General features: G+C 43.9%; 1 protein-coding gene across 2 annotated transcripts; it reads right to left on the reverse strand.

Moving 5' to 3' along the window:
* Positions 1–26,180: 26,180 nt before the first annotated feature.
* Positions 26,181–204,902, reverse strand: SIK2 (salt inducible kinase 2). Of its 2 annotated transcripts, XM_040426467.1 has the most exons (15): positions 204,768–204,902; positions 144,386–144,502; positions 142,027–142,090; positions 94,121–94,282; positions 67,903–68,027; positions 66,135–66,258; positions 59,291–59,511; positions 58,727–58,879; positions 44,984–45,148; positions 38,954–39,197; positions 34,390–34,674; positions 32,812–32,963; positions 32,401–32,514; positions 30,946–31,037; positions 26,181–29,862 (listed from the first exon to the last, which is right to left on the reverse strand). In XM_040426467.1, the coding sequence occupies exons 1-15, from the start codon at positions 204,900–204,902 to the stop codon at positions 29,304–29,306; spliced, it is 2,712 nt and encodes a 903-aa protein (XP_040282401.1). In that variant the 3' UTR covers positions 26,181–29,303. The 2 variants fall into 2 exon arrangements, with proteins under 2 accessions (XP_040282401.1, XP_040282408.1); XM_040426474.1 differs by lacking the exons at positions 142,027–142,090; positions 144,386–144,502; positions 204,768–204,902 and adding an exon at positions 100,297–100,339.
* Between the last annotated feature and the right edge of the window lie 83,456 nt (positions 204,903–288,358).

Genomic DNA, 288,358 nt, shown 5'->3' on the forward strand with positions numbered 1-288,358 from the left:
TCACTTCTTTCTCCTGCTGCGATGCACTAGCCCAGCCATGGCCAACCTGCGGCTCTCCAGCTGTTGTAAAACTACAACTCCCACCATGCCCTGCTGTAGGCTGATAGCTGTAGACTGTCCGGGCATGATGGGAGTTGTAGTTTTGCAACAGCTGGAGAGCCTCAGGTTGGCTATCCCTGCACTAGCCAATCAGCAGCAGGAGCCTAGCACTGCTTAAAGCTGATTGGCCAGTGCAGCACTCAGAAGGCAGAGGAGAGCGAGTGGCATGCTCACCTGCCTGCAGACTGTCCGATCTGTTTGCAGTGCACACAATATAAGAGAAGAGGGGAGGGGGGCTTGACCAGAGGAAAAGCAGGGCCCGCCCAAGCCCCGGATAGAAGACAAGCCATACTGCAGACATTGTAGGGAGTGGGGCTTTGCATCCACTCAGGGGGACCCTCCTGCCACGGGCCGCATAGCAGTTGCGTGGTCTGACGCTATTGGCGGTACGCCACTGGAGGCAAGTTCATACTCAGGAGGTTGTAAAAAAGGTTACATCAATGGTAAATCGAAGGTTACTGCACGAACGCACAGGGAACTCCTAATGGTTTTTACCTCCAGTTCCAGATTAACCAGTAGAAAAATTTGATAGTGGGACCCTTTTAAGGTGCAAATGCAGCAAGCCCCTGAGGAGCCGCTGCCGAAAATGGGAGTGGCAGTGGCCCTGATGAGGTGTTTTGTCATGGTGTACTCCCTCAGGCCGTTGCTTCCTGGGGTTCAGTGCAGTGAAAAGGTAGTTTGAAGAATTAGGCCACCAGTAAATGTATAACAGTCTCTCTTTACTTAGTGCAAACTAACTTTAGGCATATCCTGCAATATTAAATACAAAGTGCAGATTCTGGCACCAGATGAGGAGGTATGGTGGCTGGTTGGATGGCAATGGATTGTAACTAGCAGGCACTTGTGGATATACAGTATATGGATATAGGCTTGATTTTAGTCTGACCTAGTGATTATTTAGGTAGGTGATGGTGTCTGAGCCATAGTCCCTCGCCTTGCAGCAGAGTTCATAAAGCATAGTTTGCTGATCACTCTGCTGTTTTGTCACACTTTTTTCTGGAAACAGTGTTCTTGAGTTTTTTTTATCTCTAATGGAATGTTGGTCTCGCAGTAGAACTGGATCTGGTTTCTAAATATCCCTCTGGAGTGTTGGTCTCACAGGGGAATACGGTTCCTAGGAGTAGGAGCTATGCATGTGCTTCCTTACTTCCCCACTCTCTGAACTGGAACTCCCCCTCCTGGCAGGAAGTAGGACCAGCGCACTCCTACCAAGAGGGGAAGAAAAGGGTGGTTAGCCCTGTTCCTGCCAACCATACCTTCCCTAGCTGGAGTGAACAACCAATTCATTAAAATACATAATATTACATAAGAAAACATTAACAATTGCAGATACCCCCAGGTCTGGGTTACTGCACAAACTTGGTACATACTGGATCTGGGGCTACATTAAGGGTGCTTAGAGTATGGAAAGCTGTCAATTATGGGGGGTAGTCCTCATCTACACAGTCACATTTAACACAGTGCGGGTCCACCATCAAGAGGTACATAGTATGCCCCAAAGCTCCGAATAATCAATAGCTAATGTACTCTAGTGAAGTTTACTACCACTTCTCTAGACAGTGAGCAGCATGAAAAACATAATTTGTCATGCATTATATAGAGTTGGATAGACTAGTGTAAAAAGTCTTGCCAAAATTTTTTCTAAAACAATTGTCGTAACACTATAATAATAAGGGTGCATTCACACAACTGTATCAATTTTGTAGTCAGCAAATCCTGGATCTACAAAGTATGTATGTGGTCCGTGTGCATCCCCCATTGAAAAAATGGCTATTCTTGTCAGCAAAACGGGCAAGAAGAGAACATGTTCTATAGTTTGACATCCGTGTGCCATCCTCATTTTTTGTGGCCCCCATAGAAATGAAAAGGTCCCTATACTATCCGCAAAAAACAGATCTGAGGCTTTCTGAAAATATTGGATTGTAGTTATCAGCCTATTGCCCCTTATCTATATGTAATGGGTTGTGGTTGTGACAACTTGCAGATCACAAGATGACCCCATTCACTTTAATCAGTTGCAATGCTATCATTGGCGGCATGCCATGTGTCACAGCCAGCGTTGTGGTGTAATGCTAAAATAGATTGGGGTACATTTACTTAGGCTAGGCTATCTGAAGAGGCCCCAAATTTATCACAGTGGTTCATGCTGGATGATGTTTGGTGCATCTTTAGACATTTTTTTGCAAACGTTGGTATCTCTTACCCACCCTTCTTTCCCGAAATGTCATGCCCCCTTGTTGTATGAAGTGCAAACTGTGTCTAAAACACAAGTTGGCAAGTTTTTTTGATGCACCACAGCCTCTTTCCAGGCCAGTGACGTCAGTTCATCATTCACATGACCTAAGTGCCGCTCTGCCCCTTTCAAATGGATGGGCCTGAGCTGTAATACTAGGCACAGTCACTACACAATGGACAACACTGCGTAAGGATGCTGCAACACTCACCGGAGTGCGGTGACCTCTTCAAACAGCTGATCTGCGGGGGCGCCGGGAGTTGGACCCCCACTGATCAAATATTGATGTCCGATCCTGAGGATAGGCCATCAATATACAAATCCCAGACAACTACTTTAGGCCACATTTCCTCCACCTTTAGCTTATATGGCCAAATAAAAAGAACATTAAAAATGCAATCAGTGAATTTTGCATTATGGACTGATTTTTTCACAATTTAGGTAAACAGAAGCCAAAAATTTGGGATGAAAAAAGAGAAAAACTGACAAACTGGAGCAAACCTGCAAACTCATTCTGTTCTCTTTAAAAACTATTGCATAACCATCCTGTAATATTTGCTGAAGAATATAATATTTCCCCAGCAATCACACAAGGTCCAGCTGCTTCTTACACAAGAAGATCGGGTTGACAGAACGGCTGTTGTTCGCTTTGTGGTGCCATTTTAAAGATGTCTATTTTCTAACCATATTCAGGTGATTACAAGAGTTGAGGGTATTATTAACATGACTGACGTCAATGCAGGAATCTTATCCACTGACCAGGCTTGTAACAAAAATAAACCAGACCCTGCATTATTAATAAGAAACTCAGTAGGAGCTGGGTGTCCGGAACAGTCAGGGCATCAAATAATGATTACGTCAAGGGCACGGTTTTCAAACAGTCCTTTTAAAACTGCCCGCTGAGACATCTGGAAGAAATGCCTTTACTTATCACTTCACAGGGAGATTGTGTACTAAGTAAAACTTCAGAGCAAGGTAACAGATATGCACGGGAGGAGAGATTTAAAAGATAAACTTTCAGTTAAAGGGACCTTTTATATACAAAGTCAAGTCACATTATAAGGACCACCAGCCTTTATCCAGAATAACCGCCATGTGCAGAACGGACCAGCAGCTAGACGGGCTGGGAGTGACTCAATAAGGTCCTGGTAGGATGCAGTGTATCCCACAGCTGCTGGAGGGTGCGTCCGGGGAGGATCTATAGAGAGAACACAACGATTGAGGTGGTCCCACAGACTCTAAATGGGGTTCACGTCTGGGAAATTAAGGGGCCAGTTTTGGTCATGCTCCTCCAAGCCATGTCAGACATTTCCAGCCGTGTGAGATGTTGCATGGTCTTACTGGAAGATCCCATCCACCCCAGGGAAGACAATCAGCATATATGGGTGTACGTGATCTGCAAGGATGAAGTCATACCCAAATTGGAGGACAGTGCCTTCAATGTGGATGAGTTGGGTCCAGAGAATGCCACAAAAACATCCCCTAGATGTGTCTCACCTAACACATCAACATCCATCCATTCAATGAAGCATAAAATCTGACTTATAGTAGACGGTAATCATTTGCAAATCAGCGCCTTTTCTGCTGATGCAACTTCGTCAGCAGAGGTGCGGTGACCATCCGCCTGCTTCAGAGCCCCATATGCTGAACTGTTGTTTTAGACACACACCTTGGTCCGCCCTTGTGCACTCTTGTAGCCAACGTTCACCTCTCACATCAATGGCACGTGGTGCTCCACACTTTCCACATCGCTTATTCGCAATGGAGCCATTTGTCCTCTCACAGTATACTTTCACCACAGCAGCATGTGGACAGTTCACAAACTGCACAGTTTCAGAAATAATGCCACCCTTGGCCATAACCCAATAAAGACCCCTTTTAGCCATGACAGCAACGAGAGATGTGTGTGCAAACAGCCTATCACACGCCTTATATACCCACCATGCCTACTCACGACACGTCTTCCTTCATGAACTACACGTGGCCAACGTCGAAAGTAGAATGTGGTCAATATAATGTGTTGTTGTATAATGTGTATATTAGATTATTATTTTTTTTAATAAAATTGTGCAGTTCAGTAGTCATCGCATTATCATTACAGGCAGAACTACAATGACAGATATCATCTCTGTATACATTACACTTGATTTAACCTTTGCAATAGGTGATATATCCCTGCTTATCTACTCCCTCCTGACCTTTGCGCAGGTCACAGTGCAACCTAGAAAAAAAATCACCCATAGAGCCAATGAGGTCCTGTCCTGTCCATTGTGTCTATGGCCCATTTGGCTGATCTCAAAATACTGGAAGTTTTTTAGGCCTAGAGGCCAATGAGAAAACTGTAGGGTTTTAGGATTTTTTTTTTTTAACTATAGATAGGCTCAAGGTAATAAATAAAAAAATTACCAACATTAGAAAAAACACGTTTAATATAAAAATATGATTTAATCAATAGGTAATTTTCTGACCTATTGAAGGTACCAGTATGTGAAGCACATTTGTCCTTGAATACTAACGCCATAGTATCCTTATGCGACGCCATAGTATCCTTATGCGACGAAGTGGGCATCAGGCCGGCGCATGCGCACTTCGCTCAATGAAGCCGCTGCCAGTAGTCCGCACGGGCGCATCAGGCCGAGCCTAGTGCGCAGGCGCGGGATCTGGCAAAGGGACGGGAGGATTGCAGAGGCGGCGCTGAGCTGTAGAAGGCGGCGCTGAAGACAGGGAAGGCGGCGATGAAGACGGAAGGCGGCGCTGGGCACCGGACGGCGAGGGGTGCGGCCGGGCACCCTGTATTAACGGACCTCCCCTTGGGCACCTTAAGTAAGTGATTGGCAGGTTATAAAAACCTGTTTTTTGGACAAATAGAGCTACAGTGAGGTTTAATAAGGCCAGCTTAGGATTCTTCTTATTAGTCCGGACATGAGGATATCTTTAGGTTATAGGGGTAAAATCTGATGACAGAATCCCTTTAAAGCCTGTTTTGTGCTGCTGACGTGTTTTATGTTTTTCCCTTTTAGAATCAATGATTCTATAAAAAAAAAATTGTAGTCTAAGCTGTCAAAAGCAGATGGAACAGCTGTCGAGATCAATTTCGGTGAGAGTTAAACGAGAAGGGCTGAAGTGGAGATGAGGCTACAAAAAACACGATATATGCACACAGAGCCGTTATCATACTTCAAGCATGTCATGCAGCTGCGGCCAGAAGTATTTGCTATATGAATCCTTTACTAACTGATTTAAAAACGTAACTTTACTGAACTGTTACATGTTACACCCCTGGGACCCACTGCTGTCTCCAGAACAGAACATTCCCCCCATAGTCAATTAGAGTGCACTGCGCATTCAACGCTATGGAAGTTCTCACAATTGTTGGCTATTTTGTGAACTCCCATAGAAATGCAATTGAAACAGCTCAGCACTCAATCCACGGTTGTGCTGCAGCGGGAAAACTTTAATCGCACAATGCAAGGAAAATCCCAGCAGCGCTTTTGCAATCTTAAATGATTTGTATTCTTCTATTCTTTCATCTCATGTAAGAATACATACAGGACACATTTCGGCCCGTCCAAGCCTTTGTCAGCTGATATCAATACAATGTTCCATTCACATTACATATCATATACAAATAATGATATGCCTGTGACACATCCATAAATCATGAGGAAGGCATACAAGCAGTGTCTACATTACTAGGAAAAAGTGACTATTCTCCCATACAAAAGGAATTTTTCCTTGACCTATTACGCTTAGTACTACGTGACAACTACTTTCTAGTGTGGGATACCTACTATCTACAGCGATGGGTTCGAATGTGGCCCTGCCCTATGCAAACACGTTCATGTCATCGCTTGAAGAACATGTAAACATAAATGAGGATTTCTGCAGATATGCTAGAACATGGAAGAGATTTACCGATGACGTGTTTTGCATATGGGTGGGTCCACTCGAGTTCCTTGTAACCTTTTTTTAAGCATTAACTAACATCTACACTAATTTGAAGTTCAGAATAACCTATGATCAAGAACGTGCCGTGACACCAGTGTATACAAAGAAGAAGGAGGCCGCTTGTGTACCAATCTCTTTCGGAAAGAAACAGACAGGAACAGTATCCTCCACTTTTCCAGCTCACATCCCCCATCATAAAAAAAAAAGCTATCCCCCAAATCCCAATTTCAGGCGGATAGTGTCTGACCAGACAATGTGATAGGAGACTAGAAGAAACATTGAGAGATTTTCTAGGAGGGGTTATCCCAGAGAAAAGTTAAAACAAGCAAGAGAAGACTCGCCCTCAGAGTCCAGGAACAAAAACCCATGCATGACATTTGTCCGGAAATATCATCCATTCAATGCACAATTTGACCAGACAGTCAGACAGATTTGGTACAGTCCTGATCAAAAGTTTAAGACCACTTGAAAAATGGCAAAAAATCTTATTTTACATTGTTGGATCTTAACAAGGTTCCAAGTAGAGCTTCAACATGCAACAAGAAGAAATGAGAGTGAGACAAAACATTTTTTGAGCATTCAATTAATTGAAAATAACGATTAAACTGAAACAGGCTGTTTTTCAGCTGATCAAAATTTTAGGACCACATGCCTTTAAAAGGCCAAATCTGTGCAAAGATGTAGATTCATTTGTCATTTTCTGTCAGGTAGTCACATGTTGTGATGGCAAAGGCAAAAAAACTCTCCCTTTTTCATGGTCGGGTTGTTGAACTGCATAAGCAGGGTCTCTCACAGCGCGCCATAATTTCTTAAATGATCCTGAGGGTTATGGAACAAAAAAGTCAAGTGGAAGACCCAAAAAAATTTCATCAGCACTGAGCCGGAGGATCCAATTGGCGGTCCATCAAGACACTGGACGATCCTAGACCCAAATTAAGGCCCTTACTGGTGCTGACTGCAGCCCCATAACCATCAGACGGCATCTGGGGCTGAAGGGCTTAAAAAACAAAAAACGTCTTCAAAGACCTCGTCTCCTTGAACGCCACAGAACTGCTCGTTTAGACTTTGCAAGAGAGCACCAAACGTGGGACATTCAAAGGTGGAAGAAAGTTTTATTCTCTGATGAGAAAAAATTTAACCTTGATGGTCCTGATGGTTTTCAACTTTACTGGCATGACAAGCAGATCCCACCTGAGATGTTTTCTACGTGCCACAGTGGAGGGGGCACTATAATGGTCTGGGGTGCTTTTTCCTTCAGTGGAACAATGGAGCTTCAGGAAGTGCAGGGGCGTCAAACAGCCACTGGCTATGTCCAGATATTGCAGAGAGCATTCCTCTGACTGAGGGCCCTCGTCTGTGTGGTAACGACTGGGTTTTTCAACAGGACAACGCTACAGTACACAATGCCCACAGGACAAGGGACTTCTTCCAGGAGAATAACATCACTCTTTTGGCCCATCCTGCGTGTTCCCCTGATCTAAATCCAATTGAGAACCTTTGGGGATGGATGGCAAGGGAAGTTTACAAAAATGGACAACAGTTCCAGACAGTAGATGGCCTTCGTGCAGCCGTCTTCACCACTTGGAGAAATGTTCCCACTCACCTCATGGAAAAGCTTGCATCAAGCATGCCGAAACGAATTTTTGAAGTGATAAACAATAACAGCGGAGCTACTCATTACTGAGTTCATGTTTGGAAGTTGGATTTCTGTTTTGGGGGAATTTAGTTTTTTTTTTGGAGGTGTGCTCCTAAACTTTTGATCAGCTGAAAAACAGCCTGTTTCAGTTTATTTGTTGTTTTCATTAAATTGAATGCTCAAAAAATGTTTTGTCTCACCCCCATTTCTTCTTGTTGCATGTTGAAGCTCTACTTGGAACCTTGTTAAGATCCTGCCATGCTAAATATGATTTTTTGCAATTTTTCAAGTGGTCTTAAACTTTTGATCAGGACTGTATCCTGCAGAATGCATACCCTGAAGTGGAAGAATTTAAGGTTCCCCCTTTAATGTGTATTAAAAAGAAGCCCAATTTACGTGACAACTAGTGTTGGTCGAGCACCAAAGTGCTCGGGTGCTCGAGTAGAACACCTCGGGGGTGCAATGAAAGTCAATAGAAGAACCCGAGCATTAAACCAGTCACCGCCTGCTCTGGTTCATAGGAAAAGGTCAGAAATTTATGGAAACACCACTGAAATGGTTTGGGAACAGCATTGGGAGGATGTCTGGATGCATCTTGGACTTCCAGGTAGCTGCTGGGAACTATGTTGTCCGAGTAGTACACCACTTTTACAGACTGACAATAATATGCACCAAACCGAAGATAAAATCGATTTTAGAGGAAAAATTGTTAGGAAACATTCTTTCCTGTATATGTACTTGTATAAAAAGTGCAAGTGCTGCCAAAAATTACTAAGAAAAGGCACTCCGATACAACCTGTATCTCACATAAAGAAGGGCCTCATTCACATTGTGGTACAATTGTTCAGGTAGTGGGACTCCTACACTTATAAAGCCTATGCACTAAGGGAAAGGGCTGCCAAAAATTACAAGGAACCGGAACACCCTTTATTACACATAAAGGAGGGCATCATACACACCCTTGAAAAATTATGATTGATGGCCTGCTAGTGACCCTCAAAAACATTAGGAGCAAGGGCCTGCTGATGAGCTGACCATCTAAAAAATCTTGTGAGCGAGGTCCTGCTGCCGAACTGACCACCTAAAAAATCTTGTGGGCGAGCGCCTGCTGCCGAGCTGACCATCTAAAAAATTTTGTGGGCGAGGGCCTGCTGCCAAGCTGATCATCTAAAAAATTTTGGGGGCCAGGGCCTGCTGCCGAGTTGACCATCTAAAACATTTTGTGGGCGAGGGCCTGCTGCCGAGCTGACCATCAAAAAAAAATTGTGGGCGAAGGCCTGCTGCCGAGCTGACCCTCTAAAACATTATGGTTGAGGGCCTGCTGCTGAGCTGACCCTCTAAAACATTATGGGTGAGGGCCTGCGGCTGAGCTGACCCTCTAAAACATTAGAAGCAAGGGCAGCCTAATAAGCATGTTGATATGATGGAGGAGGACGACGAGAAAAGGGAGATTGAACCGTATATTCTTTTTAGTGGTGGAAGGGGTGCATGGGAATACAGTGTATTCAATACACCATAAAAGCCACATTTAGGCCTCTTTCACACGGGCATTGTGGGAAAAGGTGCGGGTGCGTTGCGGGAACATGCGCGATTTTTCCACGCGAGTGCAAAACATTGTAATGCGCTTTGCACTCGCGTGAGAAAAATCGCGCATGTTTGGTACCCAAACTTCTTCACAGAGGTTCGGGCTTGGGATCGGTGTTCTGTAGATTGTATTATTTTCCCTTATAACATGGTTATAAAGGGAAAATAATAGCATTCTGAATACAGAATGCATAGTAAAATAGGGCTGGAGGGGTTAAAAAAAAAAAATAAAATTATTAAACTCACCTTAATCCACTTGCTCGCGCAGCCCGGCCTCTCTTCTGTCTCCTTCTTTGCTGATTGCAGGAAAAGGACCTGTGGTGACATCACTCCGGTCATCACATGGTCCTCCATCACCACGGTAAAAGATCATGTGACGGACCATGTGATGACCGAAGTGACGTCACCACAGGTCCTTTTCCTGCAATCAACAAAGAAGGAGACAGAAAAGAAGCCGGGCTGCGCGAGCAAGTGGATTAAGGTGAGTTAAATTTATTTATTTATTTTTTAACCCCTCCAGCCCTATTTTACTACGGTATGCATTCTGTATTCAGAATGCTATTATTTTCCCTTATAACCATGTTATAAGGGAAAATAATAATGATCGGGTCTCCATCCCGATCGTCTCCTAGCAACCGTGCGTGAAAATCGCACCGCATCCGCACTTGCTTGCGGATGCTTGCGATTTTCACGCAACCCCATTCATTTCTATGGGGCATGCTGCGATTTTCACGCAACGCACAAGTGATGCGTGAAAATCACTGCTCGTGTGCACAGCCCCATAGAAATGAATGGGTCTGGATTCAGTGCGGGTGCAATGCGTTCAACTCACGCATCGCATCCGCGCGGAATACTCGCCCGTGTGAAAGGGGCCTAAGAGTGCCTTTATGTTCAGCCGCTTTCCTCTGGTGGAGTAGAGAAGTCAGGGGCAATCCAGGCCTTGTTCATTTTTATAATAGTCAATCGGTCAGCATTTTCAGTTGACAGGCAGATGCGCTTATCAGTTATTATGCCCCCAGCAGCACTAAATACACACTCTGACAAAACGCTGGCGGCAAGGCTGGCCAGCACCTCCAAGGCGTAGAGCTCCAGTTCATGCCATTTGTCCAGCTTGGACACCCAATAGTTGTAAGGCACACAGGGATCACTGAGGACGCTGACACGGTCTGCTACTTACTCCTTCACCATCTTCAAAAATGTTTCCCTCCTTGGGACACTAGGCCGCGCATCAGGTTGAGGGTGCTAGCGGAGTGTCATAAAACTGTCCCAGGCCTTAAAGAGTGTTGTCCTGCCTCTGTTGGAACTGCTGTGTGTTCCCCTCGTCTCCCCTCCTCGGTTGGCCAAGGAACTATGTACTCTGCAGCCAGCATTGTCAGCTGGAAATTTTTGGAGCAATTTTACACAAGGACCTTCTGGTATTCCACCATTTTGCTTGTCCTCTCTACCACAGGAATGAGATATGAGAAGTTCTCTTTACAGCGGGGGTCGAGAAGGGTGAACAACCAGTAATCGGTGTTGGCCAAAATGCGTACAACGCGAGAGTCACGGGAAAGGCAGCCTAAAATAAAGTCAGCCATGTGTGCCGGAGTCCCAACAGACAAGACTTTGCAGTTCTCATCAGGAGGATAACTCTCTATCTCCTCTTCTACCCATCCACGCTGAACAGATGGAATAAAACTTCCATGGGTACTACCCTCTGTAGCGGAGGCAACCGTCTTCTGCTCCTCCTCATCATCCAATTCGCGCTGAGAAGACAAACTGTGGGTGGTCTGGCTATCACCCTGTGTACTTTCTTCCCCCATGTCCAACTCTTCTACATGCAAAGCGCCCGCCTTAATTGTGAGCAGCGAGCGTTTGAGTAGACACAGAAGTGGGATGGTTACGCTGATAATAGCGTTATCACCTCTCACTATCTGTTTTGATTCCTCAAAGTTGCATAAAACCTCACATAGGTCAGAAATCAATGCCCACTTGTCGCTTGTGAAGAGCGGAAGCTGACTGAAAAGGCGACGACCATGTTGTAGCTGGTATTCCACTACTGCCCTCTGCTGCTCACAAAGCCTGGCCAACATGTGGAACACCGAGTTCCAGAGCGTGCTCACATCGCACAACAGTTGGTGAGCTGGCAATTGCAAGCGCTGCCTTACCGGCGGAAGCTGTCGATGACTTGCGGAAATGGGTACACACGCAGCGCACCTTCACCAGTAGTTCAGGCAAATTGAGGTAGGTTTTGAGAAACCACTGAACCACTAGGTTGAACACGTGGGCTAGGCATGGTATGTGTGGGAACTTGCCGAGATCCAAAGCTGCCACCAAGTTACGGTCATTATCAGACACAACCATGCCTGGTTGAAGGTTGAGTAGGCAAGAGCCACAGCTCAGTCTGGTCCCTTATCCCCTGCCACAGCTCTGTGGCAGTGTGCTGTTTGTCACCTAAGCAGATCAGTTTAAGCATGGCCTGTTGCCGCTTCCCCACTGCAGTGCTACACTGCTTCCAACTACTGACTGGTGCTGCAAAATGATAATTTGGAGATGGAAGAGAAGGAGGGGGGGGGGGGGGGTTTGCAGCCACTAATGTAGGTGGCGGCAGAAACCCTGATGGAAGTAGGGCCCACAATCCTTGGCATTGGTAGCACCTGTGCCATCCCAGGATACGACTCGCTCACAGCCTCCACAACATTCACCCAGTGTGCTATCAGGGAAATGTAGCGTCCCTGGCAAAAAGCACTTGTCCATGTGTCAGTCGTTAAGTGGAACTTCCCAATAACTACGTTGGTCAGTTCATGGGTGATGTTACAGGACAGATGCTGGTGTAAGGCTGGGACTTCACACCGTGAAAAATATTGGCGGCTGGGGACAGAGTACCATGGGACAGCTGCCGCCATCAGGCTGCGGAAAGCCTCAGTGTCCACAAGCCTAAATGGCAACATTCCCAGGGCCAGCAATTTGCAAAGGTGCGCATTTAGTGCTATGGTCTGTGGGTGGGTGGGTGGATATTTGCGCTTTCATTCAAAGGCCTGGGGTATAGACATCTGTGCGCTGGGACATAGAAGTGGATGAGCTGGCTGATGTTGCTTCCGAAGGTCCAGGTGCATGGCAGGAGGCATCCGGGCCTGCGTCTTGGACAGGGGATTGGCCAGCACGTAACACAGGGGAAGAGGAGGCAGTGGTGTGACCCGCAGACTTGTTGTGGACCCAGATGTTCAGCCCACCTATTAGGGTGCTTTGATGCCATGTGGCGGATCATGCTGGTGGTGGTGGGGTTGCTAGTGTTCACGCCTCTGCTCATTTTGGTATGGAACAGGTTGCAAATGACAATTCTTTTATCGTCCGCACTTTCCTCAAAAAAGCGCCAGACTGTGGAACACCTACCCCTTGGCAAGAGAGATTGCCGCAAGGGGGTGCTCTGGGAACAGTTGCGGGCCTGTTTGGTGTGGCCCGCCTTCTCCCTTTTGCCATCCCACTGCCTCTTCCCCCTCTGTACTGCTGTCCTCGCTCGGCTTGCCACCTTTCCAGGTTGGGTCAGTGACTTCATCGTCCAGCACCTCCTCTTCCACTTCCTCACTCTGGTCATCCTCCTGACTTGTTGACCTAACAACAACCTCAGTTATTGACAACTGTGTCTTATCCTCATCATGAACCTCTTGAGACACTAATTGCGGTTGACTTATTGGCAACTGTGTCTCATCATCCACCTCGTGAAACACTAATTGCCATTCCCCACCGTCATCTTCTTCTGACTGTGGATGCTCCAGAGTTTGGGAATCAGGGCACATGATCTCCTCATGTCCCTCTTCAGGCGGGCTTGACGAGGGCCCAAATTAAGGAATGGTGACGAAAACAGCTCCTCGGAATATCCGAGGGCGGGATTACTTGTTTGCCAACACTCGCCTTGGTGGGTGGAAGGAGTATCAGGCTGTTGACCAGACTCTTGGCTACTGAGACTGGACTTTGTGGAAGACAGGGTGGTGCTTAACCAACTGGAAGCATTATCTGCTGCAATCCAACCAACCACCTGGTCGCATTGGTCTGACTTCGAGAGTGGTGTCTTGCGCCACCCTGCATTTAGGATGCCAACACATTAAACAGGAGGTATAGCGCAAGTAATGTCGCTGTCACCACCACCACCTAATAAAAAATTACACTGAATGAATGTCACTGATATTTAGAATGGGCAAACGTTATACAGGAGATGTAGCGCAGGTAATGTAACTGTCCGCAGCGGACACAGTCTATGGAAAAAGTACACTGGATGTCACAGATATTTTTAGGCTGCGCACACGTTAGACAGGAGATGTAGTGCAGATAATGTCGTTGTTTGCAGTGGCCAAACAATTGCAAGCTATTTAGTGCAGGTTGCGCTAAAATATATATTGCTGCCAGATACAACTATAGTCCTTAAAAGGACTTTTGGGTCCATAACAAGTATAAAAACGAAATATTGCTATTTCAATCCCTACACTATCTCTCCCTTCTGCTCTCCAGCTCTCCCTGACTAATACTGAGCCGAACACGTGTCATCAGGTGCTATATAGCACCCGATGACACGTTCCGGACAGCCAATCACTGTAATGCCAGCAGCCAACATGGCTACGGCATTACAGTAAATGTCAGTACTTACCTGCACATTTATTGGCTGCGTAGCCAACAAACATCCGGGGAGGAGACTCGAGCATCGCGCTCAAGCACACGCGGTATTTGGCCGAACACAGTGATGTGCCGAGCATTGTGATGCTCGAGCCGAACTAGTGTTCAGCCGAGCATGCTCGCCCAACACTAGAGACAACCCGATGCGGGCAGACATTGGAGGCAGACAGAGTACTTTGACATCTAAAAACAATCGCACATTTCTATGTCTCCATTGTATCCAATGTTCTCAAATTGTAAAAGGATCACAGTTCTTCCACCCACATGCAAGCAAACCATTTAAAATCAATGGATACTATACATGTAACAGTACAAATGTTATATATTTGATAAAGTGTCCCTATGAATTGCTATATATACGGGAGACAAACCAATTAAAGACACAATCTGCAAACATAAGTCCACCATTAGAACTAACAATCTCCTATTTCCAATTCCGCACCATTTTCATATCCATAAACATTGTATTTCACAGCTAAGTTACCAGGTAATAAAGCAGATCAAGTTACCAAGAAGAGGTGGTGATATCAAAAAACTCTCCAGGGAAGCATTCTGGATCCATATCCTGGGGACACTGCACCAACGAGGTCTGAATAAAGAGTAAGAAACTGGACATCTGAATAACTAAATGACAGAGTGCCATACCACGTTAGGAGACTGTGAATATAATGTATCCTTTGATATGACTGACTTTCTAAAGGGAACCATTAACATGTAAACCTTTCCATGTATTTGATGCATCTCCTGGACGTCACAGGCATATCATTGGTTGTATATGATATATAATGTGAATGGAATATTGTATTGATATAAGCTGACAAAGGCTTGGACGGGCCAAAACGCGTCATGTATTCTTGCATGAGATGATATAATAAAAATGATTGAAGATTGCAAAAGCGCTGCTGGGATTTTCCTTGCACTCACATAGAAGTAAACGGACAGCATGCTGCACATGTGCACTCTGCTCTGATTCACTTAGTGGGTATCATTCAGTAGAAAGGAGAGGGTCCCAGAATTGACACCTGACATTGGGACACCCCACACCAATCAGCTGTTTGAGAAGAACACAGTGCTCGTACAAGCACTGCCTTCTCTTCACTGTTTACCTGCTGGGCTTTGACATTGCAGTGGCTAGTAGGTGTAATTGCAGCTCCGTCTCCATCCACTTCAATGGGAAGGCACAGATAGAGTGTAACTGCTTCTTCCCACTGAAGGGAATGGGATGGAGGAATTGTAATAACACCTGCTCACCGCTGCGATGTCAGGAGTGTTGGTAGTTAGACCCCCACCAATCAGATATTGATTACCTATTCCTAAACCAGCGAACCCAGTTAAAGTGGTTCTCTGGGAATTAAGAAAATGAAAATACTTAAAAAGGGAACCTGTCACCTGGATTTTGTGTATAGAGCTGAGGACATGGGTTGCTAGATGGCCGCTAGCACATCTGCAATACCCAGTCCCCATAGCTCTGCGTGCTTTTATTGTGTAAAAAAAACGATCCTCAGCTCTATACCCAAACCCCGGTGACAGGTTCCCTTTAAATATTACTTTAGTATAAATATATTCGCAAATACATTTCATTAACTATAATGGTTTATTTTGTCTAGGGAGCATTAGGAGAAATAAAATGGCCGCTGTCCTATTAGTTCAAACAAAACCTGTCCTAATCACACAGGAGGACAAGTTACTTTACAACACTGAGTTAAAGGCAGGGTGGAGGCAGGGTCCCTGGTGTTCGTGACGCCAGCACTGTTAGGTGCAAAGGAAGGTGGTAGAAAGGATGAGGAGTCAATGGTTGTAAACAACAAAACTTTTACTTGATCAATTGTCTCAGAGTAGTCAGTGCAGTTCATCTATATATCAAAAGTAATAATCCAAATATTGTCTCAGCTGTATTCCTTGTAACAGGCTTGGCAATAGGTTCAATGAGATTTTCCTTCAGCAGGTAGGAGAGATTCCTTCTTATTTCTGCCTACACTATGTCCATACTCTAGCAGCCAGATACTGGATATAAGAACTTCTTACTTGTAATCAGCAAACCACAGGGCGGTCTCCCTAACAGCAGGCGAAAACCTCTGCTCAATTATTTGCACTGGTTGCTTTCATAAACTCTGGTCCACAATGTCCATAGAGGTATGTGGTATATGACAACCACGTGTATAGTCGTCCGGCTGTGTCCAGGTTCTTTTGGGCTTCTCCCGGTCACTGGTGGTGTGGAGTCGATAAGCTAATGCTGCTTCTATCTCCACTAGACTTTTTCTATATCCATAATATGGTATGTGCCAGGTAGCTGTAAGTCTGGTTTCCATACTCCCTCAGCTTGGCCAGGGCCAAGGAACTAAAATGGCAGCTACATACTGGACTTATCCTGGTCTGCTCCTCACTCCTTGTCACGATAGGTAGGTAAGCGGGGAAATAACCAAACACAGGAAAACAGAACAAACGACTAAGCCAAAAAGCTAGGGAGAAAAGGGTCACCTCCTAGCGATCCCTAAAAGCTTTCCCTAAACTGCTGTGCCCATGTGCATACCCTTATGGTGGATATAGACATGCCCTTGTGCCTAAACCTAAACACCCTGGGCAAACCCTAAGCAGCAGGGAAAAGGGAAGAGGCAACCTGCTTCTTCAAACCAGGAGGAAGCAAGCGTCTCCCTAGAGGCCTAGATAAAACACACAAAGGGAAATAACAGAGAGGACTTATCTTGAGCAGACAATCCACCACACATCAAAAGCTCACAGGAAAGAACTATAATCCGCACAGGCCACTGGGGGAAGGAGGGATAAATAGCCTCACTAACAATGAAACCCAGTACACCTGAGGGAAGGTGGATCCATCTCAAACCCAAACCAAAACAAACAGAGAAGTCAGACATGTTCAGCCAGTCTGACAGACCTCCGCACAATCACAGGGCAAGATGTGACATTCCTCCACTAACTTCCTCCCTTCTCCTTTTTCCTTAGCACACCCTCAGATATAGTGGCAGCACCACCTAAGGGTGAATGGATGTAATGACATACTCAAATAAAACAGCCTGTTATAAGGAATTACAGCTATATCAGAAATACACTCACATGGTACAATGCATATGCCCAAAGTTATACAGGGCCCCACGACTATCACGGAGTGGGACACTGCACACACAGCATTTCCATAAGGCAAATTCCACATAGAGTGTACTTCCTGCAGTGGACACACTCACTTGAAATTATCTCAATACATTTAGGGAATGATGTGATTCACTAGTGAAATGTGTGGGCTCATGTACACAGGTACAAAGCTTGGATGGCTGTACATCTTATTATAGAGCCCGATGAGCTGTGTATACTGCCATACAGGCTGTTAGGTGACATAGCTTCCATTGATTCCAATAGTAGGTATAGTACCACTTGAATTTAGAATGATCCTCATTTCTCAGCTTTACTGCTTATATGTGTGTGCAGCCATTATTTTTTTATTTATATTATGTACAGAGATATTTTCTACTAGAGAAATTCTTCCAAAGGAGACTACTACATAAGGCATCCAAAAGAGAGGTTCACATTTTTTCTGTCTGATTCTTAAAGAATCTGACAGCAAAAGCTTCCTTATGAAACGAGTGGTGAAGAGATTCAGTAGAGGCCACAAAGCTTCTTACAAAACTAAAAGATCTGTTATACGGCTGTGTGCATTATCCCGTATACTGTATATCACACTGCATAAGGCTACATTCACACTTGCGTTGTTATTCCCGGTTTTGAGATCCGGTTGACGGATCAGTTTTTTTAGGCTCCATTAAAAACTGATCCTTCACCATTGACATACACTATTTTCAGTGCCGGATCAGTTTTTATGACCGGACACAAAACCGAAGCTTGCAGCGGCTTTGTGTCCGGTTACAAAACAGAATGCAGCCAGAACGAAAGACATCTTGATGCATCCTGAACGGATCTCTTTCCATTCAGAATGCATGAGGACTAAACGGAAACGTTTTCTTATGGTATTGAGATCCTATGCTGGATTTCAATAGCGGAAAAGAACAACACAAGTGTGAAAGTAGCCTAATTAGTGCAGAAAATAGTCACTTGTAAGATGGGATGCATATTTTATTAGAAATTATCTCAAAGGGGTTTTCTTATTTAATAAAAACTTGGTGGTTAGACGGAGGAAATGGCATACAACAACAAATGAACCTACACATGCCTGTAAAATCTCCCTCTGCTTCAGTGCTGCTGCTCTGGTGGTCTTCGCCCGTCTTTGTTTAGTTTTCTGTAGCAATGATGTACCCGTCTAATCATGTGACCGCTGCAGCCAATCATTGGCCTCCACCATTTCCGACCTTTGCCAATTTTTTTTACGATATTGGAAATACCTTTTAATGGAAAACAAAGTAGTATGGAATGGCTGTATGCGATCAGGGTATCAGGGCTTTTTATAAAAAAAATTAAGCATCATTGGCTGTTATCTGCCAACCTTCAGTGGACATCTGGCTACTGCATTGGTGCTATCCGCTGGTACACATTACAGCACTTGTAATGTATATACCCATTAGTCCAGGCATTTACTGGACTGTCAAATTAATCAGACATCAAAAGTGGTGGGCTGATACCAGTTTGAATTGGCACGAAATGTCCTGGACTTTGTCCATGTTCCTGTGAAGAACGGGGTTGTGGGCTTAAATGTCGAGCAGTTGGGGTTTAAATGTTGGCAAGTTTACCATCATATCCACTCGGATCCATTCCTTGTCTGTTCTAGACATGAATGGAAAGAGGTGTGTGTATGCATGAACCCAGGCTGGGAGATCTACTGTTGCACTCTGACACCATGATTTCAGGAGAAGTAGTAAGGATAGAAAAAAGGTAGAGGCTTGGTTCCAATAAGGAAAAGTATGGATGGTCCACATGTGATGCCAATTGGTGCTGCTGTTGGACTATGAGACAGTTAAGTCTGAGAACTGTCTCTCTGGGAGGTAGTGGTGAGATAAAGACAGAAGGAAGCTTGTTCACCAGAGAAGTAGTGGTGGACTGGAAGCATGAGCAGCTTGTCCACCAGAGCAGGTGGTGGGCTGGATACATGACGTAGGACCTGAGAAGCAGTTGACCGATGCATGTGACTGAGTCTAAAGAAGGAAGCTGTCTGGTTGCTTCACCAAGAGTCGCCTGGAAAATGGGTAACGTGGAGTGGACTGGGAACCACATGAAAGAGCCCCCACATGAGAACTTTCTCTACATACGTATGTGTAGGTTTACATAATATTAGTATGCTCCTTTTATAAACTGAAAACTTGATGCTAGGTTCTCCTCTACATAACTTAAAGCAGATGTCTTACACAAAAAATATTCATTTTTCAAACCAGCACCTGGATCTGAAAACTTTTGTAATTTGGTATAAAAAATTTAGTATGGCCACTGAGTTATTCACTGAAATCTATCTGTATGGCGCCACCTGCGGTTTGCTCTTTTTCAAAATTGTTTGTCCAGCTCACAGAGATAGAAGCAGCTGCTCAGTTCCATCCTTCAACAAGCTGTTGCAGACAGGACACATTCCCTAAAAAAGGACACACCCTCTGAGCTACCAGCTTGAAAATTAATCTAGCAGAGCAATTGGAGCAATGAATGTGGAGATCTCTGGATCCATGCGAGGTACAGGGCTGGTTTTAGCTTTGTTGTAAAGAGATAGTCATGTACTATATGATGTCATTTTTTACATTATTCATGGGATAACCCATTTAATTGCTAATCTCTAACTTATTTGTGATTGACAATATGTGTCTATTCCAGCTGAATCATAGTCAGTTCCCTCTGAAAGTGTACAAAGAGTTGATTATACTGGGACACTGTGTGTAAACTAGTGGACTCACACACTTCAGTCTTTGAATGTAAAGGACGTGGTTTAAAAAAAAAATAAAAAAAGTTTTGCACAGCTCACCCTGAATTTGCATAATCCAGACACTCCAGTAATGTAAAGGAAAAGGCAGCATGGATGAATCCCCCGGATCTGGGGTCATGAGAGACTTCAGTAACAAATTTTCAATGAAAAACAATACTGTTCCCTGAGCTGGTAAGTTCACTTCCCTGTTGCCTTGCCAAAAACAGTTGGTATAATGACCTGCCCTATTCTCAATGACTGTACGCTTGATGGGATGAGGGGATGCAAATGAGCTCTTAACAAGCTTTGCCTCTGATGCCACCAGTTGTAAGGCAGCTATCCATAAGTCAACATTTGACCTGTTAAACAGACCTTGAGACATGACTGGCATAATATCTAAGCCAGAACCTCATCTGCAGACAGCTGTTATTGCCCCTCATCAGTCCAGAGCAGAGAGTACTGCCTTAACTGGGTTAGAGACCTAAGTCAGGATTTGAGGGGTACTAGCTCTCCTTATGAAGATCGCCTAAACAGCATGAGGAGTCTTAAGGTCAGGCAAGGCCATGTCTCAAGGCCTGTTTAAATAGTTCAACATTGACTTATAGAATAGCTGTCTTACATCTGGGGGCATCAGACGCAGAGCTTTTTAAGAACTCATTTGCATCCCTTATTCCCAGAATTCCAGAGAAGCTTGTATGGCCTCTAAGTCTCCTCACCCCAATTATGCACTCTCCATAAGGGAGATATAGTATACTCCAAATGTATGCTTGATGAAATGGAGTTCTAGTGGACTCTCTTCAGCCAAGTCACGTAATCATTTCTTGGTATTCGGTTTTGTATGACTACCATTGCGGTTCATACTTAAATATGAACTTCAAACTAATGTTGCCTCATTGACTATGGTTTCATTGTTTTGGTTGGTTTGGGGGGCGGGGGGACGACGACGACGACATGTTAAATCCTGGCACCAAAATGTATGAATGACCATTTTAATTTTTGCTGTGGAGCTCCCTCATGTACGCTGGATCCAGCAGTGTATACACTCAATACAAAGCACTGTAAAAAATAGAAAGTGCCACAATTGACTTTTACTGAAACATCTTTATTATCACGCAAACCACATTATCCATTTCTGCTGCAATAATGTAGACAAACTGTAATTGACAATGTCCCTTGTGCGTTTAGAGTAAAACAGTCAAACGACTACCGTAATTAGGACATTTATAAAAACGACCCTGGAAATGCCACTAAAAAAGAGTACCCAGAGATTAGAGATTTTATATGTCTGCTCCATTCATGACAAAACCAGATGCTTTCAATCCAGTCACAAGAGTTGTCTATGAATAAAAAATAAATTATTGCATTTTTTTTTTTTCCTTTACATTGATTTTGGTTTATCTGACATGAAAATAAGAGGCTTTTATGTGCCGGAAAATGGAGAACTTTAACATCGAAATAATTAAAGTTTCAAGGCAATAATATGCCAAATGACTAAAATAATTTACTTACTTTACTAATTTACTGCTTATAGAGGTAAACCCTTAAATTTTACTCGAGTTACCCTTTAAAGTGTTTTTCCAGGAACATTTAAAGGGGTTCTCTGGGCTTTTAATATTGATGACCTATCCTCAAGATTTGTTATGTCTATGGCAAAGCAGCAGCGAGCAGGAAGAGAAACAGCGAGACGGCATGTGCACACAACGCGCGCCTTCCGTTCATACAGCCGATTGGCGGGGATGCTGGCTGTTGGACACCTGTTGATCTGATACTGATGACCTATCCTGAGGACAGGTCATCAATATTAAAAGCCCGGAGAACCCCTCTAAGGTTATTTATTATATTTTTAAAGCTCGCCCACAGTGGTGCGTCTTACAAGAGTTGCTTTGATGAATGAATTTCCTTCTACCTTTGATGATTTTTTTTTACCTTACCGGGAAAACGTTTCGCTCTTTGGTCTAATTATTTTGCAGGCACTTTTGAGATCACTAGCCATACATAGGGTGGATGATCCTAGCCCGGTTTTAACCCACAATGTACGAGGGTTGTGTGTGCAGTCAGGCACCTTCAGGTGTTGCAAGATGTCTGCGCATGAGGCTGCCTGAATTTGTAGGCACAATCCGTGAACATTGCGGGTTGAAACCGACCTAGGATCATGTGCCCAATGTACGGCACGTGAGACCGGAACTGCCCGCAATATAATTAGTCCGGGGGGCGAAGCCAATGACGTGTCCCAAAGCAGCGAATGTGGACATGTCCATGCCCCAGCCAGAAGAAAACAAGCTGGGGACCAAAAGACTGAGTAACTGGAGCAGTGTGCAGGACTGGAGCGGCAAGGAGCATGTTAAGTATGATTCTTACAGGAGGCGATGCAATTTAGGGGTTTTCCCTTAAACAGTTAATATTCCTGGAAAACCCTTTTATACGCCAACTCCAGTAAAATTTTGACTTTTCCACTATGATTAGCCATGAAGCCACTCAGGATACCTAATACATATTTGAATGAAGAGCTCCTCACTCCCGTAGACACCATTGACAACTGCTCTTGGAGAGCAGATCTAGTTATGAGTATGGTTGTGTTACGTACAGTTTACTAATCTACAAGATTGGTATGAGTCCATGAAATAACTCAGAGAACAACTTTAATTTATTTAGTCCGACTCCACTGATTGAGTGATACAAATACAAAGTTGTACTTACCTCAGTTTTTCAGTAGAGATAACCGATCATGGCAATGAGTCCACAAGACTGAGCTGATTAATACTGAATCTCCGTACAGTATTAATCCGAAGTTATGAGCAAAGTGACTTCGGATGTAACATCCGAAGCTTGCTTCACTCAACAGAGACTGAGAAGAGATTTTATGTAATCAGAGGAAAACCTCCCATGTACTAGTGGTGTGTATATAGAGGAGTCTATATGTAAGCTTTAAGGGTATATTTTAATAATCAAGTCCAGATCCCAAGAAATTTATTTTTTACTATTTTTCTTTATTTTCTAAAACAAGGGAAAAAGCGTATAATTTTCCTTACTAAACCGAATTTTTCATTCGCCAACCAATTGTATGAAAGAATCAATCATTTGGGTCACAATATGCACCGTAAGAAATAAAATTGTTTCGGACAAAAATAACCTACATTCAAAATGACAAAAAAAATAAAATAGGAATTTATGACTTGATAATAATATCCCCTGAATACACAAAGTGTAAAATAAATAAGTTATTTTACTGTATTGCTTACAATACAAAATACTGTCATTGTAAAATATTGCAACATAGACTGATGTCTCCAACCACTGGTGCTTTGCAAGTTTTTATTGACAACGTAACTTTAATAATCTCCTACTGTACTGCCTGTACAGCACCTAAACAGAACTATGTGTCTCCATAGTAACAGACTATAAACAAACCCTGTGTAGTCTGATCTTTCAGTTAAACGCCCTTCTGTGGTTTCCCCACTTCAAGCGCTGGTTAGTAGTGATGAGCGAATCTACTTTGTTTGAAACATCCGAAGTCGAGTCGCATAAAACTTCATTCCAATACTGTACGGAGCAGGAGCTCCGTACAGTCTTAGAATTATCGGCTCCGATGAGCCGAAGTTATTACTTTTCAAAGTAATAACTTCGGCTCATCGGAGCCAATACATTCTAAGACTGTACGGAGCTCCTGCTCCGTACAGTATTGGAATGAAGATTTATGCGAATCTACTACGGATGTTTCATCCGAAGTCGATTCGCTCATCTCTACTGTAATAAGTAGGGGAGAGAAGGAAAGGATTATGACCACATAAACTACACATAGTGTGTTCGTACTGTGTCACCATTGAGACATATACATAGGAACTGTATATACAAAATGGGTATTTTCAATTAAATCCATTAGCAAACTTTTTTCTATTTTACATACATTGGAGCAAAAATGATTATTAGGTGGACATAAATGAGCCTTTTAAACTGTATTTCTAAGAATTAGTTGCTTCAGTATTAATGACATCATATTTGAAGCATACCCAACAATGACCTTAAAACCAAAGAATTATTATGAATATTGGTCACCTTTTCACTGCTCTTTCAGTGAGCTCAGATATCACCCAACCACTTGGATCAGATATTGTCAAGGCAATGCATGAAAACCTTTCCTAAAGTTTTTTTTCCCCATGATGGGACCTAAATCTAAGGGTCTGGATCGGACTGCATAATGAATGGAGTTCTCCGGGAATTAAGAAAATGAAAATACTTAAATATTACTTTATTATAAATATATTCTCAAATTATTTTATATTATTTATAATGGCTCATTTTGTCTGGGGAGCAATCATCAGGGGAAATAAAATGGCCGCTGTCCCATTAGTTCAAACAAAACCTGTCCTGATCACACATGAGGACAAGTTACTTTACAACACTGAGGTAAAGAGCTGCCTCCTCCTCCTCCTCCTCTCTACTTGTCAGGTATTATGATCCTGAATACAGATGATAAGAACTTTAGCTGAATCTCTGGAGAATTTAGTTCACGAGGAGACATGAAGTACAGAGGACGGACAGGACAAGCCAAGCTGTGGTAATATGTTGCTGTGGGAATGGAGACTGTAAACAAGTGCTGCTGCTTATTAGCCACACCTCACCCTCCTCTCATGTCTCCTCATCATCTTCATTCCCACAGAGATTCACTTGTATTCAGGATCACGATTCCTGACAAGCAGAGAGGAGGATGAGACAGCACTATGGCTCATTGTGGGGAAGTAACTTGTCCTGCTGTGTGATTAGGACAGGTTTTGTGTGTACAGATAGGATGGCGGCCATTTTATTTCTCCTAATAATTGCTCCCTAGACAAAACAAACCATTCTAAGTAATGAAAGGTATTTGTGAATATATTTATTATAAAAAAAATATATAAGTATTTAAATTTTTTTAATTCCTGGAGAACCACTTTAAAGAGTATAAAGACTAACTTATGATCTAATGATCACAGTCCCTATAATAGTAGTGTGTAGATGTGAACAGGATACCTTCCCCCCCGAAAACAGCGCCACATAGCCCATGGACAGTAGCAGTGCTGCTTCTGGGGACAAAAAAAGTGAACCCCTCCTTAGGCCATGTGTATATCTGTGCTAGTTATTTCCGTTGTTCTGGTCCGTTAAGGGACCAGAAAAATAAAAGTGTTGGATTTGCCTCATAGCTGAAACCAATGGAGCTTATTTACTATAATGGGGTCCATTCCGGTGTCTGCTCTTTTTGGTGGAATCTGTGATGGAGTCCCTGAAGAAAGCCTCTAACACAGATATGAACATGCTCTTGCTGTAGCTGCAGATTGTCAGGTAATGTGCTGCCCAGAGCTGTTGACATATCTTTAATTTTCACAACCAGAAACAGAATGTCCTGGGCCCTGTGTGCATGCTCATGACCAGGCAGCCACTCACCTGCAGAAACTTTAAGTAAAAGCAAATCATTAAAGGGGTTGTCTCATCTGCCGTTACAAAGGTGATGTGAGACAGTCTTGACCACCAGCCGTCTGGCTGTTCAGTATCTTCCTTTGCTTGCTGTGCTACGCTATTTCCATGACTCCAATGCAACGCAATGAGAGCCACTGAAAGAGCGAGAGCTGATGTGCTCCGCTGTTTCCCTGCCGGCTGTTGGTCAGGACTGCGCCTCATCTCGCCTTAGTAACGGCAAGATGAAACAACCCCATTAACTAGGAAAGAGACTCATACCCAGAAATGCTCACTCCTAAGCAAAAAGTGCTCCACATATAATGCAAATGAAATCTGAAATTCTGAAAGGACCCCTTTAAACCAATGGGGAAATGTGTTGGGTGAGAAACATAAAAATAAGCATCCCAAAAATGAAATGATGCACCTTTTCCTTAGTAAAATTAGTCCTAATTGGCGAGGTTTGCAAGAATTTGTCATTTATTTACAAAAAAATAAAACATTTCATTTTCAGATGTGAACAAATGCTTAATTTCATAAATAAGAGAAAAATCCTAAACTCGGTTCTTTGTACCTTGCATTCATCTGACCATTGGTTGATCTTTATGGTCTTAAATACGTTCTCCAACTTTGACTGGTACATCTGTAAGAAAAGTTTTGCATGGCTCCTGCCAAGCCTCTTTGCCCTCGGCTCAGCACCAGTTTAAGCTGTTTAAAAAGATGTATACCGGACTGGTTGCTTAGAAATGATAAATGACAGCAGTATCCATGGTAACCAGTCAAGCCATTCTCATTCTCAACGGATTTATTAATCAGATTTTTCTAAAGAAAAACATTTAGCCTCTGTAAATAAAATAATCCGGTTTTTAAGATTATTTATCCATTAGAAATAGGTCATAGTTTTGACAATGTCAGTAACAAAAGTTAAGCTTAAAGGAGCTGTCCACCGTCAAGCTGTTTTTAACAGTGTGGCAGGAGAACCCCTTTAAGGTTGCGGTCAGTATAAAGGGGTTGTCCAAGATTAGAGTAAAGGTAGTCTGGTATTCAAACTTAGAACCATTCCCTTAAAGGGAACCTGTCACGTTGACGCAGTTCTATCTGAAGGCAGCAGGTTAGGCTAGTTTAACATTAGCTTTTACAAATGCGCCTGGCTGTTCTAGTCAGGATCAGCCTGCTGTATCCATGACTGCCGGACGCTGCTACAATGCCATCCGGCCCCATTACCTGTAAAGGGGTCCGGCGGTGATTCGGCCGAAACCCGGAAAAGATGGCAAGATGCGCGCAGTGCATTTTCTTCAGCCTATGCCGGCAGTGTGAAACCAGCCTTATGGAGCTAGAGGAGCTGAGCAGTTTGATGTATAGGTTTGTACGAAAAGTTTCAAAACTTGTATTTTATTCTTCTAAATCCATGAACTTTCTATGCTTAGGGCTCTTTCACAAGAGCGTGTCCCTTGCAGGAATCACGGTTCGTGTGAGAGAGGGATCGTGAGGTCTGGACTACAGAAGCACACAGCCTATTATGATTGATAATGCTGTGTGCCTCTGCCTGACCTTTCTGTAATGGAATTATACTGACATAAAGCTGTCACTAGGATTCCGATCCAGAAAGGTCAGGCAGAGGCACACAGCATTATCAATCATGATAACGGCGTTTGCTTCTGTAGTCCAGACCGCACGATTCCTCTCTTACACGGAGCGCGATTCCTACAAGGGACACGCTCGTGTGAAAGAGTCCTTAAGAGTCATTAGTTATTGATGGCTCTTCCTGTATGCAAGATCCCGCCCACTGGACTCCTAAACATAGAAAGAGCTGGGATTTAAATGGATAAAGTATATGTTATTATGAAACAAGTTTCCCAAAAAACTTTATATCAATCTGCTCAGCTCCTGCTGCTCTATAACATGCCGCCTGCAGGTCAGACACCATGTTCAACATGACAGCCTCCCTTTAAATGAGCTGCAATTCCAGACACAGCCCATGGAGAAGAGTCGTGCTGTTACAGACCTCTACATAGACCTGTTTTTCTGATCTCAAGCAACCCCTGTAAAACCCACCCTTTGTGCACATTTTGTGATATGCCATACATGTCAGAAGAGGACATTGGTGGGTCGCCTGGACCTCCACCTATGACTAGAAAGAAGGGGCTATGACACTCTCCCGAGCACAGTAACCCTTTGTCTCCTAGCTCTTGTATTACTAGAGATTGGTTTAGGTCCTAGGATCCAGACAGCCACTGATGACCTCTTCTGAGGGGCTTCTATCAAAAGACAGAAAATGTGCACAAAGCGCCTACACCTAATAGTAGTGTTATGTGGCTCAGAAAACACAACAGATCTATATGCTCTAATATGGGAGGAGGAAGTCAATTAATACTACTGTCTTTTCTTCTTTCCAAAAAAAAAAATGTGGTAATATAATGAAATAATCTACCACATAATGGCTATATTAAACCTCAACTCTATAGAAAGTGCAACATGTGATCGGGTAGGTATACTGAATCTGAGGTTACGTCTATAGTGTAACCTATATCAAATACTACTTTTATCTGATAAACTCTTACGTAGGGTACTCGTAACTCCCTCGCGCCAGCTTCTTCATGAAACATCGATTGCCACGGTTAATATCAACAGTTCATGACATTAAATAGAATTAAATATTGCTATAATACTTCTTAAAACATTTCCTTTCTACAAATGAGCAATCAAAAACATTGAATTAAACGCTTTTTGCTTTCCACACAGTGGAACAGACGTAAATACACACAAACTCTGAATCGACTTTGGATGTAGCATTGATAGAAATGGGGTACGGTCTAACTGGTTTCCATCTTGAAAAAAAAAAAAGTAATGTGTACTCTATTATGTAAAAGAACTCAAAGGCACAAAACTACCGCACATCACACCATTTTTTTTTGTAGCTCATTTCGAGTTTTTCTGACTAAAATCTAAATAGTTTTAACAAATGTACAAAGCTTTGTCGACAAACAGCAACGTATAGTATTACTGTGACCTAAAAACACAGTCGAGATTATTATTTCTTCATTATGCTAAAAATTTACAGTTTCGTAACAATTGTGTCACCTCCCGAAACCTACTGAATTTCCAAGGAGGTCTACATAATGTCTCCACCACCAATGTACGACACATCCTGGTCTACTGCCAAACAGTTATCTAGAATCTCAAAACCCATGCTGTCCATGAAATATAGGAAGCTTATTTTCTGTTCAGTCAATTTTGCTTCGAGCAAATCAAGTCCACTCGGCGTCACCTCTTATCGAGGTCTTTACACCAAGTCGCTTTTATTTTGCTGAGGTTCATCGTGACATGTGTACCTCCAAACAGTAGTGTAGTATCTGGTCACTAGAGTCAGTTCTTTACTTCTCCATATTGTTTGGGAAGGTGCTTGCTGCCTCTCTCAGTAGCTTAGATTAAAAGTTTTTTTCTAAAGTTCATTTACAAGAAGTTTTTGACCACAACGTTAGGGTCACTATACACTTTTTGTCCAGAAAAAAAAAAGAAAGAAAGAAAACTATATTGCTTTCAAAAGGTGCTTCGGCATACGAAAGCTCCATATTGCAGGTCCTTGGAGGACCAGCGTGCTAATCTAGTAGCCAAGTTTGTTGTTTTTCAGAAGGTCAGGGTCTTCTCCACTAGAAGATCCAGAAAATGTCCTAATGAATTCCTCGCAGGACGCCTTTTTTTTCTCTGCCTGTACAGGACTTGTAACATTTGAGAAATCCAGAGACGCAATTCTGCTCTGTAGGCTAGATTCCTTATCAAGTAGACTTCTTCTTCGTTCCGGAAAAAGAAAAAAGTAGTTACAAGTAAACTTTCTCCTCCTACATCTTAAAACCTACTGACACGATACAGTAATTCTTCTGAAGAGACTAATTGACTAAAACATAGCCACTGTGCTGAGAGTCAACAGTTTCCATCATCTCACAGTCATAAGGCTCGTTGAGGTTCAATGTTTTGTAAGATGCTTGAGGATCGTGTCCGGTTAGATTACCCTGGGCATCGTGTAATGCCACTACGCTTTGTTGACTTGTATCTATAGAATACTGGCATTGGTTTGTATACTCCGATTCAAGTGTTGGCACTCCAGGTAATTCACATGTCTGGTAGGCATACTGTAAGGGCTGCTGCTGCATGTGAACTTGGGTTAGGACCTGTGGTTGACTGGGCTGTACCATGTGTTGCATCTGCTGGGAATGCAGCTTGTGATACTGACTTAAGAATGGATCGTATTGCATTTCATCAGACGCGGGTTCCAGTACCGGGCTCAGTGGTTGTGACAAGCTGAACTGATTCTGTTGCATGGACTCCTGGTGTGATAATGGGAGCTGCTGCCCTTGCATTGGATAAGTGTTTTCCGCTATCTGCATCTGGTTGAAATAAGCCTGTAGCTGTGGTTGCTTCTGCAAGAAGAGCCGCTTCTGATGTAGCCTGCGTGATGGTAAGTGAAATGAATTACTCTACTGTACAACTACTGTAATGACAGCAAAAACATAAAACACAAAGAGGAGCGCAATACAAGTATAAAGCTGAAGAGATACTGAATGTAATATGGCTATGCTTCAATGTAGTCTGGTTGGACTTTACCAACCAGTCATGTTAAAGTGAATCTGTCAGCTCCGAAACACCCCCAAACTAGAGTAAGCGGTCAATGGTGTAAGTGGAGTCCGGTTATATAATTTATATCTTCACTTGCATTCCAACGCTTCAACAAACCAGCAGTAGAAGGCATTGAGAGGACTCCTGGGCTCACACACATAATGGAGAGGACTCAGTGCCGTCCTCTCAATGCATTTTACTGCTGGTTTGGAGGAGCACAGCATCGGAATGCATGAAGATAAAAATTACATAGGTGCACTTAGCACCACTTACACTATACATGACCTACTCTAGTTTGGGGGGTGTTTCGGAGCTGACAGATTCTGTAAAAGGGCAAAATAAAGAGGGGCTATGCTTTTGTACACAGGTATATTCAGCTATATCACCCACCTAAATTTGGTGTAATTAAGAGCACTGCCCATGCTTCAAATCATCTCATAGCATACAGGGTATTCCCATCTTAAGCTGGCCAGGCAGGACCGGCTGACCATCTAATGTCTAAGGGGGCATCCCAACTGTACCCCAGCAGCAGACGTCAGATGAGATAAGGATCGGGTAGCTGGATTTCAAGTGCCTGAACTTTTTTTTGTTCTGGCTATTCAATGTGTATGGACAGCCTCAGACATTTATGGCACAGCAATAAGATAAATGCCTGATAGATGCAGACCTACTTAAAGGACTTGTACACATCTCTGGAATGGGGTCTCCAAGCTGGTCCTGTCTTTGACCGGAGAGGTGGCTGCGCATGCACCACTCTGACATTCACCTCTATGGGAAATCTGTATATACCCAAGCATACTTGCCTATGGGAACATGGCCTGGACCACAAACAAAAAGAACTAGCCAGGGAGAAGAGTGTCTGGAATGCTAACAAGTAAACCTAAATATGTGCTAATGACTGGATCTCATGTTCACCTGTGTTCCTGAAGTTGCTGCTCCAAACTTCTGGGTGTTTCCTTACAGTACAGCGGGCAACTGTTCTGAGCTTTCACCAGCAGACTCCCTTTCTGCAAAGGAAGCAAAACATTGATTGAGAATGTGAAGAAGTGATTAGTATCACAGACATGTCAACAAGAAACTTGAGTCAGTAAGCAGGGGCCTATGACAAGGAAACAAATCAGTATATTTATTCTATTCTGAATACTGGCAGCATAGAAATCCGGGAAGCCTGGATTGTGGCCAATCTCTGGAATTATGGTTTACACGTAGGTCACCAACCTACAGTCTGAGTGCACTTGACAATGTGCCGATTCTATACCCACATTTCAGTAAGTTTATGATCCTTACAGAACCACGCTTGCCTTCCAATGCTCCACCGTCCACTAGCCTATGAGCTCCTCAGTGGCTGGTGCAATGCTGTGATGTCATTGCATCTACTGAGCGGTGCAGGAAAGTACAAAGGCTAGGGTTCATTCCCTGGCCTGTGTGCTCTGCTGCTCAACTCAGCAGGTGCAATGAAGTCAATGCACTGCGCCTGCTTCTGGGGAGAGCATGGTGTTCTCGGTTCATCAGGGATACCGGGCTAGGTGAGATTATAACTTTTTATTTTATGTTATTAATGCTAAGGGCGCACTAAGGGGACAGCATTATTGCAAGAAAAGCACCAAGGGGGCAGCATTATTGCCAGAGGGGCATAACTACTATGTAGGGTCACTATAGGGGCATTTTATTTTGTGGAAGCACTAAGTGGGCATAACTATGAGGGCACTAAGGGGGTAGTGGTAGTCTACTGTGTCGGGACATAACTACTGTGTGGGGCTCTAAAGGGGTTAGTCTACTGTGTGGGGGGCATAACTGTGAGGGCACTAAGGGGGTAGTGGTAGTCTACTGTGTCGGGGCATGACTACTGTGTGGGGCTCTAAAGGGGTTAGTCTACTGTGTGTGGGACATAACTGTGAGGGCACTAAGGGGGTAGTCTACTGTGTGGGTGGCACTAAGAGGGCATAAATACTGTGTGAGGGCACTAAGGGGGTAATCTACTGTGTGGGGCACTAAGGCAGCATTCTACTGTGTAGGGACACTAAGTGGGCATGACTACTGTGCGGGGTCAAATACAGTAGGTGGCATCACTACTGTTTGGTGGCACAAAGAGGGCATAACTACTGTGTGGTTGCACAAAGGGAGCATTCTAATGTCAGGGGGGCAGTAAAGGGGAATAACTACTATCTGGGGGCACAACAGTGACTGGGCAGGATTAGGTGTGTATAGCTAGATACTGGTTTGACTTCGAAGCATAGCTTAGTGTGAAAGAAATTGCCATGGGCATTACGTGTGCCACAGCTGTTTTTACTCCTTAGGATTTTCAAATGTTGCGAGGTATGAAGCTGCCTTGTAAAGTAGATGTCACATATTCCAGATATGGTTTCCTACCTGCAGCCTGTGCTGTAAATACTGGGTCTCCAAACTCTGACGCCTGGACAGTAGCGGAGGTTGCAGGTTATTAGGGAATGCTGAAAAATTCTGAAGCTGTGCAGAGAGACTCGTCTGAAAAAACAAAAGCCGACGAATGCAATAAACATATGATAAAATCCTAAGTAGAACATAATTTGAGCCCTGAAACCATGTAACTAACATAGCACCTACACCATTATTTATATTATTCACCTACTGATATGCTATAAAATCCACTCGTCTGAGACAAAATATGTCCGCAATCAAGTACGTGAAGAGAGTGAAGTACAAATGGAATCGGATATTTCTAGGCTTCCATACAATACTTCTTTACTTGCACTATTTCTCTACACATTCATTAGTCTATCCCCAACATGGCTTACATTATACCTGGGGGTGGTTGGGATCTTCTAGGTTATGGGGTGTGAGATTTGGATCTTCAGTAGGTCCCATTTGCTCATATAGCATCTGGATCTTATTGAGCTCTAGGATGCCCTTGGTTCTTGCCAAGTTCTGAAGGTGCTGCCGGAATGCCACGATTCCTAGGGTGGCATAATAAGAAAAAGTTAAAGCACATTTCATAGTTATTTGTAGGTGTTATTTCATTTTTGCTTTCCTTTTATTAATTTTTTAAGCCTGACCCTGAAGAGTCAAAAAGACATTGTTTCTCCGGGGTCCATCGGTCAGGAACAGATCGCTCGCTCAGGCAGCCGGCTTAAACCACACAATGGCATAGGCTTTAAGGATCTGGACCGCCTGGCACATGGACTTATATACAGTGGGCAGTTCTTAAGCGGCTATCCAAGTTATCTATCCCAAAAGGCTAAAAGACCACAAATAATCAAATGTTCTACAAAATTTACTACATCTTTATTCATTCATAATATAAAAAATTAAAATAATTTCCGCAGTGTGGGATAGTTACAAGCGCCATAGGAAGCATTGCTGCACTTCCATAATATGGTACACGGTATAATCTAAGCTGCAGTGACTACACGAATGGGCCTTTGCACATCTTTATTTCTGATGGTATTTTATCTAGACCAGGCATCCTCAAACTGCGGCCCTCCAGCTGTTGTAAAACTACAACTCCCACAATGCCCTGCTGTAGGCTGATACCTGTAGGCTGTTCAGGCATGCTGGGAGTTGTAGTTTTGCAACAGCTGGAGGGCCGGAGTTTGAGGATGCCTGATCTATACTATAGCATGTTTGGTTTACAGTTGTAATTGCCACTGAAGGGTGGGCCAAGTGCAAGTTTGCTGCTATTCAATTAGTAAATAATTTTTGCATATAAAGACATAGCTCTCTATATTGTCTCTTATGTGTATGCAGGAGCACATCTACATATAGGGGGTCATTTACAATCAGATGTCTGCGACTTTTTTCCGCTCACCCCAGGTCTGTTTTAGGCATAGAAAATGGTCTAAATTTAGACCGGTGATGGATATGCCGAAGATACGTAGAGGCCGGCGCCTCTAGATAACTTTGGCGGATCCACCGCCAGCTATAGGGCTTATAAGAGCGGTGTCTAAAACACTGGTCTTCATAAATGACCCCCGTAATCGTTAATGATCAAGCAGATGTTAACCACCCTGTAGTGTCGTCTTATTGGTTAGATCATATTGCATATAATTTTTTTATGATCATGCAGATGCTAACCCCTCTGTAGTGCCAGTTTGCATTTTAGATTATGCAGGGTACCATATTAGGTCAGCGCAGCCATGCTTCCAATGGCAACTATAACTGTCCCATGCTGCGGGAATTATTTTAATTTTTTTTTTATTTTTTTTATATTACTGTATAATCAATTAATAAAAGATATTTAAAATTTTGTATTACATTCGATTATCTGTGATCTTTTTGCATCTTTGAGTCATTGTTATGTCGCACAGTGCTTGATTGTTTTTTTTGCATAAGCCCAGTTTTTGTAGGATGAAAAAAGGCTATCCAAAGTAATAGGAGCAGTACCTTGTGTTAGTGAGGTGTCAGAAGCCCGTCTTCCTTCGCGAAAACTGACTGGAGACCTGTTGTGTGCTTCACGCTTTTCAGAAGACATCGCTGGCATGGCCAGGGTGGTAGGCCGTAAACCTATATATGGTGGAGTAAGCCTGGTGACGGACTGGTTAGCCATAGCCACTTCCTTCAGAACTCCAGTATCTTCCTGAAAGTTGAGGTCGCTCTGAACAGATCCACCGTTGTATTCAGAGTCGACGCTTCCCAGAGATGGGTTGTTACCGATCGTGAAAAGTTTGCCTGCAATGAATAATGTGATAAATTTAAGACTTTCATCACAGTCATCACTCTACAGTTCATTAGAAGCCAACAATACTACTCTTTGATGGCGTTAGGCCAAAGCCATCTCCAAAAAAACATATCAAATACATATGCATCATGATCCTACTTAAGATGCTATAGTGAGTGAGGCAAAGAAAGTTTACATATTTCAGGTAAAATCAAGGCAAAACTGCTGAGGCATGAAACATTAAAGGGGTTGTTTTATAAAGACAATGGGGGTCTCCTGGTCAAGACCTCCCTCTATGAGTGAGACTGTTAAAATGTATTACGTGGATGGCCCTTAAAGGGCTTGTCCGGGTTCAGAGCTGAATACAGACATAACCCTTTCTTCTCTCATTCAGCATTTCATGCTCTGATGCTCCCCCTTGCCATGTGCTGTATCACGCAGGGCAAGGACTTTTTCTTTAGATCCGGTGGCGTACCGGGTCTCTGAATGGGATTGCTAGGTGAAGACTTCTGCCTGGCAGTAAGCCCGGTGTTGTCACCAGCACTAATGGGCGGTCTTTAGCGCTGCCTTAGCTTGTAAAACAGCCCAGGGCAGCGCTATAGACTGACCATTAGTGATGGTGATGTCACCGAGATCACTGCTAGGCGGAATCCTCTTCCTAACCGTGTAAAAATGTACACAAAACATCCGTTGCCCTGCGTGATGCAGCACATAGCAATGGGTGCATCGGAGGATGAAATGCTCCGATGCTCCACTCATACAGGCTGAATGGATAACGAAGGGGTTATGTCCGGGCTCAGCTCTTTAGGCCAAAAAGTTCAACTTTGGTCTCATCTGACCAGAGCACCTGCTGCCACATGTTTGATGTGTCCCCTACATGGCTTGTGGCAAACTGCAAACGGGTGTTCTTATGGCTTGCTTTAAAAAAATGGCTTTGTTGCGAGCAGGGCCCTCATTCCTCTTGTAATTATTGACATGTCTGTTTCTATATTATTCATGACTGTTTGTACATGAACCCCCTGAACTGTAAAGCACTGCAGAATATGTTGGCGCTATATAAATAAAGATTATTATTATTGCCAGATTTGTGGAGTACACGACTAATAGTTGTCCTGTGGACAGATTCTCCCACCTGAGCTGTGGATCTCTGCAGCTCCTCCAGAGTGACCACAGGCTGCTTCTCTTATTAGTGCTCTCCTTGCCTGGGCTGTCAGTTTAGGTGGATGGCCATGTTTTGTTAGATTTGCAGTTGTGCCATACTCCTTCCATTTTCAGACGATGGATTAAACAGTGCTCAGTGAGATGTTCACAGCTTGGGATTTTTTTTTATTTTTATAACCTAACCTTGCTTTACATTTCTCCACAACTTTATCCCTGACCTGTTTGGGGTGTTCCTTGGTTTTCATAATAATAATAATTATTATTCACATATAAAAAATGTTCACTAACAAACCTCTGAGTATTTCACATAACAGCTGTAGTTCTACTGAGAATAAATTACATACAGGTGGACTCTATGTACTAATTAGGTGACTTCTGAAGGCAATTGGTCACACTGGTGGTTAGAGAGGCCAGGCATCACTGCACCAGTTTCCTTTTGAGACGGGTTGCCTTGGTGAGCCCCTCAACCTCATTGCTACAGTAACAGTATTAATAGTAAAGAGTACAACTGTACAAATACATGACTGTGTAGGCATGAATGTATAAACCTTTCAATGCAATCCACAGTCGTTGTCAGATTCACCTTTCACGCACACAAATATACGGTACTTCGTTTTCGCTGCATGCGTTTGGATGAATGGGTTGTCGGTGACAAATGTGCCGAGGTAACCTTTTCTTTAAATATCGCTGGCGGTATTGTCAAAATTTTCAAGGCAAATCAGTAAAGAAGGGACTTGTATAAAGCAGCCTTTAACTAAAGATTCTCGGTTGAAGGTTAGTACAAAAAAGGAATGTGCTTGAAATATTGTAGTAGCTGCGATGAGAATCTGTACGCCTCTCACCAGCACTATTCTTTCATCTTGTCACTTCTAGAGTGAAATTCCTGATGGCACGATTCTCTGGAATTAGTCAGTAAAGACTGAGTATGCTGAGGCACCAGCCCCTATTATGAGGCAGCGCTCTTCACAATGAGCTGAATACCGGGGGGCTAGGCTGATGGAAGTTGCAGGGAAAATGTGGATTTACCTTTGGCCCACCAATGTTAATTCAATGAGTGAAGGTCCACAACTAGGATACCCATACACTCTTAGGCTACATGCACACGAACGTTGTTTGTTTCCGTGTCCGTTCCGTTATTTTTGCGGATAGGATGCGGACCCATTTATTTCAATGAATCTGCAAAAAATGCGGACAGCACACCGTGTGCTGTCCGCATCAGTATGTCCGTTCCGTAGCCCCGCAAAAAAAATAAAAATATAGAACATGTCCTATTCTTGTCCGTTTTAGGCATTGTTACAATGGATCTGCAAAAAAAAACAAAAAAACGGATGGCATACGGATGGCACCCGTTTTTTTTTTTTTGCAGATCCGCAATTTGCGGACCGCAAAACACACGGTTGTGTGTATGTAGCCTTATAGGTCACTTGCTCAGGCGCTATTGTACATAGACACCTCCTATAAGTCCATCTGGGTACAGATTACACATACATGAGTTCCTGAATATATACCTGGGTCAGACAATAGGTAACCCTACATAATCCCCTCCATCTTGTGGAAACTTGTTGGTGCAGAGAAGAGCTGGTAGTGCATACTGATTGGTTTTCAGGGAGTTTTATACTGATCAGCTGTTTGAGTGCGTGCAGCTTCTCTCTGCTTTCCCTAGGCCAGTGACGTCACGTTTATCGGTCACATAGCCTAGGCGCAGGTAAGCCCCATAGAAGTGAATGGGCTTGGCGCAATACCAAGCACTGCCACTATACAATGTATGGCGCTATGTTTAGTGAGCTGTAAAAGGGGCCACGGCGCTAATGTGAGCGCTGGTGCCTTCTCAAACAGCTGATTGGCGGGGGTCTCGGGGGTCAGACCGCTTCCTATCAGATCCTGAAGATCTATCCGGAGGATAGGTCATCTGTATCAAACTCCAGGAAAATTCCTTTAAATCATTTACACTTCAGGGTGTTAATAAAATGGCACAATATGGGCTGCGATGGATGACATATTGGCTACTCAATGGAACTGAACAGAATTTTTTTAAATTAGGGCATCCTTTAAATGTCCTAATAGCACCCGCTCAATAACCCTGAAATGCAGAATTGAGGATAGTGCAGTATGTAGAACTTTGTATTGCTCTTGGCAAGTTGGTCTACAAGGATCATGTAACAGAGTCCATTACTTTATGTGCAATGTACCATAGAACATTTGATCCCTCTAGGCCAGTGTTGGCGAACCTATGGCACGGGTGCCAGAGGCGGCACTCGGAGCCCTCTCTGTGGGCACCCGCACCCTGGAAAAAGTCTATGGCACACCAATATGACTTCGATTTTTCCTGCCCTTCATTAGCGCAGGGCTCGCTATGAACAGCACAGGCAGCGAGTGTAGCAGGCTATTATAGCTAAATGATAGAGTACATGGAAGATAGACTATGTTTGACTGTAGAATTCAGGTTAAATTACCGTGTTGGCACTTTGCGATAAATAAGTGGGCTTTGGGTTGAAGTTTGGGCACTCAGTCTCTAAAAGGTTCACCATCACTGCTCTAGGCGCTATGATTAGGAGTATTTGGGACCCATTAAGAAGTCTATCTTAGACTGCCCCTACCTCTTCCAACCCTCCCATACACATGAATGCTCGGCATGGAGAAGCATGCATGCATGGGGACAGGGTAAAAGCCACTTGCAGACACCTATGGCGGCTTACCTTCTCTGAGAACAAAAGGATCAGGCATGTTGAAATCTAACTGCACCCCCCTTTTCTCCCACACAATTCACATTCGGGGAAGAGTCAGAAGGTCCCCATACATATTAGATGGTCAGCTGGTCTTGCCAAAATTGACTGGTTTGGCCACTATTAATCTACTGTATATGGCTAGTTTTACTGTCATTAGAACCTCGAATAGCTTAGTTTTGTGCAGAAAAACCAGTGAAGAACACGATGTGCTCATTTCTGTGTGCGCACTGTACATACAGATGTAGCTGGTGTTTTTTGACACCAGCTGTGCCAGGATGGCCACGGTAACGCGATTTGTTGTATTACCGTAATGTGTTTGTCTTGCATTCATTCATTAGGCCTTTCAAAATAATGGTGGCTACAATCGGTAGGTATTAGGGTTAAAAGTTTTTTAAAGACTTACCTTCCATGTCTGGTGCTATAGTGGGCAAGACCACTAACTGGTTGGTCACTTCTGCCAGAGTGTGACGTCTCTGCCCACTACGTCTGCCTTGAAATGCTGCAAACGCCGCAGCCGGATCCTCCTCAGAGTCATCTTCTGTCTCAATTCCTTCGTCGATAGAGGTCTCCATCATATTGCTCGGCAAAGATTGGCAACCCTTCCTCATTGCTACAGGGGGTAGAGGATCCATCAGGCAGCCATTAACCTGTAAGCAGAAAATAAAAAAGTCAGAAATCTCCAGCACGTCTTAGGTTACAAGGAAAACCTGCTTCCATTGTCTTCCTTGAGACTGTATAGGTCATTTAATAATGTGTGCTGACACAATTTAAAGGGGTCGTCTCACATCAGCAAATTGCATTTATCATGTAGATAAAGTTAATACAAGGCGCTTACTAATGTATTGTGATTGTCCACATTGCCTCCTTTGCTGGCGTGATTCATTTTTCCTTCACATTATACACCGCTCGTATCCAGTGGTTACGACCACCCTGCAATCCAGCAAGGGTGGTCGTGCTTGCACACTATAGGAAAAAGCACTGGCCTCTCTGGTGGCCGGGACCATGGGAGCGCACATACTGTGGGTGTTTTATCCTATTGTGTGCAGGCACGACCATAGCGATAATTACAAAGTAAATCCCTCCCCCGCTTAGCACATTTCGACTGACTAAAGCCGTGTATATAAAATATAAATATCTTAATAAAACCACAGTATATTGCTATATATAATAATGCTAGTACAATAATACTATTCAAATCCTAAATAATACTGCCAGACAATGTCTAAAAACCGCTCCCTACATATTACTGCATATATAGGACATATAATACCACCGTTTAGGTTACGGTGATGAAGCAGACAGCAAAATAGATCCTGGCCCTCAATGAAGAATAAGGCTGGAAATCCTCACAATTGATCATTTATGCAAAACTGTTCTCGAATATATAAACCGTGCATGTAGGTTTCCTTGCTTGATTAGCTCTCCCTATACGAAAAGCACTCGTGGCCTAAGCAGCGTGCACCCTGTGTTTCCGACAAAAAGCAAATACCTTGATGATCTCGTGTGAGCCCCAAGGTCAACTGGTTCAGCCATGCAAATGATGCATAACCATATAATTAAAAGGGGGAAAAAAGGGCTATGCCGAAAACGTCTGATTTGCAGCAGTGAAACTGGGCCCAAATCAGCGATATAACAACAACAATGCCTTTGGCAGGGAAGGAGCTTAAAAGAGAACCATCCAGGAAATGGTGGCAGAGACTTGGGAATTTAATCATTTCTCTCCAGGATGTGACTAAAATCGTTCCAGAGGAAAACGGCATCTGCGAGCTGCTGATCCTATGAACTTCAAAACCAGAGGGGCCTCCTAAGCAGTGTAATTTCTTTCCGGCCTTGATGATGCCAGCGCACGTTGCCTGCTCCATTAACTGGATGTCCAGGCTGTGGTGTTCTCACAGGAGGAATGTGCATGGTATTAGTACATAAATTAAACAATTAGCTCTGAAGCGTCCCTCATGAAGAAGGAATTGTACGTGTCTTCTGATGAAACAACTTCCAAATGTCACTTTTCTCCTGCCAGAAAGAGACACTAGACAAAGCATGTAGGACTACACCTTCAATCTAAAGCTACAGCTGCTTGAGACTACCTAGTCAGAAATCTAACTGAAAACAGTGCAAACAACTTGCCCCCGACTAAAACAGCTGCTGCCATTAAAAAGCCCTAAAGTGAAATTCGAAGCGTTAGTGTCACCAACATGAGGATCAAAAGGTTGTCTCACCTCAGACATTGGTGGTATATGACTAATCAATGTCAGATAGGTGATGGTCCCAGGACTGGCCCCCGAAAGTGCACACATTTGCGGCGTGCTCTTCATGAATTTCTATGGGTGTTCCAAAAATAGCTGAGCTAGCGCGCTTGGCTACTTCCGGTAGTCCCACAGAGGTGAATGGAGTGGTGGCCATGCTTGCGACCTGTGATCGCCATTCATTTCTATGGGACTTCTAAAAATTTTCAGAACCCCTATAGAATTGGCAGGTGGCCACTCATCTCCAGAACCGGTCCCCGAAAGTGAAGAAGGGTATAGGCCCAAGAGGTGGGCACCTTGCCAATCTGACATCGGTTGCAAATCCTAGTGATATGCCAATGCTACCAATGTCTGACATGATAAAACCCCTTTAAAGGTCCCTGACCCACCACCATCCCATCATTTGGTACAGTAACAGCTTCACAATGATGTTCTTCTGTATAGTGGCAAACTTTGAACACTGTATTCAAGGTTAAAACCACATGTGGATTTTGCCACAGGTTTTGGTGGGTCAATGTTGCGGATTTGCCACAGATGTCACCCTTTACTTTACACAACATCACATGTTAACACTGCAGTATTTACATCACATGTGGCCGTACCCTAAGGAGTCCAAGGGGTCGCTCTCCTTAATAGTCACACTTTGAGGTCCCCCTCCAGGCTTGGTTGACAACCCATAGGCCGGTACATCATTACAAGCCATCTCCACCAGCATCTGGCACATGCACAGTGAAGTGAGGTGTGCCGGCCTTGGCTTCACCTGCACACTCAGCATGCATTGGATACTGGAAGTGGTTTTGGAAGCCGTACCCAACCTACGGGACCTCGGTCAGGCAAGGAGGGTGACCAGAAACATTTAGGAGATGGGCTCCACCCTTATGATTTCTTACAGGCATTTAAATAACAGTGTTCATAGTTATTGAACCTGCCAGAATATACACTGCTCAAAAAAATAAAGGGAACACAAAAATAACACATCCTAGATCTGAGTTAATTAAATATTCTTCTGAAATACTTTGATCTTTACATAGTTGAATGTGCTGACAACAAAATCACACAAAATTTAAAAAATGGAAATCAAATTTTTCAACCCATGGGAGGTCTGGATTTGGAGTCCCACTCAAAATTAAAGTGGAAAAACACACTACAGGCTGATCCAACTTTGATGTAATGTCCTTAAAACAAGTCAAAATGAGGCTCAGTAGTGTGTGTGGCCTCCACGTGCCTGTATGACCTCCCTACAACGCCTGTGCATGCTCCTGATGAGGTGGCGGATGGTCTCCTGAGGGATCTCCTCCCAGACCTGGACTAAAGCATCTGCCAACTCCTGGACAGTCTGTGGTGCAACGTGACGTTGGTGGATAGAGCGAGACATGATGTCCCAGATGTGCTCAATTGGATTCAGGTCTGCGGAACGGGCGGGCCAGTCTATAGCATCAATGCCTTCGTCTTGCAGGAACTGCTGACACACTCCAGCCACATGAAGTCTAGCATTGTCTTGCATTAGGAGGAACCCAGGGCCAACCGCACCAGCATATGGTCTCACAAGGGGTCTGAGGATCTCATCTCGGTACCTAATGGCAGTCAGGCTACCTCTGGCGAGCACATGGAGGGCTGTGCGGCCCTCCAAAGAAATGCCACCCCACACCATTACTGACCCAATGCCAAACCGGTCATGTTGGAGGATGTTGCAGGCAGCAGAACGTTCTCCACGGCGTCTCCAGACTCTGTCACATGTGCTCAGTGTGAACCTGCTTTCATCTGTGAAGAGCACAGGGCGCCAGTGGCGAATTTGCCAATCTTGGTGTTCTCTGGCAAATGCCAAACGTCCTGCACGGTGTTGGGCTGTAAGCACAACCCCCACCTGTGGACGTCGGGCCCTCATATCACCCTCATGGAGTCTGTTTCTGACCGTTTGAGCAGACACATGCACATTTGTGGCCTGCTGGAGGTCATTTTGCAGGGCTCTGGCAGTGCTCCTCCTGTTCCTCCTTGCACAAAGGCGGAGGTAGCGGTCCTGCTGCTGGGTTGTTGCCCTCCTACGGCCTCCTCCACGTCTCCTGATGTACTGGCCTGTCTCCTGGTAGCGCCTCCATGCTCTGGACACTATGCTGACAGACACAGCAAACCTTCTTGCCACAGCTCGCATTGATGTGCCATCCTGGATAAGCTGCACTACCTGAGCCACTTGTGTGGGTTGTAGACTCCGTCTCAGGCTACCACTAGAGTGAAAGCACCGCCAGCATTTAAAAGTGACCAAAACATCAGCCAGAAAGCATAGGAACTGAGAAGTGGTCTGTGGTCACCACCTGCAGAACCACTCCTTTATTGGGGGTGTCTTGCTAATTGCCTATAATTTCCACCTGTTGTCTATCCCATTTGCACAACAGCATGTGAAATTGATTGTCACTCAGTGTTGCTTCCTAAGTGGACAGTTTGATTTCACAGAAGTGTGATTGACTTGGAGTTACATTGTGTTGTTTAAATGTTCCCTTTATTTTTTTGAGCAGTGTACAAAACTATAACTGTGAGCCTATTATTATCCTGCATAACAGGTGGGTAGAAGTTTGGGCCATAAACTCTTATACACGTTCCCTTTAAATATCTAAAATGATTGCCTAAATAGATATGTCCTAACATAATGTTAATATTGCTGGGGGAGAGTTATAAGCTATATTAAAGGCCTACAGGCCTGGCATGCAACATGAGTAATGTAGGGCTACTCTTGAGCACATGGTCAGGGCACCAGGGCACTAAAGAGTTCATGTCAACGAATATTTGCCCAGTAGACGTTGCTTCCGCCACCGGCTCTCCAGACAGAGCTAATCTTGTTAACATGAAAAGGAATGATTGTTAATATCCCTGCGGTGCATGTGCACTTATAAGAGATGTTGCTGTTCCCTGTGTGTGGAAACAGCAGCACATTTCTGAGCGGATCCCCGCGGTGAAGCTAAAAATACAGGATATTACACATTGTTTTTACAGCTCTCAGTGGCTCGGCTGAGATTTTCTGAGGTTGAACTATCACGACTCCTCGGATGATTGTTCATCCTTGCAACGTTAATGTACCTATCATAACCTCCCCCTCGCCTAGGCTGGAACGTGTGCATGTAATAGCACGCTACTAACGAACACATTTCATGGCATGTGCCACCTTTTATGGATTTCCTGAAAATATTCCTGTTAAATAGCACAAGCTATGTGTTCTGTCAAATACAATGGAGAGTCCTAACCCAGCCTCTGATTCAGATGTGAACAAAGCCTTATCAATACAGGCTGCTGACATGTGGACTATTACACTCTATGGCCCATGGATCTCCTGCATCAAGGGTCATTTTCATCTCTTGACCAATTGGTCTTTGAAGGTCCCAGGGACCGGCATCCATTTTAGTTTTCCATCCAGAGACAAAATCCACCAAGGTATTTTTCATTATCACTCCTATGTGGGTTCTCCTGCTATCACTGTTGTGGTGGTCATGTTGCTACCAGTAAGACGATCTTGCAGCTGGAGTATCATGTTATCATTTTCTAGTTATACTCTCTGCAAATGTAGGCAAACTTTAAGAAAAATATTCAACACCACTAACCCATCACACCCTCATTATAAGTTGTTATATCTCCGCCGTTTCTTGAGGAGTCCTGTTGACCTCTTCCTCTTTCGCTTATACCTAATATTTCCTCCTTCTCATAGTACAGTTCCACTTTCAAGCTTACATTTTGTCTCCCTGTCCAATGACCTCCTTCTAACTTCAAGTATGAGAGTATACTACCAGTAACAGGGTTGTAGGAATGGAGAAGTGACTTCTGTCTAACTCTGGGGCCATCATCAAAATAATGGGAAGAATTATGGTTATCAAGCCAATCTGACTGTTAAAAAAATTTGTGACAGGTGATGTTCATACAAGTAGGTTTCTCAGCCACCAGCAATCTGTGGACAAAATGGCCAATGGACAAAATCTGGCCTGTTGTCTCTATGGTTCTTGCACAGTCTCTACAAGAGAAGTTAAACCAACAAAGCTCCTAGACCAATAATCACTTCTAAGAGCAGAAACTAGATCCACGGAATGAAAGACCAAAAAAAGATGACCAGCAAACCGAAAATCCAGTTCACTCTCAAAAGTAGTAGTACTCTGGTAGTGAAACGTAAGAAGAGACAGGGTGGTATGACATTCATATGTATAGGTGTTTACCGTTGGTGTATTCACAGCCTCCTCTTCTAGGAATGTGGTATCAGCCTGGCAGCTGGTTTGAGGGTAAGAGAAGGGCTCCACCGCTGAGGTTTCTGGGAGAACTGGTGTCCTCATCATCCTTACATTTTGAGGCAAGAGGCTCACTGGAGACACCACCGAACTCATCTATATAAACATCAATCGAGATGAAAAAATTTAGTATTCATTTTCAACCGGTATTATTAGCAAGTAATGTAACTTGTCAACAGTATGGACACAAAACCTGATAATTCTGATCACTTTAGCATAATACCGTCACTTTAAATAATTATAATAATTTGATGACAATGTGAATGAAAATAATAGTTTTGGATAAAATATTATATATACGCTGTGTGTGTGTGTGTATATACCCTATTAAATATCATTTGACATGTTCCTCATCATATGTCATTTATGTTTTATCATGTCCCTGCAATCTAATATATGTAGGAGAAACTTCTACGGAATTGAAGGTCAGGTTAAATAACCATAGGAATTCAATTAGAAAAAGTCGCACCGATCTGCCGGTTTCCAGACATTTTGGATCCCTTCACCACGGTGAACGGGATCTAAGATGCTGGATAATCGACCATGTGGCAATGCCCAGGAGAGGTGGTGACCGTTTGGCAATCTTGAAACAGCGAGAATTAAGATGGATATATACCTTGGACAGTCTACATCCTAATGGGCTTAATGCAGATTTTAGATGAGATGTCTGGCTTTGAGGTTTAGCTTGATCTTCCCTGCGTCTTTTGATCTTTCTCTTTGGTTGTATAAAAGTGCCTTGAAACGGTGATAACACATATTGATAATCATTGTGACACAGATTAATGAATCTGTAATTAATTTGTTATATTTATCTTTGCCTTTTAGAACAACAATTTTTTTAAAAAAACATTTCTTTTGGATGGAGATCCTTGAACTAGCCCTCTTTGATGATGATGATACCGAGCTGCAACATCAACAGTCTTCTCGCTGCGTATTTCCAGATATGAATTTTTCTTTATCTGGCTACTCTTTTCTTAAAGAATTCCCCTATGGCTGCGTTATTTTCGGCAATTAGTTTGGCGATGCCGGCAGGGTACACTGACGTGTCCCCCTCTGACATATGCCATCTAGTGGACAGGATCCATCTCCGCAGAGTTGGTACCTTTTCCAGATGCTGATTTATGTAGGATTTACCTACTGCGGCTTAATATACTACATAGGAAAGCGTTTAGCCTATTGAATGTATGCACGAACGGCACTTATGCAACCGTTGGGCAATGTTGCCCTCTATCAAGATGGTGCCTGTAGTGTAATTTTGATGGAGCGCATGCGTCACATGTAAGCGCTATGATGGATGATGACGCGGATCTGGTCATGCGCAGTGAGAGAATGGAGACGCTCAACGGAATACGATGGTGTATGCTGGCGCCATTACATCGAGAGGTGCGACTTCGTTGATCTTCATCTAATATATGTATGCACCTTAATATACACTTATATTATTTATATATTACATGTTTATATGATCGATGACCAGGGACTATGTTCTTGTGATGCGGATCTCTTAAGCACATGTCACTTCACGCACATGCACTTTTGTTTATATGTACCATATGTATCTAATTCAATCATGATTGTAATCACAGTATGATTGGCCAGTCACTTGAGACTTGCCTTTATATGATTGTTATTTTCACTGTTTCTATGCTGGAAGAAGGCTCTTGTGAGCCGAAACGTCGCAAAGTTGCCAAAGTTATGGGTGAATAAAGCTCCACTGATTTTTCACTTTATCTGGAGTGCAGTCCTATCTTTTTCAAGATATATATATATACACACCCTTAAGAGATTACATATTTGCAGGTGATCTTTTTTCTGTGTGCATCATGTGGTGAAGAAGGTAACATCCTACCAGAAGGACTGATGAAGACAGGAAAGTTAAGAAAGAAGGGGGTACCCATTATAGTGATTGGAAGGGATGTGAAAGTCCTGGGGGCAACAGCTCCAAATGTGTCACTGGGCATGCGCCGAGCCCAGTGACAAATTTAAAGCTATTGCCCTCAGGAGCTTCTACATTGCGCAGGCAGTCCGCGGTACTGCGCCTGCGTGAGATTTCACATAGCCCGGGAAGGGGGGGGGGGGGGGGGGGGGGGGGGCGGCAAAGAGTTCGGGTGTGGGCAGTTACTTATGCTGGAAGAGGCGTGCTTGGGTTCTAAAGGAAGGCGGGCTGGGCACTGTACGGGGGAGTTACTGGGCTCCAGAGAAGGATAATAAGGCCCCTCTGGGCCCCTTGGACACTCATTTGCATAACATTAAAAGTGGATTTTATCGCTAATGAAACCATGAAACAAAAAATGAAGACTACAGCAAGAAATAAGGTATTTTTATTGTACATGGCAGTAGTAACCAGGGCTGTGGAGTCGGTAGATAAATGTTCAGACTCCTCAGTTTTATGTACTTCCGACTCCCCGACTCCTCTGTATTATCTGCTGCTTTCTCCTTTGTGTGCTTATCTGCTGCTGAAGATAGGGCAGTGGGAGGATCTAGGAAGGGGAATTTATTCTAAAACATGATTTTCCTAGGAGAATCCCATAGTCATGTTTAAAGTTTAAGCTAACAATCGGAGTTTACAAGTTTTTATAGCCTTAGCTAAATGACAGCAGTTTTTCCAATGGTTTACAGCTTCAGTCTTCCATTCCCTTCACTTATACAAGTGTCTCACTCTCTAGTCCTGCAAAAAACATATTTATTTAATCCCTTATCAGTGAGAGGCTAGGTTACACATGGACGCTGCGTTCCCTGTAGAAGCAGAACACAACACTATGGAAAGTATAAGTATTGCAGCTCCTAATTGCGCGTTGCGTGCCATATAGTGAAGCACATGAAAAGCATGCTTCTTCACGGTCACTTAACGTGTTCGTTTTGCGGTTACGTGAGGCACTGCACAATTATAACTTTTTGTGAATTGGGACATTTAAACTTGCTTTTTTTTTTTTATTCCAATCTAAATTTAGTAGGAGTCGGTGCATTGTTTGCCGACTCCGACTCCAGGTACCCAAAATTTCCCCCGACTCCGACTCCTCGACTCCGACTCCACAGCCCTGGTAGTAACACCTTAATATGGTCAAACCAGGTGACAGATTCCCTTTAAATACAAAGTACTGTCCTTCTTTGGCAGTCAGAGAGATTAAACTCCTATACAGATGGGGAAATGTATCTATTAGTATAATAATTGATCAGTAGAATTTGGATAACACTATGACAGCTCTATTGTTCCCTTGATGGGGCTAGATAAAGATATGCCCACAGCAGAGCACTTATTAGTGTAATGTGTGATGCTCTGAGCCACTTGTCCCCATTCACACTCTGGTCAGAGTGAATGGTCTGACTGAGAAAGTCATGGCCAAACAAAGGAGGAAGTTAAAGCGCCAAGACAGGAAGTAGAGTACATGTAATAGAATAAAAAAAAAAATTATATCCAGAAACCCATCCACATGTTCTTGTATAAAAATAAATAATAAAAATTACATACTTATATATAACATTTCTAAACAGTCTGTTAATACGGGATAAAAAAAATTGATGGTAGTGTCCCTTTAATTAGCACAAACACTTTAGACTTGGAAACAACATGATAAAAGGTGTAATAGCGCACTATGTTTCGCTCACATATATAATGTAACGTGGCACGTCCACTTAATCACCGCCCGAATACTTTCTCTACGCGCACAGGCTAATACCGTTCCATACCAATTTTTGTCTGGAATACATTTTCCATCCACACGTCTGATTCAATAACAGTTAATAATGTGAACGTATACATGGATATATAGTAACCAGCTGTAACGTATGACACCGAGCACATTCCGTATGTTACTGAATCTGCTGTGCAGCATACTGGTTACATGGAACATTTGCTGGTAAACAGGAGCAGCTTTGACTCCTGTAACTAAAGGTCAAGCATTTACATTTATATGAAGCCAGCCGTGCCATGCTATAATCCGATAAATGTGTGAAATTTTGCATCTGCCGTGTTAAATTAACTAGAAGTCCGTTTATATTCCTGATCTAACGTGGCCAGATCTTTCTTTATGCATTTTTTCCCCAAAATTTACCAGTTAATTTAATACAGTCTATAAACATTCATGTAGCAAGACCTTCAGGAATTCAAATTGATTTGCAACACCCAAGGTATCCAACAAGGACATGGTGAAAGTCACAGGGTCATTACAGTAGGATCCGGTTGTATTATCTTTAACATAGCCAAAACAGATCCATCATGAACTCCATTGAAAGTCAATGGAGGACGGATCAGTTTTCTATTGTGTCAGAGAAAGTGGATCAGTCTTGCTCCGCATCCCAGGATGGAAAGCAAACCGCAGCATTTGCGGTTTGCTCTCCAGTACGAGAATGGAACAGAATGCATTTTGGAGCATTCCGTTCTGTTCAGTTACGTTACGTTTTGTCCACATTGACAATGAATGGGGACAAAACTGAAGCGTTTTTTTTTCCAGTATTGAGACCCTATGACAGATCTCAATACCGGAAAATGCTAGTGTGAAAGTAGCCCAAGCCTGATAAGTTCTCGGGTCCCTCTTGTGTTGGTGTCTATGAGTGCAATGGAGGTACTGTAAGAAAAGGGAAGGGTTAAATAATTGCAGGCTATAGACTGATTACAGAACTACAGACAAGTATCACCAGCTTCATAGCGGTATAATTGTAGATAACCATTAATTTGTGGACGGTGTGATAATTAAAAGGGGTTGTCCCACAAATAATATTCTTTTTTTTGTTTTCAAACTAGATCTGAATGCTTTTGTAATTGCATGTAATTGAAAATATGGCTTAGCCACTGAGTTATTTAATAAAATGTATCTGTATAGCGCCACCTGTTTGTTCTTTTTCTTATTTCTTTGTCAGACTCACTGAGATGGCCGCACATGCTCAGTTTCATCCTTCCACTGTCTCCTGAGCTGTGATAGGTAGAGCACAGACACGCCCCCTGAGCTGCAGCAGATAAGACACGCCCCTTGAGCTGTCAGGTTGATATAAATCTAGCAGAGCAATGAATGGGGAGATCTCTGGATCCATGTGAGGTACAGGGCTGGGTCTAGCTGTGTTAGAAAGAGACTGTCATGTACTATATGATGATTTAGTACATGATTTTTATTTTTTCACATTAATCATGAGATAACACCAATTTATAAACTAGGAGATTTAGAGTACGGCCACATGGGGCCAAGCTACTCTCACCCATGGCAGCCAATGGCCAAAGGAATTGGACTGGCTTTTTTACACTTGGAAACCAATCAGACTTCAGGTTTCTGGCAGACTGTTCAGGCCAGATCTCTCTGCATTTGCCGGAACCTACCGGATTGCAGTCCAGCCCAATTCACTAAAATGGGGACCAGTGGATATACGGCCGCAACCTGGCAAATATGTTGAGAATTGGCTGGCCGATTGTCGGCACGTTTGCTGAATTGCGTCTGGATCTCCGGCGGTCCCTACTATAGTCAATGAGGCCGGTGGGTGTCAGGTAGCATCTGGCAGTGCAGCTCCCAGCTGGAGATGTCCAGTGCTAGTGTGAAACTAGCCTAAGCCCCAGGGCTGTAAGGTCAGTAAGTCAGTTCTGACTCTGACTCCTACATTTTATCACACTTTGGCTTTAGCTCTAACTCCGACTTCTTGATAAATGGCCAATAATATAGTAATAAATGTACTGTAATAAAATGGTAACATCAGGATTTTTCTTACTGTCATGTAAGTAATCAGACTAATTAGATAGCATGTAATCCATACTTATTGGAATACAATTTCTGAAATTTTCCAAATTCCTGTAAGTAAATATGCAATACACTGTGCATTTAATAACGGGAAAACACTTAGAATTGTAAGAAATTATGAATTTTCCCCATAACGTTAGAAAAGAAGCTCTATATGTATCTCCTTGAAATGCAGAGAATCATGTGCAAATGGGAATAAGAGAAACATGTAGACATTGGTGCTGCTACTGTATATTCTATATTCAGTGCTGCCATGAAAGCATTGTCTGGGAATAAGTAACTTTTCACAGGAGCCGCTGCCTGCCTCTGCTGTGGAAAGATTCAAACTTACCTGCTATCTACAGCTCCGGTCCTGCACACTGTTTCCCATGTGCCCATCTTCCGGTCCGCAGTTTGTTTGCTTCCTCTCTGGGATGAGATGATAATGTGCTATTCTGCAGCCAATGACTGGATTCAGTGGTGACGTGTCCATCAGAGACATTGGTGCTCAAGCTGGAGGGGAATTAAACAAGCCGTGGACCGGAAGATGGACACACGGGAGGCGGCGCGCAGGACCACAACAGCGGTGAGTAGGTAAGTATGATTCTTTCCATAGCAGAGGCAGGTTGCTGGCACCTGTGAAAAATCTCTTACCGTATTCCCGGACAACCCCTTTAATGCTATCTGGCAGTTGTGAGATGACTGCAGGCTTGAACACTAGTGAACTTCCTCCTCTGGTTGTCACTACTGAGCATGTGCAGCACAGTGTCAGGCATTTTAACTAAGGGCCTTGGAGCAGAATGAAGATACTTAATATAAGGACAGGAGGGAACACAGGAGAGGTGAGAACTGGTTATCTATCCCCACTAGAACACCCTGCCTATCACTGTATATAGTATAAGGGACAGGAGAGATAAGAACTGATGATCTATCACCACTAGAACACCCTTCTTAGCACTGTATATATTATAAGGAGAGGATCACCACTAGAGCATCGTGCTTATCACTGATTACAGTATAAGGACAGGGATGAGCACAGGAGAAGGGAGAATATAGTGAATATAAAGGACAGGAGTGAAGACAGGAGATGCGAGGACTGATTATCACCACAAGAACACTGCTTATCACTGTTTATAGTATAAGGACAGGAGAGAACACAGAAGAGATAAGAACTGATGATCTATCACCACTAGAACACCCTTCTTATCACTGTATATAGTATAAGGAGAGGAGAGGATGATAACTGATTATCTATCACCACTAGAACACCCTGCTCATCACTGATTATAGTATAAGGACAGGGGAAACACAGGAGACGGGAGAATATACCGAATATAAAAGGACAGGAGTGAAGACAGGAGATGCGAGGACCGATTATCACCACAAGAACACTGCTCATCACTCTTTATAGTATAAGGTACATGGGAGAACACAGGAAAGATGAGAACTGATTCTCTATCACCACTAGGGCACAATGCGTATCACTGTTTTTGATAAATAGGGGCCTTAGATTGATAGAACATAAAATATTTTTATTAACATTGACATTTCTAAACTTTTCTAAATTATATGAAAGTTAATAAATTCATTACTCAATATTACTAACAAATACCGATTCCAAATACCCAAAACTATCTTCAACTCCACAACCATGGCAAGCCCAACCTATAGGTGGGCAGTCATGGGTGGGTTTGAGGTTGTTCCTGGGTGCTGAGGCTTACAAGATCCTAATTTATGTTGGTAAGTATGTTACTATGTACCAGCTCCTCAAGATATCATTATGACAAACTTATGTATTTAAAAGGTGACTATCAAATCAAAATCCTTTGTAAAGATGAAGTGCTCAGCAGTTGTCCCTTCATTAATGTGGTGCAATTATTAGCCAAAATTACTACCACGCATTTACTTAATGTTATGTAGTGTAACACGCGGATCCATGCTCTGCCATTACGTAAGATATTGTGTCGCTGTATACTACATAAACACACATATTACGGCAAAAGATTCACTGGCGAAAAAAAGGAAAAAATGCCAAACAGTGAAAATATTGTTAAATAGCAATCATTCCTCATTGAAGAGACAGTGATATCTGTCAGTGACCTTCACAAGGTCATTTCACCTCCTTACACCAAAACACTGATAAGACGGAAATATTTCATGAATGGCTTAATAGCTCCAGAAGCTCCTGCGCAACCCAACCGTTCAGCAATAGCTCGAAGACGAGCAAGAGCTCGTTATGCAAATCGGCGCTTCTCTGATCCCGGCGCCAGAGCGTCACATGGCATCCTGCAGTGTGAGTCCCATTTCTTAGCCTACTTATGTCTCTGACAGCGATGATTTGTTCAGGATGCTGCGCAACCACCGCAAATCACAGTAATTATGGTTATTGACAGGGCATTAACTCCTGGTGGCATGGTTAATAGGCTGTGCAGCCTCGTGTATGAGCTGGGAATGCAAAGTTTATTACCGAGTCACGCCTAATTTAGACCCAAAAATAACCACGCCACGAGAGTAAGAAATTTATTCTGGGAAATGTGTTGAAAAACTTATAGTTAATTAACCAACAGGGACATATAGGTGGAGTATGTACAGTACGTACAGATCAGGGGCGTAGCTATAGGGGAAGCGGCTGCTTTGGGGCCCATCCAGGAGGAGGAGGACTAAAAGATTTTGTCAGGGCCCACTCAACAGTATTACACAATGAAATTATTTACAGTGACAGTATAGACAGTGTAAGAAACGGATGGAACAGCTGCCTGCCCTGGTCTGAGAGAGCGATCTTTACTAGCCACAGGAATGGGGCGGCATGAAAGAAAGGGGTTGTGAAAAAATTACTTGGGGAGGGGAGCCCCATTCAAAAATTTGCTGTGGGGCCCATTTCTAGCTACGTCACTGGTACGATGTATGCATGCAGGCAGTTTTTTTTTCAGTTTTTCAGAAATATCAAAAGGAGGTTCTCCCAGGAAAAATATTTTACATTTTTAAACCAGCACCTGGATCTGAATACTTTTGTAATTACATGTAATTACAAATTTAGTATAGCCACTGAGTTATTCAATAAAATGTATCTGTATAGCGCCACCTGCTGTTTGTTCTTTTCCTCATCTGTCTACCTCTTGGAGATGGTCGCACGTGCTCAGTTCTGTCCTTTATCTGCCACCAGCCATATCTACTGTTAGAAGCTGTGACAGTTACAGGGACAGAGCTGCAGCAGAATGGACATGCCTCCAAAGAAAGGACGTGCCCCAAGAAAGTACACGCCGTGTGAGCTGCCAGCTTGACCCAACTCTAGCAGAGAAATCAGATTAATTAATGGGGACATCTCTGGAACCATATGCAAAGTACCGGTAAATCGCCTGCTTTAAATTATTGTACTTATTTTGTGCTGTCTCAACAGCGGTGCACCATTCTAGTCACTCTTTATGAGGACTTGTTATCACTCCCGACATGTCAGTTTCAGAAAATACTTGTATTCCCAGTGAGGTAACAATTCTGGAGCATTTTCTCTTGTAACTCTACATTGTGTTGTTCCTATTATTCCTCCTTGAAATTTATGATTACACTGACAATTGGGTGTTATCATTCCCCCTTGTCAAAGGGGTATGTCCTTACACAATCTGGCACAGGCAGCTGTGACTGGACATGGACAAACTTTGCAGGGACACACATACAGTATAAGGGTCCATTCACACGTCCGTAAGTGTTTTGCGGATCCGCAAAACAAGGACACCGGCAATGTGCGTTCTGCATTTTGCGGACCGCACATCGCCGGCACTCTCATAGAAAATGCCTTTTCTTGTCCGCAACGGAATTGCGGATGCGGACAGCACATTCCAGCCCCATTGTAAATGAATGGGTTCGCACCCGTTCCGCTAAATTGCGGAACGGATGCGGACCCATTTTGCGGACGTGTGAATGGACCCTAAGAACAATATACCGTAATTTACTTTTTTTTAAATATTACCCTACTGCTGAAGGAGGGCTGGCATGTAAGCATCTTTTTATTTTTAGCAGAGTTGAATGGTTAGCGGATGCGGCTCGGCTTTTACAGGTTTGCTGTGTGTAGGAGTTATTTCTGCTAATAAGCTTTAATACTGCCGGGTACATTATTTGTCGGAGTCATTTATTTGCTCGTGTGCGGCGTGATGTCACCCATTAACTCTCACTGCTAATTAAAGAGTGAAAATCAATACCTTATCACTTCCTAGCCGGGGTCACAAGGTGACACGCTCTCTATAATTCGGTTATATGCTGTACGGTAACACCTTCTGCTAACCCTTTATAATTCTAATAAGCAGCATATACAGGGGATGATCGGCTGCCATAATCACCTGCTCTTGGATAATCACGGTAGTGGTGTCGGGCTAAGGCTCTGTTCACATCATGTATGGGCTATATCTAAAGGATACGAGTATGTCTGATGGCAGGCAGAGCATCTCAGAGTATACTGTGATGTACCCACATGGTTCTTGGACCAAAATTTGTACTTAAAGGGGCTGTCCTACAAAAGTACATTTAATCACCCATCGACCAAACACAGGGGACAAATATCTGATCAGTGAGGGTCTGATTACTGGGACTCCTACCCATTACTAGAATGGGGTCCTCAAGCTCTATACCTTCTCATTACTAGAAGGCAGTGACGAGGAGACTGAATGGAGTGGTGGTCATGCATGCACCCTGCCACTCCATTGTCTAAAAGACGGAAACTGTGGTCATACGGGGAGGAAAAACTGTAGGCCTCGTTCTAGTGAATGGTGGAGGTCCCAGCAGTAGAGACCCAACTTATCAGAAATGTATCACAGTTGGATCAGTCATCACTAGATTGAGGGTCATGAATCCCCCGTTCATACAAACGTGATGAGGAGGAGTGTGAATGGAGTGGTGGTCAAGGTCCATTGACATTCGACGGAAGCTCTCACACTATGACCTGTATGAAACAAACTCCTGAGGGGACATTTTTAAATTCTAACCTCATGTAGACTATGATATGTCAGGGTGCCTTCTCTGTATGAACTAGGAAGCACTTTTGAATTCTTATAAGATCTGCTTAAAATAAGTTACATTTTTAAATGATTTCTGCCAAATGTATTTTTTCTTCATGTGTACGCAAAATTCAAAACTTTCTGCTGATCAAGAAATCGACTGTCCACATTTATACAGAATATTCGCCAGTTGCCTTATTTATCGCTTAGGTAATTCTTCAACTTTCCACATGTTGAGTTATCACATAGTATTTGGTGAGTGAAGCAAACTCTGGTCTCCCCTTCAGCAGCTCCTCTGACCCAAGTCTTGAGAAAGTCTCTTCTACACTTTGCAGGCTCCATGAGAAGTTTCTTAGGAACTGTGAGCATAAAAGCCACCTTGAAACTTCAGAAAACTCTCCTTTGTTAACCGCCCAATAACGTCAAATGCATGGAATAAAGGGTGATTTTAGGAGTTAAAAAGAAAGATGGCCTCACAGAAACTTTGGCACAAAAATCCCCATTCAGTTTTCCTGCTAGACAGACATTAGCTACAATGGACGATTAAACATACATCCTGCCATCTGGTTCTGATAAGAGACTGGAGGACGTCATGCCTTTACATCTCATGTCCCTATCTGCCCCGGCTTCTTCTCACATGGCAGGTAAGGTGAGGTTGTACCCATCCTTGGTCTTACATCATTCACCACATGTGATACTCTGGCCCAGAGCCCAGAAACCTTTCAATGACCACACCTGGATCATCGGTTCCAAGACCCACAAGCTGATTCCCGCATGAGCCTGTCTAACTTAGATGTCAGGAGAACATTTCTGTGGTGCGGAAATCAAACCAACCATAACAACCGGCCGTCCCAAGACGTTCCCCTGCGAGTACGATCCAAGGTCTTACACGGCTAATCTGCAGCCGCTTCGCCTCTAGGGAATGCCAGCGTGGACTGTGTTCATGGCATTGTCAAAGCTTCCACCTACGCTACAGGATCTTTCTTCTATTGTATGTCAGACCACATTGATCATGCACCCTATAACGATGGGCATGGCTAACGGTATCATAGATACCTCCACATGGTAGAGATCAGCGTGCAGCTAGTGGTGACGTCACAGACATGAGGTCATCATCCCTGAAGAATACAACACAAGCACTGCACTCATACACAACAATGCCTAGGAAACACGCATTGTTCTTACTGGTGTGGTAGTCCGGCACTACAGTGACATATCAGCGCTACGGAGTGAGGTCAAGACCAGGATAAATCTGTCACCCTGAGTTATAATTATAATAGTTTCCATAACGTCCCACTCCTTAAGAACAATGTACATGATTGTTCCTGTAAAATTACCCAACAGGAAGACATTACATAGCCAATACAGGTATGTGCTTTATTAGATCTCCTGTCAGCAGGAGGTAATGGTACACCTATTGTTTGCTACTGATTTATGACCGCAGTGACGACATACAGTAATATTGCAGGTTATAAACATTTTGCAGACTTAAAACGTACAGACTCTTCTAACAATGTGCTCAGTGTTTTGTGCATGGCTGCATTAACGGTCACCTGACAGCAGGATCAACCCTATCAGACCAGCTATAATGCCTGGTAGGGCTGACCCTGCTGATTAAAGAATAACTTTCTTCCCCCGATCCATCTGTGTGTTTAGAGGAAATACGTATTTTTAAAAATAGGCAAAATTAGGACTTAAAGGGGTTGTTCATCTTAGACATTGGTGGCATGTTGCTAGGATAGGTCACCAATGTCAGATAGGTGTTGTCCCAGAGGTAGGACCCGCACCTATCTACAGAACGGGACCCCCGAAGTCAGCGGAGAGCAGCCGTGCATGTGCTCGCTCAGCTATTTTCAGAACTCCCATAGAAGTGAAAGGAGAGCACGGTGCACTCTCCTTCACTTTTGGGGGGCCAGTTCTGTATGTAGGTGCGGGTTTCAGAGGAAGGACTTACACTTGTACATTAGTGGCATATCGCCAAGATATGCCACCAATGTAAAGATGAGATAACCTCTTTAAATGCACCAAGGGTGGGCACTAACCCTTGGGTGCACCTTAGGTCCTCTCCTCAGCTTGCTTTCCTGGATACCCCCCCCCCCCTTGATGTCTGCCCCTGTCAATCAAGCTGAGGGGGCCTTTTTCAGGAAGCAGAGCAGAGGAGCTAAGGTGCACCCAGTGGCTAGGGCCTGCCCTCAGTGCATTTAAAGGGGTTGTCTCACTTCAGCAAGTGGCATGTATCATATAGAGAAAGTTAATACAAGCCACTTACTAATGTGTTGTGATTGTCCATATTGCCTCCTTTGCTGGCTGGATTCATTTTTCCATCACATTATACACTGCTCGTTCCCATGGTTACGACCACCCTGCAATCCAGCAGCAGTGGCCGTGCTTGCACACTATAGGAAAAAGCTCCGGCTCTCTGGTGGCCAGGACCACGGGAGTGAGCATATACTGGCAATTATTCCTATAGTGAGCAAGCACGACCACCACTGCTGGATTTCAGGGTGGTCATAACCATAGAAACGAACAGTGTATAATGCGATGGAAAATGAAGCCAGAAAAGGAGGCAATATGGACAATCACAATACATTAGTAAGTGCCTTGTGTTACCTTTCTCTACATGATAAATGCCATTTGCTGAAGTGAGACAACCCCTTTAAAAAAAAATGCAGACTAGGCATTAAAGACACATGTCTCCTAAATGCAGTAATGTATCACAGGAAGAAAGGTATATTTTGAATCAGCAGGTTTAGCCCTATGGGAAGATTTATCAAAATTGCTTCAAGGGAAAACCACAGCTATAATATTTTAGAGACCCTTATCAAAATGCAAGCAACAACTTATACCACTTTTCTTTTGCATCAGTTTTGATAAATTCTCCCCCCCCCCCCCAATATTTATAATGATTATTTTATTTTTTTACAACTGTTGCCTTTCAAATTGGTACATTTTTTTTTACAATAAACCCTTTAAGAAAGAACCACTGTTACCTTGGCAACGGTTTGCTCCGCAACAGTACTTGGTCGCCGTTGTCGTGCGTCAATCCTAGCCTCCACGGGGAAGCTACTTCTGTGAGATTTTAGTCTCTCCACCAGGAGGTAATATATAGCAGCAAAGTGATTGTAACTGCGGTCCTGTAAAGACTGCAAGTAAAAACGCAACAGTGTCAGCGACCTGCAGTGGACGTGCCCCTGTCAAGACGAGAACTCATCAGTATACATTTAGTGACAGAGACCTCTTGAGATGGATGATAGACGATTATTAAAGAAGTGTGCCTCGGTGAAAAATAAAATCTACAGAGCACGTAGATCGGCATGCACAGAACCTTTCTAGAGCTTCTCTCATTAAACTCTCTATTGGACTATGTAAAGTACATCGTGATCCTTCACAGATGCAATGTACCGGGCAAGAGCGCCAAATGGACAGAACTGGGCTGGATCTATGTGTTTGGTCAAACTGAGTGTCAGTAATAAGTTATCTATGGTTATCCTCATTTTTTTAAATAGGTAATCATAAAGTCCAGTTGTGGGGTTTTGATGAAGGCAGTTTCTTACCTCTATGGTCTTCTGCTGGTCTATCCCCAAGCTGTGCATGAGTCTCAGGACTTGTTCATTGTGTTCCCCAATAGAAGCTTCCTTCTCTTGGTTCTGTGCATACAGGACCGGTCGGTTCACTGGAACCTCCGTCATCATCCATTTGTGCTCTTTGATTTGAGCAATGGAAAGACGTTTTGAGGGTTCTAGCACCAACATCCTTCTAATTAAGTGCTCACATTCTACAAAAAAAAAAAACACAAAAAAAGGAAAAAAGGAAAAACAAAAACAAATAATTAATCATATCAAAAAATGTAAAGGAAGTGCTCAAATATGGATGAAAAGTTTCCCTGTATTCCGACCCAGCAACTAGGATAGATGAAGACTCTTATGACACAACCAGGGATCTAACTATAGGAGGCGTGAGGTAATAATCACATTAGAGATGGCCCAATGGCCCCTTTATTGTAAATAGAACATGGTAGGTGGGAGGCCCCGATTTTGCCCTTGAGCCCAATGGCCCCTTTATTATAAATAGCACAAGGTAGGTGGGGAACCCGACTTTACATTGGAGCCCAAGAGCTTCTCTGGAAACAGCAGTGATCTCCATCTTCAGTGCCAAAGTGAAGAAATGTCTATCATATTACAAAACTATATAGCTGCGTCATATTTTTGGCTTAATTTTGTAAAATTGTGATATTTATGCAATTCTTTTCTTCTCAATGACAAACTGCATTCAGTTCTGAGCCTTGGAGTAGATAACAGACAGCATGACAGACAGGCTACATGTTACTACATGCGAAAAGGGGTTAAATATAAGCTGGTCTGCCTCAGGGGACCACGGTTTAATGAAGTTCCATACGTCACAGCTATAGCCTGAGGTCTGTGTTTCCACCACAAAGAATCTGGAGAAAGATTATGGCTTTGTTTCCATTGTTAATCCTGTCGTTCTTTGCTTATAACCCTTCGGATGGGAAGGAGGGACAGTGGACACAGGGATGAGGATGACCTAGAAGTATTTGTCAAACTGTGACGGGCGATACTGCAAGCCAGATCGAAGACACATACGGAAAAAAAAAAAAGTCACGTAGACCACAAACCCAACGAAGGCTGAAAGATTCTCCAAATCTAGCAAAAATATTCAAAAGCAAATAGTGGTAATGATGAAAGCCAGCAAGCCACAAGAGTTGGACGTACAGATGTAGCAGAGCAGGCTTTATTCTTTAACGCTTCTTTCATGAACCAAGACAATTCTGTAAATTGAATCCACGGATTAGGTTTTCGATCAGCTCTGCAGGGGCACCACTGACCATACAGTTCCATAATTACAAATGTGACTCAACCTTGACTTTGGAAAAAAGTCTCAAAATTTGGCACTTCTAGTTTAAGACCATTTATGGATGAAATGTTAACCAAATGAAAAATCCAGTGCACCTAGCTCATCGAGAAGACATAGCGCAGCTGGAAAGGGGCATGGCCTAATGCAAAGTTCTGTTGCAAAGTAAGCCAATCATCAAGCAGTATAAAGTTTGCTAAAAGTGTCTAGCGTGCGCCACTGTGATAAACGAAGTGATCTCTCATTGAGTTGCTTCCCAGCCCCTCCCCTTTGCTCTGAGTAACAGCTGCAGTGGTCTCCTGGTTGGATGCTACAGCTGTCACTCAGAGCAGAGGGGAGGGGCTGGGAAGCAGCTCAATGAGAGATCACTTCACAGTGAAGTTCTGCAGTTGTAGGAGAAGAAACTAGCAGAATAAAACATCATATTCACATTTCTCCTTATGACAAAAGCTCCACAAAAGGTATGACTGCACTGCTCTCTTGGCCCCTACATAGTACTGTCAGCAGTTTTGCATGTTTAAAACTGCTGACAGACTTCATTTAAATTGACCAATTAACACTCAAATGGTTCAAAAAATGAAAAGCTCACCGCTCCAGCGCTAAGAGCCCCACCCCCCTTTAGACTGGAAATGATGAATCATGTGACTGTGGCAACCTATCACTGCCTTCAACAGTGACATGTGCCACTGATCAGAAATGTATAACGATGCAAACTCAGGATTTAAGGAAAGTTGGCCAAAGAGACTGTTAAAAGGGGTTGTCCGAGGAACAATGATCCTCTGTAGGGACAAGTGATCACTCTAGCCATCGCTTGCTCCTGTACAGCGCTGGTGATTGTCCGACACAGACCAGGCAATTATCAGGAACATCTGGTTAATTCCCGATAATTGCCTTAGGCCTCATACACACGACCGTTGTGTGTTTTGCGGTCCGCAAATTGCATTCCGCAGCCATTGATATAACTGCCTATTCTTGTCCGCAAAACGGACAAGAATAGGACAGGTTATATTTTTTTAGCGGACCACGGAACGGAGCAATGGATGCGGACAGCACACGGAGTGCTGTCCCTTTTGCGGCCCCATTGAAGTGAATGGGTCCGCATCCAAGCCGCAAAAACTGCGTCTCGGATGCGGACCTAAACAACGGTCGTGTGCATGAGGCCTTACACATCAGTCTGTGTAAAGGGACGTTTAGTGTAGTCACTTAATTATTCAATAAAATGTATCTGTATAGCGCCACCTGCTATTTGTTCTTTTTCTCATTTCTCTGTCCACCTTGCTGGTGGAGGTCGCACATGCTCAATTCCATCATTCAACTGCTACCAGCTATATCAACTGTTAGAAGCTAGTCACAGAGTGACAGCTGCTACAGAACGGACACACATCCTGGGCTGCGATAGGGAGAGTGCTACAGCAGGAAGGACATGCACTCTGAGCTTCCAGTTTGAAATAAATCTGGCAGAGCAATGAATGTGGAAATCTCTGGATCCATGTGAGACGGTCATGTACTATATGATGATTTAGTACATGATTTATTTATTTTTTGCATTAATGATGGAATAACCCCTTTAAGATAAATACTAGAACAGAATATAGAAATAAATCTGAAATGCATGGGTGGGCCTACATCTGACTGATGCTTATTAGACAGGGGCTTTAGATCCAAGCATGGATTCCAGGCTCTTAGGCCATCAGGATATCATTGTTATTCCATGGGCATTATCATACGTCATCCCAGGAGATGGATTTTGATTGCAAACATAAAGTTAATTAAATGACGTTCAGAAACAAAATACCAAAGTAAAGATGCTTTGTAAATTGAAAGAAACACATGAACACGCAAACCACATCGATCCTGCAGCGTTTTAATTGTCAAGATACATTTCATTTCCAACAACGTCAAGCAGATGAGCCCAGCCGGTGATGTCTGAAAGGTTTGTCCACTCGGGAACACGCTGCTTAAGAGACGGATGATGTGGGGGGAAATCCCTGGTGCTCATCTAGTTACGGAGAACGCCGGAGCAAAGCATTGTGGGCAAAGTCATTTAAAAGTCAACTTCATGATTGCTCGTGTGCTCAGAATGAAGTTCACCATACAGACACACTAAGGGCCAGATCACACCACTGATTTTGAAAAATACACGCTTAAGAAATCTGCGCAGAAAACACGGCTTTTTTCAGCACACAAAAAAAAAAAAAGCGTCCACTTCAAATCAGCGTGAAAAAAGTGTTCACTTCAATACAAAGCTGCATTTTCAGCTGGAGGTTTTTCAAGCAGATGTAAAGAACATCTGCACCAAAAGAACGTGCGGAAAACGAAAAAAAAACAACGCATGGACTATCATGGAGCTGTTTTTTTCTGCTTACGATTCATTTCAATGGGAGACTCGGCTCTGATTCTGCCCCAAGATAGGACATGCTGCTTCTGTTTAAGACGTGTAAAAAAAAAAAAAAAGCAAGTGCTGCTTCCCATTGAAATGAATGGGAGGCTGTTTGAAGACTTTTTTGGAGCCGATTTTAAGGCAGAAATGGTCCAAAATCAGCTACAAAAAACTCTGTGAAAACAGGCTCTAACACATCATTCATTTACCAGCTATGAGCAACATGGCCATTTATTGTCTTTTTTTTTTTTTTTTATAAAGGAGGCCCTTTGTGTTAAAGGGATTGTCCAGGATTAAAAAAACATTGCTGCTTTATTCCAAAAAACGCTCCACGCCTGTCCATGGGTTGTGTCTGGTACTGCAGCTCAGCTCCATGGAAGTGAATGGGGCTGAGCTTTAATATCACACAAAGGCTTCGGGGACAAATTTTTTTATGATTGCATTTTAACCATTTAGGGCTAAAAATCCTTTTTTAAATCAGTCTTTATTAAAAAAAAATATTGAGCCGTTCTGTTACAAAGGGTTAACTGTTTTTCTAGCTGTGTGAATGGCACTTTCACTTTGTGCCGGTCATCTAATAACCCTTATCTCTAAATTATGAAAAGGTCATAAAAACTTATTTAACGCACATTCTTATCAGTAAGGTAAGAATAGAGCTTTAATAAGTGTTTATAAGGTCACAGATAAGAAGCCCTTCAGCTCCCTGCCTGACAGAGCAGAGAGAAAACACAGATCCTGCTAGCAGATAAACTCAAAGCTGTGCAGGGAAAACGGCTCATCATTTTTAATAAAGACCAATTGAAAAAATGATTTTTAGCTCAAAATGAGTACAATACAATAATTTAAAAAAATTGCCACCAAAGGTGTACATAGCATTTAAAGTGATAATCTGCTAGCAGACCACTACACAGTATGGGGATGAGCGATGGTATAGCGATCGCTCCTCTCCATGCTATGGAGGAGATCGCTGGATCTAATAGCAGCTGTCTCCTCCGCTAGGTAGCAAACAATTTCTGCAAGGGGAATGGTTCCCTCCCTACAATCGCTTGCAGATCTGCCTGTGTAATACAGGCTTAAGGCTAACCTCACATTTGTGGCAAACCTAATCCGGCAGACTGTTACGTAACACAACAGTCTGCCAGAATTTTCTGGATCCAACATGGCCAGATATTGCCGTGCACTGCTGGATCCCAGTGACTATAATGGGATATGGCAGCTCCCCGCATAAATGCCATAGCGTGCATTGATTACTGTCTGGCCGAATGCCGGGATTCATGTCGGGGAGCAGCCGGATCCCCCCTGCCGGTTCCCATTATAGTCCATGGGGTCCAGTGGGCACGCGGCACTATCCGGCTCTGTTCCAGCAGAGTAACTCACCTTCTCCTCTTGTTCGCGTAGTTCCCGGTCTCTTCTTTACTTCTTAAAAGTTGAACCTAACCGGCTAGGACCTGTGGTGACGTCAGATCACATGCTCCAATCACATGGTCCATCACCACAGTGATGTACCATGTGATTGGAGCATGTGATCTGACGTCACCCAAAGGTCCTTTAGCCCACAGCCTCATCATTAAAGAAGTAAAGAAGAGACCGGGAACTACGCGAACAAGAGGAGAAGGTGAGTTAATTTTTTTTTTTTTTTTTTTTTTTTTTTTTTTTAACCCTCAATTGATCACCTACTAAGCATTCTGTATTCAGAATGCTATTAATTTTCCCTTATAACCATGTTATAAGGGAAAATAATAACATCTACAAAACACCTAACCCAAACCCGAACTTCTGTGAAGAAGTTCAGGTTGGGTACCAAACATGCGCGATTTTTCTCACGCGAGTGCAAAACGCATTACAATGTTTTGAACTCGCGCGGAAAAATCGCGGGTTAACTTTGCTGTGTCGGCACACGATGCATATTACTCCCAGATTTGCAGTGTGGATTTTCTAAATCTCATCAAATTTCTGCATGTGGATCAAGCTGCGGGGGGAGACTTTGAAAACCGCAGCGTGTTGTTTGTGAGGATTTTCAGTGCAGATTTTATACTTCGGCGGGCAAATCTGTCACAAAATCTGCAAAAAAATCTGCATGAGGATTTTGCTGTGGATTTGATGCGGAAACGCAGAAAAAAAAATCTACATAAAATCCACTGCCTGTCTGAATGAGGCCTCAAGCTCACAGAACGGGCTAATATTTGGAGTGTGGTTGAAAAAACGTACAAATCCGACTGCCCGGGGATGCAATTCCACAGTAGCTGGGGCCCGGCAAAAGTTCTAGCAAATCCTATAAAGCAGAGCGAGTCCTGACAACCTGACACGACACCTGAGAAATGATCATCGTAATCTGCAGTAGCTAAGAAGAACACAGTCACCTGACAACCCTAATCTGACACCCATGTCTTCCTGGCAGCAGTATTCTTATTAGGAAGCATCTGAAGATCCGTCTGCCTTGTAATTACATTGGGGCTAGACAAACATTGCTGATTCCAGGCTTTAGACAGACACCAGGTTCTCTCAACCTCACATTACAGGTCACTGAGGGCAGCGGAGGCTTCTTCTAAAGCATCTTCCCAGCAAGGTGTGGTTTGATTTCTGAGAGACCTCTCTCTAAGGACCTCATGCTACACAAACAAGAAAGAACAGAGAAAAAAAATATCTAACCCCCCCCCCCCCCCCTCCCCACAAGGCTTCTTTTTAGGGTCTATGGCAGCAGGGAGATTTATCAAAACTGGTGTAAAGTAGAACTGGCTTAGTTGCCCATTGCAACCAATCAGACACCACCTTTCATTTTTCAGAGCTCCTTTGGAAAATGTAAGGAGTTATCTGATTGGTTGCTATGGACAACTAAGCCAGTTCTACTTTACACCAGTTTTGATAAATGAGGCCTGTACATCTTTTGTCCACGCAAAGCACAGGCAACCATTTTGTGATGAGAAAGGACTAGTGAGTGACTTCTGCTTGCAAGGTCGGCTGCTTTCAACGTGTGTGGGCAATGGCTGTAGGAGTCATACGGATATGCTGAGGGTACAGAGGCGGATATTAGCCATATTGGAATGGGAATAACAGAGTACTTATATTCCTATTACATTACAACCAGCACTGCGCTGACGGTATGAATCATCTGAGTCACACGTACATTATTCATGAAATGCAAATCGTACCTTCAGACATGAAATATGGAATCCGGAATCTTCCCTCCAGCACTCGCTGTCTGAGGATCGGGAGCGTAGGACCGTCGAATGGCAAGGCGCCACACACCAGGACGTAGAGTACAACCCCCATGCTCTGCGAGAGAAAAGTTACAGGGGGACATGAATATTTCCAGGGCTCCTCTGGTAGAATTATTCTCAGAAGAGGCCATTAAAATAAAAACACTCACTTACAGATGTAGCAGAGCTACCATTGTTATCCGATGCTTTCAGCTGCATCCTCTGTGGATTTTATAATACGCTAAGCTGAGATAATAAAGTACCGTAGGTTTTCCTACAGGACAGTCTATGGATATGATCGACCAGGCCAAAAGACAAACTCTGCTTTGCTACATTTTCTACATGAATGTAGATAAATACATAGTTTGTGGGCAAGACAATGAAAAGGATAACGGCATTCAGCTAAGGGTGGCCGCATTCAACTGTTCTGCTTGGAGGACAGTCAATTTTTCGAAATTATCCACCACACAGCTGGACCTGTGACGAGAACTATACTTCTCTGCCACTGGGTTCCAGCTCTGTGGGTCCTGGGCTATCCTCTCCAGACCTTCGGTCCCTGCACCGATGTGATCACATGCACTGCTGCAGCCAATGACTGGCCTCAACAGTGACATGTCCCCAAGTGCACCATCACTGCTGGGTCAAGCGCTGCTTAGGGGACACCTCACTGCTGAGGTCAGTTATTGGCTGCAGCGGCACAAGTGACCCTGTCCATGCAGGAAGTTTCACGCACAGACCAGAAATGCAGTCAAGATGGCCTAGTACCCACAGAGCCAGAAAGGAGTGGAGGGGTGCAGGTAAGGATAGCTCGCGGTGTGGAGCCCGCTGCATACATTCACCAGAGAGGTGAACAAAGCCCAATCAATATGGTCGGCCTTAAACAGACCTACATATTGAAATTGGTCATTTTTATTGTAACTCACTTTCCGCCATGTACACCTTTAGTCTACCATTTTATACATTTAGTTGCACCATATTAAAGGCCTCTTTCACACGGTCAGTATTATTTATCAGCATATGGTCCAAGACACAGAAAAGGGCACAAATCCTCCCATTAGACTGTTTCTCTGTAGGATCCACTCCTGTTTTCGGCTACAAACCCTGATGCAGAACACTGACCAAATACTGACAGTGTGAAAGTGGCCAAAGGCTTAGGGTACGCCACCTGTGGAGCAAACACTGCAGATTGTGCAGCGATTAGAGTAGCAGATTTTCACAAATCTCATGTTCCACGGGAAAATCCACACATAACTATGTTGTGGATTTGGATGAAATCTGAGGCAAACCCATTGGGTGTGGGCTTTTGCTGGTGTGGAATACCGTCCGATCTGCCGCGTGTGTCTGTATCTTAAGGGTGCACTCACACACTGCGGATTTTGTTGCAGAAAATTCCGCGACTAAAATTTAGTTCCATTCATCCGATTGGGGCTTGTGGAAATCCATGTGCTCGCCTCCCCATTCAAATGAATGGAACGGAAAAGTTCTGCAACAAAATCCGCGAGAAGACTCCCTAATTGGGCAAGAAAACTATCATCTGTTCCAAATGAACTGATCTTATCAGTAATGGTGGTGGGAGGAGGTGGTGTTCAAAGTCACAGACCGGTCAGGAGCACCTGGAATGCTCTATGGGTGATAGGGTGAGAGAGAAATTAGCCCCAAGAGCTAGCACGCATACAATCCCTGATATACCACATGCAATACAAGTCACATATAGCAATACCCATATATCCAGCTGAGGTCCCTCATACTGCTGTCCCTCAAACACTTCTGGGGCTGCGTATGGTGGGCTGCCGCACCACGTGGCTAGGGGTTCTCCAGTCTTGTAGAAGTTTCCAAAACCAAAGTCTATGGAAAGAAAGAAAAAAAAAATATATATATATATATTATTTCAACTTGTAAGACAAGAAATATTGCTATCAATTTGAGTTTTTGCTGCCTAGGAATGTAAACAAGACTGCCCTCGTTCACTGACGGCAAACCGATATCTCGAAACCTAAAGTACAGTAGATTAGAAAGTTGTAGATGCTTTCATTTACACAGTAGCCCCTTTAAGTACTCCAAGGGTCACCCAGTGTACACCGAAGGGTCGGATTACAATATGTCTTGTATTGTAATCATACTTCAGCGACAACAGACGTAATGTCTGAACATCTGCCCTTAGGACAGGAGATACATTGCTGCACTCTATTAGGCCACGGAAGATATGAAAGGAACGTTAACGAATAGCTGGATCCTGCCGTCACAATATAAAATTATTCAGATTTGATCTCATACGGACAGCGCAGCTTTGTGCGTGAGAACTAGTGATGTCACCACGTGTACCTAAACCAATGATGACCCGTTCCTCAGAGTCTCCAATAATGTATCACTGCTACCTGCAGCATATGACCCCACAAGAAAATAAAAATTCCATTTGTGGATTGTAATTACTGTCAGCTCCATGCAAAGCAGCTTTACCATTTCATTTACTGCTACTTTAAAGGGTGATATCTCTGCTGCAGTTATTGGAGTCAGAATCACAGCACTGGATAAAGCAGATCTATCTCCCTCTAGCACAGCAAGAAACCACAGCACCATCTAAGGCTAGTTACTGTTCCGGCAGAAAATGCCGGGAATCGTTCGGACACAAACTGCAGCATACGGATGGAGGAATGCGTACGGATCTCTGCTGGACCACATTATATATGGGGCCGGCAGGCATTCCATCGGCATCCGGCTGTTCTCTGCCAAAACAACCAGCCAGAATTCACACTGCTGGTGTGAAACTAGCCTTAGGTGATATCCTCAAGAAAGTGAAGAAAAAACGTCCATTAAACTGCCATTTTTCACACCCGTTTTTTTCATAGATGACTTTCTCAACAGTGGCCATTAAAAACGCCCCTTGAATCATATGGGGACAGTGGAGCCATGAAAACGGACAAAAGAGGACATGTCATATTTAGGGATGAACAAACTTGTGTTTCAAGTTTAGCGTGCAAGGTTCGGTTTCGGGTTATCTAAGAATTCCGTTATGGATTCCGATACCAGGGACCATAACTTAGCGGGATCCATAACGGAATTCTTAGATAACCCGAACCGTGCACGGCGAACTTGAAACACAAGTTCGCTCAACCCTAGTTATATTCTTTGACAGTTGGTATTCACGGTCATTAAAAGGATGGATGTGTGAACACATCATAGACTGTCATTGCACTGAAAATGGCCGTTGAAAAATAAAATCCCCATCCTACGTCATGTGAATAGGGCCCTATGTAGCAATCACTAATTAGGCAAAGCCTTTTACTAAACGTTTGCAGCTGAGGAAACACCTTTGTCAGTGTTTTTACATGCTTGTAAAAAAAATGGTACAAGTTTCAGCGTTTTTCATGGTTTCATTTTTTTATTTCCTATAGAGAAGCCTACAAGAATAAGTGACAGAAAAAAACCATACCCCCCCCCCCTTCCCAAAAACAAAACGTATATACCATAATGTTGCAAAAACACCACAAACCAAAAGTCCCCTTTTTGACTGTCTGTGCAATGTGAAGACCCACAGCCGGTGTCAAAAAGTTTTCGACAGTTGGGCGGGAGTAGGGCATGGGCATGTTGGGGGCAGCAAGGGCATGTTGGGGGCAGTGCTGGGCCGAGACCCGCCCCAAGCAAATTTACTAACATGTACACCTGGAAACCACGCCAGCATGGCTGCTGGAGGATTAGCTAAATTTATGATGAGGCACATGCGTTTTTCTGGCTCTATCATGAAAAAAATATATAAAAAATAAAATACAGCAACAACTGCGTTAAAATTGCATTACATGAACAAGGCCTAAATTTGACCTTGCACATTACACAAATGGGCATGCTCAGACTGGCTAGGCGTGCATGTTTTTTTAAATAGGGAAAAGTGAAAAAATAAAAAGGTACCTAGAAATTTATATAATTCGGGAGAACAAAGGATTGGTCATATTGCATCCAACATGCCCGATACTCCTTTCTTTCCGAGGTTGGGAAATTGTTGGCCTGTACACATTAGATCATCGATGGGTCACTCTCAATGGATCAGTCTAATGTGCACGGTCACTAATGTTATTCATGGTTAAACCCAATATTCAAGTTTGCACCGTGAAATCGAATTGTGGTAAAGCGGCCTACGAGTTTTTTTTTACACTTCTACACAACTCCGTCCAATGCTGATCTTTTAGCAGAAAAGTCATTACCGGACAGGGGTTAGCCTGGGACCTGCGGCAGCTAAAAAAAACAAAAAAAACAAACAGCTGCGGATTGATCCGAGCTGCTGACTGAACCATATCAACATTGCTGGATTGCTCACAGCCATGTGAGTGCCATGTGGCCTCCAAGCAAACAGCAGAGAGCGACGCCCCGATGAAGTGGGCGCTCAGGTTCCTTCCTCGTGGAGTTGTCGCACGCAAACTCGCAGCTAATTAACAGCAGAGGCTTTGTGATGGACAGATCGACAGAAATGTGTCTGTGCAGCCGGCATTACGGGAACATTTGCTTCCCCCCCCCTCCCCACGCAGTCAGCGGTCTCATTCCTAGGGGCAAAATACTGACCCCTCTATTACTCCGGTTACATAACAAGAATCTGTAATTACTGGGATTGGGAATACAGGCTACACAGAGAACAGAGTGTTCCTGAACTTCTGCAGGAACGTCATCGCGCGGACACAGTGAACACTGTACCTGAGGGGTCAGGGGGGCAGTATTCGCAGCCACTTGGGAGGCTATTATTAATCTAAATACAATGCGGGCCATTATATCACTCATCCAATGGTTCAGACTTCAGCTGACTATTTCGGAGATATAGAAAACATAACGAGCGGAGAAACCACGGCACTACTATATTTCATTAGCCTAGAATTCATTAGTATTGCTGAATAGCAAACGCATTGCACATTTATATAATGTCTACTCCGCCATACTGCTACATACATAAAATGAGCAGGAATGCACATTATTAGAAAATTGCACAAGCCTTATACTTCACAGATATAGACTACCATTTTATTTACTTTTTATTATCTAAAAGGTTTCTCCCATGAAAAATATACCACATTTTTGAAAGCAGCGCCTGGATCTGAATACTTGCAAGTAATTTAAAATTAAAGGGGTTATCCCATGATTAATGTAAAAAATGAAAACCAGACATCATATAGTCCATGGCAACCTCTTTCTAACAAATCTAGATCCAGCCCTGTACCTCACATGGATCCAGAGATCTCCACATTCATTGCTCGGCTAGATTTATATCAAGCTGACAGCTCAGGGGGAGTGTCTTATATGCTGCAGCTCAGGGGGCGTGTCCATGCTCTGCCTATCACAGCTCAGGAGGCAGTTGAAGGATTAAACTGAGCATGTGTGGCCATCTCAGTGAGCAGGACAAAGAAATAAGAAAAAAAAACAAACAGCAGGTGGCGTTATACAGAGAGATTTCATTGAATAACTCAGTGGCTATGCAAAATTTTTAATTATATGCAATTACAAAAGTATTCAGATCCAGGTGCTGGTTTGAAAACTGTAGAATATTTTTGTGGGACAACACCTTTAAGTATAGCTACTGAGTTATTCAATAAAAAAAAGTATCTGTATAGCGCCACATGCTGTTTGTTTCCTTATTTCTCTGTTCACCTCATGGTGAAGTGGACACACATGCTCCGTTCCCTCTTTCAACTGCCACCAACCCTATCTACTGTTAAAAGTTGTGACAGTTAGGCCTCATTCACATTTCTGTTTTTCACTGATGTGTGCTGTCCTCATTTTTCACGGACAGCACACGTACCCATTTATTTTAATGTGTCTGCGCACATTTCAGTATTTTTTTTTGGGACCGTGGATCAGTAAAAAAATAAAAATCACGGAGACATGTACTACTTTGGTCCGTGATGCGGATCAAACAACCCGCTATAGGGGATATTAATAAACACCGGTCTTAATAAATGACCCCCATAATCTATGGAAAATACCACACTAAAGAACGTGGAATTTGCCAGAGTTTATTTGGCTTATATGATGGTGATCGCACAACGTGAAGGGAAACCTAATACATTACATTATCTGACATTATCTGAATTGCTAATGCACAAACTTAAAAGGGTTATAGCAGGAGTGCTGTAAAAAATGAAAATCAGACCTCATATAGTACATGACAATCTATTTCTAACAAAGCTAAAACCAGCCCTGTACCTCACATGGATCCAGAGATCTCTCCATTCATTGTTCCAACTGTTCTGTTAGATTTATCTCAAGCTGGCAACTCAAAAAGGTGTGTCCTTTCTGCTGCAGCTCAGGAGGCACATCCTTTGTGCTGCAGCTCTCTCCCCATCACAGCTCAGGGGGTGTGTCCATTATAGTGCAGCTCTACCAGTCACAGATTCCAACAGTAGATATGGCTGGTGGCAGTTGAAGGATGAAACTGAGCACGTGTGACCACCTGAGTAGGTGGACTTGCACATTACTCACACAGGTTTGCATTCACTCTCTGAGAAACTACAGTGCATTTGATGATATATTACTAATTTGAACTTGTATGTGATGAATTTGTAGGCGAAACGTGAAACTTGTAGGCGATACATCTTAACACGGCTTCTTATTTAGCTATGAAACACAGATGATTCTATGCACATAAGTGCAGTGAAACCCCAATCTTCGCTATGATTGCAGGGTCTGAATGCCGCTGTGCCAGGATACCCATGATGTTAGCCTCACTGGCACCAGGTTCTGCACGAGGTAGGGGAGCAATTTACATTAGGGTACTTTCACACTTGCGTTGTTGGATTCCGGCAGTCAGTTCCGTCGCTGGAATTGCGTATGAAAATAGATAGCTTTTGTAGACGGATCACAAATGCATTGCAATACCAGAAAAACAGATCCGGTATTTATCCCACTTTTAAAGGTCAGACCAGATCTGTTTTTCCGCAACACTTTGTGCAGGATCAGGCATTAATGCATTTCAATGGAAATTAATGCTGTATCCGGCATTCCGGAATTTTGGACAGAGAAAATACCGCAACATGCTGTGGTATTTTCTCCGGCCAAATACCGTAAGAGTGACTGAACTGAAGACCTCCTGATGCATCCTGAACGGATTGCTCTCCATTCAGAATGCATTGGGACAAAACTGATCAGTTTTATTCCGGTATTTTGAGCCCCTAGGACGGAACTCAATACCGTAAAACTTTAACGCTAGTGTGAAAGTACCCTTAGGCCAGCAGTCACAAGATTAACTATAGGACATGTGGTTAGCAGTCTCATGAATGTGGCTGTAGCTGCTCCAAGTCATTACATCAGATGGAGGTCAGCCAGGAGCAGTGTCAGAAAAGTATAGTACAAGCCACATACCATGTCCATAAGCACAAGACAAACACCTAATAAAAAACATCATGAACAATAAAGTAACTCTAGAGAACCTACTTAACCGTATCTGCAGCCCTCAAAATACTGTTTTACAACAATTTTGTCACCATACAGACATCTTGTTTGATGTAGAGCAATAACAGTTCTACGAGCAGCCATTTTGTTTAATACAAAGAAAAGGAAGCCCTATAACAAAAGTCCCACTCCCAGTTCAAACTATTACCGCTACCAGTTGAACCCAAAACATAAGGTCCTTGTTTATTAATGGCACCACAGGCCTAAGCTTATCTCTACTAGCAGCCATCTTGCTTTAGGCCTTACACACATGGCCATGAGGCTGCCGTGCCCGTGTTGTGGACCTCAAATCACGAGTCAACAAAACAGACACCGGAAGTGAAAATCGCATCACAGTGTGGACCCACTGACTTCAATGGGTGCGCAATCCGCGGCGAAAGATAGGACAAGTCCTATCTTTTTACGATGCGAGGCACGATTCCGGAAGCCCACAGAAACGCATAAAAGCCCCCACCCTGTCCTATCTTTTGCCGTATCTTGCAGACGGCGGACTCCTTTAAATCAATGGGTCCACACAGTGATGTGCAGTGCATTCAGCCAGTGCTCATGTTTTGCATACCCGCGGTTTGCAACATGGGTACGACGGCCTTGAGCATGAGGCCTTACATAGAGAAAAGGAAGCCTTATAACAAAAGTCTCACTCCCGATGCTGATTCGTACCATCACTTCTACCAGCTGAACCCAAAATGTAAGGTCCTGGTTTATAATGGTGCTCCACTAGGCACCACAGACCTAACCTTATATGTACTAGCAGCCATCTTGTTTGACAATGAGAAAAGGAAGCCTTATAGAAAAATTCTCACTTCTGGTCCTGGTTCATACCATTACCGCTACTGTATGAACCCGCAACATGAGGTCTCTGTTCCACTAGGCACCACAGGCCAAAACCTCTCTCTACTAGCAGCCATCTTGCTTTAAATAGAGTTAAAGTTAAAAGAGTCTGACTTCTGGTGCTGGTTCATGCCATCACTGCTACCGTCGGAATCAAGACATGAAGTCCTTCATTATAACGGTGTTCCACTAGGCACCACAGGCCTAGCCTTAGCTACGATGAAAGTGCTTAAAGGGAACCTGTCACAGACATCCCAACCTGCAAAAACTCATTTCAGGGAGGTTTTCTTTTTTTTCTTTCACAAACTTTTTATTACATTTTCCAAACATGCAGTATCTGCACACTTTGCTCTATGGTGTGGAGGACTGGGCTCATTACCCTGCCCCAAATGATCATATTTATGTATATGATTAAAGGGATTCTGTCACCACCTATAAGCCCTGTGAGCTAAACATCTGCTCATGTCCAGGGCAGCATTCTGATTTCTAAGGTGGCTTTATAAAAGCTATTTGTGGCTTTATTCTGTGAAAAAACTGGTTTTACTAACCTGTCAATCATTGAATTAAGGTGCCCAAGCAGGGGAGGTCTGAGGATGCATGGTGCCCGGCCGAACGCATCGCCGTTCGTGCCCAGCGCCGCCTTCTACTCCTCAGTGCCGCCTCTCCCTCCCCCTCCTCTCGCTTTGAGGCTCAGCCTGATGCGCCGTTGCGGACTGCTGGCATCAGCTTCTTCTTGCACTGTGCTCACGCGCCGAGAAGGGGACACTGCTATAGGTTGCCGGAAAGGTTTACTGCGAGTAAACTAGAGATGGGAAGTTCGGATCTTTCACATGAATCGGTTCATTTGAATCAGTTCATTCAAATGAACAGATTCATGAATCGAATCTTCGGTTCATTCGCTGAGCTGACAAGAAGCAAGTGAACCGAAGCTTAGGTTGCGCAATGCGCATGCGCGGATGCTTCCATTCACTTGCTGACTCGCTGAGTCGGCTCTTGGTCTGAGTCAGGAAGTTTATTCTTTAAGACCGTGTGTAATTATCTACCCCACTGTAGGAAAAAAACAAGCATCCGGGGGGGGGGGTGAATTTAACACTGGGGTAAATAATATAATTAAAATGGAGGGTTAAATGTGTAAATGTATTTTAAAAAAATACATCTCTCTCAATAGTTCTATAGCCACTGAATGAGACAGAAGAAGGGATGCCTTTAACATATATATCTCCTTGAGAAGCCAATTTGACCCTAAAGGGTTAATTCAACCTGTAATCTAAACCCTGTGTCCTGTCACTTCTCTTATCTCTCTGCTCTGCTATCAGTAAACCTTTCCGGGATATATAGTTTCGGGCGTCAGGGAGCCGCTATCTAATAGCGGAAGACTCCCTGAACCTCCGGGAGACTTGAGATCCCTGCTGTAGTCAGGAAAATGGGAAGTAATCTGCGGGCAGCTATAGGAGATATAGTTTTAAGGAGAAAGTCAGTAAAATCTGTAATTTACTCATTTATGTTCTGCTCATTCTGATCTTTGATGTCAAGGAGGTGGTCCTATCAGTGACTGACCTCTATTTCTATAGGCACATAGAGCTGTCTATCACAGATAGCACTGCCTCCTTGACTTGAAAGCCAAGAATGAGCACAGAAATAAATAAGTAAATTACAAAATCTTTTCCTATAATACTATATATCAATCTGCTCCGCTCCTCCTGCTCTATATCATGCTGCCCACAGCTCGGACACCATGTTTCAACATGACAGGATCCTTTTAAGGTGGAACTGAAAAGACAAATGTGAGGTCTTCTCTGCAGTAAGTGAGGATCTCATTAGGTCAACCAATATTCCATATAATAGTAATGCAACATATAATCCAAATCATACAAGAAAGCCCTCTCTCAAAATAAATTAGGTACATGTGTTATACTATAGAAATGTGCTCATGGTAAGTGATCTAATGTTGATGGATCGTGGGGTCTAAAACTGTCAGTCACTCTCATATAACTTAACCTTATATGCCTTCTGGTCAGATTTTATGCAGGATTTGTGCACGCCGTTTTGATTTTCTTGGCATGCACATGTTTATTGGACGTGTCAGCCAGATGTACAAACGAGTCCAAAAATATGATGAAATTGCGTCACATTCAGCAGCCAAATGAAACCTGGCAAGTTCTTTGGCTCGCACGTAAGGGTCAACTTAGTTTGCTAACATCTCTCTCAACAGAGTGACTCATGAACATGCAGAAAGTCCTCACCTGGGGCTAAAATGTGGTCACACAGAGAATACCACATTTCTCATGTTAGAGAATACATTAAACTGAGTAAAGGGTTATTATAATTTATTTATTTTTTGCCTAAAGGGACTGTAATACTGATGAATAATTCCCGGCACCTCCACTGATCAGCTGCTGGAACGGGCTACTGCTCCGCACTACAGCACGGCTCCACATACTGGGTAGTAGGCATGAATGGTACTGCAGTGCTGATCCCATTCATTTAAAGGGAATCTGTTGACCTGATTTTGGACTATTATCTACAGTAATACATGAGTAATACTGCAGGTAAGGAGTGCAAATCACAATTTGTTATTTTTCTGACCCCCATTCCCTGCTGTCAGCACTGAAAGCTGCTGTTCTGTTCCAACAGGTCCTGACAACGTATTTCAATGCAGCTCTAAGCGCTGACAGTGGGGGAACGGAGGGTAGCAGGAAAAAAAAAAAAAACTCATCAGGACTCCATATCTGCAGTACTACTCATGCATTACTGTACATAATGATAGAAAATTGGGGTGACAGATTCCCTTTAAATGGGAGCAATGCTGTAGTAAAAAATCATGAAAAAAGCCCCCTAAATCCCTCCATTCTTCACTAAAGGTGGTGGTGGTCATTTTGGCGGTGACTCCAATGAGATTAACCAGTCTCTAAATGGACCAAGAACCAATACGCAATGTTAATCCAGAATATTTCATAATCCATCTTCTCTCAGGCATCAATATTTGCCAGTGAATTTTATTGCGGACAACCACATTATTGTGCAATGTAGAAAATGCCTGATAGGAATTCCTTCCAGAAACGCTTGCACTACTGTATATTAGCTGGTTGGTCGTTCACTGTGCCGGCTTCCTCCACTGATAGAGCCCGGTCGCTAAAAAGTTCCAGCAACTAGCCCCATGGTGGTCAGCTCATTTCCAAAGGGGGTTGGTCTAAACCTAGGAGTCCTGCACATCGCCATATTTTGGCTCCATTTGGCAAGAATCATGTCATGATAGGGCTTCAGTAAAATTGACAGAGGCCTCTACTGTACCTCCATATGCCTCAGATTTCATGGAAGTATATGGACTTTTTTGGTATGGTTCCAGTTCAACAGAAAAAAACATGGCATGCTTTATACAAGGAGAGGAGAATATCTCCCTAGACCATGCCAAACCTGTATGATATCATGTGGGGGTTGTGGTGGCTCCATCCTAGGGAGATGTTTGGCCTCTGAACTTTCATACAGGGTCTGAGTCTTTAGATATTCATCCACATTACATAAGCCTTTTTAAATTCCTTAAAGAGGTTCTCTGAAAATGGCAACCACTGTTGAGATGGCTGGGCAGGGTGCAAAAGTTTTTTTTTTAAAGAGGCACCTGTCACAGGCACTCCATGTCCGATGCTGAGCTCTCTTCTCCTCCACTTCTAGTGCTCGCAGAATGGGAAGTGTGATGTCCCATCTACAGGCAGATCACTGCTGCTGGCCAATCAATGACCTCAGCAGTGATGGTGCCAAGGCTGAGGGCATTCATTGGCAGACCGTGGTAATGTGCATGAAGAAAGAGCTCGTATGAAAGAAGTTTTTTTTATCTTTTGCACTATTCCTGGCCATCTCAACATGGATTCCCGCTACTGGACAATCCCGCTAAAGGTTTACAGTACATGGCATGACTTCATGATTGGTAGGGTCCAACCTCCGTGAACATAGGAGAAACGTATCCTATATAATACCTGCACTATCACCAAATAAATAAAATGTTGCATCTTCCAGTGCCAACGTGTGACAGTTATCCCTTTAGAAAGGCCTTCTACACAACATATGCCAGGTCCGATCTCAATGTTAGCTGGTTTCCAGTGTGGAATGTCACTGGTGTTTTCATAAATGAGACAACACGTCTAGGTTGAGGCTCCTTTTCCGAGCCAAGCTAGAGAGTGAAAAAAATATAGCCGCAATGTTCTACAAATAGGGCACATGTGGTTGTACCAGTCTATTCCCTACTTTAGCCAATTCCACTGACCCCCAATGTAATGGCAGATTTATTATTTATCACATACTTGTACTGAATATTAAAGTGATGGCTTCATAAAGTCTTAGAACTGAACAAGAAACCCGCGGCTCGGTTCACCACCACGCTCTAAATATCGGGTTAATCCAGCATATACAGGAGACCATTAGCATTTGTATATATGATATATGGAAAGTCCCCGGTTTGGAAAGCGGTGTAGGACATGTAGGATTAATTATTAGGCGCTTAATTACCAGCAGTCTGTGCTGTGCTCCCCTTTGTGATTATGGTAATGTAGAGGTAGAGGATGATTGGGCGGGAAGACGATGCTGATAACGGGAAGGTAGGAGAGAGATTGGGACAGCTAATTGTCAGATCTGACCCATTTCATGCCCTGAATGTTAATGAGCTGTTCTTGACGTCAATGCCGAGCGAGCTGTCCGTCAGTGAGGCAGAGCCAGCTATCGGGGGAGGTGGAAAAAAAAAAGGAAAGCAGTCACTTTCACCTTGATTCACTCGCACACAGCTGTAAGCATGAGCAGCTGCACAGCACAGGACGGAGCAGGTCTACACGTTACTCACACACAGCAACTAATGAGACCATGCATGGAGAACAAATTAATTCAACAAAGATATCGTGATTTTAATTCTCTGCAGGAGTATTTCCCAAGACTGATGGGTGTTATATAAAAAAAAACAAAAAACTTTTAGGGCAACACTATAATAAGGCCCCTAAGCGTCAAGCAAGGTACGGCACTCAGACAGTCTGATGTACGGCCCAATATGCAGCATTTTCCATGTTCCATATGGTGTTCAATGTCAACCCATCTGTTGATGAGGTTCAATGATTCTCTTTTGTAAGACTATAGTTTCATGTATCCAAAGGTGCAGGAATTTCCAATAATTAAAGAGGACCTTTCATGGGTCCAGACATTATGAACCATTATCAGGAGAAATTATTTGAGATTCTGCTCTTGCAAGTGTCCAGGAGGAGGAGCTGCGGGAATATGAAGCTTTATTCTGCCAGGTTCAGCTCCTGCAAGCATCCAGGAGGCAGAGATTCACTATGAAGTGTTCTCTGCATTGAGCTGCTTCACAGCTCCTACTCTTTGTTCTCAGTGACAGCTGTAGCCGTCTTCAGGTTGGATGCTACAGCTGTCAGAGGGGAGGAGCCCCTCATCATAGCTCCGCCTCCTGGACACTTGCAAGAGCAGAACGTGGAAGAATAAACATTCATATTCCCACTACTATAGTAAAATCTCTACAAAAGGTATGTTTTTCTCTGCTCTCCCCTAACTAGTGCTGCCAGCAGTTTAGCATGGACAAAACAGCTGACAAACACCCTCCTTTAAAGTCACCAGTTTACTAGGCTATTATTTAGATGTTGGGTACTACAACCCCTTCACAATAGAAGTCAGCTCCTCAGTGTAGGCCCTGTTGCTGTAGGGGAAATGTAATATTACATGGCGTCCAGTGATGCAGCTCTGGGTGGTACTGGTTCTTCCTGAGGAGATTCAGTCGTACAGACGATGCTTCATGAGTGGCACCAGACAGTGTTGAACCTGGGTTCCTTAGGTCCGTCAGGAGAAATGGTTCTCAGGGTCCAACCTCTACATCATCCATAATGTCCAATAGGTATTGAATCAAACAAATAGACCCTAGTGGTAAGTGATCATCTCCAAAGGCAACTCCAAATGTTTTTTTTTTCTCCTGGACATTTGGGGTCCAACACTGAATCAGATCTAGGGCCCACTGGAGGATCCTCTGGTGGACCAGTCCGTCTCTGGTACTAGAAAACGGACTTCTTCCTTCTGGAGGAGAATTTATTTTCATACGGTTTTCCCATGCAGCATTGCCTGTAGGACTCCATATATCAACTGGATCACCTCAAAGAGGCCAATAGGTGCCAGATTACCAAATACTCTAAGGTATCATATAAAACTCAGAGGTCGAGATTAGGGATGAGTGAACTTGTGTTTTCAAGTTCGGCGTACAAGGTTCAGGTTATTTAAGAATTCTGTTATGGATTCGGCTACCACGGACCATAACTTATGGTCCATGATAGCAGAATCCATAATGGAATTCTTAGATAACCAGAATCTGAAACTTGTACGCCGAACTTGAAAACACAAGTTCGGTCATCCCTAGTCGAGATGCTTTAGGACGAAGCCCAAAATAAAACATTTAACATTTTTAATTTCAAGAATTTCTTCTGCTTCTGCTCACAAGAATTTGCCATTCTGTACTGCAATCAGGGTGGATTTGATTTAAATCAAACCGATTTAAATCACGATTTAAATCACTAGTCAGTAAGGCTTGATTTAAATCATAGTTTTTTACATAAAGATTCAAATTTGGACAATTTTTCTGTTGTACTTAGGAAGGAGAAAAATAATCATTACCTTAATAATAACAATTTAAATAGGATTTATTCAACTGAAACAGTAACATTACAGTATGTTATTTGCTTAAACATCCATGTTTGTTAACTAATTTGGCTAAAGAATATATATATAAATTCTGTATTTATAGGTTTGTAGAAGTTAGGATTAAAGAGGACCTTTCACCGATTATTACACTATGAACTAAGTATACAGACATATAGAGCGGCGCCCGGGGATCTCACTGCCCTTACTATTATCCCCGGGCGCCGCTCCGTTCTCACGCTATGCCCTCCGGTATCTCCGTTCACTAAGTTATGGTAGGCGGAGTCTGCCCTTGTTCTTCTGTAGCGCTGGCCAATCGCATTGCAGAGCTCACAGCCTGGGAGAAAATAACCTCCCAGGCTGTGAGCTCTGCAATGCGATTGGCCAGCGCTAGAGCAGAACAAGGGCAGACTCCGCCTACCATAACTTAGTGACTGGAATCTCCGCCTACTATAACTTAGTGAACGGAGATACCGGAGGGCATAGCGTGAGAACGGAGCGGCGCCCAGGGATAATAGTAAGTGCAGCGAGATCCCCGGGCGCCGCTCTACATGTATGTATACTTAGTTCATAGTGTAATAATCTGTGAAAGGTCCTCTTTAAGATCTTTTTCTCAACTCTTTTCATGTTATAAATTCAGTTTTGAGAACTCCAAAATTAAACCAAGCATCTGTGATAATATCTTGTAGGCAGAGAAACTACCCAGTAATCTTACAAAAACCTCTGGAAGAGCATGACATTGTGAATGGATTAATGGAATTTAACAAAAAATTAAACATATACAGCCTTATTCTACATAATTAAAAAAGTAATCTTTATTTCATGATGGAATAACCTTTGGATGGTAATATATTTTCCTCAAAAAGCATTTTATATAAAAAAAATCCGATTTAAATCAAAAAAATCCGATCTTTTTGATTTTTTTAAAAAAATCATTGATTTTTATCCACCCTGACTGCAATCAACAAGGGCCACCCAAGCAGAATTTCTAGGGTATAGGAGCCACATGAAAGGAACGTCACTGTATATTCCGTGAACATAAAGCCCGATTTGCTACAATCTGTATAAACGTGGAGAAACCGATATCCTGTAGGAGATTTGCATTGCATTCTCATTATGTGGTTGCCTTTCTATTTTTCAGCTCTGCCGTTAGCTTTGTGGCTAGATGGAGCTGGCTTGTCTTTCAGTAGAAATCTACATTGTTTGGTTGCTGCTGTCACACGGATAACAGGTTGCCTGGATGCAATATAAAACTGCGAAGTCACTTAGTGACATACATACGTGCTGTGTCCGAGGACACGAGAACACGGTGATGCTGCACAGGCGGAGGAGTGAAAAGGCTCCTAATTGGAATTGGGGAAAAAAATATAAAATTATGACATTGTTTTATGGGTTTTATTTTTACAGGGTTCCCTATAAGATGAAATCAACAAATTATTTTGATGCTCTAGGTCAGTGCAATTACATTGATACCACATTTTTATAGCTTCTTTGTGTTTTAATACTTTAAAAAAAAAATATTTCCTGTTTACATCGCCTTATTCTGACATCCCATAATTTTACTTACTTCTAAGGAGCTGTGTGAGAGCTATTTTGTGAGAAAATCTGTATTTTTAATTGATGTCATTCTGGGTAATGCATGACTTTTTGCTCACTTTTTCTTTTTATTATTATTTTTTTTGGGGGGGGGGGGGGGGGGGGGGAGGAGATAAAACGACCAAAAACAGTGAATTGGCCATTTCAATTTTTTCCATTACACCATTTAACGTACCAGAAAAATACTTTTATATTTTAATTGTTTAGGGATGCAGCGATACTAAAGATATTTAGTATTTTGATATATATTTTTTTTCCATTTATAAAATTAGGTAAAAGGAGTGATTTGAATCAGTATATTTTTTATATTTTTAACAGTTTTTTTTAAAACTTATTTTAAAAGAGCTAGAGGACATTAACATGTGATCATCTGATTTGTTCTCCCACAGACTTTAATGATTTACTACTGCAGACTATAGGAGAACTGCAACCTTCCTATCAAGCCTTGCCACGGGAAGGGGCTGATAGGTACTTTGGCAGGCCTCAGAGCCTTCAGAAGACCCTGGGCTGCCATAACACTCAAACGGCTCCTGTGTGCGGGCTGTTCGGACACTAGGAGGGAAGTATTTGGAAGTAGTAAGGTGAGCTTCTGGATGGTCCTCCGCAGCGTTGACTGGCTGAGAGCAGATAATTGATAGATGGATGGATGCATTTTCAGCTGGATGCCAGGCACAGTTTACAATCTCTATATAGCTGTAGCCCCCTCTATGGCCACCCCATTATTATCCTTGTGTAACGTGCCTGACAACATGAATGCCTAACGCCACTATTAAGTACAATTGGTTTAATGAAAGTGGAGGGAAGGCAGCTGCTGGATGATTCAGAGTAATCCTGGGTTACTGAGACGTTGTCGGCTTATCTAGACATCAGAGTAGTGAGTGTCAGATAAGGAGGCGAATGCAAAAACAATCATATAAAATGGAAAAGTGATGCTATGTGGCTCTGCAGAAAGGGCCAAACAAAGGATTCCAGGTGCTTTGATTACATTTTTCATTTATGTTAAATGATAGAATCAAGCCCAGAGATACATGGGTAAAGGCTTTATGCTACGCTTTCTATTCTATACACATAATAAATCAGTTATCGCCCCTTACACAGATGGTGGATATGGCTACCTAAACCTTGTGTGTAATTATCAAATCAGCAGAGTTTTAGTTTTATATACATATACACACACACACTAGGGAGAGTAACAATTATCCACAAGTTAAAGCCTTGAAGGCCACCACTGGGGTGACTTCCCATCTTTAAAGGGGTTGTCCCACTACAAACACCTATCCCCTATCCACAGGACAGCAGATAAGTATCTGATCAGTGGGACCCCCGTTGATCACACCGGTCCCATTTGAATGGACTAGCGGTCATTGATGGATCTTACCACTCCATTCAACTCCACGGGACTAAGAAATTATCAACATAGACAGCAGTCCAAGTAATGGATGATGTCAGTGCACGTCTGCCCTAGGGTATGGTTCAATGCCCCCAAACAGGATACATTAATATCACAAGCAATGGAGACAGCACTCCTATATGCAAAATTTGTGTCCTTTAATCCAGGTGCGATGTTTCGGCTATACAAAGCTCAAGAAAGGCATTGCTTGTGATTTTGGTTCAACTCTACGGGACTAGCGGAGATGGCTGAGCACTTGGCTATCTCCGTCAGTAGCATGGAGATTAATAAAGTGGCCGTACACATGCGTGACTGATGCTCAATTCAAATGGGGGAACTCAGGACCCCCGTTCTCGAGCTGGTCAAGCCCCCGCCAATCAGACACTTATCCCCTATGGGAAAAAAGTGTTTGTAATGGGACAACCTCTTTAACCACCTCAGCCCCCCTAGCTTAAACACCCTTAATGACCAGACCACTTTTTACAATTCTGCACTACACTACTTTCACGGTTTATTGCTCGGTCATACAACTTACCACCCAAATGAATTTTACCTCCTTTTCTTCTCACTAATAGAGCTTTCATTTGGTGGTATTTCATTGCTGCTGACATTTTTACTTTTTTTTATATCAAAATTGACAAAAATTTCTGCAAAAAAATGACATTTTTCACTTTCTGTTGTAAAATTTTTCAAATAAAACTACATTTCTATATAAATGTTTCTCTAAATGTATTGTTCTACATGTCTTTGATATAAAAAAAATGCAATAAGTGTATATTTACTGGTTTGCGCAAAAGTTATAGCGTTTACAAACTATGGTGCAAAAATTTGATTTTACGCACTTTGACTTTCTGAGCACCTGTCATGTTTCCTGAGGTTCTACAATGCCCAGACAGTAGAAACACCCCACAAATGACCCCATTTCGGAAAGTAGACACCCTAAGGTATTCGCTGATGGGCATAGTGAGTTCATAGAAGTTTTTATTTTTTGTCACAAGTTAGCGGAAAATGTTTTTTTTTTTTTTTTGCATATTCCACTAACTGTGACAAAATTTTTTTTTTACATGAACTCGCCATGCCCCTCACGAAATACCTTGGGGTGTCTTTTTTCCAAAATGGGGTCACATGTGGGGTATTTATACTGCCCTGGCATTTTAGGGGCCCTAAAGCGTGAGAAGAAGTCTGGAATATAAATGTCTAAAATATTTTACGCATTTGGATTCCGTGAGGGGTATGGTGAGTTCATGTGAGATTTTATTTTTTGTCACAAGTTAGTGGAATATGAGACTTTGTAAGAAAAAAAATAAAATCAATTTCCGCTAACTTGTGGCAAAAAAAAATAAATCTTCTATGAACTCGCCATGCCCCTCAAAAGTGATCTTTATAGCGCCGCAGCAATTTTACTGTGTTTTTGCAGTGATCAGAAAAAAATATATATTCTGTCACTGCGGTGGGGCGGACTGAACGCAAGTGTGCGCACAAGATCAGGCCTGATCGGGCGAACACCGTTTTTTGTAGAGCCTATAGAACACGTCCTATTCTTGTCCGCAATTGCAGACAAGAAAAGGCATTTTCTATATAGTTCTGGCAATGTGCGGATCCGCAAAAAGGCGGAAAGCACATTGCCGGTGTCCGTGTTTTGCGGATCCGCAAAACACATACGGACGTCTGAATGGAGCCTTACAGGGGGGTGATCAATGACAGGGGGGTGTAGTGTAGTGGTGTTTGGTGCTACTTACAGAGCTGCCTGTGTCCTCTGGTGGTCGATCCAAGCAAAAGGGACCACCAGAGGACCAGGTAGCAGTTTTATCAGACGCTGTTAACAAAACAGTGTCTGATATACCTTTCAGGGGTTAAAAAAAAAAATCGCATCTACAGCCTGCCAGCGAATGATCGCCGCTGGCAGGCTGTAGATCAGCTCGTTTACCTTCCGATCCTGTGAACGCGTGCTCCTGTGTTCGCGCGTTCACAGGAAATCTCGCGTCTCGCGAGATGACGCGCCGATGCGTCCAGGAGAAATAACCCGGCCGCCCGCATCCCTGCGTTAGGCGGTCGGGAGGTGGTTAATGGAGCTGCATACAAACTTTCTATCGAGCCAACAGGGTGAATTCACACGCAGCAGAGATTTCTGCAACTGAACATTAGTTCCACTTGTTTTGGTGCCAAACACGTGGATTTCAACAAGACCCATTCAGATGAATAGGAAAGGCGCAGACAGTTTTGCAATAAATCTGGCGCAAGTGAAACTCGCCTAACGGGGCTTCCAAAGAGGTACACAGGGCTTGTCTTTCTGTTTTGTATGATTCATGTGTTGTTGCATGCTCCATCAGACTCTGTTCTAGTTTTCCACTTTCCTTCTACAGTCAGGTACATAAATATTGGGACATCAACACAATTCTAAATTTTTGGCTCTATACACCACCACAATGGATTTGAAATGAAATGAACAAGATGTGCTTTAACTGCAGACTGTCAGCTTTAATTTGAGGGTATTTACATCCAAATCAGGTGAACGGTGTAGGAATTATAACAGTTTGCATATGTGCCTCCCACTTGTTAAGGGACCAAAAGTAATGGGACAGAATAATCATCATAAATCAAACTTACACTTTTTAATACTTGGTTGCAAATCCTTTGCAGTCAATTACAGCCTGAAGTCTGGAACGCACAGACATCACCAGACGCTGGGTTTCATCCCTGGTGATGCTCTGCCAGGCCTTTACTGCAACTGTCCTCAGTTCCTGCTTGTTCTTGGGGCATTTTCCCTTCAGTTTTGTCTTCAACAAGTGAAATGCATGCTCAATCGGATTCAGGTCAGGTGATTGACTTGGCCATTGCATAACATTCCACTTATTTCCCTTAAAAAACTCTTTGGTTGCTTTTGCAGTATGCTTTGGGTCATGTCCAATGAGTTCTGAAGCATTTGGCTGAATATGAGCAGATAATATTGCCCGAAACATTTCAGAGTTCATTCTGCTGCTTTTGTCAACAGTCACATCATCAATAAATACAAGAGAACCAGTTCCATTGGCAGTCATACATGCCCACGTTATGACACTACCACCACCATGCTTCACTGATGAGGTGGTATGCTTAGGATCATGAGCAGTTCCTTTCCTTCTCCATACTCTTCTCTTCCCATCACTCTGGTACAAGTTGATCTGGGTCTCATCTGTCCATAGGATGTTGTTCCAGAACTGTGAAGGCTTTTTTAGATGTCGTTTGGCAAACTCTAATCTGGCCTTCCTGTTTTTGAGGCTCACCAATGGTTTACATCTTGTGGTGAACCCTCTGTATTCACTCTGGTGAAGTCTTCTCTTGATTGTTGAGTTTGACACACATACACCTACCTCCTGGAGAGTGTTCTTGATCTGGCCAACTGTTGTGCAGGGTGTTTTCTTCACCAGGGAAAGAATTATTCTGTCATCCACCACAGTTGTTTTCCGTGGTCTTCCGGTGTTACTGAGCTCACCGGTGCGTTCCTTCTTTTTAAGAATGTTCCAAACAGTTGTTTTGGCCATGCCTAATGTTTCTCTATCTCTCTGGCTGAGAAGCCAATTGTCACATTACTTTTGGTCCCTTAACAAGTGGGAGGCACATATACAAACAGTTGTAATTCCTACACAGTTCACCTGATTTGGATGTAAATACCCTCAAATTAAAGCTGACAGTCTGCAGTTAAAGCACATCTTGTTCGTTTCATTTCAAATCCATTGTGGTGGTGTATAGAGCCAAAAATTTTCGAATTGTGACGATGTCCCAATATTTATGGACCTGATTGTATGTCACAATATCGTTGCACATCTGGCGCCTGAGAGATCATATGGCAATGCTGCGTACTCCGGCCCTACAGGCACAGTGCCCATGTGCACAAGCCCTTCTACTTCAGAAGTTTGGAAACTGCAAGATTGACTCAAGGCCGGGTCTTTCCTTTAACAAAAAAGAAAGCCAGTGTACACAGACTGTGGTAGCACACCAATCCATCTGTACAAAGCAGACATAAAGAGGACATGAGAAACCATTCAGTCAGCACGACCCGCGGCTATGCTAAAGACCTAAGTACATTAAGTACATTGACTGTTACTGGGAGCTTAACAGGTCAATTCATTCCCATACGTCTTACCTCATCACAAGCAGTGCACAATCTGGTTAATGTGGGTAAAGCAGAGGACAATCCTAGCAAAGCTGCACCTTATCAGTGGCTACAGAGTCAGCAAATGTAAATCTTACCATCTTAGCCATTAATCTTCCCTTACTCTTCAGTCTATTTATACAGTGTGTGAAGAAGTCATGGATGCCATCAACAAGCTGCTGTTGACAGATCTGCAATTCTTATTCTAGGTCTCTATAAAGTACAAGGCACAGTGAAGTATTCTTCCGAATGGGTTCTTTGCCTGACAGGATGGTTATTCCTTAAAGGGGATGTTCAAGAATGCGGGGGGACCTGTATGTGTAAAGGTGAAACTTACTTACCCGATTGCCGCTCTCCCTATGGGGAGGGAGCAGAGTGGAGCATCGCAGGCCGGAAGGAGAATGAGCGGGGAAGCATGTAAGTAAGCTTCCCTTTGCAAGTCCAGTTGCCGAACCCCCCCATACTTGCACAACCCCTTCAAAGGGGCTTTCTGGGAATTAAATATTGGTGACCTATACGCAGAATAGGACATTAATATCTGATCGGCTGGGGTCCGACTCCCGGTATGACTGCCAAAGAGCAGTCTGAAGGGGCTGCAGAGCTCAGACAAGTGCTGGCACAGCGCCATACATTGTATAGTGGCTGTGCTTGGTATTACAGCTTAGTCCCATTCACTTGAATGGGATTGAGCTTCTGAAAGGCTAGGTCACCAATGGACGTGATGTCAGAGGCTGAGGAAGCGGCTACAGTGCTGTGAGATGGACCCTCACTAATTAGATATTGATGGCTTATCCTGAGGATTCACCAATATTTAAAGGGGTATTCCCACTTGGGACACTGATCACATATTGGTAGGATAGTCCATCAATGTCAGATAGGAGTGGGTCGCAGAGATGAGACCTGCACCTATCTCTAGAACGAGGTCCCCTGCAATGAATTATATCCCACCACGCAGCGCATACGTGTGCTCTCTCTTCATTTTGGGGGGCCCGTCCGGGAGATAGAAGCAGGTCCCTATATGACATGGATGGCATATCCTAGATGGGAATACCCCTTAGAGTCCCAGAAAGGCCCGGTGTAAACTGTGTATTACTACATATAAATGTGGATTGTACAGCACTAATAGAGCCTACGGCAGGATTCCCACCAGAACAGCAGGAGGTGGCGGACATCTGCTTACAGCTGCAGCCTCCTGTAAATCTCACATATGATACACACTACTCACTGCAGCGCTATAAGGAGAAGGTGTCATCACAAAATAACATATTGTTTACAAGTTTTTTTATGTCAAACATATTGGGGCAGATTTACCGAGCCTGAAGATGGCGACAGGTTGTCTAGACCTGCAGCAGATTTATCACAGGGGCTCAGGCTGGTGCAGGGAGAGACACTTTTCTCCGACTCTATAGCAACTATTGGTCGACAGAATTTTACGGCGCAATTGTGGTGCAAAACATTGCAACTTGGGCCTCAGCCCTTTCCCTGATGAGCCATGCCACTTTTTTCACTAGGCGCAAAAAACACTCTCTAAACATGGTGCCAAACAGCGCCACTTTTTTGTGCAATTTATTCCAAAATCTACCTGCACTCATATGACTAAATGTGGGCCACTTTTTTTTAAAGAATATGTGTTTTTTTTTTCCACACGTCGATATCTACGCTACAATCATCCTAAACTCTTGCAGTTGTCACTCTGATCACTGAACCTCCTGATAGGCTGACACTTCCTGTTCTGTAGAGATCACTTTTCAGCAGGCATCTTATCATCATCACATGCAGGATTACAATGAGAGATAACACCTATATAAAGATAACACATCATTAAACCATTCACAATAGGGGATAGACACAGCTTATATACCCCTCTCCCTGCACAATGATGTCTGAACAGGTTACAAAGCATGCCCAAAACACTCTCCCATAGAAGTCTATAAGTCTTCTCCAGTCTACAGTTTTCTATGGTCCATGTGGCTGGTGTAAATCTAAAATTTAATGCTGTTAACGGCAGCTCAGGCAAAGATGGTTGCCCCCTGTACTAATGTACAGAAAATAAAATTTAAACAAAAAAAAATCAGAAGACAAAAATTAGATAAAAAGAATATGTATTGGTATCTGTGTTAGGCTACTTTCACACTGCCCATTCAGGGTCCGCCTGTGAGATCCGTTCAGGGATCTCACAAGCGGCCCCAAACGGATCAGTTTAGCCCCAATGCATTCTGAATGGATAAGGATCCGCTCAGAATGCATCAGTTTGCCTCCGTTCAGCCTCCATTCCGCTCTGGAAGCAGACACCAAAACGGCTGCTTGCAGCGTTTCAGTGTCCGCCTGGCGGTGCGGAGCCAAACGGACCCGTCCTGACTTACAATGTAAGTCAATGGGGACGGATCCGTTTAAATTGACACAATATTGGTGCAATTGTAAACGGATCCGTCCCCCATTGACTTTCAATGTAAAGTCAGGACGGATACGTTTGACTTACACTTAGACTTTTTTTTGACTAAGTTATGCAGACGGATCCGTACTGAACGGATACCATCGTTTGCATTTATAGGTGCGGATCCGTCTGTGCAGATACCAGACGGACCCGCACCTAACGCAGGTGTGAAAGTAGCCTTAATTAGTGTAAAACAAAACAAAAAAAAAAACACATATTTGATCCATATTATTTGAAGAGGTTAATTTAACCCATGATGTACTGTGATGTCATGCATGAGTGACATGATTACCCTACCCAAACAGGACAACTGACTGCTTTCTGAGTACACAAACTTATAGCAGTTAAAGATGCCAATCATCCTGTGTGGGCGGGGTAATCAGGACTCTTACCCTTTGGGCTCTTTCACAAGTGGAATCTGCTGCGTGAAAGACAGCCAAGCCCCGCTCCGGACAGCAGAGATACGGAGCAGTAACATGACTGATAATGCTCCGTGCCTCTCTCTGACCTTTTTACTACAAAATCACGGTGACAACTTTATCTCACTGTGACTTTGTAGTAAAAAGATCAAGGAGAGGCACGGAGCATTATCAATCATGTTACTGCTCCGTGTCTCTGCTGTCCGGAGCGGGGCTTGGCTCTCTTTCACGCAGCGGATTACCCGCACGGCATCCGCTCGTGTGAAAGAGCTCTTTCTCTTAGGCTCAGTTCAGACCTGAGCGTTTTACAGCGCGTTCCTACGCGCTGTAAAACGCTCAACAAGGAGAAACCAATGCTTCCCTATGGGAATGGTTCTCACCTGGGCGTTTTACAGCGCGTACGATCGCGCTGTAAAACGCCCGACGCTCAAACAAGTACAGGAGCGTTTTTTTGGGCGCTTGTCGCGCGTTCCCGTACAATAGACTTTCGGGAACGCGCGACACTGTGTGTACGCTTGTCTCTGTATGCGCGATTGTAAACGCCCGTACAATCGTGCATACAGAGCGCTCCTTTCAGAACGCTCAGGTCTGAACTGAGCCTTAAGAGTCCTCTCAGGATTTAGTCTGCGTTTTACTCAGCAATCCTGATCCACATAATTTAACCCTATGTATAACAGTGCTCAGCTTGTCTCCTATTATGCCCTGCTCCCAGATGGGGCAACAGAATCACCAGACATGTTCTCATTAACTTCAAAACAGGCCGTGTCCTTAAAGGGGTCAAAAGGGACACTACTCCTACAGTCATGTGAAAAAATTAGGACACCCTTTGAAAGCATGTGGTTTTTTGTAACATTTTTAATAAATGGTTATTTCATCTCCGTTTCAACAATACAGAGAGATTAAAGTAATCCAACTAAACAAAGAAAACTGAAGAAAAGTCTTTTCAAGATCTTCTGTAAATGTCATTCTACAAAAATGCCTATTCTAACTGAGGAAAAAGATAGGACACCCTTGCCCCTAATAGCGAGTGTTACCTCCTTTGGCTGAAATAACTGCAGTGAGACGGTTCTTGTAGCCATCTACCAGTCTTCGACATCGGTCTGAGGAAATTTTACCCCACTCCTCAATGCAGAACTTTTTCAGCTGTGAGATGTTTGAGGGGTTTCTTGCACGTACAGCCCTTTTCAAGTCACCCCACAGCATCTCAATGGGATTCAAATCTGGACTTTGACTTGGCCATTCCAGGACTCTCCATTTCTTCTTTTTCAGCCAATCTTTGGTTGATTTACTAGTATGTTTTGGGTCATTGTCATGTTGCATGGTCCAGTTCCGCTTCAGCTTTAATTTTCTAACTGATGGTCTCACATGTTCTTCAAGCACCTTCTGATACACAGTAGAATTCATCGTGGATTCTATGATGGTGAGCTGACCAGGTCCTGCTGCAGCAAAGCAGCCCCAAACCATGACACTTCCACCTCCATGCTTCACAGTTGGTATGAGGTTCTTTTCTTGGAATGCTGTGTTTGGTTTACGCCAAACATGTCCTCTGCTGTTGTGTCCAAATAATTCAATTTTGGACTCATCTGTCCAAAGAACATTATTCCAGAAGTCCTGGTCTTTGTCAACTTTATCTCTGGCAAATGTCAGTCTGGCCTCGATGTTTCTCTTGGAAAGCAAAGGTTTCCTCCTTGCACACCTCCCATGCAAGTTAAACTTGTACAGTCTCTTTCTGATTGTAGAGGCATGTACTTCTACATCAACAGTAGCCAGAGCCTGCTGTAGTTCTCGAGATGACACTTTAGGGTTTTTGGAGACCTCTTTTAGCATCTTGCGGTCTGCTCTTGGGGTGAACTTGCTGGGGCGACCAGTCCTGGGCATGTTGGCAGTTGTTTTGAAAGCCCTCCACTTGTAGACTATCTTCCGGACAGTGGAATGGCTGATTTCAAAATCTTTTGAGATCTTTTTAAATCCCTTCCCAGACTCATAGGCTGCTACAATCTTTTTTCTGAAGTCCTCTGACAGCTCTTTTGCTCTCACCATGGTGCTCACTCTCACTTCAACAGTCAGGAGCACACCAAACTAAATGTCTGAGGTTTAAATAGGGCAAGCCTCATTCAACATGCAGAGTAACGATCTACTAATTATGTGCACCTGGTGTGAGATCTGAGCCAATTTAAGAGGGAATACATGTGAGGGTGTCCTATCTTTTTCCTCAGTTAGAATAGGCATTTTTGTAGAATGACATTTACAGAAGATCTTGAAAAGACTTTTCTTCAGTTTTCTTTGTTTAGTTGGATTACTTTAATCTCTCTGTATTGTTGAAACGGAGATGAAATAACCATTTATTAAAAATGTTACAAAAAACCACATGCTTTCAAAGGGTGTCCTAATTTTTTCACATGACTGTATATCTTATCTACATTTAGTGTGCAGTTCATTACCAAAGACTGCCGTTTAAGGTGGGGCTGAGGCGTCAATATGCGTTAATGATATTACCAGTCCTTTTAGATACTTGTCCCATTAACCCCTTAGTGACCACTAATACGCCTTTTTACTGACGTAAACAAAGGGGGTTTTAGCGAAACAACTGGCTTCAATCAATCCTTACATGTACCCAAAATGGTGCATTAAAAACTATAACTTGTCCTGCAAAAAATAAGACCTCATACAAGTACATTGATGAAAAAACAAAAAAAGTTATAGTTCTTGGAAGTCGATTTTTTTTAATTCTTGGCTTCCTTCTAAAACCCATCAATTTCTTTAGATTCGGGACATTAAGCAGAAGTACAGGGATGTTATGCAGATCCAAAGCTGAGAGGTGACATCACAGAACTCAACACACATTGACCAATCCATAAATCTATTTACGTCTTCTTAAATCACTTACAAGTAAAGTGGTTCTCAACGTTTCTTTGATGGAGGCTCATCTACGTGGCGAATTAGGCCGAATGACAAAGCTCAGTAGTGGTATCACAGTTCAGCTTGTCCTCTCAATGTAACACATACAACATATCCCCAAATGTATGAGAAACAGTTTACCTGCTATCTTGATGTTCATGTGGTTATCTAGCAGGAGATTTTCGGCCTTCAGATCTCGGTGCACAATATGGTGACTGTGGCAGTACTCCACAGCAGAAAGGATCTGCCAAAACTTCCTCCTTGCTTCTGACTCGCTGAGGCGCCCATGGTTCGCCAAGTAATCTGCAGATGAAATAATTAAAATACCTTAAAAGGGGTTCTCCAGGAATTAAGAAAATGAAAATACTTAAATATTACTTCATTATTAATATATTACCAAATACCTTTCATTAGTTATAATGGTTCATTTTGTCTGAGGAGCAATCATTAGGAAAAATAAAATGGCCACCATCCTACTAGTCCACACAAAACCTGTCCTAATTACACAGCAGGACAAGTTAAAGAGCTGCTCATCTTCCTCTCTTACTTGTCAGGGATTATGATCCTGAATACAGTTTAATATGATCTTCAGTTGAATCTCTGTAGGAATGGAGTTCATTAGGAGACATGACGTACAGTGAGCAGGTTGGGATGTAGATAATGAGCAGCAGCACTTGTATGCAGTCTCCATTAGCATAGCCCCACATTACCTGTCCTGTCCATCCTCTCTGTACTTCATGTCTCCTCATGAACTCCAATCCTAGAGATTCAGCTGAAGATCTTATCATCTGTATTCAGGATCATAAATCGGTGACAAGTAGAGCAGAGAGGAGTATGAGGCAGCTCTTTACCGCAGTGTTGTAAAGTAACTTTTCCTCCTGTGTGATTAGGACAGGTTTTGTGTGTGTGCTAATAGGACGGCGGCCAATTTATTTCTCCTAATGATTGCTCCCTGGACAAATTGAACCATTATAGCTGATAAAATGAATTTGGGAATATATTTATACTAAAGTAATATTTCAGTATTTTAATTTTCTTAATTCACGGAGAACCCCTTTAAGTGACGTGAGGCTACACATTCCTAAATATAATTCATACATGACAGATGATTTCATACTTCACTTCTCTCTCACTAGCTATTGTCCATCATAAGATGGAAGTAGCTGGAAAAGATGATAGACAGATAAATTAGATGGATGGATAGATGCATTCAGTCCACCTACAGCCACCACTAGAGGGAGCCAATGAGATTATTGCATACAGTGTTACTATTGACTTTATTGTATATGTAGTAGCCAGTAAACTTAAACACTCCCTCTAGTGGTGGCTGAAGGCAACCTTTTTTTAATTTACCTCTATTGGAGGACTTTATCATGCCCTGCACTCCAGAATTCTGGCTTCAAAAAGCTGCAAAAGAGGGCTTTGCGGCTATTTGGACTTGCATTTTTAGACCACTCAAGTTTGATTCATGGTTAGTCTGTGAAGCCGATTTAAGCCAAATTCATCAATTGTGACTTTTTTAAAAAGTGGCAAAATTTGTTGCAATCTCACTCTAGCAAAGAAGTGGTGGAGAAAGTGGAGTAACTTCTTAAAGAGGTTCTAAAGGCTAGAAAAAGATGGCCGATTTCTGCCAAAAAAAAAAAAAAAAGCACCATGCCTGTCCGCAGGTTGTGTGGTATTACAGCTCAGCCCCACTGACTTCAAAGGAGCTGGGCGGCAATATCAGACACCACCCATGGACTGGTGTGGAGCTGTTTTTGTAATAAAGCAACCATGTTTTTCTAATCCTGAACAATTAATTATAAAGTAAAATAAACGTCAAAAACATAATTGAAATAATTTGGAACAAGTTATCGGGGTTAGAACACACGATGCCTTCTATCGCAGAAGCCTTTTTCTGGCAATTTTCCAGGAATACAACAGCTTCTTCATTACAGGAAACCTGACTGATTTACATTCTTATCACAACAGACATTCTGCTAGAAAACTTATTACGGAACATGTCTCTCTTTAAAGAGTCATGCTGGGGTCAGAGGCTATCTATTCAATCAAGTCAAACCTACATATGAAATGATTAAGATCTCTTCTGATCCTGCGGCAATCAGAGATAACGCAATCGAGGCCGAATCTGCCAAGTTATGCAGAAATACAGCAATCTGCAGTTGCGCCGCTAGCAGGATTTGCCTTTCGGGGGCATGGGATACCTGGGTGAGCAGGCTTGAGCAGCCATACTGGTTGTCGCAAGCTTCCCAAAAACAAAGAGAAGAATGGAAAAGCTGAAGACCTGTAAGATGGAAATGCTCCTTTACCTGACCCACTTTCGACTTCATACAAAACATGTGCTATTGGGAATCTACATGCTGAATGTTTGTGCATATTAAATATTAAATGTTATTACACAGAGTACTGTAACCCATCATTTATTCATGCTCAAAGGCTGTGGACACCTTTGGGTGCAATTTTTTTTATTACTGCATTCTACCCATTTTGGGGGGATTTTCTTTTCTGATTGGGCTTTATAAAAAATTGTCAACAGTTTTTTTTTACAGCTTTCAGCTTCACTGCAATTGCTGACCAGCAAGCTCACAGCTTCACACTGAATCCGTTAGAGAACTGCTCCATCAGCTGGATCTGTAGCCCTTATCCTTGAACTCCTGACAGCTCATAAACACTCCTAGCTAAATTATCAGTTTCAAAAAAATTCTACATTTTTCAAACCACCACCTGTATCTGAATACCTTTGTAATTGCATGTAGTCCCATCGGCTGTTTTTTTTCCTCTCCTCATTTCTCTCTCCACCTCAGTAACATTGCTGAGGTGGACGCACATGGTCAGTGCCACCCTTTAACTGTCACAAATCATATCTACTGCTAGACGCTGTCACACAGAGAGAGTTGCAGTAGAAAGGACATGCCCCCCCCCCCATAGGACATGCCCCCTCCTATTGAGCACGAGCGGCCATCTCTGTGAGCAGGTAAACTAAAAAAAAAAACTGTATGTGGCGCTATTCAGATACATTTGATTGAATAACTTGGTGGCTATGCTAAATTTTCAATTAAATGCAATTACAAAAGCATTCAAATCCAGGTGATGGTTTAAAAACTGTAGAATTTTTTTTTTCGTGGGACAACCCCTTTAATCATATGATAATCCCATTCTTAAATGGACGTGGATCCCTTATTTTCTGGAAAACCCAACAGCATCCTTATTTCAATGAATACCATGCAATGCTTCATTTCCCCTCTGGAGGAGCTGCAGGGAAGTTACCCACTTGCTGCAGTGTACTCTCTTGGATTACAGCTGAACGTAATAATAAACGTATTTTTGGGAAATCAAACAAAAAAAACTGACGACACCACTCTCTGGCATGTAGACCTGATGCCTGACATCAGTGCTCCCCAGAACAAGGTATAACCATGAGAAACAAGAAATATTTTAGTCTATTTTTTAAGGAGGTCTTGGGTGCATGACTGATGTTATAGAAACAGCAGACGTGACCAAAAGTTTTAATTGGTAAAGGGCCATAGAATTTAACCCTTCCTGACCAGCAGGTTAATTGTTAACCAGTTATGAAAGTAATTAAATATATACACACACACACATATACAGATTTCACCACCAGAAGACAATACATAACTAGGGGGTAACATATTGGTATCTTGCTCTAGTTACAACGGTAATTACAGACAAGTAGTTAGACCATAATCTGTGAAATAATATAAAGATAATGCAGCAGTCACTGCGACTTCTACAGCAATTATGCAATTATCTCTTACCAGGGTAAGGTGGCCCTATAGCCCTCATCTCTCAAATAATGAGGGCCATTAAATAAGACTCCTCTGTGCTAATATTCATGAGACCCGGTTTCTATTCATGAAGCATTAATTCTGAGAGAATGGATACTGGCCACAGTCTCACAAAACATAATTTAGTCCAGGAAGGTGAGAGCTGTGCTCTGAGCAGGTGATGGGTTTCATTTTAATGGATCTTCCAGGTACAAAAGACTTTAGGTGTTTCAGGCAGAAAGAGTGAGAAAGAATGTGGAAATGTCCCAAAGATATCACAATTTTAGATGAAAATGCAACTTTTTTATTAGATTATTTCTACCAAATGTCAAAATCAATTATTTGCAGTTATTATGAAGGATTATCCGTTCTTTATATAGTGCCCTGCTGTACACATACAATAATATTTATTTAAAAAGATGTATTTTACTCATTTTGACATAAAAAAAATATTTTCATTTGGTCTTTATTAAAACCTTCACAACTGTTTTATCTTTATAGCTTTCATTTTCAGTGTATCTGTAGATACACCAGGGAGCTGTTCTGGAGCCTCAATCTGTAGTCCTTATCTCTGAGCTTCCGACAGCTTATAAACACTCATTATAGCTAAACTCTTATCAAACTGATAAGAATTTAGCTAAAATGAATGTTTATGAGCTGTTGGGAAGGTACAGATAAGGGCTACAGATCAAACCATCACAGCAGCTCCCTGAAGGATTCACTGAGGAGCAGATATATCGAAAAGGAAAGCTGTAGAGGAAAACTGTTGAAAAATGTTAATAGAGACCAACATAAAAAAAATTGTGATTTCAAGGGAACCCCATAAAATCCTTTCTAACATTCAAGCTTGGTGTTGGAGCTGGTAAAGCATCTTATAATGCTGAATACTGGCCAAGATTTAGTGACTGCCCCAAGGCAAGTATCTTTAAAAAGGCTACAAATTAATTTGCTAACCTTACTGGAAGTCACAGATTCATTTAGGGAACCCTGACTGGAAAAGACTGTTTGGAGCACTGACACATACATATGGACAAGGTTTTGGTTCCTCCTTCGCCTTTCAATGACTTCTACAATTCTACAAGCACAGCAGTCATACGAAGGAGGTGAGGAACAAAACATATTCCCAGATTAAATAATAGATTAATTAATTAGATTAATTTTGGCCACAGTTACCATTTTGGCGAGGCTGGCCAACCAGCTAATTTGTATCTGGGCCTTCCAGGTAAGAGAAGGATCAGGCAGTTCGACTTCAGCCTGGCCAATACTCTTGTAGAGGTGCCTGCCAGCGGTTTACCCCCTTCTCTCCATACTCGGCAGAACAAAACGAGCAAGTGTATGGTGAGGTCAGGGGAGATAGTTGTTTTGTTGGCTGAATAGCTCTCTAAAATGTATGGCCAGCTATAGACTGGGGTGTAAACATGTCCATCAAAGTTCCTTCTGAATATCCCCTACTTTCATATATACTCACAGACACCTATTATCTCTAGGGATTGAGCATACTGAATACGGTTGTCAATTATTTGCACTAACATCATTATTTCTGCAATCTATTCATAGCAATATTTCATAAGTGGCAAGAGGAGCTTCCCTGACAGTCAAGGAACCACATGCCAAACTGCACCCAACCCTCAAGGCATGGTAAAGTCACATGGACCCAACATGGCCAGAGAGCAGGACTAATGCCAGTGAGAAAAGCACATGGGCCAAAATTATGAAACCATCTTTGTTCCCCAAAGCAACCAATCACAGCATATCTTTCATTTTTCAAGACCCCAAATAAAATTCTTATTACTAATGAGGAAATAATAAATGCTTGAAGTTGCTCCTTAAAAGGGTTTCCCAAGATTTTAGAGTACCTGATCAGTATGAGAAGGCAGCGGGGCTCACTGTAGCTTTCCCGAGGCCGAGTGACATCATTGGTCACGTGGCCTAGGCGCAGCTCGGCCCCATTGAAGTGAATGGAGCCGAGCACGATACAAAACACATCCGCTATACAATGTACAGCGCTGTGCTTGGGGAGCATGGAGAAGGCCTTGACGCTCCACAGGGGCGCCGATGCCTTCTCAAACAGCTGAATGGCGGAGATATTGATGACCTATCCAGAGGATAGGTCTTCAGCATTAAAATCTCGGAAAACCGTTTTAAGTCTTCTCCTTATACAGTTCCAGTTAGGAGATCTGCCTGTGTAAAAGGACCTTTAGGGTCTATAATAAGGTGACCGTTTTCAGGCCAGGTTTTGGGATATTCCTGCTAGGTTGTATTTTAATAATCTGTCGAGCTCTTCCATTTTCGAGCTGCATTTCCACCTCCACATTCCTTTCTCTATTCCTGATCTAGACAGACAAACAAAGAAAGACACTACTGTGGAAAATCACAAAACACGTCTGGATAAGTGAGGAGGGAAAAAAAGGTAATACTAGCAGCGTTATAGCGTTCAAAGAGGAGCTGGGGATTTTAGGGTAAATGTTACTTTCAGCACAGCTCCTAATTACAATCATTTTCTAACAGAGAGTCCTATTGGAGGCTACTGACCTTCAAACCTCCTCTGAGTCTGAGCTGTTCCTAATGAGCTGGATGAGTGATACCGGCAACCATGTCAGCGCTGGAATAATCTCTGCTAAATGTCCCAGTATGTTTCGGAGTCATTACTCAGACCCAGGGGTATACGCACCTGCATTCCTCCAGCTAACAGGCAGCACATACACAAAGCAGATTTCACGGAGCTATTAACCCCGCTGCTTCTGGGCAAAACTTAATATTATAAGCTCGAAGATATCCGTGGTGCATAGGCATCAATGGGAATAAATTCCCTTATCTTCATTCATATTTCCGACCCGTAATCCCGTCACACCCCATGTAATGATATCAAAACGGCACTCATCAATATGGCGCTATCATTGCCAGGGGCTAATGGAGAGACCACATCCTACGTCTGACTAAATAAATTACGCACGTAAGCAGCAAGGCTTTCCAGCAAGTACTACTATTAGTAATGAACATTTACCCCACACAGACCTGTCAGAGCAAAATAAACGGAAAGTAGTCGTATATCAGCCAAAATAACTCAAATTAAGCAAAAAAGCATGCACAATGTCATCCATTAAAAACCCTTCTACACTGGTCTTATAAGGCTGCCGCCACACATTCAGGTTTCCGATGCAGTTCTTAAAGCCAAAAAGAGGATAAGTAGTATCTATCCTTAAAGGGATTGTGCAAGAATGGGGTTGGTTTGGCCGGACCTGTAAAGAGAAGCTTACTTACCTGCTTCCAGGCGCTGGCTCCTTCTCCTCCAGGCCTGTGATGCTCCGCTGCACTCCCTCGTTGAAAACATCCGTTTTGACATCACCGCAGCCAATCACTGGCCTTGGCAGTGATGGGCTCCCCTTATGATGAATGGTCACATGATGCAGGGGGATACGATTACCGCCGCAGCCAGTGACTGGCTGCAGGCGATGTCAAACCGGAGCATTTTCAAAAACTGCATTAAAAAAAACGTGTAACAGCACCCTAAGGATCCTTTTACATGGGACAATCCATGCTCATTTAAATGGAACCTGTCATCAACTGATGGCAGTAAATGGCAGTGACTTGCACCCTGATTTCAGCCATCTGCCACTCCTGAGCTCCGAACCTCGACATAGCCCCTTTTTCACACAGACAGCACCTCTTATATGAGCCCTCCCTTGCTCTGCACTGAATTGCGCAGGGCAAGGACTTTTTTCAGCAGATCTGGTGATGTACCAGGTCTCTGCTAGGTGGAGGCTTCTGCCTAGCAGTGAGCCCTGTGACATCACCGGCACTAATGGACGGGCTTTAGCGCTGCCTCAGACTGTAAAACAGGCTAGGGCAGTGCTAAAACCCGCCCATTGGAGCCAGTAACATAACCGGTAATGCCGCTAGGCAGAAGCTTCTGCCTAGCAGAGTAAAAATTCTAAACAAGCAGTCCTTGCCCTGCGCTATACAGCGAGGCAAGGGAGAGCATTGGAGCATGAAATGCTCCGATGCTCATATCAGAGGGGCTGCCTGGGTGAAAATGGGGATATGTCAAGGTTCAGCTCTGAACCTGGACAACCCCTTTAAGTTGTTCCTGAAAACCTGCATAATGATCACAGCTCAGGCCTGGAAAAGAGTCACGGCTATCTGAGAAGACTCATGGTTCTCAAGAGCTCCTGCTCTCCCCACCCCACCACTGACAATTTTTCTCCTGAGTTTTCTAACTAGTGGGTGGGCAGGGACAGCGAAATCTCATACATAAACCAGGACAGTTCTCAGGCAGCAGTGACCCTTTTTAGGCCCGTGCTGCGATGATTATTTAGAAGATTCTCAGAAACCACTTAATTTATTATAATTTTTTTTAAGTTTAAGTTAAGTTTAAGTTAAGAAACCACTTAATTTTAGCTCATGAGAGGCAGATTTGTCACTAATTTAGGCTGATCACAGGTTCCCTTTAAAGAGTCTTATCCACGGGCCTGCAGGGCTAATGGTCTGGATCGGCCAATTAGCGGTCCATCTAAAAGGGCGCTTGGGTGTAATTTTTCCACAATGCTTAGAAGTGGGAAGCTGTAGGGACACACAGCGTGAACCATTTAGGTGCCCCAGTATCGTCTGAGCCAGGGATACTCAACCGGCGGCACTCCAGCTGTTGCAAAACTACAACTCCCAGCATTCCCTAAAAGCTGTAGGCTGTCCAGGCATTCTGGGAGTTGTAGTTTTACAACAGCTGGAGGGCCGCAGGTTGAGTATCCCTGGTCTGAGCCATTCTTAGAATATATGTGGACAGACTGGTCTCAGGGACTGTGTTGGGGTAAGAAGGGGGATGATTGCATCCCTACATAGAAGGAATATGCACATAGAGATCCACGTACTATACATATCATTACACGTCATGTATATTTTGCCAGTACTAGCTGCCAGGCTGCCTTACAAATACCGCAGATACTTGCTATATTGCTAAAATTGAGTCCCATTCTAGTGCAAAAGCTTATTAGAGGAGTTCTCTGAAGTTCCTTGTTAAAAGTCCCAGAAATTTAGGAACACATTGGTACATGGGTGTTACCATTTCCCTTGTCAATGGGATGTGTCCTCACACAGGCGGCACTGATTGGATAATATCAGAGTGTGCAAGGACACGTGCCCAACTGGTAACTCCCAGTTAATTTAATCTTAAATTTCCAGGAGAAATAGCAGGGGAACATCACGTGGCCACGTATACCCTAAACATTGGAAGTCGGATTTAGGACCACCGCTATTTAAAATACCTTCACAAGCTTGTCTGATGCCTCCTTACTTCCAACTAACCAATAAAGTTTGACCAACCAACCACGAAGATAAGTGGCCACATGGCCAGTGGGAATACTTTTGACTGGTCACTGAAGGTCAAGACTTTTGACTGGCCATGTAGACCCTGAGAATTAGTGAGTAACCCCACTGCTGGCCTCTGTGACACTGGAAGGGCTTGAACGTGACTCTCCTCAGCTAGGACGGCTCTCATGTTACACTTCACCAGGGAGGTGATAAATGATGGCTTGTTAGCAGTCCTATGAACAGAATATTTACAAAGTGCTGTGGATGACGCAGGCAGAGCTCTTGGCATCTGCTTGTGATACTTATTCTTCGTCCGGCAGGGGAATTTAGCAATGGAGGGAGGGAGAACATTGAAGTCACACCAGAGAATACAATTTGAAGTTGAGAAAGAAAAATTAGCCCCGACCTTATATAGTAAAAAAATAAAAAAATAAAGGTCTGACCCAAGTTATAGAAAGCCTCTTACAGTCCTCACTTTTAGCTGTTTATAGCTTATTTTCCTTATTATGCCGTACGATCACACACGTACACAGTTATGGTCATACAATCGTATCGACATACCAACAACCCTCACATAAACTTGTTTAACACCTTGAGGGTCAGAAGTTAGTTTTTTTACATTTTTCCTCTTTGCATTCCAGCAGCCACAATTTATTGCTCGACTAATGTAGTAATATGAAGCTTTGTTCTTTTTTTTCAGGACACGTCGTTCTTTAGGTATGGGTCATTTTTTGGCACATGTAAATTAATGCAGATAATTTTTTTTTTTTTTGCAGTAATACAGAAAAAAACTATTTTTTTACAGTTTATGTTTTATGGTGTGTGTGTGTGTGTATATATATATATATATATATATATATAATATTTTTTTTCATACATGATGCTGCAAATTTATTGTGCAGGTTGTTACAGGCATGACGATAACAAATAAATGTGTATTTTATGGTCATTTATTTATTGTAAAATATGCATATTATTATATTTTTTTAACTTTTTCTTTTTTATATCCCTTTAATTTTTATTGGACTGGCATACAAGGATCCATATGCCAAATATATTAGCCTCTTAAGGCCTCATGCACACGACCGTTGTTGTGTTCCGTTCCGCAAAATGGGGTTCCGCTGTTCCATGATCAGTCTCCGTTTTTGTTTCCGTATGTCTTCCTTTATTTTTGGAGGATCACCAGACATAAAGGAAAGTAAAAAAAAAAAATCTAAGACAGGTTTGCCATGCAAATGATAGGAAAAAAAAGGACGCGGATGACAATCTTGTGTGCTTCCGTGTTTTTTAGCGGTCCCATTGACTTGAATGGGTCCGCGAACCGTTTTCCGCAAAAATAATAAGACAGGTTAGATTTTTTTGACGGACTGGAACCACGGACGCGGATGACAAACTGTGCATTAGCCGAGTTGTCAATGGGTCCGCAGAAAATCACGAAAAACGGCACAACGGACACGGAATAAAACAACGGTCGTGTGCATGAGGCCTTAGGTATACGTTAAAGGACTTGCCTCATGAAAAATATACTACATTTTTCAAACCAGCACCTGGATCTGAATACTTTTCTAATTGCATGTAATAAAAACTTTGTACAGCCATAGAGCTATTCAATAAAATCTATTTACCCGCGGTTTGTCTTTTTCCTCATGTTTCTGTCCACCTCACCGAGGGGGGGGGTCGCACGTGCTCAGTTTTGTTGCGAATGTGAAAATAGACTTAAAGGGAATTTTCCTACAAATCATATATATATAATCAATTCACAGATCATAAAAATAGAGATCCCCACCTATCTCAAGAAAATGGAAGACACAGTGAGCTTACTGTACTTCAGTGAATAGGTCAAGGAAGCGAGTCACCAGCAAAACCCTGCAATCTAGTTCTATCCAATATTCAAATGTTAAAGAGCAATCAGGCTTCTAATACCAGGTGACCCTTTAGTCTGGAGATCTTCAAGTTCTAGTATTCTAGTTCTAGCTCCAAATAACAGTAGTGAAGGATGTCTTCAATGTCAAACAGTAAGACCAAGCCCTCACAATGCAGAACTGTGCCTCCTCATATAAAGAGGAGTATTGTTTGAGTTTTTGGTGATCTTCTCATATACATACAACCTCTTAAATTTAAGATTCTAATTCTTCATTGCTGAAAAATACTTTTGCCAACAAGAGAAGGATGTGCACCTTGGAACTAGAGCAGCAGCCTGACTCCTCTCTTGAGGGAAACCATGGTCAGAATGATGTCATGGGAGAGTCCGATAGCCGATCGATATTAGGTCTTTTGCGGGCCACACCAAAAATAGACAGAATCTGCCAACAACCACCTAACATTTAATGAAGCAGTTCTTCACCACCAACGCCAGTAGGCAGCTAGAAAGGCCCATGCTAGTAGGGATGGAACGGAACTGTGAAGTTGGAAAGTGGGACTGTCAAAGGTCATTTGCATCATCGTCAAAGCAGTGTGATAAAAAGGGCAAGAGATTGTAAAGATTAGCACCCTTTATTCATTGTCCGTGAAAATAATAATGGAGCAGTACAGATACAGGACAGGAAACAGATAAAAAACGGAGATTAGTGGGTTTGGTGCAAAACTAATGAACTACAACGTCACATAACAAAATTCTCAAGGACTTCAGGGGCTCCCAGAATAGGATGCAAGCAAGAACAATATGCAAGGTTTGGAGAAACTCCGTATTGAACCTGGTCTGTTAAGCAAGGAGACAGATCTCTAGCTGAGAGGGAATGGTCTGAAAGCTTTGGTGACTAAGCATTAGCTATCTGACCTGTACAAGTAACACCTAATGGGAGACAAAGCCGTCTCTGTGCTTAAAAGAGGGGGGAAAAAAACTTTTAATGTTTGCGAGCAGAGGAAATCCTTACTTGACTCGGGCAGGTTTATGCATACAGATGCGCAACAAGCAAAATGAATATAGCCCTGTATTATGGATGTTTGGCTTTCCTCTGACAAACAAGCTGCTCATCAAACGAAAGTGTCGGAAGATTGCTCTGCTTAATACACCGCAACTTCATCGTCAGAGTTTTGCACTTTTTAAAATACTATGATCAGAAGCATGATCGCTTGCGACGACTGACCTGTGTAAACATGCGGTGTGAGCAAATGATTATTTGCTTCATTATCGCTGGCCACATCTTTTAAGCTGGCCTAAAAACACAACTGGTCAGAATCACACTCACCCACGTAAACAGGCATCTGTCTGTTATCTTTAAGAGGGTTGTCCCATCAAAACGATACTACATTTTTCGAAGCCAGCACCTGGATCTGAATACTTTTGTAATTGCCTGTAATTAAGTATTTAGTATAGCCAGTGAGTTATTCAATAGAATCTATCTGTATAGCGCCACCTGCTGTTCTTTTCCTTATTCCTCCGTCCACTGCAATAACATCGCTGAGGTGGTCGCACATGCTCCGCTCCATCCTTCAATTGCTGGCCTGAAATAAATCTAGCAGATCAGAGCAGAGGACCCACTCAGGGCCATTGCTCAAGACTGCCAACACTGGATCTAGTGAATAAAAAAAAAGATTTTTGGGGCAGATTTACTAATCCAGTTTAATATTTCATATTTATGCAGACTGGACAGTCTAAAGATGTGCCAAATTTATCACAGCGTCTTATATGACAAATTTGCGCATCTTAAAGGGATTGTGTAATCAAAAAATGCCCTATTGTTTAAATCAAGCTTTTGTTTTAAGCATTTTTTTTTATTTTCTATGTCACTATGTTTTGGTTTTTTTTGTTCTAAAATCCTGCAGTTTTCATACCGGCCACTAAGCCTAATAGGCACCACTTCCAAGTCTGTACATATACATAAAACACATGATCCACCATTTACAAGGCTTATTTACTCTGTCTATATTACCGATGTGTACTAATTCATTTTTTACAGAAAAATCAATGACTATGCATTTACATGATGCTAATCTAATTTTTAATGTGGATGCCATTTTTGTCAAAACGAAACGTTCCAATGTATGCATATTGGAATTGTTTTTTGGCCACAGAAATTAATGGGTTGAATTTGAAAACACGTTCCATAGTTGCATGTGCATAATTGCTCCATTTACAGACACAGCAATGGTCATCATTAGGGCTCATGCACACCAACATAATTTTTGTCGGCATCCGATCTGCATTCTTTGTGGGTCGCATGGGGACCCATTAACTTCAATGGGGTCACAAAAGATGTGGAAAGCAAATTGCAGGCCTCAAAAACGGCTATGGCTGTGTGCATGAGGCCCTATCCTCACTGGCAGGATTACAATAACAGATATTACCTATATAGAGATAACACAGGATCCCCTATTCATCAATTATTAGTGACACATTCCCTTTAACACATTATTCTACGTCTCTTGATTATATAATGCCAACACATTCCTCAGTGGTTGACAGACCTCATCACTTGCTGTCCCTGTTTTTGGGGTGTGTGAGGAAACCGGAGTCCCATGACCCGAGCGCTGCAATGCACCAGTGCTAACCACTGAGCCATCATGGTGCCCCCCCCCCCCCCCTAAGTTAGACCGTTTTGTTTTACATGACCCCACTTACTAGATGGCTTAAATTCAAATTTTAATGCAATTTTGGCCCATACTGTCACATATAAAGGGGTTATCCAACCCCTATAATGAACCGCTTCCCCCCCCCAATGCCCGGGCCCCTCGTATACATTTTACTTACCTGTTCCCTGGCCCCCGCGTTGCTCCGGATCCCTGCATGGCCACGAGTGCATCTCCCTAGCATCAACTGCGATGCTTAGGAGGCTGGTCCCCGTTGCGGCCTGCTATTGGCTGCTCCCCCCCATCACCAGATGTTGTGATCCCCGCGATGGGGAGTGGTGGCCTTGAAGGCGTCTGGAGCGACGCAGATGTCGGGGAGCAGGTAAGTATATTGTATACGAGGGGCCCAGGCTTTTGTGGGGGGGGCGGGGCGATTATAGGGATTGGACAACCCCTGTAAGCCATTCCCCTTTCCTTATAAGCCACATCCCCTTGTGTAATGAGGCAAAAAGTGTTTAAAACACATTAATACAATACAAAGCACAAGCAACAGTTTTTGGGGGTTTTTTTTGCTGCAAATTCTGTTGCATTTTACTTTAGGAAAACCGGTTACGCAGTAATTAAACATTCTGTACGGTACTAAATAACTCACATTAAATTAAAGGGGTTGTCCCATCTCAAAATATATCACTAGGATATACCACAAATGTCAGACAGGAGCAAGTGCCAGAGGTGGGAGCAGCACCTATCTACAGAACAGAACCTCTAATGTGAAGGAGAGTGCACCGCGCATGCGCACCCTCCTCTCCATTCACTGTTATAGGGCTTCTGAAAATAGCTGAGTGAGTGCACTCGACTATTTTTGGAAGTCCCATAGCAGTCAATAGACAGTAGGCTGTGAATGCGCCTCTCTATTCACCACTATGGCTATTTTCAGAACTCTCAATGGATGCTGGCCATGCATGTGCTGATGACCTCCTTTTAATGGTCCATTCAGACGTCCGTAGTGTTTTGCGGTCCGCGGACCGGAAGTTCGAGGGCGCGGACCGGAAATGTGGATGCGGCCAGCACACAGTCTGCTGTCCGCATCTTTTCCGGCCCCATTGAAAATAAATGGGTGCGCAACCGTTCCGCATAATATGGACATGTAAATGGACCCTAATTCAGTGGCCTCACTCTAGGGATAGCAGTGGGTCCCAGAGGTCGGAACCACAGCTACCTGGCATTTGTGGCATATGCTAGCACAGGGTGCAGCAACCTCCGGCACTCCAGCTGTTGTGAAACTACAAGTCCCAGCATGCTCCATTCCCTTCTATGAAAGCTCAAACAACAATTGAGCAGCTCTGCATGCTGGGAGTTGTAGTTTCACAACAGCTGGAGTGCCAAAGGTTGCTAAACTTTGTCCTAGCAGTACGCCATAAATGCTGAGATGGGACAAACCCTTTGATATCTTCTGATGTCCTGTACGTTGGCCGTAGTCTATCAAATATTTGGCCGTAGTCTCCTCCATTTTTCCATATTTGTACAGCTTTTTTATACAGTTTCAGAGGCTGAGTGTTTGCGTTTTTTTTATATGAAAGAAGCCAATGTAAGCCATCCATGTCAGGGTGACTTAGATGCTGCTGACAGGCACGGGAAGATGGACACAAAGCAGAACGGAGTAATGACACTGGGATGGAGTAAGGTCAAAAACTGCTCAGATGTGCTGCCAGGACTATGTGCAGTCAGTGGGAAATGACATTTCAGTTTGCTTGTTCACATTTGGATACAGCCCATGATTAGCTGGTAACCCCACCCTGCTGCCAGCGCAACAACGTGTAAGGGCAAACGCCGGAGCAAGAACTCGTGCAGCTTTTCGACTGGTGGAGCGCGCCGTCAATGTAAGGAATCCTCTGGATCTTTTAGGCTAGCTGCACACGGATGCTGGCCGTCTTGCAGAAATTCCACACAAATTTCCGTGAGGATTTCTGCGCCGTTCTGCACCACAAACCACGTGCGTTACCTGGTGAAAGTGTGACAAGGTTTTGCCGCAGATCTTGGCACAGGCAATAAGTTATGGTTGGATATAATAATACCATCCATGTCAGACAGGAGCAGGGGCCATCTCTGGGACGAGCCCCCAAAGTGAAGGAGAACATACTGTGCATGTGCTGTGTGCTCTCCGTTCATTGCTATGGAATTTCAGAAAATAGCCAAACGAGGGTGTCGGGCTGTTTTTGTAAGTCCCATAGCGGGCAATGAAGAGTGCGCCGCACAAGCTCAACCACCTCACCGTTATGGGACTGCCGGAAATAGCCGAGCGGGCGTCTGGCTATTTACAGAACTACCATTGTGGTGAATGGAGGGAGGCCACGCATGTGTGACTGCTCTCTGTTCATTTCGGGGCCCCGTTCTGGAGATTGGACCAGGTTTTAGAGGTGGGATCTGCACCTATCTGATGGTGATGGCATAACTTAGCGATATGCAATGAAAGTCCCGAATGGGCAAATGCATTCAATTTCTTATTATGTGTATTTTTTTTTTTTTTTTTTTACTTTCGGGGTTTATAAAGTAAAATTGTCTTGTCTATAAAAGACAGCCCCTGTAACTCCAGAGGAAAAAGATTATTGCATTTTCATGCAGGTCGTCATAGAAACTGGACCATTACTTCTAATATAATCTATGACATGTCCAGCAGATCACGGATGACTCGGTTTTCCTGGAAACTGTTCAACACTACTCATTCTTCCTCGGGCCATCCTCAGGATATTGGGGGAAGTTGCATTCAATGATCTAATCAACACCATATTACATAAGGCAAACACATTATAGTATAAGGGAAAAATCTTGCTACAGGTTTGTATCAATAAAGTTACTAAGCTTTTAGAATTAAAGGGAAAGTCACCGGTGACCTCCCTATCAAACTGTCTGCATAGACACATACAGTGCCTTGCAAAAGTATTCACCCCCCTTGACTTTTTTTGTGTTTTGGTGCCTCACAACCTGGAATTAACATGGATTGTTTGAGAATTTGCATCATTTAATTTACAGAACATGCCCACAACTTTGAAGATTTTTTATTTTATTTTTATTGTGAAGCAAACAACAAATAGGACAAAATAACAGAAAAGGTCAATGCGCCTAACTCTTCACCCCACTAAAGTCAATACCTTGTAGAACCACCTTTCGTGGCAATCACAGCTCCAAGTCACTTTGGATAAGTCTCTATGAGCTTGCCACATCTTACCACTGGGATTTTTGCTCATTCCTCCTTGGAAAACTGCTCCATCTCCTTCAAGTTGGATAATTTGCGCTTGTGAACAGCAATCTTTAAGTCTGACCACAGATTTTCTATTGGATTGAGATCTGGGCTTTGACTAGGCCATTCCAACACATTTACATGTTTCCCCTTAAAGCACTCAAGTGTTGCTTTAGGAGTGTGTTTGGGGTCATTGTCCTGCTGGAAGGTGAACCTCCGTCCTAGCCTCAAATCACACACAGAGTGGTACAGGTTTTGCTGAAGAATATCCCTGTATTTGGCACCATCCATCTTTCCCTCAACTCTGACCAGTTTCCCAGTCCCGGCAGCTGTAAAACATCCCCACAGCATGATGCTGCCTCCACCATGTCTCACTGTGCGGATGGTGTTCTTTGGGTGATGTGATGTGTTGGGTTTGCTCCAGACATAGCGTTTTTTTATGGCCGAAAAGTTCAATTTTAGTCTCATCAGACCAGAGCACCTTCCTCCATACATTTTGGGAGTCTCCCACATGCTTCTTCGCAAACTCACAACGTGCCTTTTCGTTTTTTACTGAAAGTAATGGCTTTCTACTGACCACTCTGCCATAAAGCCCAACTCTATGGAGCGTACGGCTTATTGTCGTCCTATGTACAAATACTCTGGTCTCTGCAGCTCCTCCAGGGTTACCTCAGGTCTCTGTGCTGCCTCTCGGATTAATGCCCTCCTTGCCCAGTCCGTGAGTTTTGGTGGGCGGCCGTCTCTTGGCAGGTTTGCTGTTGTGCCATGTTCTTTCCATTTTGTTATGATCGATTTGATGGTGCTCCTGGGGATCATCATAGATTTGGATAATCTTTTTATAACCTAACCCTGACTTGTACTTCTCAACAACATTGTCCCTTACTTGTTTGGAGAGTTCCTTGGTCTTAATGGCAGTGTTTGGTTAGTGATGCCTTTTGCTTAGGTGTTGCAGCCTCAGGCCTAATTTGCATATTAAGAAAAAGAATCATAACTCTGGAGCGGAGCCTTGGATCAACAAAAGAGGGTTTTAATCAGGGGAACCATAGCTATGTGCCTATGCAAACAGTTGGATAAGGAGGTCACTGGGGACAGACTCCTTTAAATTATATATTGTTTGACTTATTCATTTACGCCAAACCAAAAACCAAACATCTAAAATATCCACCTCAATATTTCGGTTAATAAAAAAATCTTATTCTTTAAAAATCAGACTTTTTTTTCCCCCCCCTTTTGTTTTAGAAAGGGCTCATGCACACAACCGCTATTTTTGTCCGCATCCGATTCACATTCTTTGCAGGTCGGATGCAGACCCATTCTCTTCAATGGGGCCTCAAAAGATGCAGAGAGCACACCATGTGCTGTCAGGATCCGTATGTTCAGTGTGCGGCATCCGCAAAATAAAATAAAGCATGTCCTATTCTTGTCTGTATTCTGAACAAGGGTGAGACAGTTCTATAGATGGCTGGACTTTCCATCCCAAAAAATGCAGGATACACACAGCTGGTATACGTGTTTTGCGGATATTTATATGTGAATATAAATACTGCAATACCGTCGCAGAATAATCAATCACGTGCAGTGTCTATACAGGGACAAAATTTATATACTGCATGCTATTTTTTTTATTTTTATTATTATTATTATTTTTTAAACATTTAAAAAACTGTTGCCCTCACTAGAGGGAGCTCACTGCATACTATTTATACACTGAACTCATTAGAACTGATCCACAGCTCATCTTGGAGACTGCAGTTACAGTGAGGGGTGCACGTCTTTATATACGACTGTGTTCTGCGTTTCCTAGAAATATCAGTTCAGGAAACAGAAATAAAGTTTGTGTGTAAGCAGTTTTTAACATTGACATGCTGTCGTTGCTTCATCCCCGTTCATAAATCTCTATCTTTATACCATTGAAGCTGCAGCATGAAATAAGTGCTGTACTGCCGCACTCATCTTGGAGTCATTAAGGACGGCATGAATAATGACATCAGCCCAGCTGTAGTGAGCGGTGCCAAGAACACAAAGTTACTGGATTTGCTCACTTGCCGCTGATTTCATGAGACGCGGTTGGGTAAGGGGCATGTTACAGCACGAGTTCTGTTCTTACAGTCTGACACGGAGTAATAACACATCATCTGATCACTGCATGATTTTGAAGCTTACGTACCCCAAGACGAGGGGATGGTTGTTTACTGTAGAGGAGAGCACTCAAAAAAATAAAAATCACATAACAGCAGCAAACTGGCCGTTCACAGTACAGACATCAGAGATAGTTATATGGCATGAACAACTGTTTTAATAAAGTTTTATGTCAAACATTTTTTGTAAGTATTTTTGGTGATTTTCCATGCCATTATCCTCAAAATTAGAAGTTTTTACATCCTATCCTGGTGGACATCCCTTCTCAGCAGTCATCTCATTATCATCACAGACTATGATTGATCACATCTGTGTATAGATAACAAAGGACCCACCATTCATAACAGTTGATGGTCACACCTCACCTTCTTCCTGCACAGGTCACAGAACGTGCCCACAGCACTCTACAAATAGAAGTCAAATGAGTCATCTTCAGATTACAGGTTCCAGTGGTCTATATGGAAGTTATAAAGCATATCTCTGAATGCTGTTAACAGCAGCTCAAGCAAGATGGCTGCCCTACTACCATGTAAATAAAACTGAAAACAAATAAATAATTAAAAAAAAATTATATATATATATATATATATATATATATATATTTATATATTATATAAATATTATTTGTTTTTTTTTATAAAATAAAAAAAAAAATATTAAAAAAAGAATATGTATTAGTAGTATTGGTTTTAATAAAAGAAAATATAATAGGTGATTGTCCCAATCATCCTTGCTGGAGTTCACGTGGTGTGTGGATGTGGCTGGGCAGCCAATACAAAAACATCTGATCTAAATTACTAATTTTCCCTAGTAATACTGCAACACTGCCACCACTAAAGTTTGTTTCAGGAAGCTCTCTGTCACTCCTATTTCCACATAATCCCAGTTTATGAGAGAGACTAGTTTGCTACTCTGGGTTTCTCAGCAAATTATATGCGTTGTCTGGGGGTTTACTTTCTCATTCTGGAGCGAGCCTAGTATGCGTAGAGCGTGTACAGAGTACTGTAGGCCAGGCAATGCCGCTCTGGGTTTCTGGGAAAGATATTCAAATTAGCTTTCCTATGCCTATCTGATGCCAGCAGATGTGCTAATTTTCATATATTTTTCCCGGAAAACTAGGGGAACGCTGACTGGTTTACAATAATACTCATGCGCACCCTGAGCCTCCTACATAAGAAGCAATAGTACCCCTACCAAGGTGTGGCAAAACCAACCTCGCCACTGGGTTTTGGAGAGGACTGGCTGCTGGCCTCTTGCCCCTGGATTATGGGCCATATACTAACTTTTAAACCCCTGAACCTATTCAAGTGAATTTTGGATAGGTTTGTCCCCAAGTTATACTGTTTAAATTGATGTAAGTTATATGTATGGCCAATGTAAACTCACAAAGTTGTAACAATTTATAATAAGTGTAACTTGTCAGCTTGGGAGGAAAATGCTGGGTGTGTTTCTATTGTGCCATTGTCCCATTGTGTGTTTAAATGGTGATGTCTGTTCTGTTGTCCTCACATGTGTATTGGCGATCTCCCTTTGTCCTCAGAGATAATTGGATTGCTCCTCAGGTTGTCTCCGGGACAGAGGGGAGGAGACCATGATGCATTGTGGGGATATGTTGTCCTATGTCACAGTCTTCATTCTGGTCCTCTGGGGGCGTGAACGATTGGTTGCTGTAGTTACATTGTATGTGTTGTAAATTACTGATTGGTTGTATTTCAAACCCCTGTGGTCAGTACTATGTTTGTGGTTTATGAATAAAAGAGGCTGTACGTGAAGTACAGTCAGACCACTGCTTGACCCTCAACACGGAGCCTTGTCTCGTTATTGGGGGGATTCACTGTATGCTGTTAGAAGACCGATTGCCAGGATTGTAGTCTTTTCCTGTTCGTCTGCTAGCAGCTATTCGTGAGGTTCCAGTTTGGAGTGCTACTTTGTATCCAGTTCGGGAGGTTGGTGTCCTGCAGTAGCTGTGGCTGTCTCTCAGAAAGGGGCACATCGCCTGAACGGATTTTAACCCCTTGTCTGCTGAAACGGTCCGTTACATTGGTGGCAAGCAGCGGGATTGTTCCTACAGCCAGAAGGACAGCTACAGGAGACACCATTTCTTTGGATTCTACAATTTAAAGACAACGCATGTCCCAGTACAGCGTCCCTGACAGCAGCAGGATGGAACCAGCAGTGTTATACGAGGAGGAGGACCTGGATGGCCGGGATGCATTAAGGAAAGGCATCTGGTACCAGGCCCTGGATAATCTACAGTACCAGCGGGGTGAGAGTCTCCCCAGTGAAGACCAGCGGTTGCAGAAGCAAGTGGCCCTGCGGATGCCCTTCCTGGGAGAGCAGCCCCTGGAGGAATGGGTGAAGGAACTAGAGCACCGGGTATGGCAGGAGCTATGGCTGGAGGATGCCTACCAGGCGCTTTGGTGGTATATGGCACAGTATATACCCTGGACAGCCGAACATGACAAGCCAGAGGGAGAGGAGTTTTATGGTCCTGGCTTGTTATGGGAGTCCTTTGCAGAGCCTGACTTCGGGAGCCTTGCACAGTCCAGACTTCAGGACATTTTCTATGAGAGGGAGGCTAGGCATGAGTGGCATGACCCCCATGAGGTAGAGCAAGACCTGGCTCACCTAGCAACCCTGGAGTGGGAACTGGAGCAGGACTACCGAGATCTCTTCCACTCCATTGAGAAGGCTCAGCAGGACGGTAAGGTGACAGACCCAGATCCAGACCCATTCAGCTGGGCAGATATTGTAGAGTGTTACTGGGAAGGACCCCAGGTGGCCGGTAGAGATGGGACCGAGGTCTCTCCGCCGGTCCTGCAGGGAATTGGGAGCCCAGTCTCCATTCCCCAGCGGCAGTGTGAAGTGCAGGGAGAGGAGAGCAGCGTCCTCCCTCCCCAGCGGCAGGCTGAGGTACAGGGGGCAGAGGTAGTTGTTCCTGCCCCCCAGCAGCAGAGTGATATGCCGGGAAGGCAGTGTGAAATGCAGGGAGAGGAGAGCAGCGTCCTCCCTCCCCAGCGGCAGGCTGAGGTACAGGGGGCAGAGGTAGTTGTTCCTGCCCCCCAGCAGCAGAGTGATATGCCGGGAAGGCAGTGTGAAATGCAGGGAGAGGAGAGCAGCGTCCTCCCTCCACAGCGGCAGGCAGAGTTACAGGGGGCAGAGACAGTCGGTCCTGTCCCCCAGCGGCAGAGTGTCCAGCAGGGAATAGAGAGCCCAGTCTCCTTTCCCCAGCAACAGGACACTGTATTGGGAGCGGAGATGGTCGGTCGCCCTCCCCAGTGGCCGTAAGTATGTATGGGAGAGGAGCTCGTTACCCCCTCTCCCCAGCGGCAGCTTAACGCACCAGGGGGAGACAGCAAGCCCCACAACAGTGCAGATGGGACCGTGGTCTCTGCACTTACAGCACAGGGGGTAGAGACAGTCGGTCTCCCCCTCCAACAACCAGGCTCCAACCAGGCTTCTTCCGTGGTAGCGCTGGCACCAGGGCAGAGTACCGCTGATACCTGCCCACAAAGCAACCTCCACTCCAAGCCAGGGAGCAACACAGAGACTGGGAGTACCAGCTTCCAACATAACCTTGGTGGAGTCACTGGACAGAGACAGGCTACTAAAGTCAACAGGTCCAGTATTTGGTTGTGGGTGGGCTGCCAGACTAACTCAGGTACTGACCGGCGTGAGGTCAGGTATCTGGTTAGTCTTCCCTGGGGGGGGGGAGATGTGTGGCAAAACCAACCTCGCCACTGGGTTTTGGAGAGGACTGGCTGCTGGCCTCTTGCCCCTGGATTATGGGCCATATACTAACTTTTAAACCCCTGAACCTATTCAAGTGAATTTTGGATAGGTTTGTCCCCAAGTTAGGCTACTTTCACACTAGCGCTTGATCGGATCCGTTCTGAACGGATCCGATCATATTAATGCAGACGGAGGCTCCGTTCAGTACGGATCCGTCTGCATTAATAACTTAGAAAAATTTCTAAGTGCGAAATTAGCCTGAGCGGATCCGTTCAGACTTTCAATGTAAAGTCAATGGGGGACGGATCCGCTTGAAGATTGAGCCATATGGTGTCATCTTCAAGCGGATCCGTTCCCATTGACTTACATTGTAAGTCTGGACGGATCCGCACGCCTCCGCACGGCCAGGCGGACACCCGAACGCTGCAAGCAGCGTTCAGCTGTCCGCCTGGCCGTGCGGAGGCGAGCGGAGCGGAGGCTGAACGCCGCCAGACTGATGCAGTCTGTGCGGATCCGCATCCATTCAGACTGCATCAGGGCTGGACGGAAGCGTTCTGCTCCGCTCGTGAGCCCCTTCAAACGGAGCTCACGAGCGGACAGCAGAACGCTAGTGTGAAAGTAGCCTTATACTGTTTAAATTGATGTAAGTTATATGTATGGCCAATGTAAACTCACAAAGTTGTAACAATTTATAATAAGTGTAACTTGTCAGCTTGGGAGGAAAATGCTGGGTGTGTTTCTATTGTGCCATTGTCCCATTGTGTGTTTAAATGGTGATGTCTGTTCTGTTGTCCTCACATGTGTATTGGCGATCTCCCTTTGTCCTCAGAGATAATTGGATTGCTCCTCAGGTTGTCTCCGGGACAGAGGGGAGGAGACCATGATGCATTGTGGGGATATGTTGTCCTATGTCACAGTCTTCATTCTGGTCCTCTGGGGGCGTGAACGATTGGTTGCTGTAGTTACATTGTATGTGTTGTAAATTACTGATTGGTTGTATTTCAAACCCCTATGGGCAGTACTATGTTTGTGGTTTATGAATAAAAGAGGCTGTACGTGAAGTACAGTCAGACCACTGCTTGACCCTCAACACGGAGCCTTGTCTCGTTATTGGGGGGATTCACTGTATGCTGTTAGAAGACCGATTGCCAGGATTGTAGTCTTTTCCTGTTCGTCTGCTAGCAGCTATTCGTGAGGTTCCAGTTTGGAGTGCTCCTTTGTATTCAGTTCGGGAGGTTGGTGTCCTGCAGTAGCTGTGCCTGTCTCTCAGAAAGGGGCACATCGCCTGAACGGATTTTAACCCCTTGTCTGCTGAAACGGTCCGTTACACAAGGCCTCTCAGGCAGCCAAGCAAAGTTTCTTTGTTCATCTCTGTTAAAGGGTAGTTACCCATGTTTTCTCTCTCTCTCTCTTATATCCTAGAGCAGGGTTTCTCAACTCCAGTCCTCGGGACCCACCTACCGATCAGGATTTGAGATATCCCACAGAATGAATACCTGTGGTAAGTCCTTATGCATGGACACTAATTATATCACCTGCACAATACTAAGGAAATCCTGAAAAAATGACTGGTAAGTGGGTACCGAGGACCGGAGTTGAGAAACCCTGTTCTAGAGTCTTACACGAAAAAAATAAAATAATAAATAAATATATATATATATACACACACACACACAGACACACACACACAGACACAGTACAGGCCAAAAGTTTGGACACACCTTCTCATTCAAAGAGTTTTCTTTATTTTCATGACTATGAAAATTGTAGATTCACACTGAAGGCATCAAAACTATGAATTAACACATGTGGAATTACATACATAACAAACAAGTGTGAAACAACTGAAAATATGTCATATTCTAGGTTCTTCAAAGTAGCCACCTTTTGCTTGATTACTGCTTTGCACACTCTTGGCATTCTCTTGATGAGCTTCAAGAGGTAGTCCCCTGAAATGGTTTTCACTTCACAGGTGTGCCCTGTCAGGTTTAGTGGGATTTCTTGCCTTATAAATGGGGTTAGGACCATCAGTTGCGTTGAGGAGAAGTCAGGTGGATACACAGCTGATAGTCCTACTGAATAGACTGTTAGAATTTGTATTATGGCAAGAAAAAAGCAGCTAAGTAAAGAAAAACTAGTGGCCATCATTACTTTAAGAAATGAAGGTCAGTCAGTCGAAAAATTGGGAAAACTTTGAAAGTAAGGGCTATTTGACCATGAAGGAGAGTGATGGGGTGCTGCGCCAGATGACCTGGCCTCCACAGTCACCGGACCTGAACCCAATCGAGGTGGTTTGGGGTGAGCTGGACCGCAGAGTGAAGGCAAAAGGGCCAACAAGTGCTAAGCATCTCTGGGAACTCCTTCAAGACTGTTGGAAGACCATTTCAGGGGACTACCTCTTGAAGCTCATCAAGAGAATGCCAAGAGTGTGCAAAGCAGTAATCAAAGCAAAAGGTGGCTACTTTGAAGAACCTAGAATATGACATATTTTCAGTTGTTTCACACTTGTTTGTTATGTATATAATTCCACATGTGTTAATTCATAGTTCTGATGCCTTCATAGTCGTGAAAATAAAGAAAACTCTTTGAATGAGAACGTGTGTCCAAACTTTTGGTCTGTACTGTATATGTGTGTATATATATATATATATATATATATATATATATATATATATATATATATATATATATATAAAAATTAAATCCGCAGCACATCCAAGTAGTGAAATAGTAAAAGAAGCTTTAATCACCAAGCATGCGACGTTTCAATCCTCTCAATGGGATTTTTCTCAAGCAGTGAGAGGATTGAAACGTCGCATGCTTGGTGATTAAAGCTTCTTTTACTATTTCACTACTTGGATGTGCTGCGGATTTAATTTTTTCTACATTGTTTGGAGGTGGATCGTCGACTCAGCCGCTGGCACTCCGTCCATACTAGAAAGATAGTGGTGCTGCCCACATTCCTTGTTATATATATATATATATATATATATATATATATTAGGGCTGCAAGATATGGGAATTTTGTGCGATTGCGATTAGGGCCCTAAAAATTGCGATAACGATGTGCGATGCGGAATTGTGCTAGAGGTCTATTTGCTTGGATTTTCCCATATGAGCCGCTGACGCGGCTGGGTATGACATAGTTATGGGGGATCTGTGGATGACGCCGTGTTGTGGGGGATCTGTGGATGACGCCGTGTTGTGGGGGATCTGTGGATGACGCCGTGTTGTGGGGGATCTGTGGATGACGCCGTGTTGTGGGGGATCTGTGGATGACGCCGTGTTGTGGGGGATCTGTGGATGACGCCGTGTTGTGGGGGATCTGTGGATGACGCCGTGTTGTGGGGGGATCTGTGGATGACGCCGTGTTGTGGGGGGATCTGTGGATGACGCCGTGTTGTGGGGGGATCTGTGGATGACGCCGTGTTGTGGGGGGATCTGTGGATGACGCCGTGTTGTGGGGGGATCTGTGGATGACGCCGTGTTGTGGGGGGATCTGTGGATGACGCCGTGTTGTGGGGGATCTGTGGATGACGCCGTGTTGTGGGGGATCTGTGGATGACGCCGTGTTGTGGGGGATCTGTGGATGACGCCGTGTTGTGGGGGATCTGTGGATGACGCTGTTATGTGAGGGATCTGTGGATGACGCTGTTATGTGGGGGATCTGTGGATGACGCTGTTATGTGGGGGATCTGTGGAAGACGCCGTTATGTGGGGGATCTGTGGAAGACGCCGTGTTGTGGGGGATCTGTGGATGACGCTGTTATGTGGGGGATCTGTGGATGACGCTGTTATGTGGGGGATCTGTGGATGACGCTGTTATGTGGGGGATCTGTGGATGACGCTGTTATGGGGGATCTGTGGAGGACGCCGTTATGGGGGATCTGTGGAGGACAGTGTTATGGGGGATCTGTGGAGGACACTTATGGGGACCTGTGGATGGCACTGTTATGGGGTGGATCTGTGGAGGACGCTGTTATAGGGGATGTGTGCTATGACACATAGGGCCATGAGGGGGGCCAGCATAAGACATATAGCATCTTATGCTGGTTCCCCTCATGGCCCTATGTGTCCCCTCATGTGTCCTAAACTGCGCACATAACTGGCTTTGCGTGTAAAGTATTTTACTAGTGTGTGAAACAATCTCTCTCCTATTGATAACAGGTCCAGCCTCTGTAGTCACTGTCACTATGAATGCACTGCAGCGAGCGGCAACGAGCTGGCCGGCCGGCGCGTGACTGACGTCACTTAGTAACGCTCCTCCCACTTCAGGAAGCAGGAGCGTTACTAAGTGACGTCAGTCACACGCCGGCCGGCCCGCTCGCTACCGCTCGCTGCAGTGCATTCATCGTGAAAGTGAGTACAGAGGCTGGACCTGTTATCAATAGGAGAGAGATTGTTTCACACACTAGTAAAATACTTTACACGCAAAGCCAGTTATGTGCGCAGTTTAGGACACATGAGGGGACACATAGGGCCATGAGGGGAACCAGCATAAGATGCTATATGTCTTATGCTGGCCCCCCTCATGGCCCTATGTGTCATAGCACACAAAGCCAGTTATGTGCGCGGGGCCCCTTCATATATAATCGCGGCATTTTCGGGTCGGCCAAATCGCATTTGCCGATTATCGCGATTCGATTATTTTTTCGATTTATCGTGCAGCCCTAATATAATATAATATAATATATATATATATATATATATATATATATATATATATATATATATATATATACACACACACACACACACACACTGCTCAAAAAAATAAAGGGAACACAAAAATAACACATCCTAGATCTAAGTTAATTAAATATTCTTCTGAAATACTTTGTTCTTTACATAGTTGAATGTGCTGACAACAAAATCACACAAAAATAAAAAAATGGAAATCAAATGTTTTAACCCATGGAGGTCTGGATTTGGAGTCACACTCCAAATTAAAGTGGAAAAACACACTACAGGCTGATCCAACTTTGATGTAATGTCCTTAAAACAAGTCAAAATGAGGCTCAGTAGTGTGTGTGGCCTCCACGTGCCTGTATGACCTCCCTACAACGCCTGTGCATGCTCCTGATGAGGTGGCGGACGGTCTCCTGAGGGATCTCCTCCCAGACCTGGACTAAAGCATCTGCCAACTCCTGGACAGTCTGTGGTGCAACGTGACGTTGGTGGATAGAGCGAGACGTGATGTCCCAGATGTGCTCAATTGGATTCAGGTCTGGGGAACGGGCGGGCCAGTAGATAGCATCAATGCCTTCGTCTTGCAGGAACTGCTGACACACTCCAGCCACATGAGGTCTAGCAATGTCTTGCATTAGGAGGAACCCAGGGCCAACCGCACCAGCATATGATCTCACAAGGGGTCTGAGGATCTCATCTCGGTACCTAATGGCAGTCAGGCTACCTCTGGCGAGCACATGGAAGGCTGTGCGGCCCTCCAAAGAAATGCCACCCCACACCATTACTGACCCAATGCCAAACCGGTCATGCTGGAGAGCGTTGCAGGCAGCAGAACGTTCTCCACGGCATCTCCAGACTCTGTCACGTCTGTCACATGTGCTCAGTGTGAACCTGCTTTCATCTGTGAAGAGCACAGGGCACCAATGGCAAATTTGCCAATCTTGGTGTTCACTGGCAAATGCCAAACGTCCTGCACGGTGTTGGGCTGTAAGCACAACCCCCACCTGTGAACGTCGGGCCCTCATATCACCCTCATGGAGTCTGTTTCTGACCGTTTCAGCAGACACATGCACATTTGTGGCCTGCTGGAGGTCATTTTGCAGGGCTCTGGCAGTGCTCCTCCTGTTCCTCCTTGCACAAAGGCGGAGGTAGCGGTCCTGCTGCTGGGTTGTTGCCCTCCTACGGCCTCCTCCACGTCTCCTGATGTACTGGCCTGTCTCCTGGTAGCGCCTCCATGCTCTGGACACTACGCTGACAGACACAGCAAACCTTCTTGCCACAGCTCGCATTGATGTGCCATCCTGGATAAGCTGCACTACCTGAGCCACTTGTGTGGTTTGTAGACTCCGTCTCATGCTACCACTAGAGTGAAAGCACCGCCAGCATTCAAAAGGGACCAAAACATCAGCTAGGAAGTATAGGAACTGAGAAGTAGTCTGTGGTCACCACCTGCAGAACCACTCCTTTATTGGGGGTGTCTTGCTAATTGCCTATAATTTCCACCTGTTGTCTATCCCATTTGCACAACAGCATGTGAAATTGAAAAATACAAATGTGATAGCATTCTACATCCAGCAATTTGCCTCCATGCTGGATGAGGCATTGGTGTACATTTTGGCCAAAGCGTAGTAAGCCACTAACCACGTCAAGGTCGCCTCTATTTGAGTGGTCCCTAACACTAGTTCCTACCTGTTTATGGGCCATGACAGCCACACAAAATCCAGGGAATGCAGGTCAGCGTGCACACCAAGCACACTCTGCCTTTAACCCCGTCCGGTGCCATTACAGCTTTCATCGGATCCAGGGATGCAAGTACCAACATGCACGCTGAGCCCACCATATACTTCTCCTGGAGCCAAATGGCTACTGGTAGGTTCTATATAAAGCAGACTCAGTTTTATACTGACTTTAGCATGTGAAATTGATTGTCACTCAGTGTTGCTTCCTAAGTGGACAGTTTGATTTCACAGAAGTGTGATTGACTTGGAGTTACATTGTGTTGTTTAAGTGTTCCCTTTATTTTTTTGAGCAGTGTATATATGTATATATATATATATATATATATATATATATATATATATATATATATATATATATAATATACACACACATACACACACACATATACTAGCAGAACCCGGCTTCGTATGGGTATATTTCATTTATCTTATTTAAGGTTTGTGTGTGTCGTTAAAAGATAGACAGTATCCACTATAACAGTGACATCTACAGTACCCCGCCCCCTTAACAGTGACCTCCACAGCCCCCCCCTCAACTTTGATCTTCACAGCAGCCTCCCCCTTTAACAGTGAGTTCCACAGCACCCGCCCCCTTAACAGTGATCTCTACAGCACACGCCCCTTAACACTGACCATAGGTGACAGTCCCCTTAACTGACCTCCACCATTCCCAGCCCCCTTAACAGAGACCTCCACAGCGACTGCCCCTTTAACAGTGACTGCCACAGAACCCCGCTCCCTTAAAGGGAACCTGTCACCATGATTTTGCGCATAGAGCTGGGGACATGGGCTGCTAGATGACCACTAGCACATCTGCAGTACCCAGGTCCCATAGCTCTCCGCGCTTTTATTGTGTTAAAAAACTGTTTTGAGTGATATGCAAATTACGTGATATGAGTCCTGTAGCCGGAGATGAGTCAAGTGTCAAGGAGCCCAGCACCGCCCCGCGTCCTCCGATTCTCCTCCTTGCCGGCTGACGTCACAGAGCTGGAGCGCCGAAATCTCGCGATGCGCGAGCTAGCGCATGCGTAGTTCGTTCCCTGTGCTGATGCCAGCACAGGGAATGAACATGATGCCGACACTGCGCATGCGCTAGCTCGCGCATCGCGAGATTTCGGCGCTCCAGCTCTGTGACGTCAGCCGGCAAGGAGGAGATTCGGAGGACGCGGGGCGGTGCTGGGCTCCTTGACGCTTGACTCATCTCCGGCTACAGGACTCATATCAGCTAATTTGCATATCACTCAAAAGGTTTTTTTAACACAATAAAAGCGCGGAGAGATGTGGGACCTGGGTACTGCAGATGAGCTAGCGGCCATCTAGCAGCCCATGTCCCCAGCTCTATGCGCAAAATCATAGTGACAGGTTCTCTTTAAAGGGGTTGTCCGGGTTCAGAGCTGAACCCGGACATACCTCCATTTTCACCCAGGTAGCCCCCCTGACTTGAGCATCGGAGCAGTTCATGCTCCGATGCTCTCCTTTGCCCTGCGCTAAATCGTGCAGGGCAAAGGCATTTTCAGGAGTTCCTGTGACAAACCGGGCTCTCCATGGGGCTGCCAGGAAGCCTGGTGATCTCACGGCACTGATGGTCGGGCTTCAGCGCTGCCCTAGCCAGTAAAACGGCTAGGGCAGTGCTAAAGCACGCCCATCAGAGCCGGTGAGGTCACCAAACACATTGCAGGGCGGAAGATTCCACCTGGCAGTGTGTTAAAGTAAACAAAAGAGCCAGTGGCCTGAACAATCTAGCGCATGGAAAGGGAGCGCATCAGAGCATGAGATGCTCCAATGCCAACATCAGAGGGGCTGCCTGGGTGAAAATATGGATATGTCCGGGTTCAGCTCTGAACCCGGACAAACCCCTTTAACAGTGACCTCCACTGTACCCCGCTGCCTTAACAGTGATGTCACTGTACCGCGCTGCCCCTATAATAGTGGCCTCCACAGTCCCCTCATCCCTTAACAGTGACCTCCACAGCGGCTGCCCCCTTATTAGTGACCTCCACAGTACCCCATCTCATTAACAGTGATTTCCACAATAACCCGTCCCCCTTAACAGTGACCTCCACAGAGCTCCGTTCCCTTAAAATGTGCCCTCCACAACACCTCGCCCCCTTAACACTGACCTCTAGAGCACCCCGCCCCTTAACTCTGACCTCCATAGAGGACCGTCCCCTTAACTGTGACCTTCACTGTTCCCTGCCCTCTTAACAATGACAGTGATTTTCCCAACACCCCGTCCCCTTAACAGTGGCCTCTACAGCAATCTGCCCCTTAACACTGACCTCCACAGCAGCCTGCCCTTAGGGTGGCCAGGGGTCCGATTTTAGGCCAGACAGTCTGGCTTTCAGACTCCCTGTCCTCCGTCCGGCGCAGGGCCTGGACGGATACAGGGATGTCCTTTTGAACAGCTCACTCTCAGACAGCAGCACTAAGCTGTCTGAGCGTGAGCTGTAGGGAGAAAAAGTCACCCTCACTCGCACCCCTGCAGCTGACAGAAGTTGTTTACCTTAATTTTTTCAATCCCCGCCGGCTGCGGAGTGGGAGGGGGCGTGGCCTAATCAAATCAGGGGCGTGGCTTAGAAGGACCTGGGGGAAGTGTTTTTAAGTCCATTCTACCTGCCCCCTGAACTGTGACCTCCACAGCAATCCGCTCCCTTAACATTGTCATCCACAGATCACTGCCCCTTTAAAGCTAACCTACAGCAGTGAAATAAAATGACGCGCTCTAAAACCTTCCCGGACACCTGTTTTAGTGATTGTAAATGCGATGGTGCGGATTCCTTTAGCGGACACACACGCACACAGACACTCAGCTTTATATATTAGATAACCTTAGGAGACCAAATATTGTTATATACCAACTTTCAAGGAAATTGGAGCATATTTGATTCGAGTAGCTTCAATTCATACCCGAATTGAACTTTAAAAAAAAAAAATGGCGAATCTGATCCATAACGAATTAGAACATATATATATATATATATATAAAAGGCATACAGTAATACAATGCACAACAGTTTCTTAAAAGCAAATTAACCAGAAACCCAACACTCACATAGATGGCATAGGATATGTCGCTGGGGACAGGCAGAGGTCACAGCATATTTTCACTTCCAGTGAGCCCCAAAGAAATGACCCTCAGTCCTGGTTTTCATACCCTTTTCCCTTCCTCTTATTGTATCAATCCCCCCATCCTCTGTCGTCACTGTCGGGGTCTGGGTCTAGCTAATTGGATCCATGACTTTCTTTTATGATGCCAGCCCTGTCTGGTTGCTGAGATGTGAATGTCCAGAAGTTACATCAAAGGCCCTAGATGACCAGACACAGATCTGCACACACAAACATATATACAGGAATCATGGGGAGGGTGTCACGCTCATTTATCATATTCCTATACAATTCAAAGAGCTAAAATAATAATAAATAATAACTGCTATTTGTTCTATTATTATTAGTTTAAAAGCACTATAAATTCCAGGTCTCTGTACATATATATATATAAAAAAAAAAAAACTGCAGGGGCTGTCTGGCCATAAACCCTACAGGGAAACTTCCCGATGGGCCGATGCCCAGGGACCACAGAGCCCTCCTCCTGGTGGAGAGGAGATGACTTTTAGACTGGTGGGGGTCCAACTGCTGCAACTCCCACTGATCATGAGAACAGGGGTCTTGTGTCTTGAGGCAGGTCGAGTAGGTGACCGGCTTCTCCACTGATTTCTATGGGACCGCAGGAAAGCGACGAGTACAGCGCTCCGAGGTCTCTGGCAGACCATGAACAGGCTCAAGCACAGCTCCACTGAAAAAGGGGACATGGAGACCCCGTTCTCGTAACTAGCGGGGGGGGGGGGGGGGGGGGTCCCGACCGGAATAACTTTTTAATGTTATACACAATTGACAATGTACAGCAAATCATGTCAATAAGTTCGCTGTCTATAGGTCGATCCTACTAGAAAATGAGTCATGGGGAGAAAGGTGTATCAGACTAAGTGCCGTATAATGAATAGAAATAATATTCTCTTATTTTAGCCGAGTTGACCCTAAAGGTAGTATGAAAAGTATGGCTCCAAATATTGCAATCTGAAAGCAGCAAGTGGGATTTACAGGCTTCCAAGTAATAACAAGTTAGCAAGAAATAAATGATTGCCTGCCTGTCAGGACCATGCTAATGAATATTCTTATATTTATCATTTCAAGGATTTATGTCACATGCATGAAAAACGCTGGACTAAAAAAGTCCCTGTCCACTGGAGACCATCGAGATCTCAGATGTTTACACATGCCAATGCGCAGAAGGCAGATCTATCCTAGGAGGAGCTGCCCATTTAAAAATAACAGGCTCCTTCCTACCGCATCGGGTTATTTTTTAACACACATGGGTATTAGACCTGCCAATGCGTGTGCGTCACTTCGATGAGAACACTAAAAATTTCCAAGAACAAATCACCACCAAGCAAGGGGCCTGACAGCTTCAACTCCCATAGCTGGCGTCCTGGAACACAATGCATCAGGAGCCTTGCTCCGCTCACGTTCTGCACAAACAATGCAAGCTATCCCGCGCTAGTGCTGCCTTCATTTCACTGCAACTGCTCATATACATGTACTGCTGACAGAGCGGAGAGAGGCTGCCAAATAGTTATCATGATACTCAGCGCATCCATTCACCAGCAACTGGTGACATCACCGACAGCTTGGACACTGCTACTTCCTATGAAACGCGAAATTCTGAACTTTGCTTGACACTCCACCGCGCTTCAAGACTTAGCACTCGTGACTGTATGACGCTGCATTTACACTGCCCAACCTAGCAGGCAATTATTGGGAAGGGATCCTTCCTTCCCAATAATTGCCTGCTCATCAGTGGAGGTAAAGAGCTGGATTTACACGCGGCGATGGTCTCCTCTGTACGGGGACGAGCAGGGGTGCACCTAGCCTTTCTGCTGCCTGAGGCGAAAACTGAAATGCTTGCCCCCCCCCCCCCCCCCAATGTAACAATATAATAATAGCAAAGACAGGTGCACTCTGCGGTTTTCCTAAACCCTCCCTAATGGCAATTTCTTAACCTAACCCCTTCCCTTCTGCCCATGGCCCTTCGGCTGCCCCTCTCTTGACCCTACCTGGTGCTGCCTCACCTGGCCTCATTGGTGGTGCACCCCTGGGGACGAGCGATGGCCTCAGCCTCATACAGACCCATTGTTTCTGGGCAGCAGGTCGCTGCTTAGACGACATGGTCAGTAATTTAATGTGCGGCATGAAGCGTCATTTCCCTTGCGGTTTGCTCGTTCATCGGCAGCACGAACACGCAGGCCTATTATCTGCAACAAGTGTTCATAGTAACGTTCCCTCGAGAATTGTGCGGTGCTAATCCATCTCAAGGCTACATTCACCCTGCGTTTGAAGTGTCCAGTTTGATGCATGCTCTGGAAAGTGCCCAACAGAGTCCAATTGCGTCCTTTTGGCCAGCTATACATATATATGCCGCTCTATGGCTACACAGAGGCACATGAAGGCTGAAATCCTCTACAGCAAAAACTGCAAATGAGTGAATAGACTAACTGACCGCAAACAGTTTTGTGTGTAACAGGTTCATAACAGTGCAAATGTTATCCCATGGAGGTTGCTATACCTCTGTGGGACACTATTTTTGCATAGAATACCACATGGATGTAAATTTTTTCCCGTTGAAGTCCATGGAGAATGAACAAGTATCCACAGATCTGCATGTAACCTCCGTATGAGTAACCTTCTGCCATCCCTAAACCACAGGTGCATGGAAGGAAAAAACGGCTTATCGACAACTTTGGGAGAATTTTTTTATTACTGCATTTTATATATCTTGGGATAAAAATCTTTTTTTTTAATTGATCTTTAAAAAAAAATAAAAAATTCCACAGTTTGCCTTCGCCATCCTTCAAGTTGACTGCTGCTTCTCCTTCTCTCTGGACTCCATCAGAGAGCTGCAGCCAAATCCGTACTTCTCCGACTGCCCATAAACACTGGTAAAGTGAGAAGACTTCAATGGGTGAATTTCAAGACCTCAGGGCAGCTCTGACGGAATTCAGGGAGGAGAAGAAACAGTCTGCAGATACAGTGAAACTGAAGACAAACTGGTGAAAATGTATCATCAACACCAACTGAAATTTTTTTTTTAGCCCAAGATAAATAGCATGCAATAATAAATAAAAAAAAAATGGCCCCAAAGGTGTCCATAGCTTCTCGCTAAAGGCCATATTTGCAACTGCATATGATTTCCTGAAAAGATCAGGACAGTAGTGACACAGACACCTTTCTGTCACGTGATAATCGGGCCAGGTCACAGCTACACAATGCCAGGCGGCTGGTTAAGAATGAAGAGAAGGCTCAGTTCTGCTGACCAAGCCCCTGCCGAATGGAGAAACCGTTCATTAGTTGTCAGTGAGCAGTACGAGTAATATCCTGAACCATGTCCAAGCGGAGACTGGTTCGAAATAGGATTGGACGAGGATTATATGGCAGCACTGCTACTTTAATCCAGAACATGAAGTTACTAATAAATATAATTATACAGAACCCAGAACAGATGTAACTTCTATGTTAAACAAGTACATTTTATTAGTAAGGACGACAAGGAGCGAGTTTCACTTTACATCCTGAACCAATGACAAAAATAGCAACAATTTTTTTTTTAAATAATAATGTGCAACTTCTGAAAAAGTCCGGCAAACAAAGCTTCTTATCAAATATCAAACCACAGATGAAACTAACTGGTACACCAGGTCTGAGAATTACTGGGAGAGAGAATGCGGATTATGGGTGACTATGTTGGTCTACAAAGGTGTAGGAAGATCCCGGGTAGTCACCTGCTTGCTGCTCCTCCTGTTGCTAGGCAACTGCTTAATCTCATTCAGAAGCTGCCAAGTAAGCACAGTGCTTGTGAAGTTGTAGACATCAAGAACATGTCTGCTCTTGGCAAATGCATGGTTCAGACCGCTCAGCTATACAGAGTAGAGGTTGGACTGCAGAATACAGGCTGTTGTAAAGCAAGCTGAGCCTGTACAAGGATGTATGACAGTCTACAGATGGGAGTCTCTTCTTTTTTGGCCATATTTTTTCCCATTTCCCGATGTCAGTCTGTATACTCCTGCTGGTTCTCTTCATTGAGAACCAGTACCCATCTATGGCATCTCGTCCAGTAACCTTCTCTGTACTGATGAGGGGCAAGAACCCCTAAATAGCTGTGTACAGATGGCTGTCTCTTACTTTTGGATGACTCTCTGGATTGACTGATATGAGGAAGTTTTCTCTGTGTTGGAGGAGAGTGAATTTACATCCGTTATTTCCCATGGATCATTTCCTGAGGTCAGTCTCCATACACCCGCTGGGTCTCTTCTCAGGGAACCAGTAGCAGTACCCAGAGCTGCATCCAAGGCATCTCATCCGGCCAACCAGTACCTTGCTCTTCCGTGGTGAGGATGGCCCTTCCTTTTGGAGAAGTCCCTGGTCTGGCTGGTATGAAGTAGATTTCTTCATTTGCATACAGAGAAGCAAGAAATATATTCCAATCCTAAAAGGTTTTTTTTTTCCCTAAAAATCCATTTATTGAGGATTGCTACTCGAGCAGGTCCATATTTTCAAAAAGGATATTTTGACTGGAGATATTCATGTTGCATCTTAGAAATGCACAGTCGATGGCGGGTCCCACCACTATGTTTACTGAACCCAGCAGGACCCATCAGCAAAGCGGAAGAGGTGGGTGAAGTTGGCTACACTCGATATTATAGTCTATGGGGAGTTATGAAAACCGCAGTGTGTTCCCCAATAGGGTCCATCATTGGCGTATCCCTTTAATGGCTTATACACTCACTTTTACTGGTTTTACTAAATACAATATTTTTTTTTCTTTTGCATCTATAAATTATTTCTATGTATTCACATCATATCACAATATATCCAGTACCAGTGTCGGACCGGGGTGCCTAAAGCCTGTATTACACTGGCAGATTTTCTGCCAGATGATCACTAGCGAGTGTTCCTAGCAACGTTCGTTAGCGATCACCTGGCAGTCTAGTACTGCCACCGATTACCCGATGAACGAGCAAACGTTCGTTCATCGGCAAATTGTGATTTTTCAGCATGCTGGAAGATTACGATTTGCCGGCGGCAGATTGTGCTGTCCAATCACAATCTGCTGCCGGCAAACAACTAGACAGCATGGGGACGAGCGATGGCATAACGATCATTCTCCCCTATACTGAGGAGGAGAACGCTGCATGTAATAGCAGTGGTCTCCTCCGCTTTCGAGCAGGTGGGAGGGAAGGCTTCCTTCCCAACAATCGCCTGCATGATCGCTAGGTCTAATACAGCCCTAAGGCCCACCAGTACAATTCCAGGGACCTACCATACAGCTACATGCAAATACTACCTTCGTACACAACGGCAGGGAGATACTCAAGATGATTGATTATGGGGTCCATAACTTTGGAAAGTTTTGGACACAGGGGAAAGACGATACTGGTGGACTGCCTCTGTACCTAGACGCATTCTTAGTCACCCGATTCATCTATAATAATAAATTGGGTAGCTTGTTAAATAATCTACCCTGTTTTTATATGGATATAGGCTGGCTGAGATGTTGTGCTGGGGGCCCACCTGTTCCACTGTGGGCCAGTCCGAGCCTGTCCAGCACACAGAACCTATCAGAACTGGACAAAATCCCAGTCCGGTCTTATACCAGTTCAATGCTCTCAAGTTTAGAAGGCAAAAAAATAAATAAAAAAGAAAAGAAAAAAAGCAAATGCAAGTCTATAAATGAAAGTCATCAGAATGCCCCCCCCCCCCCCCCACTAAGGTCAATGGTATAAGAGAATTACAACTGCTCGCCTGTTCTACCGCCAACCGTATAAACTGTAGCAGAGCTGTGAGAGATCTGAGAGGAGTTGAGTTGTTCCAGGAGCCTTTCCTCCTCCGCTTTGTACTGGAGGATACAGGATCCCAAGTTACGATATAAGATAAACATATATAACCAGCCGAAGAAAGAAAAAGAGCGAGTTTGTAGCAACTGGCAGGAACTACTCAGAAAGAAAAGGAAATTGTTCCTTCACTTTGACGGCTGTTGATCTAGTGCACACGTGGGAAAGGTAGTGATATCATGATGGATCTGTTCTTTGTCAGCCTGGAAGCAACGTGAATGGGCCAGAGTGTGCTACTTAACCCCTTCCTTCCAAAGCATTCCTCATGACACTGCACGCTACACTGGCAAGTGTAGCATCAGGACTTACCTGGCTGCAGTAACCTAAGCTCCAGCACGCTGGGGAGTTCCTAATGCTATGCAAGTGGTGACCTCAAACCTCATTCTTGCCATTTAAGGGAGGGGGGGGGGGCAGCTACATGTACTGATGTAAATGTCGGTTCCAGGTGTTGATGCAGTGCCAGAAAAAGAAAACCATTCAAACAAAAGGAACTAAACCGCAGAGCCCATATCTACTCGATGGAGTGGGAAATTTGTGGGAAACGCCATTCAAACAGCAATTCGATCGGTTAAAGGCAATCATGCCGCGCTTGAAAAGAAATTACAGAGCGTTTTTGTTCATCTATTTATTAGAATATTTTCTGCACAACATTAAAGGAATTGTCCAAGATTAGAAAACCATGGCCGCTTTCTTCTAAAAACAGCACCACACCCATCCATGTGGTATTGCCGCTCAGTGCCTTTGGTGAATGTGGGGCAGAGCTGCCATACCGCACTCAGCCTGCGGATATTGGTCGCCCTGTTTTTGCAAGAAAGCAGCTTTTTTTTTTTTTAAATCCAGGATAATCCCTTTAATGGGATTTTCAGCATTGCATCAACATCCTTTAGGCTAAAAGCACACGATCAGGATTGCGTGCAGAAAATCCACACCGTAGGTGATGTACATTGCATTCTATGAGAATTTGAAATTCTCATGCACACGATGCAGATTTTATTCTGCGCGGATTTTAAAATCTGCAGCATGTCAATTTTTTTTTCTGTCCGGATTTTCTCTATTCACTTCAATTGGGACAGTAAAATCCACATTAGGGCTGCAGAAAACGATTATTTTAGTAATCGAGTATTCTATTGATTATTTTTTAAGATTAATAGAGTAATCTAATAAGAAAAAATGAATTAATAGATTGTTTTCCTTTATAAAAACTCATCAGACCCCCTGCCATCAGTCCCCAACACCCTTCGTTCCCTCCTGTGCGATCAGCTCAAGTGCATCAGTTCCCCCAGTGCCATCAGCTCCACTATCCCCCCCCAGTGCCATCAGCTTCACTATCCCCCCCCAGTGCCATCAGCTCCACTACCCCCCTAGTGCCTTCACATCCACTCCCCCAGTGCCATCAGCTCCGTTCCCCCAGTGCCTACAGCCCCTCCATGCCATCCATTGCCATGTCCCCCACTCCCCCAGTGCCATCAGATCAGCCCCTCCATGTCGCCCAGTGCCATCAGATCAGCCCCTCCATGTCCCCCAGTGCCATCAGATCAGCCCCTCCATGTCCCCCAGTGCCTTCAGATCAGCCCCTCCATGTCCCCCAGATCAGCCCCTCCGTGTCCCCCAGTGCCATCAGATCAGCCCCTCCATGTCCCCCAGTGCCATCAGATCAGCCCCTCCATGTCCCCCAGTGCCATCAGATCAGCCCCTCCATGTCCCCCAGTGCCTTCAGATCAGCCCCTCCATGTCCCCCAGTGCCTTCAGATCAGCCCCTCCATGTCCCCCAGATCAGCCCCTCCGTGTCCCCCAGATCAGCCCCTCCATGTCCCCCAGTGCCATCAGATCAGCCCCTCCATGTGCCATCAGATCAGCCCCTCCATGTCCCCCAGTGCCATCAGATCAGCCCCTCCATGTCCCCCAGTGCCTTCAGATCAGCCCCTCCATGTCCCCCAGTGCCTTCAGATCAGCCCCTCCATGTCCCCCAGTGCCTTCAGATCAGCCCCTCCATGTCCCCCAGTGCCTTCAGATCAGCCCCTCCATGTCCCCCAGTGCCTTCAGATCAGCCCCTCCATGTCCCCCAGTGCCATCAGATCAGCCCCTCCATGTCCCCCAGTGCCTTCAGATCAGCCCCTCCATGTCCCCCAGTGCCATCAGATCAGCCCCTCCATGTCCCCCAGTGCCATCAGATCAGCCCCTCCATGTCCCCCAGTGCCTTCAGATCAGCCCCTCCATGTCCCCCAGTGCCTTCAGATCAGCCCCTCCATGTCCCCCAGTGCCTTCAGATCAGCCCCTCCATGTCCCCCAGTGCCTTCAGATCAGCCCCTCCATGTCCCCCAGTGCCTTCAGATCAGCCCCTCCATGTCCCCCAGTGCCATCAGATCAGCCCCTTTATGTCCCCCACTGCCATCTGCCCCTCCATGCCATCCATTGCCGGCTGTCCCCCTTCAGTGCCATGTCCCCAGCGCCACTGAAATAAAATACTTACCTTTCCTGTAGGGGCGCCGCTCCACAGCTCCTTCCTATTCTTCTCCACGCGCTGCACTGGATCCTGACGTCACACAGCGTCGGGTCATAGTGCGCGCTTACATGCACTATGACCCGACGATGTGTCAGGATCCAATGCAGCGCGGTACGGGCCGGCAGGTGACCACGGAGCGGTAAGTAATAGCAAGCTCTTCACTCCCGCTCCGTGGTCACATGACACTAACGAATCCTCAATGCTAAAAATTTTGATTTTTTTGTGTCGAATTATTCGATTCAATCGAGTAATCATTTCAGCCCTAATCCACATGTGGATAATCCTATGGATAATCCTGTGGATATTTAATGTGGATTGACCACACAGATTTCCATGCGAACACCTGCAGATTTCAGTGCGAATTGTCCGTGTGCATTTACCCTTAAAATAATCATTGATAAAGGTTGCTGTAATTCTGTAATGTATTTCTTTTATCCTTATTGCTCCTGTCTCCCGTTCTGGGCTGTGGTCACATGACCATGTCCGTGCAGCTCTTTCTTATTTCCTGTGATGTTATGTCCATGGGTGGGGCAGTGATAGGGGAGTGTCTATGTAACTAGCTGTGTGGAAGGAGCTATAAACTAGTTGGGTGTTGTTAGGGGCGGTGCTGGAGCTGTGACACAGGAAGGAGAAGTGCATCATGGGTTTGGTTGGATACGGCAACAGGAAGTGTGACATACAGGATGGAAAGAAAAAAGGGATTGGTCTATATGGTAAAAATGGGTCGGGAGAGTTCACATTGAAAAAAAACACATGGGGAAAGGGTAAGCAATTATATCTGCGGTAATCCCCCAAAACCTTTTTAAGTGCTGGTATCACATGCAATATACAATAATTGCAGAAATAATAATGACATTTTCGCACAGTTATCTATGGATAAGATGCTTGAATGAAATCTACTAGCCAACCATCCCAGCATCCATAGTGTAAGAGTTCAGACAGCTAGTCGATGAAGGAGTAGAACGTTCCGGCTCCATCGACAGCCCGTATTCTCAGCGTTGGGCTCGGCACCACAACATCTTGTGCTTGTTATGGTGCTCGGCTCACTCCTAGATGGCTGACATGGCTGAATAAGCAAACAATTTACATATAAGGAAAAAGCTTCTGCATATTTTCCTCGCTAGAATTATGGAGGCAATAACTAAAATGGCATTTTATGAGTAGCTAAAAATAAAAAATTGAAACCCATTCTCTATAAAGCAGTTCACAGAAAACTTGCATTTGCCGTAATGTGAAATAAATGGATTCCAGCTATTTGTGTCAATTTGGGAAAACATAAACTGAATTGTGAGCGAGCGGGGCATCTGTAAAGTGTAGGCATTTTGTGGATTTTTTTTTTTTTTTCAGTGTAAATGCAACCATTTGACTTCAGACTTACAGGAGTAGTCCATTTTGTAACTACAGGTATTTCCAGCAGGCCGGTTTCAGTCAGTAGAATTCAATGTCCCCATATTATAGATGTAACATCCAGACCGCCACAGCTCTAATCTAAGCTCCCCACAACACCCATGGTGGACCGGGTCTCTTAGGGTAGGCCGTCAATGTGTGATAGTTGGGATTTTCTCCCAAAAGACTCGGCACAGAGGCTCGTCCAGACATGAGACTGTGCCTAGTGGCCCATTCATTGGTGGTCGTGAATCTTTAAGATAATCAGAAAAACCTATTAAAGAGGACCTTTCACCAGAATAAAACATCTAAACTAACTATACAGACGTGTAGAGCGGCGCCCAGGGATCCCCCTGCACTTACTGTTACACCTGGGCGCCGCTCCGTTCGCCCGGTATAGGCTCCGGTATCTTCACCTGTTCGGCTCCACCCAGGGGAACCTGACGGCGTCTCTTTCTCCCAGGCTGTAGCGCTGGCCAATCGCAGCGCTCAGCTCATAGCCTGAGAGAAAAAAAAACCTCTCAGGCTATGAGCTGAGCGCTGCGATTGGCCAGCGCTACAGCATAGGAGAAAGACGCCGTTAGGTTCCCCTGGGTGGAGCCTAACTATGAAGATACCGGAGCCTATACCGGGCGAACGGAGCGGCGCCCAGGTATAACAGTAAGTGCAGGGGGATCCCTGGATGTCTGTATACTTAGTTTAGATGTTTTATTCTGGTGAAAGGTCCTCTTTAAAATAGTGGGCAAAATATATTAGGAAACTGCCTGGATATTTTCAATATCAATATTGATGATTTTAATATCAATAAGCTGGAATCGTTCTATAATTCCCATCGTAAGCAGTTGCTATAGTAACGATTCCCAGAGGGGTAGCTGGTGCACTTACCTATTCAATTACAAAAAAAATAAAAATATCACCTGAATTAGCTATTTATTTCCCTCAGGTCTCACTGCTTGACTGCTTTTTAGCTCAGCTCCATTAGGGCAGAGCTGTGATCTGTGACTACAGGGAGTCTGGGGTAGTCTGAGACACGCCTCCTCTCTCATCATTGGTCCAGAATGCTGCTCTGTCCCTCCCCCTGCAGCTCTGCCTCCTCAGACTGGCTGCTGTGTATAAACAAGGAATTTAGGGGGTAATTTATCAATCTGAAATATACCTAAATTAGGCGTATTTCAGGCGCAGATGGCAGTGCAATGGTTAGTTGCGCCGCTATCTGCGTCTTTTCCCCGCTCACACCAGGTCTAAACTTGTGGGCGTGACGTGGAAGGGGACAGGCCCGTCTCATTCCTCATTTTCTACGCCTGTCTTAGGTGTAGAGAATGGTCTAAACGTAAGACAGTTTGGAAGCTGTCTTACATTAAGGGCCCACTCACACGACTGTAATTCTGGGTCCGCATCCGTTCTGCAATTTTGCGTAAAGGGTGCGGACCCATTCATTTCAATGGGGCTGCAAAAGATGTGGACAGCACATTGTGTGCTGTCCGCATCTATTATTCCGTTCCGCGGCCCCCGCAAAAATATAGAGCATGTCCTATTCTTGTCCATGGACAAGAACAGGCATTTTCCACATAGCGCCGGCCATGTGCGGTCTGCAAAATGCAGAATGCACACAGCCGATATCAGTGTTTTGCGGAGCCGCAATTTGCACCCTTAGAACTGGCGCCGGATGCACCAAAGTTATGGAGAGGCCTGCGTCTCTTCGTAACTTTGCCAGATCTTCCACCAGCTATGGATCTTAAAGGGAACCTGTTATGTGGATATTTGATTATAATCTAACTAATTATATACAATTATTAACTACTAAAAAAGTGCCTTAGATGTATTCACTTACTGGAGTGACAGATGGTTACCTCATAATATACACACAAAGATGCCACATGCTAATGAGCTGATTTGAGTCCAGCGTAATGTCAGTGAGTCCAGCGTTTATTTAATTCAGAGCTATAGCCACTCCCCTGCCCACCTGCTGCTGGTTCATATGGAAAATAACTGTCATTCAGCAGCAGGTGGGCGGGGAGAGTCAGGAGCTCATGAATATTCAGGACTCATCATTATCAGCTGGAGCTTTTCAATACAAGATGTTGGCAGATTGACTGGGTCAATTAAAGAAAGTGACCCAGCATTTTGCTAAGAGAATCAGTCACTTATTTATGTTGCCCTTAGTTAGGACACCATAAAACTGGTGACAGATTCCCTTTAATAAATGCAACCCATAGTGCACAGAGAGCAGCTTTCCACGACAGCAAGGGCAGAATAGTTATAAAGCTCCGAATACTAAATTATATCCGTGAGAAAAAAAAGGAATGTTGGCTAACTGCTGCAAATATCCTGAACCTTGGTAAAGGGGGGGGCATGAAGGGTCGCTTAAACATGGGACCCTATGGATGGCATATGTAACATAGAGAATACAGCGTATAAATCTGGAGAATGTATTTAAGCAATGGCAGCAATTAAAGTGTAATTGACAATTCACTTCTGCCACAGATTAAATTCCAATCCACAAAACCAAGGGTCTTGTGATGTAGAAGATTATCTTATCTTATCTTGGCTTTCTTTCTCAAACATGGAGCAAAGTCATCATCGGCAAGAACCAAAGTATCATCATTGACTATGAAGTGGATCTTGACCAGAGAAGCAACTACAAAGAAAGTAGGTAAAATACAGGATTCTAGGGGATTAGCAACGTATCCAACAGCAATTTTCCATGAAAATAAAAACAATTATAGCAGCAGATTTTGAGTTAAAGGAGGAAAAATATTCCACAGCTTTCAAACCAGCACCTGAATCTGAATACTTTCTTAATTGTGTGTAATTTTAAATTTATTATAGCCTCTAAGTGATTCAATGAAATCTATCGGTTTAGCGCCACCTGCCGCACTGAGATGGAAGCATGCTCCGTTCCATCCTTCAACTGCCACCAGTTGCAGTAGAAAGGACACACCCCATAAACTGACAGCCTGACATAAATCCAGCAGAACAATTGGAGCAATGATTAGGGAGATCTCTGGATCCATGTAAGGTACAGGGCTGGTTCTAGCTTTGCTAGAAAGTGGTCGTCATGTATTAGATTACGTATGAATTAAATTTTTCACATTAGTCATGGGATAACCCCTGTAACATTTAGTTTTGGGCCACCTTCCTTTTGGTTCTACCCATACAAGTTATATGTATTTCTATGACCATCTAATAATGCAGAATGTATGATATTCTAGCACCCACTAGGCCCCGCTGACGTACATATGGAGACTGCTTAAAGTTAATAAAAATGTACAGATTAAAAAAGAAAAAGAAAAAAAGTTGCAATAACTAAGGAAATAGGAAAGGTGAAGAAAAACCTCACAAGGAAGTGAAAAATCGCCGCGTGGCGGCTGTTCTCTTATCAGGAGTGTCCTCACATTAAAACTGCAAAACAGAAGTTGATTTGGAAATGGTCGGGGATCTCCAAGATAGACGCGCTGATCATTTAAGGTCAGGCGCAGAAGAAAATCCCTGTTTTCAAGCTCTGAAGTACAGGAAGCAAATGTTAAAACAATTAAGCCGGAATGAATTAGTCAGGTAGAAGAGCAACGTCATTAGGACTTCCTGGATCTCTCCAATGAAGCATAATCGCGGTAGAAAACAAACAGAGACGCTTTCAGGGGGCTCCTAGAAATGGAAAATGACTTTTTTTTTTCTGGCGTGGAGTTACATATATTTCTTGGGAAATAACCAAAAAAAAAAAAAAGTTTCCATTTCAGTGTAATAAACGGTAATGGAGAATTTAAATGGAGATAAAATTACGTCAACATGAGGCCCACATTTTAAAGGCTACGGACACCTTTGGAGTAAACTTCTTAATTTATTTTTTTACAGTACATGCATTTGAGGCTTTTAAACACTTACTGCAATATGTTTTTATTAAAAACATTTACCTTCTACAGCCGCTATATTTCACACTGTATAGAAGCTGCAGAAAGCTGTGATAAATCCATTAGGTTGACAGCTTGTTCTCTGACAACCTTCTGACATCTGCTGAACGCTCTTCTGGGCTGATTTATGCCCAAATCAAGGTTGAACTTGGGCATGATTCAGCTTATTAGAGGGTTCAGCATCAGTCAGACTGGAGTCGGGTGACATCACAGAATAGTTTTCTGCAGCTGCTATATAGTGTGAATACTGCAGATGTAGAAGCCCAAAAGGTGTAATTTTTTCCTCAATAAAAACCTATAACAAAAACGTTTAGAAGCCCAAATGTGCATAAAAAAAAATCTCCATAGATGCACAAAGCCTTCCAATGGGCCTATCCTCAGGATCGGTGGAGGCCCAACATCCCACCGATCAGCTGTTCTGCAGCATTTCTGTTCTGTGTAGTGGATGGAGCTGATTATTGCAGCCCTGCTCCCATTCACATCTCTGTGGGGTGTTGGACCTCCGCCAGATATTGGCAGCCTATCCCAAGGATAGGTGATGAACATATAAGGACCGTAAAACCCCTTTGGGACGCTTCTGCCAAACTTTCTGGTAGTTTTGACAGCAAGGATGGCACAGTGCTGCAGGAAACCTGAGAGAACATCAATGGACACCGTTAAAATTAATGTGGGCATCCATTTTATACAGAGGCCACAACTGTGCAAAGACCCTAAGGTCTTACGGCTTCAACTGTGAAAGCCATGGGGCCTGCAGGGTGTGATCCTAATCCATCAACAAGATTATAGCCAATAATCAATGCAATTAAGCTAGGCCTCATGCATACCATTGTATAATGTATCTTTGGCCCTATGTGTCCTCTGCTTTCATACAGAGGTTGCATTTTATAAGGGGGTCCCAACCCCTGCCGTATTTCGGAGGTATTCTCTCACAGAGTATGTTGCTGTAAGGTGGCACTATAGGCCACATACACAGTGCCTATGAGTCTGTAATACACAGGCACTGTAGGGAATCAGTATGTTTTTGTGCAGGCTCCATGCATATGGCATTACCGTGTTCAGGAGGTATTATGCAATTTCCAGCATCAGCAAGGCATGCAGAGTTTGGAATCTGACCTGAGCCTTCACACCGGAGATACCCACACAACCAATTTGGTGGCATTATGAAATCTAACAGCATGCGGCATCCTTGGGGGCGGACTGGTAAGCCCAGGTGTTGCTTTCGCACAGAGGCCCGGGAGAAAAGCTGAATGCTGAAAAGCAAAATGCTGCTGAAGAACGCCGTGCTCGTCACCAGTGGTGCCGTACACAACTTAGACAATTTTAATTTCTCTGTATTGGTGGAAGAGAGAAGGTGGAACTGAACCGTCACTGTGATTGTGGTCATATGGCAAATCAATATTTTTTTTTTAAAGTTCATAATTTTTTTTATGCGCACCTTGGAAAGACTTCAGGACTGAGATCTATATTATCTTTTCCTAGAGAGAAAGAAAAAGTGCTGCTCTACGACAGTTATATATAGGGTGGCAGATGCACTGCATGAAGTCACTACATTCTCTTAGCATCCGATTACAGTGCTAGCCAATGCCAGACCTGGACATGCCTGGCAAATTCCTGGGATTAAAATGTGTGAAATGTGAAATATCTAAATAGTAAGACAAACTACACTGTCTGTACACGAGGAAGACAATATTCACAGTGCAGTCTTATCTGAAAGAGAAATCCACCTCCAAGGATAATGCCCAGTAAGTTTACATGACAGTAATAGCTGTGCTATACTGCACGATGCGGAGGTGGTGCAAGCAATGATAGATAACAACATATCCATCGGCGCTCGTTTACACTAGCCTGACTACACAGGCCGATGCAAACTGAACTAAAGGAGAGTCATTCCTCCCTCCTTTAGTTCTGTTGATTATCGGCAGCACATCCCTGATTACACATGGAGATGCAATGCCAATAATCAGGCATCTTTCATCCTGATAAAAGATGCCCATCAGCCAACAATTCGAGCCGATCGGCTCTCGATTATACGGACTTATTAATGGGAATGAGCGTTCCTATAAAAGCTTGCTCCTGACAATTGGCATGAACATTGTGCGGTGTAATAGGCCCCTGTCTTCATACACTCAGCAGATCCCAATAGTAGGCACTGAATGAACAAGATCGCACTTACCGAATATCTCTCCGTTTTTGGCATATTCTGTGACAAGATAAAGCATGTTTTTGGTTTCCATAACCTACCACAGAAAATGAAAAAAATGTGTTTGAAAATGTTTTTTTCTTTAGAATCATAATATTTGCATCACTCTATATTCAATCACTTGCATGCTCTACACCTCAAAAGCACCTCCACAATTCGGCCGCACTCTTAGGCCTCTTTCACACAACCGTTTTTGTTTTTTTCTGCTTACGGGCCGTTTTTTGCGTTGCGTATACGGAACCATTCATTTCAATGGTTCCGCAAAAAAAAACGGAATGTACTCTGTATGCATTCTGTTTCCGTATTTCCGTTCCGTTGAAGGATAGAACATGTCCTATTATTGCCCTCAAATCACGTTCTGTGGCTCCATTCAAGTCAATGGGTCCGCAAAAAAACACAAAAACGGAACACATACGGAAATGCATCCGTATGTCTTCCGTATCCGTTATGTTTTTGCGGAACCATCTATTGAAACTTTTTTGCCCAGCCCAATTTTTTCTATGTAATTACTGTATACTGTATATGCCATACAGAAATACAGAACGGAAAAACGGAACAGAAACAAAAAATGGAACAACGGTTCCATGAAAAACGGACCACAAAACACTGAAAAAGCCATACGGTCGTGTGAAAGAGGCCTTACTCGGTAGTGTGCCACTTGGCAAAGCTTAAAGGGACACTGACAGGCCCAATAAGCATATTTAGGTATATATATGACAGTACAGGTCTTATAAAGTCTATTAGAATCATCTAAGTATCCCCCCTGTACACCTTATAAATACAGTAAAATGAAGTTTTATAACCTGCTTGAATTGTGTTCAATCTGCCCAAGGGGCGGCGTTTCTTCCTTGCGCCCAGCCAGCCGCTCCCCAACTGCCGTTTGAAGCGCCGCCCAGCTCATCAATATTCACTTCGCTGGGCGGCTACTAGTTTCCCCGACGCAAGATCCGGCGCATGCCCAAGAATCAGATTGTGCGCAGGCGCGATGCGATCCCGGCCAGTGAGGGTGCTGGGTGCATGCGCTGAAGATGAGCCGGAGGACGATGCCCATAGTATTGTATTGGGCATGCGCCGGATCTTGAGTCGGGGAAACTAGTAGCCGCCCAGCGAAGTGAATATTGATGAGCTGGGCGGCGCTTCAAACGGCAGTTGTGGCGAGGCTGGCTGGGCGCAAGTTGAGAAGAAACGCCGCCCCTTGGGCAGATTGAACACGATTCAAGCAGGTTATAAAACTTCATTTTACTGTAGTTATAAGGTGGACAGGGGGGATACTTAGATGATTCTAATACACTTTATAAAACCTGTAATGTCATATATATACCTAAATATGCTTTTTGGCCCTGTCAGTGTCCCTTTAAGTATTTTGCTGCAAATTGGGGTGGTTTTTAGGGAAGAACAGATGAACCGCATGGGGACAGATTTACTAATCCTAAAGATGGTGTAAATTTACCCAGACAGATTAGACCTGCACAAGATGTGGTGCAGGGAGAGACCCTTTTGTACGTAAAAGTTGAGGCATAATAATGGTACAAGAAGGCGCATCTAAGGCGACAGCCCGTCTTCTGATTGGTGAAGATGACAGGTGTCGGACCCCCACCAATCAGATATTGATGACGTATCTTGAGGCTAGGCCATCAATATCAAAATCATAGAGCACAGTGGTGCAGGTTTACAAACAAAATTTCCACACTGATTTTCATGTTTCCACACCAAAATCCGTGTTACTTGCAGATTTTGGTGTGGTTTTTCCCTGATCTCAGGCAAAACCTGCCTAAAGATCCGCAGAAACAACATGTTGCAAATTTCTAAAGCCGCACGGCAGGTCAATTTCTGCACGGAAAAAAATACAAGGCCGAACTGGATGGACAGATGTCTTTTTTTAGCCTTATAAACTGTTACCATGTTACAAATCTCATTCACATTGCTGGTACTGTATTAGGGCTCATGCCGACAAACGTAAGGGCTCTGTGCCTGTGCTGCGGTCTGCAACGCACGGGAAACGGCACGTGCACTCCATGCTGCAGATGTGGACCCATTGACTTGAATGGGTCTGCGATCCGCAAGATACGGCAAAAGATAGGTCTTATCTTTTGCAGCGCAGAGGCACAAACTCGAAAGCCCATGGAAGTACTTTGTCGTGTTTCGGCGGGCTCCAGATCAGTGCTTTATCTTTGACCGTATCTTGCGGATCGCGGACCCATTAAAGTCAATGGGTCCGCATCCGCAGCACGGAGTGCACGCGGCCAGTGCCCGGAGCCCTTAAGTTTGTGTGCATGAGCCCTTACACTGCGGGTTGCATGAGCCCTTAACGCAACGTACACTGTATGCTCACCTGATAAAGCTTGATAATGTGGGGATGATCCAGCATCTTCATGATTTGTACTTCTCTGTAGATTTTTTCCAAGTTTACAGCATCCAGCTGAGACTTGTCAATAATCTTTATTGCCACCTGTAGAGTCAACAGAATACGGAGCATTAGCCAGCGGACAAGACTCACGCTTAATTTAATTCTAACAGCATTACGAAATGGATCTGCCAATAACGCCCTCAAATGACTCTTCTCTTTCATTTGCACAAGCCATCTGTGCCGAACAGTGCTGCGAAAAAGGACCTGCCCCCTCTACTTTTGCACATCTGTCACACTTAAATGTTTCAGAACGTCAAACTACATTTCATATTAGACCAGGATAAAGTTACACCCGTGAAAAGAATTAGCGCTTACAATTCTGCCGATGCAAGGCCACATAACGAGCGCTCACCTCCCCCGGAGCGCTAGAAGGAAGGGGCGGGAGCTGGGCTCTGAAGAGGAAGTGCTAACAATGCCCGATCCCGAGCATGTGCCGATGCTTTGCGTTTCAAAAGCAGAGCCCAAGCGCCAAGAGTGTGGGCCCAGAATTGAGCGTAATATTACTTAATACAATGAAACCAGAATACGGGTGGGGCTGGGCAAAATCGCAATTATTTTCAAAATAAAGGACATCACATATACGATTTCTTTTGGATAATTTTTTTTTTCTGGCAATTTTAATTTCTATCAAACTCTAGTTTTTAGAGACACCATTTTGGAGTACAAACAACGTATTCATTGACTTTTATTATGTTTTTGGCATGTGGTAATGGATAAAAAAAAAGTTATTACACTATTGTCTTTCGCACTTTAGATTTTACGACGCTCAACGAGCATCATAATAAGCGTGTTACTTTTATTGTATGGGTCAGTATGTTTACAGCGGTGCTAAGTAAGTATAGTTTTATTTGTTTTTTACTACTTTTGCACTATAGCATGCCTCGTGCAAAAACAATTTTTTTACATTCCAAGGGTCAGAAGTTCAGAACAAATTCATCTTTCCACCGATGTAGCCGTATACAGGATTATTTTTTGCGGAATAAGATGTGGTTTCATTGGTATTATTTTGGGTACATGGAACTTACTGATTAACCTTTTTTTGAATGGGGGTAGGCACTTTTCGTATTCTTACGCTGTTCAGGGGTCAGTGTAAATAACAACATGTTAGCTTTATTATATGGGCATGATACCACAGATGTGTATTTAGTAGTGACAAAGCCTTATCACATGAGGTTTTCTGCCCTGTTGGTACACAGTTGCATCCAGTTTACTGTAGGACGACATAGTCCTAATGTGTGGTCCTTTTGTGGACTACTTCTAATGCAGACTTGTATGCATTTCTGCGACTGCTCCATCCAGGGGTGCACCGCCAATGAGGCGAGGTGAGGCGATCGCCTCAGGCAGCATTAGGTAGGGGGTAGCGGAAAGACCTTGGGCATTGAGTGCTTTCATTGAGGAAGAGATCATCTCTGCATATTCAACTGTATTGCTACATTAACCAGTACTTTTTGTAGCACTATATACTGCGGTCCCTCAAGTTACAATATTAATTGGTTCCAGGACAACCATTGTATGTTGAAACCATTGTAAGTTGAGTAATCGGTTCCAAAGCCCCAAAATGTCATCCAAGATAAGAGAAAATGAAGATTAAAGAAAAATAAGCAGATAACTAAGACATATAAAACAGTCAGGATTATCTGCTAACTAGCAACTAATACGGCTATTCTACCAAAGAAGTGGCCTTGATGGGTTGGATCTGAGTCTGAGGCATTGTATGTCGAGTCTGGTTTCAATGTACGATTGCCCAGAAAAGAACAAAGAACATTGTATGTTGAAAATATTGTATCCCGAGGCCATTGTATCTTGAGGGATCACTGTATAATATTTTCCAAGCATGCCTTTAACAATAAGGTCTCATTCAGACGGTCGTATGCTGTACGCAAAAATGCCGATCATTTTTTTTTGCGGATAGTTTAGCATATCCGCAAAAAAACTGATTGGATTCTGTTTTTTTTTTGCTGACCCATAGACTTCAATGGGGCCATGTCCTGATTTTCATTGACAAGTATAGGACATGTTTCATTTGTTTTGACGAGTTGTGCAATGGAAGAAAAGGCCCCATAGAAGTGAATGGGAAAGCATCTAATTCGCAAAAAGAACGGATCCGCATTTTTGCCGACAGCATACGGCCGTCTGAATGAGCCCTAAGGCTGGAGGGAAGAGGTTAGGTTGAGAATTTGTCATGCGTCATTTCAGTTAGCGCCTCAGGCTGCAGAAAGACTGGATGCACCACTGGTTCCATCCATCTAAATGGAGCCTGAAGAAAACCATATTGAGATGTACAGAAAATTTTCAGTTGCAAAATTTCAGCAACAAAAATCTGCCACCCATCACTATAACCTATGAGGAGTCATACAGGCTACAATCAGTTTGGAACTTGGAAAGTCTTATTTAGAGCACCCTACCTTAGTAATTTTTTAGACGTGAACAGCGCCCCACACCTGTGTGTATGGTCTCATACACATAAGACCGTACTACCTCCTCTAGTGGTTTGACATACACAATGTTGACCGACCTCGCTGTAGGTGAGCCTCACAATGCTACACAACCTCCTACATCTACACCCCAGCCTCTACAGTCCTCTATAAGAGGTAAGCTGTATGTGAACTCGCTGAGCATGGCAAGAGCCTGGGTTGCTACGCACATTCACCATGAATAAAGCTGCTGACATTTCATGATTCAAGCTCTCTCAGAATTATATTCATCTCCTCCGGGAGGCAGCGACAGCTGGCAGGGAAGCAGAGGGATTGCGACAGACAACCCGATTACTCCCGCACCGCACAGGATTCCTCCAGGACACACTTTTTATCCCTAGCGAGTTTCTTTTAACCTTTCGTTGACATCAAATGAGTCTCAATCTGACATACTGGAGAACACTGACTATCATCTAAAGTCAGTGTTTTCCAGAGGTCACTGAACGCAAAGAAACAGAAGAATAACCAGACAACTGAGAAATGACACACTTCCAGCATAATATAGCGTATCATAAAAATGTCTTAAAGGTCCTCACAGAGGACTACATTGGAATGGAGTACCCGTCACGCCATCTTGATAAGAACACTTCACTTGTCTTGCTGTATGAATAAAGAAGAACGCCTGGGCACAGAAAATGTAATCACATGCCTAGTGATGGAGATTGCTTTAATACAGCAAGGATTACCCTATGGCCGAAGGACAACAGTCCTGACTTTCAGGACCACAAAGCTTATAAATCTCCTATCTCATAGTTTTGGTCTTCCTTATATCTTATATATAACATCTGCTGAAGACCAACCAAACCTTGTGATCTCAACTATTGTAGCAGGCAGCAAAGCCCCCACTATCCTATGTCAGCGATTAAAATCCATCAACTGTTGGATGTCCATGGACAACCATGTTATAGATAAGCTGTTCCTCTACTCCCCTGTAGTTCTACTGAACAGAACTTATATGGATACCTACAGTGAACTAGTAGAACCATGGTTAGTCTGGGTGTAACACAGATGATCAAATGTGACCACACCATGGCCACCTGAAATTGGCCTTGGAGAATGGCAGGTTTCTTAAAGGGGTTGCACAAGAATGGGGAAGGCGGGAATTTGGCAACCCTCTCCCCCCACCCCGTTTGGCCGAAAGCTTACTTACCTGCCCCTGGCACTGGCTCCCCGCTCCTTCTCCTCCTCCAGGCTTGGGCTGCTCCTCTGGGCTCCCTAGCTGTACATGTCTGCAGGCAATCACTGGCAGTGGAGGTGTCAAGCTCCCCTTACTTCACGAGTCTCACACATAGTAACAAGACTCAAGGGGATGCAGTCTCTGCCGCGGCCACTGATCGGTTTGATATTGCTGCAGCCAGATGTTGACATCGAGGGTGCTCAAAGGAGAAGCCCAGGCCTGAAGAAGGAGAGATGAGCAAGCACTGGGAAGTAGGTAAGTAAGCTTCCATTTACAGGTCTGGCCAAGGGGAAGGGGGGGGGGGGGTAAGTGATAAATGTATGATCATTGGGACAGCCACCGATCACTAGACCTGGTAGAAAGTTCCCCAAGAGTCTGAATAGAGCAGTGGTCACGCAGACACTCGTCCACTCCATTCAATGTCTATGAAACTGACCGAATACAGCGCCTGGCTGTTCACGTCCAGACACTAGATTACACAGCAAACGAAGAACTCATAGGAAGAGAAAGTTTATACGTAACGGTATATTCAAATTCAACACTTAAAAGTTTGAACAATATGAAATTCAGGATCCACATAGAAAAAAATAAAAATTTGAGCGCAAGCTGATGGGTTTAACAAAAATCAAGATAAAACCTTAAAATATTCATTTTATACATTAGAAGCTGGATTTCCTTTAAAAATGTATTAAGGTTTGTTTCGGGGCAATGTAAAAATAACAACTGCATGACTGAAGTCATCAGAAAGCAGCACTTATTTCTGTTGCATGTGGTTTGGTTCGTCTTCTTTGGTACTACATCTACTTTGTTGAAACATAATAACCATATACCGAGGTAGAGCATTTTGCTATGTCATGCCAAATGATGCCTTCCTGAATCCTAAAAACGTTCCACTTAAAAGGTTATGTACACCTTTGGGGGCAATTTTATTACTATTGTATTGTACTCATTTTGAGCTAAAAATTAATTTTTTTATTTGTCTTTCTTAAAAATATGGAACCCTTTTTCTGTACAGAATTGAGAAGCTCTAGTAGCACCCTTTGGATTTTCTGTCTTTTCCGTCAGTTGGGGAGCATCTCTGCTCTCTGACCTTATAAGCACTCATAGCTCAGTTCTTCTCTTACTGATAAGAATGTGGCTTAAATAAGTGTTTATGACCTCTCAGTAGTTTAGAGATAAGGGTTATTAGATGACAGCACAGAGTGAATGTACCAGTCACACAGCTCGACAAACAGTTAACCCTTTGTGAAAGAACGGCTCAATATTTTAATTAAAGACTAATTGAAAAAAATGCCCAAAATGAGTACCATGCAATCATTAAAAAAAATTGCCTTCGAAGGTGTACATAGCCTTTAAGGGTCCATTCATACCAGCGTATGGCCCCCGTGCCCGCGTTGCGGACCGCAAATAGTGGTCCGCAATAAAAGGCCACCGGCCGTGTGAACTCCATTTTGAGGTGCGGACCCACTGACTCAAATGGGTTCATGATCTGCAAAATATACCAAAAGATAGGACATGTCATATGTTTAGCGGAGCAGAGGCAAAGACTCGAGAACAGTGTCAGAATGGCTTGGATACCTAAAAGTGTTCCAAAGTTATTACCATATAAAGCGACACATGTCAGATTTGCAAAACATGTCCTGATCAGGAAGGTAAAAACTGGCCCGGGGTAGAAAGGGTTAATCCATCTGATACATAATCAGTTTCTCATAAGGAGTAATATCCTCTTATGGGGACAGAAATACCAGTCGTGGTCAAAATATCACGTCGGCTGCCAATAAAGAGAGGGCAGATCTAATACCGCAAAGATTATATTTTTTTTGTTACATAATTTAGGTCACTTTTTGTGCTCATTCACAGAAATCGAGTCAGACAATTCAAAAACATAATTGACCGGTTGCAAATTGTGTTATATAATTGTAGTGAGTGTACAATATGTCCTTATCAGGTCAGGAAAAGAGAACACACTGTGACTAGTCCGTATTTTTGTATTATAACATCTATTAAAAAAAAACAAAAAAAAAAACACATAAGCAGCCTATTAAAACGACACGGCTCGCCATTACTAATCTGGTGCCCTCATTTCTGCCTACCAGGTTTTTTTGGCCGGTTCCCATCTTTCACTCCAAGTTCTCGTTATATAGAGAGTACCACCGTCTCCGTGATGGAAGACAGAATGATTTTGTTCTTGGCACACGCACATATTGTATACACAGCTATTTTATGTTCACTTCTTTATTATCCTGACAGCTACCATCCAGTGCCGCCATCCATCTACCTGGCATGCCCATTCATATCGGCTACAACTTCAGTGACATACCGCTTTCCGTTCTGCTATTAAAGGCCTGTCTTTACCAATCATTCCTTACAGGACAACATAAACCATCTTCATTTGCCACAAAAATCATTACTTCTTTCCGTGCTGACTGCAAGTTGAGGAATACTGTCAAGGTAAATTGCCGTTACATACCATAAAACAGACGACCCCATGTGCTGCGCCGTCATGCAACTTTATAAGGAAGGTTTACACGACAATGTTTCTTTTTTTTTTTACAACTACATAAAAAACAAAAGTTACCATGGATAAACCTATAGTACCACTCAATCCTATAGGAGGACTAAAAGTAATATAATACGTGGTCTTAACACATAGTAGGCCACACAGAACGGCACTGTCACATGACAAAACGTGGGCAGTCATAGAGGTGTACTACTGACAATATGGAGCCAACTAGCAACAGAGGTGGAGGCATGATCATTCGAACCCACCAGAATAATGTTCTGGGGAGAGACAAGCTCTCGAGTGCCCATGACAGGGGTTTGATAACCCCCCATATACAATTGGTCCCTAAAGTTCAATATGTTAAATTGTTGGATGCCTAATAATGTAATTGCCCATTTAATATTCAGATTAATTTCTCTACGGGTCATGATCCTCCGCTGTCTGCTTTAAAGGGGTTGTCCCACGATAAAAATAGTCTATAGCACCTGGATCTGAATCTAATTAAACATGTATTATAGCTATAGTGTTATTCAATGAAACCTATTAGTATAGCACCACCTACTGTTTCCTCTTTTTCTAATTTCTCTGTCCTGCTCACTGAGATGGAAGCACACGCTCCGTTCCAACCTTCCACTGCCCCCCAGATGCAGCAGAAAAGTCACAACCCTAAGCAGAACAACTGGAGCAATGAATGGGAAGAACTCTGGATCCATGTGAGGTACGGGGCTGGTTCTAGCTTTGTTGGAAAGAGGTTGTCATATACAAACCAGATTCCAAAAAAGTTGGGACACTATACAAATAGTGAATAAAAACTGAATGCAATGATGTGGAGGTGCCAACTTCTAATATTTTATTCAGAATAGAACATAAATCACGGAACAAAAGTTTAAACTGAGAAAATGTACAATTTTAAGGGAAAATTATGTTGAATCAGAATTTCATGGTGTCAACAAATTCCAAAAAAGTTGGGACAAGGCCATTTTCACCACTGTGTGGCATCTCCCCTCTTCTTACAACACTCAACAGACGTCTGGGGACCGAGGAGACCAGTTTCTCAAGTTTAGAAATAGGAATGCTCTCCCATTCTTGTCTAATACAGGCCTCTAACTGTTCAATCGTCTTGGGCCTTCTTTGTTGCACCTTCCTCTTTATGATGCGCCAAATGTTCTCTATAGGTGAAAGATCTGGACTGCAGACTGGCCATTTCAGTACCCGGATCCTTCTCCTACGCAGCCATGATGTTGTGATTGATGCAGAATGTGGTCTGGCATTATCTTGTTGAAAAATGCAGGGTCTTCCCTGAAAGAGATGACGTCTGGATGGGAGCATATGTTGTTCTAGAACCTGAATATATTTTTCTGCATTGATGGTGCCTTTCCAGACATGCAAGCTGCCCATGCCACACGCACTCATGCAACCCCATACCATCAGAGATGCAGGCTTCTGAACTGAGCGTTGATAACAACTTGGGTTGTCCTTGTCCTCTTTGGTCCGGATGACATGGCGTCCCAGATTTCCAAAAAGAACTTCGAATCGTGACCCGTCTGACCACAGAACAGTCTTCCATTTTGCCACATTCCATTTTAAATGATCCCTGGCCCAGTGAAAACGCCTGAGCTTGTGGATCTTGCTTAGAAATGGCTTCTTTGCACTGTAGAGTTTCAGCTGGCAACGGCGGATGGCACGGTGGATTGTGTTCACTGACAATGGTTTCTGGAAGTATTCCTGAGCCCATTCTGTGATTTCCTTTACAGTAGCATTCCTGTTTGTGGTGCAGTGTCGTTTAAGAGCCCGGAGATCACGGGCATCCAGTATGGTTTTACGGCCTTGACCCTTACGCACAGAGATTGTTCCAGATTCTCTGAATCTTCGGATGATGTTATGCACAGTTGATGATGATAGATGCAAAGTCTTTGCAATTTTTCGCTGGGTAACACCTTTCTGATATTGCTCCACTATCTTTCTGCGCAACATTGTGGGAATTGGTGATCCTCTACCCATCTTGGCTTCTGAGAGACACTGCCACTCTGAGAAGCTCTTTTTATACCCAATCATGTTGCCAATTGACCTAATTAGTGTTAATTGGTCTTCCAGCTCTTAGTTATGCTCAAATTTACTTTTTCCAGCCTCTTATTGCTACTTGTCCCAACTTTTTTGGGATTTGTTGACACCGTGAAAATTGGAATCAACGTATTTTTCCTTTAAAATGATACATTTACTCGGATTAAACGTTTGATCTGTCATCTACGTTCTATTACAAATAAAATATTGACATTTGCCATCTCCACATCATTGCATTCAGTTTTTATTCACAATTTGTTTAGTGTCCCAACTTTTTTGGAATCCGGTTTGTATTAGTCTATGTATGATTTTAATTTTTTACATTACTTATGGGATAACCCCTTTAAATTATCCCTACTTGTTATAAGGACTTGATGGAGGTGATGATAATCTACATGTGCCCTTCTTAGGATCCTCAGCGATCAGCTGTAATATGTGGGGAAAACAGACAGTGCTTAAATTTCCTGCAGCAGCACCACCACTGGGGAAACTAGGAATTACAAAGTGACCACTCAAATCAATGGGTCCTTCCCAACCAAACCTTAGTCTTCTTGGGTTAGGTTACGTTTATAATACATAGTCCTTATTTTCCTTCCGACTTGTACATTTCTCCTTTGCTGAGTAGGCAGGCCACTGTACCATATATCTGCATGACAGGCGCCACGGGTCCACCAAGAAAAGCACACATCGGACCCAAACCCTTATAGCATTATCAGCTGTATGGACTTAGCTTTCAATTGGCCTAAATAATGCCCATCTCAATGGTGGACAAGGCAGCTGTCTACACTTCACACCGGCCCTGAAAGTTTCTGGTTGCTCTCCAGTATGGGAAGGGGAAATACTTATAGGTCTGGTCCCAAACTGGAGAGAGGTAAAGTAACACAGCACAATAACGCGGTTTTATTTTGCAGAGTTATGTAACGACCACCTATAAGCAACAGAACTGCAGAACAATAAGCCCAAATTAATTGATTTCCCGAACAGGAATGTTTGCCAGTAATCAGCAGCATGTTGCCTAAATACATGTCCTACGTTGTTGCAGAAATGAAGCCTGTTTGCTCCAGTACGTTAAAGTCCTGGCACGGTGACTACAGCTAGGACGTTTCCCAATGGTTTGATTCCTAGTCTGGAGCTAAGCCGGCCTTGCAATCATTACATTCCAGCTCATTCACGCTCTTCCATGCTGCCGCTTCCAAAAACGAACTGAGCAGGCGGCCAAAACGCAGGAGAAAAGGCCTTGTGGTTAAATAATGAGGGTTAATAAATAATAATAAAGCAAACAACACGGCTTTGTTAAGACTTGCTTTGGCTCCTTCATGTTGGTTTTGCAAGGCTCACATGATGACATTGCTATACTCCTAATGACCTTAGTAACTAACGCTCTACATTCACTTACCATGTAGTGTCGGCAAACATAAAACTATGGCACCCAGCTTGAAGGAACAGTTTTTTTTCCATTACCCCTCGTCAACCGAAGGCATACTATGAACATAATATATTGAAATATGCTTAACAGATGCAACATTAAGGGAATGCACACCTATATATATAAAAAAAAAAAATTGACACGTTCTTTTTTATGAAAATTTAAAAATTGGCTGAGATTTTGTTTTTACTTTCTGTATGTAGTTAGGAGGGCGGTCATCTTGCCTGCGCTGCTGTTAAGAACAGATATGCTTTACAGTAGCCACATGGACTATAGAAAACTGTTGACTTGAGATGACTCTATGGGAGAGTGTTGCAGGCCTGCTGTATGACCTGCACAAACGTCATTGTGCAGGGAGGGGGAGGAGGTGGGCTGTGATCATTACCCATTGTAAATGATGGATCCGGTAGTATCTAGATGCAGGTGAGGTGATACATTTTGTTAAAATCCTGCCATAGATATGATGAGAGGACTGCTGAGAAGTGATCGCTACAGAAAAGGAAGTGTCCGCGTATTCTGAGGACTGGTGGCCAGAGTGAAACAAAATATAGATTGCGCCCCATAGCTCAGAGATTAATTAAATTTTCGGATATTCCACCAACATTATCCAGTGCTGTCCAGAGAATACTACTCTCATCATCCTATCTAAACAGGCATGTTTATGTGCCAAGTTGAATACTGTGTGGTATTAACCTAAGCGTGTGTAACTACAGGATGGGTATCCTTGGGTAATGGGTAAGGATGAAAAAAAGGTGACTGACTGCCATATTGTTGTGGTCGCTGCCAACACAGACGTGACGATCGGGCTGTTACGGTAAATCTGCAGTAAATGCACCGCAACAACAGCAAGAGTTACGTGTGGGTTTTGATTGTGCTGTAGATTCTCTAAAGATTTCACCCTTATACGTTACACTGCGTAAAAAAAATTTAACATGAAAAAATTACAAAAATATGGCCCTGGGGATTTAATATTGACTTCATACATAGAAGTTAGTAGATGTTAGTTAGTTGTAAGGTTGGAATAGGCCATGATGGCACGTAAAAGAAATAATACTACATACTCGAAATGTAGAGGAAGAACACAGCAGACTGATTCCAGCCGCTCACTGTAAAGAAGAACAAATGACCTCTGTTGTGAAATGCTAACAAGTCACTTTTTGGAAAATGATGACTTCCTGTGACCTCAGTAGTTTAAAGCAGACGAGATAGCGGCCGAAAATGAGTAAACATTTCGTCACCCCGGGCAGATCATTAATGTCGCGGACAATGTATTCTGTTCTGTCCAGAAATAGGACATCAAACTAAAATAACCAATGACGAGATATTACTGCCCATTCCTGACGCAAAGCATCTGCTAGGAGCTGTAGTATCGCAGGGAAACCGGAAACGTTGGGAAATATATTCAACAAATACAATAACTACACTGCAAAATTATAGAAAACCTCTCACTCCACAAACCCTAAAGCAAGAATCCGCAACCTTCGGCCCTCCAGTTGTTGTGAAACTACAACTCCCAGCATGCTCCTTTCACAGAGTAGCCAAGCAAGTGGGCATGATGGGAGATGTAGTTTCACAACACCTGCGAGTGCCTGAGGTTGCTGAGCCCTGCCCTAAAGTATATAAAATGTTCTATATGCTGCTGATTCAAAGGGGTTGTCTACTCCTTACAAGTGATTACCTATCCTCGTGATAGGCCAACACTATCTGATCGGTGACACGTCACACCTTCGCCAATCAGAGGTAAAGATAGGAAATCACTTGTAAAGGGGTGAATAACCTGTCCCCAACTACGGGGCCACTAAACTACCAGCATGCCATTATGCAGCTAGGGTATAACTTTCCTAAAGCTACACCTATGAAACCGACCCTTTCGGAAATAGCTAGAAAACAAAGTGACTAATGGCTGAAGATGAATCTGGGACTCCAGCGGCATCGGGCTGATGGTGGAGAACAGTACACCTTACTTGAATACGCATGCACAGTAAATAGAGGTGCACCGCCCTCAGCCTCATAGGTGCAATGTGTAAGCGCCTAAAGCCGTTGGGGAAGAGACCCGGTTTAATCTGTAGCCAGTACCAATTTCTTTTCTAGCTAATCCCGAAAAAACTGGATTCAGAAACCTGAACCTCCAGCTGCATAACGGCATGCTGGCGGTTTAGTGGCCCCCCGGGTTCCCTTTAAACCTGCTGCCTCCAAGATGCCTAGCGGCAGCCATGCCGCAGGAAGTGCGCTATTCACTAGTAGCATTGTCATGAGCTGCTCAAATATCCCCTCTGTGCTCAGTATTGCCTACGCAGATTCCAGGGTGGGATATGACAACCCTGTAATGAGCAGAACCTGTGACTATACCTGGAATGCATGTCATTCTGCTAGTCCACTTTGTAAAGTTGAAAAATTCCACACATAAAAGCTATTCTTTGATCAATTCAGTTGGTGCAGGGGTCATAATCTAACTTTACAATCTGACAGCTGCCTGTATATAAACCCTACTACACCGCACAGGTAGGCAACGTGTTTAGGTACAGACTATATGCAGCAAGAGGTGGCTGTGCCCTTAGCGGGTTAAAGGGCCTCTCCACCCAAATAAAACTTTACATGCACTCATTGATGTGCACGTCAGTTCCTGATCTGGCTTCCTACCTTTTCCTCTACCCGCTCCACACCTTATATTCTGTATTGTCTATTCCATGCTTTTATGCTTATTTAGATTAATACACAAAGTCCTTACAGCATTTTACATGGTTTTTGGGGTAGCATCAGGGACAACAGGAAGAAGAATCTGATAATACAATACTAGGGAATTGATAACTAGACAATTTTCCTGGTGGTGTACTAAAGGAGAAACTACTAAGCTTTACCAATTCCATTACCTTTCTGGAGCCTCTCTCATCAGGAGTCATGTGAATATGAAGTTTTATTCTGCCTGGGAAGTGCCAAGGAGGCGGAGCTTCACTGTGAAGTGTTCTGTGCATTGAGCTGTTGCACAGCCCCTCCCCTGTGCTCCGAGTGACAGCTGCAGTGGTCTCCTGGTTGGATGCTACAGCTGTCACTCCGAAGAGAGAAATTCTGAAGCAGCTCAATGCAGACAGCACTTCACAATGAAGCTCCACCTGCAGAATAAAGGTTCATAGTCACGCTACTCCTGATGAGAAAAGCCTCACAACTGGTACATTTGTCCTGCTCTCCCCAGCCAGTCAGCAGCTTAGCAAGGTCAAAACTGCTGACAGACTGCCTTTAATAAAATAAAATTGAAAAAGTTGCATGTAATTGCGATAATGATATATTTCACAGCTAACTCAGCATAATAAAAAAAAAAAAAAAAAAGTGTATATATATATATATATATATATATATATATATATATATATATATATATATATATATATATATATATATATATATATATATACACACATACACATACAGTACAGACCAAAAGTTTGGACACACCTTCTCATTCAAAGAGTTTTCTTTATTTTCATGACTATGAAAATTGTAGATTCACACTGAAGGCATCAAAACGATGAATTAACACATGCGGAATCATATACATAACAAACAAGTGTGAAACAACTGAAAATATGTCATATTCTAGGTTCTTCAAAGTAGCCACCTTTTGCTTTGATTACTGCTTTGCACACTCTTGGCATTCTCTTGATGAGCTTCAAGAGGTAGTCCCCTGAAATGGTTTTCACTTCACAGGTGTGCCCTGTAAGGTTTAATAAGTGGGATTTCTTGCCTTATAAATGGGGTTGGGATCATTAGTGGCGTTGAGGAGAAGTCAGGTGGATACACAGCTGATAGTCCTACTGAATAGACTGTTAGAATTTGTATTATGGCAAGAAAAAAGCAGCTAAGTAAAGAAAAACGAGTGGCCATCATTACTTTAAGAAATGAAGGTCAGTCAGTCAGCCGAAAAATTGGGAAAACGTTGAAAGTAAGGGCTATTTGACCATGAAGGAGAGTGATGGGGTGCTGCGCCAGATGACCTGGCCTCCACAGTCACCGGACCTGAACCCAATCGAGATGGTTTGGGGTGAGCTGGACCGCAGAGTGAAGGCAAAAGGGCCAACAAGTGCTAAGCATCTCTGGGAACTTCTTCAAGACTGTTGGAAGACCATTTCAGGGGACTACCTCTTGAAGCTCATCAAGAGAATGCCAAGAGTGTGCAAAGCAGTAATCAAAGCAAAAGGTGGCTACTTTGAAGAACCTAGAATATGACATATTTTCAGTTGTTTCCCACTTGTTTGTTATGTATATAATTCCACATGTGTTAATTCATAGTTTTGATGCCTTCATAGTCATGAAAATAAAGAAAACTCTTTGAATGAGAAGGTGTGTCCAAACTTTTGGTCTGTACTGTACATACACACACACACAAATATACACACAGTATATATATGTAATTTTAATTTTTTACAGAAGTGAAAGGGAAGATAAAGGAATAAAACAGAAGGAGAAATTGAATGAATATCCATGGTTGTTCTTGGCTTAACAGAGATTTATTTTTATTAATTGTGGAGTTAATAAAAAGGCTTTTTTCAATAAATAGAGGATTAGTCATTCCACAGGCGAGCAGACTCATTCTGCATGAAATGCCAACCACAGCGGGGGTATCTGGATGGAGGTGTGATGAACAATTCAATGTCTCTTATTTATATACTGGGGCTGTGCATTAACAATTCGCGCAGCTTTGTAATAGGCGCCTATTTATTCCCTCTACCCGCTGCCTCTTGGACGGAACGCAGAACATTGTGATTAGAGGAATTTGTCGTAATGGCAACATACTGCTATGTTAATGGCTGAAGATTCATTTCCAGCGACGGCAGAACTGTAAAATTTATAATAAGATATTTCAAGGAGTCGTACAATCCCAAGGTGTAAAATTAAAAAAAGGCGAAATATTACTTAAAGTCAAACCGCTTCATGTACGTGCTTAATTTGATTTCGATTGTAAATATTTTATGGCTTATTAATGGAAAATGACTGTCCAAACTAAACGTCTTGTCTGCACCCAGCCTTAGGTAAGTTCACAAGCAGGCAGATGTTCTTCACAGCGGTAATGGTCGATACTTCATTAATTTTCAGCACAGCAGTTCCTCCTTATCTCCTGGCTGCATGCTGTGCATGTCTTCACAGAGCATCCTCTACGTTTCCTTAGGTTCCACATCCATATTAGCTCTCATTACTACATACAACCTATCCGCCTGTAGGCCCCAAGGTGAACTCACATGGAAGGTTGAGACTAAGTGCAGCGAGCCCCTGTGGAACCGATGCAGAGAATGGGAGTGGTAATGGCCCTGATGAGATGTAGTGTCACAATGTACTTCCTCAGGCTGTCGCTCTGTGGGGAACGATGCAGTAACGAGTAGATTGAAGAATAAGGCCAGAAGTAAATGTATAAAAGACTCTTTTAGGACAAAATATACCTTGTGGCACATTCAGCAGTATTAAACACAAAGTGCAGATTCTGGCATCAGATGAGGAGGTATCATGACAGGTTGGATGGCAATCTACTGGAACTTGTGAACATGGGTGTCCACTGTGATACAGGCTTGATGTTTGTTAGCTAGGTGGTGGTGTCTCAGCTGTAGTCCCTCACCTTGAAGCAGTGTCTGTAAAGCTGTGATTTTGCCGATCACTCTGCTGCTAAGACACACTGATGCTTTCTGGAGGAAGTGTTCTGAAATCTGTTTGTCTCTCTATAGCAGGGGTGGGGAACCTTTTTGCTGCCGAGGGCCATTTGGATTTTTGTAACAACATTCGGGGGCCATACAAAATTCTCAACTTAAAAATTTGATGGCTATATTTGGTCAAAAATATAAGTGACTTAGAGGTAATTTTCAGACATTGCGCTTCAATTAAATAAATCTAGAGTACTGTATTTTTGCAGCACAAAATGGCGCCTGCACTATATATTACAAATAGTACAGGCCCAATTTTGACCACATATAGCAGTCTAATATTTAAGTTGAGAATGTTATATATTTAGTTCTTTATTTGGCAATAATGGCAGCCCTGCTCATCCCAGGGGGGTCTAGAGAGGGGTTCACCCAGCTTCCACTCTCCCTGCCTCTTTCTTTGCAACTGTCTCTACATTTGTCCCTTTCTCAGGCTCAGATCTACCACCCACCTCCATCAGCCTCCTATCAGACCCCCCAGCCTACATCAGATCAGACCCTCCCCATCCTTAGATTAGACCCCCAGTCTCAGATCAGCCCCCATCAGACCCCCCCAGCCTCAGATCAGACCCCCAATAGTTCCCCCAGCCTCAGATCAGACCCCCCCCCCCCAGCCTCAGACATTTCAAATAAAATAAAAAATATAAAAACTTACCACGTCCTGGCACTCTACGTGTCAGGACACAGTGTGGGGCCGGAAGAAGACCAGAGAAGGTGAGTACAGCCAGTGCAGTGCTGTTCTCACCTTCCCGTGCCTCCCGCATGCTGATGACCGCTTCCATAATGGTGGCGTCATTAGCATTTTCTGGCAGGGGGCCACCACTGCTCTATAGTGATGGTTTCACAGGAGAATCAGATCTGGTTCCTAAAAGAAGGAGCTCTCACATGCGCTTCCTCTCCCTTCTCTCTCTGGACTGGAACTCCTAACAGGAAGTAGGACCAGCCCACTTCTACCAAGAGGGGATGAACAGGGTGGTTAGCCCTGTTCCTGCCAACCATATGTTCTCTAGATGGAACAAATCACCATTTGTAAACTTAGCAGAGCCGCAATATAATGAATTTGAAAATGTAGCCATGGACTGAATGGCATTCAGCAGAAACAACAAGTGCCAAAACAGCCAAATACATGTACGTTATATCTCTGTGCATTTGGAAAAGACACATTGTATAACATCAAAATGATCAACCTTTTGTGATCACTGTGTAAAGTATGCTGCGACATCATCGTATGCAGTAATAACTGCACTGTGACATCATCGTATGCAGTAATGCTTATACTGTGACATCATTTTATGCCAGCCACGCGCTTTCCCTAACGTAGAAGGATAATGAAAATCAACATAATCCTAAGCGTTTAATGTCCCGAAATCGCTATAGAAGGTAATCATTGCTTGTCCCAAAAGGTAGGGTCCCAGAAGAGGAGCATAAGGTGGGAAAATGTGGAATAAAGGCTATCTTTACGGTTCAGACGTGAGTCTATTTGCAGAGTAGAGAAACCCATTAAACATTTTTTCTTGCCCACCATGGTAGAACACAATAGGAAAATTTGGGGAAGCAAAGTTACTCACTAAGCTTTGCCAGGAACCAAATTTTACTAAAATGACAAGAACCGGACGCAAAGTGCAGACAGTAATACCGGGAGGGGGGGGGGGTTATCATAATACTGGCCTTTACCACGCCTTGCGGAGCATATTAACTATGCTAATAACGTCAAGAGCATTACTAACCTTCTTCAAGATCAATTCATCCACGTAATAATATGACCTCTTTTGCGGTTGTGACTTTGAAGCTCTGGCTTATTTGAAGGGGAGTAATCTATTGTCTCGGCAGGAGAAGACAAATATTTGGCCAAGCCGGCTACAGCCAGGTCCAATAAACAACTTTCAAAGATAAGCGTTTATCCTTGATGGCCTACCTTGGAGGATAATATTCTTTAATGCTGGACAAATATTTTATATACTATAGCTAATGGGTGACAACTATCCATCTTGCCCCCCCTCTCCCCCAAATCACATGTATGCTCAGTGGAGCACGCATGTGTTCTGAATTGGGAGAGGGGACTACGATGGATGCTGTCGGGGAAGAGGCCTTGGTACACATTGGATGGTTGGCTAGTCCAAAATTGTCATTTAAACCTGCCAATCTAAAGCTTACAAAATTTAGAAGTTTACGCCACTCCACATGCTATGCAATTAGTTTATATTTTAATGTATGAACTAATGGCATGACAAATGTGGAGTGCCATGAATTTCTAAACTCCATCAGATGCCCAGTCCTTCTCGAGCACCAGTCCTTAAAGGGCATCACTCAGTGGATTTGTACCTATGAATCTGGCTGACCTGTTACATGTGCGCTTGGCAGCTGAAGACATCTGTGTTGGTCCCATGATCATATGTGCCCGCACTGCTGAGAAAAATGATGTTTTAATATATGCAAATGAGCGTCTAGGAGCAATGGACTCCTCGCTCTCTGTAATGGCAACACCCCGCTGCTCCTAGAGGCTAATTTGCATATATTAAAACATCATTTTTCACAGTAATACAGACACATATGAACATGGGACCAACACAGATGCCTTCAGCTGCCAAGCGCACATGTAACAGGTCAGCCAGATTCATAGGTACAAATCCACTGAGTGATGCCCTTTAAACAGTTGTGCAGACCTTTAAGAATTAGAACTAGAATCTAATGTGTATAGTTAGCCTTTTTGATCTTGGGGGGGGAGGGCTTACGTGTCCCCGACACTCCCCCACTGATCAGCTGTTCTGCAGTTATTCCGGAGCCAGACGTTAGTGCCAGAACTCCGCCTGTTGTGCGCTGGATGGAGCTGGTTACTGTAGCGCTGCTCCAATTCACTTCAATGGGAACGGCTGCACAATGGAAAGAACTGCGCAGTTCCGGCACTAGAGCTACTGCAGAATAGCTGATCAGCGGGGTACAGGGTGTTGGATCCCCATCACCACTCAGACAGCGATGGCCTACCTGGAGGATCTATCCATCTCTTGTAAAGAGTTGGACGGCCCCTTTACGGCTGGGACAAGTGCTATGTGACCGAAGAATGTGATGTCATTGGACTGGGAGGAGTGCAGCCTCTCAAACAGCTGATCGGGGGGGTAATGCCCAGAGTTGCATCCCCACTGATCAGATATTGATAAGGATAGGCCATCACTCTATGAATGCCAGAAAAACTTATTTAAAGGAGTTCTCCAGAATTCTAATACTGACAACTTATCCTTAGGGTATGCCGTCAGTCACATACAACTGGTTGAACATGAATTGCTTGTTCTTCAGTATTTCCTTGCATGTGACAGCTAAACAGCCGAAAAAAGATCTGACCCTATCAGAACCTTTGGCTTTGGTGGACCTAAGGTCCTGTGCAGAATTTCTGCCATCAGAAAGCAGCAGCCCAAGCCTTAATATGACATGTCTTAGAAGACAATCAAAGGCAACATCATTACTTGACCTCATCAGCAAGGACCATTTAGGGTTGCATCTAGGCCTCTTTCACAGAAGCGGGTTTTCCGTCAGGGTGCGAAGCGTGAAGCAAACGCATAGAACCCGGACTGAATCCTGACCCATTCATTTGCATGGATCTTTGCTCATGAGTGTAGTTTTTCACACAGAATTTCTGTGTACAGGAAAGAAAGAAAAAAAAACGCAGCACGTTCTATATTCAGCATTTTTCACACAGCTCTGGCTCTATAGAAGTGAATGGGGCTTCAGTGAAAAACGGATTGCATCCAGATGCAATGCGTTTTTCATGATGGCTGCTAGGAGATATAGATTTCTATTCTTCAGGTTTTTTTCACGCACGTGAAAAACGCATAAAAAAAAATAAAAAAAACACTGAACGCAATCACAGACAAAACTGACTTAACTTGCGCTCCAAACCATCAGGTTTTTATCCTTTAAAGACCCTGAGAGAATCCGTAACGCTCGCGTGAAAGGGGCCTTAAAGGGAACTTCTCCTAAAACAAGTCCCTGAGTTGTCCTCTTATATTCTGCCATGAAAACGCTAGGTGACAACACCTAGTAGCAGCATTACAAGCCAAGGTACATAAAAAGTTGTCACCCAGCTTTCCAAGGACCCTAAATGGCACATTGATTTCCATCCCCACCCTGTTTAATGTCTTCTGCTCCACCGCTTCATTTACTAAATCACAGGTAGGAGGCCACGGTAATTATCAGAGCGAGTGAGCCACTGAGATCTGTCAAATCTTTCATCTTCCTCATGGAAACACACCCTGCTGTCACATATTGAACAATAAGCTTGTGCGCTGGCACCGGATCAGGTATAAATGCCCTTGAGGAAGAACTTCATGCGGTGGAGAAAAACATTCCAACCTGTTTCTGCATCCCGGGACGGCAGGCTGAAACGTGACAGAAGGCCTTGTACCAGGCACGGAACGTGAAACCCAGGAGTAATACGTTACAAGATCAAACCTCTGAAGACGGAGCCGTCAAGGTTCTTCCATAGATATTTGCGGCGTGTCATTCTCTTAGATGGAGAAAACTTGCAAAAGACAAGAAAAATAAGGCAAATATGGGTAAATATTCCAGTAACACAGAGATATCAGAGGACTAAATAATTATTGGGGATGGTGGGACGTGGTAGACAGTAAGGACCAGGTGTACCACATATAATAAATCCAACAAGGTGGAAGATTTTCTAAAATCTAGGACTACATGGGACCCGAATGGCGCGCTTCCCAAAAATTTGGGGCATATAAGCCCCACCCTGGGAACACCCCAAAAACACCCACCCTGAACCGTCCACCTGTGGGCAGTGCTAACATAGACCCTGCCCAATGTGCAGATAAAATTGAAGTACCAAGCAAATGGATGAAATTTTACAAAGTTCCTCCGCTGCGCGGAAAGCGACGCGTGGTGTGGATTGTAATATCTGCAGCATGTGAAATTCTTTGTGAACTTTCACCACGTGTTACACACCTTTCAATGTAGCATGGGGGAGACTCGCTGAGAACCTACATCAAAAATGTGCAGCTCAATCCGCACTGGACACGTGGATTTCGCTGAGGATTTGCCAAAGATTTGCAGATTCCAGTAGGGTAAGACTAGACATGACAGATAATCCCGTGCAAGTCCACAAGGTCTGGACCCGGCCTGACTCTTCACGCCGAGCACCAACTGCAAAGCCTCAAGTCCACGGGCAGCAGATTTGTTGCAGGACTGTTATCTGAATGGGGGTTGCACATGCTGCAGAAGAAAACCCTATTCACATGTGTGAAAGGGATCTTCAGTCGCTGAAATCCGCTGTCACTCAAGGCACGGTCGCTGTGAAGATCCCTGGAGGCCATGCAGTAATCATATGTAAGGGGATGCTATGGGGCCCATGGAGGGAGGAGGCCAAGCCCTGTAGAAGCCTCCAATTCAGATGGTCATAAACTGAGATATCACAGTACACAGAGCCCAATGACAGACTCTGCTCTGCTGCACTGTATAAATGTGATCTGCTAAATCGTTAGGACTTTATTATATATTGTACGTGTTTTCTAAAAGCAAAATTAAAAAAGGGATTGTCCCACAAATAACATTCTACATTTTTCAAACCATCACCTGAATCTGAAAACTTTTGTAATTGCATGTAGTTAAAAATTTAGTACAGACACCGAGTTATTCAATGAAATCTATTTGCACAGCGCCACCTGCTATTTGCGTTTTTAAATTTCTCTGTCCTGCTCACCGAGATGGACGCACACGCTCAGTTCCATTCTTTAACCACCTCAGCCCCCAGTGCTTAAACACCCTGAAAGACCAGGCCACTTTTTACACTTCTGACCTACACTACTTTCACCGTTTATTGCTCGGTCATGCAACTTACCACCCAAATGAATTTTACCTCCTTTTCTTCTCACTAATAGAGCTTTCATTTGGTGGTATTTCATTGCTGCTGACATTTTTACTTTTTTTGTTATTAATCGAAATTTAACGATTTTTTTGCAAAAAAATGACATTTTTCACTTTCAGTTGTAAAATTTTGCAAAAAAAACGAGATCCATATAGAAATTTTGCTCTAAATTTATAGTTCTACATGTCTTTGATAAAAAAAAAATGTTTGGGTAAAAAAAAAATGGTTTGGGTAAAAGTTATAGCGTTTACAAACTATGGTACAAAAATGTGAATTTCCGCTTTTTGAAGCAGCTCTGACTTTCTGAGCACCTGTCATGTTTCCTGAGGTTCTACAATGGCCAGACAGTACAAACACCCCACAAATGACCCCATTTCGGAAAGTACACACCCTAAGGTATTCGCTGATGGGCATAGTGAGTTCATAGAACTTTTTATTTTTTGTCACAAGTTAGCGGAAAATGATGATTTTTTTTTTTTTTTTTTTTTTCTTACAAAGTCTCATATTCCACTAACTTGTGACAAAAAATAAAAACTTCTATGAACTCACTATGCCCATCACGAAATACCTTTGGGTCTCTTCTTTCCAAAATGGGGTCACTTGTGGGGTAGTTATACTGCCCTGGCATTCTAGGGGCCCAAATGTGTGGTAAGGAGTTTGAAATCAAATTCTGAAAAAAATGACCTGTCAAATCCGAAAGGTGCTCTTTGGAATATGGGCCCCTTTGCCCACCTAGGCTGCAAAAAAGTGTCACACATCTGGTATCTCCGTACTCAGGAGAAGGTGGGGAATGTGTTTTGGGGTGTCATTTTACATATACCCTTGCTGGGTGAGAGAAATATCTTGGCAAAAGACAACTTTTCCCATTTTTTTATACAAAGTTGGCATTTGACCAAGATATTTATCTCACCCAGCATGGGTATATAAAAAATGACACCCCAAAACACATTCCCCACCTTCTCCTGAGTACGGAGATACCAGATGTGTGACACTTTTTTGCAGCCTAGGTGGGCAAAGGGGCCCATATTCCAAAGAGCACCTTTCGGATTTGACAGGTCATTTTTTTCAGAATTTGATTTCAAACTCCTTACCACACATTTGGGCCCCTAGAATGCCAGGGCAGTATAACTACCCCACAAGTGACCCCATTTTGGAAAGAAGAGACCCAAAGGTATTCCGTGAGGGGCATGGCGAGTTCCTAGAATTTTTTATTTTTTGTCACAAGTTAGTGGAAAATGATGATTTTTTTTTTTTTTTTTTTTTTCATACAAAGTCTCATATTCCACTAACTTGTGACAAAAAATAAAAACTTCCATGAACTCACTATGCCCATCAGCGAATACCTTGGGGTCTCTTCTTTCCAAAATGGGGTCACTTGTGGGGTAGTTATACTGCCCTGGCATTCTAGGGGCCCAAATGTGTGGTAAGGAGTTTGAAATCAAATTCTGTAAAAAATGACGAGTGAAATCCGAAAGGTGCTCTTTGGAATGTGGGCCCCTTTGCCCACCTAGGCTGCAAAAAAGTGTCACACATCTGGTATCCCCGTACTCAGGAGAAGTTGAGGAATGTGTTTTGGGGTGTCATTTTACATATACCCATGCTGGGTGAGATAAATATCTTGGTCAAATGCCAACTTTGTATAAAAAAATGGGAAAAGTTGTCTTTTGCCAAGATATTTCTCTCACCCAGCATGGGTATATGTAAAATGACACCCCAAAACACATTCCCCAACTTCTCCCGATTACGGAGATACCAGATGTGTGACACTTTTTTGCAGCCTAGGTGGGCAAAGGGGCCCATATTCCAAAGAGCACCTTTCGGATTTCACTCGTCATTTTTTACAGAATTTGATTTCAAACTCCTTACCACACATTTGGGCCCCTAGAATGCCAGGGCAGTATAACTACCCCACAAGTGACCCCATTTTGGAAAGAAGAGACCCCAAGGTATTCGCTGATGGGCATAGTGAGTTCATGAAAATTTTTATTTTTTGTCACAAGTTAGTGGAATATGAGACTTTGTATGAAAAAAAAAAAAAAAAAAAAAAATCATCATTTTCCACTAACTTGTGACAAAAAATAAAAAATTCTAGGAACTTGCCATGCCCCTCACGGAATACCTTGGGGTGTCTTCTTTCCAAAATGGGGTCACTTGTGGGGTAGTTATACTGCCCTGGCATTTTCCAGGGGCCCTAATGTGTGGTAAGTAGGTAAATGACCTGTGAAATCCTAAAGGTACTCTTTGGAATGTGGGCCCCTTTGCCCACCTAGGCTGCAAAAAAGTGTCACACATCTGGTATCCCCGTACTCAGGAGAAGTTGAGGAATGTGTTTTGGGGTGTCTTTTTACATATACCCATGCTGGGTGAGATAAATATCTTGGTCAAATGCCAACTTTGTATAAAAAAATGGGAAAAGTTGTCTTTTGCCAAGATATTTCTCTCACCCAGCATGGGTATATGTAAAATGACACCCCAAAACACATTCCCCACCTTCTCCTGAGTACGGCGATACCAGATGTGTGACACTTTTTTGCAGCCTAGATGCGCAAAGGTGCCCAAATTCCTTTTAGGAGGGCATTTTTAGACATTTGGATACCAGACTTCTTCTCACGCTTTGGGGCCCCTAGAATGCCAGGGCAGTATAAATACCCCACATGTGACCCCATTTTGGAAAGAAGACACCCCAAGGTATTCAATGAGGGGCATGGCGAGTTCATAGAAATTTTTTTTTTTTGGCACAAGTTAGCGGAAATTGATATTTTTAATTTTTTTCTCACAAAGTCTCCCGTTCCGCTAACTTGGGACAAAAATTTCAATCTTTCATGGACTCAATATGCCCCTCACGGAATACCTGGGGGTGTCTTCTTTCCGAAATGGGGTCACATGTGGGGTATTTATACTGCCCTGGCATTCTAGGGGCCCTAAAGCGTGAGAAGAAGTCTGGAATATAAATGTCTAAAAAATTTTACGCATTTGGTTTCCGTGAGGGGTATGGCGAGTTCATGTAAGATTTTATTTTTTGACACAAGTTAGTGGAATATGAGACTTTGTAAGAAAAAAATAAAAAAATTCCGCTAACTTGGGCCAAAAAAATGTCTGAATGGAGCCTTACAGAGGGGTGATCAATGACAGGGGGGGTGATCAATGACAGGGGTGTGATCAATGACAGGGGTGTGATCAATGACAGGGGTGTGATCAATGACAGGGGTGTGATCAATGACAGGGGGGTGATCAGGGAGTCTATATGGGGTGATAACCACAGTCATTGATCACGCCCGTGTAAGGCTTCATTCAGACGTCCGTATGCGTTTTGCGGATCCGATCCATCTATCAGTGGATCCGTAAAAATCATGCGGACGTCTGAATGGAGCTTTACAGGGGGGTAATCAATGACAGGGGGGTAATCAATGACAGGGGGGTGATCAGGGAGTCTACATGCGGTGATCACCACAGTCATTGATCATGCCCCTGTAAGGCTTCATTCAGACGTCCGTATGCGTTTTGCGGATCCGATCCATCTATCAGTGCATCCGTAAAAATCATGCGGACATCTGAATGGAGCTTTACAGGGGGGTAATCAATGACAGGGGGGTGATCAGGGAGTCTATATGGGTTGATCACCACAGTCATTGATCACGCCCCTGTAAGGCTTCATTCAGACGTCCGGATGCGTTTTGCGGATCCGATCCATCTATCAGTGCATCCGTAAAAATCATGCGGACATCTGAATGGAGCTTTACAGGGGGGTGATCAGGGAGTCTATATGGGGTGATCACCACAGTCATTGATCATGCCCCTGTAAGGCTTCATTCAGACGTCCGGATGCGTTTTGCGGATCGGATCCATCTATCAGTGCATCCGTACAAATCATGCGGACATCTGAATGGAGCTTTACAGGGGGGTAATCAATGACAGGGGGGTAATCAATGACAGGGGGGTGATCAGGGAGTCTATATGGGTTGATCACCACAGTCATTGATCACGCCCCTGTAAGGCTTCATTCAGACGTCCGGATGCGTTTTGCGGATCCGATCCATCTATCAGTGCATCCGTAAAAATCATGCGGACATCTGAATGGAGCTTTACAGGGGGGTGATCAGGGAGTCTATATGGGGTGATCACCACAGTCATTGATCATGCCCCTGTAAGGCTTCATTCAGACGTCCGGATGCGTTTTGCGGATCGGATCCATCTATCAGTGCATCCGTACAAATCATGCGGACATCTGAATGGAGCTTTACAGGGGGGTAATCAATGACAGGGGGGTAATCAATGACAGGGGGGTGATCAGGGAGTCTATATGGGTTGATCACCACAGTCATTGATCACTCCCCTGTAAGGCTTCATTCAGACGTCCGGATGCGTTTTGCGGATCCGATCCATCTATCAGTGCATCCGTAAAAATCATGCGGACATCTGAATGGAGCTTTACAGGGGGGTGATCAGGGAGTCTATATGGGGTGATCACCACAGTCATTGATCATGCCCCTGTAAGGCTTCATTCAGACGTCCGGATGCGTTTTGCGGATCGGATCCATCTATCAGTGCATCCGTAAAAATCATGCGGACATCTGAATGGAGCTTTACAGGGGGGTGATCAGGGAGTCTATATGGGGTGATCACCACAGTCATTGATCATGCCCCTGTAAGGCTTCATTCAGACGTCCGGATGCGTTTTGCGGATCGGATCCATCTATCAGTGCATCCGTAAAAATCATGCGGACATCTGAATGGAGCTTTACAGGGGGGTGATCAGGGAGTCTATATGGGGTGATCACCACAGTCATTGATCATGCCCCTGTAAGGCTTCATTCAGACGTCCCGGATGCGTTTTGCGGATCGGATCCATCTATCAGTGCATCCGTAAAAATCATGCGGACATCTGAATGGAGCTTTACAGGGGGGTGATCAGGGAGTCTATATGGGGTGATCACCACAGTCATTGATCATGCCCCTGTAAGGCTTCATTCAGACGTCCGGATGCGTTTTGCGGATCGGATCCATCTATCAGTGCATCCGTAAAAATCATGCGGACATCTGAATGGAGCTTTACAGGGGGGTGATCAGGGAGTCTATATGGGGTGATCACCACAGTCATTGATCATGCCCCTGTAAGGCTTCATTCAGACGTCCCGGATGCGTTTTGCGGATCGGATCCATCTATCAGTGCATCCGTAAAAATCATGCGGACATCTGAACGGAGCTTTACAGGGGGGTGATCAGGGAGTCTATATGGGGTGATCACCACAGTCATTGATCATGCCCCTGTAAGGCTTCATTCAGACGTCCGGATGCGTTTTGCGGATCCGATCCATCTATCAGTGGATCCGTAAAAATCATGCGGACGTCTGAATGGAGCTTTACAGGGGGGTAATCAATGACAGGGGGGTAATCAATGACAGGTGGGTGATCAGGGAGTCTATATGGGGTGATCACCACAGTCATTCATCACGCCCCTGTAAGGCTTCATTCAGACGTCCGGATGCGTTTTGCGGATCCGATCCATCTATCAGTGGATCCGTAAAAATCATGCGGACATCTGAATGGAGCTTTACAGGGGGGTGATCAATGACAGGGGGGTAATCAATGACAGGGGGGTGATCAGGGAGTCTATATGGGGTGATCAGGGGTGATCAGGGGCTAATAAGGGGTTAATAAGTGACGGGGGGGGGTGTAGTGTAGTGTAGTGGTGCTTGGTGGTACTTTACTGAGCTACCTGTGTCCTCTGGTGGTCGATCCAAACAAAGGGGACCACCAGAGGAGCAGGTAGCAGGTATATTAGACGCTGTTATCAAAACAGCGTCTAATATACCTGTTAGGGGTTAAAAAAAACACATCTCCAGCCTGCCAGCGAACGATCGCCGCTGGCAGGCTGGAGATCAACTCTCTTACCTTCCGTTCCTGTGAGCCATCGCGAGATGACGCATATATGCGTGACTCTGCGCAGGGCTGCCACCTCCGGAACGCGATCCTGCGTTAGGCGGTCCGGAGGTGGTTTTAAAGAGATTTTGTACCTATGACACTGGCTGACCTGTTACATGTGCGCTTGGCAGCTGAAGTCATCCGTGTTGGTCCAGTGTTCATATGTGCCCGCATTGCTGAGAAAAATGATGATTAAATGTATGCAAATGAGCCTCTAGGAGCAACGGGGGCGTGGCCGTTACACCTAGAGGCTCCGCTCTCTCTGCAACTGCTGCACCGTCTGCACTTTGATTGACAGGGCCAGGCAAGATGACTTTTTCACTGCTTGGCCCTGTCACAGCGCAGAGGGGGCGCAGCTGCAGTGAGAGCAGAGCCTCTAGGTGTAACGGCCACGCCCCCGTTGCTCCTAGAAGCTCATTTGCATATATTAAATTATTATTATTTTCTCAGCAATGCGGGTACATGTGAACATGGGACCAACACAGATGCCTTCAGCGGCCAAGTGTACATGTAACAGGTCAGCCAGTGTCATGGGTACAAATCTGCTGACAAATGCCCTTTACAGTCACCAGCTGCAGCAGAAAGGACACTCTCCATGAGTTACCAGCTTGAAAAATCACGCAGAGCAACTGGAACAATGACTGGGGAGATCTCTGGATCCATGTGAGGTTCCAGCTTTGTTAGAAAGAGATTGTCATGTACTATATGATATCTGATTTTTATTTCCTCTCAAAGTCCCTTATCTGCTGAATTACATCACATAAATGGCTGAAATGCTCCTGATTTCTAACTCAGTACATGGAGACAAGACAGCTCCAGATGACGCCAACCTGCGTTGATCCGTTATTATCCTCGTCTGGATTACTGTCTGTTCTTGGTCAAAAGGGGTGAGGATCCTTAACAACCTACCTCTTAACCCAATTATCAACCAAGGTAGATCGCTCAGCATCAAGGTTAAATCCTCAGACCTACATACAGCTTAGTACACACAGGCATCTCCATTCAGTAAGCTGTCTGGTAGAATGACACAAAGCTCTGTTCACATCTGCATTGGACGTTCCGCTGCAGATTCCTTCATAAATGCTGCGAAAATGACTACTTCTTTCCAGTAAACTACTGGACACCATACCAGAAACCAGCAGACCCATAATAAGTCACTGGGCGATGGTCTGTTATATACCCGATGCAGCACTCCATCAATGTTGTTGTTTTGCTATTATGATGCATGGGTTCGTCACCACTGAGGCCAGTCGTTGGCTGCAGCAGTGTACGTGACCTTGTCTATGCAGTAACTGACAGAGGGACCTGTAGTCCAGTGAAGACAGCCCACCAACTATGGAGCTGGAATGGAGGGGTCGGGAGCAGGTACTGCTGGGGAGGGGATTTAAAGAAATCCTGGACAACCCCTTTAATCTAGGTCATAAGTAAAATAACCTAAGTGCACAACAATTCACATAATTGGACTCCATAAGATGCAGACTGGTAGGCAAGAATAAACAACAGGTAGGTTAACAAAGATTTTTCCCTTAAATTAAAAAAAAACCTTTACGGGCTCATGCACAAGAACGCGTGTGGCCCGTGCTGCGGACTGAAAATAACGGTCTACAATGCAAGGGCACCGGCTGTGCGCCCGCCATTCGCGATCTGCAAGATTCAGTCCGCACTGCAAAAAAAAAAATAGAACATGTTCCATTTTTTTTTTTTTTTGTGTGGTGCGAAAGCATGGACCGAAATCTCACAGAAGCGCTCCATAGTAATAAATCAGTAATAAACCTAAGAGGGGCACCATGTAGCCTCCTGGACACAGCACAGGGACTTAAAGGGGTTGTCTCACTTCAGCAAATGGCATTTTATTATGTAGAGAGAGTTAATACAAGGCACTTACTAATGTATTGTTATTATCCATATTGCCTCCTTTGCTGGCTGGATTCATTTTTCCATCACATTATACACTGTTCGTTTCCATGGTTACGACCACTCTACAATCCATCAGTGGTGACTGTGCTTGCACACTATAGTAAAAAGCATCCGCCTCTCTGGTGACCAGGACCGTGGGTCCTGACATAGGCTAGTGCTTTTCACTATAATGTGCAAGCACGTCCACCACCCGATGGATTGCAGGGTGGTCGTGACCATGGAGAAGAGCAGTGTATAATGTGATGGAAAAATGAATCCAGCCAGCAAAGGAGGCAATATGGAGAATCACAATACATTAGTAAGTGCCTTGTATTAACTTTCTCTACATAATAAATGCCATTTGCTGAAGTGACACAACCCCTTTATGTAGAGAGAACTTCTTCACAGAAGTTCGGGCTTGGGATCAGTGTTCTGTAGATAGTTATAAGGGAAAATAATAGCATTCTGAATACAGAATGCATAGTAAACTAGCGCTGGAGGGGTTAAAAAAATAAAAAATAATTTAACTCACCTTAGTCCACTTGATCGCGTAGCCCGGCATCTCCTTCTGTCTCCTTTGCTGAACAGGACCTGTGGTGAGCATTCATTAAAGGTAAAGGACCTTTGTTGACGTCACTCTGGTCATCACATGATCCATCACCATGGTAAAAGATCATGTGATGGTTCATGTGATGACCGGAGCGATGTCACCACAGGTCCTTGACCTGTAATGAATGCTCACCACAGGTCCTGTTCAGTAAAGGAGACAGAAGGAGATGCCTGGCATTGCGATCAAGTGGACTAAGGCGAGTTAAATGTTTTTTTTTTTTTAAATTAACCCCTCCAGCGCTATTTTACTATGCATTCTGTATTCAGAATGCTATTATTTTCCCTTATAACCATGTTATAAGGGAAAATAATAATGATCGGGTCTCCATCCCGATCGTCTCCTAGCAACTGTGCGTGAAAATCGCACCGCATCCGCACTTGCTTGCGGATGCTTGCGATTTGCGCGCAACCCCATTCACTTCTATGGGGCTTGCGTTGCGTGAAAAACGCAGAATATAGAGCATGCTGTGATTTTCACGCAACGCACAAGTGATGCGTGAAAATCACCGCTCATGTGAACAGCCCCATAGAAAAGAATGGGTCGGTATTCAGTGCGGGTGCAATGCGTTCAACTCACGCATCGCATCCACGCGGAATACTCGCCGTGTGAAAGGGGCCTAAAAGAGGACCTGTCATCAGGGTTAACCTTATTAAACCAGACATAACACCTGGTAGGGTTGATCCTGCTGATTAAAATGATACCTGTATGATGAAAATCTGTTGGGCTGTTCAGGAGATATTATTATTATTATTATTATTATTATTATTATTAAATATGCAAATCAGTGCTTCAGTGCATAGAGGGCGGGCCCTAGCCTCCCGATGCACCTCAGCTCAATCACTGTCCAGAGCTGACCACGTGTTATTGTTTTTCACCAGCAGGATCAACCCTGTCAGTAAGGGGTTGATCCTGGTGACAGATCCTCTCTACACTGTAGGCATTTTCAGAGTCCCTCATTCCAACATCAGAAGGTCACCAGCGTGTCAAGTAAAGCTGAACAGTTGGGCTGCCCACAGACCTTAGATGGAGGAATACGTTGCTGCCAGGCGCCTATGACAGAGGCTTGTCTCCACTAAGAAGAAATGACTGGGCATTCCGAAATTCTAATCGGTGCACCCTCATACACATAAGATGGCTGACCAGTCTCACCAAAATCAACAGTTTTATCGGATGTTCATCTAAGGGTACTTTCACACTTGCGGCAGAGAATACCGGCAGGATCCGTCAAAATGTATGTAAACTGATGGCATTTATGCGGATCCGTCTGACAAATGCATTGAAATACCGGTATTGTTTTTTTTTTTGCATTTTTAAAGGTCTGCGCATGCGCAGACCGGAAGACCGGGTCCGTCAATGCGGCAATTTTCATTCCAATGGGAAAAATATGCCGGATCCAGCATTCCGTCAAGTGTTCAGTATTTTTGGCCGGAGAGAAAACTGCAGCATGCTCCGGTATTTTCTCATCAAAAAAAACGTAAGAGGGACTGAACTGATGCATCCTGATTGCATACTGAACGGAATGCTCTCCATTCAGAACGCATTAGGATAAAACTGATCAGTTTTTTTTCCAGGTATTGAGCTCCTGTGATGGAACTTTCTTCAAAAAACAGCACCACACTTGTCCTCAGGCTGTTTGTGGTATTACAGCTCAGTCTTATTGACTTCAATGGGGCTGAGCTGCAATACTATGCACAATCCATGGATAGGAAGAAAGCAACCATGTTTTTCGAATTCCGGAACCTTTAACAGTGAGTATTATACAATACAAAGTGCGATCTATTAAAAGGTTTAAAACCCCCTTTTATCTATAAACATTATACATGTTTCTATCCCTTTGTATAAAGTATAAAAAGGTAATATTTTGGGGAACACTATTCTCTGCAATTCCCCAATATTGAAATTAATTAGATGAATTGTCTGTCCCTATCGGGAGATCATTCCTGATTTACAGTATACAAGGAAAACCTACGTATCAATTCCTGAAAATATGACATTATCCAAGCAGCAGCCACTCTGAAGACACGGTGACCTAGAACTCAGAAGGCCTCATCCGGTGATTACTAGACGTACGTGAGTCCATCATCCTAAATCCAGGATGCTCCAGACACGGAGAGGCTTCTATGCTGCCCTGACCAGCAGTACGTGACCCAGACTAATCCCATAGTCTAATGTTCTTTGGCGCTGACCTTCTTTGTGACATAAAACAGTTCGGGAGAGACACCCAAGTCTAAGCTGTAAATGTCAGCTTCATAGTCACAGGATGGAGGAAAACACACAACCCTGACCGCGCTGTAAAAAAAACAACCAATGTAGTAACTACCAGAATCACATAAAACGTATAGCAGTTTCCTTTTCGTTTCATGAAAAAAGGATTTATGGCTCATGCACACGGTCATTGCCCGGCTGTGCCCATACTGCAGCCCGCAAACAGCTGTTCCGCAATTTACGAGCCCCGGCCGTTTGTGCACCGCATCATGGATGAATGGGTCCGCAATTTGGAAGGTGGAGTGCGGAACAGAGGGACGGAACCCCAACAGAAGCACTACAGAGTTTTCTGTTCATGCCTCCGCACCGCAAAAAAATAGAACATGTTTTATTTTTTTTCGGTGCGGACGGATCACGGACCCATTCAAGTTGAATGGGTCTGCATCAGTCTGTGGCCTGGCATGGATGGTGCCTGTGCATTGGGCAACACAGATTGTGGTCCCCAATGCACGGAACAGCCGCGTGCACGAGGCCTTAAAGTGTACCTTAAAAAAAAAAATGCTATAAATTATGGGAAAAATGCCTCTTTGTCTACTTATCATGTTCTTCTCCTTTCCCTCCCTCCCCCCCCATTTCCTTAAAGGGTTTTTCCAGGAGTATAATATTGATGATTCACAGGATAGGCCATAAATATCTGTCTACCGCCACCCGTGCAGATCAGCTGTTTAAAAAGGCCGACGTGTAGCCCAGAAGTTTAGATTGATGGGGGTCTGCCAGCCCTCTCGCTGGCATAGATTTAAGCCCTTTTCCACGGCAAAAACTGGCACAGAAAATGATAAATGACCTGGGCCTACTGGCCCTTCTGCTTCCCAGCTGGAAATCTTACTGCACAAATGGTGTGACACAAAATTTGCAACCATTTTTTTTTTCTCTAACAGTCCCCAAATTTCTAAACAGGATTCATCACGCCAACGTTCGGATTCCCGACCATGCCTAACGTGGGTACCAATGCTTCCCAGGCAGGCAGAACCAACTCCAAAAATATCTAATTCTTACTGATGCGTCCATCAGTTTTCAGCCCATCTTCTCTACGCCACGAGTCACCCATAATGGAATTCTCAAATGTGGGTAACATTAATACGGCACAATCTACACCAGAAAGAAAACATAAGTAGCATCACTAAAATAATTCTTGGCGCCACAAAGCCATTATGTGGTAGCGGCACCCAAACCTTTTTTATTTTTTTATTTCTGTTATAATAAATAAAATAAAAAAAATTAAAAAAAGAATTTTTAAATGTCATCCTGAAATTATTTTGTGTTGGTATAAACCAAGAATCTTCTTCGTTAAGGTCTGGGTGAAAACCCTACTTCGTTCGGTATGTTGCTAGGTCAACGCAGAATGGGACCCCAGGTATCCATGGAGTTAATGTTTGAGGCAGGGAGCTGGCCACATAACAACATGCGCTTTATGTAAATGCTGATGAAAGTAGATAAAATAAGGGCGAGTAAATAAATGTGGGAGTTTAAGATGCCTATAAAAAAAGAAAAAAAAAAGAAATATTTGCACTAAGTAAACAGCTTTTATTCTACCACAGTCCGTCCTGCCAAGATTAACAAGAGTCAACCTCTGACTGTGCCCTGACGGAGCTTTCAATGTCACAATCAATTCTTCATGGGCTCCTTGCATTCCTACGTGTTCAGCGCTGAGCTCAGAGGGAGACTACACTTAAGAGGCAGAATTTTTGGAGCAATCGCATTGGGTTATATATATATATATTTAAAAAAAAAAAAAAAAGTCTAAGAAAGTAAAAAAATAAGGTCTAAAAATACGTAAATAACTTAAAAAAATAAGTCTGCTGTAAACCCCAATATTTCGTAGGCTTATTCACGCACCAAAACCCGTCTGGGCCTGAAAGCAGCAGATAATTTCCACTGTGGATGTCGTCTCAAGTCATGCACAAAATCCACATATTTCACCCTATGGTAAAGGGTAAAATTTGATGTGAAAATTCTCGGCATTTCAGAAACAGAATGGACCGGTACCAGGGTAATATTTGAAACCAGTTTTACTTGAGTCCATGTGGGCGTTCTTTGCACCAAATGTATCAAATTTAAGTTCTTTGTATAATTTGGCGCATCTACAAACATAAAACTTTATCCAGAAATGCCACTCCAGTTTTCTACACCCCACCTCCAATGGAGGGAGTCTTCAACTTTTACAAAAATTTGCAGTGATAAATCTGAAGTGAAACAAATTAAAGCGGTTCTCCGGACTTTTAATATTCATGACCTATCCTCAGGATAGGTCATCAATATCTGATCGGAGGGGGTCCGACCCCCCCGCCGATCAGCTGTATGAAGAGACGGCGCTCGCAGTGTGCACGTGGCGTCTCCTTTGTCTGTTCCTTCTGTGCCATAGACATAGCAGCAGGAAGAGACCCCGAAGACGGCATGAGCACACGCCGTCTCCTCATACAGCTGATTGGCGGGGCGCCGGGTGTGGGACCCCCACCGATCTGATATTGATGACCTATCCTGAGCATAGGTCATCAATATTAAAAGCCAGGAGAACCCCTTCAACACTGGGTTCACATCGGCATTTCAATTTCCGTTCTTCTGATCAGAGAAAATGATGTTTCTGCACCACATTTTCAGAAGTCCCGTTGAAGTGAACGGGGGTCGCACTGGACAAGTACGGCCAGAGCTCTATTTACTTCTATGGAGCTGACATAAATAGCCACACATCCGCGGTGCGCTCTCCTTCACTTTGCGGGCTTTGTTCTAAGGATAGAACTAGTGTTGAGCGAACTTGTGTTTGAAGTTCAACGTCTAAGGTTCAGGTTCGGGTTATCGAAGAATCACGTTATGGATTCCGCTACCACGGACCATAGCGGAATTTAGAATCCATAACAGGATTCTTCGATAACCCGAACCCAAACTTAAAACACAAGTTCGCTCAACACTAGATAGAACGAGATCCTTACCTGCTAGCATTGGGGGCATAGCCTACTAATGTTTGAGATGGGACAACCCCTTTAAGAGGATTTATATGGGAGAAAAGCTCTGTCCGACTGATATGGAACAAAACACTCCATCACCAGCTTCCTTATATAATAAGCCCTCATAAACCTTCTGTGCAGATTCCATAGGAACCTGCATTATTAACATTCATTTCCCTGTAGGCAGCCATGATTTTCTGATCTTCTTGATGTTATAATCTGCTAATAACAATAATTAAAAAAGGGAGAAGCATGAAATATACATCATGAACTCTGAAAAAATCAAAGCTTGTTCACAACAGAAGGTCCACGAGAACCATGGACAGGCCCGAGGATCACACGTGTATGGTTATTTGGTTGTCGGGACAAAGGGGCCCCGATACCGAAACTCCTCTCCCCCAGCATCGGGTTCCCTTTCAGACCATGAGGCCTGACTACCACATCCTACTAGCACTGGCCACAGGTAGTGGCGCTGCGGTAGCCGATAGCGTCCTACAGGTAAACAAGTCCTACTCCAGTAGCTTCCTAGCCTGACAGCCGTATGGGACGCCGCCTGACTGCCACCAGCACGGTGATGACAGCTCACTCAGAAGAATGCATCACAACAGCTGACGTCACTTGACATTTACAGTACAGCGCGCCGCTCTTCCGGATACACCTCTCTCCTATTTGCCAATGCTCAGCCTGTTTATACAAGATCTGCTTTCAAAGAGAAACGCTTAACGCGCTTTTTGTTATGTCATTGAGAAAGGTTCAGATGAGGTGAGGGATTAGATGAGCAGATTTCTTAATAATGATGTCACCGAACTATGGAAGAATTTTCCTTCTTGAATACTTTACCAGACTACACAGATTCCCTGTGTCATCCGTCTAGGGAATATGCGGCAGTGCAGCATTGCTATGAGGCCTCATGCACACGACTATTTTTGGTCTGTGTTCGCATTTTTTGCCCTTTCACTTCTATGGGTCTGCAAAAAGAAAAACGGATAGCAAACGGATGTCATCCATGTGCTGCCTGCATCCAGGCCGCAAATTATAGACCTGTCCTATTCTTGTTCATTGTGCGGACAAGAATAGGCTTTTTGACAGTGGGTCCCGCCAAATTTGCAGAATGCACACAGAGCACATCCGTATTTTGTGGAGCGCAACATTACTATTACGGTGCATTCACATGCAAAATGTGGATCCGCAAAAAAAAAAACAGATGGCGTCCGTGTTGCATGCGGTTTTTTGGGTGATCCATTGTAACAATGCCTACAAGAATAGGACAAGTTCTATCTGAACAGACATGGGGTTAAATTGAAAAAACTCACAATTCTGCCAAGGTTTTTTGGGTTTTGATATTACTGCTAAAATTGACAAAGTCCTTATACTGTGGCTCAACTTCTATTATGTTGTTTTCTGACAGCCATAACTTTTATTTTTTATGTCCATCCAAAAAGTTGCATTGCAGGGTTGTTTTTTGTGGGACAAACAGTAGTTTTTATTGGTACCATTTCTGTGGTATGTACAACTTTTTGATCACCGTTATTCAAGTTTTTGGTGGTAGATAAGGAGACTAAAAAGCGGTGATTCGTGTGTTTCATTTTTTCCGTTACGACATTCACCGAACAGGAAAGCTTTAAAATATTTTAATAGTTCAGACATTTTGAGACACAGCAATACCAGATATGTTATAGATTATAGATATATATATATATATATATATATATATATATTTTTTTTTATTATTTTTTTTCATTAGTAAAATTGGGAAAGGGGGGGCGATTTAAAAACGTAATATTTTAGTGGGCTTTTTTTTTTTTTTTAAACCATTTTAACAGTAACTTTTACCTCCCTTAGGGGGGTAGAACCTGGGCTCTTTTGATCCTTTGTCAAATTCACGCTTATAGAGATTTATTAGTGTGAATGGCATAATACAGTGCTCGCTGCTGAGCTATGGCTCGTGCACAGTTTAGCAGGAGGCTTACCATGACAGTCCTGGGTAGCTTCAGAAGCGTACAGGCTACTATGGTGACTGATCGGAGTCCCAATATTTCACTGCGGGGGCTCCGATCGGAAGGCAGAGGGAGCTGCGTCCCACTACCTTAGATCACAGATGTCGCGATCGCTGTTGATCACGGCATCTGAGGGATTAAATGACTGGGTTCGGCATGACGGCATGAGCACTGTCCCCAGTCATTGCAACCGGGTATCTGCTGCATTATACAGCCGACACCCGCGTATGGAGCAGGCTCACTGCAGCAGCCCACTTCATACATTCCCTCAGTTACTGTGATGTAACAGTAAGGCCCCTTTCACACGGGCGAGTATTCTGCGCGGATGCGATGCGGGAAGTGAACGCATTGCACCCGCACTGAATACCGACCCATTCATTTCTATGGGGCTGTGCACACGAGCGGTGATTTTCACGCATCACTTGTGCGTTGCGTGAAAATCGCAGCATGCTCCTCTTTGTGCGTTTTTCACGTAACGCAGGCCCCATAGAAATGAATGGGGTTGCGTGAAAATCGCAAGCATCCGCAAGCAAGTGCGGATGCGGTGCGATTTTCACGCACGGTTGCTAGGAGACGATCGGGATGGGGACCCGATCATTATTATTTTCCCTTATAACATGGTTATAAAGGGAAAATAATAGCATTCTGAATACAGAATGCTTAGTAAAACATCGCTGGAGGGGTTAAAAAAAAATTATTTTTTTAACTCACCTTAATCCACTTGTTCGCGTAGCCCGGCATCTCCTTCTGGCTTCATCTGATCTCTGTGCAGCAACAGGACCTTTGGTGACGTCATTCTGGTCATCACATGATCCATCACCATGGTAAAAGATCATGTGACGTACCATGTGATGACCGGAATGACGTCACCACAGGTCCTGTTGCTGCACAGAGATCAGATGAAGCCAGAAGGAGATGTTTTACGATGTATTCAGAATGCTATTATTTCCCCTTATAACCATGTTATAAGGGAAAATAATACAATCTACAGAACACCGATCCCAAGCCCGAACTTCTGTGAAGAAGTTTGGGTTTGGGTACCAAACATGCACGATTTTTCTCACGCGAGTGCAAAACGCATTACAATGTTTTGCACTCGTGCGGAAAAATCACGGGTGTTCCCGCAACGCCCGTGTGAAAGAGGCCTAAGTCATGGTGGCTGAACGGGTTTCTGCAGGATTAGGAAAACATGGCTGCTTTCTTCCACAAACAGCACCAACATGTCTACGTTGGCAGCTCCAAACCTGTGGACAGGAGTGGTGCCATTTTTTGAAGAAATCGGCCATGTTTTTCTAATCCTGGACAACCCCTTTTACCAGATTATTGCAAAATAACTAACTAGCATCCCGAGCCTGTAACAAAAATAAAAAGAAACGTACGGTAATATTCCCCTAGACTGTGAATCCTCTCTGGGAATAGTCAACCGCCCTCTTGTTATCTTTGGTCTCATTTCAACATGCAAACAGCAAATTATTAGGGACAGATTCCACTGCTGAGCTCATTCTTCCCCAGGGGAAAAACTCAGCGTGTTGTGCTTTTAACAGTAACTCCTCAGACACCTGAATTTATTACACGGCGCTCCACATAGGGAACAACACGGAGAATCGGTAATTGTTTTACGGCTGCACAATGAACAATGCTAAAATACTAAGGGATGAAAGAAAGAGAACAAACTGGATTAACATTACTGGAACATGGCGAGGTACATGGAGACATATGCTGCCACCTCCATGGATCACACTGCAAAGTCCAGGAAAAGTTTCTGCTCACACTCTATCCTGACGAGAAAAAATAACATTTTCATGCAGCCACCACTAGGGGAGCTCAATGCAAAGAGATTAGTTCAGCTTCCATTCCAGTAAATGGTAACTGTATAAATTACTATGCACTGAGCTCCCTCTAGAGGTGGCTGCAGGCAGCCAGCTTTGTAACAGAAGGGAAGCAGATTTATCACTGCATTTTTGCCAGTTGAACAATATGGTGTTCAGAATGGGTGCCATATTTATGTGGCACCTATTTTAAGTTTTCTGAAATAGAAATCAGATTTTTTTTTTTTGGTTACAAAATCTGTCAGCATGATCGACCCTATTAAACCAGGCATACAGCATGCCAGTTTTGATCATTCTGAGAAAAACTATAACCTTATTATGGCTCCCTATTGCCCCAATACTGAGAAAACTGCTTTTTTTTTTATTTATATGCAAGTGACCTAACTAGGGGACTGAGGAGCTGGTCAGAGCCCTCGAAGCACCAGTTTGTTACATCCCCTTTAGCTTCAAGTCCCTCCGCCTAAGAGGCCGAAGAGGATCAGTTTACCATGTCCATGCCTGGGAGGAAGAAAACCCACCCTAGACCAGAACATGGAGACGTGGGAGCCAGCTCGGAGGACCAAGACAGTGGGGAGCTCGATAATCAGGTAAACCGAAATCTTTTGACATGTTAAAAAATTATCGTTTGCAGACGGCAGATCGTGGTGTCTAATAATGATCTGCGACTGGCAAACCACTTTAAAGGATGGGGACGAGATGGCATTAGAAGCGGTCTCCTCCACTACTGAGCAGGCGATTGCTGGAAGGGAACGCTTTCCTCCCGACGATTATCTGCCACATCAGGCTGTGTAATACAGACTTTAGAATCCAAGAAAATGGTCTTTAAAAACTTTATTAAAATAAAGAAAAAGAAGAGTCAATAGAGGGATACGACATCTATCATTCAGAGTCGGCGTATACAAAGCGAGTTCTGCATCTGTGCTCACTGATACCAATTGGAAACATGTAATGCAGCATTTTTCCTGCGGAGGCACTGCTGAGGAATTGGACACTTGCTTTCCACATGGCTAGAGCACGATCGTTGATCTCTTCTAACCCAAGTGGATTTTCAATAGTGGATAACACCTACAGGGCTCATGCACATGAACGTTTTTTCTTTCCGTGTCCGTTCCATTTTTTTTGGCGGACCGCATGTGGAACCATTCACTTCAATGAGTCTGCAAAAACAACGGAAATGACTCTGTTTGCATTCCGTTTCCGTATGTCCGCTTGGCCGTTCCGCAAAAAAGTTGTGCATGTCCTATTATTGTCCACAAATCACGGTCCGTGGCTCCATTCAAGTCAATGGGTCAGCAAAAAGATACGGAATGCATACGGAACACATCCGTACGTCATCCCTATTTTGCGGATCCATGCCCACTTTGCAAACATTACAGTACACTACAGTAATGATAACAAACTTCCTGTTTCCGTTGGAGATCCGCAAAAAACGTTACGGAAACAATACGGATATGTTTTGTGGCATAATGAAACGGATGTGGCCACAAAACAGAAAAAAAAAAAAAACAGATATGGAACAACGGATCTGTTAAAAACGGACCAGAAACCTACAACGGTCGTGTGCATGAGCCATTAATGCGCACGCAAGGAAATGAATAATCTTTATTTTAAAGGGGTTATACCGCGATTAATGTAAAAAAAAAAAAATTAAAAAAAAATAATAAAATCATGTATGGCCATCTATCTAACAAAGCTAGAACCAGCCCTGTACCTCACAAGGCTCCAGAGATCTCCACATGCTTCGCTAGAATCCTCTCTGTGGCGGCTCTCCCCCTTTCACAGCCTAGTCCTTTCAGCTGCCGCTGCTCCCCTGTTATCTGTCAAAACAGTAGATCTGGCTGGTGGTAGTTCAAGGATAGACCCGGGCACGTACGACCACCCCGGCGAGGTGGACAGAGAAGTAAGAAAAAGAACAAACAGCAGGTGGCGCAATACAGATACATTTTATTGAATAACTCAGTAGCTATACTAAATGTTTTAATTGCATGCAATTACAAAAGTATTCTTATCCAGGAGCTGCTTTGAAAAAATGTTTAATTTTATTTATTTTTATTTTTTTGTGGGGCAACCCCTTTAAAGCATTGTTTTATGATAAAAAATAAATAAAAATAAATAAAATTGTGCTTTCATTTCCCAGCACCATTTAACAAACGTCATGGCTGTAATTAACGGCCTCGTCATTCTTTAGGTGCTGAATTGTATACCAGTGTTTTCCGTGTTTTTCTCTTCTCGGTACATTCGCAATGAAGTAAGGAAACATCGTTGGCAGTTTGGCCTGGAGCAAACGGAGGGATTTTTTTTTTTCTACATTCCTGGTGGATTATGTGAAGTTATGGAAATTAGGCAGAGGGTGAAGCGAGGCCTTACCCCACCCCCCCTCGTCCCATAAATGCAGCATGAAGTGTTTTTTTTTTAGTCTGGGGGAAAGCATGCTGGAATGTAACACTAAATGTCATGTTATGGAAGGAGAAATTCCACTTGGCTCTCAAACTGTAGCAAAGAGTCAAAACCAGCATTCAGTCAGTTAGGAGGAGAGTCCGGGCCGTTTAGCATGAATAGATAATGTTATTCCAGGGCGACAATGGCCGCCTTCTGCCTCCGTGGGATCACACGTACTGGATCTGGCCTCGTGGCTACTCCGCATACACCGAGCGCCTCTCAGAAGGTTTGGGCCATACAGCTGCTTCATCACATGCAGCGTACTGATCTATGGGAATATAGCCCGATTTAGTCACGTATTTTTTTTATCCAATATTTTTATAGTATTTTGTACCTTTATATAATACTTTATTCCTTTTTACATTTTGTTCAGTTTTTTCCCCCTAAGGTTCCATTATAGATTTTACAGCTCTTTGCCCCCTTAGGCCTAGTTCACACGACCGTATGTCTTTTTCTGTGTTTTGCAGTCCGTTTTTCACGGATCCGTTGTTCCGTTTTTGTGTTCCGTTTTTCCGTATGCCATATACAGTATACAGTAATTACATAGAAAAAATTGGGCTGGGCATAACATTTTCAATAGATGGTTCAGCAAAAACGGAACGGATACGGAAGACATACGGATGCATTTCCGTATGTGTTCCGTTTTCTTTGCAGACCCATTGACTTGAATGGAGCCCCGGAACGTGATTTGTGGCCAAATATAGGACATGTTCTATCTTTGAACGGAAACGGAATGCTTACGGAACACATTCCGTTTTTAATGTGGAACCATTGGAATGAATGGTTCCGTATACGGAACACAAAAAAACGGCCCGTACACTCGCAAAAAAAACGTTTGTGTGAACTAGGCCTTATCCTTCTTTACCCCTCATCCAGGATCCTAAAATTCTTACAGTCCGTTCATACGAAAATATGTCAGATAATTGTCGTTCTTGGTTTGCGAGAACCAACCCTACTAAAAGTGGCCATATAGGATCGCTCATCTGGCCCACAGCTATCTCCACTGATTCCCATCCTATGCATGCATTTATATGTTGTGAATCGGAGCAAGCCGCCTCAAGACCCCTGAAATGGACGTCTTATCTCCCCGATAACTAAAGGATCAGGCATGCTGAAATCCAACATGCCCGACGTCTGCCATTGGAAGGGGGTGGGGGGCCCTCCATATACATGAGATGGTTGGCCGATCCCACCAACATGACGGGTTTGGCCGACATACGTGTAAGGGCTCATGTGCACGACCATATGTATTTTGCAGTCCACAAAAAATATGTAGGACGTCCGTGTAACATCCGTATTGCATCAGTTTTTTTTTGCGGATCCATTGTACCGGGCCTATGCTTGTCCGCAAAACGGACAAGAATAAGACGTTCTATTTTTTTGCGGAATGGACTTGCAGACATATGGAAACAGAATGCACACGGAGTCATTTCCGTTTTTTTTGCGGCCCCATTGAAATGAAATGTTCTGCATACAGGCTGCAAAAGATAAATAAATAATGGAACAGACGAGGACAAAAAAATATAATACGTTCGTGTGCAGGAGCCCCAAGGCTACTTTCACACTTGCGTTGTTAATTCCAGTATTGAGATCCGGCAGAGGATCCTAATATCGGAATTAAACGGATCTGTTTTTATTTTACACATCAGGAGGCATCCGTTACGTTAGGATGCGGTTCTGTGAAATCAAAACAGAAAAAAAAAAAAACATCCGTCACTAAATACATTGAAAGTCAGTGGGTGACGGATCAGTTTTTTTTAGGCTCCTAAAAAAAAAAACGGATCCGTCACCATTGACTTACATTGTTTTCAGTGCTGGACCCGTTTTTATGACCAGACACAAAACCGCAGCTTGTCCAGTCACAAAACGGAACGCTGCTGGAACAGAAGACATCCTGATGCATCCCGGACAGATCTCTTTCCATTCAGAATTAATGAGGACTAAACAAACATTTTTTCCGGTATTGAGATCAGTGATGGCCAGTTCGCCAACTAACACATGCGGGCTGCCATCTTGACTGCCATCTTGGTCTGAAACAAATGCGGGCACCGGGAGCAGGCAGTTCTGAGAACAGCCCTATAAAGGCCCCCGGTGACTGTTCTCGGAACTGCCTGCTCCCGGTGACCGCATTTGATTTTTAGACCGGCTCGCGGCACAGGCACAGGTAAGGGCTTACCTGTGCATCGCCGGACGGGGCAGTCAAGATGGCAGCCCGCATGTGTTCGTTGGCGAACACTGCGAACTGGCCATCACTGATTGAGATCCTCTGCCCGATCTCAATACCGGAAAACAACAACAACAACGCAAGTGTGAAAGTGGCCTCATGTGTATTCAGGAAAGACTGTAAGGTGGACAACCTTGTATGTATACATTATAACAAACATGCAACTAATATAAGGCAACTACATAGAAATGGAGAGAAATAAAAGTGCTGCCTGCTATTAGTGCAAATGGCTTTCATATATAAATTGCAATTAAAAGAAGAAAACATAATAAGAATTTGCAATTCTAAGATGGAACATAAAAGTGCAATAAAAGACCTCGGGTTTCCTTCCCCCGGTACGTTAAGTAGGTACCGTATATAATTAATTGACATTACTGGCTGTAAAACAATGGAATACAATTCTGAAGAGGTGCAAAGAGAAAATCCATGACTCAGTGGTTATTTTTAAAGTGAATAAATGTTCGTTTCAGACTTTTTTCCCCGTTTTTTCACAGAGAAGACTTTTCCAGTGGTACTTGTTACTGTACGTATAAATAGCTCCAGAAATAGGAAGTTTTAACCACTTCAGGTTTGGACTTCCAGTTTTGTATTTATAGGCCTCTAGGCCAGTGACCAAGAGGGCATAGGATTACTTCTTTTTTTTTCCAGATTGGCCTGAATCACCAGTCATAACTACATTAAAGGGCTTCTGTCACCCCCCGCCCCATTGTGCAATTTTCATTAGCCGACATTAGCTATTTGCTAATCGCTGATGACGGCAGTCTTCCCTTCCTGGTGTAGTGTGACGTAATCGGCGCAGGCGCACTGAGGAAGGAGCTGGCAAGTGCGTGTCCTTCACTCAGTACGCCTGCGCCGATTGAGGAACGTTACGGCGCAGGCGCGGGAATTCAGCAGCAGACGAGGCCATCGGGAGGAGGAGAGCGCTCGCTGGCCCTGTATCAAGAGGAGATGGGGCGTGTCTAGAAGCGGCAAATACCAGCAAGTACACGCCCAACTTGCTGGTAGTGAAGAAATTTGCATATGATAAAAGTATGATTTTTACAAGAAATAAGCCACAGACAAAGGGTAGGACATGTATGATTGCACTCCGCTGACATTAGCAAATAGCTAATGTCGGCTAATGAAAATTGCACAATGGGGGGTGACAGAAGCCCTTTAAAGGGGTTTTCTGGGAGTAAGATACTGATGACCTAGGTCATCAATATCTAATACATAGGGATTCGCCTGCTGACGCCCCCACCGATCAGCTGTTTGAAGAGGCCATGGCGCTCCATAAAGCACACAGCGCCATACATTGCATAGAGGCTGTGCTTGGTATTGCAGCTCAGGCTCATTCTCTCAAACGGGACTGAGTTGCACCTAGGTCATGTGACCGATGAATGTGACATCACTGGCCTAGGAAGAGGGCGTGGCACTCACTGGAGCGCCGCAGTGTCTTCAAACTGATCGTCAGGGGTGCTGAGAATTGGACACCCCCCCCCCCCCCCCCCACCGATCAGATGTTAATCTTGAGGATAGGAGATCCAAGATCTTACCCCTTTAATATTCCATTATTTTTGGCATGAAATTGGACTTTCTGGATTGTTGGATGGTCTTAGAAAACTCACTTGTACAGGTAGGGGGACATTCACATGTTTACCAGTGGTTATCGGCTAATTTTTCTATTTTTGGCTTAAAAAAAATTGAAACAAGGCATCACATTTCTGTGCCAGATTATCAGATGCTGCATTAGGGTCCATTCATACGACCGTGTCCGTTTTGTGGACTGCAAACCGCGGATCTGCAAAACAAGGATACTAGCCGTGTGCATCCCACATTTTTCCCTTCCGCAAGGTCTCGCTCTATATTACAAATGTGTTTTCTCCTCTGCAAAACAGACAAGAACAGGACCCGTCATTTTCTAATATTTTTTTTCGCGGAGCTGCGGAACAGTCTTACGGATGCGGACAGTTGTCCTCATCTTTTGCAGCCCCATTGCAAATACGGTCATGTGAATGGGTTCTTAAAAGGAGTCATACTATGATTGATGTAAAAAAATCTAAATTAGACATCATATGGTACAAAGCTAGAACCAGAGATCTCCCCCGTCATCGCTGCAACTGCTCTGCTAGATCATCTCCAGCCTGGCAGCTCAGGGGGCGTGTCCTTTCTCTCTGTAACTGCCACAGCTTCTAACGCAACACATGGCTTGTGGCAGTTGAAGATTTAAACTGAGCATGTGCGACCAGCGCAGTGAGCCAGATAAAAAAAAAAGGAAAAACAACAAACAGCAGGTGGCGCTATACAGATGCATTTTATTGAATAGCTCACCAGCTGTACTCAATTTTTAATGAAATGTAATTACAAAAATATTCAGATCCAGGTGCTGGTTTGGAAAATGTAGAATATGTTTCGTGACATAACCCCTTTAAAGGAATTTCAGCGTATCATAAAACGCAGGCCTATGTTACCAGCGGCATCACGGAGGAAAGCCATAACACAACGGCCTCGTGTTGTGATGGGCAGATGATGACGGTCTAATAACTGCTGCTGCACGGTAGAACAGAAAGCATTCCCGCGTGCTGTCATAACTAACAGGATCTCATCTATGTATTTAACGCGGAGGATTACCTCTGTCAAGTGACAAATTAAAATGAAAATGAATAGCTAACACTCCAGAAATCTCTGCCTGCAGTCTGCTGCCATGTCTGCAGGGCAAAGGCGAAGAACTCAGCCTCTAGATTATTACTGAAGCGCTCCCACAGAGAGAAATTCGGACACAATCCCTTAAAGGGTTTTTTCAGATGATGGCCTTCCCTTATTATAGGTCATGAATGTTATCAGTAGGGGGTCTGACCCTCAGCCAGAATAAAGGGGAACAGTGCTCATCCATATGAGGTGGTTGTTATTGGTACTGCAATTCAGTCCAATTTAAATGAATGCTGCTGAGCTGCAGTACCAGGCACAGCCACATTAATCTGTGGCGCTGTGACTATGTGAAGAGTGAAGAGGCGGCTGAGCTTCCCTTATTCTGATGATCAACGGGGGGCCCCAAAGGCTGGACCTTTACCTATCAATCCCTGATGAGCTGTACTAAGGATAGACCATCATAAGTCCTAGAAAACACGTATTAAAGCTTTTTGATATTGACGATCCGTCCTCGGGAGAGATCATCAATATCAGATCGGTGGGGGTGTGACAACTGACAGCAGCTGTTAAGTGAATGGAAGCTGAGCTGCAGTACCCCCACTACACAGTGGATGGAGCTGTCTGTTTAGTTTCCAGCAGCGGCTGAAAATAGGTGATCGGCGGAGGTGTGGGGGTCGGACCCCCACCGATCTGATATCAACCACCTATCTGGAGGATAAGTCATCAGTATCCAAAAGAAACTGGAATACTCCTTTAAAAAAGGGATTGAAAGGGGTTGTCCGAGTGTTAACCAAATTAAAGTTTTCCGGGCTTTTACTATTGATGACCTATCCTCAGAATAAGTTGTCAATATCAGATTGGTGGGGGTCCGACACCCGGCACCCACAGTGCACACATGCCATCTCCCTTCCTGTTCGCTGCTGCTGTCCCATAGACCGAAGCGGCAGGACCAGAATGAAGACTGCGCGCGCAGTCTCTTCATACAGCTGATCAGCAGGGGTGCCGGGTGTCGGACCCCCGCCGATCTGATATTGATGACCTATCCCGAGGCCACCAAAAGTAAAAGCCCGGACAACCCCTTTAAATTAGCTGCAGGAAATGTAGTGATAGCTCCTATTGCATTACACACCGCTGCTCCAGTGATGACACGCGTACATCCACATGACCGCTGCAGCCAATCAGAGGCCTCAGAGCTCACATGCTTTACCACCCCAGCATCAATGATTGGCTGCCGCAGTCACATAGATGTACAGGTAAGGCACGTCATGGCTCCAAGAAAAATAAGGAGCGGGGAGATGGAGTGGCAGGGATTCAAGGGGTGAGAAATGTTAAGACTTTTTTTTTACATTTTTAACATTGCTAATTTAAAGTGGTATTCTAGATTTGTGAAAAAACGGACACAGGAAGCAAATACAGTTCCTTATGTTATGTAACTATGTAACGTGCGGGGGCTTCTGCCCGTTCTCCTGACCTCTGGGGGTCCCGGCAATGACATTTATGAGGGTCAGACAATATGGGGGCATTCGTTTTTAATTTTTACTACTACTAGGTCGCTGCAGCCCTCGGTTTTCGATTACATTTGTAAAATCTGAGCTCCAAAGAAAATCAGATCAAACTGTGCAGATTTCATATTTCCTTTATTTGTGGCGGCGCTGCCCCAAATAGACCGGTCACCAAGTAATGCCTCCCGCTAACCCCCCCCCCCCCAATGCCTTTCAGTGAGTAGGAACATGGCGTTCTGCCGTAATTACAATAAAGCAATAGCATAAAAGGTGATAAGAGGATTCTGAAATGTGCAGCAGAAAAGCACTGAACATCAAACACAACGTCCTATCGTTCCAGATAAGTAAATACATTTACTGTCATCTCGCCCCAGAAAGCACATTCCACTACTGAATGCAATCACCATGGATGGAGATTACCGGAAACTACAACTCCCAGCATGCTCAGGGGTGTGCCCAGATCATGGTGTCAGGAGGAAAGCCATGTCGGCTCTTCCTTCTCCCCACGGAGGGTGAGTGAGCTCGGTGGTCAGGTGCAGGTCTCTGCCCAACCACTTGTCGTAGGTGGCCTCTCTCCTGACATGTTTTAGTAAATACTTGCATTCCCTATATAAGCATCATTTCTTACTATTCCTCTGTTATCCCCCCTGAAAATGTCTCAATAAACTGATAACTGGGTGTTACCCCTTCTCCTCGTCAATGGGGAACGTCCCTACACACTGGGGCCGCATCTTGACAAAATGACATGGTAACACCCAGTTGCCAATATTTATACAATTCCAGGAGGAATAGCAGAGGAAAGTAGAATACAGAATATAAAAAGAATACAGAATATAAGAAAATATTTAAAAAAAATAAAAAAATAAAAATTCTCCAGAATATGGTCATTTTATGGGAAAATGCAAGCATTGACTAAAACAGATGTCCGGAGAGGTCCCACGTCCTCTTGAGATTCTGGGTTTCTGTAGCGAAGGTCCTTATAATAGATTATTTTGCACGCGCCATGGTAACAGAAATTTACATCTTTACAGAATAACAGAAAAATCACATTTCTGGTCAGGCCAGCCTCTAACCCCCAAAAGGGATCTCTTAATATCTAGCAGGGGGAGTATTTAGGGCACCAAGGGTATCACCCTATAGAGGAAGCAAGCAGTGAATGCCCAGATATGGGGTGGCGGGACCAGAGGATTAGCGGTTGGAATATCGCTAATATCTAAGGATATTGGGGGTCATTTACAAACTGAAATACGCTACATTTTGGCGTACATCTGCGACTTTTCACCGTTCATACCAGGTCTAAAAAACAGAGTAAGGCGTGGGCAGGCCCATCTCATTTATCATTTTCTATACCTGTTTTAGGCGTAGAAAATGGCCGAAATCTACACCAGCAAGGAAGCTGGCATAGATTTAGACAGGCAGTGGATACGCCGAAGTAATGGAGAGACCGGCTCCTCTACATAAACTCGGCGCGTCCACCGCCAGCTAAAGGGGTATTAGGAGCGGCGTCTAAAACGTTGGTCTTAATAAATGACCCCCATTGTGCCTGGTAAGGAGTGCCAACCTTCAATGACAGCAGGCAAATCGTTATCTGCATTTACAAGCAGCAGACATTGCAATGTACAGGCATGAGCGATCATTCATCCCCGTACACAAACAATCCAATCCCCTGAGAAAAAGAGCGTATACTCACGTGTCTAGTCGGCACATTTACACGAGGCGATGATCGTGAATGAGCATTGTTGGTACCTACTCACTGGCCCTAAAGGGGCTCCAACTGAGAGGAAAAATAAAAACGCGAGGTTTTTATACGCGTGTATATTAGGCATCATGCACACAGCCACGTCCTTAGTTCAGATCCACACTTCTATGTGCATTCGTTATTTTTCTCACTGTCAATAGCGAGGGTTATTCTCCTCCGCAATTTGGACAAGAATAGGACATGTTCTATCATTCAAGGAACGGCCATACAGATCCATAGAAATGAATCAGCGTGCTATCCGCTAAAAAATAAAAAATAAATGCATTGATGAAAAAAAAAATACGTTTGTGTGAATTAAGCCTTAGTTTCTGTTCCGCTTATCAGGTGGTCACAGTCTTACAGATATCGCACATGGAATACAAATGAAGAATTCTGTCGGGTTTAGGAATCCAACACACGTCTTCCCGGAGGCTCAAAAGAGACAAATTTTAGGCAGATCGGAAAATCCTATCTGCCGCTAATTAAAGGTAATTCAATCGCAAATCAAAATAGCTAATTATAAACATGCCTGAGTTATTAAATCAATTTTGGAAGTGTGCCTAATTATGTATGGCTCTACCCGGCTCCGGAGCAGGTAATCTGAGGATATGGCGGCTGCTATACGCCTCCTCTGCTTTACCGAAAAACGCTGTATTTTTATTTATTTTTTTAAATCAAACTGAGATAAAAAGCCATTTTATCAGTGACTGAAGAGAAATGCGGTGTCCCCGGAAACTATACACCATGGTCAGAAAACCTGCCGCGCCAGAAATCACTTCATCAAAGGGCAGCGTCATAAAATGGAATGTATCATCTATTCTCAGGATTTCCGTTATGGCGTCCACTATTTTGTCAGACAAGACATTTATATCTTTGTTTCTCTCTCTATGGCCTCTTGCACACAACCGTATGGCTTTTTCAGTTGTTAACGGGTCCGTCGTTAAGTTTTTTGTTTCCGTTTCGTTTCCATTCCGTAGTTCTGCAAAAAATCTCCTTAGGCCCCTTTCACACGGGCAAGTATTCCGCGCGGATGCGATGCGCGAGTTGAATGCATTGCTCCCGCACTGAATCCCGACCCATTCATTTCTATGGGGCTGTTCACATGAGCGGTGATTTTCACGCATCACTTGTGCGTTGTGTGAAAAACGCAGCATGCTCTATTTTGTGCGTTTTTCACGTAACGCAGGCCCCATAGAAATGAATGGGGTTGCGTGAAAATCGCAAGCATCCAAAAGCAAGTGCGGATGCGGTGCGATTTTCACGCATGGTTGCTAGGAGACAATCGGGATGGAGACCCGATCATTATTATTTTCCCTTATAACATGGTTATAAGGGAAAATAATAGCATTCTGAATACAGACTGCATAGTAAAATAGAGCTGGAGGGTAAAAAAATAATAATAATTAAAATCACCTTAATCCACTTGCTCGCACAGCCTGGCTTCTCTTCTGTCTTCTTTCTTTGCTGAACAGGACCTGTGGTGACGTCACTCCGGTCATCACATGATCCATCATATGATCTTTTACCATGGTGATGAATCATGTGATGTTATGACCGGAGTGATGTCACCACAGGTCCTGTTCCGGCAATCAGCAAAGAAGGAGACAGAAGAGAAGCCGGGCTGCGCGAGCAAGTGGATTAAGGAGAGTTAAAAAAAAAAAAAATTTTAACCCCTCCAGCGCTATTTTACTATGCATTCTGTATTCAGAATACTATTATTTCCCCTTATAACCATGTTATAAGGGAAAATAATACAATCCACAGAACACTGATCCCAAGCCCGAACTTCTGTGAAGAAGTTCGGGTTTGGGTACCAAACATGCGCGATTTTTCTCACGTGAGTGTAAAACGCATTACAATGTTTTGCACTCGTGCGGAAAAATCGCGCATGTTCTCGCAACGTACCCGCACCTTTTCCCGCAACGCCCGTCTGAAAGAGGCCTTATGGTTTCCATATGCGATCTGTTTGCTGATCTCAAACAGAAACATAAAATTTTTTAATGATTAATGTAATGTACAGTAATGTGTTTTAACAGTATACACATGGGCAAAGTGGGTAGGGATCTGCAAAAAAAAGGATGACATACAGATATGTTCCATATGCATTCCATATTTTTGGCGGACCCATTGACTTGAATGGAGCGACGGAAGGTTATTTGCGGGCAATAATAGGACAAGTTCTATCTTTCAGCGGAACGGAAATACGGAAACGGAATGCATATTGGAATGAATGGTTCGGCATACGGACCGCAAATGGAACGAAAAAATAAAATAAACGTTTGTGTGCAAGAGTCCAATAGCTATCACTCTCTCTAAATAGGTGTTTTTCGGCCATTGTAATCCTCTCTGTGATGATAATGAAATGACTGCTAAGAAGTGATGTCTATAGAACAAGAAGTGACAAACTAGCACACGGCTCAGTGCCCAGAGTGGAAACTGCAAGATTTCAACAATTTTATGTAAAGGAATGTATCTTTTTTCTGGGTCAGACCAAACATACTGGCTGTGGTTATAATTACCTTCATTACTCGTACCTACCTATTGTCGCTTTTAACACTTCTGTCCCGCACATAAAAAAAAGCTAGTCAGCAACTCTATCAGACTCCGCTGTCAACCCTGACAAAATAAAATCTGATCTATTGATGTATTTTCTAATAATTTTCCCTCTAAACGCAAAATAAACGTAGCGCCCCAAGCAATCTTCAATCTGGACAGCCATCATATAAACACCAGAGGCGAGAAACCCAACATCCATTCACATTAGAGGAGCACGGATTGATACAAAAATAAATAGGATATGATTGAAATTCTACAGGCTTAGAAAAAAAGTGCATTATTTATTCCTTCTGGAAACAGCGCCACTCCTGTCCACGGGCTGTGTCTGGTATAGCAACCTGACTCCATTTAAATCAATAAAGGTTCATTCACACGACCGTGGGCTCTCCGTGCCCGTATTGCGGACCGCAAACAGCCATTGATTCAATGGGTCAGCAATCCGCAACATATGGCGTAGTGCGGAGGCACGGGTCGGAAGCCCACGGAAGCACTACGAAGAGCTTCCGTGGGCTTTTGGGTCCGTTCCTCCGCACCGCCAAAGATAAAGCATGTCCTATCTTTTTCTGTATATTGCGGATCGCGGACCCATTCGTGTCAATGGGTCCGGGCCGCAATATGGCGTTCACACGACCGGTGCCTGTGCATTGCAGACCACAATTTTCGGCCCGCAACGCGGGCATGGACAGCCTGTGGTCGTGTGAATGAGGCCTAAGGCTGAGCTGCAATACCAGACAGAGCCCATGGACCAGTGTGATGCGTTTTCGGGGACAGTTCGTTTAGGGCTTATGCACAAGGCTGTAGCCGTTTTTGCAGTGAGCAAATTGCGTATACGCAAACTACCGATACCGGCCGAGAGCAAAAATGGACAAGGATAGGACATTTTTTTGCAGGGCCGTGGAACAGACAAATTGATGCCGTGTGCTGTCCGTGTCTTTTGCGGCCCCATTGAAATAATTGGATGCGGAATAAAACCACGGGAGTGCACATGAGCCCTTAAATGCAGCTAGACAGGTATCACAAACTCCAAAAGCCAAGTGCAAGGAAAACGACTGCCATCAAAGTCAGATAGGTTAGGGTCCCACTTATGAGACCAGCACCTATCTCTAGAACTGGCCCCCGAATGTGAAGGAAAGTACATGTGCCCCATTAATTTCCATGGGAGTTCTGATAAGAGCCAAGTGAGCGCGCGCGCAGCTATTTTCGGCAGTCCCGTAGAAATGAATTGAGTGTGACAACTCCCTGCCCGCTTCAGGGATCCCATTCTGGAGATAGAGGTGGGACCCGCACCTGGCACCCGCACCTATTGGACAACGGTGGCATTTACTAGTGATACACCACCAATGCCTTGGAGGAGACAACCCTTTTAAGCCATGGGCTCAGTATTGGCACCATATGTAAGGGTGCTGCCCATACTTTGAAGGGTTCACCGGGACTTTTTCTACGAACCGTCACCCTCTAACAGAGGAAACAAGCAAAGGAGGAACAAAAAGGGCTTGGATTGTAGTGGCGTACGTCAGAGTGAAAGACAGCTATGACGTAGGTAGTCAGGTACCAGAGACACTGGATTGCCCAACGCAGAGATAGCATTTAACTACTTCAGCGACTCTAGAGAATAAGGCTTAAGGTGGCAGATGTAGTGAGAACAGCAGCATAAGGCTACACGCACAAGAATGTTGTTTGTTTCCGTGTCCGTTCCGTTTTTTTTGCGGATAGGATGCGGACCCATTCATTTCAATGGGTCCACAAAAAATGCGGACAGCACACCGTGTGCTATCCGCATCAGTAGGTCCGTTCCGTTGCCCGCAAAAAAAATTGTGGAGGTCCTATCTTTTTCTAGTTTGCGTTCAAGGATAGGCATTATTACAGAGGATCCGCAAAACACATATGGTCGTGTGCATGTAGCCTAAGCTATAGCGTCTCTATACAGGACACCACATATACATACTGCCCCGCTATACTACGGGCTGAACATACGGATGAAGTTACAAGCACATACCGTACAGACGCGCACATACCATGCTGTAAACTAGTACCTACGTAATATACTATATGACAAAAACAGGTAAAGCTAGCTTATCCCAGCCTGACCACCCCTCCCCCACTTAGATGGACGTCCAGAGAACTCATGATTTGGTCGCCAGTCTGAGCTCTTTGTTCGAATGTAGAGATATTTTTTTTTCTGTAGAAGAAGTCGCTGCCATCCTAGTAATATATATAATAGAAGGCCGGGCTATTCTCCATCATGAGGAGCTGGGGGGCTCACCCTGGTTTTACTGTAGGACACCACCACAGTCTAACGCCCCATTCACGTGATCCGACCCATTCATTTCTATGATACACACATCCGTAAGTCCGTTCCACAGTCCTGCAAAAAAGATAAAACGTCCGTTTTGCAAACAAGAATACACATTGTTACAATGGGCCAGAAAAAATTTAAAAATAAACGCAAAATACATTCAGCCGTGTGAACGCAGCCTAAGGCCTCATGCACACGACCGTTGTTGTGTTCCGTTCCGCAAAATGGGGTTCCGTTGTTCCGTGATCCGTTTCCGTATGTCTTCCTTTATTTTTGGAGGACCTCCAGACATAAAGGAAAGTAAAAAAAAAAAATCTAAGACAGGTTTGCCATGCAAATGATAGGAAAAAAACAGACGCGGACGCGCAGACGCGGATGACAATCTTGTGTGCCTCTGCGTTTTTTCACGGTCCCATTGACTTGAATGGGTGCGCAAACCATTTTCCGCGAAAATAATAGGACAGGTTATATTTTTTTGACGGACTGGAACCACGGATCACGGACGCGGATGACAAACGGTGCATTAGCCGAGTTTTCAACAGACCCATTGAAAGTCAATGGGTACGCAGAAAATCACGGAAAACGGCACACCGGACACGGAATAAAACAACGGTCGTGTGCATGAGGCCTAACACAGATCAGACTGCAATCAAACCTGACCACCAGATACACTACACACATACAGACATATACATTATTGCTATGAACCAATTGTGTCGATGGAGTCATAACGAGAACCTGCACACAGAAGATGACGGTGCGGACGGCCATAGTCAGGGGTTAACTCTGTCCGGTCGCTGCATTACATATGGCGAAAGGGAGTCTGTCACTGAAAATTCCCCAAACATGTTCCTGGCGCCCTGTGGCGACATACACCGTATCCCAGACATACAATCCCCATTCCAAAAAGTTGTAAAATGTAAAGAGAGTAAAGTAAAAACAGAATGCAATGATTTCCGAAACTCACAGACCCATATAGTAATAGATCATAGATCACATGTTGAAAGTGAGAAATTTTACCATTTCATGAAAAAAAATTTACTCATTTAGAACCCAATGGCTGCAACGCATCTCAAAAAAGTTGGGACAGGGGCAACAAAGGGCTGGAAAAGTAAGGCGACTTTCACACTTGCGTTGTTGTTTTCTGGTATTGAGATCCGACAGAGAATCTCAATACCGGGGGAAAAAAAATAAAAAATACACCTTTCCATTTAGTCCTCATGGATCCGTTGTGGATGCACCAGGATGTCTTCCGTTCCGGCTCCATTCTGTTTTGTGACCTGCAAGCTGTGGTTTTGTGTTCGGTCTTAAAAACGTTTGTTATAAAGCCTAAAAAAAAAAAACTTATCTGTCACCCATTGACTTTCAATGTATTTAGTGACGGATCCATTTTTTTTCATTTTGATTTCACACAACGGAACGGATGCCTCCTGGTGTGCAAAATCAAAACAGATCCGTTTAATTCCGGTATGGAGATCCTCTGCCGGATATCAATACCGGAATAACAACGCAAGTGTGAAAGTAGCGTGAGTGGAATTAATAAAAAACAGCTGGAGGAGCCATGTACTACCAAGTCACATAAAAACCGCATGTTAGAGGGCAGAGTCTCTAAGGCTAAATGAACACAGATTTTCTAAGCGGATTTGTGTGCGGAAAATACGCACCGTAGTTCATGTACATTGTGTTCTATGAGAATTTGAAATTTGCAATGCACACGATGCAGTTTTTTTCCGCGCAGATTTTGACCTGTGGTGCAGATTTTAAAATCCACAGCATGTCAGTTTATTTGATTTTTCCTGACCGGATTTTCTTCATTCACTCAGTAAAATCCGCACCAAATCCACATGCAAATCTGCACCAATTGATGCGGATTGACCGCACAGATTTGCCTGCGAACACCTGCAGATTTCAGTGCAGATTCTCCGCACATGAATCCTGAACGTGTGCATATACCCTAAGGCCCCTTTCACACGGGCGAGTATTCCGCGCGGATGCGATGCGTGAGTTGAACGCATTGCACCCGCACTGAATCTGGACCCATTCATTTCTATGGGGCTGTGCACATGAGCGGTGATTTTCACGCATCACTTGTGCGTTGCGTGAAAATCGCAGCATGCTCCTCTTTGTGCGTTTTTCACGCAACGCAGGCCCCATAGAAGTGAATGGGGTTGCGTGAAAATCGCAAGCATCCACAAGCAATTGCGGATGCGGTGCGATTTTCACGCACGGTTGCTAGGAGACGATCGGGATGGAGACCCGATCATTATTATTTTCCCTTATAACATGGTTATAAGGGAAAATAATAGCATTCTGAATACAGAATGCATAGTAAAATAGCGCTGGAGGGGTTAAAAAAAATAATAATAATTTAACTCACCTTAGTCCACTTGATCGCGCTGCCCGGCTTCTCGTCTGTCTCCTTTGCTGAACAGGACCTGTGGTGACGTCACTCCGGTCATCACATGATCCATCACATGATCTTTTACCATGGTGATGGATCATGTGATGACCGGAGTGACGTCACCACAGGTCCTGTTCAGCAAAGGAGACAGACGAGAAGCCGGGCAGCGCGATCAAGTGGACTAAGGTGAGTTAAATTATTATTTTTTTTAACCCCTCCAGCGCTATTTTACTATGCATTCTGTATTCAGAATGCTATTATTTCCCCTTATAACCATGTTATAAGGGGAAATAATACAATCTACAGAACACCGATCCCAAGGCCGAACTTCTGTGAAGTTCGGGTTTGGGTACCAAACATGCGCGATTTTTCTCACGAGAGTGCAAAACGCATTACAATGTTTTGCACTCGCACGGAAAAATCGCGCGTGTTCCCGCAACGCCCGTGTGAAAGGGGCCTAAGACGCAAGGATGGGTAGAGGTTCGCCAATCTGAAAAAAACGATCTAAAAATTGTGAGAAAATTTCAGAAAAGCCTTCCTCAACATAAAATCGGGAAGACTTTGAATATCTGTCATCTAGATTACATAATATCAAAAGATCCAGAGAATCTGGAGAAATCCACGTGTGCGGCGGTCAATATTGAATGCTTTGGCGGCACTGCAGAAGGCCTCATACACGCAGTCCGCAAAACACAGATGACATCCTTGTGACGTCCTTTTTATTCTGTGAACACATTGACTGCAATGGATGCGGAAAGCACACGGATGACGTCTGTGTGCAGTCCGTTTTTTTTTTGCGGATACATAGAAATGAATAAGTCCGTGTGCAGTACGCAAAAAATGTGTATCGGACATAGATACAAAATACAGTCGTGTGCATGAGGCAACGATTCTTTGCTGGATTCTCTGCGTGAACAGAGTTAGGCCTCTTTCACACGGGCAAGCTTTCCGTCCGCATGCGATGCGTGCAGTGAACGCGTAGCATCCGGACTGAATCCTTAACCTCTTCATTTCTATGGGTCTGTGCACACTGAGCTTTGTTTTTCACGCATCATTAGCGTGATCGCCGCCTCTTCCATACTGTGCGGTTTTCCACTCAGCTCTGGCTCCATATAAGTGAATGGGGCTTGTGTGAAAAACGGAAGACATCCGGATGCAATGCGTTTTTTTTACTGGCGCCTCCGTCGCAGATTCTGTCATGTTTGACCCCAACAGCTTTCTGCGGAGACGTTACGGTGGATTTTAAGTCCCTCCAATAAGACACATGGTGAAAATTTTGCAATATAAAGGATGCAGCTTATGTGATAACCCTTTATATGCCATGCTGTGGAGAGCTGGGACAATAGCTAAACCTCAGGTTACCCAATAAATCCCACTGGAAAAAAAGGACTGATGTGAGTGACTACATCCTATGTACAATGCTGCGGAATATACCGCTATGTAAATAACAAAGCAACGATCTGAACATAAAAAAGATTCATTTTAATGTGAATTGCTTGTGTGCTGCATTCAGTAATGATGTAGCAGAGCCAAGGATTTGAAATGTAGCAGAGCCGGGAACTACTACTCTCAGCGAGTTCTCACAAGGCAAAATAACTCCACATCAAAGAGTTACATGACAAATTCGGCTCTGCTGCATCTGCAGTCCATATCTTAAGACCCAGTTCTTACAAAAGTATGCAATAAAAATAATAACTCTATAAAATAGTGGGCGATCCCATATACATGTGCACATTCCAGTGCAGACACGGATATAAACCAGAAGAGGGGATTAGTAAACTGAAGCAACGGACGCAGAAAGTCTTTCCAAAAATCTGTAAGATGTATGAACAACCAAAAAAGAAAACGGAGGTGACCTGAATGCGGGGTCATGTAAACTTGCGCAATGTGAAAAAAGCAACACTTCTCATCTCCCGACAGGAAATTAATGTAAAGACTTGGCCCCTCGCTACGGTCCTCACCGGAGGTAACAGCATCAACCTGCCGGAGGACGGGGGCGACACCGCGCTAATGTCCCCGTCCCCCCATACAGACATCAAGAAGTTAGTAATGCGCAGTATATACACAACCACGAGAAACCAGGGAAGGGGTCTACGGGGGGCATGAAAATGACCAGGCACCAGATGGGCTAGGGGCACCGGTCATACACAGAAAATGTTATCTATAAGAGGGTGATATGTGGTAATTATTTATCTTACATACTGTGGAACGACTGTGAGGACTGGGATCAAATATAGAAAATAATAATTACGAAAATGATGATAGATACGAGGTAAGTAGATAGATAGATACGAGGTAAGTAGATAGATAGATACGAGGTAAGTAGATAGATAGATACGAGGTAAGTAGATAGATAGATACGAGGTAAGTAGATAGATAGATACGAGGTAAGTAGATAGATAGATACGAGGTAAGTAGATAGATAGATACGAGGTAAGTAGATAGATAGATACGAGGTAAGTAGATAGATAGATACGAGGTAAGTAGATAGATAGATACGAGGTAAGTAGATAGATAGATACGAGGTAAGTAGATAGATACGAGGTAGGTAGTAAATTTGTGATCAGTGGAATAGGACTGTCTGCAGTTCAGTAACTGGAAATATAGGACTAAACAAAAAGAAATGAAAAGTGGCAAATACTGAACACTGCAATAGAAATCTAATAGTGTCATACACACACATACATACATACATACATACATACATACATACATACATACACGCACACACACACGCACAACTACCCTGTTTTTCCTCATGCATTCGGGCCGTCTAAATGTTTGGGGTACGCTGGGGTGAAAAAGAAACCAAAAATGAGGCGATGCCATGTATGCACCCAGCACTACCCGCTGCTGCATGCCCCGGGGCTGACACTGCACAGAGCGGCACATTTTATGGCACTTTTTCTCCGGCGAGGACACAATTCTGAATGGAGCGCTGGGCATCGGCATGTCACAGACACACGGTGACCTAGAAATTGGTAAATAAGGCATAATGAAATGCGTTAACACATCTTAGACCGCTCTGCTGAGCCGGTGCTCCCCCTCCAAGAGCGGCACCACAAAGACCCTACTGATCCCTCCGGCACAGGCGACATTACAGTGAGAATGTCAGGGGGTATATATCTTCTATACGGGTGACGGCGGCTGATGTTTGGGCTACATTGTGGCACTTTTGCCGTACAGCACTGCAGCCATGGGTTCACATCTGACCAGGGCATCATCTATAGGTTCACACGGATCTCCTTTGATTACCATAGGATTTCTGCCACCCTCCATTTACCGTTGTTGCGCCAGAATTTCGCTGTCAGTTGGGCATCATTTTGGCGCCAATCAATTTACACAAATTTGTTAGCAATTTGCGCCAAAGTGAGCAAATCTCTGTATCTCGCCGGACGCTTTCCCAACAGTATCTAGTAATGGGGGTGCCGCCTTACCGGCATACTGGTCTAAGAGGTGGCATAAAGAATACAACATGCCCATATTGTGCCCCACCATCATGACTGTGGCACGGGTACGGACCACTCGTCTAACAGCACTGGTATATCTGCCCCCATTGTCTCCAACACGTGATTATATGTATACTCTCTGTACGGCGCTGCGGAATACGTCGGCGCTATATCCATGCCCTAGATCCTATGGCTGAGGGGGTGGCAGGAGCTCGGACGGTATAGTAACTGTCTTTTTGGTATTTTCTATAGTAAGCGCCTAAATCCGCGGTGATCGTGAAGACCAGAGATCCATATGGTTGGACATTTAAGAAAACTGAGACACAACGTTAAAGAACCCACCACCACCGCCGCCCCCCACCATAGACAAAGACGTTCCTGCCACCTGTAGCTCTGGGTGACCAGATAATGGGGTTACTTGCCTCGGTTTTGGTAATTCGGTGCCTTGCCAGCTTCACCACGGCGAAATTCCCTTTCCCTAAAGTGCGTTCTATGTCATAGAATCCGACCCGGACAGGACCCCTCTGTACATGCCTCTGACAATCCGCCATGACCATGCTGGGACCCGGGCCAAGGAGAAGGAGGCGAGCGACAAAGGGGCAAAAGACATCAACTGGCACGATCACACCCCCAGGACGAGCGCAGGCAGGAGATGCCAACCACACACTGTCCCCATCACAGCCAGTTGTCCATGGCGGGCAGGAGTATAGGGGGGTGGTCTGCAGGTATAGGGGGGTGGGCGATACCAGGAGGCAAATTCCAGTTAGTGATCAGAAGGCATTGTCCAGAGGTGGGGGGGGGGGGACAAAAAAACAGCAACTACTTCAGGCGTCCAGGAGCCAAATCCCTGGAGGAACGTGCACAGACCTTGGAGTTGTCATTGTCCTGTAGTTTGGGTTTATCCAGAAGGGAAGGGGTTCATTGCACCTCCAGGGTGACAGGGGGAGAAGCCCAGCTGGTAGCAGGTCCCCTGGAAAGTCACTTTAGAGAACTTGCTGCAGCAGGCATTGTGCATGGAGGAGCTGGGAGTGGAGGCAGCTGTGCAGGAAGCCAGTGTGCGCCTCTCTACCAGGCTCTGCTGCTTGCACAAGGCATCATGTTCTCAGGCAGGCTGATGTCCATTGACGTCAGAGCTGCAGGAGGTCTCCTGGGCGGGGCTTCTGCTTCTCGTTTTTTTTTTTTACCTTCTTCACAGCTCGCTTGCCAAATGGGTTGCCCCTAGCAACCGGAGCCAGCGCTGACGTCAAGAGCCCTTCTGCACAAGCTGTCAATCAAGGCTAGAGCGGGAGAGAGAGAGAGCGTGCGTGTGTGACTGTGTGTGTGTGGAGGCATGGAGCCGGTTACCACACAGAGGTCACACTCACTGACGAGACGCTGCCGCAGCTCATTACTAGCACCTCAGAGAAATAAACTTGTATTTAGGGCTCTGTGTGTTACATACACGGCACAATAAAGCGTATACTGTGTGAATAATACAACTAGCAAATAGCCCGAGCGCTTTGAAGGTTTGTTCATCGTGAAACCGCCTCAAAATGTCGCAGTTGTGTCCTGTTTCCACAAAAAACTGGTGTCGGTTTCGCGCTAAGGCTAGGTCTACACGACGACATTGTCGCGCGACAGATAGGGCACAACTACACTGCGACATGTCGAGCGACAATTTTTATAATGATAGTCATGGTGTCGCACTGCGACATGCTGCGACGCGACAGTCGCGGAAAAATCCATCTCGAATGCGGCACATGTCGTCGTGTAGACCTGGCCTAAGGCCGAATGCACACGGGCGTGAGCGGTCGGTGGTATCCCGGCCTGGTTGCTATACCAATGACGCCGTGCGCTCCTGCTGTCAGCAGGATGCCAGGCCGGGATACCACGGACCGCTCACGGCCGTGTGCATTTGGCCTAAAAGGCATAAACTGACTGCACCATCTGAATAAACCCCTAAGGGCACATGCACACGAGTGTATTTTTTTCCGTGTTTTTGGAGAACCAATCACTTCAATGGGGCCACATAAATAAATTTTAAAAAAAAGGAAATTACTCCATGTGCGTTCTGTGTCTGCATGGCCGTTTCGCCATAGAACACGGCGTATTCTTGTCCTCATTAGGCATGCCTCCCAAGTGTCCCTCTTTTGGAGGGACAGTCCCCCTTTTTGACCCAAGTCCCTCTGTCCCTCTTTGATCCTTAAAATCTCCCTCTTTTTGACCTGGGAAATTAATGGTTAAATGTGCATTAATAAATTGCTCCTTACTAAAGTGTCTGGATGGTTTCTACCTGTATATTACACCAGAACTTCATTATTTTATGCGATTTGGACCTTAAAATATCTATAATCTGATGATTTATGTGCTAATATTTAAATGAATATGGAAGCGCAAGAAAAAAAATTGTCCCAGGGGCTCCACATGCTGTAAAAACATAAAGGAACTTACACTCACCTCACCGGTCCCCGGCTGCTGCAGTTCAGACGGACTCCGTAATTATGCTCTGGCGGAGTTAGAGGCGTGGCCTAGTATGAAAACTACTGCCATGATGCGCGTCGGCATATATTGTCCCTATTTGCGATTTTCAAAAGTTGGGCGGTATGTCATTAGAGATGAGCAAAGCGACTTCGGATGCTACATCCGAAGCCACTTTGCTAAAAAAAATTGTTATAATACTGCACGGAGATTCGTCTCCGTACAGCATTAGAATGTATGGGCTCCGATGAGCCGAAGTAATTTACTCACGAAGTCACGCGTGACTTCGTTGAATAACTTTGTTAATTGATTATTACAGTGAAAAACCTTGGAATCGAACTCGGCTTCGGTTGCAAAGTACCACTTCGGTTCCAAGTTTTGAAGTGGCTTTTCACTAAAATCAGTATAGTCTTGCGCGACTTTGTGAATAACTAACTTCAGCTCATCAGAGCCCATACATTCTAATACTGTACGGAGACGAATCACCATACAGTATTATAACAAATTGTCTAGCTAAGCTGCTTCGGATGTAGCACCCGAAGCTCGCTTCCCTCATTTTTAGGCCTCATGCACGCGGCCGTTGAGGTCCCCAATCTGTGCAGATTATGCTGACGGATCCAGACCTATTCAACTTGAATGGGTCCGTGATCCGTCCGCACCGCAAAAAAGTCAAGCACGGACAGAAACCCCACGGAAGCACTCCGTAGTGCTTCTGTGGGGTTCCGTACCTCCGTTCCGCAACATACCTTTCGGATTGCAGAATGGGTCCGTGATGCGGAGTGCACATGGGCGGTGCCTGTATATTGCGGACCCGCTCTTTGTGGGCCTCAATACGGTCACGGCCGTGTGCATGACGCCTTACGGACAAGGATAGGACTGTTCTATTATGAGCCGGATGTTCCGTTCCGCAGATTGCACACGGCCGGTATCCGTATTTTACAAATCCGCAATTTGCTGACCACAAAAACGGCAACGGCCATGTGCATGAGCCCTAATAAGGGTGCATTCACACGAACGTATCCGTTTTGTGGTCCGCAAAATACAGATGCGGCCTGTGGGCATCCCACACTTTTTGCACATCCCATTGTAAGACCTCGTTCACGTTTCCATTTTTCATTGACACGCGCTATCCGCATTTTCCCACTGATTTGAATTTTTCTGATCACACACCAGCAAATACGGATACCGGCCGTGTGCATTGCGAATTTTGCGGCCACCCCCCTTATAGACCAGCCCTATCCTTGTCTGTAAAACAGACAAGAATAGGACATTTTATATAATTTTGCGGACATCACGGAACGGATGTGTGGATTGCACGCAGTGTGTTGTCTGCATCTTTTGCGACCCCATTGAAGTGAATTGGTCTGCATGAGGCCTTATTGTCAATAGGTCCATGAAAAAACACGGACACAACACAAATGGCATCCGTGTCGCACCTATGTGTTTGGCCCATTTTTCACTGATAGATTGTCTGGTAATACATTTTCAGCTGAGCAGTGTCCATGGAATATGGATAAAAACAAACGAGAATAAAAACGAACGCACGGAAAAAACTCAGACATCTTCACAGATGAAACACGGAGCCGAAGGCCTCATGCACACGACCGTTGTGTGTTTTGCGGTCCGCAAATTGCGGATCCGCAAAACAGGGATGGGGTTCGTGTGCGTTCCGCAATTTACGGAATGGCGCGGTCAGCCATTAATATAACTGCCTATTCTTGTCCGCAAAATGGACAAGAATAGGACAGGTTATATTTTTTTTGTGGACCACGGAACGGAGCAACGGATGCGGAAAACACACGGAGTGCTGTCCGCATCTTTTGCGGCCCCATTGAAGTGAATGGGTCTGCATCCGAGCCGCAAGTACTGCGGCTCGGATGCGGAACAAAACAACGGTCGTGTGCATGAGGCCTCACTAGAATGATGGGTCCGCGTGCAATCCACAAAAATGTGGATCAGACACACACTAAAAATACAGTCATGTGAATAGCCCCTAAGAGTGGGTTCACATGCAGTTTTTTAGTGGAATTTTCCAGCGATTTTGCGTTTTCTTGCACACAACCATATTTTCTTCCCACCTCTGATCGTTATTTTGCGCGGATTAGATGCGGACCCATTCATTTCAATGGGGCTGCAAAAAATGCAGACAGCGCACCGTGGGCTGAGCAAATCTATTGGGCTAGATTTATAAAAACCAGTATAATACTAATCTGGCTTAGTTGCCCATAGCAACCAATCAGATTCCACCTTTCATTTTTCAGAGCTCCTTTGGCAAAATGAAAGGTGGAATCTGATTGGTTGCTATGGACAACTAGTCCAGTTTTCCCTAACACCAATTTGATAAATCTCAAGTGTTAAAAAACAAAAACAGTAGAGCAAATTTATATGTGACATTGTGAACACATGGCTCCTGAGGCCAAAAGTGCACCGACATGTAGATTGATGAAATATTTAACCCCTTAAGGACAAAGCCACATTTTTAACATCTGACGTGTCACTTTATGTTGTAATAACTTTGGAATGCTTTTACGTATCCAACCAATTCTGAGATTGTTTTTTCATGACTCATTGGGGGATTTATCAAAACAGGTGTAAAGAAAAACTGGTTTAGTTGCCCATAGCAACCAGTCAGATAAATCCTTTCATTTTCCAAAGAAACTCTGAAAAATGTAAGGTGAAATCTGATTGGTTACTATGGGCAACTAAGCCAGTTTTTCTAAAGTTCTCTTAATGTACTTAATGTTACTAGTACATTTTACTAGAATTGAAGGAGCACCTTGTGGACTTTGGGGGTCTCCATTTTCTTTAGTAAGTTTTAAACCATTTCAGGTTGCAGAGTTCTTGAGGTGTCAAAACATAAGAATCGCCCCCAAAAGGCCCCATTTTGGAAATTACACCTCCCAAGGGATTAACATAGGGATGCAGAGAACAGTTTGACCCCACAGTTTTTTTTATAGAACTTACTGTATTAGAATTGGGGCATTAAAAATCAAAAATTACATGTTAAGAATAATATGTAGTTTTAGCTCAATACGTTACATTTTTACAAGGGAAGAAAAAACACCCCCAAATAGTTATGCCATTTCTTCCGATTATGCAAAACACTGTGTGACTGCAACCTGCTGTTTGGGCACACAAGAGGGCTCAGAAGGGAAGGAGTGCCATTTGGCTTTAGACGCACAGATTTTACTGCAATGGGTTTTGGGCGCCATGTGGAGGCACCAGTACAGTAGAAACTTCAAAAAATAACTCCATTTTTGAAACTACACCCCAATGAATTCAGCTAGGGATGTAGTAATATCTTCCATGACAGCGCTCAGAAGGGAAGGAGCAGCCTCTGGAATTTGCTGAAATGGGTTATAATGTTTTTATTATTTATTGAGTTGTGTAAGGGCTTGTCTTTCTTTGTGGGACAAGCTGTAGCCTTTATTAGTACCATTTTTAGGCACATTTAGCTTTTTGATTGCTTTTTATTTATTAAATTTTTTTGGGAAATGAGGTGGGCAAAATTGCAATTGTCAGTGTTTTTTTAAATTAGTATTTTTGTGGGGTTCGTCATACGGTATATCTGATATAATAAGTTTATTCTGCAAACTATTTTTTTACTTGAAATTTTTATTTTCATTTTTTACTTTTTTTCAAGGCTCACTTGGAGAATTGAACAAGCTATGGTCTGATCGCTGGTACAATACTTTGTATCGAGCAATACTACTATTAGCCAGGCCTACTGAGAAGTGTGAGGGGTTATGTAGTGATATAGCAACTTCATCAGACCACACTTCCTATGTTCTTAGCATGAGAGGAAACCATGCAACCCGTACAAGTAAACATCGACCAAACACTTGGTGCTCATTTACTTTCTGAAGGGTTTGTATTGGGGAATTTTTTATAGTGTTTTTAAAGATTAGTAAATCACTGGCAGCTCAATAAGCGCTCCCAAATCTAATAGCAGCAAACAACCCCTAAGGGGAGAGTGACAATTACTTAAAACATAACTTTTACTGGTAAATATATAAAAATGTAAACATAACCACTGTATAATGCATTAATACTGAGAAAACCAGGGGTCCAATGCTGGTACCCCAACACTGGTAGAAAAGTAGAAAAACGTATCCTGCTCAACCTAGAACTAGGTGCGAGCAGTCTTACCAGAACCAAAATACGTAATGGGACCGGATTCTCCTGGATATTTCAGGGATGGCAACCCAGGATGAGAGCTTGACGTGAGTCCAATTGAACAAGCCAAGGGTATAAAACGAGGTCTGTGTAGATGGAGGAGCCCTACACCCTATTATGTCTTACTTGTAGGGGAGGGGTCTATTTTCATCCTACCTATCTATACAGAGCACCCGCTCCGATAGGGGCGACCCCGTCCGGATACCTCTCCCTGATCACGGCCCGGTCCCTGTTTCTAAATACCGATGAAACACTTTAATCATCTCCTAATAGCATCCCGACGTTGCACGTTTCTGTCCGTGTCGACTCTTCAGGGGATATAGTGTCCTAAGGAACCAGCCGCAGTCGTAGGTTATGAGACTGCAGTGGATAGATTAAACAAATCAAAAGTGTACCCCTCGGGTGAGAGAGGGCACATACAGCAGGAGATGATAATCCTGTGCTTTACTTATATACTGATATCCCCTATGGTTGGGGGAACCTACCAGCAAAACAATGCACCGATGAGTGGAATTTAAACACAGCTGTGCAGACGTGCACATCCCCGCCTGGATCGCCTCCCTGTAATGACCGGCGTCACGCAAAGGGAGGAAAATGGGAAGGCTCTGTCCAAGGGAGAGGGAAAGATGGTGACCCCTGACTCACCTTGCGGCTGGCACCTGACTGCCCTGACGTCCCTAGACGTGTTCCTCACCCGTACGCCGATCACGTGCCTAAACCTTGGCTTTCCCTAAGATGAGCCCTATGTAGTGAACGGGGCGGTGGGATCACTAGTCCGCACCACTGACACTAAGAGGAAAACACCAAGGAGAGGACAGACAATACAGACAAACATATAATCCCAGGTGGGCGACAACAGCAGACCACCAAGGCCCAACAGGGATCCGGAGGGTAACGTTCTGGAACAACAACCAGGGAACACAGCTACACAGCTCCAGTGGGTCAGTATAGAAGTCCAGGCAGGAAGCTCTATATCTGGCAACCAGAGAAGTGAGAGATGGGAATATAAGGAGGTTGGGATTGCTGGACAAGAAGGAGGAGGAGAAGCTACAGATCCCTGAGTGAGCCAAAAAGGATTGCAAGGCAAACCCAGAAAGCTACCATTAATAAACAGCACTGTTTTTAGACATAGAGCGCGCAGCCACCCGCTGCGACTTCCTGACCCCGGGTATAACGGAGTCAGGCGTGGCTCTTGACACCCTTGTGACACTCCCCCACGTTCGACGCCGGTGTGTGACGTCCGACGCCGCAGCCTCGTGGGGGAACGGCGGCCAATGAAAAGAACAGGGGAGGAACGGCGTCAGTTAATTGCCTGGAGACCGCAACCATCCAGGAAACAGAAGAGTGGCGCGACTGATAATGCGCGTCCATGGTAACCTAGTAACTATAAGCGTTAAGCAGTAGTATAGAATGAGAATTCTAAAATGAAGCCAAGTTGTGTACATGCTGGTGGAAGTAAAATGGCTGTGGACCAAAAACTGTCAAGAAGACTCTGAACCCGTCTGTATGTAACCTGGGGGTAATCTGCTATCACCTCCCTCAAATCAGGATTTATTTTTAAAATATCCCAATGGCGTTGGAAAATTTGTCTAACCTGTTGTGACTCCCTGCCAAAAGAGGTGATGATACGTATCACTCTGGGATCTTGGTTTCTGGGCTGATTAGGGGTGAGTAGGGAGGGTCTATCCTGGATCTAGGCTGCTCTGTATGCGGGTCTGAGTACCTCATCTGGGTACCCCCTTTGTTGAAAACATTTCCTCAATTCCCCTGCTTGAATAACAAATTCCCGTTTAGTGGAGCAATTTCTCCTCAAACGGAAATACTGGCCCCTAGGGATACCTTTCCTGAGGGGGAGAGGATGACTAATCTCCTACCTCAAGAGGGAATTGGTGGAATTTGATTTCCTGTAAATCGAGGTATCCAGTTCACCTCTGATATTTCTCATGATTTTTATGTCCAAGAAGGGCAAACAATGAGGGTGTGATTCACTGGTGAAATGCATGGCAATCTGGTTATGGTTTAATTTGGAGACAAATGATTCAAACTCCATTTTGCTGCTATTCCATAAGATGAAAAGATCATCAATTTACTGCGCCCACAGACCTATTCCTGATGTATCCCCAGGATCATTGTCCCTGAACACCAGGGTCTCCTCCCACCATCCCAGGAATAGGTTAGCATAAGAGGGGGCACACGGGCTCCCCATAGTTGTACCCCTGAGCTGGTGGTAAACCTTGTTGTCAAAGATAAAGTAGTTCCTGGTCAGGGTAAATTCGAGGATCCGTAGGATGAACAGGCTGCGGGCGCGGTACTGGCAGCCCCGGGACTGGGGGAAATAATCCACTGCCCTTATCCCTAGGTCATGTGGTATGGAGGATTACAAGGCCTCTACATAATGCTAGATAGAAGACATTTCACCTCAAGTTGAATACCTTCTAGGCATTTCAAAAGGTCAGTGGTATCCCTCGTGTAAGAGGGTAAAGCGGAGCCAGAATTCGGTCAATGTACGGTAAATACTGAGGTTCTGGCAAAGGTTGTTCACCCCTGATACTATCGGTCTCCCCCCAAGGGGTGAGAGCCCTTTATGGATTTTGGGGAGACAGTAAAAAGTGGACCTACGAGGAAATGATAGAAGTAAGAAATTATACTCATCAGATGAAATCAACTGTGAGTCTCTGGCTTCATCTAAAATACCCTTAAGTTCCCGCTTAAAATCCTCGGTTGGGTCCCTGGTGTCACGGATGGTGTACAGGAAACAAGACAATACAATATAAACAATGACTCACTGGATCCACAACTAAGGAACAAAAGGGAGACCCCTGAATGAGACCTGCCGCTCTCCCTTATTGCTCAGCCTATGCGACCACCCCAAAGGTGGATGGGCGCATATCCACGTACCTCGACTATCTTACACCTGAAGACCCTACAATAGTGAGCGGACACGACCACCGGTTCCCTACACAGACACGGAGGGAGTCAGGGTCACCTGGATCCAGAAAACAGAAAATCATAAATACATAAACAGAACTTATCTTGCAGACAACTGGGGACTGTGGACTGGGAACTAGGAACAGCATGCACACACACTCCAGGAAGTTGTATAAGCCGCACACTACTGCATTCTGGGGAGGAACTTAAAGGGCAGCAATCAGTCCAACTGCATGACAGCTGAGATAGACTAACGAGATGAGGAACTAAACCAAAACAAAGAAATTCAAGGAGGAGGATCTGAAAGGCTCCTGTCAGAGCTTCTCAACTGTCTGGCTGTGACAGTACCCCTCCCTCTACGAGTGGACTCCGGACACTCAGAGCCCACCTTCTCAGGATGGGACCTATGGAAAGCCCTGATGAGACGAGAGGCCTTAATGTCCGTCACTGGGACCCACATCCTCTCCTCAGGACCATAACCCTCCCAATGAACGAGGTACTGGAGGGAACCGCGGACAAGACGAGAATCCACAATCCTAGAGACCTGAAACTCAAGATTTCCATCAACCACAATCGGAGGAGGAGGCAAAGGCGAGGGTACAATAGGTTGAACATAAGGTTTCAATAAGGACTTATGAAAAACATTATGGATCTTCCAAGTCTGAGGAAGATCAAGACGGTAGGCAACAGGATTGATGACAGACAGGATCTTGTAAGGCCCAATAAACCTAGGACCCAACTTCCAGGAGGGAACCTTCAATTTGATATTCTTGGTAGACAACCACACCAGATCACCAACATTCAGGTCCGGACCAGGCACACGTCTCTTATCTGCCACACGCTTATATCTCTCACTCATGCTCTTTAGATTATCCTGAATCTTTTGCCAAATAGATGACAAAGACGAGGAGAATCTGTCCTCATCAGGTAAACCAGAAGACCCCTCTCCCGAGAAAGTCCCAAACTGCGGATGAAACCCATATGCACTAAAAAATGGTGACTTATCAGAGGACTCCTGACGACGGTTATTTAAAGCAAACTCAGCAAGGGACAAAAAAGAACACCAATCCTCCTGATTCTCCGCCACAAAACAGCGCAGATATGTCTCCAGATTCTGATTGACGCGCTCTGTCTGGCCATTCGACTGCGGGTGGAAAGCAGAAGAGAATGACAACCGAACCCCCAAGCGAGAACAGAAAGCCTTCCAGAATCTGGAAACAAACTGCGTGCCCCTATCAGAGACTATGTCTGAAGGAATACCATGCAATTTGACAATGTGGTCAATAAATGCCTGCGCCAGCGTCTTAGCATTGGGCAAACCAGGAAAAGGGATAAAATGCACCATTTTGCTAAAACGGTCCACCACCACCAGAATCACAGTCTTCCCCGAGGAACGAGGCAAGTCCGTTATGAAGTCCATGGACAGATGTGTCCAAGGACGGGAAGGAATGGGCAAAGGGAGGAGAGGACCTGATGGCTGTGAATGAGGGACTTTGGCACGAGCGCAAGTCTCGCAAGCTGCCACAAAACCCTCAACCGACTTACGAAGCGCAGGCCACCAGAATCTCCGAGCGATGAGATCCAGTGTGGCTCTTGCCCCCGGGTGCCCAGCAAGGACCGTATCGTGGTGTTCTTTAAAAATCTTGTGTCTCAAAGCGAGAGGCACAAACAACCTCCCAGGAGGACAAAGATCAGGAGCTTCTGACAGGGCTGCCTGCACCTCTGCCTCCAATTCAGGAAAAAGAGCAGATACCACCACACCTTCAGCCAAAATGGGACCGGGGTCTTCAAAATTCCCACCTTCCGGAAAACAACGTGACAGGGCATCTGCCTTCACATTCTTAACCCCAGGGCGGAACGTGACAACAAAATTAAACCTTGAAAAGAACAAAGACCATCTGGCCTGTCTCGGGTTCAGACGCTTGGCTGACTCCAAGTAGGCCAGATTTTTATGGTCAGTAAACACAGTAATAGGGTGTCTGGCTCCCTCTAGCCAATGGCGCCATTCTTCAAAAGCCAACTTGATGGCCAACAATTCCCTATCTCCCACATCATAATTTCTCTCTGCGGAGGAGAGTTTCTTTGAGAAAAAGGCACACGGTTGCCATTTGGCAGGAGAGTAACCCTGAGACAAGACCGCACCCACCCCTACCTCAGAAGCATCAACCTCAACTATGAAGGGTAACGAAATATCAGGTTGTACCAGGATGGGAGCGGAAGCAAAACTCTCCTTGATATTAGAAAAGGCCTTACGCGCCTCTACCGACCAGGAAGAAAAATCTACCCCCTTTCTGGTCATATCAGTGAGTGGTTTAACAACAGAGGAATAATTCAAAATAAATTTGCTGTAATAATTGGCAAAGCCCAAAAAACGAATCTGCGCCTTCTGATTCTCAGGAAGCTCCCACTCAAGCACAGCGCGGACCTTCTCGGGGTCCATGCGAAAACCAGAAGCGGAGAGAAGAAACCCCAGAAATTGAATTTCTGGAACTGCAAACACACATTTTTCCAGTTTTGCGTATAATTTATTCTCCCGCAGAATGAGCAAGACCTGACGTAAGTGTTCCTTATGAGTCTTGAAATCAGGAGAAAAAATCAAAATGTCATCCAAATACACTAATACAAATTTTCCCATTAAATGATAAAAAATTCTGTTCACGAAATGCTGAAAAACGGCTGGGGCATTCATCAAACCAAAAGGCATAACCAAATTCTCAAAATGGCCCTCAGGGGTATTGAAAGCCGTCTTCCATTCGTCTCCTTCTCTGACCCTGACCAGGTTGTATGCCCCTCTTAGGTCTAATTTGGAAAAGACTTTAGCCCCAACAACCTGGTTAAACAGGTCCGGGATCAGAGGAAGCGGATAAGGATCACGAATAGTGATACTGTTCAGCTCCCTGAAATCCAGACAAGGTCTTAAAGAACCATCTTTTTTCTTAACAAAGAAAAAGCCAGCGGCAACAGGTGACTTCGAGGGTCGTATGTGTCCTTTTCTCAAACTCTCAGAGATATAAGCACGCATAGCGACCCTCTCAGGTTGGGAGAGATTGTATAAACGAGATTTAGGCAGCTTGGCGCCTGGGATGAGATTAATAGGGCAATCATACTCCCTGTGCGGAGGCAAATCCTGAACTCCACTCTCCGAAAAGACATCCGAAAATTCAGAGAGGAAAGGTGGTACAGTCTTAGTAGAAACCTCAGAAACAGATGTTATGAGGCAATTCTCTCTGCAAAAGTCACTCCAACCATTTATTTGCCTCGCTTGCCAATCAATGGTGGGGTTATGTTTAGTGAGCCAGGGTAGTCCCAACACTAGAGGAGTAGGCAAACCGCTAAGGACGAAACATGACACATCCTCAACATGAGCATCACTCACAATTAAACAGATATTGTGAACTATGCCCTTTAATGATTTCTGAGAAAGTGGAGCGGAATCAATAGCAAAAACAGGAATATCCTTTCCCAAAGTGCATACCTGGAAACCATGAGTTATTGCAAATTGATTATCAATGAGGTTGACAGCTGCTCCACTATCCACAAAAATCTCACAAAAAATGCTCTTGCTCTCTAGTGCCACCCTAGCAGGTAGGACAAAACGGGAACTACAAGCAAACGGAAAACCTTCAATTTCCGCCTCAACCCTGCCAATAGTAACAGACGGAACATTTTAAAAGATTTTTTCCTTTTTGTCTCTTTATTACTCCCAGAAAACTGCCTGAATCTCCTAGAGGGACAAACATTTGCCAAATGATTTATACCTCCACAACAAAAACAAACCCTCCCATGCGGGCTGAATCTTCTATTGTCAGAGGCAATCAACCCCAGCTGCATGGGCTCCTGCTCAGAAGGGGCTGACAGCGACTGAGACCCCTGCGCACAGAATGAGACCGCTGCACTGTCCCGGGACTGAGTATGACAGGAAGGAGAGATCTCTCCTCTCTCACTAAGACGCCTGTCAATACGAACGGCCTGAGACATAGCAGAGTCCAGGGAGATTGGCCTCTCATGAAAGGCAAATGCATCTTTCAATCCCTCTGAAAGACCCTGGCAAAATTGACTTCGGAGTGCAGCATCATTCCAACCAGTATCAGCTGCCCATCTCCGAAATTCTGAGCAGTATATCTCTGCGGATTGTTTACCCTGGCATAACAGACGTAGTCTAGACTCAGCCAGAGCAATACGATCCGGATCATCATATATCTGACCCAGGGCTAAAAAGAATTCATCCACTGAGCGGAGGGGCCGTGCCCCCTCCGGTAGCGAAAAGGCCCAGGATTGAGCGTTACCCCTGAGCAGCGATACAATGATCCCCACCCTCCGTTCTTCATCACCAGAGGAATGGGGAAGAAGGCGAAAATGGAGTTTGCAAGCCTCTTTAAAACGCACAAAATTCTCACTACCCCCAGAGAACGTATCCGGGAGCGAGATCTTAGGCTCAGCACAAACTCCATGAACGCAAGCTGAACCGGTCACTTGAAACTGAGAAAAAATCCTACGGAGATCAGCTACCTCCAATGAAAGACCCTGGAGGAGTTCAGCCAAAAGTGAAACCGGATCCATGCTTGAGACGGTTTTGGCGGCTTATAATGTCACGGATGGTGTACAGGAAACAAGACAATACAATATAAACAATGACTCACTGGATCCACAACTAAGGAACAAAAGGGAGACCCCTGAATGAGACCTGCCGCTCTCCCTTATTGCTCAGCCTATGCGACCACCCCAAAGGTGGATGGGCGCATATCCACGTACCTCGACTATCTTACACCTGAAAACCCTACAATAGTGAGGGGACACGACCACCGGCTCCCTACACAGACACGGAGGGAGTCAGGGTCACCTGGATCCAGAAAACAGAAAATCATAAATACATAAACAGAACTTATCTTGCAGACGACTGGGGACTGTGGACTGGGAACTAGGAACAGCATGCACACACACTCCAGGAAGTTGTATAAGCCGCACACTACTGCATTCTGGGGAGGAACTTAAAGGGCAGCAATCAGTCCAACTGCATGACAGCTGAGATAGACTAACGAGATGAGGAACTAAACCAAAACAAAGAAATTCAAGGAGGAGGATCTGAAAGGCTCCTGTCAGAGCTTCTCAACTGTCTGGCTGTGACACCTGGCTAGAATCTAGCAGGGATTTACACATGTCCTTGTATTGTACTGAATCCATGACCATGGTGTAACCCCCCCTATCGGAGGGTTTGATCGTGATCGAGGGGTCATTGGATAGCTTTTAAATAGCAGCGGTCATGGTTTTAGCGCACTTAGAATGATAAGTGGATGCCTTGAAATTTTCAAGGTCCTTGGTGACCATATTAAGAAAAACGTCAATGCATGACAATTCATCATAAATTGGTGGCATTTTGGTACTCTTATGTTTTAGATTAGTAAAAGGGATCCCAAACTCGAGACATTGGCATCCATGAGGGTGTTTAAAGTGTTTGTGCCACCTAAGTTTACGAATAAAGAGGTTCAAGTCTTTAATAGCAATGAACCTATCAAATTAAGGGGTAGGCACAAAGGATAGACCTAATTCCAAGGTTTTAATCTTGTCTTGGCTAAGGGAAAGTGAGGACAAATTCACAACCTGAGGGCCTGAGGTTAATTTGGAGGTAACTGGGTGCAGCTGCAGAGTGGGTAATCCAGAGTCTGATTGGGTTGTCCTAAAAAACGTGTTTCACGTCCCCGGAAGGTACCCTGTGGACCACCCCGCCTCGTCGTGCCTCTGCTGGAGTTTCTGTTACCTCTGGGACCTGACTCGCATTCGGAATCTGAGTAATCAGTCTGTGTGGAAGACTGCTTTGTGTTACTCTGTTTACTATCCCTCTTATTCGTCACAGAGGAATAGATACGATTTTCTTTGAAGTCAGACAAGTCCCTAATAAACTGACAGTGCTTTGTTTCTTTCAGGTGGTATTGGTATTTCTCCAAGGTATTTTGCAATTGCTTCTCTTTGTTGGAAAATTATGCTTCCTGGGAGAAAGTCTGTACCACCTCAATTTGTTCAATCAGTTTCTGCTTAAGATTCTCCAATCTACCCTTTTCCTCCTCTAGGAGCAGTCTAATCAATCTCAGGGAGCTATTAGTGGCTTTCTGTTCCAATTTGGTCATAAACCCTGGGTTACGTGAATGAGCTGCTGGAAGAAGGGAAATGCGGCGACCCCTGGGAATAATATTATTTTGAATATAGTTCTCCAGGCACTGGACTTCCCACCAGAATGTAATCTGTTCCTTATAAACCTGTGTCAGGTCCTTAAAGGGCGTATGAAAAGATGGCAAATACCTTTTCTGGTGAAATTGTTTATCAGAAAAAATGTCTTTCACCTCATTGAGCCAGCTGTCTGCATTGAATCATGTCGCCAAAAATCCTGCCATGCCCAAAAGATCAAATAGTAAATCACTGGCAAGAGCAATGAAGTGTACAGCTCAATAAGCACTCCCAAATTTAATAGGAGCAAACAACCCCTAAGGGGAGAGTGACAATTACTTAAAGAGGTTGTCCCGGTTCAGAGCTTAACCCGGACATCCCTCCATTTTCACCCCGGCAGCCCCCCTGACATGAGCATCGGAGCAGTTCATGCTCCGATGCTCTCCTTTGCCCTGCGCTAAATCGCGCAGGGCAAAGGCATTTTTTGGAGTTCCGGTGACATACCGGGGCTCTCCATGGGGCTGCCAGGAAGCCCGGTGATGTTACCAGCAATGATGGGCGGGATCTAGCTCTGCCCTAGCCAGTAAAACGGCTAGGGCAGAGCTAAATCCTGCCCCTCAGAGCCGTTGACGTCACCGAACACACTGCCGGGCGGAAGTTACCGCCCGGCAGTGTGTTATTGAAAACAAAAGAGATGCTCCGATGCCAGCCTCAGGGGGGCTGTCTGGGTGAAAATAAGGGTATGTCCGGGTTCAGCTCTGAACCCGGACAACCCCTTTAAAACATAACTTTTACTGGTAAATACACTGCGTGCAGAATTATTAGGCAAATGAGTATTTTGACCACATCATCCTCTTTATGCATGTTGTCTTACTCCAAGCTGTATAGGCTCGAAAGCCTACTACCAATTAAGCATATTAGGTGATGTGCATCTCTGTAATCAGAAGGGGTGTGGTCTAATGACATCAACACCCTATATTAGGTGTGCATAATTATTAGGCAACTTCCTTTTCTTTGGCAAAATGGGTCAAAAGAAGGACTTGACAGGCTCAGAAAAGTCAAAAATAGTGAGATATCTTGCAGAGGGATGCAGCACTCTTAAAATTGCAAAGCTTCTGAAGCGTGATCATCGAACAATCAAGCGTTTCATTCAAAATAGTCAACAGGGTCGCAAGAAGCGTGTGGAAAAACCAAGGCGCAAAATAACTGCCCATGAACTGAGAAAAGTCAAGCGTGCAGCTGCCAAGATGCCACTTGCCACCAGTTTGGCCATATTTCAGAGCTGCAACATCACTGGAGTGCCCAAAAGCACAAGGTGTGCAATACTCAGAGACATGGCCAAGGTAAAAAAAAGGCTGAAAGACTACCACCACTGAACAAGACACACAAGCTGAAACGTCAAGACTGGGCCAAGAAATATCTCAAGACTGATTTTTCTAAGGTTTTATGGACTGATGAAATGAGAGTGAGTCTTGATGGGCCAGATGGATGGGCCCGTGGCTGGATTGGTAAAGGGCAGAGAGCTCCAGTCCGACTCAGACACCAGCAAGGTGGAGGTGGAGTACTGGTTTGGGCTGGTATCATCAAAGATGAGCTTGTGGGGCCTTTTCGGGTTGAGGATGGAGTCAAGCTCAACTCCCAGTCCTACTGCCAGTTTCTGGAAGACACCTTCTTCAAGCAGTGGTACAGGAAGAAGTCTGCATCCTTCAAGAAAAACATGATTTTCATGCAGAACAATGCTCCATCACACGTGTCCAAGTACTCCACAGCGTGGCTGGCAAGAAAGGGTATAAAAGAAGAAAATCTAATGACATGGCCTCCTTGTTCACCTGATCTGAACCCCATTGAGAACCTGTGGTCCATCATCAAATGTGAGATTTCCAAGGAGGGAAAACAGTACACCTCTCTGAACAGTGTCTGGGAGGCTGTGGTTGCTGCTGCTCGCAATGTTGATGGTAAACAGATCAAAACACTGACAGAATCCATGGATGGCAGGCTTTTTGAGTGTCCTTGCAAAGAAAGGTGGCTATATTGGTCACTGATTTGTTTTTGTTTTGTTTTTGAATGTCAGAAATGTATATTTGTGAATGTTGAGATGTTATATTGGTTTCACTGGTAAAAATAAATAATTGAAATGGGTATATATTTGTTTTTTGTTAAGTTGCCTAATAATTATGCACAGTAATAGTCACCTGCACACACAGATATCCCCCTAAAATAGCTAAAACTAAAAACAAACTAAAAACTACTTCCAAAAATATTCAGCTTTGATATTAATGAGTTTTTTGGGTTCATTGAGAACATGGTTGTTGTTCAATAATAAAATTAATCCTCAAAAATACAACTTGCCTAATAATTCTGCACTCCCTGTATATTAAAATGTAAACATAACGCAATAATAATAATGCAATAATACTGAGAAAACCAAGGGTCCAATGCTGGTACCCCAACACTGGTAGAAAAGTAGAAAAACGTATCCCGCTCAACCTAGAACTAGGTGCGAGCAGTCTTACCAGAACCAAAATACGAAATGGTACCGGATTCTCCTGGATATTTCAGGGATGGCAATCCAGGATGAGAGCTTGACGTGAGTCCAATTGAACAAGCCAAGGGTATAAAACGGGGTCTGTGTAGATGGAGGAGCCCTACACCCTATTATGTCTTACTTGTAGGGGAGGGGTCTATTTCCATCCTACCTATCTATACAGAGCACCCGCTCCGATAGGGGCGACCCCGTCTGGATACCTCTCCTTGAACACGGCCCGGTCCCTGTTTCTAAATACCAATGAAACACTTTAATCAGCTCCTAATAGCATCCCGACGTGGCACGTTTCTGTCCGTGTCGACTCTTCAGGGGATCTAGTGTCCTAAGGAACAGGCCGCAGTCGTAGGTTATGAGACTGCAGTGGATAGATTTAACAAATCAAAAGTGTACCCCTCGGGTGAGAGAGGGCACATACAGCAGGAGATGATAATCCTGTGCTTTACTTATATACTGATATCCCTTATGGTTGGGGGAACCTACCAGCAAAACAATGCACCGATGAGTAGAATTTAAACAGAGCAGTGCAGACGCGCGCCTCCCCGCCTGGACCGCCTCCCCCACGTTCGACGCCGACGTGTGACGTCAGACGCCGACGCCGCAGCCTCGTGGAGAATGGCGGCCAATGAAAAGTTAAGGGGAGGAAAAGCGTCAGATAGTTGCCTGGAGACCGCTACCATCCAGGAAACAGAAGAGTGGCGCGACTGATAATGCGCGTCCATGGTAACCTGGTAACTATAAGTGTTAAGCAGTAGTATAGATAGCTGGCATTTCGTGACAGGAAAGACGGCGGTAGGACAGTAATAAAGTATAGATATGAAAGCTGTCCCAACAAATGAATTTCCTGTCACAAAATGCCGGCTATCTATACTACTGCTTAACACTTATAGTTATAGTTATAATTGAACACTTGTGGGTAGAGTTGAGGAAAAAGCTGTATTCGTACCCAAATGAGTTGAACAGTATGCACCAACATTGTGAACTTGTAGAAGAGACCTGGGAACAGATTTCGGTCAAGACATCCTTGAATCTGATCGAGAGCATGTCCAGAAGGATTCAGGCAGTGTTTAAAGCCAAAGGTGGATTTACGAAATACTAACAAAATAATTAAAATTTACAATTTTAGGAGCAAAACAGTAACAATGCAGTTACATGACAAGAATCTGCATAACTAGTCATATGCTAAATAGTTGCAAGTCTAATTTATGCATGAGATAGCCAAGATCGTTGTCTGTAAAATAATGGTAGTCTCACGTTCCAAGCTGTAGTGGATGGTGAGATATGGAGCCTGAAAATCTAAAGTTCAAAACATTGTTACCCTTTTGCTTGTCAGTGTATTAGAGATTTATGGCATATACTTTCTAAAGGCTATAAATGTCATAGATGGTAATATCTCTTTAAAGGGAGAGGTCATCAGTATCTGATCAGTGGGGCCCCGACACTCAGGGCACCAGCGCAGGTTATCAGCGGGGTTCCCAGGTGTCAGACCCCCAGCGATTAGATCCTGATGACCTATGCAGAGGATAGGTCATCAGTTAAAAAACTCGGAACACCCCTTTTAGTTTTATTGTGGCCCTTGGGATTTAATAAAACTGACAATGTGACCCTCAGACCAAAAAAGGCAGTGCACCCCTGGTCTAATGAAAGGCTCAGACATACACAGAGCATTGGCAATGCATTATATACTTTTACTGTGAATGGGGCCAACACAAAACATTTGCCCAGGTGCCTTCTTCATTCTTCATCCAGCCCTTTAATTATATTTTTAAGAGATCTGTATTCATATGTGTAATATAATGCCTACAGTACTACCAACGTTCCAAATCTTGCCTGAGGCTGAGGGACTGCACATGTCAATGACGATCAGCCATGTGTTCTTTCACAACGTAGACACAGGCACAGATAAGATGATATAGCTGTCTGCGTAGATAACCATGTGATGAAAGATCAGCTGGTTCAGGAGCAAATATGTCTGTGTATCTAGTGATCTTACATACTTTGGAAATGAGCACTTAAAGCGCCTCTGACAGCACGATCAACTCTATTAAACCAGGCATATTGCCGGGTAGGGTTGATTATGCTGATTAAAACAATATCTGAATTTTCTTTATAGCTTGCATTGCTGCCGAGATATCATTACTTTTCTATTTATGCAAATCAGTTGGAGCACCGAGGGGTCGGTGTAGCTCTTGAAGCACCACTACAGTTACACCCCTAGCTGCTCATTACACTCCCCCCTCCCCTTTAATTGACAGGGCTAATAGCCCTGCATATTGGTGCCTGCTCTGTGACTCACTAATAATCATTGCGTTAAAGGGGTTATCCAACCCCAAAAATGCCCCTCCACATGCCCAGGCCCCTCCCACAGATTGTACTTACCTCGCTCCCCGGCACCCACGTTGCTTCTGATGCCCGCACGAACACGTCATCTCCCCGTCGCGCGGATCTAAACATTTGGCGATGGGGAATGGAGGGCAGCAAATAGCAGGCCGCGATGGGTACAAGCCTCCCTAGCATCACGGGTGATGCTAGGTAGGCTTGTCTCCGTCGCAGTCTGCTATTGGAAAGTGGCCCCGTTTTTTAGTTGGGTCCAAATTGATGGAAGGCAGGGCCAGCAACACCATATTGTGGCACATTATACCACCCCGACAGAGCCAAATACCACAGTCCATCACAAAATACTGCCAGCAGCACAAAATACATCCCCAAAAACTGCCACTGGCCGGCCCCCTGAGCATCGGCCCACCGGGAAGTTTGCCTGTAAGGTCTATGGACAATCCGCCCCTATATGGGTTGTTGAAGTCACCGATAATAACGACCTCATGATTTGCCGCCTCATCTATTTCCCTAAATTTCCTGTGGACTCTGGTATATTAGGTGGCTTAGAACAAACTCTACTATCAGTATTTTATTATTGTTTTTGCTTCCATGTATTTCTAACACAGTGACTCCACATGTTCATGTCCCTCACTTATATCTTCTCAGACTGTGGGCTTTAGACAGGACTTTACATAAAAGCATACCCCCCCCCCCCCCCCTCTCCGGTTTTGGCGATTCTTTCTAAACAGACTGTAACCCTGTACATTAACTGCCCAGTCATAGCTATCATCCAGTTCCCCAGTTTTATTAGTCAGGCTTCTGATATTAGTATACATAGGGTTTGTGGTAAGGTTTGTCTTTTTGCTGATGACACAAAGATATGTAACAGGGTTGATGTTCCTGGAGGGAAACGCCAAATGGAAAAGGATTTAGGAAAACTAGAAGAATGGTCAGAACTCTGGAAACTGAAATTTAATGTGGATAAGTGCAAGATAATGCACCTGGGGCGTAAAAACCCAAGGGCAGAATATAGAATATTTGACACAGTCCTGACCTCAGTATCTGAGGAAAGGGATTTAGGAGTAATTATTTCAGAAGACTTAAAGGTGGGAAGACAATGTAATAGAGCAGCACGAAATGCCAGCAGAATGCTTGGATGTATAGGGAGAGGTATAAGCAGTAGAAAGAGTGAAGTGCTTATGCCGCTGTACAGAACACTGGTGAGACCTCACTTGGAGTATTGTGCGCAGTACTGGAGGCCATATCTCCAGAAGGATATAGATACTCTAGAGAGAGTTCAGAGAAGAGCTACTAAACTAGTACATGGATTGCAGAATAAAACTTACCAGGAAAGGTTAAAGGACCTTAATATGTATAGCTTGGAAGAAAGAAGAGACAGAGGGGATATGATAGAAACTTTTAAATACATAAAGGGAATCAACTCGGTAAAGGAGGAGAGCATATTTAAAAGAAGAAAAACTACCACAAGAGGACACAGTTTTAAATTAGAGGGGCAAAGGTTTAAAAGTAATATAAGGAAGTATTACTTTACTGAGAGAGTAGTGGATGCATGGAATAGCCTTCCTGCAGAAGTGGTAGCTGCAAATACAGTGAAGGGGTTTAAGCATGCATGGGATAGGCATAAGGCTATCCTTCATATAAGATAGGGCCAGGGGCTATCCATAGTACTCAGTATATTGGGCAGACTAGATGGGCCAAATGGTTCTTATCTGCCGACACATTCTATGTTTCTATGTCTCTATAGGGTACTTTCACACTAGCGTTTTTCTTTTCCTGGCGCTGAGTTCCGTCCTAGGGGCTCAAATCCGGAAAAGAACTGATCAGTTTTAGGCCTCATGCACACGACCGTTGTGTACACCCGTGGCCGTTGTGCCATTTTCCGTTTTTTTTTCGCGGACCCATTGACTTTCAATGGGTCCGTGGAAAAATCGAAAAATGCACCGTTTTGCAGCCGCATCCGTGATCCGTGTTTCCTGGCCGTGAAAAAAATACGACCTGTCCTATTTTTTTCACGGCCAACGGTTCACGGACCCATTCAAGTCAATGGGTCCGTGAAAGAACACGGATGCACACAAGATTGGCATCCGTGTCCGTGATCCGTGGCCGTAGGTTACTTTCATACAGACGGATCCGTCTGCATAAAAGCATTTTCAGAGCTGAGTTTTCACTTCGTGAAAACTCAAATCCGACAGTATATTCTAACACAGAGGCGTTCCCATGGTGATGGGGACGCTTCAGGTTAGAATATACTAAAAGAACTGTGTACATGACTGCCCCCTGCTGCCTGGCAGGTGCTGCCAGGCAGCAGGGGGCAGCCCCCCCTGTAGTTAACACATTGGTGGCCAGTGGGCCCCCCTCCCCTGTAGTTAACTCTTTGTTGTCCATTGGGCCCCCCCTCCCTCCCCTGTAGTTAACTCTTTGCTGTCCAGTGCGGCCGGCCCCCCCTCCCTCCCCTGTAGTTAACTCGTTGGTGGCCAGTGGGCCCCCCCTCCCTCCCCTGTAGTTAACTCTTTGTTGTCCAGTGCGGCTGCCCCCCCTCCCTCCCCTGTAGTTAACTCGTTGGTGGCCAGTGGGCCCTCCCCCCTCCCTCCCTCCCCCTCCTAATTAAAATCTACCCCCCTATCATTGGTGGCAGCGGAGAGTACCGATCGGAGTCCCAGTTTAATCGCTGGGGCTCCGATCGGTAACCATGGCAACCAGGACGCTACTGCAGTCCCGGTTGCCATGGTTACTTAGCAATTTGTAGAAGCATTATACTTACCTGCGAGCTGCGATGTCTCCGTGTCCGGCCGGGAGCTCCTCCTACTGGTAAGTGACAGATCATTAAGCAATGCGCCGCACAGACCTGTCACTTACCAGTAGGAGGAGCTCCCGGCCGGACACGCAGACATCGCAGCTCGCAGGTAAGTATAATGCTTCTACAAATTGCTAAGTAACCATGGCAACCGGGACTGCAGTAGCGTCCTGGTTGCCATGGTTACCGATCGGAGCCCCAGCGATTAAACTGGGACTCCGATCGGTACTCTCCGCTGCCACCAATGATAGGGGGGTAGATTTTAATTAGGAGGGGGAGGGAGGGAGGGGGGAGGGCCCACTGGCTACCAACGAGTTAACTACAGGGGAGGGAGGGGGGGCCCACTGGCCACCAACGAGTTAACTACAGGGGAGGGAGGGGGGCCCACTGGCCACCAATGAGTTAACTATAGGGGAGGGAGGGGGCCAGCCGCACTGGACAACAAAGAGTTAACTACAGGGGGAGGGGGGGCGGCCGCACTGGCCACCAATGAGTTAAAAATAGGGGGGGGTGGTCTGCCCACTGCTGCCTGGCAGCACCTGCCAGGCAGCAGGGGGCAGTCATGTACACAGTTCTTTTAGTATATTCTAACCTGAAGCGTCCCCATCACCATGGGAACGCCTCTGTGTTAGAATATACTGTCGGATTTGAGTTTCACGATCTAACTCATATCCGACAGTATATTCTAACATAGAGGCATTCCCATGGTGATGGGGACGCTTCAAGTTAAAATATACCATCGGATTGGAGAAAACTCTGATCCTATGGTATATTAACTCCTGACTTTACATTGAAAGTCAATGGGGGACGGATCCGTTTGAAATTGCACCATATTGTGTCAACGTCAAACGGATCCGTCACCATTGACTTGCATTGTAATTCAGAACGGATCCGTTTGGCTCCGCGCGGCCAGGCGGACACCAAAACGACTTTTTTTTCATGTCCGTGGATCCTCCAAAAATCAAGGAAGACCCACGGACGAAAAAACGGTCACGGATCACGGACCTACGGACCCCGTTTTTGCGGACCGTAAAAAAAAACGGTCGTGTGCATGAGGCCTTATCCTAATGCATTCTGAATGGAGAGTAATCCGTTCAGGATGCATCAGGATGTCTTCAGTTCAGTCTTTTTGACTGATCAGGCTTTTCAGAAAATCGTAGCATGTTGTATTTTTACCTCCGGCCAAAAATCCTGAACACTTTGACTGAACGCCGGATCCGGTCTTTTTCCCATTAACTTGCATTAACGCCGGAGGCGGTGCCGTGTGTTCAGTCAAACCGGATCTGGTTTTTGCATGTTAAACCCGAAAAATGTGAAAAAAAATGTTAAAGTCCATAAATGGCGGATCCATTTTTTCCAATGCATTTTTTTATTGTGATCAAAATCCTGATCAGGATTCAAATGTAATCTGTTTTCACACGTTTTTCCGGATCCGGTGGGCAGTTCCGGTGTCGGAATTGAACGCTGGATTTAAACAACGCTAGTGTGAAAGTAGCTTAAGAGGTTTTTGTATATTTTTTACCCTACACCTTTCCTTATGAACTGTTCTAGTCCCTCCCTCCAACAAGTTTCCGTATCTCAGGAAATATATCCTTACCAACTCTAAATATGTACCTACATTAACCACGATCTTCAGTAATCTAGTAACTATAACTTGTAATTTTTTTATATATATTTAAGAAAGGCCCCCAGGCCCCTCTGAAAGTTTTGACTAAATTAACCATGACAGTGTTGTGTGGTAGAGAGGTCCATTGTCTCACTGGTACAGTAATAAATCCCCTTCTGTGTCAATGTACTGTAGTAACATCCTTTCCTCTTGGGTATAAACAGACCAGGGGACAGATCTTTCTTTTGACCAAGCTAGCTCTATATCTGAAACCCCTCCAATCTACTGAACAAGCTAATCGAAAATAGTTTGCATTGATTGTCCATATTGCTTCCTTTCCTGGCTTGATTCATCGCATTATACACTGCCTGTCTGGCTGGGACTATAGGAATGCACATAGGCTGGGGCTTTTTCCTATAGTGTGCAGACACGACCACCATTGCTGGATTGCAGGGTGGTCGTAACCCCTGGATACAAGCAGTGTATAAGGTGATGGAAAAATGAATCCAGCCAGCAAAGGAGGCAATGTGGACAATCCCAATACATTAGTAAGTGCCTTGTATTAACTTTCTCTACATGATAAATGCCATTTGCTGTAGTGAGACAACTTTATTCACACAGTCAGTGTTTGGTCAGTGATTTCCATCAGTGATTGTGAGCCAATACCAGGAGTGGAGCCTCCACAGACATGAGGTATAAGGGAAAGATCTGCACCTGTTCTGTGTTTAGAGCCGTACCTGGTTTTGGCTAAAAATCACTATAGAAATCACTTACCAACACAATGATATGTGAATGAGGCATAAGGCAGTGATTTCCATCAGTGATTGAGACTAGGGATGAGGGAATCGACTTCGGATGAAACATCCAAAGTCGATTTGCATAAAACTTCATTAGCGAGTGCTCCGTACAGCATTAGAATGTATTGTCTCTGATGAGCCGAAGTTATTTGCACTTGGAACCGAACCCGAGTTCGGTAAAAGTTTTTTACAGTAGAAATTTTTTTTTTTTTAGTTATTACCCGAAGTCTAGTAATTTCGGCTCATCGGAGCCAATACATTGTAATACTGTACGGAGCGCTCCTAAATCATCATCATATGCGTGTACACACATGCCTTTAAATGTGAATGAAAATGCATTAAATGGAGTATGCTAATTAGCTAGTATAGATTCAGAGATACATGTCCTGTGGCTGTTGTATAATTAGAGAAACAGATTGCAGCTTCTATTAAAGTGCATTTGTCAGAGGCACAGACAAAGTTGTCAAAAATCCACTCCTGGAATTTTTGCCACTCGTGTGTTGGGATCACAGTAAATATGAAAGTCACAATGCAATACCATTCATTTCTATGGGATTAGTGCAACACTGCGATGCCCCTGCAATCCTGGCCACGTCAGGTTCACCGCGTAGCCGAAGCCTAAGTCAAAGTTCACATCACTTTTATTTTCATATTTCTGATCCATCAGAAGAGCAGAAAAATAAAGAAAAAACTAGATCCTGAAAAAACTGAAAAATAATGTTGAGGTAAACTCTCTAAGTGGTGAGCCAAATAAAAAGCTGATAGCACCCTCAATTCTGCCACCTGCACTGACCTCCATGGCGGCTGTTTCCTATACCGGCTGTCTATCTGGATCACCCAGCTTGGAGGAACTGTGTGAGGGAAGATTTGTCTTTCTGTGGCACATGACACATATAATATATCACCTATAAATGTTGTTTAGGGGATATTATGATATTATAAGGAATGTTATGGAGCATATGTATATTAACATGGGTAATGCAGATGTGCTTTCTTCTAGTATGAATTTGCATAATATATGGGAAGCACTATCCAAATTATGACCATAAAGTATGACCGTATGACCATAGTAAAAATAAGCATTATGGCTGCTGTGATGTGTCTGGAGAAGGAAGAAAGACATTTTACAGAACCATCAGAACCCATTATCATATGGGAATAACAAGCTTTATTATATAATGCAGAGTGAAAAATATTTGCCCCCTTCCAGGGACCTCCAGATGTCTCTCAATATTGAATATTTGCCACATTACATGGTTTCTGACCTTAAAGCGGTTGTCCAAGGTGTTGTAGCTGATTGTGCAAGTGGGTGTCTTGAGGCCTGAGTGAACCTAGGGCACACTTGGAACATTACTTTACAAAGTTTAAGGGAGTTTCTGTCATAGATGTAATAGGGGAGAACACCAAGAAGGGAGGGTAAAGTTACTAGGCCTCACTGCTAGGGAAGGAAAAGGGTCACCACCTATAAAACCCTGCTCCTGGCCCTAACTCCTATCCATATGGGCACCTCTTGATGGTAGAGATACCCATACACAGGAACCTAGAAAACCCTGGTTACCCTCGGATGCCCTAAAAGTAATGACAGGGCAGAGACAACCCGTTCCTTCCCTGGTGAAGGCTAGTAAACAAACAGTGGAGGAATACAAAACACAACAAGTGGGACACTTAACTTCTGAGGATGATGGATGAACAGGACTTCAACACAAACCACACTCCAGTTCTTCCAAAACCAAATTAAGCTATCCCAAGCAAGGAGTGATGGGTAAAGTCAGACTAAATAGGGAGAGGTAAAGGTCACATGATCCACACCTGAACAGGAGGTGTGGACATACCAGCAACACACAGACAAAGTGAAACCAAAAGAGGCTGTCAGATCACTAATGTGTATATAATCTTTCAGACCTTCTGAGACCTGTCACAGATGTGATAGTTTCCAAGTGTTTCTTACTGATGACCTATCCTCAGGATAGGTCATAGGTATCTGATCGGTGACAGTCTGAAAACCAGGACCCCGCCAATCAGCTGTTTGTGGAGCAGGGGTGCATCTAGACTTTCTGCTGCCTGAGGTGAAAATTGAAGTGACGTCTCCCCTATGCCAAATTCTCAACCTAACCCATTCCCTCCAGCCTTACTGTTAAAGGCATGAAGGAAACAGGTCAGCACTTCACCTTGGTATTGCACGCTGCACGGGAGAGGAGCAACCTCCAATGTATCAAAGATAAAGGAATCCCAGCTGCTGTGTCTCTGTGAATAAGCTTCTTTTTATTTTCTCATGAAAGTAGAAAGTCCTACAACCAGGATGCGTTTCGGCATACAAGCCTTTCTCAACAGGTACATCCAAAAAGAAAAATCAAACTATATATAGCATATAGTACCGCCCATCTAGGGACGTCTCCACCCATTCTAATGGGTGGTATTCAATCAATGATCAATCAACTGATTAAACAAGGTGAGACAAAGTAACACATAACAGAAATTTGTATTCTACCTTATTGAGGAATCTAAATGTTCTTTTTCATCATACAGCTGAGGTCTAGAGAAAGTACATAAAAATGTATATCAATCATTTATAATGAACGTATTAATCTGTTTATAAGAGTCTTACAAATGTATGACTTCATAGTCCCTGTTTAGACCCCTTGGATGCAGTGTATCCAAGGTGTGTATCCAAAAGGCCTCTCTTCTAAGGAGAAGTCTTTTGATGTCACCTCCTCTTCTAGGTCTCTTTATTTGTTCCAGCACTTGAAACCGCAATTGTGCAACTGTATGTTTACATTTTTGAAAGTGATATGGGACCGGTAACATAAGTTTTTTGGTCCTTATATCGGATTTATGTTTACTGTTATAGGGGATATTAATTATTTATATTTATGCAAATCTCACTAATTAATATTCATAAATAGGCGTGAGTCGTCTTATGATAGCTCCGCCTATTTATGCCTTACTTATCAACAAATCGCTACTGATTGCCTTACACTAATCACTAAACTAGCTGCAAGCGCCTTACTAACTACCGCTAGTAACCACACGTTACACAATAGGTATAAATATTACAGTATTTATTAATCCTTACAGAGCATAACATACGTAATACACTAATAATACAGTACCAACAATACACTATAACTATTGCTGCCGCACCTTACTACTACAAGGGAATATTTATGTTTATAACTATATATATCTATATCAAGGGAATAGGTATATATAGTTATGGCAACACAAGCAATGTAAGTACACACACTATAACACACTAATAATACAGTTCTGTCTACGCTAACACAATGCCATTTCCTCCCCAGTATCTAACTATAATACACATACATTCACTTTATCCGGAGTCCACCCAAACCCAACCGTATACTATCCCTACGGGGAAATTACAAGGGGTAAATACAGACACTGCTACAGCGGGGGTAAATAGAGCAGCCGGAAGGGGTATCCGGGGTAATACCAGGCTAGCGGGGTATATGTGGGATCCTGGGGGAACACAGGGGGATTAGATACCAAGGGTACAGGGGTAAGGGTGTATGTGGGGAGCAGGGCTATAGGGGTACACAATAGGGGAATCAGGGATCCGGGGATATAGCAGGGGAATATATATAGAGCAGGGGGGTATATATAGAGCAGGGGGGTATATATAGAGCAGGGGGGTATATATAGAGCAGGGGATAATATAGAGAGCAGGGGATAATATAGAGAGCAGGGGATAATGTATAGAGCAGGGGATAATATATAGAGCAGGGGATAGCAGGGGATAATATATATATATATATATATATATATATACATATCGTTGGTGGAATATATATATATATATATATAGATCGTTGGTGGTACAGGGAGGGTATACTCAGCGGTTATAGTGCTCGTTGTCCAGGGGGGCTCGTTGGTCCAGGGGATGCCTCTCTTGCTGGTGGACTTACCTGACTGCCGAGCGGAGCGCCGCCGGTCTATTTAAACTTCGCGGCGCCCGCTCGCAGTCCTCCTCTTGGCGCCGTGCGCATGCGCACCGCCGGCCTCAACCCGTGGGCCGGCGTGGTGATGTGACGTCACCGCGCCGGCCCGAGGATCTCGGAGCGCGCTTCCAGGGGGGGGATCCTTTGATCCTCCCGCCTGTGAAGCGGACGCTTACCTCCGGCGCTGTAATTACAGCGCCGGAGGTCAGCCACTCACAGGGGCATGGGAACTCTTTGTTCCCATGTCTCTGTTAGGCGCACCATCTCCGGCGCGGCCGGAGATGGTGACAAAGGGCAGAGGATCTTATTGATCCTCTGTCCTTTGTAGAGGCCGACGCTGGACATAATTGTCCAACTGTCGGTCTCCTCCACCCACCTGGCAGGCGCACTTCGGCGGGATTCCGGCATATATGCCTATAGATGCTTGGGGCACATCTATACGCATATATGAACGGACATTATATTAACATAGGGGCAAGAATAAGCCCTCCTATATTATAGGGGCCCATATACATCCATAGATGTCTGGGCCCCATCTATAGATATATATGTACCCATATGGCTTACATACATAGAGATGCATGCTGCCCAGGGGGCACACATACATCTCTATATATGTAACACATCCCAACTGGACGGGCCCAGAAGAAGGGCCTATATATACATATATATATACATACATATGCATATATGTCAGGGCATATATACATATGTATATCTGAATATGTCACTTCCCTCAACATTCACTAATACGATCCCTCACTGCCTGCATTGTCTCGCCCACATATAAAAGGCCACAAGGACATTTAATAAGGTATATTACGTTTGCTGAGTCGCAGGTGAAAAAACCTTTTACTCCAAAACTTTTCCCAGTATGTGGATGATGAAATGAAGGGCCTTTGATTATATGTGAGCACTGTAGACAATGCAGGCAGGGGGGGGGGGGGGGGGGGGGGTACCCATTTGTGGTGTGGATATCCGTTGCTGTTTCAGTATGGCTTTAGTACTGCCCAAATCTGCTTGTACTATTTTGTCACTATAACTAGGATTCTTTTTATTACAAATAAGAGGGCGGGGCCACGTGAGACCCTATCCAGTTTCATGGAACATCTCAATACTGCTGTTGATGGTTTGCAATTCACAGTTACCAGTGACACCAATATGGTAAGTTTCCTAGACACCAGGGTCGTTAAGGACCCTAGTGGCCATTTGTCCACTGATATTCATCGAAAGGACACTGATAGAAATAGTATTCTTCATTTTAGGAGTGCCCACCCTGTGTCCCTAAAGAAAGCGATCCCTAGATCTCAATATCAAAGAGTTAAACGAATAGTCTCAGATCCTATTACGCAAAGTATAAGAATAGCAGAAATGACAGAAAGCTTCCTAGAACGTGGTTATCCACTGACCGTTCTGAATGAAGCTAAGGAAGGGATACAAGTGGATAGGACACCAAAAGATGGGGCTAACATGTCCAGAATTGCTTTGATACACAAACACCATCCATTTAATGTGGGCATTGACAACATAGTCAGGAAACATTGGCATTTGTTGAATAAATCATATCCGCAGGTTGATGAATTTAAAAAAAAAACCTCTTATTTGTACTAAAAAGAATCCTAATTATCGTGACAAAATAGTACAAGCAGATTTGGGCAGTACTAAAGCCATACTGAAACAACAGCGGATATCCACGCCACGGATGGGTACCTCCCCCTGCCTGCATTGTCTACAGTGCTCCCATATAATCAAAGGCCCTTCATTTCATCATCCACATACTGGGAAAAGTTTTGGAGTAAAAGGTTTTTTCACCTGCGACTCAGCAAACGTAATATACCTTATTAAATGTCCTTGTGGCCTTTTATATGTGGGCGAGACAATGCAGGCAGTGAGGGATCGTATTAGTAAACATAAATCCGATATAAGGACAAAAAAACTTATGTTACCGGTCCCATATCACTTTGAAAAATTTAAATATACAGTTGCACAATTGCGGTTTCAAGTGTTGGAACAAATAAAGAGACCTAGAAGAGGAGGTGACATCAAAAGACTTCTCCTTAGAAGAGAGGCCTTTTGGATACACACCTTGGATACACTGCATCCAAGGGGTCTAAACAGGGACTATGAAGTCATACATTTGTAAGACTCTTATAAACAGATTAATACGTTCATTATAAATGATTGATATACATTTTTATGTACTTTCTCTAGACCTCAGCCTTATGATGAAAAAGAACATTTAGATTCTTCAATAAGGTAGAATACAAATTTCTGTTATGTGTTACTTTGTCTCACCTTGTTTAATCAGTTGATTGATCATTGATTGAATACCACCCATTAGAATGGGTGGAGACGTCCCTAGATGGGCGGTACTATATGCTATATATAGTTTGATTTTTCTTTTTGGATGTACCTGTTGAGAAAGGCTTGTATGCCGAAACGCGTCCTGCTTGTAGGACTTTCTACTTTCATGAGAAAATAAAAAGAAGCTTATTCACAAAGACACAGCAGCTGGGATTCCTTTACTGTTAAAGCCATACTTGAAAACATTACATTTAGCGCTACAAAACATTCTGGTAAATATAGTGATACAGTTGAATATGCCGATATAAATGCTGCCACAAAGAAAGCACTCATTGCCCAAGGCCTTTCCGCTGCCCCCCACTTGTCCCTACCTGGTGCGGCCTGAGGCAATCGCCTCACCTCGCCTCATTGGCGATGCACCCCTGTTGGGGAGGCTAGCCTCCTCACATTTTACTAAGCACAGAGGTATCCATTTGATGGCAGCTGTTCTTGGTATTGCATCTCAGTCCCATTCATTTGAATGGGACTGAGCTGCTCCTAGGCCACATGACCAATGAACGTGTCTTCATTGGCCTAGGGTAAGCTGCGAGAAGGCCACAGTGCTCCGGTGAGTTCAAACAGCTGATCAGTCTGGGTCCTGGTTGTCATACCATCAACAATCAGGTACTAATGACCTATGCTGAGGATAGGCCCTCAATTGAAAACACTCAGACAACCCCGTTAAAGTTTTTGTCCAAGATAATTAAACATCCCAGACAAGTTCCCCAAAATAAAAAGAAACATGTTATACTTGTTATACCATTTTTCCAGAGCCGCTCTCCAAGCTGCTGGTCTGGTCCTCGGCAAATCAATGTCCTTAGTAGTAGACCGCTGAGGACAGTGATTGGCTGCAGCTGTCATGTGCTGTATACCAGCTTATCCCCGCTACAGTCTGTAAACAAGCAGTGGAAAGGGGCACTGAATCAGCAGCCTGGAGAATGCTACAGGAGAAAAGGGGAAATATAGGCTGGTTTTTATTATTTTAGTCAATTGGGGGGGTGTTCCAAGATTTATTTATTTTTTTAGGATCTTGGACAGCATCTTTAAACCTTGTAAAAGCATGTTCCAAGTGTGCACCAAGTATGCTCAGGCCTCAGGATACCTATCTGCACGATAATCTAGCCACCAGTGCCTACTTGACAACCTTTCTGACCAAATATGGGCCTAGTTTTCAGCAACTCAGCTTTGGAGCCGTTCAGCCTGACATAACCCTTGAACTGACCCTTCACAGGCTAATGATACTCTCAGCCTCGATTGTCTTGACTACGGCCTGCATCATGCCACATGAACTAATCACCTTTGCAGCTGTCTTCACATCACGTTTTTGTAGGAAAAAAACTATAAAAAAATGTAGTTTGCTACGCTTTTCTATCTGTCCAGAAAATAAGTTTATACTTTAACAAATACATTTGATACATATGCAAATTAACCTGAGATGAGTCCTGTTCCTGACTCATCTCACGTACAGGACTCATCTCAGGTTAATTTGCACATGTATCAAATCGTTTTTTTTTACACAATAAAAGCACACAGAGCTATGGGGACTGGGTATTGCGGATGTGCTAGCAGCCATCTAACCACCCATGTCCTCAGCTCTATACACAAAATCCCGGTGACAGGTTCCCTTTATGTCTTACCATAGTGCCCCACACATACACCGCTGTTCCGTTGCTCCGGGAAGGCATAGGTGCCATGTTGCTCACCATTCTCTCCTTGTGTCGGTGGTCAGGCACCACTTACCCTCTGCTACTTGCCAGCAGCGTTCCCAGTCACTGGCATCCCAGGTGGCGTCTGCAGGCTGCGGCCTGCACTTCTCTGTAAAGGCCCCCTGGCCTATCTCTGGGGTGTGCAAGTTCCCCAGCTCTTAAGGTGGAAGATGACTGAAAGATTGAGCTTTACTTTCCTTTTGTTCTAGTTAACCAGTGAAGGTGTGCAGTTCTGACTCTCTGCCCGTGGGAAGTGGGAAGCTGGAAAAAAAATCCAAATGGGGTGGAATTGGGATAAAATCCCAATTCCACCACAGTTTTATGGGTTTTGTTTTTACGGCATTCCATATGCAGTAAAACTGACCTGTAACTTTCATTCTCTGAGTCAGTACAATTACAACGATACCAGATTTATATAGTTTTTTAATACTGAAAAAAAAACTTAAAAAAACTTATTTTTTTTTTATCTCCATATTCCGACTCTCATGCCTTTTTTGTGGGAGGTCAAGTGATGAAAAAAGGGCAAATGAGCCATTTTGATTTTTTTTTCACCATTTAGGACAAATGCGTTTATATCTTAATAGATTAGGAATTTTGGGACGCAGCAATGGCTATGATGTTTTATTTTAATTATGGGGAAAGGGGGTGATTAGAATTGTTATATTTCATATATATATATATTTTTTTAAACTTTTTTACTTTTTATTTTTTGAATCACCCTAAGTGGCTATGCCAAGCAAAGTTTAGATAGCTTTTCCAATACATTGCAATGAATTGCAATGTATTGCCGATTTGCTATATTCTTATGGAGCCCTGCCACCTGCGGGTCTCCATAGCAACTACAACTGCAATAGCATGGGTTTCTTCAGAGAGACCCAGGCTATTGCAGAAAAAAAGAGGCTTCCCTGCGCAGGGATTCAGGCCCTAGGAGTACAGTGCTCCAGATGAAAGTCACCTCAGATGCCGTGGTCACAATTGGGTGTCTGCTGTTTGAAACAGAAACCCGGGGAAAGAGCGGCGCACGTCTGGAACGAGGAGAGGCTGACCAAGATGGCGCCGGTTCCAGAGATGAGGACGACGTGCCGGAGAGAGCCAGCGCAAGTGTGGCTGTGCGCCTCAGTAAGTTCGCCAGGGTGCCCGACATGACACAGGAGGCAACCCAGGCAGTGGCGGACCTCCACTCCTCCTCCTTAGACAGGGAGGACAGATGTTCTTATGCAGAGGGAAATGGTGCTGCAGGGGGCCTGAAAGATGGATCCTACCTGGAAAGTGAGGGGGCGATAGATGGCCCTCCAGGGCCTCTCCGAGATAAAGAGCCCACATTGAAAGATGTTCTCAAGGCTGTAGCAAGCTCAGGGCTGTCTTTAACAAGGAGCAAAAGGGAAAGCTGCCCCGGGCCCAGTTGCTCCTTGGGGGCCCAATGCAGCTGCCTCTTGAGCCCTGCTAGCCACCGCCCCGGGTGTCAGGCTGTCAGCTACACAGGGGGTGCTGCCATGCCATGCCTGCCGGCACTCCAGGCAGCGTACTGTGAGAGCTGTGATTCTCCAGGACCTTAGATGACATCATCACCGTGCGACCAGTAACCTAGCAATATTACTGGTCACATGGCTATGAGGTCATCAAGGTCCTACCAGGAGTGTTGCTGTAGAAGTTTGCCTTAACTGTGGAGCTTTTTTTGTGAAGATTACATCAGAAAAAGGTGATAGGTGCTGTTATGCTAATATACTGTAAACTACTGTGTAGTGGGGTTCTGTATAGTGTGGGGGGCTGTATACTCTGGGGGCCTGTATACTGTGGGGGGCTGTATACTGTGGGGGGCTGTATACTGTGGGGGCCTGTATACTGTGGGGGGCTGTATACTGTATACTGTGGGTGCTGTATATTGTGGAGTGCTATACTGCTGTACTGTATAGTGTGGGGGCTGTATACTGTATACTGTGGGTGCTGTATATTGTGGAGTGCTATACTGCTGTACTGTATACTGTGGGGGGCTGTATACTGTGGGTACTGTATATTGTGGAGTGCTATACTGTTGTACTGTATAGTGTGGGGGGCTGTATAGTGTGGGGTGCTGTATCGTGTATAGTTTGGGGTGCTGTATACGGTGAGGTGCTATACTGCTCTACTGTATACTGTGGGGTGTTGTATACTGTGGGCTGCTATACTGCTCTACTATATACTGTGGGGTACTGTATAGTGTGGGGTGCTTTACTGCATACTGTGTGGTGCTGTATACTATAGGGTAATATACTGCATACTGTGGGTTGCTGTATACTATAGGGTGCTATACTGCATACTGTGGGGTGCTGGGGTGCACTGTAACGCTAGGGTGAGCCGAGCCCCAGTCTCCTTCATGCAGAACGGTGCCCGCTTCCAGCCTGAGCCCAGCTGCCCAGAGCACTGATCCTGAGCCGCTGGAGTCTTCAGAACTGGAAGTATTTACAGTCATTCACTGTACTCTACCAGATGTGTGGATTTTTTGTGTGTGTGTTGTGGTGATGGGCGTGATTGCCTGCTAAGGTGTGGGAAGGCGGGATCCAGGGGGCTCAAGTAAATTTTTGCCCAGGGTCCAATCAATATTAAAGACGGCCCTGAGCATGCTGCAACTCCTCGCTTAAAGCCCTTCACCTACAGGTGGGTAGTTTGAGAGAAGATATAGCTCTGATCAGGCATGACGTTAACAAGATACATGAAAGAACAGTAGAGGTCGAGAAAAGAGTCTCTGTACTGGAGGACGATACCCGACCCTTAAAGATGGCGGCTAAAAAGACAGCGGGAGATGTGGCGGCCCTGTTTACTAAGACAGACAACTTAGAAAACCGCTCGCGGCGCAACAACATTAGGATTGTTGGGGTCCCGGAAAAAACAGAGGGGTCCAATGCCACAGACTTTATAGAGAAATGGTTGTTCCAGCTCTTTCAAGACAAAGGACTGTCCGCGTTGTATGCTGTAGAGAGAGCACACAGGGTGCAGAGGAGACCTCTTCTCCCTGGGAGACCCCCTAGGCCTATCCTGGCCAAAATTTTACATTTTAAGGACAGAGGCACTATTCTGCGACAATCGCGAGACAATGGCGATATGGTCTTAAATTGCAGTAAAATATCCGTCTTCCCGGATTATTCTGCCGAAGTGCAGAAGAAACGAACAAGGTTCCTGGAGGTCAAGAGATGGCTTTGGTCTTTGGCGGTTCAATATTCCATGCTATTTCCAGCGAAGCTAAGGGTGGTAGTCCTAGGCGCTACTCGGTTCTTTGAGGATCCAGAAGAGGCGTCGCATTGGTTGAATTGCTATTAAAAAACAACGGTTGCAAGACAAGAATACTTGAGGAAGACACGATAGGCAGATATGTACTTATTATGTTCTGTGCTGCCTTTGGTTCACTTTCCCCTTACAGGTCTCTGGGAACTGGAAGACTCCTTAATCGTTTTCGCAGCTGGGACTGTACGAGAGTGAGGTTCCTGTTGTTTCTCCTGAAGCAGGAGTATAGTTAGAGTGCATGAAGAGCGTTTTACGACAAGCTTGAGATCTTTAGTTTGTTTGTAATACGTTTATACCTTGATGGGGTAACTCATGTTATTCCATAGGGTGGGCGTATATGTTAAAAACCGCCCTAAGGGAGTACTAGTTCTGAAGTATTCGTTATGGAAAGTTTCTATTTTGGGGGGGGGGAGGGACTTGCACTCTGAAGTGACAGCTATTGCTAGGTCGGGCCATTTCGGGAGTCATTGCGGGTGTTCAGTATTGACGGCACCTTATGCTCTATTATCATTGGGGAAACCAATGGGGAGATTCACTTATGATCTGACAGTGTGGGATGTCACGTAGGATTACTGTGCTCAGCTGGAATGTGAGGGACATGGCGGAACCTAGAAAACGGCTTGGCATATTTAATTACTTATCTCGTTTTCAGCCGGCAGTATGCTGTCTGCAAGAAACGCATTTGACCTCGGATACGGTTCACTGGCTTGCGAAGCAATGGGTGGGCTGTGCCGCGCATGCGGTTTTTTCCTCACATTCCAGGGGAGTAAGTATTTTGACAAAAATGTCAGATGGGAATGTATTATTGAGTTCATAGACAAAGAGAGGAGGTTTGTGTGTGTGCGATGTAAAATAGAAAATGTCCAGCTGATTCTGGTGGTGCTCTATATCCCTCCTCCATTTGCATCATCCATTCTGAGGATAATTATGAATTTTGTGTCTTCCTTTCCTGGGATCCCATGGTTACTTATGGGTGATTTCAATTGCTCCCCAGATGACCGCATGGATAGGTGCAGGTTGGATGGGTTGGGGAGGTCGCCGGGGAGTTCAGCACTGAAAGGTATTATGGCTGAAGTGGGCCTAATGGATGTATGGCGCTCGCGTCACCCGACAGCTCGTATTTTCTCGTGCCACTCCTCTACATATTCTACTTTATCCAGAATAGATTTGGCCCTGTGCAACGGTGTTATGCTTCCTTTGATTCGCTCCTCAGATTATCTTCCCAGAGCATTATCGGACCATTCCCTGTTAAAACTTGAGTTCAACCTCGGCAGGGATGATCTGGGAGCGAGGATATGGAAATGTAGCCCGGTATGGCTTCAGATATTGGGTGATATGTCAGGGATGGAGATGGATATAAGGGAATACTTTAGTAATAATGCAGGTACTGCATCTAGCCACATCATTTGGGACGCTATGAAAGCGTTCTTAAGAGGGCTTCTGATTAAGTCTATTAGTAGACATAAAACGAAATCTAGAGCGGCCGAGGTTAAGTTACACGCTGAGGTAGAGGAAGCGGAAAGAGCGTTTGAGAGAGATCCCTATTTGACTTCCAGTGGAGTGCTGAGAGAGGCACAGGAACGGTTAAAATGTTATTTTCTGCAGGCTGCGGATAGGAAGAAGGCTTTCTATAGGCAGCGTACCTTCATAGAAGGAGAAAGTGTGGGACATACCTTGTCATTAGTTTCTAAAGCGCAGCAGGGCCCGGCTTGCATAGCGGAATTAGTGAACTCGGGGGGTGGGTCATGTACGAGCACTGGAGAGATCCTGTGAGTTCTGCGTGAGTTCTACTCCTCTCTTTATACCTCTAAATCCGTAGGGGTCAGGGAGGAAGATCTGATGCTATTCCTAAGAGAAGCTAATTTGCCTCAGTTGTCAGATGAGGATAGAGAGTCTCTAGAGGCACCTCTAAGCATAGATGAGTTGGAGAAAGCGTTGAAGGATATGGCTAGTAACAAAGCCCCAGGCATCGATGGCATCCCTATTGAAATTTACAGGCAATTTCAGGGTGTGCTGCTGCCAGAATTGTTGAAGGTATTTAATTACTCTCTTGAGACGGGTAGCTTGCCCTCTTCCATGCAGGAGGCCCTCGTTGTAGTACTCCCCAAGCCGGGGAAGGATCCGAAGTTTCCTGACTCGTACCGGCCCATATCTCTTCTGACATTGGATGTTAAACTTCTGGCGAAGGCCTTGGCGAACCGTCTGTCAAAGGTGATACTGAGTATAATCCACCCGGATCAAACAGGCCTGGGTAGTCTACGGCTATTAATATCCGTAGGGTTTATACAAGCCTGCAGGTGGAGGCGGATAATAGCGGTGACAGAGCTGTTTTATCATTAGATACCACCAAGCTCTTCGACAGTGTAGAATGGAGCTACCTGTGGGGCGTATTGACTGCGATGGGCTTCGGCTCACAGTTTATTAAGTGGGTACAGGTGTTGTACTCCAGTCCGAAGGCAAAGATCAGGGCTAATGGGGGGGGGGGGGGGGCTTGTCGGAAGGCTTTCAGCTAGCAAGAGGTATGAGACAGGGGTGTCCGTTGTCCCCTCTCCTTTTTGCAATAGCCATGGAGCCATTGGCGGCAACGGTACGAGGGTCTCCTGACATCCATGGCTTTCAATATGGTCGACTACAAAATAAAATAGCTTTGTACGCCGATGACACTCTTTTGTTCCTGGGGGATACTTCCTCCTCTCTGGCAGCCACTATGTCCTTAATGGACAGGTTCGGCACATTGTCGGGCTTGACCATAAACTGGCAAAAGTCGGCGTTGTTGGCTATTGATGGGCAGGAGATGTCTGCGGTGGCAAGGGCTCATGGGATACCTTGGGTGCAGTCTATTAAATATTTCGGAATCCAGATGTCTCCCAAACTGAGGGATTTCGAGACCTTGAATCTATCCCCGTTACTGGTGCGATTTAGACAGAAAGTAAAGGTGTGGAATAAGCTCTTTTTATCCGTAGTTGGCAGAGTTAATCTGCTTAACATGGTACTGATGCCACAATTACTATATGTGCTTCATAATGCCCCAGTGTGGATCCCCCAGGATAGATTTCATAAAATTAACTCTATCTTTAGGGAACTATCTGGAAAAGGGTTAGCCCTAGAATCAAGCTGGAAACGCGGCAATATCCTAAGTCGAGCGGGGGTTTGGCGGTGCCGAATCCTTGGCTATACTATCTGGCAGCACAGAGTCAGCACTTTAGCGGGTGGAAATCCCCTAAGGTAGGCGATGTAACTGGGAAGATCCTGCAGTATAAGCTGGGTAGGAATGACCTACTGTGGATCTTGGAGGGGGCAGGCCTTCCGTTTCTAGAAGCTGAGTTGCCTATGCTCAAACTAATGAGGAATGTGTGGTCCAAAATCAAAAAGGTGAGGGGAATAGTGGGGATCTGTGAACTCGCTCCATTGTGGAATAACTCTCTCCTTCCGGAGTTTCTTGCCATCCCGGGACTGCAGTCCTGGAGGGACAGGGGAATCCTGAGGGTAGGTGATTTAGTTGATGATGGAGTTTTTAAAGCCTTTGTGGACATGCAGAAGGAATTTACGTTGGCTAGGACGCAATTCTACCAATACTTTCAGATCCGGCATGCATATGATACTATGAAAAGGAGAGGAGAGAGGGAATCGGTGGGCCAGGTAGTTAAACTAGATGCTGCTCAGAAACACATTCTTGAGGGCAGTGATAGTCGGGGAATGATTTCTATATTGTATGCTATGCTATTGGATAAATTTCTGGCCCTTCACCCGCTGTCGAGAATGAAGAAGTGGGAGTCGGACTTGGGGGCCATTACAGATGATATGTGGAACGATATATTGGAGGTGGTTCCGTTGGTTTCTCTCAGTGAACAAGGGAAATTATCGCAACTGTTTATTATACATAGGGTGTACAAGACGCCTGTCTTTTTACACCGCATTGGTGTAAGGTCTGATGCCTGTTGTCCGAGATGTAGAGAGGAACCGGCGGATCTGCTCCATATGTTATGGAATTGCAGTACCTTAGGGAAATACTGAACGGATATATTAGAGTTGATTCGGCTTTCCATGGAAGTCAGGGTTGAAAAAGATCCTAAAACTTGCATTTTAGGATATGTATCCGATTTAATGACAGATGAATACAGGAAGATAGCGGTGGGAAGGTTACTGTATGTGGCCAGGAAGCTTATTGCCTTACATTGGATGCAGTTGATCCCTCCATCCAGGGAAGAATTTATAGCGAGAGTACGTGATATGCTAATATGTGAAAAAACTGTTTTTCTCAAAAGAGGCTGTCCCCAGAAATGTGATAAATTGTGGAGTCATTGGCTTCGGCCTCAACGCCTTACTTTATAATTGACTTAAAAGATGGCTGTCACTTCAGAGGAGGGTGGGAGGTCGGGAGGGTTATTAAGGTTTGTTGCTTTTTCCTGTATAAATAAAAGAGTTACTTCTTGTAACAAACATACCAATTGGTATGTACAAAAAAATTACATATTGGTTGTAAAGCCTTTTTGTCATATTTCTGCAATAAAAACAATCTGATAAAAAAAAAATAATATATATATATATATAAATATATACCCTTACAGAGCTGCTAGTAAAACAAGTCTGAGGCATCCCCATCGATGGATTGTGTATGCTATAACTAGAAAAATCATAGTATGCCCCATCCAGTGGCTCTGCAATAAAAACAGACAGGACTCTGACATCATCTGTGAGTGGTACAATGCATCCATGTTCATAGGTTGGAACAAAAATGAGTGTAATAGTGATTACCTTTGCTCTATGGCCGTTGTATATTTTTTTTTTTCCAGTTATTATACATAGGAGTTTTACTGCTTGTGTGTGAATTATGGAATGTTCTGCTGTGTGACAGGAAGAGCAACCCCCTCTGCTAGTTAGCAATGTACATATGGGTAATATGGCCTTACTGGCCTCACTGGCCTTTATCCTCATCTGACTGCTCTGATGTCTCCTTATCACTTACTTTTGTTAACTGCAGCACCAAGTCAGGGGATTTACACCTCACACAGCCTTCCTGAAGAGATTACTGTTACGTTAGATAAGCAGTGTGAGGGTTAAATCTCCTGACTCGTAGCTGCAATAAACAAAAGTTAGTGATAAGGAGATCTGCCCAGAAGCCACTGAAAAGCAGCATTAAGGTGAAAAAATCAACATAAGTCATTAGTTCTCCCTGTGACGTGCTGCCCTCCACTTTCTGACGCCTGAGGCACGTGCCCTCATGTGCCTTGTAAATGCGGCCCAGTCTATATGTGTAACCAGTCGCTAGGACACAGGTCGGGGCAGTTGCACAGAAAATGTAACAGTAGACAGTTTTTGTTAAAGCGCATCTGTGATCAGAAAATTCACTGTTACAGCGGACACAATGCCTCGTAGGGCTAGCTCAGCATCATGTGTGTAGCGGTATCTTTCACTTGACTGATCCGTTGCTTAATTCTAGAAAAAATACTTTTAATGCATGCAAATGACCAATTAAAGCATACTTACCATTTCAGGTAAATTTCAGAATAAGCTGCCATGAGTGATCGCACTATATCTGACCCTCATTTGGCGTGTATCGGACATTTTCATCAGTTTTCTACTTTGCATGCTGTATTTCTTATTCTCAGCTGTCTCTGAGAATTAGACATGTAAAAGGGAAGTGTCATTCATGGAGCTAAGCTGCAAGCGGGTTTGTGGTCTAAAAAATGAACAACAGCGGCAGAAACCACAGTGGTTCAAACCATGGTTCATTCACACAGTGACAAAATCCACTGTGTGAATGGCCCCTTAGAGAATTACTGAGGCGCATGAATAAAGCACTTGGGGTGAGAGAAAACGCGATATTAGCTGCTAAATCTGCAGGATCATGCCTGTGTTGTGTCTGTCTCTTTGTTTCTTTCCCCACCTCCTCTCTCCATAGACTTCTCTGGGATGTTGTCATTTGATCTTTCAGTGAGCAGACAGCCCATCTTGGTCTCACAAGATAGATTTTTCACAAATTTGAGAGAGCAAATTAGTTTAGAAAAAGGTGGAAGAAAAAGGAAACTGTCGATAATTCTAGAACAATGCATTTTTCTTTGATAAAATATATGACAAAGTTTCTCATATTCACATATACTGTTCATTGATATACCAAGTTCTGTGAAAGTACAGTGACCATGTAAATGTACCAAGGGTGGGGCCAAGTCACTCTGTGCACCCTTGCTCCTCCTAATTCCTCTGCCAGCAACTCCCTCTCCTTCTTGATTGACAGGGCCAAGTGGGGTGATTGAAGGAACCTCCAGATGGAGCACAGAGTATCTTGGGCCCTCCCTCATTGCATTTAACCACTTATTTCCATATGGATTAAAAGTACTTTTTCTCCAGAATGAAGAAACTGATCTCTAAGTTAGGCTACATGCACACGACCGTTGTATGTTTTGCTGTCTGCAAATCGCGGATCCGCAAAACACGGATGGCGTCTGTGTGCGTTCTGCAATTTGCGGAGCGTCACGGACAGCCTTTAATATAACTGCCTATTCTTGTCTGCAAAGCGCGGACAAGAATAGGACAGGTTATATTTTTTTTGCGGACCAGTGGAACGGAGCAATGGATGCTGACAGCACACGGAGTGCTGTCCGCATTTTTTGCGGCCCCATTGAAGTCAAAAGGGTCTGCATCCGAGCCGCCAAAACTGCGGCTCGGATGCGGACCAAAATGACGGCCGTGTGCATGAGGCCTGACATGCATTATTACATTTAGTGGAGTCAGTCCCACAAGGTATTGAGCCTGGTTTAACAGTAAATTTCCTGATGACAGGTTCCATTTAACTTGCGCCCCTCCATGTTTGAGATTTAATGGCACCCTAGGCAGGCCTACCTCAACATACCTGACGTCCCTGCCCCTGAATAACATTGATTATCTTATTACAGTGACACCTGTCAAGGGGTGGTATATATTAGACAGCAAGTGAACAGTCAGTTCTTGAAGATAATGAGTTGGAAGAAGGAAAAATGGGCACGTGTAAGGATCTGCAGAACTCTGACAATGGATAAATTGTGATGGCTGTAGGACTGGCCAGGGCTTGTGGGATCTTCCCAGTATGTAATGGTTAGCACCTTCCAAGGAAACCACAACAAAGGCTGAAATAAATCAAGATATTGATATGTAAGTGTGTTAAACAAACCATTATGTACTGTATAGCAACACACAAACAGGAGACAAAGAACAATTTCTGGGAGTTATTTAAAGGGGTTTTGCAAGACTTCTCACAGCTTTTCCTGGGCCATGTGACGTCACGTTCATCAGTTACATGGCCCACCTAGACGCAACTGAGCCCCATTGAAGTGAATTGGGCTGAGCTGCGATACCAAGCACAGCCGCTATACAATATACGGCCCTGTGCTTGGTGAGCTGCGAGAAGGCTGCAGTGCTACTGCGAGCGCCAATGCCTTCTCAAACAGATCAGATACTAATGACCTATCTGGAGGATAGATCAGTGGTAAAAAGTCTTGGAAATCCCCTTTAATCTCATGACTGAGGGATTTGGGGACTTCATGATCAGAGCAAAAGTTCACCTTCTGGAAAGCTGCATTTTAAAAAGTGTTTTTTTTTGTTTTGTTTTGTTTCTCAGTCTCTGTACATGGATGATAATCATCCAGGTACAGCATTTTTTAGTAAAGGCCAATTTTTGGGTGGATGTTACTTTTTTATTTATTTTTTAATTTACATTTTTCTCACCTTTTATTTGTTATTTTTTGACTACATTAAATAATCAATTAAATAATACATTTTACTATGAGCTACAGGTTTGTAGGGACACACATTATCTATGTACAGTTGCAAGAAAAAGTATGTGAACCCCTTTGGAATGATATGGATTTCTGTACAAATTGGTCATAAAATGTGATCTGATCTTCATCTAAGTCACAACAATAGACAATCACAGTCTGCTTAAACTAATAACACACAAAGAATTTAATGTTACCATGTTTTTATTGAACACACCATGTAAACATTCATAGTGCAGGTGGAAAAAGTATGTCAACCCCTAGACTAATGACATCTCCAAGAGCTAATTGGAGTGAGTTGTCAGCCAACTTTAGTCCAATCAATGAGATGAGATTGGAGGTGTTGGTTACAGCTGCCCTGCCCTATAAAAAACACACACTAGTTCTGGGGTTGCTTTTCACAAGAAGCATTGCCTGATGTAAATGATGCCTCACACAAAAGAGAACCTACGATTAAGAATTGTTGACTTGCATAAAGCTGGAAAGGGTTATAAAAATATCTCCAAAAGCCTTGCTGTTCATCAGTCCACGGTAAGACAAATTGTCTATAAATGGAAAAAGTTCAGCACTGCTGCTACTCTCCCTAGGAGTGGCCGTCCTGTAAAGATGACTGCAAGAGCACAGCGCAGACTGCTCAATGAGGTGAAGAAGAATCCTAGAGTGTCAGCTAAAGACTTACAAAAGTCTCTGGCATATGCTAACATCCCTGTTAGTGAATCTACGATACGTAAAACACTAAACAAGAATGGATTTCATGGGAGGATACCACAGAGGAAGCCACTGCTGTCCAAAAAAAACACAGCTGCACGTTTACAGTTTGCATAAGAGCACCTGGATGTTCCACAGCAGTACTGGCAAAATATTCTGTGGACAGATGAAACCAAAGTTAAGTTGTTTGGAAGAAACACACAACACTATGTGTGGAGAAAAAGAGGCACAGCACACCAACATCAAAACCTCATCCCAACTGTGAAGTATGGTGGTGGAGGCATCATGGTTTGGGGCTGCTTTTCTGCGTCAGGGCCTGGACGGATTGCTATCATCGAAGGAAAAATGAATTCCCAAGTTTATCAAGACATTTTGCAGGAGAACTTAAGGCCATCTGTCCACCAACTGAAGCTCAACAGAAGATGGGTGTTGCAACAGGACAACGACCCAAAGCATAGTAAATCAACAACAGTATGGCTTAAACAGAAGAAAATAAGCCTTCTGGAGTGGCCCAGTACGAGTCCTGACCTCAACCCGATATCGATGCTGTGGCATGACCTCAAGAAAGCGATTCACACCAGACATCCCAAGAATATTGCTGAATATTCCTCTTCTGTAAAGAGGAATGGTCAAGAATTACTCCTGACCGTTGTGCACGTCTGATCTGCAACTACAGGAAATGTTTGGTTGAAGTTATTGCTGCCAAAGAAGCTTCAACCAAGCATTAAATCCAAGGGTTCACATATTTTTCCACCTGCACTGTGAATGTTTACATGGTGTGTTCAATAAAAACATGGCAACATTTAATTCTTTGTGTGTTATTAGTTTAAGCAGACTGTGATTGTCTATTGTTGTGACTTAGATGAAGATCAAATCACATTTTATGACCAATTTGTGCAGAAATCCATATCATTCCAAAGGGTTCACATACTTTTTCTTGCAACTGTATTGCCTGGTGTCCCCATATACTGATCCCTGATAGTCCACAGATGACTGGATACATATTCTCTGAACGTTTCTAAGACCCCTATATACATGGAATCCCCGTGGCATCATTACGTCAAAGGGTTCCCTGGCAATCAACCAAATGCAGAATCAGCACTTTGGGTGTATTTCTTAATAAGAATCCTGTGCTAATATTGTTTCTGTGACAGAGTACTGATTATTTCAGCTCCCTGTCATACTGACAGCCCAATGCTGCCGAATGGCGCTGTGTGCTGGAGCATGCTGTGCCATCAAACTCACCATATAAAATAATGGGCTCCAAGCACAGGGACTATGCCATTAGCACATTACTTTACATGAGGTGGTCCTGAAGTGGTCTATAGTAGTGCCTGCAGCAATGGTTTTGAGTAACTACCATACTTGCTTCTCCCATCCCCCAAAGCAGGCACTCCGCGATCATCAGGGTAAACTGGCCCTCTAAAAACTGCTACGTAGACATAAAAAAAAGCTATATGGCTGTGAATGTGGGCGGCAAAACAAAAAATTCTTCTGAACAAGTATAGCACTCACATTTCAGTAAAGGGGTTAAATTACAATTTACTGCATATAGAGTATGTTCAGACATGGTGTTTTTTAATTTTTACAAAAACGCACACAGAAAACATAGCAAAAATGGTAATAAAAGATTTCACCGACACAATTATTGTGTAGAAGTATATTGGGTTGATGCCTAAGGGGCTCCCCATGACTCTCTAGCCCAAGTGGCCACGCAAACCTGAACCAGCAATTATCCTAGTAATGTTAAATTATTATATTATATTTGGGGGGTTAAGGTTTTTTTTGGAGGTGTGGTCCTAAACTTTTGATCAGCTGATAAACAGCCTGTTTCAGTTTATTCGTTGTTTTCATTAAATTGAATGCTCAAAAAATGTTTTGTCTCACTCCCATTTCTTCTTGTTGCATGTTGAAGCTCTACTTGGAACCTTGTTAAGATCCAGCCATGCTAAATATGATTTTTTGCCATTTTTCAAGTGGTCTTAAACTTTTGATCAGGACTGTATATGGAATCATATTTGCTCGTAGGATTTAATAGGTTTCCAAATAGGACAGGTATATCATCAAACCCTTATGCCCCACATCAGAGCTGTCACTTACAATAAGCAGGAGGTTATTTATAACTGTGACCTTTCTAAAAAGTTCACATAAGATGAGGCATCAGTAGAAGTTCAATTGCCAACACCCAAAGGAGCGGCTCACGCTGGGTGTTAGCGAGTGAGCATCTTAATCCATACATTATGCCTAGACAGGGCAATGGCTAAAATGGAAATCTGTTGTAGGCAGGCTCTGGAATTATAATGATCTAACATATAGCAATATATGTTGGTTCCTGTTAGTGTAAAAACATACAGTAATTTATTTTCAATTCAACGGCAAATGATACACTGTATCAAGGGATCTTTAAAGCATAAATTAGCTTTTAGCAAAATTCCAAGAATATATTTGGTAGTTGCCTAAACTGCAAATGTCTTGAGACACAGAAGATTTAAATACAGTAAGGCCCCTTTCACACGGGCGAGTATTCCGCGCGGATGCGATGCGTGAGTTGAACGCATTGCACCCGCACTGAATCCTGACCCATTCATTTCTATGGGGCTGTGCACATGAGCTGTGATTTTCACGCATTAGGGCTCTTTCACACCTGCGTTCTTTTCTTCCGGCATAGAGTTCCGCCGTCGGGGCTCTATGCCGGAAGAATCCTGATCAGTTTTATCCTAATGCATTCTGAATGGAGTGAAATCCGTTCAGGATGCATCAGGATGTCTTCAGTTCCGGAACGGAACGTTTTTTGGCCGGAGAAAATACCGGAGCATGCTGCGCTTTTTGCTCCGGCCAAAAATCCTGAAGACTTGCCGCAAGACCGGATCCTGAATTAATGCCCGTTGAAAGGCATTGATCCGGATCCGGCCTTAAGCTAAACGTCGTTTCGGCGCATTGCCGGATCCGACGTTTAGCTTTTTCTGAATGGTTACCATGGCTGCCGGGACGCTAAAGTCCTGGCAGCCATGGTAAAGTGTAGTGGGGAGCAGTATACTTACCGTCCGTGCGGCTCCCCGGGCGCTCCAGAGTGACGTCAGGGCGCCCCAAGCGCATGGATCACGTGATCGCATGGCACGTCATCCATGCGCATGGGGTGCTCTGACGTCATTCTGGAGCGCCCCGGGGAGCCGCACGGACTGTAAGTATACCGCTCCCCCGCTCCCCGCTCCTACTATGGCAACCAGGACTTTAATAGCATCCTGGCTGCCATAGTAACACTGAAAGCATTTTGAAGACGGATCCGTCTTCAAATGCTTTCAGTACACTTGCGTTTTTCCGGATCCGGGGTGTAATTCCGGCAAGTGGAGTACACGCCGGATCCGGACAACGCAAGTGTGAAAGAGGCCTTACTTGTGCGTTGCGTGAAAATCGCAGCATGCTCTATATTCTGCGTTTTTCACGCAACGCAGGCCCCATAGAAGTGAATGGGGTTGCGTGAAAATCGCAAGCATCCGCAAGCAAGTGTGGATGCGGTGCGATTTTCACACACGGTTGTTAGGAGACGATCGGGATGGAGACCCGATCATTATTATTTTCCCTTATAACATGGTTACAGTGGAGGAAATAATTATTTGACCCCTCACTGATTTTGTAAGTTTGTCCAATGACAAAGAAATGAAAAGTCTCAGAACAGTATCATTTCAATGGTAGGTTTATTGTAACAGTGGCAGATAGCACATCAAAAGGAAAATCGAAAAAATAACTTTAAATAAAAGATAGCAACTGATTTGCATTTCATTGAGTGAAATAAGTATTTGAACCCCTACCAACCATTAAGAGTTCTGGCTCCCACAGAGTGGTTAGACACTTCTACTCAATTAGTCACCCTCATTAAGGACACCTGTCTTAACTAGTCACCTGTATAAAAGACACCTGTCCACAGAATCAATCAATCAAGCAGACTCCAAACTCTCCAACATGGGAAAGACCAAAGAGCTGTCCAAGGATGTCAGAGACAAAATTGTAGACCTGCACAAGGCTGGAATGGGCTACAAAACCATTAGCAAGAAGCTGGGAGAGAAGGTGACAACTGTTGGTGCGATTGTTCGAAAATGGAAGGAGCACAAAATGACCATCAATCGACCTCGCTCTGGGGCTCCACGCAAGATCTCACCTCGTGGGGTGTCAATGGTTCTGAGAAAGGTGAAAAAGCATCCTAGAACTACACGGGAGGAGTTAGTTAATGACCTCAAATTAGCAGGGACCACAGTCACCAAGAAAACCATTGGAAACACATTACACCGCAATAGATTAAAATCCTGCAGGGCTCGCAAGGTCCCCCTGCTCAGGAAGGCACATGTGCAGGCCCGTCTGAAGTTTGCCAATGAACACCTGAATGATTCAGAGAGTGACTGGGAGAAGGTGCTGTGGTCTGATGAGACCAAAATAGAGCTCTTTGGCATTAACTGAACTCGCTGTGTTTGGAGGAAGAAAAATGCTGCCTATGACCCCCAAAACACCGTCCCCACCGTCAAGCATGGGGGTGGAAACATTTTGCTTTGGGGGTGTTTTTCTGCTAAGGGCACAGGACAACTTATTCGCATAAACGGGAAAATGGACGGAGCCATGTATCGTGAAATCCTGAGCGACAACCTCCTTCCCTCTGCCAGGAAACTGAAAATGGGTCGTGGATGGGTGTTCCAGCACGACAATGACCCAAAACATACAGCAAAGGCAACAAAGGAGTGGCTCAAGAAGAAGCACATTAAGGTCATGGAGTGGCCTAGTCAGTCTCCGGACCTTAATCCAATCGAAAACCTATGGAGGGAGCTCAAGCTCAGAGTTGCACAGAGACAGCCTCGAAACCTTAGGGATTTAGAGATGATCTGCAAAGAGGAGTGGACCAACATTCCTCCTAAAATGTGCGCAAACTTGGTCATCAATTACAAGAAACGTTTGACCTCTGTGCTTGCAAACAAGGGTTTTTCCACCAAGTATTAAGTCTTTTTTTGTTAGAGGGTTCAAATACTTATTTCACTCAATGAAATGCAAATCAGTTGCTATCTTTTATTTAAAGTTATTTTTTCGATTTTCCTTTTGATGTGCTATCTGCCACTGTTACAATAAACCTACCATTGAAATGATACTGTTCTGAGACTTTTCATTTCTTTGTCATTGGACAAACTTACAAAATCAGTGAGGGGTCAAATAATTATTTCCTCCACTGTATAAGGGAAAATAATAGCATTCTGAATACAGAATGCATAGTAAAATAGCACTGGAGGGGTTAAAAAAATAAAAAAATAAAATTTAACTCACCTTAATCCACTTGATCGCGCAGCCCGGCATTTCCTTCTGTCTTCATCTTAGCTGTGTGCAGGAACAGGACCTGTGGTGACGTCACTCTGGTCATCACATGGTCCATCACATGATCCATCACCATGGTAAAAGATCATGTGATGGATCATGTGATGACCGGAGTGACATCACCACAGGTCCTGTTCCTGCACACAGCCAAGATGAAGACAGAAGGAGATGCCGGCTGCGCGATCAAGTGGATTAAGGTGAGTTAAAGTATAATTATTTTTTTTTAACCCCTCCAGCTCTATTTTACTATGCATTCTGTATTCAGAATGCTATTATTTTCCCTTATAACCATGTTATAAGGGAAAATAATGCAATCTACAGAACACCGATCCCAAGCCCGAACTTCTGTGAAGAAGTTCGGGTTTGGGTACCAAACATGCAGATTTTTCTCACGCGAGTGCAAAATGCATTACAATGTTTTGCACTCGCGCGGAAAAATCGCACATGTTCCCGCAACGCACCCGCACATTTTCCCGCAACGCCTGTGTGAAAGAGGCCTAAGTGTAGGTTCTCCTTAAAAGATAAAAAGAAATGTCAAAAATGCTAAAACTTTTTTGAGATATATGCAGTTGCAAGCGTTGGTTCGGATTATTGAATAGAAATATTTACTTTTGGTGCAAATTAATGAACTGATGATTATGTTGGTCAATTGGAGGGATAAAAATAAACTACCATTTTTTTTGCCCTATAAGACGATTATAAGACCACCTAGGTTTTAGAGGAGGAAAATAAGAAAATAAATATTATTTTTCAGATCAGACCCCCAATGTTTATCAGACCTCAGCTCAGACGTCCAATCAGACCCCCAATGTTAATCAGACCTAAGATCAGACCACCATTTAGACACCCAATGTTAATCAGTCCTCAGATCAGACACCCAATGTTAATCAGAACTCATATGAGACCCCCAATGTTAATCAGACCTCAGCTCAGACGCGCCATCAGAGCCCTAATTTTAATCAGACCTCAGATCAGACCCCCAATGAAACTCCCAATGCTAAACAGACCTCAGCTTAGACCCCCAATTAGACACCCAATGTTAATAAATCCTCAGATTAGACCCTCAATCAAACCCCATTGTTGTTCAGACCTCAGATCAGATCCCATGGTTAATACAAAAATTAATAAATCTACTCACCTCTCCTGCTCCAGACGATGCCACCACTTGGGCGATCAAGCATTCTTCCTGCTGCGATGTTCTGTGATCCAGGAGGTCATGGCATAGTGTGCTTCGCCCGCTGAAGAAAACCAGGGAGCGATGTTTCCATAATACAAGTGTTCATTAGTATTCGTCCTGGGGGAAAAAAGTGTGTCTTATAGGGGGAAAAAACGGTAATATAATTATTACATGGTAATTTTATTGGGGAGAATTTATCATGAGGAGAATATTTGAAGTCAGTTTTGCTTGAGTCTGTGTTGGAGTACTTAGTGCCACATTTATTTGTCTCATAAATTTGGCTTGTCCTAAAACCTAACACTTCTGTCTAGAGAAGCTACTCCAGTTTTCCTACTCCATCCTTCTCCTGGAGTGAGATTGTGACTTTTTTGTGACTTTAAAAAAAAAGTTGCAATGATAAATTTGGAGTGAAACTCATTAACATAGCCAACCACACCTACTCTTCCACCCACATTACAAAACTGGAGCGAGTGAGTGCAAAAAAGTAGCAAAAAAACTATTTTGCCACTTTTGGACGCCAGAATTCTGAAATGAAGGTATGATACATCAGGGCCATGGAGCCAAACCTAGTAATGGAATAAAAAAAAAAAGAGAAATAGAATATTCATCATATATGGTATTTTTCACCCTATAAGAGGCACCTAGATTTTAGAGGAGGAAAATAAGAAAAAAATATTTTTTATTAGACCTCAGATCAGGCCACCAATCAGTCCCCCAATTTTAATCATACCTCAGCTTAGAGCCCAAATCACTACCCCAATGTTAATAAGACCCCCAATCAGACCTCAGATCAGACCCCCAATGTTAATAAGACCCCACTCAGACCTCAGCTCAGACCTCCAACGTGAAAAAGATCCCCATTCAGATCTCAGATCAGACCCCCAATGTGAATGACCCCCATTCAGACCTCCATGCTCAGAGCAAGCAAAAAGAAAAATCAACTTACCTCTCCTGCTCTGGGCCGCTGTTACACCTCCTGCTCTTCCTGCCCCTCTGCATTGTGACCCAGCATCGCACAGCGTGAGGTCACAGAGTGCCAAGATCCTCACACTGTGCGCAGGTCACAGCACAGCATGAGGAACCTGCAGGAGAAGACCAGGAAGCAGTGAGTACAGACCCTGCACAGGGAGCGCTGCATTCACTGCTTCCCGGTCCTAATGTACTAATGACTGCTTCCATAATGGAAGAGCTCATTAGTATTCGCCCTATAGAACACACTGACTTTGGGGGGAGGGAAAGTGCGTCTTATAGGTAGAAAAATATGGTACCTCCATCTTTACATCGACTGCTGACAACTGGCTGGTGGCTTCAAAAGCTGCATTAATAATTGTATCAAAATGGCACAGGTAAAAATACTGGTGGATTTTCCACAGGGGAATTTCCACTGTGGATTTTGTTGCTTATTCACAATAGAGCAAAAATAATAAGGTTAGCAAAAATTTAAGTGTCATGCAGTTTGCGTATAAGAGTCATCTAAACTCATTTGCATAAACATGGTCATATGGCAAAAACATGCAAATAGTGTTTCAGCTGAAAAACAAGGCAGATTCTGCTAATTGGCATGTCTTTCCCATATAGTAACATAGTAACATAGTACATAAGGCCGAAAAAAGACATTTGTCCATCCAGTTCGGCCTGTCATCCTACAAGTTGATCCAGAGGAAGGCAAAAAAACCCTGTGAGGTAGAAGCCAATTTTCCTCACTTTAGGGGAATAAAAAATTCCTTCCCGACTCCAATCAGGCAATCAGAATAACTCCCTGGATATGCCCATGTTTATGCAAATGAGCTTGCATGACAAAACAGTATAGAAAGGTTATTGAATAAAAATGTTAGGACAAATAGAAAACTGTAAATTTTTATGCAGCCCTCCTAATCAGTGAGAGAAGAGTTAGCTGGCATCCAAAATAAATGTACTATTTTTGTCACCCTAATGATAATGATCTAGAGGCGCAGGTCCCCCACGCCATCCAACTCAAATAAAACAACTTTGAGGCTTACTGGCTCTCAGTCAGATGAGAGCTGGTCTTGAATGTCTCATTACACACAAGGTTGCCATTGTAAGGTATGCTGACTATACTTTTAGGTTGTTGGCTTGCACGTACCTGGCTTTTAGTATATAGTAATTGTTTGTTATAGGTAATGAAATTGTGCGCGCAATATGTGCATATTACATTGCCTATTTTTGCAACTGTTTGCGAAATATCGGGAGTTTGAATATTGCTTATGCCGCTCATCACTAGTCTTTAATTTCTTCCACACCAAATTCACTCAACCATAGTCATGCTGGAACAGAAAAGAGTCGTCTCCAAACTATCCCCACAAAGGTAGAAGCATACAATTGTATAAAATGTATTGGTATGCTGAAGCATTACGATTTCCCTTCACTGGAACTAAGGGGCCTAGGTCAACCCGTGAGAAACACCCCATAGCATTATCCAGTGCAGTACCGTCAGTTATTTACAGCTCTGTTCTCATCTGGGTCAGTGCATTGCCTGGTCAGATGTATCACAGCCACCGGGGCAGTGATGGGACCAATTGACTTGTAATGAGGTCCATGTGACTTCTATGGGGCCCAGGGCAAGAAGGGGCCCAGTCTTAGTTGGGATCATCTCCATGAAAACATGGTCAGGACTCCACCCTCTAAAGGAACAACTTTTAGCAAATGAGGCAGTGGAAAGATGACCCAAGGGTCATTGAAAAGGGTCTGGAGGAAACCCTTCTGTCCTGTTTGGGGGGCCTGGTTTGACCCTTGCTATGGGGCCCTAACTTCTCTATGTACGCCACTGGGTTCTCCTGTGGAGTTTGTTGTGTTGACTGGGAAAATAGCGCTGCATGTCACTGCTGCAGATGTGAACATAGCCTAACGTGTATGATTCATAAGACAGTGATGCCACAGACACTTCAGAAAACAGTACAGTATTATATGATAAATATCTCCAGAAATCACAAGACCATTATTTTGTACATGATGTGAAGCAGAAATGACAAAACACCAGTACAAGAGAGCATGAAATGAACGCGGCTTAATGCAGGAAATGATATAGTAATGACACATGCTTGTCATGGTAACAATAACACAAACATGAACAAAGCTGAAAATGAAGACAATTGCCATCAATATCATAGAGAATTAGAATATACAGAACATCTGCTTACCCACAAACAAAAATCAAACTCTGAGGACAAACTAGTCATCACCAATTACAGAATCCAAAGAGGCGTAATCAGCGGAGGAAAGAAGGTTAACAAGCTAATGGCGAGGAGAGGACAGTGGTTTATTATTTCACAATGATAACTGCAAGACAAGCTGGATATCATAGATGCCAGCATATTAAAATCATTTCCAGGGGCTTTTGTCTACTAACCCAGCGCGTTTCAGGCCATTGTGAATGCTGGGTGTGCTATAATCAGTATTATTCAATATATCAGAGGCTTTATTTAACCCCTTACAGTCACATTAAAATGGGAAAAATCCTCCCAAAAATGTAACTTTTTATTGTAGATTTTGAATTATAGTCCCCACACAAGTCATTTTAACACCTTAGTGACATAAGAAATTTTTGCTTCAAAGAAGGCTTGTCACCAAACAAACAAAAAACTGCTGCTTGTCTAATCTAACTAACCATGCTTCCCTGAGCATACTTTACCCTATGACCTTTTCTTCTGTTATTTCCAGCACCACATATGTCAATCTGAAGTGACTAGCCACAGAGATGTGGCTAACCACTTTGCTTATTTGCAAGGGGAGTTTTCTCCCCGCTGGGACGATCTCTGTCACACAGACCCTCCAGCTACAGCATGATCCTGTGAGGACTACTAATTCTCATGAGACCCAGGGGTGCACCAAGCCTTTCTGTTGCTTGAGGCAAAAATTGAAATCTTGCTCTCACCTCCCCATGACAAATTGTCAACCAAAACTCATTCCCTCCGGTCCTACTGTTAAAGACATACTTGGAAAACATTACATACAGCACTATAATACTACAAAACATACAGGGTAGTGATGAGGGATACCACCCCTCGTGCCCTCTTGACGGCAAGTACGTCGAGCTCACGAGCCGTGGTATGGTCACTGGTTACCAAGACGTGACGTTACGCCCTCTCGGAGGAGCATGTAAGGTCAGCTTGGTACAGTTTACACAGACTCCTCCTGTCCACGCAGGCACAGAGAGGCAACAAGCTGAGAGAGACTTTTCACTGCCCCAGTGAAACAGCGCATTCTCAGCCCGGGTATCTGCCACCAGCTTCTCGTTTGATATAAGCCCAGTCCGCTAACGGGATTATATAGGGTGAGAAACCAACCCGCAGTAGCTTATAACTAGGCTGAAACACGGACGTGGGGATTCCTGATCGAGATACAAGACAGCACAAGATTAAATTATATATTTATTCTCCTTAAGGGCTCACTAGATATAACACTATACACACAGAATATATACAGTGGTCTGAGGTTACAAATACAGGTAGAATGGTACAAACAGGATTACACAGAGTACAAGTCAGTTACCGTGTAGATGAATGTTCCTTTGGGTTATGATGGTGTAATAGTCCTTGGCTGCGGTCATGTGGGGGCAGTGATGTCAGCAGTTTCCAGGTGTCTCCAAACACATGGCACGATGTGACCCCCTTTCAGAGAAAGACGCCACCCGCTGGCTTGCATGGGCATGTAGCCGGTCCCTCCCCTCCCTGCCTCTGGGGAGGGTCCCCTCCTCCTCTTCTGGGCTGACAGCCAAGGACCCACAAAACCCATTAGGGCCCATAGCTCCAGACCAGGAGGTCACAGGGAGATGGTTCTGGGACCAACAGACCCGCCCGGGTTCCGGCTACAATTAGAATCCAGTCATGGTACCGTTATTGGGTTTCTGTGGGGAGATATGTATATCTCCCCTCCCTGGCCTCCCACCACCACACTAAGACCACGGGCCTGTTAATCGTGGCCACAGGGACACAAATATGTATCCGGTTTGTGCCTCTGATGGCCGGGCGATTCATAATTCCTTATAAATCGCCGGTACCATGCTGTCTGCTAGATTTGATTGAACTGGGGAATGGCCCAGACCCCTGCAGAGAGAGGCTTCCTGTCACATCATCTTGGTTCCTGGCTGACTGGTTGAGGTGTGAATTTGTATGCATGTGGTCTCCTTGAAGCCAGAACCTCTGTGGAGTTCACTACCTCCGCTATCTGACAAGCAGAGGGTTGAAGTGAGAACTTATTTTGCATGTACACTGACAAAGGTGAATCAGATGAAAATCATGTCTGCCAGTAAATAATGATCCATATTCCTCACAGGTAGTACAATGCCCCATGCCTCTTACATCCAGTGTTGTCTCCTCTGATGTAGATATTCTCTTTCCTCGTCTTCTTCATTCAGACCAGACCTCCATGAGGATTTCTTTCAGCTATCTCTTGCTTTTGCAAAGTTTGACACACAGATATCTCAGTTTCCTACTTTTCCATCATCCTCCCTACCTTTTGAACACCTTGTTCGGCCGCCCCCAATACTGTGCCCACTATGCTCCCCAATACTACACTGACGAGCAAAAGGGAACTCAACTTTTGACTTTCAGGTTCCATATCTCACCATCCACTACAGCTTAGAACGTGAGACTACCATAATTTTACGATCATATTGACTATCTCATACATGAATTGGAGTTTCAACTATTTAGCATATGATTAGTTCTGCAGATTCTTTTCATGTTACTGCATTGTTACTGTTTCACTCCTAAAATTAAAAAAAATTATTTTTATTATTTTGTTAGTATTTTGTAAATCCACCTTTGGCTTTTAACACTGCCTGAATCTTTCTGGGCATGCTCTCAATCAGATTCAAGCATGTCTTGACCAAAATCTGTTCCCAGGTCTCTTCTACACATTCCCAATGTTGGTGCATACTGGTTGTCTCACTTGGGTACGAATACAGCTTTTTCTTCAACTCTAACCCCAAGTGTTCAATTGGGTTGAGGTCTGGGGACTGTGGGGGCCAATCCAGCACCTCTACTTCATTGTCATTGACCCATCTCGACGTATGCTTTGGGTCGTCGTCCTGCTTGAACACTGTGGTGCTGGAACTTTAGGGAACGGGGGGGGGGGGGATTGCTGCAGGAGCATGGGGTAAAGTACAGGTGAAACTCAAAAAATTAGAATATCGTGCAAAAGTCCATTTATTTCAGTAATGCAAATTAAAAGGAATTGCATTAATGCAGCTTAAAACTAGAATTTTGTGAAAAGGTTCAATATTCTAGTCTCAAAGTGTCACACTCTAGTCAGCTAATTAATCCATATCCCCTGAGCAAAGGGTACCTCAAAATTGTGACTTTGGGGTTTCATAAGCTGTAAGCCACAATCATCCAAATTATAACAAATAAAGGCTTGAAATATCTCGCTTTGCATGTAATGAGTCTATCTCATATATTAGTTTCACCTTTTAAGTTGCATTACTAAAATAAATGAACTTTGCACGATATTCTAATTTTACGATTTTCACCTGTATGTCACGCTCAGGGAAGCAGAGCAGATTAGACAAGCAGAGTAGTTTGTTTTTTTTGTGACAAGTCCTCATTTTGCCCCCTCTGTGTTTCAGCGGCCATAACTTAAAAAAAAAAAAATCTATTTACTTCAGTTATTCGTCAGTTATTTCCATCAGTTATTGTTAGCCAAAACCAGTAGTGAAGCCTCCGCAGAGATCAGGTGTAATGTAAAGATCTGCTCCTGTTCTGATGCCTATCCTTGTCCCCAAAACGGACAAGAATAGGACATGCTCTATATTTTTTGCGGGGCTACGGAACAGACATACGGATGCGGACAGCACACAATGTGCTGTCCGTATTTTTTGCAGACCCATTGAAATGAATGGGTGCTCATCCAATCCGCAAAAAAAACTGATTGGACGTGGAAACAAAATACGTTTGTGTGAATGTAGCCTAACTGATGGAAAAACTGATCAAATAACTGAAGTGTGAACTTAGCCTTGGTGAGATAAGACCTTCGAATTTTGCGGGTCAAGTCATCGTTTTTTTTAGGAACCATTTTGTGGTACATATAGTGTATTAACACCTTTCTGACCAATGCTGTACTAGGAGCTAGCCGGGTCTTTAAAGATGGAGCCCGCAGACACCCGTGGCACCCGCAACCTACGGTAATGCCAGTAGCGGACAATTAACCTTTCGGATGCCATGGTCAATCCTGACATGGCATCTTAGCATGCGAAAGGCGGTCGGAGGAGCCGGAGCGTGTATGCGGCAGCCTCTCTCATTGATAATGACAGGAGGCTGCTGCCTAGTGTTTTCTATGGAGCTATGCCTGTAGCAGAGCTCCATAGGAAACTAGTACATTTTACAGCAATCTTATGATCGCTTATTATAGTTCCCTATGGGAACTATAAAAAAAAGGGTAAAAAAAAAAAATAAAGTTTAAAAAAAAATTAATAAATTAAAAATCAAAAAATTCTAATCACCACCTTCCCCAAAATAAAATAGAAAATAAAAAAAATACACATCATGGGTATCGCCACATGCAAAAACACCCGTACTATATAAATATAATATTTTTTCCCCATACGGAAAATGGCGAAACTGAATAAACATCAAAATGGCTGATTCCCTGTTTTGTGGTTGCTCATGTCCCATAATCAATGAAAAGTACAGATTGCCCTGCAAAAAATGAGCCCCCACACAGCTCCATACACATAACTACAAAAAAAGTTATAGGGGTCAGACTATGGTGATGAAAGAATAAAACAGATTTTTTTTCCAAGGTTCATATTATTTTATCAGTATCAAAACGCAAGAAAAACTACACATATCATGTATCGTCGGATTTATACTGACCTGGAGAATAAAAGTAACGCCTCAGTTTTATTGCATATCGAACGTCGTAAAAAAAAACGTTAAACTGTGGCGGAATTCCTTTTTTTTTTTTTTTATTCCACCCCATTTGGAGTTTATTCTGCTTACCACTACATCATATGCAATATTAAATGGTGGCATTGGAAAGTACAGCTTGTCCTGCATAAAGTAAGCCCTCATACAGCTATGTGAACAGAAAAATGAAAATGTTATGGACCTGGGAAGGCAGGGAGCGCAAAACAAAAATGCAAAAACGAAAAGACCTCAGGGATAGAAAGGGTTAAATAACTTTTATTATTTTATCTTTAGGGTGGAAGAAAAAAAACTTGCAATTTAGCAAATGACATTATTTTGTGGGATTTATTTTTTACGGTGTTCACTGTGAGGTCTAAGTAAAAAGATAACTGTATGCTGTGGGCCAGTACGATTAGGATTATGCCAAATTTATATTGTTATTTTTTATGCTATACTACTTGCATAACAAAAACACTTGGTTTAACAAAATAATCTCGTCTGGGGTTGCTGCATTCTAAGACGAATTTATTTTTTATTTTTCTGACAACATAACAGTGTCAGGGCCAATATATTGGATTACTGTCTAGTGATAAGTTATCGTTATTACTGTAGCATGTAATGGGTATTGCTAGAGAAGTGGTTCGCATATTATGCGGTTAAGATAAGATATGGACAAAAAGAACAGCGTAAAATAGAAACTTGATTGATGTTGTGTGCATGGGGTACAAGTGTTTGGTGTGACTTCTTTGACACCGTGATCTGCACACTGATAAACGTCCTGGTCATGGCAACAATAAATGGCCTAATTTTGCACAGAAGGGTGATTAGATGGGCAAACGCTCATCTTCTCACTCCTTTCATGAATAAAAGACCCCTGTATGTGACAATCAGAGAGCAAGCATGCTTTCTGATTGATGGAGGAGAGGGATAGGTAACACACACAGAAGTACATGTTACCGTCCCCTACAGGGAGTGCAGAATTATTAGGCAAATGAGTATTTTGACCACATCATCCTCTTTATGCATGTTGTCTTACTCCAAGCTGTATAGGCTCGAAAGCCTACTACCAATTAAGCATATTAGGTGATGTGCATCTCTGTAATGAGAAGGGGTGTGGTCTAATGACATCAACACCCTATATCAGGTGTGCATAATTATTAGGCAACTTCCTTTCCTTTGGCAAAATGGGTCAAAAGAAGGACTTGACAGGCTCAGAAAAGTCAAAAATAGTGAGATATCTTGCAGAGGGATGCAGCACTCTTAAAATTGCAAAGCTTCTGAAGCGTGATCATCGAACAATCAAGCGTTTCATTCAAAATAGTCAACAGGGTCGCAAGAAGCGTGTGGAAAAACCAAGGCGCAAAATAGCTGCCCATGAACTGAGAAAAGTCAAGCGTGCAGCTGCCAAGATGCCACTTGCCACCAGTTTGGCCATATTTCAGAGCTGCAACATCACTGGAGTGCCCAAAAGCACAAGGTGTGCAATACTCAGAGACATGGCCAAGGTAAGAAAGGCTGAAAGACGACCACCACTGAACAAGACACACAAGCTGAAACGTCAAGACTGGGCCAAGAAATATCTCAAGACTGATTTTTCTAAGGTTTTATGGACTGATGAAATGAGAGTGAGTCTTGATGGGCCAGATGGATGGGCCCGTGGCTGGATTGGTAAAGGGCAGAGAGCTCCAGTTCGACTCAGACGCCAGCAAGGTGGAGGTGGAGTACTGGTTTGGGCTGGTATCATCAAAGATGAGCTTGTGGGGCCTTTTCGGGTTGAGGATGGAGTCAAGCTCAACTCCCAGTCCTACTGCCAGTTTCTGGAAGACACCTTCTTCAAGCAGTGGTACAGGAAGAAGTCTGCATCCTTCAAGAAAAACATGATTTTCATGCAGGACAATGCTCCATCACACGCGTCCAAGTACTCCACAGCGTGGCTGGCAAGAAAGGGTATAAAAGAAGAAAATCTAATGACATGGCCTCCTTGTTAACCTGATCTGAACCCCATTGAGAACCTGTGGTCCATCATCAAATGTGAGATTTACAAGGAGGGAAAACAGTACACCTCTCTGAACAGTGTCTGGGAGGCTGTGGTTGCTGCTGCACGCAATGTTGATGGTGAACAGATCAAAACACTGACAGAATCCATGGATGGCAGGCTTTTGAGTGTCCTTGCAAAGAAAGGTGGCTATATTGGTCACTGATTTGTTTTTGTTTTGTTTTTGAATGTCAGAAATGTATATTTGTGAATGTTGAGATGTTATATTGGTTTCACTGGTAAAAATAAATAATTGAAATGGGTATATATTAGTTTTTTGTTAAGTTGCCTAATAATTATGCACAGTAATAGTCACCTGCACACACAGATATCCCCCTAAAATAGCTAAAACTAAAAACAAACTAAAAACTACTTCCAAAAATATTCAGCTTTGATATTAATGAGTTTTTTGGGTTCATTGAGAACATGGTTGTTGTTCAATAATAAAATTAATCCTCAAAAATACAACTTGCCTAATAATTCTGCACTCCCTGTATGGTTTTGATAGAGGATATATTTTCTCCTTCCTGCAACCTGTCAGCTCCCCCACTGCCCCACCTCTCCCCCTCCAGACTGGCTGTGATCACAGCCAGGTGAAAGGGGTGGGACTGCTTTAACCCTTCATATCTCAGGCTGTGTGGCAGACAGAGATGTGGACCTGGCCTTGTTTGAAAGCTGACAATCTAAGTTTCAAAACAGCTTTAAGTTGCTTTGACTTTACTCCTGACCCGATTTCTAAAGGCTATTAGTGTTGGGCTTAAATATTCGAATAGCGAATATTATTCGCGAATATCGGCACTTCGAGAATTCGCGAATATTTAGAATATAGTGATATATATTCGTAATTTTGACTATTCTAGATTTCTTTTCAACGGTAACCTCCCTTCTTGCTTGTGGGCCAATGAGAAGGCTGCAATGTCTTTGTCTGAGCTTAGCAACATCCCTAGCAACCAATAGGATAGTTGCCTACCCCTTACTATATAAGAACCTCCCCAGCAGCCCTTGTATGCAGTATTTTACAGATCTGAGAGAGAGAGAAGTGTCATTGCTGTGCTCTCTGCTTTCCTGTGTCATTACATTAGTTAGTTAGCTTATATATATATATAATACAGATAGTTAGTGGGAGATAGTCAGTATAGGTTAGATAGTGATATAGTGTAGCTGATAGGTTCTGCTGTCCATACATACATGCTACAGACATAGTGCTGTGATGTCACAAGTTCACGACAAGACTTCTGATAAGTAGTCAGAAACATAGAAACATAGAATGTGTCGGCAGATAAGAACCATTTGGTCCATCTAGTCTGCCCAATATATTGAATACTATGAATAGCCCTTGGCCCTAATAACTTGTTTGGCCTCTCTCTGCCTAATCTTATAAATTTGCCTGTCATCCTGTTTTTTTTTTTTTTTTTTTTATATTACTAAATGCTATCTTTTTGTTTTTAATGATTTTGACCACTTCTGCTGAGTACCACAGTGGTCTCTTCCTTTTTTTGCTTAGACCTGTTAAAATGTGAAGTTGCACGTATTGCGCCAAAATATTCACATTGTTGGTGCCGATTTCGCAATCGCGAATATATTGGAGAACTCTATCTGCATATAAAGTTCTGCCGTGCCAACCATTTTCTCCAGTCTCAGGAAACTTCTAGCAGCTTGAAAAATTTAGCAATAGTGACCCACGCCTGTATTTCAAGCGCATTACACGAATACTACATTGTCGATTTTTCGCGATCAAGAAAATAATCTCGAATTCTCGAATATATATGATGAATATTCTACCAAATATTCGCGAAATATCGCAAATTCGAATATTGCCCTTGCTGCTCATCACTAAAGGCTATATCTCCCTACCTATAGCAGCTATCCTGCTCTTGATTTAAAGCATAGATTGCCAGCTTTAAAACAAGACACACTGCTACACAGCATATGTGAATATGATATGTGATATGAATATTATATGAGATATGAAGGGCTAAAGCAACCCTTCCCCCTCACCCTGCTGCATCTGCTCACGCTGGACTGTTAGGTCCTTTGCTCAAAGCCAAGACTATTAGGGTAAAGGGATTAGCCCAAGAAAACATAATTTATAATGGTGCAGTGATGGCATTCCCTAATTGTTTCTGATATCCTCATCCACCTGGCAGTAGTGGGCATGCCTGTACCCTTGTTGCCCTTCTCCCTTCCAGTGTTGGGCCCATCAGAGGAAATTATTCTTGGGCCTCAACCCTCATATCATCAAGTCTTATAGGTGTTGATTCAAAGAAAAAGATCTTAATGACAACTGATTGGCTCCAAAGTTAGATCCAAATGTTTTTTTTTCTCCTGGACTTTTTTGGAGCAAAAATAATGAAAACAAGGTGAACATTTTAGTTAAAACATATTTTTTGCCATTATTAGTATTAGATATATGTAGTATATCCTGTGTAGCTGACATCCTCTGAGCTACAGGATTACATTAGGAACAGGTTCTATCAAATTCACCCTGGCAGCTCTCATACCTCTCTCCTCCCCACCAAGCTCTGCTCTCCTTATGCAGTGACACACTGGTTCATACTAAAAAGTTAAAGGGAGTCTTTCACCAAATATGACTATTATAGACCACTCAGATCAGGTTCTCCATTACTTTCCCCAGATTACTATGGTACCTTTCATATTGCAGTCCATCGCTGATTTGCTCCAAAAAACACTTTTATACCATATGGTAATTAGGTTCTGAAGGTGCCCAGGGGCGGCGTTTATGCGGCCGGTGCTCAGGCCCCTCGGCGCTTTGCTTACCAAACCCCTCCTCTTTCACCCCTCTGGCCTGCCCTTGTTTAATCTGATTACCTCCTCCTCTCTGTCTGAAATCCCGTGTCCTCGCCACTCCACACATTCCCGGCACGTGCGCACTGCATTGCCCATTATGGGCAGAGGAACAGGGACATTCAATGGGCATGCGCCAGCCTGTGCAACCCAATCCAGCTGGCAGAGACACGGGATTTTAAGGGCACGGCAGTCCTTAGTAATAATTGCCAGGTGGTGGGGTAGCCCCTACTCTCCCCTGGCTAGTGAGTAGTTCCTGGCAAACCAGCAAGGAGTAAAGATGCGCATGCTGCTGCTACTGTGAACCCCAACATCTATTTAGTAAAGGAGAGACTTTATTTTATTGTAGCTGGCCTGGTCATTGGTCTCCATTCACGATTGGAACCACCATCCTCATCTCCTGTTCTTCTACCTTGTATGCCGCTGCTCACCTAACTTCAAAGGCATTTCATATACCACCAAGCAGGAGACCCCAAAGTCCAGGGTGTGCCCCAAGGGGAAGAAGGGTTTGCTCCTCTAATCACCACCACCCTTATAGCCGCCACCACTCCCATTCTCCTCTCTACCTTACGCCTCCACTGCAGACCCGCGCATTGCACTTATTTCTCTGTATGTCCCTCTATGTATACAGTTCTGATGAAGATATAATTTCTGCCTTACCTAAGGGACTAGAAGTGCTGTGATATAGGAGGTAAGTCCATACAATGATTAGCTACAGAATTATTACACTTCTCTGCTGTCTATACTATCTGTGTGTGCTTTGTGCAGGAACTCCAGTGTATTCTATAAGATAAGCTTAACAATGCTGTCCGCCTGTATCCTGTTTCTAACAGCTGACAGATAAACGGGCTGAAGTAAAAATACATAGGAATACACTCAGATTATGCAGTGTGAGTTAGGGGACATCAATTCTATGTCACTGTTCTATCTCTTGTTGAGCTTAGATAGGAGATCAACTGCAATGGAATGAGACTCTGCCTCTCTCTCTCTCTCTCTCTCTCTCTGTCTCTCTCTCTCTCTCTAGAGCCAGATTTATGATGTGAAATGTAGAGGAACCATATCAGAATGGAAGAAGGAACTAAGATGGCAGGCATCCATAAATGACACATCACCTAAAACAAGTATACACCAGGCACACCCACCAACCTTATTTTTTAATGAGCCTATGCTGTTACGAACAAGATGGGCAGAGTCTAAGGTCCCAGGCTTATGGGTACAATTAAAGGGGTCCTGACCAAAGCCCTCAATAAGGGGGTCATTGACAAGGAACTTATCTGAATACCTTCAGGTGAAATGTCCGGTCACACGGTGATATATAGACTACCTAAAATTCACATTTTAAACCACCGGGAAGTTCTATAGTTTCCGGTAATGACGCAATATTTTCCTACATTGCTGTCGTTGTGGATAAAGTACTTAGAACATTTGCCATCAATTCTACTTCTCATACCAAAGACACAAATTACTTTTTGATTGTTACGGACACTAACTGTCCCTGCTGAGTCAACCTTAGTAATCAACCTCAATATGTCATTATCAAATACTAAGGGGCAATGTGCGGTTAGACTAGCGTTGGAAGACTCTGATTCCTCTGCAGAATCTTGCTCATTTCTGTTGGATCTACTAGAGATTGTTCTAAATGAGAACTATTTCATGTTCTGTGAACACTTCTATAGGCAATGTTGCAGCACAGCTATGGGATCCAATGTGGCACCAAGTCACGCCAATATTTTCATGAACTATTTTGGGAAGGAATTTTTACATACGTCAATGTTTCCCCAGCTTACTGTGCTGGTGGCAGTATATTGACAAAGTGTTTTCTATATGGACAGGGGACACATCTACATTGATGGCTGTTTTGGCAGAATTGAACAGTTGGGACCCTGATCTACAGTTTACAATGGTTACATATGAGACTACACTGCAATGTCTTGATGTACTGGTTTGCAAAGAGGGTGCCAATAGTTCCAATGATCTACACATCAAACCCACCAATCATAACAAACTGCTGAGGTTTGAGACTTCCCACCCACCAAGGTCTAAGTTGTTACTTGTAAAGGATATTGTTACTGATGACACACTAAGTGAGATGTGCCTTATCGAAATGTGTCACAAATTTTCCAAACGAGGTTATCCCACAGACCTGCTGGAGGGCCATAAAAGATATGTGAATACATTACAGATAAATACTCTATTAACATCAAAAAGTGAGACTCACAATGTGAGCATGTACAGTGACCTAAGTCCCAAGACTGCAACTATTTTGAGAAGGAACTGGGACATAGTACAAATAAGCCACCCAGAGATACAGGTTTTCCAAGAACCATCTATTATGGCCTATAAACAAACCTAATTTCAAAGATATACTTACTAAATCAGATGTGGGGCCCAGAAGAGCTGCACGACAGTCAGCCAAAAAGGGTAATTTCCCCTGTCTGAACTGTTGCAATTGCAGCACCATGGTCAAGGGCAATTCCTTCACACATCCCAGAACTGGCAAAAAATAACAGATCAATTGTCATTACACCCATTTGTTGACCTTTGTAATTTATATCGTACAATGTCCCTGTGGTTTGCTACAGTATATGTGGGGGAGACCACTGGTGAATGCAGAGAAAGAATAAAAAAACACTACTCCACCAAATGCATGAAACATTTGGACCATCCAGTGTCCATACATTTTAGAGCGGTAAAACACAATGGGGAAGATTTATCATTTAAAATACCCCACTTTTGTGGTGTGAAAAAGTTGCAACCTGCATGTCTACAGCTTTTGTGCAAGTGCCGTTTCTCCGTTGGCTTCGACACTTTCCCAAAAAGGGGGCCTGGTGAGGGCAAGGACAGATGCCTGCAAACATTTATCACCTTTTACGCCAGCTTTATGACTTATATGTTTTATATCACTTTATTATTATTAGGCACTTATTCCTGGAAATATATGGTCATCTTCGCCATTATATGTTACCATGTGTCCTATGGGGTAGCTTAGTTATTCATTGTTTTTTTTTTTTGTCTAACCTATTTCTACATTTTTGGTTTCTATATTTCATTATTGGTACCTCGCATGAGCTATATTATGCTCCTTTTGTTGCAGGCATAAATCTGTCACCTCCTTTCAGTATAGTCAGACTAGTGTTATTCTCATTAGCTGCCTTTTTTTCTTTGGCACGGTGCATTATGTGGCAGCTGTGTCCCACTTGCTGCGTCTCTACTGTGCATCACTAAGCAACTTCCCCGCTTCCCCTTGCTGCACTCCACTGTGCGTGTGCAGCATCATGCCGTGCCTCTTATGCCTCATGTTGCCAACTGCCAAGCAATAGTTACGCTCTGCTAGTTGCACTCCATAGCACATTTGCAGTGATAGTCATAGTAAGCCAAGGCGCACTTGCTATGTGACATGGGTAGCACATGTGCAGTGAGCCCCTGAGGATCCGAAGCAGAGGATGGGAGTGGTAGTGGTCCTGATGATGATATGTCACAGTGTTCTCCTTCAGGCCATCCTTGGGATCGATGTAGTGAAGAAGCGGGAACCCTTTATTCCCTTGGTGCACTCCCTGTAGCTAGGGCTCCTGCCTGATGGTAGTTTGGGAGTGCCCTTGATGTTAAATGTCCAGGTGGGTGCAAGGCAGGGCTTAAATGGTGCAATGACTAGCATGTGGTGTTAGGAGAGTCAGTAACCAGCCACTCTTTGTTTTGCACCAAATAGGAGTTGTAGTACAACCAGCAATTATCTGTACACAGTGCAAATTCCACCCTGATGTCCAAACATGAGCTAAGCAAGTAGTTTGCAGCAATGGGCCTCTGATTACTCTTTCTTTTGCTAAAGTCTCTAATACTGGGATCTCTAATACTGGGAACTGTAATCTGTCACATTGTTTGCAATTCGCACTGTGGCTTGTGGTTCCAAATCGTATCTGAAGTGTGCAGGGTGTCATAACTCATTATTCCTCCACTGCAGCAGGGCCTGAGTATACTGTACGCAAATCACCTTGCTGACTAAAATCATTTTCAGAAACAGTCCTGGCAAAATTAGGCTGTTCCGGGTCAAAAGTGGGCAGGGTTAATATTAACTGCTCCCATAACTAGCCATTCCTGGGCAGAGTCTAGGTGTTCCCGGGGGAAGGTTTTAGATGCTCTGAATTAACCAACTTAAACATTGGTAAGTATGCACCTATAATCTACTATCTGTTGTGTTTAGGCTAGTATCACACTACCATTAAAACTATCTGATAGGCTATTGCAGCAGAGGAACAGCCTGCCGGAGTTCATTGTATTCGGCATAGCCAGATACTGCCTTTCCCCACTGGAACCCATTAACTATAATAGCACCTGGTATGGATTTGTCTGGTTTTTGTCATGACAATAACTGGTGCTTGCCCATTACAGTCAATAGGGCCTGGAGGTGCTCTGGCCCTTTCCGGCTATGCCGGATACAATAAACTCTGGCAGGCTTAACAGTAGTGAGAGCCTTAACTGATCATTTATTTATATATTTATATATAAGCACTTATTACGGTGTATGCATGCTTGAGAAAAGCTCTAAAGCCAAAAACTTGCATCCACTTGATTTGCTTTTCTGAAGAGTGCTGCCTATTTCTATTGAAGTCCTGTTCTTTACTTTTCCTGAAATTTTGTAATATTTTTCCAATATTTATAATCAGTATAGGTGCTAATGTGATTTTGCTCTTAAACAAATCACAGACAGCTAGGATGTCACTGAGTAAGCTACAGGGTTTATTAAACTGTTATTTACGGTTATTTATATATCCTTGCCAAGGGTCCCAAATTTACCAAATTTTTTAGGGGCAATCCTGGCAAATATTTGTCCCTGCCAATGTCCTGTAAAACATGGGGGCAGCAGTTTTTGTATAATTAATTAGTTATCACCCATGGGATAAATTCAGTAGGTAAGGTCCAATATTAAAGGGTTTGCCAGAATTTTTTGTTATTTTCCACTGGGCCTAATTAAATAATAGAAAAAAACGTACATTCTGTTCCTGTGCCCGCTCACACTGCTGCAGCCGAGAAAGATGACAGAGCGGTAGTGCTGGATAGAAGTGGGCACAGGACGGGAGAGGAATTTAAAAAACAAAATATACTAGCCTTCCCCCCCCCCCCATCCTTCTCTTTGGTAAAATTAAAGAAAAATTCAGACAATTCCTTTCATAGATATTCATACAGTAGCTCCTTAATTCTGGCTTCTCTTTGGCTCTGGACACCACTGCACATGATGTCCTGTCACGGGCCAGCACCAGCATGTTATATGCGGTGGTGCCAGGGGCCACTGTCTCTATACCTGAGAGGATAAGAAATTATACAGCAATTTAAAATATATAACAACTCTGTCTGAGACACACATGCTGGTGGTTTGGTTAAAAGAGACTGAGGAAGTGGCCAGGAGACAAAGAAGACTCCAAGGAAAGAGATAACCATAGAAAGGTTCCTGAGAGGAATTAACATTATCTTTAGGGATATGAACTTCTACCTAGTGGGGTATATGCAACATGATAGTGCTCATGTAGCTGTTACCAGACAGTCAAATTTAAAGGGGTTTATTTTTATTTTATTTTATGCACTTATATAGCGCTACTATATTCCGCAGCACTTTACAGACATTAGCATCAAGCTGTCCCCAATGGGGCTCACAATCTAAGGTCCCTATCAGTATGTCTTTGGAGTGTGGGAGGAAACCGGAGAACCCTGAAGAAACCCACACAAACACGGGAAGAACATACAAACTCCATGCAGATGTTGTCCATGGTCAGAGTGGAACCTTGCACCCCAGCTCTGAAGGCATAAGTATTAACCACTGAGCCACCACGCTGGGTTGCTCCAGTTCTCTGTTATATAGCAATATCAGATATTGACATCATTGGGGGGTGCAGAAACTGGAACAACCACCAATGTCCTGCCACATGGTGAGTGGCACGCTTTTATTTAATATACACAGAGATTTGGCAGCACTAATGGTCCCATAATAGGAAAGGCCATTAAAGGTACCTTAAAGGTGTAGGTGGTGCACGCAGATGGGGATCTTGGCTTATGGTCCCGACGTCTAGACAAATGCAAAAAACCGCAGCACTCGCCAATGTAGTAAATCCAATGGTGATTTATTAAAAAACCAGCATGGTGATGCGACGTTTTGACCTTCATCGGTCTTTCTCAAGCAATGAAATAAATTAACAAACATGTGCCTTATATAATACAAAGTGGGTGGGACTATCCCTCCCCCAAGTGGGATGGTACATCAGAATTCATATATACCCATAGATCATCATATATACTCATAAAGAAGGATTACTTCCGATCCAAATCAGTGCAATGTTAAAACATCTAATACAGTGTACACCCAAATATATCTATAATATTACCTCATAAGCAGAAATAACGTCCCCGAGGCATTACTCCATGTCTGCACGATTCCTAGAGAGTGCTAAACTCAGCGTACCGGAAACCATGGTGCGCATGCGTCCTCGTCTGCCGTCACCCAATAGGAAAAATTCCCCTTGTGACATCAGTTGTTGCCAATGCCAGAGGAGATAGAAAACACTCCGCTCCACGGGACTGCAACAAACTGAAGTTGTCGCATAGCTTATGACGTGAGTGGTTACCATGGGGACGCGGCCATCCACAAAACAAAGTCATGAACTGTCCGCGTCACCCGGCAACCCACCACAGTCGCATCTAGGTGGCTCAAAGGTAGGGACAATTGGGGGAGGCCCAACCCAGTGCTTTGTCATACATCTGGTGTTAATCAAAGGGATCAACTTGGGAACCCAGTCATTAGTTAGATCACGGGTTCCGGACCCAATGTACTCTAAGGGTTGAATGTGGTTCATCCAGGGCGAGCACTGATTTCCCTCAGTAATACACTCCTATGAGGATACCACATACCACATACATGCTACCCCTTCCAGCGATGACCCTGTCCCATACGTACCATCAGATGGGGCATATGTCCTCAATTGGGGATTCACGGTCGCGAAGAGTGTCCCACGGGCCGATCACTACAAAATGACAACAGCCCCTGTGGCAAGCCGCGACCGTCCACTCACGCACTAATATACACTCAGAGACTTTAGACTATAAAGTTGGACTCACCCCCCACCGGCCGCACCCGGTCACCACAAATAATAATTGAAACATAGGCTGAACTGCATGACTATGGAGGCATCTGAATAGGAAATGTGGATCATGGAGGGCATCGGCGAGGTCTTCCCTGAAAAGAGATAATAAAATAAATTTAAAAACAGGATTAGTAAAACCCATAATTTATGAGCATAAAACCATCACAACAATAACTTTGTTGGGCACAAACTTAGTTACAAAAAATAATAAAGAGCTCATCCACCTAGAGGAAGAAGTGACAAAATTGGATTCCTTATAGAAAGACCCCTAGATTAAAGTCCCTGTTGAGACCCTTGGGCTCCAGTGTATTAAGCCTATAGATCCACTTTAATTCTAGTTGTTTGAGGAGAGTTTCTCGATCTCCTCCCCTCCGTAGATGTGGCACTCCATCTATAATCTGGAACCTTAGTTGTGATACATTGTGTCCAGATTTATAGAAATGCTCCGGTACTGGGAGATCTAGGGCTTCTTTGCGGATTTTTGACTTGTGTTGTGTAATTCTCTTTTCTTGATTTCCCCCACATAAAGGAGTCCACACGGACACTGAAGTATATAGATTACGTAAGATAAATTACAGGTGTAGAACTGTCTGATTTCATATCTTTTCCCTGTATTAGGATGTACAAAGGTTTTTCCTTTTACCATGCTATTGCAATGGCAACAGCCAAGACATGGATAGCAACCCGTTTGTTTATTTTGTTGTTGTGTGTCTAGGGGTCTATCGGCATGTACCAATCTATCCCTTACATTAGGGCCCCTTTTGTATGAAAACAGGGGAGGGTTTTTAAATTCTGGGGTAAGGCGTGTTCAGTTTTTTCTGATCACCATGGCAACCTGTCTACTCAACATTGTATATCGAGAGACAAAAGGAATTCTACATTGTACATTTGACCTATTTTTATTTTTCTCGAGTAGTGTTTGTCTTTCCATCCTGAGGGCCCTATCCTGATGTTTGTTAGTCAGTTCTGGGGGGTAACCTCTATTGATGAATTTTTGATTCATTTCTTGCAGTCTAATTTCAACCCTCTCTTCATCGCTCACAATTCTGTGGACCCGTAGGAATTGACTATAGGGGAGTGATTTTACCATACCCCGTGGGTGTGAACTATTATACTGTAAAATGTTGTTTTTGTCAGTTTTTTTCACATGGATGTCTGTACCCAGCGTGTTGTCCTGTACACACACCAGTGTGTCCAGGAATTGTAATTGGGTCATAGAACTGACTCTGGTAAATTTCAGGGCTGTATGGATATTGTTTAGGTACTCGTTAAATTCCTGTAGTTCTAATTCAGAACCTGTCCATATAAAAAATATATCATCTATATATCTCATCCAGCCCCTTACAAGATTAAAGAAGCTGGATGGATACACAAATAAACTTTCTACATAGGACATATAGATGTTGGCGTAAGCCGGTGCGACATTAGACCCCATTGCGGTCCCCCTGTTTTGCAAAAAAAATTGATCCTTAAACTTAAAATAATTACAGGTCAATATGATCTCCAATAATGCCAAAATAAAGTTCGCAATTCCCGGTGTAAGCGCTGAGTTGTGTAAGGCGTATCTGACTGCCTCTAGGCCCTTGTCGTGGTCAATGCTGGTGTAGAAGCTGACCACATCAAAGGAAACCAGTGTATCTCCTGTCTGGAATGTCAAGTCTTTTAATTTGAGAAAGACGTGGGTGGTGTCTCTCACATAGGATGTAGCATTTGTTGCGTATTTTTGGAGCACTCCATCCAGAAAAATGGCTGATCGTGAAAGGACAGAATTAATGCCGGACACAATAGGGCGCCCTGGCGGATTAATTCTGTCCTTATGTATCTTAGGTAAGGTGTATAATACCGGAGTAACGAGATGTGTTACAATTAAGTAATCGTGTAGTGAATTGTCAATGATATCTTCAGCGTATGCATCATAAACCAAAAGTTTAATCTTCCGAGAAATCTCAAACTTCGGGTCATGGTCGATCTGACGATAGACTGAAGTATCATCAAGTTGCCTCTTAATCTCCTGTTCATATTTTACCGTGTCCATAATGACGATAGCTACGCCTTTGTCGGCAGGTTTAATGGTAATTTCATCCCTATTGCTTAATTTGGTCAATGTTTCCTTCTCTATTTTTGTGAGGTTGGACTTGAATTTAATCTGGGACTGTTCTTTCAGTTTCATATCTTTCTGTACTAGTGAGATATATGCCTCAATAACATTTATGTTTGGGGGAGGTTGAAACCTACTTTTAAACAGGAGATTAAACTCTTTAAGGGTCATAGTATTACCAACACTCTCCATCTCCTTCTTATTGGAACTATTGTCCTTATCTGAAAAAAAGCCTTTAAGTCTTAGACATCTAAAAAACATATATAAATCAACCTCATATTCAAACCAATCAATAAACCTAGTAGGGCAATAGGATAGACCCTTGTTCAATAAAGTCAGTTCAGACTCGGTAAAGGTGAAAGAGGAGATATTTACCACCAAAGAATCTATTTCAGTCTGTTCATGGCCTGCTCTTTTGTTTTGTTCAAGTGTCCCGCTACACTTTTATTTAAGATATTGATTGGGTCTTATCTCTGTGTTACAGACCTGCATGTCCTCTGAGATTCTTCCAAAACTTTCCTTTGTATGACAAAGCAGGTATATATGTAAAACCATATGGTGACCTGAGTGAGAAATATAGATACAGGTGGCATCCCAAGCAACATAAAATGCAAAAATCACCATAAAATGCTTGATCATAATGGAGCTCTTCTGAGTAAGTGTAACCTGAAAAATAATATTTTGAATATTCAAAAAAGAAAACGTATATTCTGGCAAAACTTACAGCATGGCAACAAACTACACCCTCTAAGAAGTCACTCCCTAATAAAGCACGCCAGAGTATCCCTGGACAGAAAATTTCTAATTTTGGCAACTATGGTTGTACAATACGGGCAGTTTGAGGGCTTAGAAATGCCAAACAATTGATTGTACCTATCGCGAATATTGGCACTTTGAGAATTCGCAAATATCTAGAATATAGTGCTTTATCTTCTTAATCGAGAATATTCTAGATTTTTTTTCATCAGTGCCCATGATCCCTCACTGCTTCTTGCTTGTGGGCCAATGAGAAGGCTGCAATATCTTTGACTATAGGAGTAGTGTTGATCACAAACTTTTATCGCAAATGTTTTATTGCGAATTTTCTGATTGCCGATTTTTACAATCAAGAAAATAATGACTAGATAGAGATCACAAATTCTCAAATTCGCGAATATATGATGAATATTCGCCCAAATATTCGTGAAATATCGTGAATTCGAATATTGCCCCTGCCGCTCATCACTGGTGATAAAGCATAATTTCAGCTCAACCGTAATAATGATGAGAACGAAAGTATAGAATTGCATTTAAGATTTAAAAACATAGGATATTCTGATCAGGTTTTGAAACAAGCGTGGATGAAAACAACATGAATGAAAAGAAAGGATTTTATTAGTCATGATATACAAAAAAGAACAAAAAAAAAACAAAAAACTGAGGATAAACAAATTTCTTTAGTATAGTCGTCAATTTAGACAGGTTATACAAATAGTGCTTAGTACCTCCCCATTTTCTTTCAAGATGATAAACTACAGGCAATTTTAGAACCAGGAATTAGAGTAGAAAGTAGGAAGGCACCCACATTGGGGACCACACTCTCTCCAAGCTTATTTTTAGATACCCCCCAGAAAATGCACACATGGCTAAAAACCTTACACATGTGGCCCTATGAAATGCAGACTTTGCAGATACATTAAAATAGGTGTTTTTTTTTACTTGTAGTGCTACAGGTGGAAATTATAAAATAAAAACATATAAATGGTAACACCACAAATTTAGCAACTTCTAAACAATGTAGTCTCCAATATGTGGGATCCAACAGCCTGAAAATTCGTATAGGCAAATGCTTAGATATTTCTAACGAAAAGGTAATTACCAGGATATCTCCATGCTATCAAAACATTTCAGGGAGGTACATAGAGGGAATCTGGATGGTTTGGAAATAATGGGTATTGAGAGAGTGTTTAATTTGCATAGGGATGGTGATCTAAATGCAAAAAATCCTGAATCGAGAATCCTTTTGGATCCTCATGGTAAACAACAGGAGCACCAAAAGGTTTAAACCATAGACAAGATTTGTTTTGTATTCTATAGAAGATTTAATGCGATTCCCTATGACGTAGACTTCATTAATTAGTCTTTAATACAGTCATTAATACATGTGGAGATGTTTGTAGCAGGAGGGTGGTCTGGAATTTAAAATGTGGGTTGAACTCTTGTCAAACCAGGTTATGATTAAGACTGAGTCAAAACGCCTGGTATAAAGTGGATTTTGATTGTGGACGACTGTGCTGTAAAGTTGGCTACATTAAGGCCTCTTGCACACGAACGTACTTTCAATTTTATTAAATTTTTTTGTAAATTCTCTTTTTATTAATTTTCATTTAAAATTAAGGTATCACGAGGGGAGGACACCTCGGGACGCAGCCCAAGAGAGTTACCTCCATAAGACATGAGTGATACAATAGAAAACACATAAAGTGCTATAAAAGTAAACATAGAATATGTAACAGAAAAGCACCAAGGAAAATTGAATGGCAAATATACAATACCAGCATATGCCGGGCGATATCAGGGTATTCCTTCGGTAAAGGTGCAGCCCAGTAAACAAGAAACTTCAGGTAGTTCGCAGGGGGGAAGGAAAGACCAGGTTAAAGAGGACCTTTCACTTGTAAAAACTATGTGAACTAAGTATGCTGCCATGTAGAGTGGCGCCCGGGGATCTCACTGCACTTACTATTATCCCCGGGCGCCGCTCCGTTCTCCCGTTATGCCCTCCGGTACCTTTGCTCCTTAAGTTATAGTAGGCGGGTCTTCCCTTGTCCTGTGGGCGTCTCCTTCTCCTAGGCTGCAGCGCTGGCCAATCGCAGGGCCCAGCTCACAGCCTGGGAGTTTTTTCTCTCCCAGGCTGTGAGCTGTGCGCTGCGATTGGCCAGCGCTACAGCCTAGGAGAAGGAGACGCCCACAGGACAAGGGAAGACCCGCCTACTATAACTTAAGGAGAAAAGGTACCGGAGGGCATAACGGGAGAACGGAGCGGCGCCCGGGGATAATAGTAAGTGCAGTGAGATCCCCGGGCGCCGCTCTACATGGCAGCATACTTAGTTCACATAGTTTTTACAACTGAAAGGTCCTCTTTAAGTAGGGAAGGGAGGCGAGGAGAGGTGAAGGGTGGAGGGGGGAGCGGGGGGGGGACAGAAATAGAAAGATAAAAGCCCAGAAAGAGCAGAAAAGGAAGGAAGGGCCAAGAGAGATACACAAGAGCCTCATATCCTATGCAGCGAGAAGAAGTTTATAGTCGTGGGTAGTTTGAAATGTCATCCAGCCTTTCCATGTCTTAAGAAACTTATTTTCAGTGTTCATTAGCAAAGCGGTTAGATCCTCCATCCTCATTATTTCCTGAATTTTACCCAGCCACAGAGACATCGTAGGCACAGTCGTCTGCCTCCAAAGGCAAGGGATACATGCCCGAGCAGCGTTGACCAAATGTCGTATCACAGATGTTTTATAAGTCGCTATGGATAGGTCGCACTGGTGGAGCAGGAAGAATGCTGGTGATTTCAGGAGGTCAACCGTGGTGAATTTGGACGTAACCTGTCACACTTTATCCCAAAATTGTGTTAGTGCCTGACATTCCCAAAAGATATGTAACAAGGTCCCCCTTGTTTCACCACAGCGCCAGCATAGTGGAGACACTGTAGGGAATATGGCATTCAGCCTGGTGGGTACACGGTACCATCTAGAGAGTAGTTTAAACCCTGCTTCCTGTATGTTACTAGCTATAGAGGTCTTATGTGTGCACAAATAAATCCTCTTTCTGCTCAGCCGTAAACGTCACTCCCAGGTCTTGTTCCCATTGTATCATATATTTTGGGGGGGAGACCCGAAGGTGAATTCAGGAAACCGTACATGCTGGAGAGTGTGTGTTGGAGGATACCCCTTTGATCGCATAGTTTCTCAAAGTCCGTTTTACCTCTACCGTATAAAGACGCCTGTGGTAGCGTAGAGAGGATATGTCGTAGTTGTAGGGCCTGCCAGTCTGTCAAGACAGGTATATTGGAGTCGAAGTGTGGAATCGTCCATGAGTCCGTCATGATAAAGTGATGTGCCCGGAAGACATTGTTAGATAGTAAAGTCCTGAAATTACCCTGTTCAAGCCCAGGTGTAAATTGCGGGTTTCCCAAGATTGGGTACAATGGCGAGGGCGAGGGTGAAATGTCCGCACTATCCGCAGTGGAGGAAAAGGCGCGAAGAGTCAGGCCAATGGTTGGATAGAGACGTGCTTGTAAGGGGACATGTGTGCCCAACCACGGTGTCGCCACCAACGGAGTGGGGATAAAGGATTGTTCAGTGTGAACCCACTGTTTATGCGAACTATGCCGGCACCAGTCAATGATGCACATTAGGTGTGAGGCTTTGTGATAGGCCACGAAGTTCGGTAGTCCCAGACCTCCACTGTGTTTAGGGCGGAACAAGAGGGAGCGGGCAATCCTTGTGGCTTTCCCCGCCCATGTGAACGTGTGAGCATTTTTAACAGTGTATGAAAGAAAAGTCTGGGAATGTGTATAGGGAGCGTTTGAAAGAAATAGAGTATCCTAGGGAGGATGTTCATTTTAAAGATCGAAATTCTCCCGAACCAGGAAAACGTACCTGTATGCCACTTATCAAGATCAGTTCGTATCTGGGGGAGCAGGGGGGGGGGTAATTTTCTGTGTAAAGATCGGCCAATGTGGGGGTTAGGCGGATACCCAGATATTTTAAAGGGAAATCCGACCGACAGATCCCTAATCATTGCAGCAGGTAGTGTGATATTAAGCGCTTCCGACTTCTGTAAGTTGATTTTATAGTTCGACAAGTGGGCGTAAGTTTTGAGAACTTGCAAAAGGTTTGGGATAGAAATTCTGGGGTTAGAGAGGAAGAAAAGCAGATCGTCCGCATAAGCGGCAACTTTGTGGTGGGTTCCACTTATTTGTACACCCGAGATATCCGGATTCGATCTGATATGCCCTAATAATGGTTCTAGGCAGAGGATAAAGATTAGAGGAGAAAGGGGACATCCCTGTCTAGTCCCATTAGTAATGTGAAAACTGGCAGAAAACTGGCCGTTCACTTTAACCGAGGCAGAGGGGGTGGAATACAGGTTATGAATTCTTGCCATTATGGTGTCCCCTAGGCCTAAGTATCTCAGGGTTTCGAACATAAAACGCCAGTTCACCCTGTCAAATGCTTTGTTGGCGTCTGTTGAGAGCAAGAGCATGGGAAGTTTAGTCGATACTGCATGGTATATTAGATTGATGGCTTTAGTGGTGTTATCCCTGGCCTCTCGCAACAGCATGAAGCCAGTCTGATCTAAATGTATGATGTGTTGCAAGTATGGGATCACACGGGTAGCTAAAATTTTTGAGAATAATTTCAAATCCACGTTAATTAACGAGATCGGACGGTAGCTCTGGCATTGGGATAAGTCTTTGCCTTCTTTGGGGATTACCGAGATGTGCGCTCTGAGGGTATCTGGCGGGGGGGGGGGGGGTCTGTATAGTATTAAAACTGTTAAAAGCAGTTAGCAATTGAGGGGCCAATAGGTCATTGAACGTCTTATAGTACGACAAGGGCAGGCCATCCGGGCCAGGGGCTGCTCCCGTGCAGGATTCTTTAATGGCTAGAGCTAGTTCTGTATCAGTTAATGGCAACTCCAGCGCACCAATCACTTCAGGAGGGAGGCGAGACATGCTAGAAGCGGAGAGATAGGTTCGTATGTCCGTAGTGTGGCCCTCTGGATCAGTGCGGGAAGCGTCAATGTTGTAAAGTGAGTGGTAATATTGTCTGAAAGCATCAGCTAATTTTGAGGGCAAGGTGACTCAGTTACCTGAATTTGCACGGGGCCAGCGTCCTGCCTGGTTTATTCCCATGCTCATAATAATGCCTGCGGCATTTGACCATGGAAGCTCTCGCTTTTAATAGGCATAACGAGCGTATTTGATCTCTTAAGAGATGTATTTCAGTTCCTATTTGATCAACCTGGGTGGTCTTGTGCTGTTTATCAAGGACATGTAGTTTAGAGATCAGTGCCGTCAGAGTGGCTGTCTTCTCTTTTTTGAGGCGGGCCCCTAGCTTAATGAAGATCCCTCTGATAAAACATTTATGCGCTTCCCAAATAGTAATCGGGCTACTTTCCGGGGACACGTTTATGGAGAAGTAGTCAGTCAGTTCCTTACGAATCTCCGTCTGTACCTGAATGTCATGTAAAAGGGCTGTGTTCAGACTCCATCGCCAGGCACTAGGTTGATGAGTAGAGATAGTGATGGAAATAAGGGCATGATCTGAGAACAATATCGGATCTATATGAGCCCCTGTCAAGACTTCCAAGTTGGAGTGTGAGATAAAAAAGTAATCGAGTCTAGAGTATGTATCGTGAGGAATAGAGTAGAAGGTGTAGTCCCTAGAAGTTGGATGTAATGTCCTCCACGTGTCCAAGAGCTGATGTGTGTGTAATAAGTCTTTAACCCTAGTCTGTGAAGAGCGGGAAAGATAAGAGTGTCCCCTTAAAGAGTCTACAGTTACGTCCAGTAGTAGGTTAAATTCGCCCCCCAAGATCAGTACCCCTTCTGTAAATCCTTCCAGGTCAGTGTGTCGGGATTCGAACCCGTGACCAGCCACATCCCAGGCGGTAGCCCTGCTTACTAGGCTAGTCTCTGGACATTCCTCCCTGAAGCCTATTAGTTAACCTCAGTCTTGCCAAGCCTTCCTCATTACCCTTGATTTCCCACACCTGGTACTTCCCTATATAAGTCCAGCCCCTTGCACTCCAGTTTGCTGCTTATTGAGCTCCTGAGCCTTGATCAAGCTTCTCCTCATCTGCTGCTCTTGCTACTTCTGGAAGTCCACTGCTGACCAGGAATTGCCTACCGACTACTCTTCTGCTTTATCCCTGCAGTGTACTCAAGTTGTGCGTAGTAGGTGTTTCTGGGTGTAGTAGTGCAATATACACTAACCTGGTACAGCTGACTCTCTGCAAGGGCAGGTATAGAATTAGAAATAGTTCGTGACGCCAGTGCCAAGTAAACGGTGGCACGCCGTTTGCGGAAAGCAGAAATAATTTGAGGAAACGTGGTGTTAAAACAGAACTTCAACTTTAGTAGTTTGCAGGCAGAGACAATATTGGAAACGCAGTTCCTCAGCATACAGTCGATTTTGCAATTCGGTCGATGCAGGCAATTCAGTACAGCAGGGTAATTACAGAGTGTTGAACACAGGATTTGCAGCAAAGGAGCTTGCACTCTAACTCTGTCTGATCCTGGAATGTAGCAATTCTTCACCAAGGCCCATTAACCTAAGTCTGGCTTTATATCCTTGATTATGGCTTAAATAAGTACCTCCTCTGTTTCTCTCAGTACCTCTGGCTCCTCTGATCTTTGCCTCTGTCTCTCTCAGCTTCCTCAGGCTCTAGAAACTTCTGAGCTCTGGTCTAGACTGACTTTTACTTCCTTGTCTGGGCTTTATATAAACTAGGGCTCCCTAGCTCCCTCTATGGACTAGAAGTAGGAATGACACCCCTAGCAGGCCTATACATGCAAGTTTCAGTAACAGGAAAATACATACATTACATGACATCTTATAAAACTTATGTGGAAAAGGGTCGGCACTGCTGGAATAGACGCGGTGCACGAGTCAGTGGGGAGACGTCCCAATACTTGCAATAAAGAAGGAAGGACCGGCACTCGCGATGATGATGAATGTTGCGTTTATTCAGCACAGAAGGATTTTTTTCTGACACTTTTAAAACTAGTGTTAGAGGAAAATTACTTCTTATTTCAAGACACCTTTTTTCAACAGCGCCGCGGGACCGCGATGGGATCGAACGTCGCGCCGCCGTACGCAAACAGTTATATGTCATCGTTTGAAAGTGAATTTGTTTATTCCAATTCTTTATATTTAAAGCATTGCATATTTTGGCGTCGATTTATAGATGACGTGTTTTGCGTATGGCGAGGCGACGTTCGATCCCTTATGGAATTTAACAGTCATCTTAACTCCATTTGGAGTGAGCTTCAATTTACCATACACTTTGATTTTCAACAAATATCCTTTCTTGATACATGGGTAAAGCGCAAGGATGATGGTACAGTGTATACTGATTTATATATCAAGGATACAGATCGAAATAGTTTACTTACCTACACTAGCAGCCATCCCCCAGCAATCAAGAAGGCGATTCCTTTCTCACAGTACCAGAGGGTTAAAAGGATCGTGACTGATCCTGACACCTGTGAAATTAGGTTGCAAGAGATGACGAAAAAGTTCCTCAATAGAGGCTATCCCCTACACTTATTACAATCTCAAAAGCACAAGTTAGATCAACCGCAGGGACAGAAGATTATTAAACCACCACGTATCCCATTAATAGTGAAGTACCATCCTTGGACACAGAGAATAAGGGGCATAATCAATAAGCATTGGCACATTATGTCTAGATCATATCCTCATATGGAGATATTTCAAAATTCTCCAATGATGTGTTTCAAAAGAGCGGATAATATTCGTGATAAGATTATTAGAGCAGACATAGGCACTAACAAACCTATAGTCAGACAAACCACACTGACTACTCCGCGTCAGGGCACATTTCCGTGTTTAAATTGTAACAACTGCTCGAGTGTCATTAGAGGTTCTACACTGACCCACCCTCATTCTGGAGAACAAATTCCCATTAAAGGCATGTTCACATGCGACAGCAAAAATGTCATTTATATTTTGAAATGTCCCTGCGGTTTGGTCTATGTAGGGGAAACCTCAATGCGGATTAAAGATAGATTAAGTAAGCATAAATCCACTATCCGCACTGAGAATCTGCTGTTACCCCTACCGCATCACTTCCATGAGAAGCGTCATGCGATATCGCAGTTGCGGTTTCAAGTGATTGAGAGCGTATCTTTACCTCGCCGTGGCGGCGACAGGAATAGTTTGCTTTTAAAGCGTGAGGCTTATTGGATCCATCGGTTACAAACTTTGGATCCAAGGGGGCTCAATCGCGAGTATAATATTTCCAGTTTCACTTAGTTCTTGACTATATTATTCTTATTATAAGAATTTAGATTATAATAATACACATTTCATTTGTCTCTTTCAGCGGACTTGATTCCTGAATTGTTATCAACTGTTCCATTGTTTCATCAATGTATTCACATTGACCTTTTTGGTTTATTGCACCTTTCATTACTTCACCTGTGTCAGCCCTGAGGTGGGTGGAGCTACATAGTATGATGTCATTTCTCTTTTGTTTTGTTACTCCTCCCTCTCTCTGTGTATAAAAGAGATGTGATAGGAGTTTATTGTATAGTCTGAAGAAAGCACGTGTTGTGCTGAAACGCGTCACTATATGTCCTTAATATGTGACTGAATAAACGCAACATTCATCATCATCGCGAGTGCCGGTCCTTCCTTCTTTATCTTATAAAACTGACATATATCAACTTCCCATAATTAGGAGGGACGACAGCACACCAAGTGACACTTTGGTAGTGACGGGTATTACAACTCCCGTACACTACATACCCCACTGCTTTAAGCTGAGTACGCCCTCGTACTCCATCATGGGTCGCCCAACTGGAATCTCTACCTGAAATAGAAAAAGAGACATGCAGGCATACATATATGCAATTCATCTGCATTTACATCAGGTCCAATTGGCAAAGGTGCAGGGCAGTGACAAGGGGCGTCGTTCTCTTCTCTCAGGATAATGAATGGAACGGGGGCGCTGACCTGGCACAGCGTAACATTAGAACCAGGATAGTCCATGACAATGAATAAGTCCATGATAAAACAGTAGAAAACGGTATAAAAGTTCTTGGAGGCTCAAATAACAAACATGAGTCCGTACCCAGGTTATTTCTTATTAAATCACAGAGGCTCTCATGCGGTGGAGTCCATCTCTGGGCACAATACTTTAGTATGAAGTTGCACAATAAAATGACAGCATAAAAACGGAACTACCCAGGGGTTTCCTGTGGGTGTAGCACAGGCAAGGGCTCACGTGGGGGAGTCCATTCTTGCG

The sequence above is a fragment of the Bufo bufo genome, chromosome 1 (genome assembly GCF_905171765.1).
Source record: "Bufo bufo chromosome 1, aBufBuf1.1, whole genome shotgun sequence".
NCBI classification, from domain to species: Eukaryota; Metazoa; Chordata; class Amphibia; order Anura; family Bufonidae; genus Bufo; species Bufo bufo.

What these genes read in the sequence shown, in the direction of transcription:
- SIK2 (XM_040426467.1), bottom strand. Translation starts at nt 204,902, where the DNA reads ATGGTCATGGCGGATTGTCAGAGGCATGTACAGAGGGGTCCTGTCCGG. An exon ending in ACCGAATTACCAAAACCGAG is followed by an intron (nt 144,503 to 204,767) that starts GCAAGTAACCCC and finishes TTGACTCTACAG; the next exon opens with GTGGCAATAAAGATTATTGA. An exon ending in ATTTACAGCACAGGCTGCAG is followed by an intron (nt 31,038 to 32,400) that starts GTAGGAAACCAT and finishes CTTCCTTTGCAG; the next exon opens with AAAGGGAGTCTGCTGGTGAA.